Genomic DNA, 288,358 nt, shown 5'->3' with positions numbered 1-288,358 from the left:
CATGTGGGGCTGAATAAATGAGAGGTTGAGCCAGACAAGGTTTATAGAAAATTGAGTTTTACATTATTAAGCCCTCAGATCCCTTGTTTGCTTTCTAGATCCATATATAGACAGCTTATCATTTTGATCATCTTTGTTTTCTCATCTATAATAAGGAACATGGAACATTATTAAGCATTTTGAAATCTCTACATTAAAAACTCTGCAAGAAAAATAAGACTCTGCAGTCACCACGCCTGTTATTAATTACTCAAGTTTGATTTCTCTCTTTTTTTTCAGTCTGAACTCTCATGGGGGCCCTACCTGTGGTTTTGGGCAGGACGAATAGCAAGCAGCTCATTTTCTAGTAAGTATGGTTAAGATTTTTTTTTTTTCTAGTCTTGATTACGCTCTGACAGACCCTCTGAGCTAGATGGGACTTGCAAAGGTTTAATCCACTCCATTCTGAAGAAGTGACTATGGGTCACAGAATTCTGAGTCTGTCCTTTACCTTCCCAGAGGTATGAAACCTCACCTCTTCATGCAGAACCTTCCATCTTTTGCCAACATTTAGTATTCTTCCTTGTCTTGGCCCAAATTTTGTCTTCGTATCAGAAGTTCCTAGTCCTCCTGATTGTCTTTCTTAGAGCTATCCAAATCAGTCTAGATTCCTCTTTCACAGGACAGAATTTCAAATATTTGAAGACAAGATCCAATCCCTCCTGGGTTGACTCTTCAATAAACTTTTATTTTTTAAAAAATTATTGTTGTATGACACAGTTTTAAGTTCCTTCCTCCTTATTACTCTATTATAAATATAAACTTCATCAACCCCTACCAGAGGCATAATGAGTGGCCTACATGCCTATTTACAACAGAAGAAACACTGAATTTTATTTCATGTGACTTTTACCCATCTTCTTTTGAACACAACTGGCAACATCGAATTACTCATTTCCTTCTAACTTGCATATTCTTGTAAATTTGACAGGGAGGAAACTTACTTTAACATTCTTAGAAAATAGAAAATGCATCTCTTAGAAATTAATCTTTATTCTTTCATCATAAAACCATTACTGAGTGTGTACTATATTCCCAACATTGGGCCCTGGGACACAAAGACAAATGACAGTCTCTGCTCTTAAGACACTCAATGTTCCTACACTGGAGAAGAGAGTCAAAAGTCCTATGATTTTAAAGGAAAACATTTCTAGGAAACCCCTTGAGGAATACACTTGTTGTTCACGCCAAATCTCAATCACTGACTCTAACAGTGTGCTGAGCCTCTAGGCGTCCTTGCTACTATGACTGGAAGCAGACGAGAAAGACCTTGAACTTCTGCAAAGAAATTCATTTTCGCTAGGCATGGTGGTGCATACCTGTATACCCAACAGCTTCAAAGCCAGCCTCAGTAAGGCCCTGTCTCAAAAGAGGGCTGGAGGGCTAGAGTTGTGGCTCAGTGGTAGAATGCTTGCCTAGCATGTATGAGGCACTGGGTTTGATCCTCAGCACCACATATAAATAAATGAATAAAATAAAGATCCATTAACAACTTTTTTTTTGCTAATCATAAAGCAAGTTTCAACTCCTAGGATTCAACTCCTAGTACCAAAAAACAAAAAACAACCAAAAAAAGCAAACAAACAAGGAGAAACCCAGAAGTTTGTCTTCATCCATGGAAGAACTTCTGACATTGATTTTGGTAACACTGTATTGAGTTTTTGGTGCCATTTGAAATACACTCCTAACTGATGTCCAGTGATTCATCTGGCAGAGGGCAGAGTCTTTTCTGATTGTTCAAGGCCCATACTATACTTGTTCAGTGTTTCAAAAATTCTTCCTGACATATTTATCTGGAAAGGATAGCTCAAATATAATACCATATGAAGATAGAAGATTTCAAAATTTCCTTTGAGTCCTAGAATTTTTTGAGAGTCCAAGGCAGTTGAAATATTTTGTCAGTTAAATGTTCTTAAAGTTAAGTGACAGATCACTTGCAGGCAAGTTTAAACCCTTGGCTCCTCAACTGATGCTAAGCGTTAGTTATTGATTCAATTTACCCAAGTTCTTATTCTCTCTTTTAGCTTGTGAATTCCTTGGTGGAAGATTTGCTGTCTTCTTTGGTCTTACTCAACCCAAATATCAATATGTGTTAAATGAGTATCACAGAATACAATATAAGGTATGTGACATCCTGATAGGGACATCAAGGGCCCTGAAAGATTGACTGTTCCAACTTCAGGCTGGTATAAAAGAAAATTTTCCTACTAGTTATCAAGAACTACAGTTTCATTGAGCTCCCATGGTCAGACTGACTGACTCTTCTAATTCTCACCCCATGACATTTGTTTGTGTTTGTATTTTTCCCACTAACATGAAGTTAGTATGTCATGAGGTGGGTGACAAAAGTAGATAAATGGAAAGCCTGAGATTGCTTCTTGCATGGGCATCTCTATAAAAGGGGGAGTTTGTTGCATAGTTAAACTTTTCCTTATTTCTCTCCAAACCAGGAAAGTAACAAAGAAAGGGAAGAGAATGGATCAAAGGCCCAGGCAGCTAAGTCTTCTAATGAAAAGTGTCACCTGAAGACTGGAGTCCCTGAATATGGGACCAGACAACAGGACCTGGCAAAGGCCATTCCTCAGCAGGGCACCTCATCCAGGGAGGACTTGGCGGCAGATTCCAGCTCATGATGGGCATCAGAGACTGTAGTTCCCCTGTATCTCTGTCTTGAGCTATTGGTTACCATGGCAACAGCACCACAGGTAGCACTTTTTAGGCCAGAACTGGGACTAAGCTTGCGACTCTAGAATTGAGGAATTGCAAACAGTGAGTGATTTTGGATACTTTCTCAATATAATTTTTTTTATATAAGTTTCTATTCTAACTCCACCCAGTAATACACTCTGTTAGTCTTGACATTTAGATTTGGGTTGAAATTCTTTGTTATAGGGCTAGAGTGGAGTAAAGAATCTCTGTTCCTCAGAAGAAAATTTGAGCTTCATAGAGTATAAATAAATTCCCTTTTTAGGGATTGAAATAAGGTATATATTTCTAAATAGTCATCCTGTCTTAGTTGAAACTTGCTTTATGATTAGCAAACATTGCTAGTAGCACTATGAAATGATCTTTATCAAAGTTTTTTATAATTATATACAACCCTCCCCCCAAAAAATTGGAAAACAAGTAATAAGAGCACTACACAAGTTTTTTTAAAAATGGATGATTTCTTTGTTTATTTGTCAACAATTTTCCAAACCTGTGAAGATCAAATGTGAAAATCAGAGCTAGAAAGCAATGGTTGTTCTGGACAAAGATAACTGTGATTTAGTAGAAAGAAACAAAACTTTCAGTAATGAAAACTGATTTTTAGTTTACTTTTTCCATTTGCTAGTTTTGTGATTTTGAAGGTGTTCAGATTTCTGATCCCCAGTTTCCTTCTTTGTAAAATACAGATGACATTTGTTTGTTTTTTGGGGGATTGTTGTTAAACAAAACTAAACAAAAAAAGTGAAAACACTTATAAAAATGTAAATATCTGTTGGTAATACATGATTAATGATTATTATATTGGTGGTCCCCAAAGAACCAAGGCTTCTGGAATTTATTCCCTTGTATAGTTTCACCCACATCGACTCTAGGCTCGACCATATGACTTGCTTTGGCTGCTGAGATAGTAGCAAATATGATGCAAGGAGAGGTTTGATAAGCACTTGCACATTAGGGTTTGTCCACTTGGAAAGCTCCATGTTGTAAAGAAACTTAAACTAGAGTTTTTAAAAAAAATTTTATTTACATATAACAGTGAAATACATTACAATATATAGAGAGCACATTTTTTCTTTTTTTAAAATATTTTTTTAGCTGTCAGTGGACTTTTTAAAAAATTTTTTAACCTTATTTATTTTTAAGATATTATTCCACTGTCAGTGGACTTTTATTTAATGAATTTATTTATATGTGGTGCTAAGAATTGAACCCAATGTCTCACACATGCTAGGCGAGTGCTTTACCACTGAGCCCCAGCCCCAGCCCCTAGGGCATAATTTTTCATCTCTGATTGTATACAGAGTATATTCACACCAATTCGTGTCTCCATACCTCTACTTTGGATAATAATGATCATCACATTCCACCATCATTAATAACCCCATGCCCCCTCCCTTCCCCTCTCACCCCTCTGCCCTATCTAGAGTTCTTCTATTACTCCCATGCTCTCCCTCCCTATCCCACTATGAATCAGCCTCCCTATATCAAAGAAAACATTTGGCATTTGGGTTTTTGGGATTGGCTAACTTCACTTAGCATTATCTTCTCTAACTCCATCTATTTACCTGCAAATGCCATGATTTTATTCTTTTATTGCTGAGTAATATTCCATTGTGTATATATGCCACTTTTTTTATCAATTCATCTATTGAAGAGCATCTAGTTTGGTTCCACAGTTTAGCTATTATGAATTGTGCTGCTATAAATATTGATATAGCTGTGTCCTTGTAGTATGCTGTTTTTAAGTCCTTTGGGTATAGTCTGAGGAGAGGGATAGCTGGGTCAAATGGTGGTTCCATTCCCAGTTGTCCACGGAATCTCCATACTGCTTCTAGATTGGCTGCACCAATTTGCAGTCCCACCAGCAGTGTAAGAGTGTACCTTTTCTCCCACATCTTCGCCAACACTTATTGTTGTTTGTATGCATAATAGCTGCCATTCTGACTGCAGTGAGATGAAATCTTAGAGCAGTTTTGATTTGCATTTCTCTAATTGCTAGCAATGATGAACATTTTTTCATATATCTGTTGATTGATTGTACATCATCTTCTGAGAAGTGTCTGTTCAGGTCCTTGGCCCATTTATTATTGATTGGGTTATTTGTTTTTTGGTGCTTAGCTTTTTGAGTTCTTTATATACCCTAGAGATTATTACTCTATCTGATGTGTGAGGGAAAAGGATTTGCTTCAAAGATGTAGGCTCTCTATTCACCTCACAGATTGTTTCTTTTGCTGAGAAGAAACTTTTTAGTTTGAATCCATTCTATTTATTGATTCTTGATTTTAATTCTTGCGCCAAAAGAGTCTTATTAAGGAAGTTGGGGTCTAATCCCACATGATGGAGATTAGGGCCTACTTTTTCTTCTATTAGACACAGGGTCTCTGGTTTTATTCCTAGGTCCTTGATACATTTTGAGTTGAGTTTTGTGCATGGTGAGAGATAGAGGTTTAATTTCATTTTGTTGCATATGGATTTCCAGTTTTCCCAGCATCATTTGTTGAAGAGGCTATCTTTTCTCCAGTGCATCTTCTTGGCACCTTTGTCTAATATAAGATAATTGTAGTTTTGTGGGTTAGTCTCTGTGTCCTCTATTCTGTACCATTGGTCTACCAGTCTGTTTTGGTGCCAATACCATGCTGTTATTGTTACTATTGCTCTGTTGCATAGTTTAAGGTCTGGTATAGTGATGCCACCTGCTTCCCTCTTCCTGCTAAGGATTACTTTAGCTATTCTGGGTCTCTTATTTTTCCAGATGAATTTCATGATTACTTTTTCTATTTCTATGAGGAATGTCATAGTAATTTTCATCAGAATTGCATTAAATCTGTATGGTGCTTTTGGAAGTATGGTCATTTTGATAAAATTAATTCTGCCTATCCAAGAGCAAGGTAGATCTTTCCATCTTCTAAGTTATTCTTTGATTTCTTTCTTTAGGGTTTTTAATTTTTCATTATATAGATCTTTCACCTCTTTTATTAAGTTGATTCCTAAGTATTTTTTTTTGAGGCTATTGAAAATGGGGTAGTTTTCCTCGTTTCCGTTTCTGAGGATTTGTCACTGATATACAGAAATGCCTTTGATTTATGGGTGTTGATTTTATATCCTATTACTTTGCTGAATTCATTTACTAATTCTAGAAGTTTTCTGGTAGAACTTTTAGGGTCTTCTAGGTATAGAATCATATCATCAATAAATAGTGCCAATTTGAGTTCTTCTTTTCCTATGTGTATCCTTTAATTTCTTTCATCTGTGTAATTGCTCTGGCCAGTGTTTCAAGAATTATGTTAAATAGAAGTGGTGAAAGAGAGAATGAATCCCTGTCTTATTCCAGTTTTTAGAGGGAGTGCCTCCAATTTTTCTCCATTTAGAACGATGTTGGCCTGGGGCTTAGCATAGATAACCTTTATGATGTTGAGATATATTCCTGTTATCCCTAGTTTTCCTAGTGTTTTGAACATAAAGGGGTGCTGTTTTTGTCACATGCTTTTGCTGCATCTATTGAGATGATCATATTATTCTTATCTTTGAGTCTATTAATGTGATGAATTACATTTATTGATTTCTGTATGTTGAACCAAGCTTGCATTCCTGGATGGAATCCCACTTGATCGTGGTGCATGATTGTTTTGATATGTTTTTCTATTCGATTTGCCAGAATTTTATTGAGAATTTTTGCATCTATTTTCTTTAGGGTGATATTGGCCTCATAGAATGAGTTTGGAAGTGCTGCCTCTTTTTCTCTTTCCAGAAATGAATTGAGAGTATTGGTATTAGTTCTTCTTTAAAGGTCTTATAGAACTTAGCTATGTATCCATCTGGTCCTGGGCTTTACTTGGTTGGTAGACTTTTGATGGTGTCTGTTATTTTGTCACTTGAAATTGTTCTGTTTAAATTGTGTATATCATCCTGATTCAATTTGGGCAAATTATATGACTCTAGAAATTTGTTGGTGCCTTTGATATCTTTTATTTTATTGGAGTACAGGTTTTCAAAATAATTTCTAATTATCTTCTGTATTTATTTAGGGTCTGTTGTGATATTTAGTTTTCTATCATGTATGTTAGTGATTTTTCTCTCTACTACTCTTTATTAGTATGGCTAAGGGTCTGTCAATTTTTTCAATTTTTCTTTTGTTTCAATTTCATTGATTTCAGCTCTGATTTTAATTATTTCCTGTCTTATGCTGTTTTTGGTGTTGTTTTGTTCTTTTTCCAGGGCTTTGAGATGTAGTGATAAGTCATTTATTTGTTGACTTTTTCTTCTTTTAAGGAATGAACTCCATGCAATGAACTTTCCTCTTAGAACTGCTTTTTTAGTGTCCCAGAGATTTTGATATGTTGTATCTGTGTTCTCATTCACCTCTGAAATTTTTTAATCTCCTCCTTGATGTCTTCTTTAATCCATTGTTCATTCAGTAGCATATTATTTAGTCTCCAGATGTTGGAGTGGATTTTATTTCTTATTTCATCATTTATTTCTAATTTTATTCCATTATGATCTTATAGAATGCAGGGTAGTATCTCTACTTTTTTATGTTTGCTAAGAGTTGCTTTATGGCATAGTATATGGTCTATTTTAGAGAAGGATCCATGTGCTGCTGAGAAGAAAGTATATTCTCTTGTTGAAGGATGGAATATTCTATATATGTCAGTTAAGTCTGAGCTATTGATTGTACTATTGAGTTCTATAGTTTCTTTGTTCAGCTTTTGTTTGGAAGATCTATCTAGTGATGAAAGAGGTGTGTTAAAGTCACCCAAATTATTGTATTGTAGTCTATTTGACTCTTAAACTTGAGAAGAGTTTGATGAACATAACTGCTCCGCTGTTTGGGACATATATTTATAATTGTTAAGTCTTGTTGGTGTATGGTTCCCTTGAGCAGTATGTAGTGTCCTTCTTTGTCCTTTTTGATTGGATTTAGCTTGAAGTCTACTTTATTTGATATGAGGATGGAAACCCCTGCTTGCTTCTGCAGACCATGCGAGTGGTATGATTTTTCCCAACACTTCACCTTCAGTCTGTGAATATCTTTTTCTATGAGTCTCTTGGAGGCAGCATATTTTGGGTCTATTTTTTTTTTGATCCAATCTGCTAGTCTATATCTTTTGATTGGTAAGTTTAGGCCATTAACATTCAGGGTTATTATTGTGACATGATTTGTATTCCCAGCCACTTTTGTTTATTTTTGGTATTTAACATGATTTAGTTTCTCCTCTGATTAGATTTTCTTTCAGTGTAATCCCTCCCTCTACTGATTTTCATCATTGTTTTTCATTTCCTCTTCTTGGAATATTTTGCTGAGGATGTTCTGTAGTGCAGGCTTTCTAGTTGTAAATTCCTTTAACTTTTGTTTATCGTGGAAGATTTTTATTTCATCATCAAATCTAAAGCTTAGTTTTGCTGGATATAAGATTCTTGCTTGGCATTCATTTTCTTTCAGAGCGTGGTATATGTTGTTCCACGCTCTCCTGGCTTTGAGGGTCTGGGTTGAAAAATCTGCTGAGATACGAATTAGTCTCCCCCTATATGTAATCTGATTCCTCTCTCTTGCAGTTTTTAAGATTCTATACTTATTCTGTATGCTAAGCAGTTTCATTACAATGTGCCTTAGTGTAGCTCTGTTGTAATTTTGTACATTTGGTGTCCTGTAAGCCTCTTGTATTTGGTTTTCCAATTCGTTCTTTATGCTTGGGAAATTTTCTGATATTATCTCATTGAAGAGATTGTGTATTCCTTTGGTTTGAAACTCTGTGCCTTCCTCTATCCCAATAACTCTTATATTTGGTCTTTTGATGCTGTCCCATAATTTTTGGATATTCTGTTCATGGTTTCTAATTTTCTTCACCGTGTGATCAACTTTATTTTCCAGATTGTATACTTTGTCTTCAATATCTGATGTTCTTTCTTCCAAGTGATCTAGTCTGTTGGTTTGCTTTCTATTGAGTTTTTTATTTGATTTATTGTATCCTTCATTTCAAGGATTTCTGACTGGTTTATTTTCAGAGTCTCTATCTCTCTCTTGAAATAATCTTTTGCTACCTGTATTTGCTCATTTAGGTCATTCTTTAATTAACAGATCATTTTAATTATGAACTTTCTAAACTCCTTCTTCGACATTTCATCAACTTCACTGTCCATGGGTTCTGTTATTATAGTGTCCTGTTGGTTTGTTTGGGGCACTTTCCTCCCTTGTTTTTTCATGTTGTCTATGTGTCTTCCTTTCTTGCAGTGTGGATCTGAGATATTAAAGTTTCTTCCCTCTCTCTATTCTTGTAGTGCCTGTACAGGTTGTCTGTACCTCACCTTGATGTTGGGCTTACAGACCCTACTGGTGTCCCTCAATGAATGCTACTGCATCCTAGATCTGGGTCCTGCATAAGTCTTAGTGGGTGGATCTGGACTGACCTCCCATGGTAGTCTGCTGGTCGAAAGAGGCAGTCTGTGCCAAAGGCTAGGCTCTGGTGGTGTCTGCCCCTCTGGGCCTACTTAGAGCCTGGATCCCTCAAGGGCTGGTGTGGGCAGTCTGGGCTGGATTTTGGCTCCTGCGGTAGTTCACTGGTCAGTAGGGACGATCCTGCACCAGAGGCTAGGCAAGTGTCTGTTCCGCCAAGAAAGAGATGGATCAGGCCTGCTGTGTACCTGGACGCCACATAGGCCAAGGTGGGTGGATCTGGCCGCTGGGCTTGACCTCCTGAGGTAGTCTGCTGGTCAGAACAGGCGGTCTTGTGCCAAAGGCTAGGCTCTGCAGGGTGTCTGCCCCACCAGTGGGTGGGTGGATCAGGTCTGCTGTGTGCCTGGGCCCCGCAGAAGCTGGTGTGGGTGAATCTGGGCCACTGGGCTTGACCTACTGCCTTGAACTAGGTTTCTAAGTGATGAGAGGACACCAGGAGGGAGGTCTCCAGCCATTCCAGTCCCTGTCAAACTCACAGCTGGATGCAGCCACCTCAGTGACCTTCTGATACCCTACCTGTAACAGAGCAACCATGCATTTGAGCTCAGTTAACCCACAGAATAAGGAAAAAAATAACTCATTGTCGTTTTAAGTTTTAGAGTGGTTTGTTATATAGCCATATATGATTAAAATAATAGCTCTGAGAGAAGGAGAAATTGGAATTAATTTGATATGAAATCAAGATCAGAAGTAGGCCTAGAGTAGAAGGTGTAGTTAGTTGAATATGCTAGAATAAGTTAAATTGCACAGATAGCTCCAAAACCTCAGTGGCTTAAAACCACCAATGTTTTCCTTTTTCATGAGAGGTCAATTAAGGTAATGATCTGGACTGGTTTTCTCTGTGTTTCTTCAGTGTTGCATGTTCTTTGATCTTATGATTCCTCTGCACTGTGTGCACAGGGCTGCTGAAGCAGAAGTAAACATTAAGCTCTGGTAATTAACATCCCCACTAAGAATGAATCTTGTCACCTTCACTTATGCTTCTTCTATCAAAGCAAGTCACATGGCCACAATGAATTTCATAGGAGGGTAAGTCACATAAGATAGCTGAGAAAGGCATAAAAGATAGATGATACTTGAGAATCAATGGTATGGGTTTAATTTCATCTCTGCTGCCTCTTCATGATCCAGAGGCACGGTGCAAGTCACTTAACTTCTCAATGTTCTGATGTATATAAAACTGGTTTGATATGGGAAGTAAATCCAATTTCAACTAGCTAGTATAATTTTTTTTTAAAAAAAGGAGTTTTTTTGAAAGGATACTGAGAAATATCATGGAATCTAAGGGCAGATAAGTCTCAATAGGGTCTAGAACAGTCTGACAAGCAAGTGTTCTCCACTTGTCATCTTTTTTGTGTGTGAGTTAGATGATACTCTATACTGCTTTATAACTCTTCTGTTCCAGTGACTGGTATACCAGATCTCCGTCCCAATTCAGACATGCTGACCATAGAATATGATTATTCTTTTTTTGGTCAGGTAACCAATTCCTAACTCAAACAACTGTGACCAGGGAGGTAGATCTTGTAGTAGTGATATGATTGTAGGACCTATTTCTGGGTGAGGATGATTCTAAGGAAAAGATAATTAAAATGATCTAGATAGATATTCCCTGATTATCCTTTGTGAAAATTTAGGAAAATCACTTGGCTTTAAGTACTAAAGTTAGGATGTCAATGATAAATATTAATATTTGTGATGATTCATTCTATGAGTCAACTTGACTGGGCCCTGGGGTTTCCCAGATTAAACACCTTTGCATGGGTCTCTGAGGGTATTTCTGGTTGAGACTAGCATTTGAATCCATGAATTTGGTAAAATAGATTACCTTCCCCAATGTGGGTGGGTATCATCTAATCCATCCAGAACAAAAGGCTAAATGAGAAGAAGGAATTTGCCTTTCCCTACCCTGCTGCCCTGCTTGAACTTTTGGAAATCTCATTTCTTCTCATTGTGCCCTCAAACTGGGATTTATACCACTGGTTCCTCAGGTTCTCAGGCTTTTGTACTCAACCTGGGATTTATACCACTGGTTCCCCAAGTTCTCAGGCCTTTGTACTCAAACTGATTTACATCACCAACTTTCCTAGGTCACCAGCTTGCAGACAGGAGATTGTGGGACTTCTTGCCCTCCATAATTATGTGAGCCAATTTCTTATCTATCTATCTATCTATCTATCTATCTATCTATCTATCTATCATCTATCATCTATCTATCTATCCCCATTGGTTCAATTTCATTAAAGAACCTAACTAATACAATATTGAATAAGAATACTGATTTCATGAGTTGGAATGGTTAGTCCTCACTAAGGAGTCAGTCTTAGTTCTTCATCTGATGTGTATCTGATGTGCTCTAGTTTCAAGTAAATTTGAGAGTTTTATGATATTGCCACATCTCACAGGTAAGCTTTGGTTATATAAGTCTCAGGTGCCAGATGATAGGAAAATCTATACCTGATTTTCCGGCTATTTTGCTTCAGAATAAGTCCTAGTGATTTTTCACTTTTACATTTTCCTCAAAAAATATTTTGAATATATACTTGATGATTATTCTAGAGAACTAGGTCAACCATATATCAAATGTGAATTTTGTCTAGTAAAAATTATACAATCAATTAAATTTTCTTTTCCACTAAAAAGAAGGGAGATTGCTTTCCTCTGTGGTCAGTGACTATAAGCAAATCAACTGAATCTTGAAAAAATTTAATAAATATAATAATAAATGTATAATAAAGAAAACAAATAGAACCCAGTGTCCATATCTTACCAGCTTTGACTGCAAGATAAAATCACAGTGCCTTTAATATTAATTTGGCATCTACTATAAGACAGGTCTTATTTTAGACACAAAATTTATTGTTGTTGATCTAGATTTACCAACAGCTAAATTGTTAGGACATTCAGTTTTTATATAACCAGTCTCTCAGATGGTCTCAAATGATCTCCATCCCCCTAGTATTCATACCCTGTCTTGTTCCTTCCCACACTAAACAATGGTGGTCTATATGGCCAATCAGGTATGGTGAAAGTGATAGTGTATCACTTCTGAGATTGTTAAGGTTTCTGTCTTGATTTCCCTATTTTCCTCTTGGATCACTCAATCTGGGCAACACCAGCTGCCAGTTATGAGGACTCTCAGGCAGTGCAGAGAACTGCGTATGTCCCCCTGCCCCCTAAATTCATATGTTGAAACCCTAATCTCAATAATGGTTTTGAAGGTAGGGCCCTTGGCAAGTAATTCAGTCGCAAGAGCAGATGAATAATATTTATGTTCTTATAAGAAGAGATCAGAGAGTTATTTAGCTCTCTTCTCCCCATGTGAAGATATAATAAGTTAGCAGTCTGCATTCCAGAAGAGGGCCTTCACCAGAGCCCAACCATTTTGACACCTTGATCCTAGACCTCAGAACTGTAAGAAATCAATTTCTGTTGTTTATAAGCCACCAACTCTATTATATTCTGTTATACCAGCCTGAACTGACCAAGACTAGCAGAGGTCCATGTAATAAGGAACTAAAGTTATAGCAAATAGCTAGTGAGGTATGGGGCCTGCCAATAACCACATGAGCATGCTTGGAAGACCATCTCCTTCTAGCCTGCAAATGACCATAGCTCCAGCCAACAGCTTGCCTGCAACAAGAGACCCTGAGCCAGAACCTCTCAGAGAAGCCACTCCCAGATTATAAATGCTTGTTGTTACAAGTTCTGAAATTCCAGGGTGTATTTTCAAATATGCCCCAAAATTTCAGAACTTGAAACAGTCACAGTCCTTTTCTTTTCAGAGGACATATCTGCCCCTTATAAATTTATGGATGCTGAACAATGTTTGGGGGAAATGTATTGCCCAGTTCCACCTGGTGGCTTCCAGGATTCCATGGCATATTGGAAAAAGGGTAACTAAGTTCTTTCAGCAACACGTAAGTCTCTGATTCTTGCCAAGTGGCAAATATCCCCAATTAAATAAATTATGTTGCAATAGTCTTTTGAGTTAATAATCTATATTGAAATCATATTCATATTCTTGATATTTTAGGCTATTATTATTATGCATCAGGTAGGTAAATGAAAGTCAATTTTATTTTATTTTTCTCTTTCTAATGATTAAGTCACCCAAACTTTAACCTTCAGAGTGGAAATTCAGGAAGTCTGAAGCGATCTGAGGAGCTCTTTGGCAAATGAACACAGGCATCCACCCTTTATCTCCATACATAAATCATTCAAATGTTTTTCCCTGAATGAGCACACCTGCCAAGAAGTGTTTGGGTCTTTTTCATCTTTGTAGGCTTGAAGGTGATGATGCCCATCAATTATCCTTGTAAAAGTTTCCATCCTCTGCCAAATTGCACCGCCTCCAAATTCAAGATATAATTACTTCCTATACCTACAGCAAAATGAAGCCAAACACCTTTAAAAGGGAAAAGTGGTGAGATCTCCTTAGGGAAAAGAAATCTTCCTTGTGGTTTCTCATTGAACTTGGGTACAGGGGAGGAATGGCAAATGGTTCCATCAATCTTTATTTAATTTGGGTGGAAAGCATTTTTACTGGGAAAAGTAACATGAAGGGCACCCAACAAATTACTCTAAAGGAAGTAGATATTATTTTTCTGGAACATTTATTTTATTTGTCTCTTTCAAGGCTATTCTCAGGCTGACCAGCTTAAATAAATCAGGGAAAAAGTGATAGAAACAAAATTCTATTCAGAACTGAGTGACTTTCTGAGGAAAATTTGTCCTAAGACAAGTATTTCATGATGGTCTTTGATGGTCTTAGAGGAAAAATTATTTTCAGTGACATAGCAAGATAGCCCCAAGGACATGATGGTTCCCAAGAATGTGTTGATGGTGAGGAAACCTATTTGATCTTCAAATTGTAAGAAGGTAGTTCTTGAAGCTTTATATATAAACTATTAATGCTCATTTTAAGCAACTGATTTAAATATCCATTTTTTTCCTCATTGGCTGAGGTGATGTATGGTTTTATGTGCCAACTTGCAAAGGTCCTAGTACCCAGTTATTTAATGAAAGCTTAATTTAGATGCTGCTGTGGAGGCATTTTATAGATGTGGTTAATAGCCACAATCAGTTGACTTTATGTAGAGGTGATTGATCTTAGTAAAGAGGGTGGGCCTTTTCCAATCAGTTGAAGGCCTTTAAAGAGTTTTTTCTGGAAAGGAAGACATTCTGCTTCAAAATTACAGCATCAAATCTTGCCTGAGTTCCCAGCCTGCTAGCCTGCCCAACAGACTTCAGACCTGCCCACCCCAGGAAGTATGTGAGCCAATCCCTTGAAATAATTCTTTTTGATTCTGTTTCTCTGGAAAACTGTGATGAATACAGATGGTATCCAACATGCACTTAGGAAGTTACCACTACCATATTTAGTGAGCTACTCTACAGGCCAGTTGGCCAACATTACCATTATGCAATGTGCAGGATCGTTCTTTACTCTGCTTCATGTTTTTTCATACAGCCCAAATTTAAACATGTTTAAAGTCTTCCAATCTTACGCAAAACCCTTTTTCTTGGCTCCCCATGGCTCACCAAATGACGTCCAGCATCCTAATATTTACGAAGAAATACCTGGGTCTGTGTTCCCTCTGCTCACAGATTAATTGTGCAATCACGTAGAACCGTATATAATGGAGAATTTCAAGTCTCGCATCCAGCTGGCTGTGGGACAGTGAGTAGATGAAAGACAGGCCCAGCAGTTCCCACCAGAGCCTGAAAGTGAATGCTTGGAATCTGGGAATGGGAACATGTCTTGGCGTTTAAAGGAAATACATAGAGCATTCAAGAGCCAGGGAACCTAGATTTCAGTTCCAGTTTTTTTTTTTTTAGCTGGCTGGACATTATACAGGTCAAGCATCAGTCTTGTCTTGAAGAGGAATAATAAAAACAGCCTCCTTAAGAAGGGTGAGAATGAATTATGGTCCCATTATGTGAACACACCACTAGTCCAAGCTCTATTCCAGTGGCACCCATCAGTGTTACCTCATCTCCTTTAGTCTCCTCAACCCCTGTGGAATAATACTTAGAAGCTGTAAATTGTACAGTTAGAACGTATGCTAGAGATTATTCTTGTGTGTGTCTCTGCTTGAATTCTCACTAGAGGTATGATTTTGTGGGAAATGAAATGTGTTACATTCAACACTCCCCAACATTTATAAACAGCTAGAGATGGTTCATTTTAGCCAGTATCTACAAAATGTGTCACTGTGTGGGAAATATACAACCCAAATCGCTTCCCTGAGGAAAGTAAGAGTTTGTGGAGAAATAGTTTTTTTTATACATTCACACCATGAGCAGCTAAACCGAGGGAGCTTTCCCAGGAGTGTGACCTCAATAACTGAGGTCAGAGAGCAGCATCGAGACAAAGATCCTTGGCTGCTGAGATCAGACTCCATGGGAAGGGGGGAGACAGTATTTTGAGAGTTGTACATAGAGCAATGGGACCAATAAAATGAATGAAGGATAGTCTTCATTTTGAAAGGAAGAGACATTGGCTTACAAGGGGCCAGATTAGGAACTCTATTCTGGGTCAGAGTGAATTGAGAGGTTTCCTCTCAACTGGTCCCCAAGTACTCAGCAACCAATTTTGTCTTTCTGCTAGAAAGGTAGAAAGAGATGACAGAGAGAGGTTAAGCTTTTCGCCAACCTGAAAGAGCTTCCTGCCTGAGGTGGAAATGAGAGAACAGAGCAAGATAGGACAAATGGAGTCTTAAAATCCCTGGTTAAGAAAGAGACATAGGCCATCTTCAGAGTAACTAGTAATGAGAGAAGCACTGGATAAGAAGTTGTAAAATTTAGACTCTAGTCCTGACTCTGCCACTGAACAGGTTTATGACTTTGCGAAAGTTTCAATTTAATTCCTCTGATCTCACTTTTCTGATCAATGAATCGAGTTGTGCTAAACTAGCTTCACCCAAAGTATGTTCTTCTGAATAATATAGTTCATATAAAAAAGACAAGCTGGAGAAACTTAAATTTGTAGGTGACTTTTAAAAAATGAGAATAATTTTGTTCCTGTACAAATATTAATGTGTGAAGCTACAAGAGGTAGAAAGTCTACAGTAATTTCCAGAGTTTTTGATTATAAAATCACCTGTACATGTAGCATTGGGAGAAGCAATAATCTGAGGAACTTATTTTGAGAAACTCTAAACCAGGTAATCTGTAAAGTGACTCTAATATTCCATAAGAACCTTCCTTGGAGGTTGCCAAGGAAATAGACATTTACTGGGTATGAATGACATGCTAAAGCAGGAAACATTTCTTTTTTATGTTTACTGGCATCTCCTTAGACATTGCTCTTTGTAATTAAGTCCCTATTCTTGCAGTAAGGTAAATTGGAAACTTCAGTACTTTAGGGGCAAGCTTGAATATCAGCTCTCAATCTCTCCATTGCTAAATCCTGACAATTCATTCTTTATGGTATCTGGGAAATTCATTTCAAATCTGGCTTCCATATTTTACTGCTGGACCTATTTGTCCCCCCATTTGTTTGTTTTTGTTTTGTTTTGTTTTTGTAGGGGGGTTGAACCCAGGGGCTCTCTACCATTGAGATGCATTCCCAGCCCTTTTGATTTTTTATTTTGAAACAGGGTCAAACCCAGGACTGATGGGTCCAATAATATCTTGGGTGCAGTTGCGATTTTCAAGGGATTTACTAAGTTGCCCAAGCTGTCCTTGAATTTGTGATCCTCCTGCCTCACTTGGCCTCCCAAGTAGCTGGGATTACGGGCATGCACTACTGCACCCAGTTGCACCTATAGGAAATGATAATGTCTCTAAGGAGCAAGAACATGAAAAGTCTCTCTTTCCCTCCTTGTCTCTCCTTTTTTTTTTTAGTTGTAGATGAACACAATATCTTTGTCTTATTGTTTTATTTATGTATTTATTTATTTATTTTTTATGTGGTGCTGAGGATCAAATCCAGTGCTTCACACGTGCTAGGCAATTGATGTACTGCTGAGTCACAACCCCAGCTCCTCCTTGTCTATTTACCTTCATACCAGAGGGTCTGATTCCTAACTCTGAATCTAATCAGGTCACTCCCCTTCTCAAAACTTTTCAAAGATCCCAGAGCCACAGCTGAAGGGGCCCCAGCAAACTTCCAGCTGCCAGCTGATGATTGGCTAACAGCTGCCCCAGCAAACTTCTAGCTGCCAACTGATTGGCTACTCTGTGGTGATGCTCATTGGGTTGTTTCCCTGCCCTTTCAGACCACGGAGCTGCTCTTTGGGGGACTTTTTTTGGCTCCTCCCATGCGACCCAGCCAATCGGCCTCAAGAGCAGGAGGAGTGGGGGAGGTGGAGAGGCTTGTGGGAAGCCGGTGGTGGCAGTTGGGCTCTGAAGGTTTTCCTGAAGAGCTGTGTGGTTTAAAAATAAAGAGCATGTGTGTTCTAAAATTAAGAGCGTGTGTGTTCTAAAAATAAAGTTCGTTTCTTTTGACAAGTGGCTCCTGAATTGTGCCCAGCCAGACTGCGGCATTTGGTGGGCCGCACAGGGAATGACTGAGGGTAAGTTATAAGGTAAACTGCTCGCCCCTGACGGCAGGGCCAGAGGATGGGTAGCCATTTTAAGATTCTTCTTTTGTTTTGTTTCGCTTTTGTTTTAAGTTGCCTGTCCCTGGAGATGAGTGAGAGGAAGAAAAACCACTCACATCTGAGGAAAAACTATTTGTGTCTGAGGAACAGATAGGGAGAAAGGACGGATGGACATTTCAGGAGGATAGAAAGGCTGATATAATGATTTTGTGTTGTTCCATTTTTATTTCATTCTGTCTCAGTTTTGTTTGGCATCATCTTATTGGGTTGTATTATAGTAGAAATATGGGATCAGAAATTAGTAAAAAACAAACCGAAAGAGTGTTAAGTAAATTGTTAGAGGAAGGAGGCATCCCAGTAAAATCAAGAGCAGTCAGGGCATACGTTGATACAATACAAAAATGTAGCCCATGGCTTTTTAAGGAGGAGTTGTTAAATATATCACAATGGAAACATCATGGTGAAGATTTAAAAAGAATAGAAAAGAAAAGCCAGGGACTCTGCCAGTTGGCACATTGCCATTGTGGACATTCGTATCTTGTTTGCTTAGTCCAAAGCCTTCAGTTCAGACAATGGTAGAGGAAGGAGAAGACATATTGATTCAAGTAAAAGAGAAGGTCTCTCAAGTTATTCAGACAGAGGAAAAGATTCAAGTAAAAGAGAAGGTCTCTCAAGTTAGTCAGACAGAGGAAAAGATTCAAGTAAAAGAGAAGGTCTCTCGAGCTAGTCAGACAGAGAAAGAAAGTTTAGAGCAGAAAAAGCCATCAGGGGAAAAGTTACAACAGGAGACTGCTACTAACACCTTTCTATCACCAGAGGGTGTAAGTGTCCAGCCAACAGCGCCACCTCTACAGGAGACTGCTACTAACACCTTTCTATCACCAGAGGGCGTAAGTGTCCAACCAACAGCGCCACCTCCATATGCTGGGAGGCTCCCAACCCCCGCAGTTGATAGTTGGGATCCCGAGACAGGATCTCAAATATTAACATGCCCTGTATTTGAACAGGCAGGAGGGCAGCGAATTCACCATGCTTTAAATTTCAAAAAAATGAAGCAGCTAAAAGAGGCTATAACAACCTATGGTCCTTAAGCACCCTTCACTGTAAGCATGGTCGAATCCATTACCAACTTGAACATGACGCCAGCAGATTGGGATAATATGTGTAAAGCTGTGCTAAATGGAGGACAATACCTGTTATGGAAGGTTGCCAATAAGGAATTTTGCAAGGAGTTGGCTAGGCAAAATGCAGCAGCTGGTTATCCTCAGAGAAATCTAGATATGTTGTTAGGAAAGGGACCTTATGAGGATCAGCAGCAACAAATTGCATATGATCCTGGCGTATACATACAAATTGCTGAAGATGCAGTTAGGGCATGGAAGACTTTACAAGGACATGGAGGTTTACAAGGTCAATTATCTAAGGGAATACAAGGAGCTAATGAACCTTACGCTGAATTTGTAGATAGGCTTATTCAAACAGCTACCAGAGTTTTTGGGAATACAGAACAAGCAATGCCATTAATAAAACAACTGGCTTATGAGCAAGCGAATCGTTGGTGCAGAGAAGTCATTAGACCATGGAAACATGAAGATTTAAACACATATATTAAATTATGTAGAGACATTAATGAACAAGGGCAAGTCATGGCAGCTGCAGTACAACAGGTTTTAGATGCCAGGCCGAAAACATGCTACAATTATGAACAAACAGGACATTTTAAAAGGAATTGCCCCATAGGAGGAGGGTTTAACAAAACTAGGTATCAAAGGAATAGAATACCGGGTATTTGCCCATGATGCCGCAGAGGGAGACATTGGGCTAATGAATGCCGTTCTCAAACCACCATAGAGGGTACTCCATTATCAAAAAACGAACAAGGACCAGGTGTCTATTCACGATATCGTGGAGAAAGGCATCAGGCTCAATTGCCAAAAAATGGACAGGGGGGCCCAGTGCTCCAGGGCCCAAGACCACAAATATACAGAGCACTAGAGGAACCCAGTAACCCCATCAGGGTAGTGCCCAGGACACATTGTCCATTAAATCCCTCACTAGACAAACCAGAGGAAGCACAGGATTGGACATCTGCGCCTCTGCCAGAACAGTACTAACTCCAGAGATGGGAGTTCAAATCATTCCCACAGGGGTAAAAGGACCCCTTCCTAAAGGAACAGTAGGCTTATTATTGGGACGCAGTTATTCTACTCTAAAAGGACTTATGATGAGTCCTGGGGTAATTGATCCTGATTATGAAGATGAAATAAAAATTATAGCCAGTTCTCCAAAGGGTATATCAGTAATTTCACCAGGAGATAGATAGCACAGTTACTAATAATACCCAGTCTATATGATAAATTTTCCAGTCGTACTGTAGAAAGAGGTTCCAAGGGGTTAGGCTCCACAGGTGTAGATTGGGCTATGCTTTCTTTAAATTTAGATTCTCGTCCCATGCTAAAACTAAATATTCAAGGACATGAATTTAATGGGCTAATGGATACAGGTGCAGACGTTACATCATCTCTCATCAAGAATGGCCAAAACATTGGCCATTACAACAAGCCACTCAAATGCTTCAAGGCCCAGGAGTGGCGACTAATCCCCATAGAAGTGCAATAGTATTAGATTGGAAGGATCCTGAAGGATGTGAAGGAACTATACAACCATATGTATTGGATCATCTTCCCGTAAATTTATGGGGACGAGATGTCCTAGATCAATTAGGTTTGACATTAACAAATAACATCAATCAAAATGCACCCACTATTATGGCTAGACAAGGTTTTCGGAAAGGAAAAAGATTAGAAAAACAAGAACAAGTTATAGCAGCACCAATACAAATAGATCAAGGAACAGACAGACATGGGTTGGATTTTCAGAAAGGGCCACTGAGACAATAAAAATTACTTGGAAATCAGAAAGACAAGTACGGGTTCCTCAGCGGCCCCTGACTAAAGAAAAGATACAAGCAGCCCATGACCTGGTCAAACAACAGTTAGCGGAAGGACATATACAACCTTCTGTATCTCCCCATAATACTCCCATTTTTGTCATCAAAAAGCAATCTGGTAAATGGAGATTATTGCAAGATTTAAGAGCCATTAATAATGAGATGGTTATTATGGGACCTGCTCAATTGGGGATTCCTCAATTGTCTGCTTTGCCAAAAACCTGGTATGTTTTAGCTATAGATATTAAAGATTGTTTTTTTTTTTTCAATTCCAATTCATCCTGAGGATAGTCCATGTTTTGCATTTACTATCCCTGCACTGAATCATGAAGGTCCTGATCAGAGATATGAATGGAAAGTACTCCCTCAAGGGATGGCTAACAGCCCAACTAGGTGTCAAATTTATGTTAACAAAGTAATCCAGCCACTTAGAAATCAAAATCCTGAACTACAAATATTTCACTATATGGATGATGTATTATTAGCACACAAAGATAAAAGCACATTGCTAGAATGTTATGCCACACTTACAAACTTATTAAAAAATTATAAGTTGTTATAGCAATAGATAAAGTACAATTAAATTTTCCAATTAATTATTTAGGAGTTCTATTATCCTCAACCATGGTCCGTCCACCAAAAATTCAAATACGAGTAGATCAATTCAAATCACTTAACGACTTTCAAAAGTTATCAGGAGACATAAATTGGATAAGGCCTTATCTAGGTATACCAACAGGAGAGTTGGGACCTTTATTTGATATCCTAAAAGGTCCATCAGATCCAAATTCACCCCAAATGTTAATGCCTGAAGCAAGAAAGGCATTAAAAATCATTGAAACATATATGGAAAATATGCATTTAGATAGAATTGATATAAGTTTGCCTTTATTATTTATTGTACTACCAACAAAAAATATTCCTACAGGAGTATTTTGGCAAGAAGTTCCATTATTATGGATACATTTATCTTATTCTCCAAACACTATTCTTACTAGGTATCCTGAGGCTGTAGGACAATTAATACTCAAAGGAATAAAAGCAGCAAAGGGAGTGTTTGGAATTGCTCCCAATAAAATTATTACTCCATATACTATGGATCAAATTGATGAGTTAGCTAATGAGTTAAATACTTGGGCAATAATCATGTGCAAATTTAATGTTTCATTTGATAATCACTTACCATCTAATCCTTTGTTGTCTTTTTGGTCTTCACATCCTGTAATTTTTCCAAAAATGACAAGAAAAACCCCTATCATGAATGCTCCAAATATATTCACTGATGGGTCAAATAATGGTACAGCAGCAATAGTTACACCTGATCAAACTTTTACATTTTTAGTACCCAAACAATCAGCTCAAAAGGTAGAGCTTAATGCAGTATTACAAGCTTTTGTGATGTTTAAAGATTCTGTATTTAATTTATTTTCCGATAGTCAGTATATAGTTAATGCTATAGTATCCCTTGAAGATGCTGGTAGGATTTCCCCTTCCTCTACTGTTTTCTCTTTGCTTTCCACTGTAAAAAGTCTAATCTGGGACAGAAAAGATCCATTCTTTATAGGACATATCAGGGCACATACAGGATTGCCTGAAGCCCTTAGTTTGGGCAATGATTTAGCAGATAAAACTACACATGACATACATATTTTCTCTACACTAGAAGAAGCTACAAATTTTCATAAAAAGTTTCATGTCAATGCTAATACTTTACAAAAGTGTTTTAAAATAACTAAGGAACAAGCTAGACAAATAATAAAACAATGTCAAAATTGTGTGACCTTTTTACCACAAGTTAATCTTGGAGTCAATCCTAGAGGACTGATACCTAAGCATATTTGGCAGATGGACATCACACACTTGCCAGAATTTGGAAAATTAAAATATTTGCATGTTACAGTTGATACTTCTTCTGGATTTTTGATGGGCTCCCTTCATGCTGGAGAAAAAACTAAAGATATTATAGCTCATTGCTTATAAAATTTTGCCACTGTGGGCATTCCAAAACAGTTAAAAACAGATAATGTCTCTGGTTATACCTCTACCTCTTTTAAACAATTTTGCTCATCATTTGGCATTACTCATATAACAGGAATCCCATACAATCCACAGGGACAAGGCATAGTTGAAAGAGCTCATCAAACTATTAAAATGTACATATTAAAGCAAAAAGAAGGAATTGGGAAAGGGGTATATATTCCCCAAAGATAAACTTAAAATAACACTTTTTACTCTAAACTTTTTAAATTTGGATTCATCAGGACTTAGTGCTGCGGAAAGGCATATGTGTCCAAAAAATGTACATAAGCCCATGGTACTTTGGAAGGATATTTTAACAGGACAATGGAAAGGTCCTGACCCAGTAATTGTCTGGAGTCGGGGGTCTGTTTGTGTGTTTCCACATGGAGAACAGCAGCCGGTTTGGATTCCAGAAAGATTAACTAAGGTCCTGACCCAGTGATTGTCTGGAGTCAGGGGTCTGTTTATGTGTTTCCACAGGGAGAACAGCAGCCAATTTGGATTCCAGACAGATTAACTAAAGCGATTTCTACAGACCAAAAAGAAGATGATTTGGCTCAAATCCATAACAGCTGATATCCAAAACTCCAGTTTGGCTATCCTTACATCTGTGACAGAACCAGGATGCTTTTTTCAATATCTATTTTATTATTACCCTTTCCCACATCATGAAGTTCTATTTTGTTTTTTGAGCTCATAAAGACCTAGGTTAATGTTTTGCTGATCAGTTCTATTTTTTGACTATAGAGTTTTTAAACATTGCAATGGAGATTTCACCTGTAAAAAGTTATAAGGCCTTTACTATTATGTTATGTGTTGTATTTATTATATTATGTGTTCACACATGTGTTTTATGTTGTTATGTTTGTATGTACATATGTCCATATATCATATATGATGAGCGCTCATGAAAAAAATGGATCCAAATATTTTTTTTTATTCACATGATTTAAATGGTTTAATTGAAATTGGGTAAACAGCTGTTGAGGATTGTTTTAATATGTGAACAAAAAAGGAGGTTAACAGATCTGTTTGTTTACTTTCATCTTTCCTTTTCATTATATTTAATAATTCTGTTCAAGATAATGTAAATTGTTCAGAAAATTGTTTTCTTTTAGTGCCTTCTGGAATGTTACTAATTTTTTTCTTTAGCCATTATTGCCAGAATTCCTATCTTCATCCCACTGCCGGTGAAGACACAGATAAAACCAATCTATAGCTTCTGCAATAGCCATCACTGAACTGCTTGCAGAACTTGCCTGGACTATGTATCACTTGTATGCATTGTGAACTCACTTGTATGCATTGTGAACTATCTGTTGGTGCAGCGACTTGTGGTAGTGTTGGGGTATTTTTGCTGATGGTGTCATCGGTGGTACAATTTTTCCAAAAGAAGCCGTCAATTGGCTTGGTGTATCCTCCTCCCTTCTGCTTGTGATGGTCGTTCAGCTAAAATTTTGGGGCCAACAGAGGTGAGGCAAAGAACCTCACCCCCCTGCTGGTACAAAGACCTATCCACAGGTGTGGCTGTATGCTGGACCAGTAGTCAATGACGGGTAAGATTCAATTGCAATGGTACCAACCTAAGACAAGAGGTTGACGCCTTGAGGTCAGCTCATCCGACGACGGGTAAGGACCATATGTAGTATTGGACAACCTAAGGCAGGCACGGTCCCTAAGCCACATGCTTGTTGTTTAAACAGAGAGGGGGAGATGTTGAGAGTCACAGCCGAAGGGGCCCCAGCAAACTTCCAGCTGCCAGCAAACTTCCAGCTGCCAGCTGATGATTGGCTAACAGAGGCCCCAGCAAACTTCTAGCTGTCAACTGATTGGCTCCTCTGCGGTGATGCTCATTGGGTTGTTTCCCTGCCCTTTCAGACCACGGAGCTGCTCTTTGGGGGACTTTTTTTGGCTCTGCCCACTCGACCCAGCCAATAGGCCTCAAGAGCAGGAGGAGTGGGGGAGGTGGAGAGGCTGTGGGAAGCCGGTGGTGGCAGTTGGGCTCTGAGGGTTTTTCCTAAGGAGCTGTGTGGTGTGGTGTGTGTGTTCTAAAAATAAAGTTAGTTTCTTTTGACAAGTGGCTCCTGAATTGTGTCTAGCCAGACTGCAGCAACCTTTATACCAGAGGGTCTGATTCCTAACTGTGACTCTAATCAGGTCACACCCCTTCTCAAAAATTTTCACAGATCCCAGATGCTTATATAATAAAATTTTAAATTCTTTAAAGTTATTTATGTTCTTATGCCTCACTTGTCTTTTCTATATCTATAAGCTAAGCTCCTTGTTCCTTAAAAAAAAGTCTTGTTTCACACCTTTTCATCTCTGTTTGCATAATTTCCCCTCCTTGAGATTCTTACCTCTTATCTCTTCTTAGTAAAACAATTGACTCCAATAAGGGATTTGTAGTGTTCAAGGCTCAGGTCTAATGTCACCTCTTTGAAACCTTCCCTTGAAGACTTAGTCATGAATTCTTCCCTTTCTGTATCTGGTTATTACCTCTCTAATCTTATATACCTCCTGCCAGGATTACAATGATTTATGGTTGCCGCAGCCCGGCTGCAGCAAAATATCCGGGGGGTGACGAATGACTTGTGTACATTGATACAGCAGGAGTGAGAGCCATTTATTGTAGGATAGGAGTGGTATTTAAACATTTTACACAGCTTATCTAATTAGCATAAAATAGATACAGCAGTCAACCAATAAGGAATCTCCACACTTAATGGCTTGCTTTTGTTACTTCACAAACCACTCCCTCTGGCATTTTGCCAGGCGTCATCCAGACTTGTTTACAGACTCTAACATATGGTCATACTAATAATTCTTTTTTTAATATATATTTTTAATATCTTTATTTACTTTTATGTGGTGCTGAGGATTAAACCCAGTGCCTCATACGTGCAGGACAAGCACTCTACCACTGAGCCCAGCCCCAGCCCATGTTAATAATTCTTGAGATAATGGATTTATTGAACATAGGGCAGGTGGGGATGGGTGAGGAAAAACACTGAATGACTGGACTAATCTTAAACACTGGGCAGTCATGTCAATCATATCTGATTGATATCCTGCAAGGACTTACTGCCTATATGCAAAGAAGCCAATTCCTTTGCACTAGTTTTGCAAGAAAAATATATTGAAGGTTAACCAATGAGAAACAGGAAGTTTGTTCAAATCTGTCTCCAAGATCAGATGGAAAAGAGAGTTGTGTCTGTTTGTTTATGTGGTGCTGGGGATCAAACCCCGTGCCTCACATGTGCTAGGCAAGTGCTCTACCACTGAGCCACAACCCCAGCCCATGGAAAGAGGGTTTTAAATGGATCTGGGGAGCTGACAGGTTGATGGATCCAATAATATGTTGGGTGCACTTGTGATTTTCAAGTTATAGTCCCATGTTGTTGTCTCATGATCAGTGCCCATTGCTCTTGATTTTACTTTGTATAGCTCCCAGTCCTGAATCCATGGTACTGTTGGTCTGAGACTTTAAGCTACATTCAACTCAAGGCCATCCTTTGGTCAAACTTTGAGGTGCCTTCCAGGTCATATTCTATAAAATATTTTCCACAGCAGTTAGAAGTGAGATTATTTTAAAATGCCTCACAATATGAGAAAGCACTCAGCTCCATTCTGATGTGGGTGTTTTAGAGGGAGGGGAAAGACTGGTGCTTAGTCAGAGAAGTACAAAGTACAAAGGGCGGGTTAGTGTTCCTGAGAACATTCCAGCTGTGTTTGTTAGCTGATAGCAAAATTAGGACTCTGTCCTCCCATGGAGTCTTGGAGACAGTGGTCTCATTCTTTTCATGATTTCATCCTTAGAAATTACTCTCAGCTCCTACTTGAGAGATGCTTCTGATCCTTACAGTTATTAGATATTTTAGTAAATAGCTAACAAAAAGTGTGGCCTATTGAGCAAGGACTTTGTTTCAGGACCTCATTCATTCATTCATTCATTCACTCACTATTCAGTGACTATTCATCATGTGCCAGGCACTGGGGAACATGAGGATGGTTAAGACCTTAGAACCAAACCCTTGTTTGCCCCAATCCAGCTCCAGGTCCTTAAGGAGAGGCCCCTGTGTGAGTCCACATTCCAGATCTCCTACATCCTTCCTGAGCCACCATCAGCAGAATGACTGCATAAGCCCCTAAATGCCACTGCTTAGTGTCCCCTTTGCCCAGGTGCTAAGCATGAGAATTTGAGATCCTTAAAACCCAACATTAAAAGACACCTGTCCTTTGATCAAACCTGCAAAGCCTCATTTCCAGATTCATCCTATTAAGGCTTTGGAACAAGCCCGCACTAAACACTCCACACCCTGGTGTACTTACTTGAGTATTATTTACTGTAACCTCCAAGAAGCGTGCCATAAACACACAGAAGTCCCCAGTGCTCAAGGCTGGAAAGATGCGGCAGGATGATAAATACGCTTTGATGATGATTTCAATGGATGGTAATTTCTTGCTTCCACAGAGACTCCACAAACACAGCTGTCAGAAGTGCATTGTGTAAATCAGATGCTAATTAAATTAAATTCCCACTAGAATTAAGGCAGCAAAGTATTTTGTCTTGTTTTCTTGCAAACTAGGCCTCTCAATCAAGACAGCTGGGGCACTGGCATTTCAGGTACATGGAGGCAACAGCTGCAGTGAAGCAAAGCAACTGCTTTTCATGATTAAATTGCCATCAGTAAAAGGAAAATTGATGCCATTTTTGACAACATTAGTAATGTTAAAAATGCAAATGATCTAGTAGAAACAGAGCCGGACTGGAAAAAAAGGGTAGGTTCTGATGTAAATTTTGGTGGAATCATTTTACAACTCTAAGCCACAGCATCTTGTCTCCGCCCATCTCCTTCTTTCCTCCAGTCCTTCCTTCTTTTCTCCTGCTGAGTATTTCTTGAGGGCCAACTACTTCATCAAAGTACAAATGACACTGTCCCTCCTCTAGGTGCTTCTGGTTCTTCTTGAAGAACCAGGAGGTGGAACTCTAACTTCTCAGCACCCTCTGGGAGTCAGGATTCTGTTGTATCAAATATGAACTTTGATTCCACCATCAATTCTGTTGTTCAGCATCTCATTCCAGCACTCTGTTGAAAGATGTAGAAAACACATCCTTACCCCTGGCATCAAGTTTTAAGAGTCTTGTTAGAAATCAAAGCACATATAACTGAAACAACATTTGAAAAGTTCTATAGCTATAGATAAGCTGATATAAGAAAATACTACCAAAATTATGTAGAGAATTTATCAAGGCTAAAGCTTGGGTAAGGAAGACATTCAGTGAATTTTGTTTTCATTCACTAATTCATTCATTTATTCATTCATAAGCCATTTACTCTGTGTCTGGTTCTATGCTGGGGATACATGCATGACAGCGTCTGCTATAGAAAAGCTTCCAGTTAATTGGAGAGACAGATAAATAAAAAGTTAATTATGATAAAATGTAATTTCATAATTACATAATTGATAGACTCATTAGATGAGGACACACAGGGAGGGAGGTTCCCTTTAAAAACAAGAAAAATCAAAGCACTATTGAAAGTATTCTGCTCCTACATTCTTTTAATTGTCTCTGAAGTTTTTGTTCCACACATAATTCTCCATTGATGTTCTCAAAATTACAATCCCAGAGGAAGGTATGGTGTATTTGCTTTGTATAAGATATATTTTAGCATAGGGTAGTGATATCTCTCACAAATACAGTCTGAAACCAATGATTACTGTCTCAACCATACTACAGTGGAAAAAAAGGAAAACAAATTAGTATATTTATACAATGGGATACAAGGCAGCAATAAAAAGGAACAAGTTACTAGAACATGCAAAAAAGAAAATAAATCTCAAAATGTCATGCTAAGTGAAAGAAGTATAAAAGAGTAGATACATGTAATTCTGTTAATGTGAAATTTTAGAACAGAGAAAACTACTATGGTAGAGGAAAACTAGATTGGTGGTTGCCTTTGGGAAGTAGGAGAGGGGGTGATTGAGAAGAGGCTGAAGGGAGATTTCTGGGATCATGGTAATATTCTGTAGCTTGAAAGCAGTTTAGATCACACAGGTGTTTGCATTGGATTACACAATGCATGCTTAAGATTTGTACATTTTGTTTAATACAAATTTTACCCCAGATGGATAAAAAACAAATGAGCTTTAATGAATGATCCATGTACTAAAATGGTTAGAGGGAAATGTACTGATGTCCAAAGTTTAGTTTAATATGCATCAAAATTAAGACAAGTTAATGGATAGATAGAAGAAGGAATAGATGGATAGATATACAGACAGCAAGTATAGTAAAATATTAATGGTAGAATCTACATGATGGGTATAAGGGAATTCATTGCAATATTCTCCCAACTTGTCTGTATTTATCAATAAAATTTAGGGGTGGAAAGGAAGCATGATGTCTCCAGATTGCTGGGATAGGCACCTGCCTAGTGCTCTCTTTCAGGGATCATGCATCTCTCTGAGGTTCTAGTATAGGACTGAGCACTGGGGATCCTGTGAGGCAGTGGTTCCTGACCATAAGAGCATTGTAGGGAGCCAGCGACCACACCCTAAAAATGGCGTCGGTCTCCTTCTTCTGCTTTCTTGGCAGTTGGAGTTGTTGAAGTAAACAACTCCTTGTAAGGCTGTAGAGCTGAGCTCTGACTTGTTTCCGCTTTCGTGTACCAATCAGTTTTTCCCACGTGGCACAAGTGCATTGGCTGGGCGAGGGATTTAAGCTAGTGCAGACTGGGAGAGAGAGAGAGTTTTTTCGCCATGCTGCAAGGGTCCTGAATAAACTGCTGAAAGAAGAATCCTGTGTCGTGTCTTCCTTGCTGGCGAGGGGACATGACAGAGCATATCAGAATCCCCATCATACTTTTTTTTTTTAATGTGATGAATTACTAGTTAATATTATATAAGAATAAAGGAAGTGTCATAGATTTATGCTAATGGAGATGAAATATTCAATATCTTTATTGAATGAAAAACCAAAAGATTGCTCAACAGCATGTGTGACATATATTTAAAAGCAAATAATACACCCAAGGCACCAGAAAGGAGCAATTTGTTGTATATAATATTGTGTCAATGTTTGTTTTCTAATTTGAATAATCATGTTGTGATAATATCAAGAGAGTGTTCTTGTTTGAGGATAATACACACTGAAGTATTTAGGAGTAAAGCAGTGCCATGTTTGCAACTGAATCCCAAATGTTTCAGAAAAAAGCAATTTTACGTGTGTGTAGGTCTATATGAATATGTAAACATATACATGTATATATAGAGAAAGAGAACAGATGGGAACAATGACAAAGCAAAGGTGAAAAATTGTAATATTTACTTCATAAGTTTTTAAAAATCCCCATATCATAACACACCCTCAGAGATTCTGATTTCAGGAGTGGGAACCTTGATATCTGTGCCTGTAAAATCTCCCCAGTACATGAGCCCCTGCTATGATCTCCTGTCACAAAAAAATGAAATTCCTTGACCACTAACGGGTTCCAGAACGAGAGCACCCATCACAACAGGTTTTGTTAGTATGCTCTGGGGCCTTAGGGGATGGTGGTCACCATACCTACCATGGGAGAAAAATCATGAGCAGGGTTGTTGGTGGGACAGCCTCTTCTGGAAGTGTTACCTCCCCATTCAGAGGTGGGCTCACCTTCACTTAGAACTACTGTGAAAGGAGGTGCAGCAAGATGACATTGGGGTGTCCCTTTCAGCTCAGGACATCTAATTCCATATGAAAGTCTGTGCTGACCTACGGAGATGCAAAGAGCCAAGGAGAACTTGTGTGAAAAGCAGTTACCCCAGGCTCCAGGTTTGGGCAGCTCATTTCTACGTCCTGACTTATAGGTGGGTGGAAATTCCTACTTGCTCAATGTCCTCTTCTTGTTCTTTATTTCCTGTTTCCTGTGTCCTCTTCTCACCCCTCCTCCTGTCTCCTCTATCACTTTAACATGCAAACACACATGGCTGTGTCTCCAACTCAGTTCTAACCCACTTGGACTTTGGAAGACCACTGTGTTCCGTTTCCATTTGTAGCACCCATAGCACAGGACGTTTGCATGTGGCAGGTGCAGAATTTAATTCAAAGGAAGGACAAGGCCAGGGTTGGAGGTGAAAAGCAAATGAGGGCTGCCTTCTACCTCACCTAAAGACTGAATGAAAGTTTTGGCAATTTCCCATGGGCTTCAGGGTCCGTTAATGAGTCAATTCTTCCTCATCAGTAGCTATTGTTTCCTATGTATCGCATATATTTGAAGGTATTGGAAGTTATTCAGTTATGGCATTTGGTGAGCTGAACTTTCTGTGTGAAGTTGGCAGCTTTTTCAGACACCATTTTTCTCAGTTTCCAACATAACTGAAAAAAATATTGTTCTGAGTTGATACTTCTGCAGGGAGAAACTTAAAATGGTCCATATTGCTTTGAAGGAAAAAAAAAAACCACATTGACGTACATATGAAACCCAACAACACAAGCCATTCCCAATGGTTAGGCTAATGCCATCACTGCTCTTCCCCAGTCCACGTAGACAGTGTGTTATACTGTTCATCTTTGCCTAGGACTCAACCTACAAAAATATCACACTCCATTTCACTAGAAGCTGCTGTGGACTCATTCTTGTGGTAAACTGCTGGAAACATGTCCCAGGATTGGGGAGGAAAAACCTTTCATGGGTCAGAGAAGAAACAAAGATGAAAACCTGGAGAGCCATAAATTAGAGAATGAACAATGAAATAGTGGACAAAGGGACAAAAAGCAGATTTAAAGGAAGGTGAGCTACTTTTTGACAAAGGTGCCAAAAACATGCATTGGAGAAAAGATAGTCCCTTCAACAAAGAGTGCTGGAAAAACTGGAAATCCATATGCAACAAATGAAATTAAACCCCTATCTCTCACCATGCACAAAACTCAGCTCAAAATGGATCAAGGACCTAGTAATAAAACCAGAGACCCTGTACCTAATAGAAGGAAAAGTAGGCCCTAATCTCCATCATGTGAAATTAGGCCACAACTTTCTTAAAAAGACTCTTGTAGCACAAGAATTAAAATCAAGAATCAATAAATGGGATGGAATCAAAGTAAAAAGTTTATTCTCAGCAAAAAGAAACAATCTGTGAGGTGAATAGAGAGCCTACATCTTGGGACCAAATCTTTACCCCTCACACATCTGATAGAACACTAATAATCTCTAGGATATATAAAGACTCAAGAAGCTAAGCACCAAAAAAAAAAAAAAAAAAACCCAAACAAACAAACAAAAAACCCCAAATAACCCAATCAATAATAAATGGGTCAAGGACCTAAACAGACACTTCTCAGAAGATGATGTACAATCAATCAACAAATATATGAAAAAATGTTCATCATCACTAGCAATTAGAGAAATGCAAATCAAAACCATTTTAAGATTTCATCTCACTCCAGTCAGAAAGGCAGCTATTATGAAGACAAACAATAATAAGTGTTGGTGAGGATGTGGGGGGAAAGGTACACTCATACATTGCTGGTGGAACTGCAAATTGGTGCAGCCATTCTGGAAAGTAGTATGGAGATTCCTTGGAAAACTGGGAATGGAACCACCATTTGACCCAGCTATCCTTCTCCTCGGTCTATACCCAAAGGACTTCAAAACTGCATACAACAGGGACACAGCTATATCAATGTTTATAGCAGCACAATTCACAATAGCTAAAATGTGGAACCAACCTAGATACCCTTCAATAGATGAATGGATAAAAAAAAAATGTGTCATATATACACAATGGAATATTACTCAGCAATAAAAGAGAATAAAATCATGACATTTGCAGGTAAATGGATGGAGTTAGAGAAAATAATGCTAAGTGAAGTTAGCCAATCTCAAAAAACCAAATGCTGAATATTTTCTCCGATATAAGGAGCCTGATTCATAGTGGGTTTGGGAGAGGGAGCCTGGGAGGGCCTGAGGTTGGAAATGATGGTAGAATGTGATAAACATTATTATCCAAAGTACACATATGAGGACATGAATTGGTGTGGATATACTTTGTATACAACCAGAGATATGAAAAATTGTGCTCTATATGTGTAATATGAATTGTAATGCATTCTGCTGACAAATATAAATAAAAAATTAATAAAAAAGAGAAAGAGCAAAATAAGTGATTCCAATATTAGTAGATAAAACTATTAACTCGGCATTTCTTATAGTGTGATCCTTAGAATATTAGTCCCATCAAGTGCTCCATTAACATACACATGCATGCACACACATAGACCACTTCCACCACTTTTCTACCTTTCATTTGACCCATAGTGTCTTAAACTTATTTGACACAGATAATAGCTATTGTAATACTATGGAACTAGTGTTCTAAAACAATGGTTTTCAAACTCTTTGGTCTCAGGGCACCTGTATCAATCTAAGTCTTGTTAGGAGAGAGAAATCACATAGTAATTTGAATGGGGAATTTTTTTTAAAAATTTTATTTATTTATTTTAGTTAGATATATATGACAGAAGAATGTATTTTGATTCATTGTACACAATTGCAGCACAACTTTTCATTTCTCTGACTGCACACCATGTAGCATTGCACCATATGTGCAATCATACATGTACCTAGGGTAATAATTTCCAGTTCATTGCACCATCTTTCCTGCCCCCAGACCTCCCTCTCTTCCCCTCCTCCTCTTTGCTCAATCAGAGCTTCTCCATCCCCCCCACCCCCATTATGGACCAGCATCCACTTATCAGAGAGAACATTTGGCCTATGCTTTTTTTGGGATTGGCTAACATTGCTTAGCATAATATTCTCTAACTCTATCCATTTATAGGCAAATGCCATAATTTTATTCTTTTTTAATGCTGAATAATATTCAGTATTAAAGGAACCACAGTTCCTTAATCCGTTCATCTATTGAAGGACATCTAGGTTGGTTCTACAGGTTAGCTCTCATGAATGCAGCTGCTATAAACATTGGTGTGGCTGTGTTACTATAGTACACTAATTTTAAGTCCTTTGTATATGGACAGAGGAGTGGGATAGCTGGGTCAAATGGTGGTTCCATTCCAAGTTTTCTAAGAGAGATTCATACTGTTTTCCAAATTGATTGCACCAATTTGCAGTCCCACCAGCAGTGTACCTGTGCCTTTTCTCCCCCCTCCTTGCCAACACTTACTGTTGTTTGTCTTCATAATAGCTGCCATTCTCTCTGGTTTGCATTTCTCTAATTACTAGAGACACTGAACATTTTTTTCATATATTTGTTGATTGAATGCGTATCTTCCTCTGAGAAGTGTCTGTTCAGCTCCTTAGCCTGTTTATTGATTGGGTTGTTTGTTTTTTTGGTGTTAAGTTTTTTGAGTTCTTTATATATCTTGGTGATTAGTGCTCTCACTCTTTCATCATGAATGGGAAATTTTTAACATAAAAACTATTGCTACAACTTGGGACTGGCTAGTAAAACATAAAGAGAACTCTAAAGAATATAAGAATAGTGGACATCAGTAGCAGTCAACAGCTGCTCTAGAGATGACCCAGAGTACACAAGGAAGAGCTCTTATACCTCAGTGCTCAGACCTTGCTGGAGAAGGAAAGACCCTGGCTCACTGAATGGCAGAGCAAGCTCTGTGATGGCATGCCAATAGAACTTACTGGAAACTTCTCTGCAACCTGCTGGAAACTCTCCTCCAAGATGCTGGAAAAAGCTGTTTATGGAGAATGGTCTCAGTGGAGACATTCAGTTACAAAACCACCTCAGAGGAGGGCTACAGGACAGCTGTTGTCTTTAGGATGCTGTCGATTACACATCAGATACTGGAGAAGCTGCTTGTATTGTTGGAGTTGAGTGTTGGGGAAGCCTTGTTTGTGCTACAGGAATAGATGGTGGCAAAGCTGCTCACAGGGCAGGTGACAGAAGAGATCATATCAGAACCAGGAAGGAAAACCCTTTCCTTCTGTGATGCCTCTTCAGCTTCTTTTATTGGTGAAGGTGACTGCCAACTAAACAAAGGTTAAAATAAAATGTAAAGGGTCCAAATCCATTTTCATAGAGCAGGCAAGGAAGGGTTAACATGAAAATGAGGGGTGATGAATTGATAACTAGCACATTTGCAACAATTTGAAGTTACATATTCATTTATTACTTAGTAGCTAATGTGAAGCAATCATTTGTTATCTATCAGGCACTGTGCTAAGTAATTTGCATTGGTTCATTTAATTCTCTCACAGATCTTTATAAAAAGTACTATTAATATCCAACAACTATTTTACACATAAAAGAACCAAGAAATGTAAAAATTAAAATTTTTACCCACTGTCATAGAGCCAGTGGGTGGCAGGTCTAACATCCAAATCTAGGCCTGTGAGTTTAGAGTTTCTCTCTCACCTGAGAACAGGAAACAGTTTTATTTTATGCAGTGTTGTATCTACAATCCCTGCACAAAGAAAAAATTCACAAACATTTATTGAACATATGGTTCAGTGTTTCTCAACCTTTTTACATTATTGTCCCCTTAAGGAGCCTTTAAAAAATTTTTTTTTCTAATTGGCCTCCAATGTGAAATTTTAATGCCACAAATACACTTTATATATATTTATGGGCTCTCTGTGCTTTATACATGAAATGAGCAAGATTCCCGCCCCTCCCCCCGAAACCGTTCTTGCTCCTTTGGGAGTGATATCACTCCTATTGAGAATGCTTAATAATACCTGCACAGGTGACATTCTTTAATTCTCTGCAGGTATACACAAGGCAACAGAAGTGTGAACATGGGTGAATCACTTCACCTCTGGGCCTCAATGTTCAGATCTATTTGGGATGTGAATTCAAATATCCAGAGGGTCCAAATTCATAAGATAAATATGTGAATTAGACCAGTGTAACAATAATGTGTAGGACAAACAGTGGTAAATTAGAGATAATTAAACCTGGTTGGAGTCATACATACTACAATTTTTAATGACACTGTGCCTGCCAAGCAAACACTTTTGTGGGCAGGGCTTATCCCCAAAGGCTACCAGTTTACATCCTTTGAACTAAGGTCCTTTTTAGTTCTAAGATTTTTTGTCTTCAATTAAACAAATAAATAACACATGGTATCTTTGCCACTATGTGTGGTTTCAAATTTTGTTTCATTTTGGTATGAATAGTATTATCAGAAATATTCTTTGACATTGCTATGGTTTGGATAAACGTTGAAGGCTTGGTTCTCAACCTATGATGCTATTCAGAGGTGGTGAACCTTTAAGAGGTGGAGGCTAGTGGGAGAGGTAGGTCATTGAGGCATGATTGTCAAGAGGATTGGGGGACCTCAAACTCTCATCTCTCTATTTTTGCTTCCTAGCTGCCATGAGATAAGCACCTTGTTGAACCATGGACTCCCCACCATGATATAGTGCCTAGACACAGTCCTGAAAGCAAGAGCCAACAGAGTGAAACCTCCAAACTGTGAGCCAAAATTTTCTTCTTTTCAAGTTGATTGGCTTGGGTATTTTTCCAGAGTGATGAAAAGCAGACTATTACTTGATACTTGTAAGAATTTCTCTTGGGTGGTGTTGTGGTTTGGATATGAGGTTTCCCCTGAAATACTCATGTGTTAGGCAATTCGGGAATGTTCAGAGATGAAACGATTAGACTATGGGCTGTGACCTCATCAGTGGATTAATCCATCTGGTAGATAAACAGTCTGAATGAGTGGTAACTAGGCAGGCAGGGCATGGCTGGTGGAAACAGTTCACTGGTCGTAATTCTGGACTCTATCTTGTCCCTGGGTTATTCCTCCCTACACCCCCTCCATACTTCACAGTTGCCATGAGATAAACTGTTTTCCTCTGAAATGCCCTTCCACCATGATATACTGCCTCACCTCAGGCCCAGAGCAATGGAGTTGGTTGATGATGGGTGGAGACCTCTGAAACCTTAAGACCAAATAAACATTTCCTCTTCTAAGTTGTTGTCAGATATTTTGGTCACAGCAACAAAAAGCTGACCAACACAGATGGTGTCAATTGGCTGCAGGTTAAGACAAAGTTAGAAAGGCAGGAGATTTATTGAGGTCAACACCTGTGAAAGATAAGGAGTACAAGAAGCAGGAAGTCAGGGAGAACCTTCAGACTCCGGTGCTAGTCTAACCTGTGAAAGTAGAAGAGGAAGACATGATGATTGGATGGGAAAAGGCTCAGATATTTCCTATAGTGCAAGTGTTGGCCAGCCCCATGAGGAGCTCTAGAGCAAAGCTCATCCTGGATCCATAGAGGAATCCCTTGTTGGCTACAAACACCAGTCTCCCACCAGTTCTTGATTAGGGACTTCCCAGGAAGCATGCGGCTTTGGCTTGAAAGCTGAGGCATATAGAGTCACTCACAACTGGAGGCTATCAGCTACTTTTATTCCCTGTAACAGCATCTCTCTTCAAGGGAGTTATGAGCAATGAATCTCCACATTGGTATATATTAGCAGTGGATTATGACTTTTTGATCCTATTAGTTAAAAAAAAATAGTGCATCTGGGAGAAAGGAGTGGAGGTTCACCAGATTGGACAGGGAGGAATGGGAATTGAAAGACAATAGAATAAATTGGACCTTGGCCCATTTGTTGATTGGGTTATTTGTTTTCTTATTGTTTAATTTTTTGAGTTCTTTGTATACTCTGGATATTAGGGCTCTATCTGAAGTGTGAGGAGTAAAAATTTGTTCCCATGATGTAGGCTCCCTATTTACCTCTCTTATTGTTTCTCTTGCTGAGAAAAAACTTTTTAGTTTAAGTAAGTCCCATTTGTTGATTCTTGTTTTTAACTCTTGTGCTATGGGTGTCCTATTAAGGAATTTGGAGCCCGACCCCACAATATGTAGATCGGAGCCAACCTTTTCATCTATCAGACGCATAGTCTCTGATTTGATATCAAGGTCCTTGATCCATTTTGAGTTAACTTTTGTGCAGGGGATTCAGTTTCATTTTATTGCATATGGATTTCCAATTTTCCCAGCACCATTTGTTGAAGATGCTATCCTTCCTCCATTGCATGCTTTTAGCCCCTTTATCGAATATAAGATAGTTGTAATTTTGTGGATTGGTTTCTGTGTCCTCTATTCTATACCATTGGTCCACCCGCCTGTTTTGGTACCAGTACCATGCTGTTTTTGTTACTATTGCTTTGTAGTACAGTTTGAAATCTGGTATCGCTACACCTCCTGATTCACACTTCCTGCTTAGAATTGCTTTGCTATTCTGGGTCTTTTATTTTTCCATATGAATTTCATGATTGCTTTATCTATTTCTACAAGAAATGCCGTTGGGATTTTGATTGGCATTGCATTGAACCTATAGAGAACTTTTGGTAATATTGCCCTTCTCGGACTATTCCCTGAAGACCTCAAAAGAGCGTACTACAGGGATACTGTCACATCGATGTTCATAGCAGCACAATTCACAATAGCTAGACTGTGGAACCAACCCCGATGCCCCTCAATAGATGAATGGATAAAAAAAATGTGGCATTTATACACAATGGAGTACTACGCAGCACTAAGAAATGACAAAATCATGGAATTTGCAGGGAAATGGATGGCACTAGAGCAGATTATGCTAAGTGAAGCTAGCCAATCCCTAAAAAACAAATGCCAAATGTCTTCTTTGATATAATGAGAGCAACCAAGAACAGAGCAGGGAGGAAGAGCAGGAGGAAAAGATTAACATTAAGCAGAGTCATGAAGTGGGAGGGAAAGGGAGAGAAAAGGGAAATTGCTTGGAAATGGAAGGAGACCCTCATTGTTATACAAAATTACATATAAGAGTTTGTGAGGGGAATGGGAAAAAAATAAGGAGAGAAATGAATTACAGTAGATGGGGTAGAGAGAGAAGATGTGAGGGGAGGGGAGGGGGGATAGTAGAGGATAGGAAAGGTAGCAGAATACAACAGTTACTATTATGGTATTATGTAAAAATGTGGATGTGTAACCGATGTGATTCTGAAATCTTTGTATTGTTTTGAATAACCAATAAAAAAATAAAATAAAAAAAATAGAATAAATTGGACATAACTTTCTTATGTTCATATATGAATACAAGATCAGTATAAGTCCACTTCATGCCAAAATATATTCTACTGTCATGTATAACTAAAAAGAACAAATAAAAAAAGAAAAAAATAGTGCATCTATTATATTGGTGAAAAATACATATAATTTTTAAAAATTGATGAAAAAAATATCACTTAAATATATATATACATATATATACATATATATACATATTTTTTTTTCCAAGGAAGGCAGTAGACTGAATATAATACCCTGATACCCTCCTTTGGAACCTCTATACAGTTACCAACCACAAGGATAAATGGACCATCTCAGGGAAATATCCAGGTGGGATCTGTAAAGTATAATCAGGACCTTAGATTCTGGCATATCAGGGACATGGAAAGTCTTGTAATGCCTTATTTCCCCTCTGAATCCTACAAAATGTTGGAGATCTATAGCAGAAAGCACTGGGGCAGAGAGCAGAGTGTGATTCATGAGCTCTTAGAGGAAGGGGAGTCACAGCCTGTGTTAGTGTTCTTGAGGGCATCTTCTGGCTTCCCTGGCTCTAAGGAGCATGGAGAGAAATGAAGAAGCTGCTGGCTCCTTACCACTCACTCCTAAGGCTGGCAGGGCTCCACCCTCTACAGCTGAAAAGACTGCGAATTGAGAGGTTTTCTCCTGGAGAAGGAACTGATGACTCACTGCTGGTACATCTTTTCTCACAGTTCACAGAATGACTACTGCTGAAGACACACTAAAGAACTAGACCCAGACTGTCATGTATAACCAATTAGAATAAAAAAATATAACTAGACCTGGATTCCAAGGGTGTATAAAATCATGAGCAGGCAAAGATATGTAGCATTACATTTATGAAGACTAGTAGCCAGGGAGAAACCAGAAATAGGATAGTTAGAATGTACAGGTCTTATAGAATAGAAATGTTTGAATAGGAACAGAATTACAGTCTGCAAGGTACTATCTGGAAAAGAGGATCTCATAAATTTAAAATGTATAGACAAATTGAAAGAAAAAAGCATTCATTGTAGAAATCCTAATGCATTTCCTGGATGGTCAAATGAAAGCAATATCTTGAAGTATAAGCAAAAATGCAATGAGATGGAAAGAAAGAACGAAAAATTAAAAGATTTGTAAGGCCAAAAGACAATACCTGTGAAAAACAGGGGTGCTGGGAGGGAGGCCTGAGCAGGCAGAGCACAGAGGATGCTTAGGGAAGTGAAACCACTGTGTATGGTACTATAGTGATGGATTACATTTTTCATTATATTTTTGACCAAATGCACAAGAGCAAGAGTGAACCCTGGGGCTGAGGGTGATAATGATGTGTCAAAGATATTTCGTCTGTTGTAACAGACATACCACTCTGATGCAAAATGCAAAATGGGGGGCGGGGTGGAGGAGGTTGTGCATGGGTGGGGATTAGAGTTAAGTAGGTCATCACTGTACCTTCTGCTCAACTTTCTGGTGGACCTAAAACTGCCCTAAAAATATACATATACATATATATATATATACATATATATGTATATATATATATATATATATATGTTAAATAGAAGAGTAAAAAAAAGGGTTGGCAAAATAACAGATGAGAAAAAGACAAAAATCAAACAATGGAGAAAGATGTCCCTAATCTAAAGAAATTCTTAAAACTGAAAAATGCTCAAGTTCACCAATTTTTTATATAGAATTTAAGGGGAAAAACCCCACATACACCTAGACATACACCAATTAAAGAAAAGTCTTATTTAAGACATAAGACATAAAAAAAATATTTTCAGAGGAAAAGAAATTAGATTGGCATTTGCCATCTGTTGAACTAAAAACTAAACTACAGTGAAATAACAACTAGTTTCCTGACAGGAGGCAAATGATACCCAGGATGGCTTCATAGCCAGAACTTACTGGCTTAACCACCTCTTTGGTTAAAATATTGAAATACTTCTACATCACACAGGAATAGCTGTGGCCCCAAGCGCCTCCACCCCTTCCCATCCCTCCCTGCCCCTCCTAGGGACACATTGTGCAGGATTCAACAACTGAAAAATTGCTACCCAGCGCCTTTGCGAGTGATTGGCCAATGTCTGGTTAAGTATTTGAATATCAGTTCTGCTGCCAAGGTATCACCTGACAGAGGATTGAAAGTTATCAGAGAATAAATCAGCCATGTACCCCATCTGAAGTAAATGTTTGAGAAAGAATTCTTGACAAGTTGGAAAAGACTCCAAACAGATCTTAAGAGAGAAGATTGAGAAAAAGATAAAAATAGTGATGAAGAATGAATCTTGCAGTATACACTAAAATTTAAATAAAGAGTGGCTGGGGTTATATAGGGAGAATTTGGATTTTTGAAAGAGAGTATATTTTCTTCAATGAAAATATCTAATAACATGTTGAAATTAAGGCATCAAATTACCTCAGCAAAACCTATGGATGGAGGAAAGATAAATAAGGAAACTCAAAGCAAGAAGAAGGTCTCATAGCCTTGTCTTTTGTAGTGGAGGGGTTGTATGAGGCATGTGTGATTAATATCCACTTTTTTTTAGTTGCAGTTGGACACAATACAATACCTTTATTTTATTTATTTATTTTTATGTGGTGCTAGGCAAGTGCTCTACCACTGAACCACACCGCCAGCCCCTTAATAACACTCTAGAGACAGTCTTTTTTATGAGCCAGAGCAATGACGAGTATAATACCTGAGTGGGGGCAGATAAGATCTTGTTTTCACAAAATTGTCAAAGAATATATTTGATCATAAATGTCAGGAAAGAGACAATAACTATTAGGGATGGGAAAGGAGGGTGAAATTTTTCAAATTAACAAGAAGACAAAAAAATTATTACACCAAGAAAAAACAATGAAAAGGACATGAGGAAACCACAAATCAAAGTAAATAGTAAAGATAAAGATGAAAGTGATGAAAAAGAGTACATCAGCTATTTGATTGTACATGAAGAAGATAATTTCATCCATGAAAAGATAGAAACCTCTCATACAGCAAAAAATAAAATTCAACTCAGATATTTATATATCACTCCTAAAGTCAAGAAGATACCAGATAAAATGCAAGCAAAAAGAAATCAGGAATGTCAAGGACAAGATCAGACAAGGTAGAATAAAAGTGTAAAAGCATGAAACAGGTTTAAGAAGAATATCCTGCAAGAATAAGAGACAATTTACAAAGGAGATATGCAATAATTATGTATGTGGAGTAGCATTGCTTTAAATATGTGAAACCACATGCAATTAAAATTCAAAAAGTTGATAAACTACAACCTTTCTGAGAAATTCTAATTCACGTTTTTCAGAGCAATAGATCTGGTCGAAAGAAAGGTAAGGACGATGATTCAATAATCATGCAAAAGTCAAAGGTTTTATGTTTAATAAATGAAGAATTTTTCCATTGTCCATGAAGCATTTTCAAAATTGTTCTCATCTTAACCAGAAAGTCATTAGCAAATTTTAGAAAGTAGAGATATCTTGGCCAAAATTCTTTCATCAAAATTTAATAACATTAACAAAGGATGGCAATTACATTTCTTCTACTTTGAAAAATTTAAATGTCCTACTAAATAACTCCTGAACTAAAAGGAATTAAGTGGAAAAACTGTATTTTTAATGAATTAAAAGACAATATCATAAAATATCAATTTTTCAAATATTAATTGACAAACATAATGTATAAGATTCGCTATTTGTTTTCTTTAGCAAGAAAAAATAATCCTAAAGTATCTAAAGAAAAATAAATGTTAATGACATTTAAAGAAAGTTATGAAAAAGGAAATTAATACGAGAGATTTACTTTTTCAGATATTATAAGACCTCTGCAATGAAACTTTATGGTACTTATCCCTTTAACATTATGCATTGACCATCTTTATTCCTGGTAATGTTTCTTGCTCAGAAGTATAGTTTGTCTACTATTAATTTAGCTTTTCCAGTTTTCTTTGATTAGGATTTACATAGGAGTCTTTTTTTCTATCCTTTTAGTTTTAACTTATATGTGTATTTTTACTTAAAGTAAGTTTCTTCTTAAAAATATATTTAGAAGGATCTTACTTTTTCAATCAATCTGATTAGTAGAATGAAACTGAAAATTTGTACCTGTTGTCCAACATCTCCCCAATCCTCCCACCCCGAATCCCTAGAAACCACAGTTCTACTTTCTGCTTCTGAGTTCAACTTTTTGAGAGTCCACATAAAAGTGAGATCATGCAGTATTTTTCTTTCTGTGCATGGAAGATTTCACTTAACATAATAACCTTCAGGGTCATCCATGTTGTTACAAGTGACAGAATTTCCTTCTTTGTAATGGCTGAATAATATTCCATTATATCTATGTCTATATCTATATCCCATATTTCCTTTACCTTCTTCCTCCATCAGTGTACACTTAGATTGTTTCTATACCCTGGATATTGTGAATTATAGTGCAATAAACACAGGGGTAGAGACATCTCTGCAAGATACTGATTTCAATATATAGCCAGAAGCAGGATTTCTGGACCATATGGTAGGACCCTCCACACTGTTTTCTGTAATGATTTTACCAATTAACATGATTACTAAAAGTGTACAAGACCTCCCTTTTCCTTGCATTCTAAACGACACTTGCGTATTAGTCAGATTTTTGTAGCTGTGATCAAAATACCTAACAAGAGTAATTTAGAGGAGGAAACAGATTTATTTTGAGCTCACAGTTTCAGAGATTCAGTCCATGGTCAGCTGGCTCCATCATTTTGAGCATGAGGAGGCAGAACAAATCATGGTGGAAAGGGGTGACAATGGGAAGCTTCTCCTGGCTCCCAGGAATCAGAGGGAGAGAAAGTGAGAAACCAGGGTCAAAATATAGTCCCCAAGATGGAAAGACCTCCCATGTTCTTGGATAGGCAGAATTAACATTGTTGAAAAGATCATTCTACCAAAAGCCATATACATATTCAATTAGATCCTCATCAAAATACCAATGACATTCTTTACAGAATTAGAATAATCTGTCTTTAAATTCATTTGAAAGAATAAGAGACCAAGAAAGGCCAAAGTAATTCTGAGCAAGAAGACTGATACAGGAGGCATCACACCACAGTACCCAATCTTGAATTATGCTACAGAACTATAATAATAAAAACAGCATGATATTGGCATCAAAACAGACATGAAGATCAATGGAATAGAATAAAAGGTCAGAAATAAACCCACACACTTAAAACCATCTGATACTGGACAAAGGTACCAAAAATATGCATTAGAGAAAAGAGCCTTAGGTATTAGACCAGAAATTTTGCAACTGCTAGAAGAAAGCAGAGGGTCAACCCACTATCGGAAAGGTACAGGCACCAACTTGCTCAACAAGACTCCTAAAGTTCACAAAATAAAACCAAGAATCAATAAGTGGGACAGCATCAAATTTAAAAGCTTCTTCACAACAAAGGAAACATGAAGAGTATAAAGGGAAAGACTATAGAATGGGAGACAATTTTGCTTCCCTGCAAGGGATTAATATCTAGAATATATAATCAATACACACACACACACACACACACACACACACAAAACAAACAACAACAATAAAACCCAACCAATAAATAGGCAAAATAAACAAAAAGATATTTTTCAAAAGAAGAAACACAAATTGCTGAAAATATGTAAAATAACATTCAGCATATCTAGCCATCAGGAAAATGCAAACCAAACATTAAACTAAGACTTTATCTTACTCCCGCTCAGAATTGCAATTGCAATTATCCTGCTCAGAACACAAATAATAATAAATGCTAGTGAGGTTATGGGGAAAAAGTTACTCTCGCATTGTTGGTGGGACTGCAAATGAGTACAACCACTCTAGAAAGCTGCATGGAGCTTCCTCAAAAAACTAGGAATGAAATCACAAGACCCAGCTATCCCATGGCATGGTATTTATCCAAAAGAACTAAAATCAGCCTACTGTAGTGGTAGAGTCACATCAGTATTTGTAGCAGCACAATTCACAATAGCCAAATTATGAAATCAGCCCAGTTGCCTATCAATAGATGAATAAATCAAGAAAATGTCGTATATATACAAAATAGAGTTTTACTCAGCTATAAATAAGAATGAAATGATGGAATTTGCCATTAGATGAATGGAAATGGAGAAAATTGTGCTAAGTGAAATAAGACAGACTCAGAAAATCAAGCTCCCAAAGTGAATGTCATTTTTATGTGTATGTAGAAAGTTACCAATCAAAAATAAATAAAGAGGGCTGGGGACGTGGCTCAAGCGGTAGCGCGCTCGCCTGGCATGCATGTGGCCTGGGTTCGATCCTCAGCACCACATACAAACAAAGATGTTGTGTCTGCCGAATACTAAAAAAAATAAATAAATATTAAGATTCTCTCTCTCTCTTTAAAAAAAAAAAACTTTAAAAATAAATAAATAAATAAAGAGAGAGCCAGAGAGAGAGTAAAAGGGAAATCAGTAGTGTAGAGGGAGGGAAGAGGGGAGGGAAAGGGGGAGGATGGGGATTGAAATCAAATTCCAGGCTTGTATGATTTTGTCCAAATAAGCACACCTATTATGTATAAATAATTATGATGCTCTAATAAAAAGCAATATATATTCATAAATATGTGTCTATTCAAATGTGTTATCCACTGATAAGGTTATAGTATCATAATCAGTCATTTTTTTATCTCTGAACATTCCTGCCTTGCCTAACATGAACTTTTCGGGGGACACTTCATATCCAAACCATAAAAATTTGTTATCATTTATCTTTTTGATAATAGTCACTCGAGTAACTTTCCATAAACCCATTGGTGACTTGTATATTATACACACCCACACACACACACACACACACAACTACATATATATATATATATATATATATGTATATATGTACTGTGTCCAACTACATATATATATATGTAGTTGGACACAGTACATATATTTTATTTATTTATTTTTTATGTGATGTTGAGGATCGAACCCAGAGCCTCACATGTGCTAGGAGAGCGCTCTACTGCTGAGCCACAACTCCAGCCCCTGTATATTTTCTTTGAAAAATTTTCTATTCCAGTCCTTTCCCATTTTCGTTAGGTTATTTGCTTTTTGTTTTGTTTTTATTGAATTATGTGAGTTCATTATTAGTTGTGAAGATTAACCTCTTGTCAGGTATATGATTTTCCATTCTATATCTAGTCTTCTCATTTAGCTGTTTCCTGTTTCCTGTGCTGTGCAGAAGCTTTTGAGTTTGATGTAGTCCACTTGCATGTATTCGCTATGTTGCCTTTTTTTTTTTTTTGGTGCCATATCCAAAATGGACAGTAAAAATTAACCAAATGACAGCAATAACTCCTTGCTTTTCAATAATTACTCTAAATGGAAATGAATTGAATTCTCTAGTCAAAAGGCAGAGTGGCTTTGTGTGGATAAAACAAACAATATTCCCCAAGATGCTGCCTATAAGAGACTCACTTTAGCTACAAGAATACATGTGGACTGAGAATGAAGAAATAGAAAAAGGATATTTCATGCGAATGGACACCAAAAGAGAGCAAGGATGCTGTACTTACATAGACAAATTAGTTGTTCATTCAAAATCTGTCATAAAAGAGACAAAGAAGGTCACTATGATGATAGAGGAGTAAATTCATCGAGAGGATATAGCAATTGCAAGTATATCTGCACCCAACACTGGATCACCCAAATACATGAAGCGAATGTCTACAGAATTGAAATGAGAAATAGACAGTATATAATAAAGCTAAAGGACATTAGTATCACACTTTCAACAAGGCATAGCTCATCCAGACAGCAAATCAATAAGAAAACAGTAGGCTTGGCTAACACTATAGACCAAATTAACCTAATAGACAAACAGAACATTCTGTAGAATGACAGCGAATACACATTCTTTTCAAGTGCACACAGTCTACACATCAAGATAAATAATATTTTGGGTCACAAAACTAGTCAACAAATTGAAGAGGTCTGAAATAATAAGAACTCTCTTTTCTAACCTCAATGAGGTAAAACTATAAATCAACAATAGGAGGAATCTTAGAAAATTCACAAATATGTGAAATTAAACAACACACTCCTGAACAACAAATGGGTCCAAGAAGAAACCAAACAGATATCAAAAAATATCTTAAGACAAATAAAAATGGCAACAACATACCAAAACTTATAGGAGAGAAGAAAAGCATTACTAACTGGAAGTTTACTGATAAGTGCTTATATCAGGAAAAAAAAGAGAAAGATCTTAAGTAAACAAGTGAACCTCACACTTTAAGAAATTATAAAATAAATTAAATAGAGATTAGAAAGGCAAGAGGAAAATCAGTGAAACTAAAGGTGTTTTGTTAAGATGAACAAAATTGATAAAACATTAGCTAGACTTACTATGGGAAAAAAAGAAGACTCAAATAAATAAAATGATGAATGAAAGAGGAGACATTATAACTGATACTACAGAAACACAAAGGGTCAAGGAGACTGCTGTGAACAATTATGTACCAACAAATTGGGACAGTTTAGAATAAATTAATATATCCCTAGAAATATATAATATACCAAGACCGAATGATCAAGAAGTGGAATCTCTAAATAGACTGAAATAAGTAAGGAGATTGAACCAGTAATCAAAAAACCTCCCGACAAAGAAAAGCTCAAGACCAGATGGTGTCATGAGTAAATTCTACCAAACATTTAAAGAGTCCATGCTAATCTCTCTCACACTCTTTCAAAAAAGGAAGAGGAGAGAACAGTTCCCATTTCTTTTTAAAATAATAGCTTGAGTGCTATGTTAGCCGTCTTTTCTTTGCTGTGACAAACTACATGAAAAAAACAACTTAGAGGAGGAAAGACTTACTTTGGCTCACAGTTTTAGAGTCCATGTTTGGCTATCTCTGTTGCTTTGGGCCTGAAGTGACGCAGGACATCATGGCAGAATGTCAGAGCAGAGGAAAGTTATGATTAACTCATTATAGCTGGAAATCAGAGAAAGGTCCAGGGATGAGATATGGTCCCAAAGTGAATGCTCCTAAGGACCTACTCCTACAACAGGTCCCACCTCCTACAGTTTCAACCACCTCCCACAAATGCCATCAAATTATTAATCCACTGATGAGGTCAGAGCCCTCATGACCCAATCAGTTCCCAAATGCCCCACTTTGGAACATTTCTTCAAAATTTCAGTCTTTGGGCAAACATTCCAGATCCAAACCACAAGTGCCTCTCAGCAGGATTGTAGGAGCATGTGCAGATGGTTAACCTGGAAAAAGCATGTGCGTGCTCGCTCGTTGTCAGCTCTCACTTGCCCAAATCTTGATGGCTAGGATGATTTTGACCATAATATAGCTTAAATTAAATTATTTTTGATCTATAATGTTTATACTTATGATGAATCACTCAAGAGGAAAGTACTAAGGAAATCTGATGGGAAAATATATCAAAATAAGTTAGATAATAAAACAGTTTAGTTCAATAAGTTTTACTCAAGAAAATGACCAACCCCTGGTTTGACTAGGATAGCTAGACCAGCACAGCTCCAAGAGTGCCAAGTAGAGATGACAATAATGCCCAAGGGAGAGAAGAATCTTATCCATCAAAGCAAGATGAGGACCAGCAATGATAGTTTCCAGTGTCTGGCAACTGGGGCTGGCGACCAGATGGAACAGGAGTCTCCAACTTCAGGATTTCCTCTTCCCCTTGGGAGTTCTCCGTGGTGGGACAGGTGGTGTAGGGAAGATATATAGAAACCTTGGGAAAGAAAGGAAAGCCAGCAGAGGAGGACTAAAGAATCTGGACTTCTACAGGAATGTGTTGAGGAATTTCCCACCCAATTGTGTCAAAAATGCAGGCAACATTGGTTTCAGGACAAGACATGGATTGATATAAGTCTTTGATTCCATTTGACTATATAGAGGTCTCATAGCTGTCTTCCCAGGGTGCAAGGAATAGGAAGTCTAAGTATCCAAATGTCACTTCTAGTGAAGGCTTTTGGCAGGGGGTTGTGGGGTGGATTCTCCATCATTCCAAGAAGAAGAAATTAAGGCAGTGAACTTTAGTGTTCTGCCTAGATGCTGGTTTCCAGTGTATCTATATAGAATTCAGTTGGGGATAATAATTCCTTCCTTCTCTTGAAAAGCAAGGTAAAGACTGTCTGTTGGCTCATAAGCCAATGATCCTTTTTTTATATTTTAAATCTCAGTTTTCGAATTCTTAAATGTGTGAAAAGAGAAAAATAGAACCAGACCGGAACTGCTGCCTATGGTGGTACCTAACAAGGACAATTCTAAGAAGGCACTAAGAATAGGATATAAAGGAAAAGCAGACTCTCAGGATGTGGGCTCTGAACATCAAGTAGGAGATAACTATTGCTGTGGATACTGATTGTTATACTGACATTCGTTAGGTGTCTACTATGTGCCAATGCACAGTGCTAGGAACCTGTGCTGTTGAATCATCAGACCACTGTCTGTCCTTTGTCCAAAGCCCCTATGGAGCCAAGAACCCATAAAGGTCCTATTTATTTCCATTTCAGTGTTTTGTTTCTCCATCAAGAGATGCATTTGTAAAGGTAGTCCTTTAGTTAAGAGTTTCTTTAGTCCAGGTCAGGACCCAATACACTTTGAAATGGATTAAATGAATCTCCAACATCATTTTTTTAAAAATGAAATGGGGTTTTAAAAAAGAAAATATCAGAAAGCAGGCAGTCAAACAGATAATTTCGTAAAGCGTTTGTTTCAGTTTTGTAGATATGTACTGGGTCTCTGAAGAAAATGTATTTCTTTCTCTGGGTCAAGGTTAAAAGGTTTGCAGAGCACTTTATCTATTTCACTGATCTATTTGAACTGAAGTGTACAGTAGTTTTCATCCAATGGACATACCAGAAGTGAATTATGTGTGATAAAATTTCATTAAACGAAGGGGTCTTGCTCTTTAGGATATTGCCAAAGACATTCTCAGAACAGAGAGAAAAGGACAAGTAGATTGAAAGATTTCTGATCAGACTGAGTTTTTATGAATAATTATTTCCCAGAAGGGTACCTATCATGTATAAGTTGCTGAAGCTCAGAGTAAACTATTTGTTCAATAGTTGTTCAAAGAAAGCATATAGCTTTCTTTCATTAATTACACCCATTCTTGTGTCATTTATTACATTTGGTGGTCATAAATCACTTTATTCCTCCTCTCCCAAAAGATATCTTTGCTATATTTCTTAAGCCCACATGCAATCATCTGAAAACACATTTTATAAATCTCTTGAGCAAGGAATATAGTAGGGACAGATGATAGAATTGTGTTATGAATTATTTAAGGCAGCATACATTATGAGTGCCTGAAATGAGAATTCAATTGGCAGTTTAAAACCAAAATCCCAAGAAAGGTAAAATGTAAAGAATGATACAATTCCTGTGCGTGGTATTTTCAAATATAATGCTGACTTGGTTGTTTGTAGAAATCATTTTCTGACATAGGAAAGCAACAGAATCTTGCAAAGTGTGCAAAACCATTTTTTTTTTTAGTCTTTTAGCGTGTATGTTTTGGTTTTGAAGAAGTAAAGGAATTGTATTTTTGCAATTTCAAACAGATTTTAAAGCTTACTTTGGGAACTCCAAGATGATAAAGTGAGCCCATTGTAAGTAAAGGGGTCAAAGACCCTGCCGTCTCAGAGAAATGCACAAGAAACATAAGATCTAAGAATTGAATTGTGCCAGATACCTAACAGTCTTTTTCCCCTCCTCTTAGTCCTTTAACTTATTATTTGGAAAACTATCAAACCTACAGAAAAGTTGAAAAAAATAACACAATAAACATCCACAGAGCCTTCATCCATCTTGGATCACTGATTATTAGCATTTTGTCACATCTGCTTTCAAATGTATGTATAAAGTAAGTTGCAGACATTGCCAAGTACTCCTAAATACTTCAGCAACTATCTCCTAAGACAGAATAAGAATACTCTCTTCTATAACCATAATATTTAACGTTGATTCAGTAATGTCTCCTAATTCAGAGCTTAATCTAAATTTTTCCAATTGTTCTAGCACCTGGTATTTTTGATTCTGTGCCAAAATTGCATTCCTCAGCACTTTCAAATCCCAAACTGAGCAATTCACTTAAGTCAGCAATACATCTTCCTTACTCCACATAAGAGGCCAATTTTGTAGCTAGAACTATACATTAATATTGCACTCACAACCCCCCTCCAGCATTAAGGAATGGAAGAACCATGACTGACATAGCAGAGGGGCTGTGGCCAGTCTGGAAGTCCTCCTGGGGGAGCAGTGTACTTCCTTTAACCCTGAGTAGAGGAGCTTGGAAGTTTTGAGGTATGGAATTTTCTTTCCAAATAAGCCCCTATACTAAAGGTCTACTGCATTGAATGAGAGTATGCATCTAATGCAAGGTCAAGTCCACTCATGGCCACTCAATATATACTGCCCTTCTTGAACTGCCTTCTGCTTATCTCTCCAATCACATCTTCCTCCCCTCCTTACAAACTACTTTCTAACTCCCCTAAAAAATGAAGTATTTATTCAATGGAGATCCATCTGGTGAGTGAACTCTCCTTTGTTGAGAAATTAGGTCCCCTGCAGTTTACACATTCCTGGATCCCTGTTTCATTATTAAGCGGCTATTAAGTGGCTATTAAACACTGTGTAACAAAATGCCCACCCCCAGGAGTTATACTCCAGATAGGGAAGTAAGAAATGATTATCATGGTTGAATCCTCAGATCTGATTGTGCATCAGAACCACCTAAGGGAACTTGCTAACTGTACAAATCTCATTCAGATTCTCAGTATTGCTTAGAGGTTTTAATTGAAAAGATCCAGAGTTCTCTTGATATTAAGTGATGCAGGGAATTCTGGTGCATGTGGACCACGGACCGATCTTTTGTTTTTTATTTGTTCTTTTTAATTATACTTGACTGTAGAATATATTTTGACATATCATACATACATAGAGTATAACTTTCCATTTTTGTGGTTGTACATGATGTGGAGTTTCATGGGTCATGTATTTATATATGAACATAGGAAAGTTATGTCTAATTAATTCTACTGTCTTTCCCATTCCCATATCCACTCCCTTCCCCCTACTCCTTGTTCGATCTGGTGAACATCCATGGCCCTGCCCACCCCCATTGTGAGTTAGCATCCACATATCAGAGAAAACATTTGACCTTTGGTTTTTGGGGATTGACTTTTTCACTTAGTATGATAACCTCCAGTTCCATGCATTTACCAGTAAATGCCATAATTTCGTTCTTCTTTATGGAAGAGTCATATTCTATTGTGTATATGTACCACATTTTCTTCAGCCATTCATCTGTTGAAGGGCACATAGTTTGGTTCTATAGCTTAATTATTGTGAATTGAGCAGCTATAAAGTGATGTAGAAAATTTTGATGTGTCCAAGTCAATATAGTATGCTTATTTTAAGTCCTCTGGAGTGGGATAACTGGGTCAAACAGTGACCATTTGACCACTGGGTCAAACAGTGGTTCCATTCCAAGTTTTCTGAGGAATCTCCATACTGCTTTCCATAGTGGTTGCACCAATTTGAAGTCCCCCCAGCAATGTCAGAGTGTACCTTCTCCCCCACATCTTCATCAACATTTATTGCTACTTGTGTTCTTGATAATTGCCATTCTGACTGCAGTGAGATGGAATCTCAGTATAGTTTTAATTTGTATTTCTCTAATTGCTAGTGATGTTGAACATTTTTTCGTGTATTTGTTGACCATTCCTATTTCTTCTGTGAAGTGCCTGTTCAGTTTTTTTGCCATTTATTGATTGGGTTATTGGTTTGGGGGGGGTTAAGTTTTTTGAGCTTTTTATATATCATGGACTGATCTTTAGGAGTCATTGTCCTAACAATGCGTTAAAACTTCATTGATAGAATATACACAGACTCTTTGGTACCTTTGTGTGAATGAGAAAAAGGGACACCCTTGGAAAGATGCACCCACTGGCATGCAGTCCTGTGGGTGGAGGCCATGCTGCACATCATCCTTGCCTTACCTCATGACTGGGTGACACTTTAGAGGGCACAGTCTGTGTCAATGTACACAGAGACTCAACATAGTGAGACGGGTGGAACATGACAAGGGTCAGAATTCATTGGGACTTGAAGAAGGTGAGATGAAGACAGCATAGCAGATACATGCAGGCCCATGTTTATAACAGCACAATTCACAACAGTCAAACTATGGAACCAGCCTAGGTGTCCATCAATGGATGAATGGACAAAGAAAATGTGGTATATATACACAATGGAGTTTTATTTGGCTGTAAAGAAAAATGAAATTATGTTATTAGCAGGAAAATGGATAAAAATTGAGAGCATTATGTTAAGCAAAATAACCCAGATGCAAAAGGTCAAGGTTCGTATGTTTTCTCTCATATGTGGAAGTTAGAGAGGAAAAAGGAAAGGAAGGTGGTGTGTGTGTGTGTGTGCACATGTGTGCAGGAATCTCATGAAAATCAAAGGGAGATCAGTAGAGAAAAGGAGCCAGGAGTTAAGAGAAAGGGGAGGGAGGGGGTAGAGTTGTACTATGATATTGGACAAATTATTTTGTTATATTGTATGCATGTATGAATATGTAAGGGAAAATCCCATCATCATGTACAACTATAATACACCAATAAAAAAATGTGGAAAGAGGAGGGAGGGAGGGAGGGAGGGAGGGAGAGAAAAGAAGAGGAGAGAATAGCAAGTTGACAAGCCTGGCTGAATGCCAGCGTCCGGTACTGGTGCTTGACCCCATAGTTAATCCTTTGATGGATTTTAAGCAGGATCCTTCCCTGATAAGAAAACACGATGTGTGGAATCTGACAGCACTGAGTACAGATGTGGGGAGGGGGAGATTCTTTCAGGCAGAGAGGATAATATCGTGAAAGCCCTGGAGTGGTGAAAAGTAGGACATGAAAGAAGACAAGCAAGGCTGGGATGAACATATAATTTACTGTGCAAACCAAGAAATGTGTGCTATTAACAATTATGCCAGGACAATAAGTACAAACCAAGACTGTCCTGGGCAAACAGGAATGAGTATAAACACGAAAACGAGTTATGCCTGATGATTTGGGACATGGAGATAGGGTCACATCATGCAGGGCTGATAGCCCATGGGAAAGAGTTTGAATCTTGTCCTAAGTCTGATGGGCAGAAAACCTCTGAAAGATTTTAAGTCAGGCTGTGTCATGTCATGTTCCATTTGATGCCTGTAAGAGAGTCTCTTGTGAATGCACAGACTCAAAATCTCAAGAGCTGGAACATGAGGTGCTAATGTTAATCATTGCCTTGTTTTGGATGCCCCTGAAACAGCATTTAAGCACTTCTTCACACGTCTTCAAAGAGTTCTATAGCTGCACTGAGGGAAATAAACAAGGGTCATTATAGTATATCTCTGCATCTCAGAACATGTAAGAACATTTTTCACTTTGGTTTGCTTGGCAAATCCCAACAGAGAAACCACAGAAAACAAATGAATAAGACATTATGATTTGCCTTTTACTTCTCACTTCAAGGTAGTTAAATTCTGGGATGGAGTCATCCAACAGAGGGAGATTATTCTAGATGTAAGAGCCCCCAGTGAGCCAAGTAAGCTCTCTGGGTTCACTACATTTGAAGCCCTGAAAAGTGAATGTCTGATTTTCTGATGTGTATTTCTACAAGGCTCCCAAAGTCACACATTGTGTCCCAGGGTAGCCAATTAGCCACCTTCCAAAGAAGCGAATCCTGGTGGCACAGAGTTCCTTAAATAATCCCCAATGTTCAAGTCCATCAGAGTTTACTGAGTACAATAGTATCCAAGGCACTATGCTCAGTGCTGGTGGTGGGTATAGATAATGAATTATGAATAGTTTTTATCCTCAAGGAGATAAAAACACACGTAAACAGGAAACCCCACATAAGTAAGATGGTGTTGTCTTAACTCTAAAAATGGTCAAGACACAGTACAGAACAGAAAAAGAAAGATACTAATCTACATAAGGAAGAGTGACAAAGGCTTAATGAAACAGGTGGAATTTGACGGGGAAATTGCACTGAAAAAGACATCAGCACTGCTGGAATCTTGACTCTGCAACCAATTAGGTGTGTAACCTTAGACAAGTCACTTAATTAGCTGCCTAGTGGGGAAAAAAATGAAAAACACAAGATACTATAGTCTGAATGTGTCCTTCCCCAAATTTGTAAATTGAAATCCTAATCCCCAAGGTGACGGTATTAGGAGGCGATTAGGTCCTGATCATTCCCATAACGGGATTAGTGCCCTTAAAAAAGAGGTTTCAACAAGCTCCTTTGCACTCTTCATCCTGGGAGGAAACAAGAAGACGCCACTCTGTAAATCAGAAAATAGATCCTCACCAGATACCAAATCTTCTGGGCCCTTAATCTTGGACTTCCAGGCTCCAGAACTAAGAGAAAGAAAATTTTGTTGTTATAAGCTACCCAGTCTATGGTGTTTGTTATAGCACCTGAATGGACAAAAGGTTGTTGTGAATAAAAAAGGAAATGGTGTGTGTGAAAGCTCCTACTGTAGTGTTCAGCACCTAGCAGGTGCACCCAGACGTCTGTTTAGCTGTTTGTGCATTTAAGAGGACGAAATAGGGTTTCCAGCTTCTAACACATTGCATCGCCATTGCTCTCTAATGCCAGCACTACCTCTAGCTCTGGAGCTCCAGGCAAAGGAGAAGGGGGGTAAGTTAGGAGGTCTCTATGTCTTGAGGGTAAGTAAGGAGATCTTTCTTCCAGGGCTCCTAAAGAGCAGACTGCACACAAACCTACCAGTGAAAAAGCACTCAGGAAGCAAATAGCTACAAAAGCCAAGAGTGCACCTTCTACTGGAGGGGTAAAAAAAATCTCAGCATTCTGGGCCTGGTTCTGTGGCAGAAAAGAAATCTCAGCATTACAGGCCTGGTTGTGGAGCATGAAATTTGATGTTATCAGAAGTCCACCAAAATTCTTATTCTCAATTCCACATCCAGTGTCTGGTGGGAAAGGTTGCTCAGGACTTTAAAACAGGCAAGTAAGGCTAATCTGTTTGGCCTTTTTGAAGACAACAATCTGTGTGCTATTCATGCCAAATATATAGAAATTATCCTGAAAGACATGCAACTAGCATGCTCCATGCATGTCACATAGATGGAGAATTCTGGCACTTGCTATAACATGGAAGGACCTGGAGGACATTATGTTAAGTGAAAGAAGCCAGGCCCCAAATGACAAATATTGTATGACTTAACTTATATGGAGGTCCAAGTCATAGAGACAGAAAGTAGAATGGTGGCTGCCTTGGGGTGGGGGAAGAGGATAATGGTGAATTATTATTTAATGGATAGAGTTTCTGTTTTACAAGATGAAAAGAGTTCTGGAGATTGGTTGCATAACAATGTGAGTGTACTGAATGCTGCTGGACTACTACATACATGGTTAAGATATAACTTTTATGCCAGGTGTTTACCAACAATTTAAAAGAAAAAAGAAAAAAAGACTTAAAAGTTTGGAAAAGCCCTGCCGAGCTAAAACTTGAAATTGAAAGTGTTGATATCTCTGAGCTCACAGGAAGGGGCTGTGAATCTGCATGCTGAACCATGCAGGGATCGGGAGGAATGGACTGGTTGGTGCTGATGTCTCTGAAGGGGCCATAATAAAGCTGGATCTTTAAGTGTCAGAAAAGGGCAAATTGGGATCAGGAACTGGTATAAGAACTAATGGAAGGCCCCCACAGGCCACTGAAGCTTGTTTGCTAGGGTGTGTGGGGACGGACACATAAAGAACCCTTTGTTCTTCAGTCTCTCTCTCTCGCCCCCTGTTGGCAGAGCTGAGCTTGGAGCCAGGCCACAAAAAGAACAAGTCGTTTTTGCAAAGTCCAGGTTCTCAATAATGCAAAGCAGGGTATAGAAAGGCAGGCTTGAAGGTGAGACAGTGGCTGGCACAGTGTGCCACAGAATGTTCATGAACAAGAAAGTGGTATAATGAGAGTTTAAAAGCAAACTCTGAGAGCAGGGTGAGAAAAAACAGGAACAAGAGAGACTTTGAAGACTGATGAATCAGTTCAGCAAATTTGCAGTGAGAGTCCAGCCTTGGATTTGCTCCAATGCTGATTTCAAGGTTACTGCCCTCTTCCTGAATCCTGAATCTTATTGCTCACTTAATCCTTAAGTCTGGTAAGTGGATCCCTTTCCAGGTTCCTGTCACTGTGCCTAACTTTTACACCCTACCCCACTCAACAAATTGGGGACAGTTCAGAATTCTAAACTGACAGCCTGCCTGAGTCCTCTGACATGTCCTGTTTAAATAACTTTGTGTTCCAGAAAACTGTTCAGACAGCATGCTATTCTGAATGCTCTGAGGCTAACTTCTTATCTGGACCCTCTATGTGCCACACATAAGTGCTACGGCTTTGAAGATTACTGAGACTTTAACATTTGAGAAAACCAGAGTCCAGGGGAAGAGCCAAAAAAACCATAAATACTTAGCTACAAAACAGTGCTAGAAAAAGAATTGCTAACATTATTATAGATAGGTATTTTTAAGTGTATGAGATATATTAACTGACATAATCCTTATAATAAACCTAGGCATTATTATTATTATTATTCCCATTTTATAGAGGGTAAAACTTAGATACTGAGAGATGAAGCAACTTTTCCCAGGTCATACAATATTGGAACTGGCATTCAAACCCCGAAGCAGTCTGCCTCTGCAATTCAGCATTCAGAGTTTCAGAGTGGAAAAGGTTTAGAAAGGTTGCTGAGGGAAATTCAAGTGGAAATCAATAGAGGGATTGAAAAACTGGATACAGTTCCTACCTGAGTTTGGGGACTGTGGTGTGTGTATGTGTGTGTGTGTGTGTGTGTGTGTATCTGTGTGTGTGTACGCATGTGTGAATGTGTGTGCTTGGCTCTCCTTGGGACTTTTTTCTAATAGTAGTGAGAACTGAGTGAATTATCTCTCCCCCTGCTTGCCGCTTCTTATGGCCCACCATTTCTGCCACGGAGGGCAGAGATGGAGAACTGGGCTACACTCTGTTCCAATTGTTCAAATAAAACTTGTACAGAAATCAACCTTCCTCTCTGGCTGCCCTGATACCCTGCCATATTCCATCATGCCAGCTGGCCCAGACCCCAACTCTCTTCTCTATGTCAGCTTTAATTTTATTTAACAACATTATTCATCTTGGTTACTAAATGAGATAGAGTACAGGAGAGTGTCTTTCAAATTGTTAATATTCGTTATCAAGGTTGCTACTAGGATAAGAACTTGGGAACAAAGGGAGAGTTGCTGAGATTCAAAGAAAACATCCATGTGCCATTGAAATGCAGAAAGCACCCATGCACAATCCCAAATCCTGAGCTACAGGCCTTAGCCCATGCCTTTGATCAATGCCCTTGTAACCTGAGGGCAATGCACAAGCACAGGGAAAATGGATACGAAATTTTGTAGCTCCACCCTACCAGACCCCAGCAATCATCCCTTGATAATTATTAACACCCCACACCAACAGGTTGCTATTTTTCCTTCTGGGGATAGCCTGTATTCTTCCTTGAATACTGTATTCCTTGGTTTATCCCAAAGGTGTCTCTCTTGAGGTCACCCCCATTCCCTTTTGAATTGTATCTACTCTCCTAAATAAATCTCTGTCTATGCCTTTGACACATGTGTGCTGAAATCCTTCGACACACATTAAGAACCCTGCTGATCCTGAGTCAATTTCCCCCTTCTCTCTGGTAACTCCCTGGACTCTTCTTTGGAGATATCTCTTCTCCTGTGACACAACCACAGCAGAACTGCTCAATTTCTAAAAATCTCCTGCCTCTCTAGTTTGAGTACTGAGAATCCTAAGACATTCAAAAGTCCCCATGTGGTTTTGGAACTGGTCACTAGGTGCTGCTATTTGATAACACATTTTTAACATCCTCCCCAAGCAACATCAAATATGTATATTTTCTTGCAGATACTGAAATTGTTTTTTTCTTTATTTGATTTTTAGGATTATCTATTGGGTTTCACATAATTTACTGTGAGGTCATTTAAAATTAAGTAAGGCAGACTAATTGTTCTTCCTCTTTGTTTCCCTTCTTCCTCCTCTTTCATGAAATGGAGATCATTCTTGGATCTTCATTTCATCAATTTGACCAATATTTGTTAAACATTATACATGTGCCAGGCCTTGAACTAGGAGCTAGGGATGTAGGAGTGAATAAAATAGATAAAAATCTGGCTACTGTGCTGCTCACTCTGCTGTCTTTTTCTTGGACAACAGACTCACATTTCCAATTTTCTGCTGTAAAATAAACTAAACAAACTCGGGACCTTTCTCTACCCCACATTGGAAATTACCCCAGGGCAGCATCCAGATAGCCCACCTACTTGTCAAACTCATTGTGTTTAGCACTATCACTTGACTTGATTGGAAACTGCCAGTTCTGCAAATTCACCAAATTTAAAAAATCTCAGTTTTCTTTCGTTGCTTTCTGTCCTTGTCTCCTAATCCTAATCTATTGTCACATTTGAGCTTTGGAATAGGTCTTCCCCTTCTCTGTCTTCTTCCTCAAAGCCACCACTAACATTCAAATCTTTAGTACCTTTTGCCTGAGTCACAGTACTAGACTCCTAACTGGTTTTCTTAACTCCTGTTCCTCTTGGCTCCAGCAAATGGTCCACATTGATCACAGAGCAATTCTCTTAAATAGTACTTCTCACCATATAACCTCTACTCTCATTCTTCATCCTAAAATATTTAAATACCTTTTCTTAGCATTCATCATTTGACTTCAACCTACCTAGTTAGCACTCTACCTCTTCAATCCATAAAAAGTAGATCAAGAAATATTTATGTGTCAGGCTTCAGGGTAAGGCTCATGGAATCTGAGACCAGATCTCTTCCTTATGATAAGCAGAAGAAGGTTATTTAAGTGTTAGGGATTGACAATTTCATATGTTGAAGCCCTCACTGCCAGTATCGCACAATGTGGCTGTAGTTGGAGATAAGTTCTCTAACGGGGTGATTAAGGTTAAATGAGGTCTTAAAATCAGGCCTCATAAAGACTGGTGTCCTTATAAAGAGAAGAAGAGATGCCAGGGATGTACACACACAGAGGAAAGGTGATGTGAGGACACAAGGAGAAAGAAAGCAGTCATCTGCAAGGCAAGGAGAGAGGTCTCAGGAGAGACCAACCCTGCCAGCACCTTGATCTTGGACTTCTACACTCCAGAACTGTGAGAAAATAAATTTTTGTCTTCTAAGCCACCCAGTCTATCATAGTTTGTTATGGCAGGCCTGGAAAATGAACGCAATAAGTAAGTGCAATACATTTTTGGAGAAATGGTCCAGTGTACTCCAACCACGAGGAGGAAGAGTCAAACTATCTCTCCTTTATAAGCCTAGTGGTGCATTATTATTGGATGCGTTATTTATTGTCCTCCTCCTAATAAACACAGATTTGCCTAGTCTCCATGGCTTTGTCTTGGCCGTTTTCTTTACTTAGTGTATCCTCCTCTCCATTCTCACTTTACTGTCAAAATTCTGTTCATTCCTCAAAGTCAAAGCCATAGCCAGTTTCTCCAACATCTTTTCTTTGTTTAGAACTTTATGCAGTTGGTCTTTTCTTTTGGTTCTCATATGTATCTATTTATTTATGTGTGTCTTTTTTTTTTTTTTTGCAGCTTCATTTATCGTTTTACTTTTCTTTTGGTACTGGGATTGAACCCAGGGGTGCTTAACCACTGAGCCACATCCCTAGTCCTTTTTATTTTTTATTTTGAGACAGGGTCTCAATAAATTGCTTAGGGGCCTCGTTAAGTTGCTAACCCTGGCTTTGAACTTGCAATCCTTCCGCCTCAGTCTCCCAAGCTTCTGAGATTATAGGCTTGCACCACTATGCCTGGTTACTTCTTGTATTTTTTTGTTTGTGTGGTTTGTTGGTTGGTTTTGGGGATTCAACCCAGGGGTATTCAACCACTGAGCCACATCCCAGCCTTTTGGTGTATTTTACTTAGAGACAGGGTCTGAGTTGCTTAGGGCCTCACTAAATTGCTGACACTGGCTTTGAACTCTCAATCCTTCTGCCTCAGTCTCCTGAGCTGCTGGGATTATGTGCGACACCACACTCAGCTACCTTTTGTATTTTTGACTCATTCATTTTTCCTAATATGAAGTAACTCAGTAGAAGAAAAATTCTCTGATTTATTTAGATATCCATCATAACATCTATTATTAAGATTTATATATAGTAGACACTCGAGAAGTATTTAATTTGAACAAGGGTGGAGAAACTCTGCTAAAACAAAGAGAATTATATATTTTTGCTTAAAATTTTAATGAGACTATATTGTGTGTTCTCTTCTGAAAAATGATTACTGGGTTCTTTTTTATTCTCTTGCAAATTATGAATTCAGAGTAGGTAATCAGGAAATGCTGACCATCCAAATTTTTAAGTCTTCAAATGCCAATTTATTTATGGGTTAAATAGACACACTCAGAATCAGTCTTCAGCACACCACACTGTATTTTGTGAGCTAGAAAATAGCTGATATTGAAGAGTCATCTGGAAGTTTAACTTTTAGAGAATGGGACACTTTACTTGAAGTTTAACCTCATCTTTTCTCCCATCTTCTCATCATCTTCTTTTTTTTTTTTTTTTCCTATCTTTTGTTAAATTTTGTTAAGATTCAGGCTTGTGCTTAAAACTTCAGGGAGGGACTGGGGCTGTAGCTCAGTGGCAGAGTGCTTGCCTAGCATGTGTGAGGCAGTGGGTTTGATCCTTAGCACCACATAAAAATAAACAAATAAAATAAAGGCATGCTGTCCATCTATAACTACAAAATAACAACAACAACAAAATTTCAGGGAGCCCAGAGAAGAGCCTTAGAATCATCCCCCACCCCAATACCTTTATTTAATTTATTTATTTATATGGTGCTGAGGATCAAACCCAGTGCCTCAAACATGCAAGGCAAGCACTCTATCGCTGAGCCACAACCTCCCCCCCACACCCGCAATCACTCTTGATTACAAAATATCTCAACCTCAAAAGTTTAAGTTTTCCTTTTCTATCTTTTGGCTAAACCTTAATTTTTATAGTGTAATTAAAATATCCCTAAAGAACTTCAGTAACTCATGCTTGAGTAATTCTGGAACTAAATAGGAAAAAAAAAATGTGGTGTTTTCTGTCTACATATAAACCTAACCTAGAAATTCCTGTTCTCATTTTCTCAGTTGAATGCTACATATCAATGAAAAAGAATGAACTTTTTGTTGTCAAAAATTTTAATGAATCTCCCTGACATAATAAGAGGAGCCTGGCAATAAAAAGCAATAGGAGCCATTTCCTGGCTTAGGCGAGGGGTCCCACAGGTGATGGCTAGCAAGTTATTTCTGAGAGAAGAACAAGAAAGTAGGAGAAACAAGAAAGCATGTATAATAGAAGCTCCTGAGAGGGTCTTAGGGCATACCCACACACAAAAATTTCCATCAACTTATCTAAATATTTCAAATAAGTACAACCTATGACCAATGCTTTTTATAGTTAAAAAGGCAATCACAAGCTTGCTTTGGGAAGAGCTTCAAGAAAAGTACCTTACTCCTGTTCTAACCAGATTACTGCAAGTCCCCCACCCCCACCCCATTCTCCCAAATATGGAGCAGCCCTTACATCTTTGGTTTCTTATTCCCTAAGACAACAATCTGATCATTCATCCTGCCTGAGATGCTCTGATGAGGCAGATGTGAGATTTAGGCATTCATCCCTTTATCTGGTTCCAGCATTATGTCCCGCAGCTGTAGTCTTCATTGTACTCAGTCTGGCTATATTTTGAGCCCACAAGTATGCTCTTGATGCTTGGATCTCTTTTCAAGTTCTGTGGGAAGAATGCATGCATGCATCCTCAGAAATGTTGAACACAAATACCTCTTTAAAAAACAAATTGCAACATATCTACTTGTTTCTTTCCCTTTCCACCTACTCTCTTATTCAGGAATTTCCAGATTCAAAGTAACATTAGTAATGGTTTAGGGGTTTATAACAGATGTTATAATGCTTTGAAAGTGCTTTTTAAATACTATCATCCTTATATTTCAATATATAAATGCAAAAGTATCTCTTTAAAGAGCCAAATTGCACTTAAACTGTCATCATCAAATTAATGGACAATCATAATCCAAAAGTAATTATAATCCTCAGTAATTATAATGATACCATTAAGTTCTTCAGGTCTCAAGATTTGTTCTACATGAGAATAATTGTAACTCCATTATGCTTGAACAAGCTAAGTTGTTACATAGTCGCTCTCTGAAACTCATGAACAATGCCACTGTAGATATTTAACAAATGCTATTTTATTTCCACATTTTCTTCCCCACCTTTAAAAAAAAACACAATGTAGGGAAAATACAGGCATGGCGATGAAAGCATAAACTATTTGTGTTTTCTTTTTCCTAAAGAAAGGATAATTCAAATCATGTTTTGGGTAATGGAAAAATGGAGCCTTAGGCAAAAATTGTAGTCTAATTGGCATTCTTCCAGCTAAAATAAGTGAAGCCTGAATCTTTGACTATATAGATCTTGAATGTAGCCTAAGATGAGGAGATATCAGTAATAGTGTGGGTTTCCAAAGACGAGTCCCACGAAACTTGTTCCCCAAACATCTAAGCTGAGCTGTACCATATATTTGAAATACTCGATAAATTTAGGGTATTAGGATTTAGATATGAGATGTCCCCCCAAATCTCCTGTTAATGTGAGACTATTCAAAGGTGAAATTATTGGATTATGAGAGCTGTGACCTAATTAGTACATCCTAGTTTGAATAGACTGATGAGTGGGATGTGGCTGAGGCGGGCCACTAGGGGAATGCTTTGGAAGGGTTCATCTTCCCTGAAGACTCTCCCCCTTTCCCTTTCTCCCTCTGCTTTCTGGTCACCATGAAGTGAGCAGCACTCCCCTGCTATGTCCTCTGCCATGATGGTCTGCCTTACCATAGCCCCAGAGCAATGCAGGTAGGCCCACCATGGACTGAACCGTGGAAATTGTCAGCCAAAATAAACTTTCCCTTCTCTAAGTTGTTCTTATTAGGTGTTTTGGTCACAGCAACACAAATCTGACTAACACACAGAGTAAACTTTGTTTTTAATAGATAGGGCTAACTTTGTCTATGTAGTTAATCAAAGTTTCCTAATATAAGGGTTCTTAGACGCAAACAGCAGAACCATCCATGAGCATACTGAAATGGTATGTAAAATCGTGTGTGTGCATGCACAAATCCTGTGACAGAGATAGGGTTAAGAATCACTGACATCTGGTGGGGCGGGTGTCACCAGCCTGTAATCCCAGCTACTCAGGAGGTTGAGGCCGGAGGATTGCAATTTTGAGGCCAGCTTTGGGCAACTTCACAAGACTCTGTCTCAAAACAAAAGAGGGGGGCTGTCTCTGAGCATGTGATTCAGTGGCAGACTACTTGCCTAGCATGCACAAGGTCCTGGGTTCCAATCCCAGTACCATCCACCCAAACAAACAAACAAAAAAGCAAAATGCTAATCTAATACAGCTGAAGTGGTGTGTAGAAAAGAAGATATAGGCAATTGTTCTGAAGCATTAAACTCAGAAATAACTTTCCAGGAGCAGAGAGAACCCTCCATACTGAAAGATAGGGTCTATTTATTGTAAATACTCTAATCTCAATTTGCTCACATTGATTTTTTGGGGGTGAGGCGGGGCTCAGACATATCATTCAGGTCAAAAGACTATCTACTTACAGTCTTTGAAGAAGATGAAAATGCTCAATGTGGACTGAAGATGGGTGAATACTTCAACAGACATGACGCGGAGCAAGGAAAAGGAAGAAGTAGATTGGCTGAATTCATGTGCTTAGACCCCAGCTAAAGACAGGACAAGGGGGCTCATCACTTAAGTTGACCATTTCAGGTCTTTTCAGTTTATTTATGATTTGGCCAGAAGTCATTCTTTTCCAAAGTAGCAGTCTTATTAGCAGTTTATTCATCCAGTGTTGGTAGGAATTGGAAGGCATGGTGACACTGGAGCAGCTTCAGGGACATGAAGGAAGACGGGGAGGACAGAGGGAGAAGACAATCTTGGTAGATGTCAGCAGCTCCATGGAGCTTCATATCTCTGAGTAGGAAAGGGGAAAAATCCTGGGCAGGGTGCCAGGCTGGTAAATTGAGGCCTTCTTTTTCCAATATATCCACTAGTATTGCTTCATTTTATGAATTCTTAAGCCTTCCAAATTTTTAATGGACTATTTTCCAAGGAAATAAAAATATTCCTGAGAGGATCAATGGCGAAACCTCTAGAGCTAATATCTTGATATAATTTAATACCATATCAAGAGGAACAGAGAAGAAATAGGAAAGGGCTGACGATTATGTTTCATAATTTTGCCTAAGGAATCTACTTTTCTGAAAATTTCTGTCCCAGCAACATTAAAAATCATTAGTAGAGGCTGGGTTTGTGCCTCAGTGGTAGAGCGCTTGCCTAGCACTTTTGAGGCACTGGGTTCAATCCTCAGCACCACATTAAAAAAATAAACAAATAAAATAAAGTTTAAAAAAATCATTAGTGGCCTACAGGTCAAAAGCTCACTGATCATGTTTACAAAATAAAAATTTCCCCAGGTGATCTGACAAATATAAGTGTACTTACACAGATATAGGCTCTTTGAGATTATAGGCTATTTGAGATTATAATGAACTTTAGCCAAAGTTGGCTGACTCACTTCTCTGATGGAGTTACACATTTTCCAACTTATAATTAGATCTGCTGGGCATATGCCACATAAAGTGTTAGGCAAGAATGTTTTCTTCCCCTTGAAAAATTATAGAATGATTACTGGTCAAAAAATTGGGGTAATATTATAATTTTTATATGGATGCCTGCATTGAAGGATTTTCATTTTTTAAAAAACTCTGTATTTTATTTTCATATATGTTAGATGTCAAGAAAAATTATTATTGGTCACAATGAATTTATTTGGATGGCTAGGGATAAGCTTAGCTTAAAGCCTAAGTAAGTTTGCATTTGAGATATTGAAGGATAACTGAGCATCTGGCATTATGGGGGATTCTGAGGGGAGTCTGTCTTTGAACATAAACTGATGCTAAGATGGTAGAGAAAAATGTTATCTCTCTTTGTAAATCAAGATCTCTTTGGAACCTTCAAAAACAGCAGAAAAGTTATCTTTCTCTTTAATCTATGAATAAAAAGGAAGAAGAAAGTAAAAAAATGAATGAATTAGATGGTTACCCAATATTTTAAATGTATTGAGTTGTCTAAACAGTTAACTGTTTTTTTTTTTTTTTTGTCTAGCAAATCAACATTTAACTTCGAGGCTGAATAATTTTAATATTTTAAACATATATTAGTTTTGTTAAAATGACTACGAGTGATATTTTTTTCCAGAATTATTCTTTGACCTCCGTTTCTAAAAAATGTTTTCTGTTACACTGACATGTGAGGAACTGGAGTCTGAAAGAGGAAGAAACTTCTTAAATGAAAAGAGGTATTATTTTGAGATAGGTATGCTACATATTTGTTAAGAAAAAACCAATAGTAATTTTGCTGCTTGACTTTGTCAATTTTATATATTATTGAAATAAACATTGCAATTTTTAATTTGAAGTTGTTTGGACAGTTAGCTTTTCTGAGTCATCTAGGCCCTCTTCATCTAGGACCTCTCACTGTTCATCTTACTGTTAATTTTTTACTGCATTTTTTAGTCCCATTGGCAGTTCCTTTATTTTCCTGTAGCACCCACCTTTCTTCACCAATCACTTTATCATGCTTTCTCTGTTTGACTTTCTTTGGTAATAGGAATAGCTTAAGTTTACATTTTTCAAATTGAGTAGCAAGAGATTAAATCAGAGTCCAATTTCAGTTTATTGATGTCCTGCAAAGTACACTAACAGCCACACACAAACTTTCTCCCAGATTCTCCTGGAATCATACAGTCAGAAGACAAGAGATCTGGTCCAAACTCTCACCTACTTCTCCTTAAAAGCAATGATGAAAGATTGTCATTCAGTCCTCTTTTAAGGTCCCGAATAATGGACAACTCCATCTTCACATTTCAAGTGGCTTTTTAAATCATTGAGTTGTCTCTTGGTTCATTCATTCATCATTGATCATACACAACTTCATTGATCACTGAAAAACATAGTCATCTGTTTTGGTGTATTTCCTGCCCTCCAGGGAGACTAAATTCCTGTGAGAAGAAACAGATACGTAAGTATGTTGTATTGTGTGTACTGTGATCATGAATATGGCAGAGATATGAAGTCTTATTTAATGCCAGAGGACAAGACTAGGTATGTCTTCTTGGAAGAGCATCAGGAGGCTTCATAAAGTCAGGTTTTACAGGTCTTGAAGGATGAGGAGGAGGTGTCAGATGATGAAGAGATGGAAGGAAGGCATTCTAAGTGCAAGAAAAACACAAACAAAGACATTAAGACCAGAAAGTGGTAGCGGTGGCAGTGACAGGTGGTTTGAGGTCCATTTCATGGGATCTTCCAACAAAAAAATAGATTTATATTCGAGGGGGTGAGGAGACAAGGGATTTGGGGAGAAGTAGAGTGGGAAAGGTGGAGGATGAGTCTGGAAAGGTCACTAGAGGTTTGAGTGGGAAAATCATATCAGCTATTGGATTTTTATCCATAAGCAACACGAAACCAACTAGTATTACAAATGTGGTAATTGTAGTTATAACTTACATTGCAATGTCTTTGGGGTGTTTGAGCCTTCTTATATCTTTCCCTTTATTTCAGCAATATTTTGTGGTTTTTCAGCAAAGAATCTAACACATCTTTTGTAGGATTTATCCTTTTTGGTAGGTTGAATGCTGTTATTGATTCTATTCTTCATTTAATTTCAATTTCCAACTTTTGGTGATAATATATTGAAATGCAATTAATTTTAGGATTTCGATTTTATGTATTACAGCCTTACTAAGTCATTTATTGATCCTAGTATATTTTGGTAGATGCCCTGGAGTTTTCTATATACACAATCACATCATCTACAAATAAATACATTTATTTCTCCATTTCAAAACTATGTGCCTTTGGTTTCTTGTTTCTGTCATATTGAACTGGCTAGGTTATCTATCTATGTATCTATCTACTTATCTATTGATCTATCTATAAATACATATAGGTAGATCAAAAAATATCCTTCTATATGAGTGAAAAATTACAGAGTCAGGGTGGAGAAAATTGTCTCCCCCCACCCCATACCAAATACACATATAAAAGGGGGCCATGGCAGAGGTGCCTAGGAAGGCGATTGCTGAAGGGAAAGGAATGCAAAATGCATGATCAGAGCAGTCAGGAGAGTCGGTGACCTTGACTGCAACTTCCTACAGAGTGCACTGGCTATGCCTCACTTGTGTGGGAAGGACAGTGTTCCTCAGGAAGCTTTTGAACTTGGCTCTAGTTGGGCATAATCAAAAGCTGGATAGGGCTGGGGTTGTGACTCAGTGGTAGCGTGCTTGCCTAGGGTGTGTGGGGCACTGGGTTAGATTCTCAGCACCACATACACATACATAAAATAAAGATCCATCAACAATTTTTAAAAATATTTTTAAAAAAGCTGGATAGTTCCATAATGACGGTTTGCAGGCTAGAGACCTGAAGGAACCAGAAGCTTCTCAGTCTGAGAAATTGGAAACTTGGAATAGGAGGGATCAATGATGCAGCTCCAGTCTGGGACTAGAGGCCTTGAAACTCCTTGGAGAATCACTGGTAAGATTCCACATTGGAAGAGTGTTGGAGCTGAATGTCCTCCGATGATGGCAACAGCAATAGACTCACCCACTCAAAAAGAATTTAGCTTGCATTTCTATATTGTACTTTCAACGTGTCAGGCATTATCCTAAATGTTTTAGATGCATTAACTTACTCGGACTTCATGCCAGCACTATAAGGTAAATACTATTATCCTCTGCATTTTTTTAAAAAGATTGAAACCAGGACACAGAAAGGTTGAGTAAATTATCTAAAGCCATACAGTGAGTGATTGACAGAGTTGGGATTGAATGGAGCAAGGGATGTTTGGGAGAATATATGATAGCAATGTGGAATATGATCTAGAGCCAGTAGCAAAAAGTAAAGTCTATAGGCTATTATAATTGTTTAAACAAGAGAGTTTATATTGAAATCGTGGCCAGGGTGGAAAAGTACCTAAAAAAGTATCCGTGTCAAATGTTCTCTCTCACCTGCTTGCTATGGAATCCAAAGCAACCGAGTTCTCTAGGATAATTTAATCACAGATTAGAACTTTGGAAACAAGTGTCCACAGAATAATTTAACAAATATTTATTGTATACTCACTACATGCAAGGCCCTGTGCCACTCCGTTTCTACTTTCATTTGCTTCATTTTTATTACAACTAAATTTCCTTGCAGGAATACAGCTTAGCATTTGAAATGTGGTTTGGTATTTCCTTAGTGCACAGGCATCCCCAAAGAGATGCTCTTTTATATTTTCTGACCAGACTAAAATAAGCTGCTCAGTGTCTTGCTATGAATCCCTGTCAGAAAGTGGCCCATGTTTTGGCAGAGCTTGGGTGGGCGGTGGGCCAAACTCTAATGATTTTAGTAAATCATTTTAAGCCAAACACTCTCTTTTTGTTTCAAAACCTCTGTGGACTAATAGTAGCCTCCCCAAGGACTTGATTATTCCTGACTGTGTTCTCCGGGTGCACCCTCTTCCCACCTGGCACAGACTCCCTCTGTGTGTTGGATGGGAGCAGAGAGTGGGGGTTGCTGTTCATATTCACTCCCTCCATTTAGGCACTCTTACAAGGCAAACGAAGGGAATTTTCTGAATGCTTTATGGGAAAGTTGAGGTCAGGAATCAAGCATCGGGGAATTTTTCTTACTTTACCATGCCTGTGAGTAGATATGACTTTGTTCATTACTCATTCAACCAACCTTTATTGAGCACTATGATATGCTAGGTTTTCTGCCAAGTGTTTAGAGTCAGAGATGAATAAAATATAGCTTGTGATGTTAGGAAGGTTACATACTAGCTCCCTGTATCAGTCAAGTTCCAGTCAAGAAAAAGAAACCCCACTAGTGACCTTAATAGAGAGAATTCAGTGTTGGGAATTGGTCAAATGTGTGATGGACAACTGAAAAGGCCAATGAACAAGGACACAGGGAGACAGCAGGAGCTGCAAGAAGCAGCTCAGGCCTCAAGGGCAGTGGGAACGAAGGGACAGGCAGGATTAGCAAGTGTGGACTGGGTACTCTGAGGTGCAGCTGCTCTGTGGCAGCAGGTACTCCAAGGGGTCCGATGGGGCTGGCTTTGGAAATAAGATAAAAGCTGAGCCCTGATCCTCACACCTAGTTATGATTTGGATGTGAGGTATCTCCCCAAAATCTCATGTGTGAGATAATGCAAGAAAGTTTAGAGATAAAATGATCGGATTATGAGAGCCTTCATCTAATCAGTGAATTACACCCACCCATAGGATTAACTGGGTGGTAACTGAAGGTAGGTAGGGTATGGCTGGAGGAGGCGGGTCATCAGGGTATATATTTTGTATCTGGTGAGTGGAGTCTCTTTCTCTGCTTTCTGATCCTCATGTGAGCCACTTCCTTCCACCATATCCTTCCACCATGATGTTCTGTCTCACCTCTGGACCTGAGGAATGGAGCTGTCAGACAATGGGCTGAGAGTTCTGAAACTGTGAGCTCCCAAATGAACTTTTCCTCCTCTACAATTGTTCTGGTCAGGTCTTTTCGTCATAGCAGTGAAAAAAGCTGACTAAAACCCACCTATTCCCAAGGTGAAAGGTCATTCACAGGTGATGCTGACAGGAAACAGAAAGTAGCCAGAAAAGAGCTTCCAGACTACTTCTGTCACCCCTGTTGGCAAAGTCTTGCAGGGAGCAACTGGCAAAGAAAAAATATCTGCAGAGCTGACATGTGGAGCCAGAAACACAAACAATTCAATCATCCTAGAAGGGGGTTCAGTCTAGATCTAAAGTGGAATTGAAATGTGGTTAGCATGTTGCATGCTAGAGAACTAGAATTAGATTTAGAATTAGAATTAGATTTGCATGTTTCTGCCTCGGGGCCTTTGCCCTGGCTATGCTTTTTTCCTGAAACACTTTTCCACAGACACATTTCTCCCTCTATCTTCAAGATTCTGCTTGAATATCACTCCCCCTCCCCCACATTTTTTTACTGGGGCATTATAGTTGTACATGATGGAAGGATTTGTGGTTACATATTCATATATGCACACAATATAACAATATAATTTGGTCAATATCATTCTCTAGTATTTCCCCTTTGCCTCCCCTGCCCCCTACCGTCCTTTTCCTCTATTTACTATTCTCACTTTGATTTTTATAAGATCTCCACCTCTTCTTTTTTTTTCCTTTTACCTCTCTAGCTTCCACATATGAGAGAAAACATAGGACCCTTGACTTTCCGAATTCTGTTTATTTCACTTAACATAATCTTATCAAGTTCCATCTATTACAACTGTCACTTTTTTTGGGGGGGTGTTTGGGGATTGAACCCATGGCCTTGCACATGTGAGACAAGCACTCTACCAACTGAGCTATATCCCTAGATCCTCAACTGTCACTTCTTAAAGAATATAATCACCACCCAATCCCTGCTGCATGCTTATTTATCAGTTCCATTTTTTCCAAAATACTTAACATCATGTCAAATGATCATGTTAAGATACAATAAATAAATATTTATTATCATGTTAGGTACATAAAAATGTTAAAAATAACATATATGTTTGTTTGTTTTGTTGTTGTTTTTTTTTTGTCTTCCCCTACTAGAATGTATACTCTATAAGAGAAGTTGTATTAGTTTGGCTTCTCCAGAGAAGTAGAACCAATGTTGGGGGTGGGGAGAGAAGAGAGAGAGAGAGAGAGAGAGAGAGAGAGAGAGAGAATTTATTATTAGGGAAACTGGCTCATATAATCAATTTTGGAGACTGAGAAGTCCCACATCAGGCCATCTGCAAGCTGAAGACCCTGAAATGCTGGTGTTGTGATTCAGTCCAAGCTTGAAAGACTCAAAACCAGGAAAAATGTGACTCAGTCAGAGGCCAAAGACCTGAGAATCTCAGGGAAAGGTGTTGGTGCAAGTCCCAGAGTCTAAAGGACAGAGAATCTGGAGTTCTGATGTCTGAGGTCAGAGGAATAAGGACTTCCCAGATCCAGGAGAGAGAGAACATGAATTTATCTTTCTTCTGCCTTAATTGGATGGTGCCTACCCATGTTGAGGGAAGATCTTCCTCAGTCAGTTGATTTGCATACCAATCTCCTCCAGAAACACCCACACAGATAACACCCAGAAATAATGCTTTACCAGCTATCCAGATATCCCCTAATCCAGGAAAGGTGACACCTAAAATTGACCATCATACTGGAATCTAGATCAGCAAATGCTCTCTGAATATTAGTTGAATGATCTGAAGAATGAGGGTATGCTTAGTTGAAGAAGCATAAGAAAGATCTTTGGCAAAAAGCTTATAGATTTTTATATAGATTTTATATAGATTTTATTGTTATAGATTGAATCATGAGTGAACCCCAAAATCTTATGTGTTAAAAGGTTTGGTCACCAGCCTGCTGCACTATTGGGAGGCTATGGAAATTTAGGAGTTGGGGCATAGTGAAAAGATGTTATGTCGTTGGGAAGGTGGTGACCTTAAAAAGGATATTGGGACCCCAGCTCCTTCCTCTCTCATTTTCCTTCCTGGGTGCCATGAGATGAGAAGCTTCCTCTACTATATATTCTTGCCATGACATACTGGCATCCATAGGCCCCAAAGAGATTAGGATAATCATGGAATAAAACTTTAGAAATCATGAGCTCCCCCCTAAATGTCCTCTTTTAAGTTGTTTTATCTTGGATATTTTGTCACAGCAATGGAAATCTGACTAATACACAAAGCTAGTAAGGGTAGGATGGCATCTAGTCTATGTGGAGAGAAGAGCTGAAGGGAGAAAAGAAAGAAGGTGTTTTTAAAACATAGGCTTCATTAGTGGTTTGTTGTGCTCAGGTGAGAAGATGTCATCAGGTGGGGAAAAACATTTGTAAGTAACTTAATTTTGGGGACTGGAAACTTAGATGACAAATATAGATAGGACCATGGGCCAGAGCAGCTGTGATGTCTCAGAAATGTGCTCAGTTTGACCCTGCTGGAGTGAATGTAGAAAAGAATGTGAAGAGGAGGTTTCTCCATATTTATTTGTAAATGAAGGCCCATGTTCCATTTCCAGAAATGCCATATAAATTCCTCTTTATATTCTTTGGGTTGTACTCCTCAATTGCCAAAATTCAAATGACTTCCAGGAGAAAAAAAATGGGTTAAGAAAAAAACAAGATATATCCTTAAAAATATTAAAGAAAAATTCTGTGAAAGTAACAGTGGTGAAGATACCTATTTCAAATCACTTGTTCACTCTGAGAAAGCAAGTAAAATTCTAGACTATAATAACTAAATAACATCCAATCCATTAGTTGTTAATCTTATAACCATATGAAAATTAGATCAGTTTCTCTGGCTCAGTCTTATTCACTTTAGGTTTAGTTCTAATATCCTACAAAGCTCTTTGGTTTCGTTTCTTTTTTTTAAATTTCAAAATATTAATAAAACTATACAAAGGTAGATAGATTTTATACAGTATTCTGACAATCCAATGCCCCTTTTGTACTTTTGTCAATTGGGAGGAGTTGCGTTAGATATATTTAAGGAAACTTTCCTTTAGAAATATTTAAGAAATCTTGCTGGTGTGCAACTAGGGTCGCCAGACTCTAGCAAATAAAAATGCAGGATTCCCACTTAAACTTGAATTTTAGATAAAGAATGAGTAATTTTTTACTATAAATATGTCCCATGCAATATTTAGGGCATAATTATTATTTAAAAAAACCCTGAAATTGAAATTTAGCTGACTGTCCTATATTTTCTCTGGTAATGCTATGTGCAGGGAATTTTTCTGAGCAGTTAGTATTTGTATTTTTAAAAATGTATTCTAATTTGTTATATATGACAGAAGAATGCATTTAATTCATATTACACATATATAGCACAATTTTTCATATCTCTGGTTGTGCACAATGTAGAGTCATACCATTCGTGTCTTCATGCATGTACTTAGAGTAATGATGTCCATCTAATTTCACTCCCTTTCCTACCCCATGCCCCCTCCCTTCTCCTCCCTTACCTTTGCCCTATCTAGAGTTTGTCTTTTCTTCCCATGCTACTCCCCACCTCCATTATGAATTGTTATCCTTATATCAGAGAAAACATTCGACATTTAGTTTTTTGGGATTGGCTTACTTCACTTAGCATTATATTCTCCAACACCATCCATTTACCTGCAAATGCCATGATTTTATTCTCTTTTAATACTGAGTAATATTCTATTGTGTATATATGCCACATTTTCTTTATCCATTCATCTACTGGAAGGCATTCTAGTTTGGTTCCACAGTTTAGCTATTGTGAATTGTGCTTCGGCAGTGACTATTTGTCATGGGGAGGAATCAGAAACAACCCATTATAGTTCTATCATGTCTATTCAAGGTACATATAATTAACCTGTACTATATTGTGTGATTTTAAAAGTTCTTAATAGTTTTAAAAACAAAGGAAGTGACTTCTTACTAACCAATTAGAATACTTTTGTAGAGAAACTATATCCATCTTAAAGGCACAGAGTTCTTGTTACTATAGAAAAATAAAATTCCTAGCCTTTAATTGTTTCTTAGGAAATATGCAGGGTTGTTTTTGTGTGTTGCCAGCACCTTGCTCACACTAGGCAAGTAATTTACCATTTAGTTACATCCCCAGCTTGGAAATATGTTTGTTATCATTAAGACTCAGAGCTGAAAATTCAAGCTATTACTTGCTTAGTAGTGAGAATTTTAAGTTAGTAGTAGAGCTGTGGTTTTAATTTAGTTACCAAGCCAGAGAGTGAAATTTTTACCGGAGAAGAAAGGCTCATTTTATTAGTTGGAATTTAGCAGGTGAAACTTTCCCTGGCAGAAATGTCTCTGCTCAGTTTTTATTTTGTTGGGAAGAAAACAAAGTAAGGCTGTGTACCAATCAGACATGTGGAAATGCCCACTGTTTATGCAAAGAGACTAATGGAATTTGAGTTTAAAATTATTAACTTGGTGTTAGGAACCCACCCAAACTTTCAGTTAATGAACATCAGGCCAAGTTTCCTTGTAGTGTTTCTCTTTTACACATGGAATTTCCATTGGTTTAGGTCTTAAAGAAATCTGAAGCAAAAATATCTGATTATTATGCAATATGTCCCTGTGGAAATCACATGTTTCCTTTGAATTCCACAGGAGAAAAGAGTTGGGTAAGGCACTATTTTTCTTTCTACTTACTAATTTGTTTACTTCAAGAGGACATGAATCAATGTTAAAAATGTTTTTATGTGCTATACAAACCTTTACATTTGGACCAAAATACTGGAGGGTGGGGAGAATTACTGTTTAATAGATGTAGTTTCATTTGGGGAACATGAAAAAGTTCCAGAGATGGATAGCAGTGATTGTTTCACAACATTGTCAATGTACTTACCGCCACTGAAGTGTATATTTAGAATGGTTAAAATGGTACTATGATTTGAGTCTTGAATGCCCTGCAAAGGCCCATGTGTTAAAGGCACCCAGCCTGTGGTCCTATTGGGAGGTGGTGGGACTTTTAGGAGGTAGGGATGAATGGGAGTCAGTTAGGTCATTGGTAGCATATCTTTGAAGAGATATTGGGACCCCAGTCTCTTCCTCTTTTTTTGCTTTCCAGTCTTTGTGAGATGAACAGGCTTCCTCCACCAGTGCTCCCTGCTATGATGTACTGACTTTCCACAGGCCCAAGGGCAACTGGCTCAAATGACCATGTACCGAAACAACTGAAACTGGAGGCAAAACAAAACTTTTCTTTTTTATATGTTGTTTATCTCAGGTATTTTTTTCTCCCTAACGCAAATTGAATATTTTATGTCATAGTTTTACCCCAACAAATAATTAGACCAAAGTATCAAATTTCATGTTGTAAAATGTTTTAACTAAACTATTTCTGGACCAACTCCCCTTTTAGGAAGGAAACAATATCTTAAATCTAGTAAGATCATCTTTCACTTTGGTCTAAAAGACAGTAGATCATAGAAAATTGAGCTCTTCGTAGAGGATATTTTACCATAGAAACCTGCTGTGGAGTTTGAAATTATTAATCATTGAACACTAGCTGATCTCAGTTCTCATTCAATTTATAACCTGTAATTAATGCAACTTTTCATCAAATGATCACTATAGCCAGAAATAATAGGCTGTTGATTTTGCCACAAATTATTAAGTTATCGCATATGCAAATGAAGAGGGTATGGTTTTATTTTTTCAGAAAATTTATCTTAATGAAGGGAAAAAACATGAAAGTTATTTATGCAGAAAATTACAAATTATTCAGGTTATATTATGACAAACATCTCAGAAGACTGACTGCTCAACTTGTGCCAGTTACTTTTTCTTTGGTTAAAACTTTTAATTACATTATTGTAATTGTAAAATTTTTATTACTCAGTATTTTTTCTAAAACCACTTTCAATACACAATATTTTCAAGTGCAAGAATATGTATCAAACTACATATATATGCAATGTTTACAGGCCATTATGAAGCTGTATCTTAAAAATACCTTTAGGAAAATAAAGATTCAACCAGTTTGCTCAGCTTTAGAAATAGGATTAGAATAGAAATAGGCATTTTAATGAAAAAAATAAAAACTAATAAAATGCTTATTAATCAGTTATGTTTAAAAACTTTTAATAATCTCCACATAAGTGCAGGTTAGATAAAAGTCTACAGGTCATTAATATAAGATTGCAGTATTCTAATCTGTCTACTTTATGAAGTAATAACATGTACTGGATAGTCTCAAACCAGCTGGATTTCAACTGTGAGTTTCCAGATACCAGACTTTCTTGTCTAATGGCTTCCATGCTTTTTATTTATTTATTTCATGCACAGTTCATAGATGTCTTTCAGCAGCTCCATCTGACATGCACTGCTTCATCTTTCATAGCAACAGGGATTTTGACCAGTCTCCAAGTTAAAATCCCAGAAGATCTATGCATTTTGTGGTTTTGGGTGGGATGATGTTTCTTCTTATTCATAGGAGAAAAAATTTTCCAAATGTATGACCCAGAGACTTCCTGGATCCTATACATGTCCCCAGTAAACTTAATCCTGTTGCCATTAAATTTTGCTGAGGCCCTAGCACTACTCATCTGTGCATCTCAAGGAATATGTTCTCAACAAATCAAAAGTATTCTCTAACTGATTTCAGTGAGCTAGTTACATAGAAAAAAATTTAGCAACACCCACAGTGATAGATATTTTAGCTGGAAAGTTGAGCAGCCTAGCTCAGATGCAGCTTGCTCCTTGGCTTAATGAAGGATGCTCTGGCACATCAGGGCCATGATTATTTCCCAGCACCTGCAGAATCCCCAATAAAGAGTAGGTTTCTATAGATCTCTAACATCACATCTCCATATAAAGTCTGCTGAGAAGGGTCCAGGCATTTCCATTCCTCTTCAGAAAAATCAATGACCACATCCCTTAATGTCAATGGTTCCATTTCCTGGCTTTCAGTATGCTTACTTCCCCCCACCCCCATAGTTTTTTTCAGCTCTTGTGTAGTGCAGAAACCTGGGTCTCCTGATTTAGGACTGGAAGCATAGAAATGGATTCAAAGAATGGCAGGCTCCAGAAACCAAGGATATGGTTTAGACATAACTGATAATGAGTATTCATGTTGGTGATGAATGTCCATGTATGAACTAAAAAGACTGTGTAATGCGTAAATAAGCCTTAAAAATAACTAAGCTTCTTGGCTCTGCTAATTAACCCATTTACCTGTCTGAGCTAGTTAGAACTGAGAAAAAAGGGAAAACTTTTCATTAAAATTTTCTCTTATGGTTCAGAATAACATATCTGTGTCTATTGTCACTCATAAATGTCTCCTGAGTGGTTCTTACAATTCTGTAGTTGGCTGCTGTCATGATATAGATATGGCTAAACCCTGAAGTCCAGGAGGTAGGTGGGAGGAGGCTGAAGAGTAAGTGCTGTGCTAAGGATTTCACAGTAACTTCCCAGGGCACTTCACTTTTTCCACATAGAAGATCCATTAATTGGGAAGATCAGGAAAGAGGGAGAGAGGGAGGGAGAGGGGGAGAGAGAAAGGATGATTTTATTTTTTCAAAATTTCTTACACATTCTATCTCTGTAACTATCGAGCTGTTAGACCTAAAAAAAAAAAAAAAGGAAAAAACTATTATGATTAACTAACGATTATTTTCTCCTCTGTTGTAATATATGGTTTCCAAAGTCTGTCTTTAGCTTTATTGTCTGCATGATTCTCCTTGCCCACGACATTTGAACACTAAATTGATCAAACCCCTTGGTAATTGTGGAAGGACTGGGAATAAAATACTGGAAAGATGGAAACTATCATTGGCACCTCTTAGACAATTCTTCTCTTTCCCCTTCTTTCTCTCTTCTCTATTCCTATTTCCTCTTCCTCCCTTCTGTTTTTTTTTCCTTTTTGCTCAACCAACTTTGGACATTTTGCTTATACCTAACCCAATTCTAGATTGGCATGACTTTTCTAGGTAAGCATGCAAAGAGAGACCAATTGGAGTTCTGCATGTGAACTCTAAAATCAACACATAAGAGACCCCCGCCCCCACCCAATTCGGATGAAGTGTTCACACATGGTCCAGTTTTGCTGTTAGAATGAGTATGTCATTGGCTCAGTGACTATTCAGTTGAGCAGACTGTGTTAAACAAGAATGTGATCTAAATACATTCCTTACAATTATTATGGTCACAAACAGCTGAAATGTTTTGCCTCTCTGGCTAGCCAGATGTAGTGGTGCATGACTGTAATCCCAGTGACTCAGGAGTCTGAGGCAGGAGGATCCTCAGTTCAAAGCAAATCTCAGCAAGTTAGTGAGATCCTGAGCAGCTTAACAAGACTCTGTCTAAAAAATAAAACATAAAAAAGGCTGTGGATGTGGCTCAGTGGTTAAGCACCCCTAGGTTCAATCCCTCGTCCCCCCCAAAAAAAATTGTGTAGGAAATATACAGGGTTACCTCCTATAATCAAAGAACATAGGTCAGGTTATATGTCCTTAGCAAAGGGTATTAATAGATCTTTTCTTTAGGGCACTGGTATTTGTATAACTCAGGGGATAATGGAGGCCTCCTCCCTATGCCACATTTAAAATTCCTGATGAAAAGTCTAAAATTGTCTGATTTAGGTCATGCCACCTCTGGAGGGGGTAGGGTAAGGAGTATCCCAATTTAAGCAGCAAAAGTTTAGTATCCTGGGATCCCCCTCAGGCCTGGGGCAAACCACATTAGTTGGTTACTCTAGGATATGGTCACTGGTGCATATATGACCTTCAAGGGGCTGCCTTTATGTATTTCAGCCATTCATATAATTTTTTTTGATGAGCTATAGGGAAATATTTAAGCATCTTGGCAAACCAGTGTACACACTCTCTCACCACAGGCATCACACCACAGACTCTTCTTTCCATTCTCTCAGAGACATATCTCCCACTACATGATTCATTTATTTCTTGTACCACCACAAATGGACTGCTAACCTTCCCACTGGGAGAAAACCTGATGCCATGTCCTCCCACTCCATCTAAAGGTGCTGTCATGTCCTCTATGCACAGACTTTTTACATGAGGCCTTTTGCTCCTTTTCTTCTACCGTAATCTTACCTCCATATAGTGCAACATATCCTGTGCTGGAAAAAGGGAGAAGAAAATGAAGGCAAAATTATATGATTTTGTTTTAAAATGAAAAGGGGGTGTTTGATACACAAAAGTGGGTTTACTGAACAGTAGCAGCAAACAAGAAAACAGTAGTAGATGCAATGGTCCTCATTATCCTGGTTGGTAATGAATTCTTCTCTTCTGGGCCTTTCCATGGTTCCTTGCCACCTTGGTCTACACCTCGGTTTTTTCGGATGACTTGTCAAATGAGGCAATGTAACGGGTATGACCTTCCATGATTCTGCCTTTATAGGGTTGTAGAAGGTATCCCTTGCCTTCACTTTTGGGCATGATACTTTGAGAAAGCACCCGCCAAGAGTGAAACACATTCTATTCATGGGATTTTCAGGTTTGTATTTTTGTTTGATGACTAGGACAATCACCCTGGTCACTTTCAGGACTCATTATTTGTTCTCTGAAGTGATCCCACTGATTATATGATATGGAGTCTTTAGTCAAAATTCCTTCACCATCTGGCCTGGACTCCTCTTACTGTGCTTGTTCTTGCCTCCAGTGTCTTGGACCTTGTAATTTTGACTGTATCCCCGCCCTGCTGGGTGTACAAGCCAAGCTCTCACTCCCCGACATCCTTCTGCTGTGTTCCACTTTGCCTGCCTTTTAATCCTATTCATCCTTTATTTCAGTTTCAACTAAAGTGATTATTCCTAGAAGGCTTTCTCTGCCCACTGTCTACACCTCACCATTCCCTATAGCATTGCCACAGTTCCTCCAATGATTGATGGTTTGGTTGCACTTTTTGCTCATAAACCAGTGTCCCTGTACTAGACCAAGCTTCTGGGGGGACAGTCCGCTGTTTGGTTTACTCTATGCGTAGTTAATTGCCTTGAATTTAAGATCCAAGAGAATTTAGGGTTTCCCTGCATTCCCTGTTATAGCCTCAGCATTCACAGCAGTGCCTGGTTGTTGCAGAAGTGATATATACATAGCATAAACATCTGAATTAATGAAAAAAGAAATAGTGCCTTGCGGTGTGATTAACCTCTGTTTTTGTTTATATCAACTTTCAAGTAGATTGTGAGGACAGAGTTCAGTGAGTCATCTCGCTCCTCAGAGGACTTGAGCAGAATGACACGCTTGGTCCTCCTGCTTCGCAGATCGGTTAACTGAAGCACTGGAAACTGCAAGAGCGAGAGAAAAAGAGCCTTTTGCCGCTGGCCTAGGCCTTCCAGGTCAGGCTGAGCTGCCCTCTCCGCGAAGTCCTTGCCACGCTCCCACTGAGACGCAGCGGTGCGGGGCCGCGGGGCCGCGGGGCCACGGAGCCGCAGCCCGGAGCGGGCAGGGGCGGGACTTCCGGTCCCGCTTGCTAACGCCGACCGCGCCAGGCGGAAGCCCGGCTCCCGGCCAGGATCCGGGAGCCCGGACTAGAGGTGAGTTCGGAGCCGGAGCGCCCCGGGCACTTGTCTTCTCAGTGGATGCTTCTTGCGCGCTGTCGCGCCGCGCTGCGGGACTGGGAGACCGGGTAGGGAAGGGAGAGTCCGCGCTCCCCGCACCGGTGGAGGGACTGCTGGGACCTCTGGCTTGAGGAGGGGGGCCAGGACTGGGAATGGGGATTCGGGAGAGCCCCCAAGGGTAGCCGTGAGGGTCTGGGGAGGAGGCACCGGGGACCCTGAGGCGAAGAGGCCTTGAGACGGGGCTGCGATGACACTGGACGGAGATGCACGTCGGAGGAATGTGGGGGTGTGTCCCGGGTCCTGGCGGATTGTCTGGGATGGTGGCAGGATATGGCAAAGGTTGGCTTCCAGGGAGAGGTTTAGAAACGGGGTGCGGGGTGGGGGGTGTCGCTCCTTTTCTGAGGGTCCTAGATGAGAAGGACGTCTTGACCTAAGGAATCAAGAGAGATGACCGGTTACCGATTGGATGCTGAACTCGTACTGCTTTATTTGCAATTAGTCCTGCTTTTAAAAAAATGTATTCCCGCCCACCCAGGTAGATTTCGGGAAAATATTTTATATTCTTAGGAAAAGCTTGAACTCGTCTTCACCCAGATCCAACTTTGCTGCCTTTGTCAGACTGATAGTATTTTAAATCTCTGTTCAGACAAGTCAACCAAAGTTTTCCTTTTGGACTCCTGTCTACCTTGCAGAGTTTAGTTTTTCTTATTTCCTTTGTCATGGAATGAACTTCTAAATGTGTTTAGGATGACTGTGATAATCACCAGAGAAACCCGTGCTGTCAACATTATAACTTAATTGTTTTTCTGCTCAACATTGTAACATATTTTTGGATGTTAAGTGACTTGGATTTTTGCCACCAACGGAGCAGCTAGAGAAAGCTAGGGAAAGTCTTTGATGGAGGGTGATAGCTGATAATAGCTTCAGGTATTTCACATTTCCAACGCTAGTTTTTTTTTTAAGTTTTAAAAACGACTGCGTTGGTACAGGCAACTCTTAAGATCTGATTTGCTGGTCAGATTTGAATTATTTCAAATAAACTAGAAAATTTGTATTTGTTAGTATCCTGGTGTCTTGCTATTTTATATATAAATTCTTGATAGCCTTGAAAATCTATATACTTGAGTGATATATACAGGTCCTTATGTTTAGGAACACAGTTGATATTAATTAGTGTAAATCAGTATCTAGTCATAAACCAATTGCTTTAACATGTAGATGAGCATATTGAATAAATTTTCAAATTAGATAACAAAAGATGACAGTCATCTCCAAAGTTACTGCATTAATTGCTATCTTGGTTACTAAATGTATCTTAATTTAATCTCATTTCTTTAAGTAGACTGTATGGTTATCTGATGAGGCTTGATTTTATTTTTGCATTCAACTTTGGTTTAAAAAACTGTGTTCCTTCCCTTGTGTTTTAGAGAGGTGAACACTTAAGAAAGCATGCAAGTCTTCACACTTTAGTTTATGGTTGGAGGAAGTGCTTCTTGTTGGAAACAGAAGAGCATCTACCTTCTGTAGCAAGTTTCTAGTTATATTTCTGAATGTTTTGAAATTTGATTGCCTGATGTTTTGGGAAATCTTTGGAATGTTTCTTTGTTCTAATTGTTGAATAAATCTCTTAGCTTACTCTTTAGATAAATTGTTATTCTGTAGGATTTGAGATGTATTTTACAGTGTAAGCAATAATGGCAATTTTTGATTAGATGCAGCAAATTGGTAGTTTACCTTGGGTTCAATGTTTAATTTTTTTTCCCTGCTGCAATGGAATATGTATCTGCATTGTAAAAACTACCAAAACAGTGCTAACCAGAACAGTGTCTTTGTATACACATACTTAAACATTTTGTTTTTCTTAATCACCAGTTTGTAATATATCAAATAATTTGTTATATTTAGTTCTTTGGTTTCATGCCCTCTGGTGATCAGTTTTATTATTATATAGTACCTTCTTAGTTATCTGCTTCCCTATAGAAAGCTATTCCCTGCTGTTTGGTAGAATCAAGAGAGTTTGATACAGCTGAGGAATATATATCTTTTGACTAGGGAGCTTCCAGAATGCTGATTTTGCCAACTTATCATGCAGCTGCTGTACTGCCAATAATACAGAGTGTGGCCCTCATCCCTTCCTGTAGGATCACTTTCTGTCCCTTTTTCTCTTCTGAGTTAGACCTTTTCTCTCAGTGACCAAGATGACCTGGGCCTCAGGGTGACTGAAAATGGGACCAGAATGGTCAAATAAGACAGCAGTCTGTTAGAAGGATCCTGTCTATTCTGTTCAATATGATCCCATAAATCTTGGCAACTTTTCCTGCCTTTTGGAAGGTAGTTATGACTGTGAGCCATGGGTTTAGATAGTTATTGTTTTAAAAATAATTTTAAATGCTAAATTATAATTTTCTGATTATATAAATGGACTCCATTAAGTTTTGCTTAGAGGGATCACATTAAATTATACTTTAACTTTCATATCAAAGTAGTAACATATGTCTCACAATTACAAATACTGTAAAAAAATACTCCCATTCTTTATTGGTATTATTACTTAAATTTTTTTTCTTTGAGATTCTAAGGGAAAAAAAAAAGAGCTATTGGATAAAAGATTTGGGCAGATGTAGGAAAATTGACCATTACAAGTGACACACTAGAAGCTGTCTGCTATGATTTTAAGGGGTAATTTAGTAGTGAAGTGGTTTAAAATTGCCAGCTCCTTGTGATAATATAACAGAAAGACTTAGAGTTGAATTTTATTATTGTTTTAAAATAACAATAATATCTATGTGTGTATATGTCTCTCTTATTTATTGCCTGCAGGTGATGGGTATTATCTCCCAGGAGAATGAGGGGGCAGAGCTTTTGAAGTTGAAGTTTAAGTGATCATTGGGAATCATGGAGAGATTTGAGGGAGGGTTTGAGATAGTAATAGTTTATTTTAGCACTAATATTTTCAATATTGAGAGGAGGAAGGCATGGAAACTAGTGAAAACATTATAGATGGGATAAATCAGAGGACTGTATATATTATATATCAGTTAACTTGTTTTTATCTCAGGAGGGGAGTGAGAGCAGAACCCTGAAGGTGATAAAAAGTTAAATTCTCAACTTTCCCATAAGAAATAATGACTATGCAGATAGTATCAGAATCAAGTCCTAATATTTTAAACCCAAAGTAATTGAAAAAAATTGCAAAAATAAAAAAAAACATAGTACAAGGAACCACCTATATACCATTTATTCAGATTCACTTATTAATATTTTATCCCATTTGCCTTATCATTTGAGAACAAGAAATGTACTTTTTCTTGTTTATTTTTCACAGTGCTGGTAATTGAACCCAGGTCTTCACAATGTTAGGCAGGTGCTCTACCATTGGACTTCAACCCCAGCCCACAAAAATAAAAATAAAAATTGATTAAAGTAGAATGTTCATATTAAATATACTCCCAAGTTGAATTGCTAAGTTTATTTCTTCTCTAATAAATATTTATTAGCTCTAATTTGCTGAGTTCTGGAGCAAGAAAATTCCTTGGGAATTAGTCTGATTTAATTCTCTTAAAGATTATATATATTGACCAATCAAGGACAGGTAGGTTTTGATCCCTGAACTCCTATTGACTCTGTCAGTCTTAGCATCCTCACAGGTAGGAATAATAATTTCTTTGTTTGTTGTTTCATGCTTACACATTTTTATTTGACCTTAAGAGAGGTACATAAATATTCTTCCTTGCGCCTACTTGAAATCTTACTTGCATTCATTACAAAGACCACCTTATAATCTCTTTTTAGTTATAGAAAACAACAAAACAGCATATTTTAATGGGTTTCATTCACTTTATTATTATTATTTTTGTAAAAAACCCCCATGTTGTAGCCACAGCAAAACAGCATTTCTTTTAAGAACACTTAACCTATTATGTATTAAATATCTTGTTAACTTCTCTATGATGAGACTATTCCTTTAGGATTTTTATCTGAAACATAGTTTTCTTTAGTCTATTTACAAGGTCTTATCTTGATTGATCTTTTAAGATTCTAGGTTTTTATACCCTTTTTAAGTGGGTTGAACAAAGCCTAAAAGAGTCTAATGTGTGATAACAATGATAATTTATGTATAGATTGTTTATGATGTGGTTTTCTTTTGTAGTCATAGGGCAGGAAAGGTGGTTTCTTTACTTCAGAGATGGAAAATCCTGAGTTCCAGAAAGGTTAAGAGACTTCCCAGTGCTGTTATGGAGCTCTGTGATATTGGACTAAAATGCCATCTGCCCTGAGATGATGATCTGGCGCTATGCTGTTTGGACTTTCAGCCTCTAAAATTGTACATAATCTCATGTCTTCAGACCCTAAATCTAGTTATCCTTTTGATTGAATCTTACTTGTATGTCCTTGTAGAATCTATCTACTTATCTAGGAGTAAGAAAATTCCTTGGGAATTAATCTGATTTAATTCTCTTAAAGATTATATATATATTGACCAATCAAGGACAGGTAGGTTTTGATCCCTGAACTCCTATTTGATCCCTGAACTCCTGTCAGTCTTAGCATCCTCACAGGTAGGAATAATAATTTCTTTGTTTGTTGTTTCATGCTTACACATGAAATGCATATTCAGTAATAATATAGAATTGTGTTTACCTTATAAGAAGTAATGGTCCAACAATGTGCTGCCTTCATCGGACATGTAAAAGAGTGCAGACAGTTATAAAAGCTATACTAACAATGTAGTGCATCCAGAATGATATGATTAGAATGGTGAGAAATCTATGTACTAGTATTATGTAACCCAGAGAAGAGACAGTTATCTTCAAATACATGACAAAATCTTGTGTAGGGAAGAGAAAATAGATATTTTGGATTGCTGTGGATGACACATTTGGAGAATGGATATATATCTCCTATACTACCTATCTGTATCTATATATCTGTATCTATAATATATCTATATCTGTTTTTTTCTTCTTTTTTTGGTACTGGAGATTAACCCAAGAGAATTCAACCTCTGAGTTACATCACAGCTTTGTTTTTATTTTGTTTTGAAATGTGGTCTCACTAAGTTGCCCAGGCAAGCCTCAAACTTTGTAACCTTCTTCTTTAGCCTTTTGAGTAGCTGGGATTGTGAGTGTGTTCCACCATACCTGGAAAACATATTTTTAAACCTTAGAATCCATTGACTTTATTATTTCTTCTCCTCTGTTACCAGCCTAACTTGCTATTAGGGAAATAGATTATTTGCTGACTGAACTTGTTCTCCAAACAGGCTTGTCATCCATTTTCTAAATTTGTTATCCATAGCAACACAAAATATCTGTTTTCTCTTTGCTATGCAAGATTCTGTCATATATTTAAAGATAACTATTTCTTCTCTGGGTTAAATAATGCTTTCTCATCATCCTGATCATCTCATTTTGGAAGCACTAGGTTTTAGTATGGCTTTTGTAATTGTCTTCCCTCCTTTACATGTCTGATGAGGTGACAAATGGTTGTACCATTACTTCCTATAAGATGGATACAATTCTATACTCTTATTGAATATTCATTATTATTGAAGTTCCAAATTGCCTTAACATTTCAGCAGCACATCTTGTTCCTATGTTAAGTATTTGGTGAGCCAAAGCTTCCCCAATTTTTGTGGGAACTCTCCATTAGTCTGACCCTCAGGTGCTAGTAATACTGATTTTTAGGTTGTAATGCAGGACTTTTACATGTATTCCTGTTAAATTTTATCCTTCCTATGTTTTAAAAGTTCATTATTTCAGCCTGAGAAAGATACTTTGGTGTCAATTTCTTACTCATTTATTAGCAATTCTTTTAAGCTTTGTCTTCTATATTTATCCCTTAAAGCTTGTGTTGAGTCAAGGCTGGTTTTGGATTAATAAGGGTGATTAATGATTATAATGAGAAAATAGTATTGCTAGTTTGTTGGCATTGTGTAGAAAGTACTAACCTAAAAAATAACAATCTGGCATTTATTTAAAATGCTGCAATATTTTAAAGAGGTTATAACATACAGACATTTGTTAGCTTTTAAGGAAAAGTACCTATTTGACTTTTATTGTGTTAGTATATCAACTAGGCTTTCCAGAGAAACAGAACCAATATCATATACAGTATATCCGTGTATTTTTTTTTAAAGATTTATTCTAAGGAACTGACTCAGGCATTTTTGGTGGTTGGCAAGTACAGAATTTGTAGGTCAGGGGGCAGGAGTAATCTTGAGGCAAACTTCTCTGGGAAGCCTCAGCTTTTGCTCTTAATGTACCTTCATCTGATTAGATGAATCCAACCCACATTGTTGAGGTTAATCATCTTTCCTTTCAAGGCAACTAACTGTAGATATTAGCCACATCTACACAGTACTTGCACAGCAACATCTAAACTGGTATTTGATTAAATAACTGGGTCCTGTAACCTAGCAATGTTGATACATCAGACTGACACAATTAGTATTTAAAATTTGTTGGTGTATTAAACAAATAATGTGGCATATAAAATACTGCATAATGATTAGCAAACAGAAGAGTGTATATATTCATAATATAGTTAGCCTTTAATGGATTTAAAACAACAAAGGCCAAGTTTTCATACATGTGTCAAAGAATGAAAATGGACAAAGTAAAGGCCCTTGCCAGTCTTTGAAATTTGTTATTCTCTTTTATAGGTTACTATATTGTATTTTTTAAATTTAGGGAGCCTTAAATAACTTTAAAACTTTATAAGTTTTTCTGTTCTTATAATTCGATGTTCTTGCTAATATTTTTGCATAAAAATTCTTAGAGCTGGGAATTAGCTTTGAACTCACTCACTTATGTTTGAGAAACTGGTCTCAGAAAGGTGAATGATTTGCTCAGGTAACACAGCTAGTAAAGAACCAGGACTAGAGTTTGAGATTTCTTGGTTCTTAGTCCTAAGCCCTTTCTGTTATAATAGTGATTACAGTTAAGTGAAGCCAATCAAGGGCAGGCTTTATGAGGAGAGGATGATTTTGAATCTCAACTTCAGAGAATATAATTGGTAATTAAGAGAATGAAGGTGATTATTCAAGCCATTTAGTGACATTGGTGGGAGGGAGGATGAGCAGAGAGAAGCAGATGTGTCATAAAATATCCAAATGAACCACATATTTACTTGGGGAATACAGTGACATGATACCCATGGAGCTTAAAGAAATTTTGCAAGTAGCCAGACATTGGGTGATTCATAGGGGATGGGAACAGACCTTAAGGATATGAACATAGCTCCAAGAGATGTCACCAAGAGAGCTTGTTTTCTGGAGGAAGTTAAGGATAGATGGTGCTGATTTGGAAACCCTTTTGGACAAAATTATAAGAAATTTCTGGGACATCAAGAGAACATTGTAGGATATAAATGGATCCTTTAGAAGGTTGCCTGGTTTCAGGGATTAATTTGAGCTGAATTTAGGTAATAACAATAATGTCATTTGTTGATCACTTGCAAGCTCAGGAGAGTCCTTGATCAAATTACTGCACTTTTTGCCTTACCTGCAAAATAAGCACAATAATGGTCATTATAGGGAGTAAACAACATATTGAATATAGAATGTGCTGAGTATAATGTAGTACTCAGTAAAGTGTAGCTTTTATTATACTCTACATGGCAATTGGCTGAGGGTCATATTAGAAAGTAGCACTAGAATGAGATCTTTTTTTTTCCCCTTATTTTTGCCACTTCATGCCACCTCCACAGATCTTTAGCATATGGTTGCCTTCACATTTTCCCTTTCCAGGCAGGTGCATGTCTCTGACATATGTATAGTGCTTCTCTATCTTTGTCGTTAGAGGGCGTGATCTTCGAATAAACTATGCAGTTTTGGGGGGACACATTTCAGCTGAAAATTCCACTTCATCAAATTGAAATTATGTACTACAATGCTGATTCCAACTAATTTTATAACCCTCCTCCTCCTTTTTTTTTTTTTTTTTTTGCACTTTGGAAGATGTAGCTGAAAAAGGGAATAGAGAACCCAACCCTTTCTGAAGGGTTTTTTCCTTCAGGATTGGACTTTAAAAAAAATCTATGAATTCAGCTCTAGAGATAATTGGTTAAACAAAAAAGTCATTTTCCATGATAAATGCATATTAAGGAAGTAAAGCACTTCAGTATGTAAGTGACAGATTTTTTTTTCTATGTGTAGTCTCAATATCCAGTAGTGAGATAACTAGGTATGAAGCATAGACTATCTGCCTCAACTTTGTGATGCAATTATTTCTGAACCAGACTAGGAAACCATTTAGCTTATATTCAGAGGGTTGGTAGAATTTGCATTGACTCAGAGTGATTTGGTGTTTAGTTATCATTTTTCGGAACCTTTGCCACATTTGAAGATCTGTTAAGACAGGTTCATTCTGGAGCCATTTCAGCTGGAAGACAGTGTTTCTGCATAGCTTTGTATGCCAGCTTTTAAGTTGAGAAATTCATGAATTTCTACATTTGTAAACAGAAGGAGTTCAGAAATGCTTAAGCTTAAGAAACGACTTTTAACTTTTTTTAAAAGAAGTAAATAAATATTAAATTTTGAGTGATATTTTGAGTTATTTGTTTTTGAAGTGATTTAATAAGATAAAACAACTTATTTACAGACCTCAGTGTTTCATGTTACAAGTTTTCTACTTCACAGTCCTTCAGTTGATAACTTCCAATAATCTATCTATAGTAAGATTTGATATTCAATGAGAAATGCTGGCAGTTATTACCTCTAAGAAATCAGAGTAAGTTGTGTGTGGAACATTGTATTTGTTCCATAGTCCTTAGTGCATACTGTCTTGCAATTTTCTTTTTTTCTCTGCTCTTTGACTTCCTCCTGGATAATGATACTTTCTTGTTTTACAAATGCTCATGTATTAAAGTCATCCATTTTTCTTTCTTTTGTCTTCTAATGCCCCTGCTCCATGAAATCTTTATTTTTCTCATGTTAGTCTGAATTATTGATTAAATAAACTCAGAGTAAAGTGTGGAATACCTTTAAAATACACCTAATTCCAAAGTGTATTTTATAAATTTTACATGTATACACATACATACATCACACATTTTATATATTAATATTATACATGTACACACACAATTTTTTCCCATTACTGGGGAAAAATTACTGGAGATTGAACCTAGGTTTTTGTGTGCAAGAGCTCTACCAGTGATCTATGTTCTCACCCCTTTTATTTTTTGTTTTGAGACAGGGTCTCACAAAGTCACCAGGCTGACTTTGAACTTTCAATCTTTCTGTTTCAGCCTCCTGGAGTAGCTGGTATTACAGTCATGCAACACTGCACCTGGAAAATTATATATATATTTAAAGTGAAACATGTTAGCCCAAAGAATTAGTGGGTGACTTAATATGTTTACTTTGTTACTTCAGATTTTCTTTTTTTTTTGGTGAGGGGACTCTCAGTATCTAAGAGAACATATTTCTTCCATATAGGAGTTGAGAAGAGCAGCAAGAATAATGGGAGGAGACCGGACCTTTTCCAACATGACAAAAGATATAGCTTGAACTTTTTGCTTCTGCAAGTCCTTAATCTCACTACATCCATCTATCTATCTTATCTATCTCTGTTTATATTGTTTGTTTAGATATTCTTCTTATGAAATATTACTCGCCTCTTAGTTGCAGTTTACTATCTCCCATCTTGTCATAAGATAGATGCTCCTAATTTATATATTGTCAAGTTACATGTTCTTCCATGAAACTTGTGATTTTATTTTGCTTTTCAGAGTGTTAATAAATTTTGTTGACAGAATGAATTGTTTTCTACCAAGGACTAAATGTCACCCATAAGTGTATTATACCTTTTGTTGAAAGTGTCTCTAATGATACTGGCTTCTATTTATTGGTCTTATACTATAGTCTAGACACTGTGCTGGGATTTTAATATATTACCCAGTCTTCACAACAACCCTGAGGTAAGGTACATATTTATACTTCACTTTAGGAGAGATTAAGTATTTTGTCTAAGTTTGTACCACTTAAAGATGGTGTAGTTGATTTTTAACCCCTTTCTGAGTATACCTTGTTTTCTTGTACATTTTAGAAGCCTCTTAAATGTTTTGGTGCCCATACATAAAGTGCTATTTAGAGTTTGTAGCATGTTGACTCTAGATTTTTTTGTTGTTATATCTGTACACTCCAAAAATGTTTTATTCTACTTGTTTTATTGCTGTGTTCCAATTTAAATTTTTTGTTAAATGCAATCAGTTTATTATTGACCAATATTTTCCCAAGGATGATACCATAATTAATGTAGCATTTAGCATAGTTGAAAGTAGTATGTGCTCGAGAAATATTTGTTACATGGATAAAAACAATAGCAAAAAGAGATGTGGCAGTTAATGTAGAAGGACTGTTCACATAAAAACTCATTGCTATTGGAATGTGAGGCTGGAACATTTCTCATATTACAGCATGCTGCAGGGCAGGGCTAGAATCCAAGCTTTGATTAAAATCACCCCAACTCTTTTTTCCCCTTGCTTTACTGCCACAAGTTATTGCCAGCTGAAAGGGATAATGGAGGGTAATGATGAATTCATTTCCAACTGCTGCAAAAAAATTTTTTTTTAGACAGTTTTGTTCTTTAAACATAGATAAAAAGGCCAATTTGAAATGAAGAGAAAATTAGTGGCTCCAAGTAAGTAGTTATTAGATTCCTGCTCTGGAGGCCTATTCAGGTGATGCTGATGGCAGTTGCTGCCAGTTAGCAGCTCATTCCCAAATAGTTTCTCTCCAGTGGTGGGGGTGGTATAAGAATTCAAGCATTCTTGGGTCTTGCCTTTTCATTCTCAACTCTTAGGTTTTAGACATTACTTTCTCAGAGACTGCTTAGATTTTCTGATGCTGTCATTTCACAATGCATACATATTTCAAAACATCACGTTGTAAACCATAAATTCACACAATTTTTATTTGCCAATTTTATGTATGCACGTGTGTATTTTTGAGTGTAGGAGTAGGATTTATTCAAAGGGGACCAGGCAGGGGTTTCCTTTATTTGTCAATTTAAAAGCTAATTTTAAAAATAGTCAAATGCAAATTGAACTTTCAGAATTATCTGCAGTAGATTCTTACTTTACTCAATGGAACCCGAGAAAACTAAGCTGTTTTGAACTAAGCCTGTGTCTCCAACATTTTGTCACCCTGTTCGCTTCTCTCCAGCAATCAAGCTGTTGGGGGGCAGTTTGAATTACTGTGCTTACCAAAAAGTTGGTATTGTTTTGTTTCTTTTTGACTTTACTGTGGTTGATTAACTGTAATGGTTATCCTCAAGATCACTGTAGCAACAAATAGTATTTTACAGAAATATTTCATTAGTCCCTTAATACTGTAACCTGAGTATTATTAATTAGAACGCTGGGCGCAATTAAAGAGATTAGTAGTCCTCTTTACACTAATAATTTTTTAATGATTTAATTTGTGGTCATTATTGGCTTCTAGGCTATTGTATTTGCTGAATGCTTTGTGATGGGCATTAGGATTTATTTACTTCTATCAGGGAATGTGTAATTAAAATGTAATTTCTTTGTTTAACCACCATTAAGGTGCTTTCGACATTTCTCCTAGAGTCTTGTTGTAAAAAAATTCAGAGAATAATAATTATAAGATTACTAACAATTATTAAATATTTACTATGTTTTTATCACCATACTAAGTGTTTGATGTTTCTTATATCTAATTTAATCTTCACTATAATTCTTTTCTTTTGTACTAGGGATTGAACACAGGGTGCTTGACTACTGAGCCATATCCCGTATTTGATTTAGAGACATGGTCTCATTGAGTTGCTTAGTCCCTCACTTTTGGTGAGGCTGGCTTTGAACTCACAATCCTCCTGCCTCAGCCTCCTGAGCCACTGGGATTACAGGCATGTGCCACTGTGCCTGGCTTCACTATAATTCTTTTAAGTGCAATTATTATACCAGTTTTACAGATACAGAAACTGAGACTGAATAGCTTCCCCAAGTTATTAACTAATTCCTAGAACTGCAATTTGAATCTGGTCAACCATACTTCAGAGACTCAGCCCTTGATTCGTCTGCTATTTATCAAGCTGATGCCCCCTGTTTTATACATAATACAACCCTATTTAAAAATTTCTGCTTATAAAATTCCTCCATCTTATTTTCTGTTAGAATCTATGTATACATATATTATTTTCCATTTCTATTGTAATAAAACTTTCTTCCTTCATTTCAGTAGTTGTCAGTTTGTTTCTTACAAAACATTTGCAACTTTTGGCATTTTTATTCCAGATAAGAAGATTGTGTTACCATGATGGCTAGTTGTGCTTTCAAGTTAGAGACAGTCTTCTTTACTACTAGACAGACAAAGCAATTGCAGTTTTTTTTTTTAAGGGGGATTATATTATAATTTATGGGGGGTAGTTTTGCCATTCAAAGTTTGTCTGAGACACCCATAGAAATCAATTTTAACTCTCTAAATGTACAGATGGTGGAATTCTGGAAGCATCCTACATAAAAGAGAAAATATCAATTTAATATTGGCTATAAGAACTAAAAAAGGATAATCTATTTCTGGGTTCATTTATTTTCGGTACCAGAGATTGAACCCAGAGTTACTTAACCATTGAGCAACCTCCCAGGTCCTTTTTTTTTTTTTTTTTTTTAAGATAGTTTCTCACTAAGTTGCTTTGGTCCTTGCTAAGTTGCTGAGGCTGGCTTTGGAATTGGAATCCTCCTGACTCAGCCTTTCAAGCTGCTGGGATTATAGGCATGCACCACCATGTTTGGCCATATCAGGGTTGGTGAATGAAGTGTTTTTCATGTTTTTTGTCCTTAGGGTCAACTACTAATCTTTTACTGAACACTTTAATATTTAGAGCAAAATATCAAAGTCCATAAAAATAATCTTTATACAGGATGAAATTTTATTGTCTTGTATTTTGAATTTATGCACATTCTTAATTTTGACCAATTTTCATTAACTGAGGTGAATAAAACCTTTAAGGTGACATACTTAGTAATCATTCTTTTTTCTTCAGGAAAGCCAGAGATGGGCTGAGGTTGTGGCTTAGCAGTAGATCGCTTGCCTAGCACGTGTGAGGTCCTGGGTTCGATCCTCAGCACCACATAAAAATAAATAAAATAAAGGTATTGTGTCTAACTACAATTAAAAAAATAAATATTAAAAAAAATCCAGAGGGGGTTTAGCTATCACATTAGGCAACAACTGCTTTTTATTTTATATGCAGTGTTAATCTACATTTTGCTTTGGAAGGAACATTTGTAACACATTGAACTTAAATCTTTCTTCTGAAAATCTAAACATATTTAGGCATAGTTTTGATCTAGTAGACTCTTAAAATACTTCACATAAGTTTTGGGGGCTAGGGTTGTAGCTCAGTGGTAGAGCGCTTGCCTCGCATGCATGGGGCACTAAGTTCAATCCTCAGCACCATATAAAGCAAAATAAAGACATTGTGTCCACCTATAACTAAAAAATAAATATTAAAAAAATACTTCACATAATTTTATTCTAAAACTTTAAAATTTTATTATTGAAGGAATGCACAGAAAACCAGGGAGATACATATGACCAAATCGTATGTTTTGTATGTATTAAAACAGTCTGATTCAGCAGCCTAAAACAATAAACATTTTTTGTTTGTTGAACATACTTCAGTGTCATGAAATGGACAGGAAAGATAAAGGTTTTTATATAGCTTTGTGCTAGGCATTGCACAAGGTATAGTGTATTTACATATCAGTTTAAATCATAGGCTAAAAACTTTCTGTTATTCTCCCTTTCTTGAAGATGAGAAAACAAAAATTTTAGAAGTAGATGATTTGTCTGGGGTTAGAAGGAACATACACAAAACTGGAATTTCAATCCAGGAGTATCCAACTATAGGCCTGAATTCTTTCCTACATCATATACTTTCTTGTCTTCTTTTCTTTTTTTCCTCTTCTCATTTCATATTTTTTCCCCTTCATCTGTATTGGAAGTTTTCAGGTCTGTCTGTCTGTCTGTTTGTCTCTTTCTGTTGGTGCTTATCTTAGAAATGTTAGTATGCATTCTTAAAGTTTAAATATAAATACTATCTTTACATTCCTCCTGAACAATATGATCGACCTCTTTTTGACATCGTTTAACTGTTTTTGCTCCCTGAGCATTCCCACATGCTTCTCAGCAGAAAGATGAATTATTGTTTTAATTTACTTCCCTGTGGAGTTTTATGTGGGGTGGAATCTAATCTCGCTTTCCATCTTGTATAAGCTCTGAGGTTTGGCTTCCTTTTACCTTATTTTTCTATAGCTTCCCCTCTATCAAATTCATGCCACCAGGACTATGTAGATGCCCCTAGGCATGTTGACTTAGAACTAACTCACCTTTTTAGATTTGTGCTTTCTTATTATGTATGCCCTTGGAACATTTCTTTCACTATATTTCTGGCTCTGACATACATTTAAAAACGATTTTTGAAATAATTTAACCTAGCATTTTTTAGGTTATCTTCATCTGTGAATCCACATTGCCAGAAATATGTCCACTTTGTTCTTGTGTTTGCCTGGGGTGTTTTGCATTGAACCAGTGGGATGTGAATCAGCTGGCCAGAGTACTTTTTTGATTTATTTTAGTCTAGGGTGCTCATTCCTAGTAACTGGCAAAATTCTTTCACTGAGTGTTGTAAGAAATAAACATTTGTTTGAAGGGGAAACAATAAGTGCCTTCTAAAAGAACTTCTTGAGAAAGTCGGGGGGGGGGGGCGAGAAAGAGAACACATCTTTAAATGGGATATGAAATAGTCTTTTTTCTTGCACCTTATTCTAAGATAAACAGGCTCCAAGGATTACTTACTTTGTGCCTGGTATGTCATGTTGTAAAGCTCAGGTAGGAGCAGATGCTCTAAGAAGATTTATGACATTAAGGCTAAAATTACCATGAGCATGTCAAAACTTATTTGTAGTAGAATTTTGAAAAGTTTGTTCTGAGGACTTAGCTTCTTAAAGAAGCTTTAAAAAGATGATAACCTTCATCAGTTCTCCATAAATGGGGTTTTAAATGTGTTTCTTGGGGCATCTTAGGCTTAAATATCCTTTTCCTTGGCTATAAAAAAGTTTCTACCAGAGACTTTCTCCATGTGTGTCTTCATTTTAAGTGAAGAAATTGTTATTTGTTATTGAAAATGGTGCCTGTATTATTATTTTTTCTTATTCTGCTAACTAAACAACAATTTTTAGGACATTCAGAAATAGAAAATAACTTCAGAGCAGTGTTTCCTATAATCTTTTTTTTCATATAATCTTGTAATACGATTATCTACATAGCATATATGTGTTTTGCTTTTGTTACTAATTACTGTTTAAAATAATATTTTAGTTGAAAAGATACTTAGCACACATTTTTAAGGTGGGTTAATGTTTTGAGTTATTATTTTCATAGTAGATGATGTTAATTTGTATTTTGGGCTATAGTTTTCAGTTAGTGATGACAGAAAAGATGAACATTTGAAGGGAATCAGTTGCTTGCTTTGTAAGTAGTGACGTTGAATAATGACTAAGTACATTCATTTGCACAGCCAGTATAAACTCAAGATAGGTATTTCTATGCCTTTTTCTTAAATGGCCCATTTGATTTGGTGTGTATCACACCTTGATCTTCACACATAACATGCATGAAATCAAATAGCTGTTCCAAAGGTAGATTTAATTTTTAATTAATTTATTTTTTGGGGGGTAGGGTTGTTACAGTGAGAAGATGTGTAATTTGTGTATGGATATTGGGACTTTTTTCTTTTTCTAACTTCCTCCTTAAAAGCTAGTTTCACAAATGAAAACAAAGATACAGCATATCAAAATCTCTGGGACAGCATGAAAGTATACTAAGAAGAAAATTCATTGCATCGAGTGCCTACATTAAAAAAAATAAAGATCCCAAATAATTAAACTTATGCTGTACCTCAAGACTTAGAAAAAGAACAAATAAACTCCAAAATCGGTAGAAAAAAGGAAATAATAAATATCAGAGCCAAAATTAATGAAATCCAGAATAAAAAAAAATGCAACAAATAGTTGGTTCTTCAAAAATATAAGTAAAATTGATAAACCCTTAGCCACACTAACCAAAAGAAAGAGAAGACCCAAATAAAAAAAATTAGAGATGAAACAGGAGATATAAACAGACACTCCCAAAATCCAGATCATTAGAAACTATTTTGAAAATTGATACTCCAGTAAACAGCAAAATATTGAAGACATTGACGAATTTCTGGACACACATGACCTGCCCAAATTGAGCCAGGAAGATAACAGAAAAACTAAACAGACCAATATCAATTAATGAAATTGAAACAGCAATTAAAAGCCTTCCATCAACAACAAAAGGATCAGATGGATTCTCAGCTGAGTTCTACTAGACCTTTAAAGAAGAACTAACAGCAGTCTACCTCAATTATTCCATGAAACTGAAAGGGAGGGAACACTCCCAGATACATTCTATGAAGCTAGTATAACCCTGATTCGACAACCAGACAAAGACACATCTAGGAAAGAAAACTACAAACCAATATCCCTGATGAACACAGACACACAAATCCTCATTAAAATATTAGCAAACCACACTTTAAATGTATTAAGAAGACAATATACCATGATCAAGTGGGCTTCATTCCAGAGATGCAAGATTGGTTCAACATGTAATCAGTAAATGCAGTTCATCACTTAAATAGAATTAAGAACAAGAATCATATGAACTTTTCAATAGATGCAGCAACCATTCATGTTAAAAACATGAAGAAACTAGGAATAGAAGGAACTATCTTAACATTATAAAAGCAATATACAACAAGCCCAAAGCCAACATCATACTGAAGGGGGAAAAAACTGAAAGCTTTTGCTCTGAAATCAGTGACAACACAAGGATGTCCATTCTCATTATTTCTATTCAATATGGCTCTTGAAACTCTAGCCAAAGCAATCAGGCAAGAAAAGGAAATTAAAGGGATAAAACTAGAAAAGAAGAAGTCAAACTGTCACTGTTTGATGACAACATGATCCTATGTCTAGAAGACCCAAAAAGTTCTACCAGAAGACTTCTAGAGTTGATGATAAATTTAGCAAAGTAGCTGGATACAAGATTAACCTTCACAAATCAGTAGCTCTGTACTCCAACAGTGACTTATTCAGTTGAGAAAAAAATCAGGAAAACACCCCTTTAACAATAATCTTTAAAAAAGATAATTAATGTAATCAAGGAAGTGAAAGAACTCTGCAATGAATACTATAGAACACTAAAGAAAGATATTGGCAAAGACCTCAGAAGATGGAAAGACCTCCCTTGTTCTTGGATAGGCAGAATTAATATTGTCAAAATGGCCATACTATTAAAAGCAATAGACACTTTCAGTGTAATCCCCATCAAAATACTAATGACATTCTACACAGAACTAGAAAAATTTGTCCTTAAATTCTTTTGGAAGAATAAAGAGACCTAGAATAGCCGAAGCAATTCTGAACAAGAAAAGTGAAACAAGAGGCATCACAATACCCTATCTTAAATTACACTATTAGGCTATAGTAACAAAACAGCATTATATTGACATCAGAATAGATATGAAGACCAATGGAATGGGAGACACTGAGACAAACCCAAATATAGTCATCTGATACTCAGCCATAGAGAAGAATGAAATAATGGCATTTTCCACTAAATGAATGGAAATGGAGAAAATCATGCCAAGTGAAAGAAGCCAGACTCAGAAAATCAAGGGTCAAATGCTTTCTCTCATATGTGGAATCTAGAGCAAAATAAGCAAAATACCTGGGTATTTATCCAAAATAACTAAAATCCGCATACTGTAGTGATATAGCCACTTCAATGTTTACACTGAAGGGGGTAGAAATATGGAATGAATTTAAAAATATCGTGTTATGTACATATATAAATGTACCAAAGGGAATTTTACCTATACGTATGTATTTTGGAGAGTTTTCCAAGCACCACTTGTTAAAAAGGCTGTCTATATGGAGAACAATGAAATTAGATCCCTATCTTCCATCCTGCACAAAAGTCAAATCAAAATGGATCAAATACTTAGGAATTAGGCCTGAAACCATGCAATTGTTAGAAGAAAATATAGTGCCAACATTTCATCATATAGATGTAGGAACTAACTTCCTAAACAAGACCTTAAGAAATAAAACCAAGAATCAATAAGTAGAATGCCATCAATTTAAAAAATGTCTGCATGTCAAAGGAAATGATCAAGAGTGTGAGGAGAGAGCCTACAGAATGGGAAAGAAGCTTTGCCAGCCACTCCTCTGATAGGGGATTAATAACCAGAATATTTGTTAAGAACTCAAAAATTCAACTATTGCCCCCCCCCAACAAAAAACCCCAAAACAAACAAAAAATACTACCCAATCAATAAATGGGCCAAAGAACTAAACAGATATTCCTCAAAAGAAGAAACACAAATGGCCAACAAATATATGAAAAAATATTCAACATCCCTAGCAACCAGGAAAATGCAATTCAAACTACACTAAGATTTCATTTCAGTCTAGCCAGAATGACAACTATCAAGAACACAAGTGGGGCGCTGTGTTCGATCCTCAACACCACATTAAAAAAAAAAAAAAAAAAGATATTGTGTCCACCTAAAAACTAAAAAAACAAAACAAAACAAAAAACCAAACTACATGCTGGTGAAGATGTGGGGGAAAAACCCCTTGTACATTGCTGGTTGGACTGCAAATTGATAAAACCACTATAGGAAGCAGTGTGGAGAATCCTCAAAAACTAGGAATAGAACTACCACATGAACCAGCTATCCTGCACCCGGGTATTTATCCAAAAGAACTAAAATCAGCATACTATAGTGATACAGACACTTCAATATTTATAGCAGCACAATTCACAATATCCAAAATGTGGAATCAACCCAGATGCCTCTCAACAGATCAAGAAAATGTGGTATATATACATGATGAAGTTTTACTCAGCCATAGAGAAGAATGAAATAATGGCATTTGCCAGTAAATGAATGGAAATGGAGAAAATCATGCCAAGTGAAATAAGCCAGACTCAGAAAATCAAGGGCCAAATGCTTTCTCTCATATGTGGAACCTAGAGCAAAATAAGGGAAAGAAGGGGTGAAGGAGGGGATAGAATATCATAAACACACAGGGCAGATCAGTGGAGTAGAAGGAAGAAAATAAGAGGTAGGAAGGAAAGAAGGGAAAGGGGTAGAAATATGGAATGAATTTAAAAATATCATGTTATATATGTATATAAGTGTACCAAAGGGTATTTCACCTATATGTATATGTAGAAAATATTATAAAAAATAAAGAAGTAAGGTAGATCAGTAGAGGAAAAGAGGTAGAATAAGGGGAGGGAAGAGAGTAGGGAAAGCGGAGAAATGGGGGTTGAAATCAAATTCCTTGTGCATATTATTTTGTCAGAATGAATCCAAATACTATGTATAATTATAACACTCTAAGAAAAAGATAGTTTCAATGCAAAGATTTCTATAGTATTTTTCGGTTGATCTTCATAGGGTTCTTGCCATCAGCAGTAGTTTTTTAGCTAAAGCTAATAGTATCTATGATATTTAAGCAGCTGTTTTTCAGAGATGAAAGTCAGCATCTGTGAGATGGTCATCTCTGCATTTTATTTAGATATGGTCTTTGTCCTTTTGTTTTAGGGTAATGGGGAAAGAGCCTAATCCCTAAAGAATGCTATCAAAGTTTACAAAGAATCTGCCAAAGTTGTTATGGAGGCACCTGTGATTGGAGGATCTTTGGCTCTGGATTCTTGGAATATTTTCAACACATGTTTACTATTAAAATTTTTCCTGGGTCTGGGGATGTGGCTCAAGTGGTAGTACACTCGCCTGGCATGCGTGAGGCACTGGGTTCGATCCTCAGCACCACATAAAAATAAAATAAAGATATTGTGTTCACCTAAAAAAAAAAAACCTAAAAAAATATTAAAATTTTTCCTGAGTCCATCTTTCTTTGGAAAGACATGTGTAAATATTAGTTGTATAGAACCTTTTTTTCCCCTCTGTTTTCATTTCTTAATGATACCATGTTGTACATTAGCTTCATTGTACAGTTTTTCTATAACCTATATTTCTATGCCATATAATAGGCAATTAAATCTTGCAATTTAAGAAGACATTAATAGAGTTTTAAGAGGCTCAATGACTATGGATATATGTTGGGGTTCTGATTCAGAAGCCTGTACATTTTAGTTGTGTAGAATCTTTAATGTGTTGTTCTCCTATTGTGCAAATGTGAAATGCTTCTCTGATGATTATTTTAAAAAGTGGGTGGTTTTGGGCTGGGGTCGTGGCTCAGTGGTAGAGTGCTTGCCTGGCACGTGTGAAACTCTGGATTCTATCCTCAGCACCACATAAAAAAATAAATAAGTGAAATAAAGGTATTGTGTCCAACTACAACTAAAAAGTAAATATTTGAGAAAAAGTGGGTGGTTTCAACATTGAGAGTTTCAGCATTATCTGGTGAGAAATATTATCCATTTTAAATATTGCACAGTTTATCATATATATACACACACACACATGGAATAATGGATTAAAGTTTGACGATGACAAGTAAAAATGGGGAGTTTATGTCACAGATATATAGGCTTATTTTTGGTGTTGGAAGTATCTTAAGTTAATAGTATGTACTAAATGCCTTTTATGGTAAGAAACTGTTTGATGCTAGGTAGAATTTATAGCCAGGTGCAAGTTCTTATTTCTTATCCATAAAGACCCTGTAGTCTGTCATTGTATAAGTATTGTAATATTTCAGATGAGAGAAAGATTATCACAGGACAAAAATGTTAGAGAAAACTTTATGACATAATGACTTGGGGTTGGATAGGATTTGAAGAGGCATAGAGGTGTAGAGGAGGGTATAACCAGTGGGGGAGGCTAAGAGAAAGTGCAAAGTTACACAATATGTTTGAGGGGCTGGTTTGGTTGCAGTTTATGGAATACTTGTTAGATTGGGGCTGAGGAAACTCTATAAATTAATCATTCATTCATTTGATAACCAATTGATTATCAATTGTGTGCCAAATACCACATAGGCTGAATAGTATAGCAGATAAAGCCCTGGGGGACCTAAACTTCCACATTTAAGTCCTGGTTTGCTGTTTGATGGCTGAACGACTTTATTTAAGTCTCTTTAATACTCTGATAGCTCTAGGTCTGTATGTTGATAATTTTTTCAAATCACCCATTGATTTTTATAAAATTTTGTAAAATTTTCTAATGTTTAAGGTTTAAGAAGCTTTTATAAGAACTTACAATTTTGATCATAAGATACTTAGAAAACTATTTTATCATTACTAACAAAAATTTTAGTGTTTCGCACAGAAGTTTTTCAGCTGGAAGACTGTGTGTGTAGTTCAGTAGTTGGGCAATATGCTAGAACATGTGAGGCCCTGGGTTCAGTCACCAGCACCAAAAAAAAAAAAAGATTTTTTTTTTTAATTAAGACTTTTCAAAATGCGGGATTGTTTAAGTTATTATTATTTTTATTTTTTTAGATTTTATTATTGAATTTAATTTTTAAGTTAAATTTGAAATTAAAATTTAAATAAAAGTAAGTTAAGTGAGATTAAACATTTTATGTTTAAATTTGAATGAGTTAAAATCCAAAAGCATCCCCCCCAAAATCACAGTTAATTCAAACAACCTTATACCCATCTCTGTGGCTTGAGGATGGAATGGAGGCCTTGGGATTTCTGTGTTCAACAACTATCCCCAAGCAACATGAACTAAGGGATGATTTCTACCAAGATAAGGGGAATGTTTATTTGTTGTTGCTGTTAATTTCTTAATCAGAAAAGAGCTTTAGAAAAGCCTGCTGGGTAGGCAGGATTGCAGCTTTCACATATTATTAGAGTCAGGGTGGGATAGATCACTGATACTCTTTAAGAATAGACTTTTAAACCAGAAAAATAAGTTATAAGTACACCTCACAGTGATTCATAATAGTGTGGTAAAAGGAAGGGTGTAAGTAGGTACTTGTGGATACTGTACTTTTTTGTTCAGGGACACTTCTGTAGGTTTTGGTCTTAGGTTGATGGTATTTAGTATTCAAAATACTCCATAACTATCTGCTAGGACCTTACTTATTGCCACAAACTATCTTTTGATATGTGATAGTGTTGAAAAATTTAGTATTTACTATTGCAACACTTGTAATAGAGTGTGGGATCAGGGGCTGGGACTGGGCAGAAGGAAGTGAGAAAGGTTAGGGCCTGTTGCTCTGCCTGGTACTTCAGAATTTATTTATTAAATAGTCCCTTTATTTGCTGATCACTTTCCTCATGTGATTACTGATTTTCCATGACTTTATGAAACTGTGATATGATATATGGGTTATGAAGTGTTCATTTCAGATGTTATGAAATGAGCTTTAAATTCACTTGACAGAAATCAGACTTATTTTTCCTCAGAGATTTTGGTGTAGTAGATGAGGAGCTAGAAAACCCTGGCTTGAAAAATAGGGCTAGAAAATAGGGTTCTTTGTCCTATTATTTGTATAATTTGGAATAAGAAACATGGTTTTTCTTAATCTGTTTTCTCATTAGTAAAAGGAAAATAGAACATTGCAGGTTGTTGCAGTGAGGCTTTAAGTGAGATGCTGAGAAAGCAATTTACAACATTTTGAAGAGGTATTTAAATGCCAAGTGTCATTGGAGCATTGTGATTGGAAGCAGCCCCTTGCATTGTATCATTTGACATTCAGGTTGAGTATCCCATATCTGAAATGCTTGGGACTAGAAGTGTTTCAGATCTCATTGTTTTTTTTTTTTTTTTTTTGTCTGATTTTGGAATATTTGCCATAGACTTTACCAGTTGACCATCTCTAATCCAAAAATCCAAAACCTGAAATCAAAACCTTTTTGAGCATTTAATCTGTGCCTACAATGCTAAAGCACAGATCTTGAAGTTGTAAGCTCTATGAGGGCAAGACCTTGTCTGTTTTGTATCACTGTATCCCTAGCATTTCAGTAGTATTTTGCTTGTTTCATTTTCTTTATTTTTAAGTTGAAAAACTTTAATAACATTTTTTCTGTTCACATATTTTTCTTAGAAGCTTGATTATTCCTTCTCCATCTTAGGAAAAAATGGTATAAACAGAGTATCCTTATCTTCTAGATAAGTCAGCTCTTTGTGGACTTGTCCCTAAAATTAAAGAAGGAAGAGCTTAGCAATGGGATTCTCTTTTAATTCTATGTTGGCCAAAAAGGAACAAGATAATAGCTAGAAATATGGAGGACACAACTACTGAAAAGAAAAATGTTTGGGTAAAACATTCCTGAGACAGCCAGCCAGGAATTTAGGCTTAGCTGTTGAATGGAGAAACCCAGAGAAGGAGTTTGGCTGGGTACAGGGCAACATGATACAGACCACATGGGGCACATGAAGTCTTAGGGTTGAGACATTCTGTTGCAACCAGGTAGTACACGAAAACACACACATGGAACATGCCATCCAGAATGTATGCTTTCAAAATATAAAAATATTTATTTTTTTATGTTTATAAGTCAGCATTCCTATGATGACAGGTAATAGTTAGAACTTCACATTTTTTGATAATATCCCTGTAAGTATTTTTAGTAGGTTAAATTATCCTTCAAATTTGTTTTCCTGGAGAACTATTTTGACTTTTCCTGACTCTTTTATTTGATTTTGGGCAAGGTAATTCAACTTATTTATTTGTTATATGGGCAAGACATCCAACTTCTTTTGAAAAAAATTTTTTTGGATCAGCTGTGAAGTAGAATACCTTGCAGGGTTGTTGTTCTAAAGGAAAATAATACACATAAAGTACCTAGTACAGTGCTGGGTACACAACCTGCGTTCATTTAATGGGGGGTATTATTTTTTGATCTATTTGCATATCACTTGACAGCAAGTTCCAATGGTATAAAATGAACATTCCAGGTTTCATTCTTGTCAGTTTCAGTATTTGTTTTTGAACTAAATATACATTATATTTTCCTTTCAGAAATCTCTGAGAGAGCAGACCCATCTTAATTGTTGAATTATTTGTAATCACTTATATATCAGCTGTCAGAAGCAGCTTTATTGAAAAAAGGTAATTTTAAATTTTGCCAAGCCACTTATTTTTTTAAATTTTACTTGGGCGATATTTGTATCCTTGACATAGATAAGTAATAGTCCTCTTGAATCAAATTGGAGTCATCCAGATTGAACAACATACCAATTATATTCACTCTTTAAGTTTTTCTTTTGTGGAAAAAAGTTAATAATATAGTTGATGTTTTAGCCCCCAAACTACAACTATACTATGTGATATGGACATAGGAAGTAAAGACTGTTATCTGGGCTGGGGCTGTAGCTTAGTGGTAGAGTGCCTGCCTTGCATGTTGAGGCACTGGGTTCGATCCTCAGCACCACATAAAAATAAAGAAAGATATTGTGTCCAACTACAATATATATATATACACACATACACACACACATATAAATGTTTTAAAAAAGACTGTTATCTAATAATTATATGATGTGGACAAAGTGAATAAGTTATTGACTTGTACACAATTAAAAATTTTCCCAAATGACTTTAAATATACATTTATGTGTTGTTTAGGGCTAGGGATACATTCTGAGAAGTGCATAATTAGGCTGTTATTTTTGTTATGCAAACATCATAGAGTGTACTTACACAAACCTAAATGGTATAGCCCACTCCATGGCGAGGCTATGTGGCATATAATATGATTACAGATATGTAGATATATATGGTGTACATTATTGCTCCTAGCCTATGACGAAACAAAACAACGTGAGATTAAATCAAGCACAAGATAAAAATGATGTAATTAAGAGATGTGATAAACACAAGATGTATGGGGCTGCTGCCAGTGTAACATGGCATCCTGTTTTACAGTATATAAGTAGAAGAAGTACACTGTAAAGTAATGATGAAGTGATAATATGATAAATATATAAACTAGTAACAGTCCTTTGTTATCATTATCAGGTATTATGTAGCATACAAAATTATGTTATAACTTTATACTACTGGCAATGCAGGTTTGTTTATACCAGCATCACCACAGACATTTAAATTATTCATTGTACTACTGCTTTGACTTATGATGTCACTAAGCAAGAGGAATTTTTTAGCTCCATTATAATATTATGGGACCACTATAATATATGTGGTTGGTTGTTGAACAAAATGTCACTATGTGGCACATGACTATTTTCTGTTTAGTAACAGAATACCATGTGCATTTGGAGTGATCTCTGTGGGGAGTTAGGTGCTGGGGTGTGAAAAGATACGATAGAAAGAAGTTGTGTGTAAAAGTTGTGCAACTTTAACATCAATGTAAAAATTTAGCTTAATTCAATGGGTTTCTTAGATCTCTTTTTGTATTTGATATGGTATTAGCAAATGGAGCTTGAGTAAACTATGAATGTTTTGACTCTGGGTATAGAAGACATAAGTGTTTTGTTTTCTGAGTGCAAACTTGGTACTTGGATATTTTAATGACTCTGAAGGTAAACATAGTGAGAGAAAAAATTGGTCTTAAACTCCTCTATTTTTGTGATGTTTGTAAGTGAGCATGCTAGATTTTAGAAATATTCATACAAAGAAAATATGGCTATAAAGATTTCTTCTTTTACCATTACATTGGTCCAAAGATAACATTATTTGATGAATTTTCAATAAAAGTACAGAAGTGATAATTTATGACCAAACTTTAGTGTCTACTTGGGACTAGTGGTTTATTATCACTTGGAAGACTATTTTAAACCATTTAACATGTGGGAATGACTCTTGTTATGGCAGAAAAAACTTTACTTTCACTAGGAGATAGACTAGGATAATGAAAAGAACACTGGAATGAAATCAGGAACTTAGAATCACTACTTACCTTTTCTTTACTAATTGACTGCAGGACTTAGGCAACTCATCTAATATCTGAGTTTTTGTTATTTTACCTGTAAAATAATAAATTTAAAATTAAATATCAAGGATTCCTTCCACATATGAAAGGAAGTTTTGTGATAAATAGTTTTAAGAAAGACACCTAGGCTGAATCTAAAATCAATTTCTTCTTGTGCTTTACAACATTGGATTTTGAGCTCATCCTCAGGGAGGAATTCTTCTTTGGTGGAATTCTGTAGGTCTAAAATCTATATCTATAAAGATATAGATTAGAAAAGATTAAATCTTAGGGATAAATCAAATAGAATTTTAGGTTTACTCCATGCGTGTTGAACAGAGTGCTTCTAGTTGTAAATAACAGAAAACCTAACTATTTAAAACAATAAAGGTGATTTACTTATGCAAAATGGAAAGTCTTTAGGTGTTGTTTGGCTGTTTCTATGGAATTTTCTCAGTTCAGCTCTAATCTACACATTAACTTCATTTTTAGTCTGGCTTCTCTTATGGTTGCAGAATGGCTACAGGAGATCCAGGTAGCGTATTTTAAACCACATCATTTTCTTTCCCAGAAGTTCTCAGAAACATATCCAGCATTTATTGACTTGAATTAAGTCACATGATGATTGCTGATGCAGTAATTGTGTGGGACAAGATGGGGGATTTATACCAAATAGCTTGCATCTAAGCTTTGTGCTCCATATCTAGGAACAACCAGGGTCCTTCCTTTTCAGGGTGTTAAATATTGTGTCATAAGTGTGTGTCCCCAGTTGGATATACGCTCTATTTCTTTTTATCTAATGTCTTCAGGATCCCATCCTAAATATACTTTTCTGGCTTCTGCTGGTAATATTGATTAAGCTCTGCATCTCTTTCAGCATAAATAGTCCCTTGCCATCTTCACAGATTCAACATGTTCCAAACATGGTTACTATGATTTAGGATGGAGATGGAGATAGATCCTGGAGGACACAGGTTGTATTTTGAGGTATTGACCTCTGTATTATCTTCAGGCAAGGGAAAGGCTAATTTGAACAAAATCAGATAGCTCCTGGACTGCGAAGATTGAAGTCATCTAAATGTTCTCTTCCCAAGTCTCAGGGTTCCATGTTTCCCAACCATAACTTTGCTTTAATGTGGCTGTCTTAGGGGTTGAAAATTCAATTTTGGAATTCAGCTATCCTTGCATTAAGTCCTGGGCCCAAGTCTCAGTTTTTACTGCCCTTTGGTTGTTGGAGTTGAGTTTCTATATGCTGCTGACAAAAGACTCCCCTACTTCACCTTAAGTTGGTAATTATCATCTTCAGCCTTTTACTACCTTTGGCTGTTGCTTCAGAAGCATTCAGCAAGGCATTCAATTCCATTGTCCTTTTAATTACTGCTTTGCCCAGACTTCTTAAAGTCTGAGATGTAGCCACTAGTGCCTTCCCTTTTTACCAGTATTTCATCCCAGGTAAAAGTTTTAACAGTTGTACTACAGTGTACCAGAGGCTTTTAGTACTCCATTTCCTATGTGATGGAGTGCTTCTAGTGAGAGCAATTTGTGGTATGAGTATCAGTTATGAGCCACCAGTAGCTGACAACCTCAAGCAGCTGGGGAATTGGATTCTTAGGGGCCAGATCTGGCCAGTGCACCATAGTGACCACTGCAGGGGATTTTCAGGTATTCTAGTGTGCTGTATTGCCAGAAATAAAAACTAGCCCAAGCATGTAGGATATGAATTCTTATGTAAATTCTTTCCTAATAGGCAACAAGTTTGGATATGTTATTTTGAGTCATTAAAGTCTTTATCTTAGCCAGAAATGTCATATTCAAAGAACTACATGAATTATTATTCATGACATGGAGAAATCATGACTTTGAGATAAATCTGGGCATTATTGATTTATTACTTTAAGGGGAGGATATGACTTTTTGGTAATATTGATAAAATTTCTGTTTTTATTGTCATTATTTTATTTATTTATTTATTTTTGTGTGTGTGTACTGGGCTTTGAATCCAGGTCTACTCTCCTACTGAGCTACATTCCCAGCCTTTTTTCACTTTTGAGACAGGATCTCACTAAGTTGTCCAGGTTGACTTCAAACCTGTGATCTTCCTGCTTCAGCCTCCTAAGTAGCTGGGATTATAGGCATGTGTACCTGTACCTGATTCATATTTTATTTTTTATTTATTTTTGTGATCTGGAAATGGAACTTAGGGCTTCACAAATACAGGGCAAGCACTGTATCACTGTGTTAAATGAAAAAAATACTTAGAGAACAAAGTCCAATGACTTTACTGTCATTTATGAAAAAGAAAAGCCAAAACTGATTGATCAGTCTATTTATAGCTTTTTTGAGATGTATTTCAGATATCATAAAATATTTCCTATTATAAACATACAGTTTAGTGGATTTTAGTATATTCACGGAGTTGTGCAACCACCATCATCACATTTGATTTTGAAAAAGTTTTTAACACCTGTAAAAGAAATTATCCATTAGTAGATAATTCTTTTCATTCCTAGGCCCTCTCATCTCCTCCCTACCTCTTCCATCCCCACAACAAATAATCTATTTTTATCTTACAGATTTTTTTATTCTGGAAATTTCATATGACTGGTTTCTTTCACTTAAAACTAATATTTTTTTATTATACTTTTTGTTAATTCTAGAAATAATTTTTTTTCACCTATAATAAAGGAGAGTTAGAACATTGCAGAGAACAAAGGTGAAATGCTTCCAATCGTATCTCTGCTTCCTGACTGTTGCTCCATCAGTTCTGGCTTTTGAGAATTTTTTAGTTATTGGTGGAAACCATATTATGTTGGGGATATGGCTATATTTCAGTAGTTGGTGAATTAATCAGTAATATATGAAGTGATTTCCATGTTTGTTTATTCATTCACTCATTTGTTAAAATTGACTTTGTGGTATGATAGGAATGGTATATCATATATTTTAAGCAGTTCTCAGGAAGAACTCCATTTTATGTAATAAATTATTATTAGTTGGTGGTGGTTTTTACTTTTTTTTTCCAGTAAGAAATAAGAAATATAGCATCTTGAGCCCATCTCTTTTGTCATTCAATTGTAAAAGAGGGAAGTGTCTTATTATCATTTACTGTCTGCTTAAATTATGTTGGACATGATGCTAAGCATGTCACATGATTTATTTCTTATTATTTTAACAGTCTTGTCAGGCAAATGGTATTACCCCCATTTTAGAGATGTGGAAAATAAAACAGAGAGAGGTTGCAACATGTCCATATCTGTCTACTAAATGACATTTGTTTTAGTCGGCTTTTTTGCTGCTGGTACTAAAAGACTTTACCAGAACAATTTTAAAGGCGGAAAAGTTTGAGGGCTAACAGCTTCAGAGGTCTTAGTCCATAGAAGGCTGACTCCACTTCTTGAGACTTAAGGTGAGGCTGAACATCATGGTGGAAGAGTTCACATATGAATACATGACCAGTATAAGTCCATACCATGTACAACCAGAAGAATGAGAAGTTATACCCCATGTATGTATGATATGTCAAAATACATTCTATTGTCATGTATAACAAGAACAAGTAAAAAAAAAATTACAGTTAGTATAATTAGGGAAAAAATGTCCAGAAAGGCACCTTAGGGAGGTATGATGAAAAATTGTATGTAAATATCTAGATATAGATACTTCTACTTATGGTTTCTAGTATTTAGGTACTAACAAGCAGGAGCACCTGTGCAGGTTATCTCTCGTTTTCTATATACTGTGCATTTTTGTATTCTGGATGCTAGCTGCTGGAATCAATGGCAGCACCGCGTCCTCCTCCCCCCCCTCCCCCACATCCCCCTCCCCCTCCTCCCCCGCCCCCTCCCCTCCCTCCTCCCCATCCTCCCCTCCTCCTCCCCTCCCTCCTCCCCATCCTCCCCTCCTCTCCTCCTTCTCTTCTTCCTCCCCGCTCCTCCTCCCCTCCTCTCCTCCTCCCCCTTCTTCCTCCTCCCCCCTTCTTTCTCCTCCTCCCCTCTTCTTCCTCTCCCCTCCTCCTCGTCCTCCTCTTCCTCCTCCTCCTCTTCCTCCTCCTCCTCCTCCTCTCATCCTCTCCTCCTCCTTCCCCACTCCTCCTCCCCTCTTCCATTCCTTCTCCCCTCCTCTCCCTCCTCCTCCCCTCTTCCTCCTACTCTCCTCCCCTCCTCCCCTCCTCCTCCCCCACTCCTCCCTTTCTTTCCTCCTCCTCCTTCCCTACTCCTCCTCCCATCCTCTCCTCCTCCTCCCCTCCTCTCCTCCTCTCCTCTTCCTCCTCCTCCTCCTCCTCCTCCTCTCCTCCTCTTTTACAGTACTAGGGATTGAACTCAAGGGTTCTTTACCGCTAAGTATATCCTAACACTTTTAGTTTTTATTTTTGTTTTGAGACAGGGTCTCACTAAGTTTCTGAGGCTGGCCTGGCACTTGCAATCCTCCTGTCTCAGTCTCCCTGGTTACTAGAATTATTGGCAAGCACCGCTGTGTCCAGCTGGATGCTAGCCCTTCTATAAATGGCAAAATAGCTCATTGAATGAAAGCCCTGCAATTTCATGCCTACCTTGATTTCATCTCCCAAATCTATATTAATTGTGATTATTTAGAGTTCTGAACATCTAAAAAAATTGTTTCTCATAAAAGAAATACCTATTATACTTTTTTTTAAGTTACCAATTTTCATTTTTATTAATTGACAGACTTTATTTTTAGAACAGTTTTAGGCTTCCAGGAAAACTAAGTAGAAAGTACAGTGTTTGCAGGACCTTTGTTACAATTGATGAAACAATATTATTATATTGTTATTAATTAAAAATTAATTAAAATTTATGGTTGACATTAGGTTTCATAGTAAGATTTGTGTTGATAAATTGTTTGAATTTTGACAAATATAATGCCATGTATCCATCATTAGAGCTCATAAAATAGTTTTGCTACCTTAAAAATCCTCTTTGGGATTTTGAAGTGAAAATAAAGTCTTTCTCTGTCAGCCTTCCCAGTCTGACACCATTGAGAAACTACCATTAGTATTTTCTTTCTTATCTTTTCAGAATTGTCTTATTTTTCTAACAAAACAGTGACTTTTAAATTCCTGTCTATATAAGTACATGGAGATAATTTTATATATATATATCATATTTCCCACATATCAGATGTCACTTTTTTTGTGTGTGTGTGACAGCTTGGTAAACAATCTTGGAACTTCTTACAGATAGAACTTTCATCCTTAGATAGATGTAATGACTAGGCCCACAGTGAATTTTGTTGAGCAGTGCTCTGAGAAAAGGAATACTATAAGGTAGCATATCTAATGCTATACAATAGCAACACTTTGGTATGGAAATTGAATATTATAACATATAATTTAAGCTTTTGGGATTATTGAACACATAATAATATATTATTAACTACAAGATGAAGCAAATGCTCTGACATGGGCATATGTATATATTATGTTCATTTCATAAGTACTTTTGTTCAGATAGAAAAGCTTTTATTTAGTATTATAGGAAACTTAATAATTCCTCATCCTTGATATTTTAAACCTTTAAGCGGCTTTATTGATTTTGTGATTAGATGCTCTTAAAAACAGGTATATTATGTTTCTCTTTGAAAAATGGAGTTTGGAAAAAAATGTGAATTAGTGAAGTTGTAAGGAGGTTTTGTGAAAAAATCAGGCATCGTTTAAAGCTTTTTAATAAAATTGTACAATTATTTGCCATAGAAAAACATTTCTAGAAATTCCTATATAATATGAATTCTTTTTTTTTCTAAAATATTTTTTAGAAGTTAGTGTATCTTTATTTTATTAATTTATTTATAGGTGGTGCTGAGAATCAAACCCAGTGCCTCACACATGCTAGGTAAGTGCTCTACCACTGAGTCACAACCCCAGCCCCATAATATGAATTCTTGAAATGTATTCATTTTAGGAATAAAAACTAATTACCACTTAATTGGTGTGGAAGAGTTTTTGTGAAAGAAATAGAACTTAATGACAATTCAAATAATTAAGTGGGCTTTTTTGTGTTTTTTTTTTTGGTATTTTTCTTTCATTGCATGGAAAATAATCATATTTTATTATAAAACCATGTGATAAAAATCTGTCTTCTTGTGTTTTCCTATTGTATTCATTATCAAAAAATTCTGATATTTTTAACTTCTGATGAATTCTTTATAAAAATCAATTTATACCCAGATTATTCATAATAGCCAAAATGTAGAAGTAACCTAAGTGTCCATCAGTGATTGGCTAGATAAACAGAACATGACACAGTGGAATATTATTAGCTTTTAAAAGGAAGGCTATTGTGTATAAACTGAAGAGTGGGATAGCTGAGTCAAATGGTGGTTCCATTCCAAGTATTCCAAAGAATCTCCATACTGCTTTCCAGATTGGCTGTCCCAATTTGCAGTCCCACCAGCAATATATGAGTGAACCTTTTCCCCCACATCCTCGCTAACACTATTGTTTGTATTCTTGATAGCTGCCATTCTGACTGGAGTGAGATGAAATCTTGGAGTAGTTTTGATTTGCATTTCTCTAATTGCTAGAGATGTTGAACATTTTTTTCGTGTTTGTTGATTGATTGTATATCCTCTTCTGAGAAGTGTTCAATTCCTTGGCCCATTTATTGATTGGGTTACTTTTTTTTTTGGTGTTAAGGTTTTTGAGTGCTTTATGTATCCTAGAGATTAGTGCTCTATCTGATGTGCTTGTGGTAAAGATTTGCTTCCATTCTATAGGCTCTCTATTCACCTCACTGTTTCTTTTGCTGAGAAGAAGCTTTTTAGTTTGAATCCATCCCATTTATTGATTCTTGGTTTTAATTCTTGTGCTATAGGAGTCTTTTAAGAAAGTTGGGGCCTAATCCAACATGATGGAGATTTGGGCCTACTTTTTCTTTCATTAGGTGCAAGGTCTCTGGTTTAATTTCTAGGTCCACTATCCCACTCCTGGGTTCATACTCAAAGAACTTAAAAATAGCATACTACAACACAGCCATATCAATGTTTATAGCAGCAAAATTCACAATAGCTAAATTATGGAACCAACCCAGATGGCCTTCAGTAGATGAATGGATAGGGAAACTTTGTATATATACTCAATGGAACATTACACAGCATTTAAAGAGAATAAAATCATGGCATTTGCAGGTAAAAGGATGAAGCTGGAGAATTGAAATTTTGTGTATATGATTCCTACTTTTGTAACCCAAGTTAGAGTTTATGAGCCTAGGCAGATTAACTGGCAAAGTTAGAAAGATGATATCTACATCATAGTGCTAAGAGGCAGGTTGAAAATTATGTCAACCTGAAACATGGAGGAATGTGAGAGCCTCCATGGATTTGCCTAAAAGTCAAGAGGCAACCACATGCTTAAAATTACTTCTGTTTATTTTTCTCAGAATGATGAAATTTTTTGATATCAGAGAACAGCATTTGTTTCTTTTTAAGTTTAGCCACCAAACCTATAGTTTCCAACATTCCTTAGTTAATAACTGAGTTTTAAGCAACAGTGAAAAGAATGATTAGCTTATGCTTGTACCTCCCTATCACCAGCCATCAGTTTTGTTGCGGTATGTTTAGGAAGGTTCTTAAAAACACAAAGCCAAAAATTATTACAAAAGCAAGCTGTTGGCATTTCTATACATAGTTTTACCATTGACTTAAATAGTATATTACACAATGTATTTTCATTAAATTATTAATAAATGTAAAGGTAAGCAGGGTCCTTGATTCATTTTGGGCAGAGATCTTATTTATCACTGTGACATTACATAGCATAGTGTCATGCATCTAAAATGCTTTAATAATTAAATGAATGAATGTCTAAATGAATGAATATGTTCCAGTTTATGAAGTGAGATAAATAGCATTTCATCTATAAATCTTTCTTATATGATTTTAATGTTTTTTTGCTTTCTCTGCATATTTGACTTTTAGAACTTGCTAAGCATTATTTTAAGAAGTTTTCTTTTTAAATAGCATTTCATAATGAATAAAGGTGTATTTAACATACATTAATATAATGCTTCCTATGTGCTTGGTACTGTTCTCAAATCATTTAATCCTCACAAAATCCCTATGAGGTGGCTACTGTTATTTTTCTATTTATATAAGGAAACAGGCACGGAGAAGTTAGGTAACTTACTAAGGCTTATCCAGCTAGTTAATCACAGCTGGGATTTGAACCCCTGTCTGGGTTCCAAAATTAATTTGCATAACCACTATACTATTTAGACTCCTACTTTAAACAATTACCAGCTCTAGAAATGATTTTTATCTCCAGAAAACTATCTGAATAAAGTGGGGCTTATCTTATTATTTAAAGTAAACTTTGTTAAAATAGAATTTTTCCAACAGTAATATTCACTGTTATTTTGTTTTATCACTAAGTTCTTTAATGAGTATACTGTTTTATTTTAAAAGTAATATTTATTATAAGCATCTTTGATATTTATATGCTAATAATTATATTGATATTTATATGCTAATAATTATATTGGTAAAGTTTGGCATCATTTTAAAATATAATGGTGTAGTATGAACAACTTTTGGGGGTACTTTTACTTTTCATTGGAATTGATAAAGTGTTTGTTGTGTTTGTAACATCTTTTAATAACCAAAGAAAAATGGCAGGTAAAATGCAAAAGAATTGGATTTTAGATGTTTCACTATTAATTTTTGTATCTGCGCTAGGTAACTAAATGAGTTTTGAGTTTATTCCTGCCCTTGCTGTGCTAATTATTTTGGTACCTGAGGTTTTGAGTGTTTTTGCTCCTTATTTAATTCTGTGGTCCAGGAAAAAAGTCTAAAGACTTAAATCTACTCTATTTGAGTTTGATACTTCAAACATTGAGGCACTAAGATTCACATTTATTTACTTTTATATGCAACTCTTCTTTAAAGTCTTTAAGGATATCCCTTGATTGGATTATTTAAAGTCCCCACATGGCCTATATAAAAAAAACAAAATGTCTAAAATCACTGAAGCATTTATTATACAAAATATGTCATATAAAAAAAGACATTATATTCTATAGTTGCTTTGGAAGAGTTGAATATGAACAGAGCACTGTTTGTCCATTCAGGTGTTACCAATTTAGAAAGAGATTGTAACTACACTTTCTTTTTATGCTTACTCCATTTCCACAAATAACTAGTTTTTTTTTTTCAAATGCAATATTAGTGGAAGTTGCTTTATGTTAAAGATTAAAAACTGTAACCAACAGTGGCAGTGTTTTCCCTGTATGTTAGTATGTTACAAAGTATATTCCATGGAACTCTAGTCTTGGTAGATGCCTTGCTGGAATATGCTTTTGTTATCATAAACTGAGGAAAAATTAGATAAATGTTTCCCAACATATATGCACATATATGTGCACACACATGCTTTGGAGAGTTATAGTATATGCCATGGTTAAAATAAAACTTTTATTTTTGTTTCCCATATTTATTTGACCTCTGAGCTCCTTTCCTTGCATAATCCTTTAATTATCTGAGGTACTTTGTGCACCACAGAATACTCTTTGGAAAATAAAGCTGTATACTATAATAGTGTAACGGTATATCTGCTTGTCTGATGAGATTTCCGAATAATGTACCATTATTAGCTCATTCATAGTAAATGGATTTCAGGGAATGCCATTTATAAATGGTTACAAATTTAAAATGCAATGAATTTGCCTTGATTTTATATAACATAGAATCTTGTATTTATAGACATATTACTTACAAAGGACTTTTAGTCTCTACTTGATAAATAAGAGTAGAATGATAAACCTCATTAGTTCTGATTGGAGAAACCATCAAAATCAAAGATAGTGAAAAAAACTAAATTTTTTAAAGTGTAATTTTATTATTATTAAATAATGCATATAAAATTATACTAAACTAAATAATCCCAAGAAGTGGTAGAAATTCTTTGAAGAATAAATAATAGGTATAAGTACCTATATTTTCAACTAAATAAATATTTAGTTGAAAATATAGGTACTTCTGAAATAATTGAGATATTTAAAAGCATTTCTTTCAAAAAATTTAGCTTTCATTATAAGAATCTTATTTACACTGTTCATTTGTTAAGCCATTTCTTTATGGATTAGTATCTTGTAAATTTGTAATATGATATGCTTATAAAACCTTAGTTATTTAGTGATCTATATTGTAATTGAGAATAGAATGAAACTTCGAAATAAGGCACAGGAGAGATCTCTAAGTAGAAGGGGGAAAATTCCTTTTTGCTATTTTTTAATAGCAAACTACTCAGATCAAGAACCAAAGAATTGATTATTGCAGCTAAGGAAAGACATCTGAATGTTGAATTCTGCAAAAATCCAGATTGAAGGCCAAGAAATGTGAAATCACAGTGGTAATACAAAGACAAGAAGGAGGAAAATGAAAAGATGCTGGAAAAGAAAAATGAGATTGACAGTGATGGGCAGCCAGGAACCAATGCCATTGCACAGAAGAATCAACATTGGAAGCAAATACAGCAGCAAAAGTAGATAAATGATATCATCATTGTTGTTAACACTGAACATATTGATAATGCCCTATTGGGTTATGATGCTAGGGCTAGGACAGGCACTCATGGATTTGAAATAGCCCTTAGTGCCACCTTTTTTCTTTTACATGCTTAGAGTTTATCTCTAGAATATGTTCAGAAGAGCTCATTTTCCAGTCTTTGCTTTTGTATTTTAAAAATAGCATCCCCCCACTTCTTTCTTTTCTTCCTTCCTTTTTTTTCTTTTTAATATTTTTTAGTTGTAATGCAGTGCTGGAGGTCTAATCCAGGCCTTATGCATTCCAAGTAAGTGCTGTACCACTGAACCTTGTCCCCAGCCCTAAAAATAGCATTTACTTTGTTTCCTAAAATCACATCTAATCAATAGTTCTTAGGAACTCTAATAGACCTGAGGAGTTGAAGTTCCTCTCGCCCACTTTTTGCTTCCAAAATATTTGGTACTCCTTTGTGGGATAAGAAAGTATAGTAGTACCACTTCATTTTAGGAATAGAGAAATCAAGGTGAAGGTTAAGTGGCTTGTGTAAGGGACAAAAGGAAAGACTTTTAAGTGTGGCTTGGAAACTAGGAGTTGGTATTTTTATAGGAAAAATAAGATGACTAATTGATCAGACTTTCCGAATTAAACATTTTTATGCTTGATTGTACACTTAAGCATTAAATCTTTCAAGTATATCTATATCTGTACTGACTAATCTGTCTTTAGTTGTATAATGGATAGATGATCTAGCCTTTCCTTTTAAGAAAATCCTTGATGTACTAGACCACTAAAACAAATTCCAGCATTTGGTGTTCATTAGTGTCGCAACCGAAACAAAAACATTTTGATGGTTGATCCCAGAGTATTTTGAAGTTAGTGTAACTTTGCTGGGAAGGTATTTAAGCTTGAGTATCAATTGCAAATAGGCCACAAGCCAATTTTCAAAGCTGTTTCTAAGTAAGACATTGAGTTTTTCTGAATGTAAAAAATATATTAGTGGCATGGGGCCATGTGGCAAGGAAACAGAATGAAACAATTGGGATTTGTATTGATAATTGTATTTCCAAGTGAATAGTTTAAGATATTATGAAGTGGGATTTTGAATTCCTCCCCAGTTGTTAAAAATTGCTTAAATTTAGTTGCAGACCATGAAGGAGGTTTTTCACGTATAAAAAGAATGAGAATTGTTGAATTTCAAACTCAACATTTAGAACTTAGTAATTGAATTCACTAAAAATGGGATATTTAAGCTTTTTGATTAAATTTTAACAAAATGACTGTTGTTTATTAAAGTAAAGGACTTTTCATAATCCAGCTATTAATAAGGTAAAATCTCCACTTAAGATATAGAATTGTTTGTTCTGGGCAGGTCAAAAGATTTGTCTTTTAAAGAATATCCAAAGTATTTACTTTGTTTGTGGTAAATGCCAAAGGAAAGGCACAGTGAAGTACTACTAATATTTTATGTGCATTCAGAATTGATTCTGTGGTTCCTTTGTCATTATAAAGCAAGACAGAAGTAGGAAATGAGATAATTAGATTGATAGTAAATATTGCCTAATAATTTACATGTTTATTTTGACATTTAATCATAGACACTATTGATTGCAAGGATTTTCTTTTTTAAAATCTCAGTATAGTTTTTATTCAGAGTTGTTTTGACTTGTGTAATTTTTCAATGTAAGAAAAAACACAAAATTCACATAAATATTAGATCTGGTTTCAGCAAGTGTTTTTGAAACATGTAGATTTGTAATGCAGTACACATTAGTGAAGTAAACATTTATTAACCATTTTTTATAAATGGGAATTTGAATAATATGTTTTGGTCATTTTAAATTATTTTTGTTATAATTTTGAACTTACTTATTTGTGTATATGTGTTTTAGCTCTATCTGGACCTCAATAAGACAGTTAAATGTCAATTCTAAGATAAGGTGATAATTTTGAAGCCTTATTACTTTTTTCCTCTCTCCATAATATACAACTTTGGGCAAATTTGTTTTGGTAATGTATTCATCGTGCCTAAATGTTCAGAATAATTCATAATGAGTCTGAATTTTCAGTAACTAGTCAATGTCCTTTATGGGATAGTGGCTATTTCAAAAGCAGGAATTCAAGTAAAATTTAAATTCATTAGGTTTAATTTAAAGCATGTTTGGAAAATATATTTTAAATGTTGGTTTCCTACTAGTTTAATTTTTAACTTTTGAAAAAATTCAATTAAGAATAAAATGTATTTTTTTAATTGATTAACTTATTTTTGTTTTGGCGTATATTTTGTTTTTGGCTTATTATTTATTTTTTCTAAATCCATATTGTAGAATCTTGCTATTAAAGCAAAGCATCATTTGATCCAAATAGGTTTAAGTAACTTTTAAGATTATTCTAGTGATATTTTTATAATTTTGTTCTGTTTTTCTTGAGCCTATGTTTTTGAGACAGTATTGTCTTCTGATTTTTTCTGATTATGCCAGAATAGTTTGTATGGTAGAATAAGCTGTGGTTGTTTATTAGGAAGAAGAGAGAAGATAGGTAGATTTGTCTGGATAGTGTATTCAGTGATATGAACAGCGACGTTCCATAAATCCAGATGTCATTTTTTGTGATAAGTATAGGTAAAAGTATAATGATAGAATTTAAGTCTGTTTTCTGCTGCTTATAAAGGAATATCTGTGATTAGGTAATTTATAAAGAAAATGGATTTATTTTGCTTATTGTTTTGGAAGCTAAAATTGAGGAGCTGCATCTGATGAGAGCCTTTGTGCTGTGTCATCACATGGCAGAAGGCAGGACATTCCCTCATTCCCTCTTGTGGTAACTGAGCCACTCCAGAGATAACATTAACCCCTTCATGACCTAATCATCTCTTACTAGGCCCCCACCTCCCAAAACTGTTATATTGTGGATGGATGACATTTCCAGCACATGAACTGTAGAAGACATATTCAAACTACAGCAAGGATTAAGTTTCAATTTTTGACACTTTTTACTCAAAGGTGTAATAAAATTGAAAATCAGTAAAGTTATAAGCAAATATGATCTCTTAGTTTTCTTTTGCTTTGCTAAAGTTCATTTTCTATTATCATTTTACAGATAATAGCTTATTTACTAGGTTACTCTTAAAAATAGATACCGCATGCATATGATACAAAATTCAAAAGATATTAGGGATTAGTCCTTCTATGATTTCCCTTTACCCATCCAATTCCTATACCTGAAGGCAACTTTTGAGATCAGTTTCTTTATTCTTTTAGAGATTTTATGCAGATATACAATATGTATAATATGTATTTATTGTTCAAATATATAGTGCACTAAAACAGTGTTATGTGTGTATGTCCCATTTTTCCTATTGAATAATATATCCTGGAGATCATTCATTAGAGAGGTTTATTGAGTACCTAGTCAATGTAGGCCTCAGGAATACAGCAGTAAACAAAACAGAAAAGGTTTCTGCTCTCATGGAGTTCAAATTCAAGTAGAGATAGACATGAGGTAGCACCAGAGAGTGGGGAGAGAGAGGGAGAGAGAAAATGGAAATGGAAATGGAGGAATTAAGGTAGAATTATGTGGTAAAAAATGACTGGCTAGTCTTTTGAATTGGGTGTCAGGCCTCTGAGGAACTGACCTTTAAATGGAGACCTGCATGACAAGAAAGGCCCAACCAAGTCAAGATCTGGGGAAAGAAGTTCCAGAGACCTAAAAAGAAAGGCCATGATAGTTGAAGCACAGAGGGATAGAGGGTGAAGGGATAGGTAGGCAGAGGTTAGGTCTGAGTACAGTTTCAGTTTTTTCTTTAGTGTGATGAAGGTTGCTTATTTGTTTATTTTATCAAGCAAGCTGTGAAAAGTGTAGTGTAGATGATTCTAGGTCAGTATATACAGAACTGCATTGTATGTTTGGACAACAATTTATTCACTAAGTCCCTTTTAATGGACCTTTAAATTATTTCTCATTGTTGGATTTTGTAAACAATACTGTAGTGAAAATCCTTATATACAAATATTTAAAATTTTAAGAAATTTTGAAAAATGTTGAAGCATGATGGCTCTTAGAAGGGAGAACTAATGATATGCATCTAAACTTTGTACTGCAGAACAAAATTTTACAGAAGGCCTTAAGAATGTCTTAAGTATGAACAGTGGGGGGAGAATGTCACAAACATTGTATGATCTTGGTAATCAGTGTTCAATAAGAATTTTTGTGCCTCTCAATTTTAGTTTCTGTTTAAGTTAACTTTATTAAAGTTTAATTTGTGTATAATAAAATATACTCATTTTAAGTATACAGTTTTAGGCATTTTGACAGATCTAAACAGCCATTTATCCACCATCCCAGTCAAGATGTAGAACATATCATCCTCCCAGAGTTCCCCTTGTGCCCTTGTTTGTGCTTCTCGATCTCCTCACATTAGCTTCAGGTGACCACCCATCTTCTTCATTCAATATCAGTTTTTTTCTTTTTGGTAACAGGAATTGAACTCAGGGGCACTCAACCACTGAGCCACATCCCCAGCCCTATTTTGTATTTTATTTAGAGAGAGGGTCTCACTGAGTTGCTTAGCACCTCAACATTGCTGAGGCTGGCTTTGAACTAGAGATCATCCTGCCTCAGCCTCCCAAGCCACTGGGATTATCAATTAGTTTTAATACAAATGACATCATGCAGTATTATTGTGTCTGGCTTCTTTGCTTATCATGTATGTGTGTGTGTGTGTGTGTGTGTGTGTGTGTGTATATATGAATCTCAGAAATATATATGTTATTGCTGAGCAGTATTCCTTTGTATGGATATTCCACAGTGTACTTATCTATTCATGTATTGATAGACATCTGGGTAGTTTTCTGTTTTTTGGCTTTTATGAATAAGGCTTCCATGAATATTTGTATACCAAGTTTTACATGGAAATATGTTTTCATATCTCTTGGGTTAATATTTAAGAGTGGAATTTCCAAGTCATATGGTAGGCTTATGTTTAATTTTATGAGAAATTGCCAAATAATTGTCTCAGTTGTAACTTTCACATCCCCACCAGTACTATATGAATGTTCCAGTTGCTCTACCTCCTCATCAACACTTAATCCGTATTCTAGTGGATTTGTAGTGGTATATCATTTGGTTGGAATTTGCATTGTGCTCATTTACTATTTGTGTAACTTCTTTTGTGAAGTGTCTATTCAAATCTTTTGCCCACTTTTAAATTGAGAAGTATTTTTGTTATTGATTTTTTTATAATAATATTCTAGATATGAGTCCTTCATTGGATAAATGTATTTTGAATACATTCTCCACTCTATTGTTTGTCTTTTCATTTTCTTGATGGTATTTTTGCAAGTAAAAATTCTAATTTTGAAAATCAAAGTCCAGCTTATCAATTATTCTTACATAGTAGTTTGTGCTTTTTTGTACCTTGTCTAAAAAATTCTTTGCCCAGCCTAACGTCTGGAAGATTTCTTTCTAGATTTTCTTTTATAAATTTTATATATTTTAATTTTTGCTTAAGATCCTTTGTGAATTAATTTTTTTTGAGTGCTTGAGTATGGATTTTTTTTTGAGTGTGGTCAGTAGAAATCCAGTGAAAGTGTGTGTGCAAGGAGATAACTTTCACGATAGTGTGGAGGTTGCAGTGAAAGGGTGAAAAGACAGAGTGAGTTGATGATGACCTGAGCTAGGACAGCATCTCTGCATATGGAGAGAGCAGGAAAGAGGACAGATTTGATGGCATTTTAGAGATAGAATGTGTTGGATGGAAAGTGAGCATGAGGATAGAAGTAAAAATGAGATTAAGGCTTATGGTTCTAGGAAATAGTATGGCCTGTGACCAGGACTGGAATATAAGACCAGGATAAGATTTATGATGAATGGAGAAGAGTTCTGTTCTGTTTTCAAACTGTTAGTTTTTATGATAGCAGGACATTCTGTCCTCGTCCACATGCACACATTTTGGGACATAGCCAGCTTTTAAGTAAAAACATTTTAAAATTTAACTTACTGTGACTAATTTTCTATATTGTAATATAGTCTCCATTATGATAGTTTTTATTACCAAATTTTGTAGTGAAACTATTATATCTGCTATACAAAAGAATTGCCAAATGATGATACCAGAATGGTTTCCACTGCATTTCCCTCCCATTTCCATCAACATAAATACTAATAAGGATATTCTTTCAGTTTTTGTCAATATATGCAGACATATTATTCTTTCCACATAAAATTTTACTGTTCTTATTCATTTTGATGCCCAAATTGTCCCAGGCATAGTTATAATCATTGCTATGAAAATATCATTCCTTTCAGGTCTTGTCAATAGACAGAGGTTGGAAATTATACATTCACACATATAAATGTGTGTGTATACAAATATAGTTATGTATATATTATACATATATCTATATTTATTTCTATACCCATCTGTATCAGTAACCATAAGTTCACTTTGGTATTTCTAATTCTAATTAATTATGATAGTTTTTTCCCTAGCCTTTTCCCTTTTCATATTTGTAATTCCTTTCTTTTATAGTGAGAAGACTGTAAGCTTAATATTATTATTATTATACATATAATATTTTACTTAGCAGTTCTTTTTGTATAACAAATCTCTTGGCTGCAACTTGCCAAATTCTTGTTGTAGGAAACACTCTGCACCTTCCCCAACAGCCATGTTCAGCTCAGAGGGAATGGAGAAGGATGAAAGGAAGAGAGAGGGAGAAAGAGTTGAAGTTTTGACTGAATTAGTCCTTTAGTTGAAAAGAATAGAAGGAAGGAAGGAGGTATATAGGATTTTAAACTTTTGAATAGTTGGGTTTGGCAGTCTCCCTTTTTTTGTAGTTTTTTTCATGTTACAAGTAAAGGCCATTAAAATACTTTCTAATAGTATTTGCTCTGCTTTTTGTTTTGCTTTATATTTTTTAATCTTTAGTCAACCTGAGGTTTATTTGAAGGGCATTAAGTTATAGTTATATATTTCCAAATGCATAGGTAGTTATTATAGTAATAACATTGACTAATTCAAGGTGGGTGTGGTTGTGTGTATCTGTACAGATCCATCACTCGGGAAGCTGAGGAGAGAGGTTATCACTTGAGCCCAGGAGTTAAGAGTCCAGCCTGAGTAAAAAGAGAGACCTCTCTCTCTCTCAAAAAAAAAAAAAAAAAAAAAATTTGATTAATCCATCTTTTCTTCACTAGTTTGAAAGACAATCCTCCTTCTGTCCTATTCTACACCATTCTGTTTCTATGCTCTTTCCCCCCCCCCCCATCTATCTGTTTTTTTCTTCCACTGCATACCTGTTAGGGAGCAGTGTAGCATAGGGTAGTTATGAGCATAAAATTAAAAGTTTATATAAGATTATTACTATGTTGTCAGCAATATGGCATGAAGTAGTCAGCACAGTAGCTATTCTTACTATCTTAATGTAAAAAGAATCAACTTTTAGAAGAGTAAATTACAAAGGCAACACACACACACACACACAAACAAATATATAAAGTATGGTAAGAAGTAGTGGCATTTTTTTTCTATTAAAAACTTGAAGCTCTTAATATTTATACTATGCTTTTGTACTTGCAAGAGTTCAAATACTTTTAATACACGGATAAGTTATGTTGAAAATATAGCCTAGATTAGCTAAACTTCAGTTATTTAGAAATACAAATGTTCTAGATTATAAACTCTTTGAAGGCAGAGATTATGTCTTATTTCATTTAACAGATACTGTTTTGCACCTCAATGTGCCAGACATTGAACTTAGAATAAAATATAGTATCTTCCTTGAGCATCTCACAGTCCATTTGGGGAAACAGACATAGAGACAAATACAGATAATGGGCAAAGACCTGACATATATACCAGTATACTTAGTTGTCTTCCACTAATGTGGAAATATTTGAATTAGAACTGTACACATTCACTGAGGTATTGTCAAACACAGGAATGGGATAGGAAAATATTTAAATAGTGTTTTTATGCTAACTTCTCATGAACTATATCTCAAAGTGCTTGTTTGTCTTTTAGGATTTTTTTCTTTATTTATGTTTTCTACTTTTAAAGATGTTAATTCTATGTACAACATGCTGGTAATTTAAACACTTTGTTCTAATATTATTTTTTTGTCTTTTAGCTCTGTGACTAAAGTCAGATAATTTATATTTTATAAGATGAAATTAATGCATTTTTAATCCAAGCATCTTGTTTTGTATTTGTTCCACACCTGTGACAAGATGATTTCAACCATCTACTTTATAAAAGAGAAACACGTTTTCAAGGGTACCCCAGCTTTGAAGTACACATTCTATTTTTTTGCCCATTAGCCATGTGAAAAATACCAATTACCGAAACTCTGAGAAGAATGAAGTTACTTGTAAATCTAGTATTCATTCCAAAAAGGCCTTTTAAATGAAAACCATACTGAGATGCAATAGACCAAATCTGTATAACATAAACCTTTCAAGATCAACGTAGCTAAAAAAACGTATCCATGATTTGGAAAGGCAGCTTTAACAAAACAGTATTGTTAAACTAAAGTGAAACAGCTGGCAACCAGTCTGACAGATATGTTCTGTGACAGGAAACTGTGGAACTCAAAGTGCTTAACTCAAATATTCCTAAGTATTAGTGGACTGTTACAGACCATATTTCTATGTATTCTTTTAATAATATTCTAATGCACATGAAGTATTTTGACAAGTGAAATTGTGAAATTTTCAAAAATTGAAATCCTGAATAAAGGTACCATTTTAGTTGAAAGGAAAACCATGATAACACTAGATCTTAATTGAATATATAATTTAGATTTTTGGGACAGTATTTATTAAGAAAGACAATATATTGCAGTGTCATTTCCATTATTAAAAAATTGCCATTAGGACTCCTAAAATGCAAGAAGTAAAATCAAGAATCAATAAATGTGATGGTATCAAACTAAAAAGCTTCTTCACAGCAAACAATCAATAACATGAAGAGAGAGCCTACAGAATGTGAGAAAATCTTTGCCACCTGTATCTCAGATAGAACATTAATCTCCAAAATATATGAAGAACTCAAAAAACTTAACACCAAAAAACAAACAAAAAAATAAACAAACCAGCCAATAAATGTGCAAAGGAACTGAATAGACACTTTACAGAAGAAGAAATATGAGTGGTCAACATATATGAAAAATGTTCAACCTCACTAGCAATTAGAGAAATGCAAATTAAAACTATACTGAGATATCTATCTCACTTTAGTTAGAATGGCAATTATCAAGAATATAAATAACAAGAAATGTTGGTGAGGATGTGGGAGAAAAGGTACACTTATATATTGCTTGTAAGACTGAAAATGGGTGCAACCCACTCTGGAAAGCATATAGAGATTCCTCAGAAAACTTTGAATGGAACCACCACTTGATCCAGTTATCCCACTTGTCAGCATATACCCAAAGGATGTAAAATAAGCGTATTATAGTGATGTAGCCACATCAATATTCATAGCAGCTCAGTTAACAGTAGCTAAGCTATGGAACCAACTTAGGTGCCCTTCAACAGATGAATGGATAAAGAAAATGTGGTACATATATACAATGGAATATTACTCAGCCACAAATAAAAATGAAATTATGACATTTTCCACTAAATGGATGGAACTGAAGGCTTTTATGCTAGGTGAAATAGGGCAATCCCCAAAACCAAAGGCCCACTGTTTTCTCAGATATGTGGATGCTGACTCACAAAAGGTCATGGGGGGAGGGAGGAGTGGAGGTTCATTGGATTGGACAGGGGGATGGGGGAATGGAGGGAGAATTTGAGTGGGAAAGACAGTGCAATGAATCTGATGTAACTTTCCTATGTTTATGTATGATTGAATACATGACCAGCATAACATCATATCATGTACCACCACAGGAATGGGAAATTATACTCTATGTACGTCTGATATGTCAAAATACATTGTACCGTCATGTAAAACTAAAAAGAACAAATTAAAAAAAAGAAAACTACTTTCAGTGGAAATACAAACATGATGTCTACAGATGCTTTTAAGGGTTTCAGGAAGGCCGATCACTTAGTGGGCTTTTCTAATAAAGTTTGAAAGGCTGGCTTTGTTTGAATCCTTTCTGTCACGTACTGAGCTATTGAACAGTGTACCAAACATGTCTCCATCTCAGTTTGTTGTGCTATAACACATATAAGACAGACCCTATTAAGTTTTTGTGAGATTTGAGTTAATACATGAAAAATGCTTTAACATGAGAAATATTTAATAAATGCTGGCAATAAATTTCAATGTAAGTAGATATTCTCTCCTCATGCTCTGTCTATAGGGTATAACTACCCTTCCCTCCCAAGTGATTCGTTGGGCTTCTTTGTCATTTGCCTCCTTGATATTACAGAACCTCTTTGTCCTTGAAAAGTTGCTCATCATTACTGTCTTTACTCAGAGTATACACAAGATGTGCACCATTGTATTATAAAATAACTTACTCTACCCAGGTAATTAATACCTTGTGGCATCATTGTGTGTGCTTTACTGTTTGCATGCAATAGCTTTTTTTCTTATTTTTAGTTTCAGAGATACAATGGTAACATTTCCTAAAAGTTATTTTTCTCAGTTTCAAATATTCAGGCCAGCTCAATTTAAAGCAAGGTACATATTTCTCATTTTAATTTTGTTTTTTCTTTTTCCATTCCTGTGTGAAATGTTTAGCCAACTTAGAACCAATGCATTCAATATTTTAGAATCTAATTGTCCATTGAAAAAAATGTTTTGGAATTAGTTATAAATTCACTGGAAAAAAAATCTACATTGACAGCATTTTGGGTTTCTTTTAAGTCTTTGAAGGCAGGCATGTCAGCTGTAACAAAACAGTCATGTAGACTTTCTAGTTGGCCAAAGAGCCAGTTGTTTCCTTAACTAAAATCATCATCGACATGAATCATCATGACAGCCTGAAAAATTTAGCATTCCTCTAAGAAGAGGAGATAACCAAGTAAGGAATTCTTCAGACATCTTATCATGGGTAAAAGACTAGAGAGGGAAACCATTCCTTTGAAAATAGCACTGCTATGAAATTTATCTCTGCACTGATACTTCTGACAAATAAAATCTACATTCTCAAGGGCTTTGCCTCTGCTAGGTACTAATCAAATGAACATGTACAAGCCCCATGTCTGATCAACTGAGTTAGGGTGAAGAGCACCAATGATATAACAGCATATTTAGCAAAAATGACTGAGTGCCTCGCATGTGCTGAGCTCTTGGTGTAAATAGTAAATACAGCATCAAAGGTCATTGCGTTAGGAAAAAGAGATACATCCATGGATATATACTATATGCATTCCTATACAAATAGGAATAAATTCAATGAAGGAGTGAGTAGGGTCTGATGAGACAGTAAATTTTGCTTTAGAGGGCTGGGGTTGTGGCTCAGTGGCAGAGCGCTTGCCTAGCATGTGTGAGGCACTGCGTTCACTCCTCACCACCACATGTAAATAAATAAAATAAAGGTCCATTGACAACTAAAAGATTTTTGCTTTAGAGTGCTATCCACAAGTAGTTATTGCATAGACAAATTAGAGCCCTTCATTTAGTCTCCATTAATCTGTTTAAATAATGAAGTTGATGGTAGGCTATGATTTTGGCTGTTTAGAAAAGAAGCAGCTCTTGAAGTCCAAAATTTTCATACCTTGAAAAACATTTGCTGTAGAAATGAAAGCATAGCAGTGTGTGCAAGAGAGGTTAGCTACTGCTTACTAAAGGGAGTACAATGAAAGAGTTATATTATAATTTTTTTCCTGACATATAGATCCTTTAATAAGATGGAATCATAGAATTAGAACTCCAGAGTCCCTTGGAGATAGCTGTGATATCTGGGCTGTTAAGAAAAGCAGTTTGGATGCTAGGAACTAGTCTGACTCTTTTATTTTAAATATTATGAAGTGGAAAGCTCATGCCTTTCTTTCAGTTGGCTATTGAAGGATTCTATAGTTGGGCGTAAACTTTTTGATCTGCTGTTTTGCTTTTTTTTCCTTCTTTTTTTTTATTGGTTGTTCAAGACATTACAAAGCTCATGACATATCATCTTTCATACATTTGATTCAAGTGGGTTATGAACTCCCATTTTTACCCCAAATACAAATTGCAGAATCACATCGGTTACACATACACGTTTTTACATAATGCCGTATTAGTGACTGTTGTATTCTGCTACCTTTCCTATCCCCTACTATCCCCCCTCCCCTCCCCTCCCATCTTCTCTCTCTACCCCATCTGCTGTAATTCAATTCTCTCCCTTGTTTTTTTTCCCCTTTCCCCTCACAACCTCTTATATGTAATTTTGTGTAACAATGAGGGTCTCCTTCCATTTCCATGTAATTTCCCTTCTCTCTCCCTTTCCCTCCCACCACTCGTCTCTGTTTAATGTTAATCTTTTCCTCACGCTCTTCCTCCCTGCTCTGTTCTTAGTTGCTCTCCTTATATCAAATAAGACATTTGGCATTTGTTTTTTAGGGATTGGCTAGCTTCACTTAGCATAATCTGCTCTAATGCCATCCATTTCCCTGCAAATTCCATGATTTTGTCATTTTTATAGTGATGTGTAATACTCCATTATGTATAAATGCCACTTTTTTTTTTTTTAATCCATTCACATATTGAAGGGCATCTAGGTTGGTTCCACAGTCTAGCTATTGTGAATTGTGCTGCTATGAACATCGATGTGGCAGTATCCCTGTAGTACGCTCTTTTAAGGTCTTCAGGGAATAGTCTGAGAAGGGCAATAGCTGGGTCAAATGGTGATTCCATTCCCAGCTTTCCCAGGAATCTCCATACTGCTTTCCAAATTGGCCGCACCAATTTGCAGTCCCACCAGCAATGTACAAGTGTACCCTTTTCCCCACATCCTCGCCAGCACTTGTTGTTGTTTGACTTCATAATGACTGCTAATCTTACTGGAGTGAGATGGTATCTTAGGGTGGTTTTGATTTGCATTTCTCTGACTGCTAGAGATGGTGAGCATTTTTTCATGTACTTGTTGATTGATTGTATGTCCTCCTCTGAGAAGTGTCTGTTCAGGTCCTTGGCCCATTTGTTGATTGGGTTATTTGTTTTCTTATTGTTTAATTTTTTTGAGTTCTTTGTATACTCTGGATATTAGGGCTCTATCTGAAGTGTGAGGAGTAAAAATTTGTTCCCATGATGTAGGCTCCCTGTTTACCTCTCTTATTGCTTCTCTTGCTGAGAAAAAACTTTGGTTTAAGTAAGTCCCATTTGTTTATTCTTGTTATTAACTCTTGGGCTATGGGTGTCCTATTAAGGAATTCATTGTAAACAGCTGATATTATGCATGCCTCAAATACCATGCTTTAAAGATTGAGTGTTTGGGTTAATGGGTGTACCTAGCTGCTTGAGATGAGCAAGATTCTGGGGAATAGGAGGGCCCTAACAGTTTTTTTGTGTGTCTTGGGGAAGTGGAATGAATAATTTTCATTCTTATCCAGGGAACTTAGGGGTCTCAGAGAAGAGGGAATAGGGTTGCCAAAAAGGGAGGGGTTTGTAGCCTGCCACTCCAACTGCAGAGCTCCTACTGGATACAAAGCAAAACAGAGAATTTCGAAACAACAAACTAATTTTTGCTTCTTTGTCGTAGAACTTTTCTGAGCAAGTGTTTGTTTACTATCTCCTGAAAGTTCCATCATGTGTAACAAGAAACTACACCAAGTTCTTTTCACCTGTGTTCTCCTATGTTTTCCTTCTATCATTTCCCCTCTGTCTCTGTTTTCACAGGAAAGTAGGGAGAAATATGACATTTGAGTTTTAGGCTTTGGTAGTTAAGATCTATTAGAAATGATATTCAAACAATTAACAAGTGTTTGAAAACCCTGCATGTTCTTAAATCTTCTCCCTAAATGGAAAGGTATATTGTCTTTATTAGGAAGAATGCAAGGAAGTAAACAAACTGAACTATTCAGAAAGCAACATTTTAGCCAATAATGAACCTTCACCTTTGCAGGGTTAGCACATGGAAATCATTATTATGGACCAGCAGATAGACCTATGTCATTATACTTCTTAAGTCAAGGAACTTTGTTATATCATGGCATTCTGATTTTTATAACTAATTTTATTTGGTTGCTAACTGCCTTCCATACTTAATGAAACAATATGAAGAAAGACTAGCTTAATTTTGTAGCCTGAAATGATTCTTTACTTCAAAAAAATTTTTTCCCCTAACATTTGAAGATTTTTGATTAATTCAACTTTCACTTAAAAGTACCATAATTTATACACAAGCTATAAAGATACATGATTTAAATGCTTCCTACCTAATGCAACTGGAATTTTTCTCCAATTATAGGCGAGGCAAGATCATTATTCTCTAGTTTCAAAAAAAAAAAAAAAAAAAAAAACCAGATTGCAGCTGCTTGCAAGAGGAGAGCTAAACTAAAATAACAGAACATTTAATATTTTGAAAAATATGTCCTGGAGGAAAGGATTTTTCTGCTCAAAAAGATAGTAAATTATTCAGTTTGGCAGCTCCAGGGTGTGCATATTTTGAGTCCCATCACTGTCATTTATTTTCTATCAAGTTCAAATAGAAAAATTGAAAACTTTATTTTGACATATAGTCCTTTATATAAACCTTTGACTTCAAGGGCCTACATGTTACTGTGATCTGCATAGGCACATTCCACTTTTAGTGGATGCGTGTTTAATTTTCAAAATTGTTAGCAAATAGAGCTGCAGCCAAAAATTCCTGTGTTGAGATTCCTTCCGGCCCAGATGAAACTAATAGTTTCAGGCTGTGTTGCTGTCATTCATTACTAATCCAGGTATGGCTGGTCACTGTTTTTAATTTTCTTTTTCTGAACTTAAAAAGGCATTGCTTGCCCTTTTCCCATGAGAAGTCAGTGATAATATGCCTGAGATTTCAGCAACCGGAGATAGTGTGTCTTTTCCACATTGACATGATTAGGCTTTGTTGTAGGGCTAGTATAGATATGAGATTGATGCTAGACATAAAACAGTGGAGAATAGGCACCTAGTAGATTATGAAGGAAAAATAAGAGAGTATTAGAAATTTGCTCTAAGTTTTAGAAATTGACATCCTGGGGAAGCAACTATTCCCTACCACAAAATATCTTTTGATGTCACTCGCCATTTTGGGACAGACTGTTAAATTAAATGGACAATATATTTTAGTGTTTATTATAATTCTTATGTTTAATAATAGAACTTCAAGAAACATTGAAAATGTTGTTACTGATTATTTATTCTGTTTAAATTAGACCATAATGGTTTCATTTACATTTTAAATTGTTAATTGATCTGAAAGCATGATTATAAGTGACAGAATAAAGGTCATGGACCTTGAAATTAGATGGTTCTGACTTCATAATTCTACTAGCTCTGTGACCAAAAGTCAGTGATATAAAATCTGACTCTCAGTTTTTAGTTTATAAAATGGAATAATAAATTGTAGAATTGGTATAAGGAATAATACTATGGTAGACATTAAGTGCTTTTCACATATTTGTTGCTCAGCAAATGATAGATTTTATAGTATAAATTACCTGCTTGCCTGCTTGACTACTGATCTTCTAGTTTTTTTTTTGAGATCTCCACCTGTTTTGCCAATTCAGTTCTATTCTGTTGAAATTGAAAGTATGAAAATACTCAGTATAATGGTAGATGAATAAAAAAACTAAAGATTTGCTGACTAGCAAGGCTTCTAAGTTAACATTAATTTACTGTGACCTTCAGTCTGATGGCGTGTCAGCATTCTAAGACTTGCTCTTTTTCTGGGATATTGGATCTACCCAGGTAGACTGATGTATATATAAATTCTACCTGCTAAAAGGAACAAATACAGGCTTTCTGCTAGCCAGCACTAGTATATAACTACGCACCACAGTAATCATCAGAAAGTTTCTTGGAGTGTATGGAAGTATAAAAAAAAGTGAGGTAGTTACAGGGTTCTAAAATTTAACAATGTTGGTAAATACGGTAGATTGATACAGACTCCCTTCCCTGCTTCTCTTTGAAATTCCTCTAAAATTACTGTAATAGAATGAGGAGGTGAGAACAGTGGAAGAATGCTGAACAAAATTTTTGAAGCTGGGAAGTTGATGTTTACAGGGTAAAAAATAAGGACATTGGGCTGGGGATGTGGCTCAAGTGGTGGCGCGCTCGCCTGGCATGCGTGCGGCCCGGGTTCGATCCTCAGCACCACATACAAGCAAAGATGTTGTGTCCGCCGAAAACTAAAAAATAAATATTAAAGGGTTCTCTCTCTCTCTCCCGCCCTCTCTCTCTCACATTCTCTCTCTCTTAAAAAAAAAAAAAAATAAGGACATTTGGAAAGCCCTGGAAAGCCACAGAATTTGGGGCACTTGATATCCCTGAGTTAGGCATGTTAGAAGAGATAAGAACCGAAGGAGAGTCAAAAGCCTGGATTCTCATTCCTACTCCATGCTGCCAGATGATTGCCATACTGTAACAGAAAACTGGAGGTTCTTTTCTAGAATTGTTGAGGTACAGTTAAGGACAGGTGAATTCCTATTATGTACTTAGCACTGTTATAGGTATTGTGAGTACATCGGTGATGAAAACATACCAAAAAAGCTCCATTATCATAGAAGATAGACAACAAACAGAAGACCAAATAAAGTGCTTTTTATATTATGTTGGTGACAAACAGGGAAAAAGTAGATAGAATAGAGTAAGGGAGATTGGTCATGCTGAAGGGAGTGTCATAGTTTAAAATGAGTTGACAGAGTAGACTCATTTTTTTAAATTTTTATTTTTAAAATTTGTTCTTTTTAGATATACATGACACTCACGTGTATTTTGACATATACACATGGAGTATAACATTTTAATTAGGATCCCATTCTTGTAATTTTATGAGACGTGGAGTTTCACTGGTGGTATATTTATATATGAACACAGGAAAGTTATGTCTGATTTGAGCAGTGACTTGGAAAATAGGGAATAAGCTACAGAGATAGAGATGAGGGTGTGCCAGACCACCAGAGGAATGACTGGTGTAAAGGCCTGGAGAAGGAAGTAGGCTCTTGTGGTTGGAGGAGGTGAGATGATGTCAGAGGTAATGAAGGGACTTGAGTGAGTGGTAGAGATCAGGTTGGCCTTTCTGACCATTTGTAAGGACTTTTACCGCGATTTGAGTTGGGTAACCTGATCTAACCAAAAATTTAATGGGTACAAATCGGAGTTTGCATACTAACTTTTGGTGTTCTCTATCCTTTTCATAGCACACAGAAGGCTACCAGGCTTGTTACTACTGCACCCCTCCATCCCTACCCACCACCCCACAACCAAACATACAAGACAACAGAGGATCTCTCTCTTAGGGAAATAAAATAGCTAAAGGAAGAAGATTTCTGTGCAGTGATTTTGGGGTCCCCAAATGGAAAAGGTAGCTTTCTGTCTTAGCCTATGATAGAACCTACTAGTTTGTAAGTTATACCCATCTATATTTTTAAATTTTTTGTTAGTTCTACCCATCTATATCCAGCTCTCATCATTTAATTGTTGCACTCTTAACCTGAATAGACAGATTAGAGGAAAGAAGCCTAAATTGGGGGAAAAAAGAATGTGAAAAGAACAGAAACAATAGGAGCAAAAGATGTTTCAAAAACTTTAAGATCCTCTGAGATAAGAGAAGATATTATAATAAAAGAACAGAGAATACTTTAGATGGGATTATTCCAAGAATAAATAGTCTTGGGTATTTAAAAGGTTATCAACTTGGTAGAAGGTTTGGGAGACAAAATTGAAACTATCTTCCAAACAGATTAAAAAAGTCAAGTAGACAGAGAACGAAGTAGAGATAGGAGAAAAAAAGAAAATACAATTAGAGTACAACTAGGCTCTCATTTGACTAATAGGGGATGTTCCAATAAGATTTTGGAATGAATCAGTGTTCTTCCAGTTACTTACATAATTTAGACTCTATTCTGTGAGGTTGGGGAGCAAGTTGTTGGTCCTACTCATTATTCAGTTTCTATCACAATATGTGTACACAGTAGATTCTCTGATATGTTGACTGAAATTATAAGATGCAGAGAAAACTAAGCAAATTTAAAAGGCAGCTAATTAGAAGGAAACTTTTTTTAAGAATGGTAATTCAGTCATTCTTAAGTGATTCAGTTGGGAATAATATCTAGATAGTCATAATAATGGAAAACACTAGATATTGATTTAATTGACAACTGTGATGGACTGTATTGAGAAAAGGGGAAAAAGAGTGCTCTAAGCGAGCTAAATCCAGAGTGCTTTCAGCAAAATGTTAGCATGTGAAGTTTGAGCTATTAAATTTTAAAAAGCAGTTATAAACATATTACCTAGAAATAGCTGAAATAATTGAAAGTGATTGCTAGAAAATAAAGGGGCAGTGAACCATTTCTCCCCTTCTTTATTGGTCATATAGAACTAGTTTTAAACTATGTAGATGAATTATTTTGATAAAAATAAAAAATTCAGATATTAAATGGCACCAGACAACCTCCTTCTCTATATTAAGCCATACTTGTCACGGAATATGGCCGTCTTCAAGCCAGGGAACTCTCTAGATAGGCCTTCTCCTTTCTCCCTGTTTCCATTGCCAGCTCACCTGTCTTCTGAATTGCTGTGCTCTTTATTCATTAGTACAGTGAATCAAAACATGGCCAAGTATCTAGGACTATTCTGTCTCTTTGTTCTCTAGTCTATTTTGTGGTGACTTCACATTTTAACTTGGATTTTTTTTTCCATGAGATTTTTAAGTTAGTGGTGGTTACTTTATTGTAGCTGCAAATATGGAAAACACACTTCGTTATAATGAAGGCTTCAGTGTTGTTGTATTTAGTTCTATATTCTAGACTCCAAGTTTCATCCTTAAGGATTATTGGTTTTATTCATAATTTATTTAGTAGCCATCACAGTTTATGCATATAGTAGTTTCTTAGGTATTTGATTGATATTATCTTTATTTCTCATTGAGAAGGAGATTATGTAGTGTTTGAGAGTGTGGCTTTTGAGTTAGACAAACTTGGATTTCAATCCCATCTCTATCACTTACTATCCATGTTACTCAACCTCTTTTGGGAATCCATTTCCTCATCTGTGTAATGGGAATGGGAATTGTTCCTATGTAGTGGGGATTGTTGTGCAGATTAAATTAAATAAACCAGATAAAGTGCTCTATACTTAGTAAATGCGTAAATATCTTGATGGTGTTATTTTTACCTTAGTTTTGAGTGATGTCATTGCCATTGCTAGCCTTTCAAAAATCCATTCTGATTATGAAGAATTTTTCCTGTTCATAAGGATTCAACAAGTGTAAATTACCCTTGAGTATATTTCTTCAATTCTATCCTTGTAGTCTATATCTGTACCTAGCTTTCTCATGTATTATCACTCTTTGCTTGCAGTTAACACCTATAGACTCTCTACTTGACAAATGATATTCTTACAATCATCTTGCTGTGCTTTCCAGTCACTGAATAAATTATTAATTTTACATTAAAAGTAATATTTGGCATTAATAAAGCCAGTAACACTTTCCCCCTGAAATCTCCAGTAATATTATCACACTATAGATCGTATTAAAACTTGCATAGTTTTAAAACAAAAATTTTATTTCTAAGAAGACAGAAATATTTGTTTTAAACAGTATTTATTGTAAACTTCCAGTACAATGGGAAAAATGTTTATGTTCTTCACAATACATTTCTTCATGAAGTAGTTGGGCTACATTAAAAGAGAATAGTGATAAGATAATTCTTGTAACTTGTGTTTTCTGAAAGGATAAACAAACCTTTCAAAACTGGATTGTCCTCAAAGGTAGGGTTCTGTTTGGGTTGCTTTGACTTACAATTAGGAACAATTAAAGGAGGAAAAGTTTTTTTGGCTCATGGTTTTAGAGGTTTAGTGCATGGCCAGCTGACTCCATAACTCTTGGCCTAAGGTGAACAGAACATCATGGTGGAAGGATTTGGAGGAAGAAGGCAACTCAGAACATGGCAAATAGGAAGGGGGGAGGGAGAGAGAGATAGAGAGAGAGAGAGACACACACACACACACACACACACACACACACACACACAGAGCTCTGCTCACTAAGGGATACAATATAAACCCCAAAGGCACTCCCCTAGTGACCTATTTCTTCCAGCTACACCCTGCTTGCCTATAGTTACTGCCCAGTTAATCCAGATCAGTAAATTAATCCACATCAATGAATTAATCCACTGATTAGGTTACACCTATCATCTAATAATTTAGCCTCTGAAAATTCTTGCATTGTGTCACACATGAGCTTTTGGGGAACACCTCCTATATAAGCCCTAACAAGATCCTTATTCTGCTTATCTCATTGTTCATTATCTGGCATATAGTTAGATTTTAACTATTGACTGACTATAGACATGAATGAATTAAATATGTTATTGTTTTGTTTGTTAGTATCTTTTTATTTTGAAATAATTTCAAACTTATAGAAGTTATAAGGGCAAGCAAATTTCATGTACTGTTTATCCAGATTTACTAAGCTTTATATGTGTATGCTTTTTAGCAATTTTAGAATAAGTTGTTGACATTGTACTTCTCTTATCTGGAACAGTTCTTTCTGTAGTCTTTTCTTTTTAGCTTTAACATTTTTTTAAATAACTTAGGTCAGTTTTTTGAAGAATATCCCTCTATTTGAGTTTGCATAATGTGCCCTCTTAATTAGTTTGAGGTTTTGCAATTAGGGCAGGAAAGCCTATATTAGTTTGTACAAGTATTAATGATCTTCCAGTTGGTTAAGTTGTATCCACCAAGTTTTCCTACTGTGAAGTTACTGTTTATCTCTTTGTAATTAATGTATAATTTGTAGAGAGATACTTTCAAACTGTAAATATCTTTTTCTTCATTAAATTTTCATCCATTAGTTTTGGTGGTCATCATTTCATCCTTTCGTATTTATTAGTTGGCATTCTGCTAGGAGGAAAATATTCCCTTTCTTTTTATTTTATTTTTTTTCATTTGTTGGTTTGAACTCATGGATTCATATTTTATTCAATGAGTTATATTCCATTAGTGTCATTAATTATTTTGATGCTTAAATTATTCCATATTTAGTCAGTGAGAGTCCCTGTAATCTGCCTCTGTTCTTTTGGTATGTTTTTACCATTCTTTGAGACTATCTTAACATTTTTTTGGTATATCAAGAAAATCTAGGTTCTTTTTGTACTTCTTGGCCCCAGACCTGGATTCAACCTTTTTCAAGTGCCTAACTTCCTTTTAATGGAGAATGGTATTTTAAAACCAAGATCTGAGTGTTTGTAATGTCATTACTAATAATATGTCATTGGTTGTAGACCCTCTCAGATCTCAGATTTTTCAGGGACTAAACTAAGAAATGTGTGTGTGTGTGTGTGTGTGTGTGTGTGTGTGTGTGTGTATGTGTATGTGTAAATAATCTTTGTCTCAATTATAGTTATGTATCTAAATTCAAGGTTTATATTGATTAGTTCAGTTCTGATCTAGCACTCAAGTATTCGTTCTAGTTTCTGTCCATGTTTATAACTCCCATCTCCCACGGTGAAAAACTTGGCCCTAAAGCATTTTTTTTTAATCCCTAGCACCTTGTCCACACTTTGGCAGTAAATGATAAATATATGTGTTTTAAGCATTTGAACGAATGGGTGAGTGAATAAATAGTTATGGTGCTTTGTTTCTCACTGTATGACCAATGCTTGGTATGAGGTAGATATGGAATGACACTTGGTTGAACAAATAGTTTTCTTCTTGCCAGTTTCTTAATTTTCACTTTGAATCACATGAGGTATAAATGCTCTTATTTTTTCCATTTAAAGCATGAATCTTATAAATTATTCAATTAATATGAACAATTTAGCCTTCTTCCAATGAGAAAAAATCATAAATAAAAGTAAAATTGCTCTATACGGAAAATAGTTCCTTTGTTTTTACTTAAAAAATCTTGGACATGGGCGGCACTATTGAAAGATTTCAGCATTTCTAATTACAAAAATTGTAGCTTGCAGGGTTTGTCTGGCACATTTTTCACATTTGTCAACTCTAGTGATGTGAAATATGTTCTTCATCTGAATTCTCTTCCTATGCCTCCTGCTGCCAGACAAAAAGAATTTCCACTTCACTGCTGCTTGTTATTAAGCTGCTATAAATAAGAATGCATGAAGATAACTTATGAACCAATGACTAGAAAATTCTGATAACTTTAAGCTCATTCCCAAATTACATTATTAACTCTGTGAGTAATCTAGGGGAAAACAGTAGGGTTTCATTCACCTATTCCCTCAAAGGTTGCAGATTTACAATTTAGGATAGCCATTAATGACAATACGTCTTGGAGTTTTTCTTAAATCTTCAGGAAATGTCTCTTTTTTTTTTCTCTGATGTAATTAAAACTAACACTTCTGTGCTCATAAACTGTTATTTTATTTGTATAAACATGCTTAAAATGACTCTATGCTTTTCTATTTTTGCTTTTTCTATTTACCCAAGTATGTTAAATGTAGCGTATGCATTGTAATGTCTTGTACAGAATTCATAATGGATAGTTTCTTGTAAACTACAGAAAAATAGCAAAGGTAGTTGGTTTTATATTCAGTAAGGCTTTTCCACAAAATTGAATGGAAATTGATTATTTTTTGTTTCAATAAGTTTTTCTCCAGCATAGCTTCTTTAACTCTGAATGGAAATACTTATTTTAAGTTTTCATCTCCATATTTACAAGAGGGACTAGGTTTTTAAAAAATATGAATAGAAAAATCAAAACATGTAAAGCATTTATCTTAAAAGTCTTCCCTGTTTAAACAGAAATTTAAGTGGCAGTTCATATACAGAGTCATCTTTTCCTAGATTAAATTTGAGGACAAAGCTCTACTTGTAGACATTTAAAGCTAAATTTCAAAAAACATTACTTACAAATGTGTTTTTTTAGGACAAGATGTTATTGTAATATCATGGATTCCCTGATTCCTATTTTGGTTTATCTCTACAAATAGAATTCTTACAGCATCAGCCCAGTATTCCTGATTTTACATACACACACCCCTCCACGGGCAGGAGAGAGGGATGTATAATTGGCATATTTCCAAAAATGTCTCGGTGCTTTTAGCCAGTTATGGCTTTGTTTTCTCTTTGAATATTCAGTTAGGTGCCCCTGCTGGGTTTTATGACAGTGCAGTAATTTCTTAGAGGAGTACAGGCACCTCAGGAATATGACCCAAATGAGGACTGGTAAAAATTACTAGGGGAAGGGAAATTCCAGTGACTCTAGGTCATTGAGGTTCAGTGTTGACCTTTATGGGTGATGTCTGATTCTCCCTACTTACCCTTTCCCCTTAAAAAAAAAAAGAAAGACGAATGTAGGAAGGGGCAAGCAGAAAACACTGAGGTACTCTTCCTCCAGTTGTTCTTTTGTTTGGAGCGAGTGCCATTTTCTTCCCTTCATTCCCTTCATCCTCACCCTCATTCCTTTCTGTGTCTTCCTTTATTTTTGCTCCTTTCTTTTACAGGAAAATTGAGCCGTAGAAACATGACCAGTAGTTGGACTCCTTGGGATAGTTTCACATCTCATTTCTCTTTACATTCTTTTAAGATAAAGATTAGGCAAATTAAAATGCAGATATGTTTTAATATCACATATGAACTAAAGGTATTTATGGATATTAAATAACTCATTGGATTTCCTGTTAGTTTGCAGCTTCTTTGCCAGTTGAAGTGAAAATTGATATTCTTTTCAGTCTTTAAGAATGCTGCAGAGGCCTGGCGCAGTGGTGCATGCATATAATCCCAGCATCTGGGGAGGCTGAGGCAGGAGAATTACAAGTTCAAAGCCAACCTCAGCAAAAGTGAGGTGCTTAGCAACTCAATGAGACCCTGTCTCTAAATAAAATACAAAATAAGGCTGAGGATGTGACTTAGTGGTCTAGTATCTCTGACTTCAATCATTGGTACCCCTCACCCCTACTCCCCACCCCCCCAAAAAAGAAAAAGAGCGCAGCACAATTGATCATTGTAATCCCTGCTATCCGGTGGCTGAGGCAGGAGGATTGCAAGTTCTAGGCCAACCTGGGCAATTTATCAAGACCTCGTCTCAGAATAAAGAAGTAAAAAATAAAAGATCTGGGAATATAGCTCAGTGGTAGAGCAACACCCAGCTTTAATTCCCAGTACTTAGAAAAAAAAAGAATGAAATATGCAAAAAAATTATATATGAATCTTTTAAAAAACACATAGTAAAATTTAACTAAATTTAGTCCAGTTATTGGGAGGGTCAATTTGAATTAGAAAACAATCTGAGGTACAGAACCATAGAATTATACATCCTCATAATAGAATACTAGAGTAGTTCCTTTTTCTCAGTTGTATTCCTAGTACCAAGCACAGGGTCTGTCTGTCATATTGTAGATGCTCAATATAGATCTGTTAAATGCATTCATGAATCTTTGAAGCTTTTGACTTCTTCATTTTACAGATGAGAAACCTTAATCTAGAATCTGAATGGTTAAAGCAGAAGAAGAGTCCAAATTACTTTATGGGCCATTCATCATTTACTACATTTTTAAAAGAAAATATATTATTTTCAAGATATATAAAAATTGGAACTTAGCAGAGCACTTAATAACATGAGATTTTTTTAGCAAATCCCTTCAGTAAATTGACCATTATAGTTGTGATTAATATATTCTTTGTCTCTAAATAGCAATCATAATGTTCCTATGGAGGTAAACAGTTGACTTTCCTGAGTTGTTAAAATATTTTTTTCTTTTATATTCTTACTGTTAGTTGGTTCATAAACCCTTTGTGCAAATAAAACAAAGGTTCTTTTAGGAACCTTCCCCTCTGTGGGCTGTCATAAAGTCTGCATTTGTTGAACAATACAGTGTCATTGACTTCAGTGTGAAGAGACTTTAGACATTATGTAGCTCCAGCGATTCATGGTTTAGAAGAGGAAATGGACCTCCCAGCAGTTAAGTAACTTGTAAGTGTTAGTGGCAAAGATAGAAATAGAGCCTAGGTTTTATGGCTCCCTTTTAAATGTTTTTGTTTTTTTTTTTTTTGTAAATAATTGACTTGTAACTGCCATATAAGAGTCAGTGTTTTGGTGCAGATTTTTCTTGCAATGATATATGTTAATTATAGGGCACTGAGGGGCAGCCTTATAAACAAGTTTTTTTTTTTTTTTCCCTGTCTTCTGTATTGCTTAGGCCTTGTTGCAGAGTTAGTGACAAGGGGAGGGAAAGGGGAATCTTACGGTGTCAGAATTGGAGCACACATTCAGAAAAGATTTGAACCTCTATCAAGGGCAATGGCAAAGAGAATGATTATGAAGAGAATAAATTATGGTGTGTCCATACTGTGCAATGGTTTTGCAGATAACAAGAACACTGGCTTAGTTCTGTGTCTACTGAGATGAAGCCATAACCATGATAGAAAAGTCAAGTAGCAGAGTACTATGTATTATCCCATGAAAATTAAAACCTGTATCCGTATGTATATACATACATACATACACACACACACACACACGTGTCGCATATATGTGTTTATGTATAGCTCTATATGTGTTTATAGATGTTGTTTGTATATATTTGAATATACCTGGAGGAATCAGGTTATCCACATAGATTATCTAACAGAATGGGATTTGTGGCAGAAATTAACTTTTTCTTCATTTACCTCTGTATTATTTAGTTTGTTAAAATAAGCATCTATTACTTTTGTTATTAAAGAGATCTAATATAAGGAAATTAAAACCTACTTCTAGATTTTTATATTTATGACTTGTTTTTTGAAAGTGAACATAAAACAGTGATGCTAGTTAATAGAATTTCCAACAGGAGAAAAATACAAGTGATTTGGCTACTGATTCTGCTAATTTTCTTATATATTGAAATTCTTCAGTAATAACATGTATATAAAAAGAATCATCGTGAAGTTAATTTTTAAATGTGCTTTCCCTGAAAGGAAAGTTTTAGTATGCACATGTTTTTTTCATCCTATTTTATTTCAAATTTCTTGTACTTAGCAGTGAGCTGGTTAAAGTTAGTATATTCACCAATGAAAGAGGAATATTGTTTCCATGCAAAAACAAGGTTAATAAATTCTCATCTCTTTGATTTAGTTAAGACTTGAACCATTCTTTTGCCTTGAAATGAATTGCTTGAGTGTAATTATACTTTTTATTTAAAAGAGAAAAATACACTCTTTGTACCTTGTGAGTTTTCATAAGTTCCAATGTTCTTGAGTCTTCTATAACTTCAAATAAGAGTAAATGTCTTGTAATTTTCCTAAGTTAGGGATGCCTCTGGTACTTAGAGGTTGTTTGTTTGCTTTAAATCATAGGTACTAATAAAAGAAAAATATTTTTGGATGTAAATATTTACTGGGAACCTGTTAGTCATAGGTTTCACATAGCACTTAAAAAGCTGTTCTTCATATAAAATGAAAACTGGGTAATTTAAAAACTGTGAGAAAATACTGGTAATAATTTGAGTATATTTGGAACAGAAAAAAATATAAACCCTTTTCTTGGTTGAATTATATGTTATAATCAGATCCTTTTGTTATAAGCTTCTTTTTCCATTACAGTAGCAACAAATTAATATTTCTAGTTTGTAACCAAGAGCTGATCCAAACACTGCATTTTAACAAGGAATTCTTTCATTCTGAACTCAACTTTGAGGAGCTAGTGAAGCTTGTAGAAATCAGGAGGATTTTCTACTGTAAAAGCTCCTGATAACTTTAAGATTAGCTGATTCAAGCTTCAAAAAGTCAAAACAAATCATGCATGATGAAACAATTATAAAGAAAAATAAAGGGATTTTATTTTCCTCTTATTCTTTTCTGTGTTTTAAAATGAGACTATGAAAGTTAATCCTTTGTGAAGAATTCTGATCCCTCTTACACCTACTATTATTATAACTCTGAAGGGAAAGTTAAATAATTATCAGGTCAAGTAGAATTATTATTATTGCTTTAGTTAACTAAGTTTGTGGAGTCAATAGGAGAGGATAGAAAATTAGAATTCTGGGCTTGTAATGGGATGGAGTTAGTTGGTTATTCAGGTTGATTGAGCCTTTATATTCATGAAGGATCTTAAATTTAGATTTTAAAGTATTATATACCCAATTTTATTTATAGACACTGTTATATGTTTTCTGCATATATTCTAAAGAAACTAAACTTTAAGAGTTACTTTAAATTATTTTAACTCCTCCTTCTCCCCTGTTGCCCCAATCAATATACTGGGAGCTTAAAAAAGAGTGAAAGTAGCCAGTACCTTTTTTGATCTTTGGAGGGACAGAGTAGCCAGTACCTTTCTTGAATTCTGAGAGGGACAAAGAGTATTTTAAGTAGAAACTGCATCAGAAAATATTTATTAGATGTTTGTTATGAATTAAAATTTAAAAAGTTCTTGACTCTTGCTATTGTATTTTAGATATGTACATGACTCTGTAAAGTTTTCCTGTGAGAAAAAAAATACACAAAAATAGCTTGGAAAGTTCTGAAAAGCAGAGTTACTAAGGGAATTTGATGTATCAGATGGCAAAACTGAGTATTAACAATATCTACCTCGTGGAGTTGTCATGAAGATTAAAAGATATTATTTACCTCAAGGTCTTAGGATATCAGTGTTTGACATAGAACAAACATTTAATAACATTTTTAATTGTTATTCTTCTCTGGTTTAGACATTCTGTTTATTTCTTGAATATGAGTCGTGCATATGGAGGTCTGGCTGCTGTTCATCAGGGTGCTAGAAGAGAAGCTTCTGGAGTATAGGCTAGGGATTCTCTTCAATCTTTAATATACAGGCCAAAATGAAGACTGGGCACCAGTACTTTGGTGAGCAGTTGTGCATGATCTGTACACATATCCTTCTTCCCAACAGATATCTACTTAGTGAAATATATGAGAATAATTCCCACCCATGTATAAGGAGACAGGCATCAAAAGGTTTACTGCACATTGTATGTAATTGGAAAATATAAAAACTGGGTAAATGTGCATTAAATAAGTATAGGTTAATCTTAGTGTCTTTATATTATGGAACAAAAATTGGCAGTTACAAAGGATGAAGTAGGGCTGTGTATGACCCTTTCTCAAAAACAGTGTTGAGCAAAAAGAAGTTGCGGAATGATAGATGGGATATGATGATATTTATATAAAGTTAGTGAGATCCTTTTTCAAAATAAAAAATAAAAAGTGTTGGGGATATGTCTCAGTGGTTAAGTGCCCTTGGTTTAATCCCTGTTACATAAAAACAACAAAAACAAAACAACTCCCCTCAACCCAGCCAACCAACCAACTAACCAACCAGCTAACCAGCCAACCAACCAAAAAACCAGTATGTACATTGTTTATGGATACACATCTAATAATAGTATAAGACATGCATGAGAAGATAAATTTTAAATCTGGGGTAGTGGTTACCTCCTTGGAAGGAAGAAAGAATTAGATCCCAGAATGTTCCGTAGGAGTCTGCATTCTACTTGTGATGTTTTGTTTAAAAAAATAAATAATAAAGCCAAATGTTAAGATGTTTTTCCAAGTTGGGAGGCAGATACATGGGTATTCATTGTATTAGTTTCTTTATCTCTCTTATGTTTGAAATATTGTACACAAATTAAGATAGATATGTGAACATGTTAAAATATCAAGAAGAGAGATAAAGTACAGGGCCTCTAGAGTCAGAGGGGAATGAGTTTGTCTTGTTCCTGCTTTTTCCTGCCTCTGTGACTTTGGACAAGTTAGTTTCCCTCTCTTACCTAAAATGACTTGTATATTTCTTGGAATGCAGAAGTATCAAGCACTGAGAATAAAACATCAGCCAATAGGTGTTGTCCTACTCTTACCTAACTTCAATGAGGGAGACAGATGATTATCTGTAACCTCCCAAGTGTAAATGGTGTATGTGATCAGTGTCTTGAGGGCCAAGTGCAAGATACTCTGAAGTTTCTAATAGGGAATTTGAGTTGCTTGGGAAGGTCTTGAAAGGCTTCCCTGAAAACCCTTAAAAGGCTTCCCTGAAAACCCTTAAGGATGGGCTTTGAAGGAAAAGAGCAGGGTCTTAGTGAAGAAGGGAGGGTAGAGTGTTTCACCCCAAAGAAACAGCATGGTGATGTTGTAAGAAGGAGCATAGCCAATAGAAGGATCTGAGAGGAGGCCAGTGGATTGGATGGAGAGCCTCTGAGGGAGAATGAAGATGCTGGAGAAGGAGGTAAGAGCCAGATCCTACAGAACTCTAGACCTGGTGAGGGAGTTTGGGGTAAATGAGCAGTTGGAAACCATTGATTAGTAAGCTAGAGTTCCTGAAAATCAGGGTAAGAGAACTAGTTGAAGGTCAGTTGAGATTGTCATGGAGTCCTAGAAAATTATATGGTGAACTGACTTGGAGCAATCAAAGCTGGTATTGATGACTTTTTTTTTCGTTTGTTTGTTTGTGGTGCTGGATGTTGAACCCAGGGCCTTGTGCATGTGAGGCAAGCACTCTACCAACTGAGCCATATTGCCAGCCCATACTGATGACGTTTTAGAAGAAGACAACATTTAAGAAGTACAAGCTGCATCAGTGGTTGGGCACCATTCCTTTTTTTTCTTTTGGTACTGGGGATTGAACTCAGATGCACTTGACCACTGAGCCACATTCATCCCCAGCATTTTTTTTTTTTTTTTTTTTGTATTTTATTATTACTGACAGGGGGCTCTCACTGAGTTGCTCGGTGCCTCATCATTGCTGAGGCTGGCTGGCTTTGAACTCGTGATCCTCCTGCCTCAGCTTCCTGAGGTTCTGGGATTATAGCCATGTGCCACCGTGCCTGGCTCTTTAGAAAATTCAACACATTCTTATTGGACACAGAATTAGTTATTTCCATAATAATTTATTTCAAACAAAATTTATTAAACAGTAACTGTGGGTCAGAAATTTGTACACAGTTTAGCTGGGTCTACTGGCGCAGTCAGGGTCTCTCACAAGAATTCAATGAAGGTATTGTTCAGTGCTGCAGCCATCTTAAAGATCTGCTTTAGAGCTTACTTAGGGTAGCAGAGTTGGGTTCCTGCTAGCCTGTTTGGGCTGAGGGACTCAGTCTCTTGATGGTTGTTATTCTGAAGCTTCTCTTAGTTCCTTACTCTCCACAGGTCATATCACAACAATCTATTTCATCATAGGAAGCATGTGATTAGAAAGAGGTGATTATGGGGATGGGGAGGAATCAGTGTTTCAGTCAGCTTGGGCTGCTACAATAAATATACCATGAGCTGAGAGAGTTAAATAAAAATATTATTCACAGTGCTGTTGGCTAGAAGTCTGAGATCACTATGCTGACATTATTGAGTTCTTGGTGAGGGTCCTGTTCCTGGTTTCAGACAGCCATCTTCTTTTTTGTATCCACACATGGCAGAGAACAAAGAAAAGAGGAAGCAAACTCACTTATGTCTTTTCATAAGAGCTCCAGCCTCACAACCTAGCTGCCTCCTCATACCATCATATTGGAGGTTAGGATTCCAACATATAAATATTAGAAGGGGGCATAAAAATTCAATCCATAACAACCAGAAAGAGGGACATTACATTCTTTTATAATGTTTCACAGCAGTGACCCTTCCTCACTTTTGCTATAAACTATTTTTAGAAGTAAACCACTATTTATAACCTATATTCAAAGGGAGGAATTACATAAGCATATGAATCCAGGAGTGGGAGTCACTGGGAGTCATTTATTATAGGGACTAGGTATTGGGCAAAGTTCCTCTTGCCATGGAGGAACACTCAGCTTATTAAGGGAGTTATGGATACAAATTGCAGTAATTTGAAAGGTGATGTAATAAACTAGTATTCAAGTGCATTGAATAGGAAGATGCTTGGCTGCAAATTACAGCAAACATAATCATTATAGTTTAAACCCATAGGATTTTAGTTTTCTCATATACTATGAAATCTAGAGGTAAGCTATTACTGCTATTAGTTCAGTGACCCTTGGCAGGAGGATCAGGATCATTATATTCCTCTCAGTCTTTAACTTGTGCTTTCACCCCTCATGGCTCCATGATGACTACTGTACCTCCAGACAATCATGTCTTTAATTTAAAGGCAAAAGAAAAGGATAGGGAATCATCATTTTTAAACCAGGGATCCATCCCCTAAAGTTGGATAGGGGTTTAATCTTCCTAAGATTAAGAGATGCTGCTTACCTGTTGAATAAGTTGGATTCTATTGCCAAAGAAAAAGAAAGATTGTTGGGGAGTCCTGGATGTCTTAGGAGCTGTGACAAGCATAATAGCTGTCAAAGGTATTGACGTCCAAATCCCCAGAACCAGTGAATATGCTACCTTATGTGGCAAAAGAGTCTTTGGAGCTGTCATTAAGTTAAGGATCTGGGGAGATTGTTCTGTATTATAAAGGTGGGCCCAGTATAAAAACAAAGGTCCTAGTGAATGAAAGAGGGAGGTGGGACAAGCAGGGTCAATGAAGGAGATGTGGAAAAGGGCACGAATTCCATTCATGAGAGCTCCAGCCTGGGGTTGATGGAGTTGCTGCCTTTGATGAAAAAGGGGACCCTGAGCCATGGAATGCAGGAAGCCTACAGAACCTGGAGCAGTTGAGGACACAGATCCTTCCCTGGAGCCTCCAGAGGGCATACAACTGCCAACACCCTGATTTTAGTCAGTGATACACATGCCGAATTTTTCCTCTTCAGAAATATAAGATAATAAGTTGTGTTAAGCCAATAAGTTTGTGGGAGTTTGTTATAGTAATGATGGAAAACTAATACAAGCTGGAAAAATGGAACGCCAACATGGCTTCTTTCTCTTCTCTATTGACATCCTGATTTTACTTTCACTGGAGCATTAGCACATCCCTCTCACTAGATCACCATGTCTTTGAGGGAAAAAATGATCTTTTTTAAAAATTTAAATTAAATTGAAATTTAACAATTATATACAAACATAAAAATTATGCATATTAATGGGGGGCCATGTGATATTTTGATACATGTATACACTGTGTAATGTTCAAATTTGGTTAAATGTATCTATTCCCTGAAACACCCATCACTTCTTTATGGTGATAACTTTATAATTTTTATTAGAGCATGTAATTCTACACAGTATTTGGGTTCATTTTAACAAAATCAAACATGCAAGTAATTTGATTTCAATTTCCATCTTGCCCTCTTCTCACTTCCCCTATTCTCCTCCTCTACTGATCTTCCCTTTATTCCTTTATTTTTAATTTTTGATTCTACATAAACATAATGGAAGTACCATTTCTTTTTGCCAATAACTGCTCAAATGCTCATGGTTATCTTCTTTAAATATAATGATATCCTACTGTGATACAGATTCTGTTTGTAACTCTCATATAAAGTCTAAAATAAATAGCAAACCACTAACAAGGAGTTTAACAGTAATCTAAGTAGATTCCTTTATGTACAACCACCATCGCTAAGATAACCAATGATGTTCCTACTCCCCCCATACAAGTGCTTGATAATCAACATTAGTGTTTTCCATTCTTTAATAGATTAATGAATGTTCAGAGTTTACCATGTCCAGGGCTTCATACTCAGTGTTCTCTGGTGATGATCAGTACCATTTCTTTTAGTAGTTGGAGTTTTGTGTGATACTTCTCACTGTGTATACCTCCTTTCTTTCTTCACCCCTTTAGTGGAGCTATACCCCTTGGTTTCTGAGGCATTTCACATGTCTCCTCTAGGAATAAAGGAGCAAACAGAAGTTGAATGAGAGAATGTTGACTGGGCTTTAAAAATAATTAAAAGAAAAAACCCAATTCCTCTCTGATTAGATTTAGGGAATGTTAAGGAACTAATTGATCATTCTGAAAATTGGCAAATAAAAGTAAACTACTTAAAAGATAGAAAAAAAATGAGGAAATAAAAACTTTTTTTAATGGTTTCATAAAGTTCTGTTAAATGATGGACCTTTGTTTATACAACCAGTTCCTTATGGATGGATACTTTGCTTCTAGTTCCTCTTTTTTAAAAAATGTTTATTTTTTAGTTGTAGATGGACACAACACAATGCCTTTATTTTTATGTGGTGCTAAGAATTGAACCCGGGTCCCGCCCGTGCTAGGTGAGCGCTTTACCGCTGAGCCACAATCCCAGCCTCTCCTCTTTTTTTACTAACAGTCTGTAACAAATATCTTTATATATGCTGTTTTGATGAATGTTTAGGTTTAGTCATAGAATTAAGTCCTGTGGCAGTGGGATTCTGGATTAAAGGATTTTGAAGGTATATTTAAAAGAATACTAATAGATTACTGATTGTCCTCTGTAAAGGCTGCACTAGTTTACTTTCTCTATGTCATAGGGTAACTGTACATTTTCCCACACCTCTGTCAGCATCAGGTATCAGTTAACTTAAATTGATTAATAAAAGGTCCATTCTAATGTTTTGATTTGAATGCACCTTCATTATAAGTAAGTTAATTTGAGCTCATTACTAGTTTTGCAAATTGTTTCTTTTTATTTTTTGGCCAATGCTTTTTTATTATTTATTTCTAACCAGTAGTCCTTTGGTTTAATACTTAGGTTGATTCCCAGCTGCTCAGCTGCTTCCCTTATGCACACAGACATCTGGCTTTGGAAGGAGGCAGTGGGTGTGAAAGGTAGGGGTTGAACAACTCTAATGTTTGGATAAAGCATTTTTGTAAACATGAGATATTATAGAAATGGAAGTATAACATGCTGTATGTTGTTTAAATTTACTCTGAGAACAAAACCTTCAGATGTTCTTGTTAATTTTGAAAAAGAACTTTAGGGAAGGGTCTGTAATCTTACAAATTAATTTGAGGAAAACTGAGGTCTACCCATTAATATTAATAGTGTAAGTTTATGTGTAAAGAGATTAAGTGTAAATACTGTTTGGGGGGGTGGTATAAAGCCAGCACTTTAATTAATGTATGTTTATTTAGTAGCTTCCTCCCCACCTACTTTTGAGTAAAGAGTTTGCATTGTAATAAATTAGGGGTCTAGCAGCTTTTCTGTGTACTGAAACTGGCCTTCTCAGGGAAGCAGTTTTGAAGACTATTAGATTTTAAATCATACTTGTTAGTAAAACATTTGCTTTAAAAACAGTTATTTAATATCTTAAGTAATAGTTCATTCACTGGCAGTAAGATACCTGGCTTAGCTGTTTAGGCTTCAGTGAAATATTTTTACTTTTTCATGTTTGTTGCCACATAAATGTTGAGTTGCTTGAAACCCTAACAAGCACATGTGATGTCTGTTTTTCACACTTGAGTGTGTTTAGCATTGGCTGTTACAAATTGAGGAATGCTGTAATGTGAAAGAGATGATAAAGGTGAGATGGGTAATGTAAGTTCTGTTTGTTTTTTTATTGACCTCATGAATGACTGGTAAACTTTGTAAATTATATGAAGAATTCATATATTGTGAATTTTCAATTTGAATTAAATACCGTTGTTTACATTTATCTTTGTGAATGATGAAGAATATATTCAAATGTAAAATTTTCTTTTTGATATGGGTTCTATGTTGCTCAGACTGGTGTCCAATTCCTGGGCTCAAGTAATCCAACCTCAGTCTCCAGAGAGGCTGGAACCACTATGCATGGCTAAAATAAAATTTTTAAGACACGTTAAACTTAACGGCAAAGATGAAAAGCCAGCTGGTAATAATTAGTTTCATGAAAAAAAAATGAATCTATAAGAAAAAGAGCAAAATCTTTTAAAAAAATATTTTTAGCCAGACATGGTGGCGCAAGCCTGTAATCCTGCAGCTCGGGAGGCTGAGACAGGAGGATTGCAAGTTCACAGCCAACCTCAGCAACAACGAGGTGCTAAGCAACTCAGTGAAACCCTGTCTCTGAATAAAATACAAAATAGGGCTGAGTTTGTGGCTCAGTGATTGAGTGCCCCTGAGTTTAATCCCTGGTACCAAAAAAAAAAAAAAAAAAAAAAAAGAAGTGTGTGTGTGTGTGTATATTTATAGATAGAATACCTTTATTTTATTTATTTATTTTTATGTGGTGCAGATGATCAAACCCAGTGCCTCACATGTGCTAGGCAAGCACTCTACCACTGAGCTACAACCCCAGTCCCAAGACCAAAGTCATAATAAACAAAAATTCAATTCATAGAAGAGAACATACACATTACTAGTACATATAAAAATGATTTAATTTCCCTAATAACAAAAGAAACATAAGTTTAAAATAAGATACTGTTTTTAAATTAAAATATATTTAACAAAAAATATGTAACAGTGTGTTGTTATTAAAGATTTGTTGACATGCACATTCATACATTGCTACGGAATATAGATGAGTATAACATTCAAGAAAGCAATTTTGTAATATGTGTCAATATTCCACTTTTAAGAATGTCTTAAGGAAATAATAACATGCCAAAACAGTCATGCATAAAGTTATTATCCTTTATGGTAGTTCATGATTGAGGTAGTTTTAAAAAATCAGAAGCAATCTAAAAGTTAAATCATAGAAACTTGTTTAAATATATTTTGAGCTCTGGATGATGTGATCTTATGCAACCACTACCATGTATATTTATGAAGTTTAAGCTAACTTGAGAGAGTAATTGTTATGATATTGAGTGGGGCAAAAGCAGGGTGCACAATCTCATATTTTGAAAAGAGAAACAGATACAGGTACATGAAAAAGACTGGAAATATAATAACCCAAGATAGTAACAGGTGTTTGGGCTTCAGGATCATAGATAATTATTACTTCACTGTTAGTGCTTTCTTGTGTGACCCACTTTTTCTTCAGTATGCATGCACCAGTTTTGCAGTCAGAAAATTAGTGAACATTATTTACTTAAAATCGCTTCTAAAATAACCTTTCAATGCTAGGGAATGCGGTCTGCTCAGGCCTTTGTAGCAGGTTCCTTTACTATGGGAAGGCTGTTTATCACAGGAAAGAACTTAGGTCTTTTAAAGAGGGCAACAATTATTCTTTTTAATTGAACTATTCAAGAACAAAGATGTGGAGAGAGGTCTACATGGAAATTGGTGGATAATCATCATAAAATAAAATGTCTGGAAGAGTTTTAGAAAAATTTTCTATATATAGGAAAATTAGTTTTACTTGTTTGACTTTGAGAAACTTTCAGGCCTACTGTATATCACAAGAACAGAACTTGTCCATATCTTTTAGGGTTGTCGATAAAGTACTATTTCAGTTGCTTACCTTAATGGATTTTTCAGATAAGTGTTTATTTTGTCTTCCTTCCTGCAGTTCTCTTTACAGTGTCAGGCCAAGAGCCAGGCTTGCGGCATCATAATGGATTTTATTGGCAAACACATATTGGGATTAGGCATAGTTGGAGATTGTAAAATTAGTAACACAATATTTTCAGTTGTTATGGTTTCTTGAAGGTTTTACAAGTCATTTATACCTTTAGTTTGACTTAAAAGAAAATTATTACCTTAATCTTTATTCTAGATTTTGGAGGAGACAAAAAATATATTCCTATTTGAAAAGAACAGAGTGGAACAAATTATTGAGTAAATACCTTCATATATAGTTCTGTGTATGGCTGTATTTGTCTATCCAATATGTATACATAACTTAAGATGTTGTATTGGATCAAAACATTTTAAAGGTGGTTAACTCGACTGAACAAAAGTGGAAATTTGAGATGAGGAGGGTTAAGGATTTTAAGAATTAACGTTTAGAAAAATAGTCAATTCTTTTCTATAGAATTTTGATGAATCTTTTTGAAAATATTTTTAGTTGTAGATGGATATAATGCCTTTATTTATTTATTTTTATGTGGTGCTGAGGATCGAACCCAGTGCCTCACATGTGCTAGGCAAGTGCTCTACCACTGAGCTACAACCCCAGCCCCAAGATTTTGACAAATCTTTAAAGAAATACTTTATGAACAAACATATAAGGAATTACCTCAAATGGCCATGAAAATTTTTTAGGTTTTAATTGTTTTTCATTATTTCTATTTACTGTATGTATTTATGTTGTGAGATAGTCAGGAATAAAATAAATATATATTACAAAGAATACTAATTTATTTTTTAGTAATTTTTGTCTCATCTTTAAGAGTCAGTTTCTTAATTCCTCCTAAAAGGCGTGAGAATTTTGCTTTACTACTAGGGCTATCCCAGTCATCTGCACTACAAAGGACTGGCCTCTCTTTCTGTTTCACTAATCTGGGAATGGCAAATATTTAGAAGAACTCTAATACAATGGGACAAGGAAAAGGAAATTAAAGTTTGGTGGGTTCTTCTCTTGTCTGCATTAGATTTAAAAGTATCTTTGTCTAGGGAAGAAAGAAGAAATATTGCAAATATGCAGGTCAAGTTAAAGGAACTAAATTGTTCTCATTATAGTTTTGTGAATGAATACAGAAGAATAATTCCTGTGTTTCCTTTGTTCCAATTTAAAACTTGCTATAATATATATTTTAAGCCATTTCCTCTTTCTCTGACTTGGTTGTCTATGGAATTTGGTGGAGCAAAGAAAGCATTTTAAAATGAAGTTTTATAAATTCCTTATTTTCTTATGACAGCCTATTGGAAAAAAATGATGATAATTAAGAATACATTAAACATCAGCACAGTATATCTGTATAAATGTTTAGAAATTAATATACAACAAAAATTTAAAAATTAGAGTTAAAATAAAAAGAAATTTTTACAAAGGAATTTTTTTCAGGAAGACTACTAAGATCTATTGCATGTAAAGAGTAGTGAAATATGTAAGTTGGTTTAGATCAGCCTTTAGATTACACAAACACACACACACACACACATATACATATCTTATGGGATAGTACTAGTATTTAAAGAAATGCCAGTTAAAATAATTTAGGAGAATAATTTCATGTCTTTTAAACTTTTTCCACAGTTTTCAAAAGACCATATGTTGTTTAGAGATAGACTGTACAAGAGTTACATAAATAGTTACATAAACATAAGCAGGCTCAGTTTTGTTAATCACACACATGGTTGTAAATATGTTTGCAGAAGGTCTGTTGGAAACATAGGGCTCTGTAGTATAACAATTCTATACACATAAACAAGGAAAATTGACAGTATGCTACATTTGCTTACAAGGAGACAAAATGCAAAATACACTTTATATTAAAAAATGGAAGTCATTCCATTCATACTTTATGAGAAGGACTTAGACTGACAGCTCTTTGGAGACAAGGATTCATCTTAGTAGCCTAGTACAGTACCTATCCTATAGTTGGCTGTCAATAGACAATGACCATATGGATTGGATATTCTCACTACTGATTAGGATCCCCAAACTCTTGTGAAGTGATCACATCTGAATAACTTGTCATTTAGAAAACAAATTCCTGGGTCTCTCTGCCCTGGAATTCTTATTCATTCACCTGGGTCTACAGACACTCTCTTTCTCTATTTTTAAAAACTTTTTATTATAAAATAATTTTAAACCTTCAGAAAATTCAAGTTTCTTTTAAATCTTCTCCCAGTTTTTGTTCATGTTAGCATCTTATGTAACCATTGCAAAGTTCTTAAATCAAAGAACTTGACATTATTGTACTATCAATTGATACCTAAACTTTATTTAAATTTTGCCAGTTTTTCCACTTGTATCCTTTCTCTGGCCCCAACTCCAACTCCAGGATTCCATATTGCAGGTTTTTTGTTTCTTTAGTTTCTTCCAATCTGTAATATTTCCCCACTTCTTTATTTTAATAACTTTGGCAATTTTAAAGAGATTTTATCATTGTGTGTGTGTGTGTGTGTGTGTGTGTGTGTCTGTGTGTATGTGTAACTGAAGTTTCCTCATGATTCGATTGAGCTGGTGCATATTAGATTATGCATCCTACAGAAGGGATGCTGTACCTTCTCAGTGTATCATATCAAGGGTATATGATATCAGTGTGTCTTATCGGTGATTTTCACTTTGACCACATGATAAAGATGACCCAGGTTTTACTCTGTAAAGCTGCATTTTCCTCTTAGTGATTTGTGAATATTTTGTGTGGAGATATTGTGAAATGATGCAGATATCCTGCTTCTCACCAAACTTTTGCTCACTGATTTTAGCATCCATTGATGGTTCTTTCCTACAGTAATTACTATGGTATTGGCCTAATGGTGATTTTTCTTTTTTCTATCATGTTTACATTGAATAATTGGAAGTTACTAGAATGAAAACTGTCTCTTTCCCCTTATTTACTTATTTATATCAGTATGGCCTCTATCTTTTTCCATGGGTTATAATGCATTAGTGTTATTTGTGTGTTTTGCTGCTCATATGGTTCTATTTCTGGCCATTGAGAGTACCTTTGAATTGACTTTTGTGCCCTTTCCACTTCTCTCTCTCTTTTTCTTTTTAGCACTTCCATACTTTGAGGCACCAAAAAATAGTCAAAACTCTCATTATATTTTGCCTACATTGGTCCTAGAGCTCCAAGGAGCCATGATTCTTTTTTTTTTTTTTTTTTAAGAGAGAGAGAGAGAGGGAGAGAGAGAATGAATTTTAATATTTATTTTTTTAGTTTTTGGCGGACACAACATCTTTGTTTGTATGTGGTGCTGAGGATCGAACCTGGGCCGCACGTATGCCAGGCAAGTGCGCTACCACTTGAGCCACATTCCCAGCCCGAGCCATGATTCTTTTATTGAAGATTATATTTAAAAACCAAGATCTGAGTGCTGGAAGTGCCCCATACTGCATGGGTGTCATTCCCTGTGCTCTTTAAGTGGGCAGAGCTAGGAATTATATATACCAACAATCCACTCACACATATATTTGTTTCCATATTTGTATGTATAGATATTAAACATGGTGTTCATACCTATGATTCCAGTTCAACAGGACAGGCTCTGACCTTCCCCTTTTTCTAGTCTGTAACTCCTTTCTCCAGCAGAGAGAAATTTGATGCTAATTATCTACAATATATTGACTAATTTATTCACATGTAGTATCACATAAAGCAGTGATTCTCACCTGGAGGCAGTTTTATACTCCAGGGGAGATTTACTGATGGCTGGAAACATTTTTTGTTGTCACAATTGGGAGAGGACTAATGGCATCTAGGAATAGAGGGCAGGAATGCTCCTAAACACCCTACCAATGCACAGGGCAGCCCTTAAAACAATAAATTATATGGTCCAAAATGCTAGTTGTGCCAAGTTGGAAAGTTCTGACAAAAAGAAGTTTCCAAATTATAACATTTTTAGACAGTTGTTTTTTCTTTCATCTTACAGTATGCCACCAAACAATGTTAGAGTTTATTAGGTCCTGTTCTACCCCCTTCAATATGGCTGGTTATTCAACTGCAATATAATTACTTATTACTCTGTGTATTGAACTTTGGGTTCATCCATGTGTAATAGCACTACTTTTATTATATTAATATATGAATAATTAATAATAAAATAGTCTGGGTAAAAGTTTTTGAGCCATTAGTTAATAATTTAGAATACTTAAAAAATATATATATATATATATATACCCCTACTACATTTATTTATTTTTGTATCTGATGCTGAGGATTGAACACAGGGCCTTGCACATGCTAGGTGAGCACTCTACTGCTGAGCCACAAACCCAACCCAAATTTGGAATATATTAAAATATCATTTACTTCATTTATCCCTTTAAAATTTCTAGTGTGTGTGTATATATGTGTATGTAGGTGTGTATTTATGAATTTACCTAATTTTGGTATAAAGATATATTGCTATAATTTCTACACTGAGTGTATGGTGCTCAAGAATAGTTGTCCAATGAGGGCTTGAAAGTTTAGACTCTACCACTGTGTATTATAGAAAAGATGACTGACTCCTTTGAAATAAAATATTGAGGGTTGATTATTAATAATTTATCACTTTGATTAAATAAAAATCTTTTCAGGATTTTCCCAAGGTGTCTGATATTTAGAAAATGTGTAATCACCAATATAGCTTAGCTTGAATCAGGGCCTCTTCATTTTGGATTATGTATGGCAACAAAAGATCCCCTTGTCACCAATGTTAGAAGGTGCGGGAACTTAACTGTGAAGTAACTAATTAGTGTGTTATATTAGGTATATTGACCTAGTTTCAATTAATTAATGGGTTCTGTGGTCTTCAAAACACACACACACATACACGTACACGCGCGCGTGCGCGTACACACACACACACACACACACACTACATAGAGATATAGTTATAAGTGAATTAACTCACCCAGGCACTATGGAAATGAAGGCTGTTTAGGCCTCATTTATTCTAGGTCCACATCTACGTCTCTCATATATGTTGCTTCCCTAACATTTTCTTAGTCTTCTAGTCATTTTCTATACCCTAAGCCAGTGGTTCTCAAATTTTATAGTCTGTAGAACTCTTTACAATCTTGAAATTGAGGACCTCTAAGAACTTTTGTTTGTCATCTCTACCCATCTTGACTGTAGTAGGAATTAAAACAATTTCAGAAAAACTTATTAACTTTTTAAAAAAATAAGCCTATTGCATGTAAATATGGACATAGTTCATGACAAAATAACTAATTTTCATAATAAAAAATTAGAAGAGTGACATGATTCTAAATTGTTTGCAAATCTCTTTAATGTCTGACTTAATAGAAGACAAGTGGGTTTTCTTATCTGATTTTGCCCTCAATCTGTGCAATACCATCCATCACCTGGCCTCCGGAAAATACCACTGGACATCAGTGAGGGAATGAGAATGAGAAAGGCAACATAATGACTTAATTTTGTTTTAAAAATATTTTTTACACTGTAGATCCCTTGAAAAGGTCTGTAAGACCCCAGGGGATCTTCCTTCTTCCTTAGCTCAGGAAGAAGGAGTTGCCACGCCTCTGTGGGGCCTCCAAAAGGCTCATTTTGCTTCTCTGGAGAGGTCAGGCAGGGACATAATTAGGGACTCTTTGAGGGGGAACAGCTATCCCCTCTCTTTTCATTTCCTGACATCTCTCTTTTATTTTCATCCTTCGGATTCTCAAGCTTCTGTGGCACTCTGGTATTCCACAAGCTGCCTAGGTTGTGTCTCTGCAGATTCCAGTAAATGTAGACTTTTTTTTTTTTTTAAGTTGACTAAAACAATGATAAGGTAATGGATAGAATTTGCTCAGGTCTTATGAATTGTACATATTTATTGTTACTCTCCATTAGTAAATCTTGATAACAAGACAAATGTACAATTGAAACATATTATTAATGAAAAATCTTGAAATGATCATGTAAACTTGTAAGTTTGTTTTTTATTGTGATAGCCATGTTTAGTTTTGCTTTAAAAATATTTACACAGCAATATTTTTTCTAATGAAATTATTCATAATTTGTATGACAGAATTAAATATATACCTTATTTTTTGGCATGGTATCTCACGAAAAGCCAGCATGATATTTAATAAAAAGTTTTGTTAACCAGTTTTCTGTCACTGTGACAAAATAGATAAAAAACTTAAAAAGAGGAAAGGTTTATTTTGGCTCAGTATCAGAGGCTTCAGTTCATAGTTGCTTTGCCCTGTGGCTTTGGGCCTGTGGTTGTATGGTATGTTATGGTGGGAACATGTGGTGGAGAAACATGTGGTAGCCAGGATACAGACAGAGAAGGAAACATGGGTCCCAATATCCCTCTGAAGAGCATGTCTCCAGTGACCTAACTTCCTTTCTATTAAACCTCACCTCCTACACTTTCTACCATCTCCCAGTAGCATCATGGGCTGCCCATCAAGCCTTTTAGAATATGGGCCTTGGGGAATATTCAAGATCCAGTCTGTAAGAAGCACCACGATTTTCTGGTGCTTTGTCATATGAATAAGTTTGAAAACTCCTGCATAGGGCAACTTAGAAGGAGACATATTAAGTTAAACTGGTATATATTATTTAGCATGTAGATTCTATCTATGTCATTAATGTTAAAAGATAAATTTAGGGGGAAATCCTGTTCAGTGACACCTCTCCAACCCAGATAATGCAATTGATAGCACAAATTCCTTTTTTATGTCTTTTCTGTTTTTCTAATGCTAATGGCAAAGAAAGCTAGGCTGTAGAAAATCTGAATGGTGGATGCTGAGAGAACTCCAGAGAAAGGAAGGGGAACACTATTTTGAAGTTTATTGGGCAGTAATCCTGATAACAGGAGCATCTATGATACCTATTTACACTTGCTTCTTATGCTGTCAGATGCAGGCATTCATGCATCAAGATATGTTTAGTGAGCACCTAGTATATGTCTCAAAAAGTCTGAAAAAGTCAGCAAAGCCTTAAAATGTATTTTCAGATAAGCTCCACTGATTGTATGAAGACAAAGTTTAGATCTCCCTGGTAAATAATACCTGCATTTCTTCCTTAAAGAGGATTAGCTTAGTATAGAAGGCAATTGAGTACAAATGTGGCTGGCTGGGGGCCAACTCTTTGAAGTTCCTTAACTCACATAGACTAACCCTGTCAATTCCAAAGGTATAGGAAGTTGTAGTGTACTTTGATGTCAGAACTATTGTGAGAAACCAACTTATGTTGTATTTCCTTTGAAGAAGAGTAATTCAGGGTAATTTTTGCTTATAGAGGGCCAGTCTTTTGACTGAAAAAGCCTTGAATGAAAAATCCTTTGTCAAGAGAGAGCCAAAAGAAGCAGGTGATTTGAAACATCATGTTTATTTAAAGAGTTTTGAGATCATTTGGAGTTAGTCTGGTTTACCTATAAGCAGAGGGTTTGTTGTTCAAAATGATTCCTTATGGGAATTTATAGTTTGATATAATATATCTCAGAATTCTGTGGGCACCATTATGTTTAACTGCAGATGTTTCTGGGAAGGACCAATTTTTTTTTTTTTTAAGAATATTTATTTTCTATTTTCTGGCAGACACAACATCTTTGTTTGTATGTGGTGCTGAGGATCGAACCCGGGCTGCACGCATGCCAGGCAAGCGCGCTACCGCTTGAGCCACATCCCCAGCCCCAGGACCAATTTTTTGATAAATGCACAAGTTTACATAAATTCAAAGTGTGTAGTTGAAACATTTGTAAAAGCCAGCTAAAAGGATTTTGGTTGGGGGGAAAAGTAATAACAGAAGCTTAAGGTTCAGTTTCAGAGATACCAAGTTATCAGGTTTCTTCCCTGATGTCAGATTAATGGGAAATTAGAAACTGAAAGCTGGTATGTGTTACCCTCTTACACCTTAAAATGTTGCTTGTTAAGACAGGCACATATTTGAAATACTTGTTTGAATACCTAAAGTATAAGGCCCTTATTTTCCTTCCTACTTGTCAAACTTCTGATTGGCTGTTTTTTTTTCTGATCATAACCAAAATATGTGGGCATTTTTCAAGCAGTTAAGATTAAAAGAAACTTGTCAAAGCATTTTTCCATTACTCATATATTCATATCTTTAAATACTTATGTTAATTTCAGGCATAACAATTCCTGAACTTGGTTTTTTAAATAAATATCACATTGTTTTTGTTTTTAATAACTTTGCATTCAAAATGTTGATGTCCTTGAGAATGGTAACAACTCTTTGTCTTAATTTGGCCAGTTGGAACAAAGTGTGTGTGGATCACATTAGCAGAGTTGAGCCATTATCATTTGATTGTTCAGTCACTAATATCAAACCGGGGTTCAGGTTAGTACTCTCTCTCCTGGGTCCTTGGCTGCCAGTTGGTGAAATGTTGATTGGAAGTTTCAGAAGTTCACAGTTTTGAGTGGCTTTGCAAAATAGATCTGCCTGACTCTTAAGAGCAAAGTATTTCATACCAATTATTTCATTTAAGACCATTCCTAGTAGGTGCATAGTTTTTTAGAATTTCTTTAAATATCACAGTGTGGCCCTACTTGAATTTCCCCATTTACTTCTAAGTATGAGTACATAATGGAGAGAAAGGCTCACTATGATTTTTTTTCAGATATACTGAGCATTCATAATGAGTATCACATATGAACTATTAGACTGTACTCACTGCATGGATTTTTGTTGTTGTTGTTGTTGTTTTTAAGTTTGTTTACTTTTTTGGTGCTGAAGATTGAACCCAGGGCCACCTACATTCTAGGAAAGCACTATACTACCTAACTACACCCCCAGCTTGACAAAGCATCTTTTAAAAAGTTAAAACTTTCATATGACTAGCAAATCATTTCTTAAAAAGGGAAAGTTTTTTTAAAATTAAATTTTCTTTGGTATTTTTATTGGGTTAAAAGGGTAAAATGTTACTTTCAGTAAATTTTTTTTTCTGGAGCAAGGGAATGCTAAAAGTGTGGTAGTGTAAAAACAATGAAATTAGAATGTCCAGGATAATAGGGAGGCTATTTGAAGTGTTGAGTTTTTCTTTGTTTTTATCAGAATAACAACATAAAACCTTGTGTACATGGAAAGTAACAGACAAACCAGAAAGTGTTTAGAAAGTCCATATTTTCTCCCATTAATTGAAGAGAGTGACTCAATATTCCTAAATGTTAGTGGTGTTAATTTTTATTAGAACTATGAAAATTTTAAAGTTTCTATCTCTGTTATTTTAGTGGCAACTTTATCTTGGGTATCTGTTTATGACCAGTTTTCCTGTGTGTATTTTTTCCCCTACTCAAAAGAATTTTAAGAGATCAATTCTTAGTAAGTTTACTTCGTTGTTTATATATTTTTAACCTTGAAAATAAACAAGGTAAATACTTTTTATAGTTAAAAAATAAATAAAACGCTTTTTACCCTAGAATTACAACTCTCTTTAAAAATATATTTGATAATTTGTGGGGTGTATGTTTTTTATTTCTACTCAGCATGTTTTGGGAAAAGGTGTTTGGATCCTTTTGAGGTCAAGAAATTTTACGTGAACAATGAAAGAAGAAACGCCCCTCAAAATGTAAGCAAGCTAGTATTAAATCAATTGATGGTTAATCCTTTGAAAGCCAGGGCTTTACTTGGTATCCAGTTACCTTGTATAGCTTGTCTGTTGAACTGATTGATGATAGGTGAATCTGGTTTTCCCCAATAAGTACTTTTTCTGCAATTCCTTAAGGCCCCTGTTTAAAAGTAGCTCTTTTAAGAGATTTCCTGATTAATGGTGATGGAATGTAAACAGTAGCGCTTGGGATAGTATCTTTTGGCTTTTGTGATACTGTGTTTCTTTCAAATGGAAGTTTTTCATTGGCTTATCATTTTCTCCATGACTATTTTCCCTATAGTTATAGCCACATATTATCAAGCTTCATGAACTTTATAGACTTTGAAGCAAAGGCTTTAAGAAACAGAAAAAGGAAATACCTATTATGTTAGAGATGTAGATAATGGGTGAAAATAAGTTAAAAAAATTTAATGTTGCTAGTATTACTTCAACAATATACAATATTCAAAGGAAGGCAAATTTTTATTTATCTTGAAAAAACTCATTTTAAGCCTTTTCCATTTTGCTCTTATAGAGCAGAAACCTTAACCAAGAAAGTTATATCTTTGTTTCATGAATTTAAATCATTCTGAGGTCAGTCATAGCTGAGAGCTATGCCTTTCAGTCTGTCTTGTTGGGATTTGTACTTAAATATTAAATATGAGTTAAAAAGTAGAAGTAAATTGAGGATATCATTATTTCTAAAAAAGATTTCCTTGAGCATATAGGTCACAGTTTCCAATCTTTTAATATTTAAGTGATTTTTTTAAAACAATAAATATCCTTATAATGAAACACCTACCATTATTAAATAGTCTCATTCATTAATTTATTCAACATGCATAATTATCAAATGCTTTTTATATAATCAGGTTTATATATGGTAAGCACCAGATATTTAATAGCAAAACAGTTACAGTTTCTCCTCTTTGAGTTTATTTATGCATTAGGTCAGTTAATAGATAATTACTGAACACCAATTATGTATCAGTCACTGTTTTATAACCTGAGGTTATGCTTTGTGGAGAGACAAACAACACATAAGTACTTAATGATTCAGATAACTTCAAATGAGGATCAGTACTTCAAAGACAATAATGCAAGGAGAGCTAATTACCTGGGCTGATCTACTCTACAGATTAATAGAGGTGAAAAATATTAGTATTAATCCCACAGATAAATATAATAATCACCATAAAGGAAAAGCAGAGTGCTGTGATAATGTATAATTGAGAGAGATGGGACTAATTTTGGGGGGAGACAATCAGAGAAGACCTCTTGGAAGAAATGACATTTGAGCTAAGATTTAGGGTATGATTGACAATATGTAAGAGTTTGCTAGGGATGCTGTAACAAGTGTAGCAAACTGGATTATTTAAATAACCAGATTTATTGTTTCTCAGTTATGGAGGCTAGAAGTCCAAGATCAAGGTGTCAGCAAGATTGGTTCCTTCTAAAAGATGTGAGAGAGAATCTGTTCCATATATCTTTTGGCAATTTGCTGGTAATCTTTGCTGAGATTTGTTGTATAGACATATCACCTTGATCTCTACCTCTGTTAACGTTGTGTTTATTCTGTGTGCTGTGTCCATATTTTTTTTTCCTAAGGACATCGATCATGTTGGATTAGGGGCCTGCCTTAATGCAGTCTGAACTCATATAATTACATCTATAACATTATTTTCCAAATACATCACATTCTGAGGTAGTGGGGGTTAGAACTTTAAAACATATGAATTTGTAGGAGATACAATTCAACCCACAATATTAGGAGTTAGGTGAAAAGAGGGGGAATTAATTAATTAAATTTTATTTTTTTAGCAAGAGAGACCAGAATGTGTGAAGGTCTTGTGTTAGAATCAAGGCTCCTTTGGGAGTAAAGTACAGGTGAAACAGAAACTGAGAGAAATAGTGAAGTGATACAGTTCTAGAGAAGGTAGAATAGATAGGACCCCAAGACCAGCTGAAAGTGGTGTGAAAGAAGGAGTAATCAAAGATAAGTTCCTAGTTGTAGCTGTGATGAGTTAAAGTACTTTTGCCATTTCCAATCAGAGATATCCAGGAGACAGAAATTTCTTTCTGCAGATCAAAAGGAAGTAAGAGGCTAGAAATAAAGATTTGGAGTCAACTGTATTATAGGTCAAAGTTAGCTGGAATTACTCAAGAAGAATGTTTTTAGATGAAAGGGCTGGGACCTAGAACCTTGAAAATCACCCCTACTTACAGAAGAGGCCCAGGACAAAAATCCAAAAAAAGTCAAAAGGGCATGCAAAATGATGCAGTAAGAAATACTGGAGGGAATACTGTTTGGAACACCAACTTTTGAGAAAGAGATATTGATTGATGGATCCAACACTGCAGGAATCAAGCAGGGTGAGACCTGAAAAGAGATCTCATTTGCTGATTTGAGGTCATTAGTGAGCAGGCCAGGCTCATGGAATGGTGAAGGCGGAAGCCAGGTTTGTGTGTGTTTAGGAGAAAACGGCAGGCGAGGAAGCAGAAGTAGGAAGTATAAACTGCTCTACTAAGAATTGACAGTAACAGGAAGAGCATGGGAGGGCATGAAAATTTTCGAAGATGAACCTAAAAGTGTTTGGAGAAGAACTTGAGTTATGATTGAAAGTCAGAAGCAGAAAATCACTGAGGGAAGGGAAAGAGAACTTAAATTTAAGTAATGATACCTAAAAGAAGCATTTCTGTAGGGGATTTATATCCTGGCACTTTTCTGGAATTTTTCCATTTTTCTAGATCCTAAATGCTAAAAGAAACTTAGTGGAGAAATTAGGAAAACAGGGAAAATATTTTAATTCTCCTTCAAGGTTAGTAATCAAGCCATACATTGCCAATTCAGAGGAACCCATTGACATCAAGTGCAAAGCAAGAGCAAAAAACGTGCATAGGTATGTTGAAAGTTAAGTGGTTTTTCTGGGAAGCTGGATAGGAGCACATAGGACAGATGGTTTCACAGTGGGTCATGCTGGTGGCATTGCCATGTACAAGTATGTATTTCTAGCCCTGGCTAGATGTTGAATCACTCTTGCAAACCAAGTATTAATAAATCTATTCATGTAGTATAATACTGTGTTTGATTCCAGTGAGTGGTGTACCAAGAAATAACAAGTTTGGACAAGAAAATAAATTCTTATCTTGGCAATTGGGATATATGATTCTATTAACCTTAGTAGGATATCTAAAAGTTACATTATTCAAATACTATCTCTAATAATGCTCTCTGAGGATTTCTTTTTTTTTTCTTTTTGGTATTTTTTTATTGGTTCTTTTTAGTTGTACATGATAGTAGAATTTATTTTGATATATTGATACAAGCATGTAATATATCTTATTTTAATTAGGATCCTAGTCTTGTGGATATTACATGATGGTGAGATTCTCTGTGTATTCATATCTGTACATAGGAAAATTATGTCAAATTCATTCTACTGTCTTCCTATTCCTATGCCCTCTCCCTTCCTTTCTTTCCTCATTGTCCAATCCACCGAACTTCTTTCCTCACCCCCCCCCATTGTGAGTTAACATCTGTATATCAGAAAACATTCAACTTTTGGTTTTTGGGGATTGGCTTATTTCACTTAGCATGATAGTGTCCAGATCCATCTATTTACCAGCGAATATTATAGTTATTCTTCTTTATGGCTAAGTAATACTCTATTCTCTATATATACCACAATTTCTTTATCTCTTCATCTGTTGATGGAAATCTAGGTTGGTTCCACAGTTTAGCTTTTGTGAATTGTGCTGCTATAAATATTGCTGTGGCTACATCACTATAGTATGCTGATTTGAACTCCTTTGGATAAATAACCACCAGGAGATAACTGGGTGAAATGGTTGGTCCATTCCACATTTTTTGAGTAATCTCCATACTTCTTTCCACAGTGGTTAGAATAATTTGTAGTCCCCACCAAAAATGTGTGAGTGTATCCTTTTCCCCACATCCTCGCCAACATTTATTGTTAATATCCTTAATAATTGCCATTCTGATTGGAGTGAGGTGAAATCTCAGTATAGTTTCAATTTGCATTTCATTAATTGCTGGAGATGTTGAACATTTTTCATATATTTGTTCACTATTTGTATTTTTTCTTTTGAGAATTTTCTGTCAGTTCCTTTGCCCATTTATTCATTGGGTTATTTGTGGGGTTTTTTTGATGTTAAGCTTTTTGAGTTCTTTGTTTATCCTGGAAATTACCACCTTATCTGAGGAGCAGGGGGAAAAGAGTTTTCTCCCATTCTATAGGCTCTTTCTTCATGATTTTGACTGTTTCCTTTGCTATGACGAAAGCTTTTTAGTTTGATACTGTCAAATTTATTGATTCTTGATTTTACTTCTTGTGCATTAAGAGTCTTGTTAAGGAAATCAGTTCCTAAGCTGACATGTTGGAGTGTTGGGCCTTCATTTTCTTCTCGTAGGTGCAGGGTTTATGGTCTAATAAGTAGGTCTTTGATGCACTTTGAGGGTGAGAGATAGGGGTTAAATTTCATTCTACTATATGGATTTCTAGTTTTCCCAGCTATTTATTGAAGTGGCTATCTTTTATCCAATGTATATTTTTGGTGCCTTTGTCTAGTGTGTGATAACTGTATTTATGTGGGTTTGTCTCTGTGTCTTCTATTCTGTTTCATTGGCCTTCATGCCTTTTGTGCTAATACCATGCCAATTTTGTTACTATAGCTTTGTAGTATAATTTAAGATCTGGAATTGTGATACCTCCTGTTTCACTTTTCTTGCCAAGGATTGTTTTGGCTTTTCTAGGCCTCTTATTTTCCAAAATGAATTTCATGACTGCCTTTTCTATTTCTATGAAGAATGGCATTGGAATTTTAATAGAAATTGCATTAAATCTGTACAGTACTTTAGGTAACATGGCAATTTTGACAATATTAATTCTGCCTACCCAAGAACATGAGTGATCTTTCTATCTTCTAAGGTCTTTTCAATTGTTTTCTTTAGTGTTCTATAGTTTTCTTAGTAGAGGTCTTTCAACTCTTTTGATAGATTGATTCCCAAGTAATTTTTTTTTTGGGGGGGTATTGTGAATGGGATAGTTCTCCTAATTTCTCTTTCTGTTGATTCATTATTGGTGTATAGGAATGCAATTGATATATATGTCTTAATTTTGTATCCTGCTACTTTGCTGAATTCATTTATGAGTTCTACAAATTTTTTTTGGTGGAATTTTTAGGTCTTCTAAATATAGGATCATGTTGTTGGTAAACAGATATAGTTTGAGCTCTTTTTTTCCTATTCACATCCCTTTAATTTATTTCTTTTGCCTAATTATTCTGGCTAGAATTTTAAGGACTGTGTTGAAGAGAAGTGGTGAAAGAGGGCATCCCTGTCTCTTGTTCCAATTTTTAGAGGGAACACTTTCAGATTTTCTCTTTTTAGAATGATGTTGGCCTTGTGTTAATTGTATATAGCTTTTACAATGTTGAGGTATGTTCCTGCCATCTCTAGTTTTTCTAGTGTTTTGAAAATGAATGGATGCTAAATTTTGCCAAATGCTTTCTCTGCATGCATTGATAATCATGTGATCCTTTTCTTTAAGTCTATTATGTGTTAAATTACATTTATTGATTTTCATATGTTGAACCAACCTTGCATTCCTGAGATGAAACCCATGATCATGGCACACTATGTTTCAAATATATTTTGTATGTGGTTTTACATATTTTGTTAAGAATTTTTGCATCTGTGTTCATCAGGGATGTTGCTTTGAAATTTTCTTCCCCTGATGTGTCTTTGTCTGGTTTTTGTATCAGGCTGATACTAGCTTCATAGAATGAATTGGCAAGGATACTCTCATGTTATATTTCATGAATAATTTGAGAAGGATTGGGTGTTAGTTCTTCTTTAAAGGTCTGGTACTACTTGGCTGAGAATCCATTTGGCCCTGGACTTTTCTTTATTGGTAGGCTTTTGATGGCATCTTCAATTTCATGACTTCAACTTGATCTGATTAAATTTTCTATATCCTCCTGGTTTAATATGGATGGTCATATGACTCTAGAAATTTGTAAATGTCCTCAATATTTTCTAATTTATTGGAGTGTAAATTTTCAAAATAGTTTCTTATTATCCTCTGTATTGCTATAGTATCTGTGGTATTATTTCCTTTTTCATCACAAATTTTAATAATTTTTCCCGCTTTTTTTTGGTTTGGTTGGCTGAAGGTTTATCAATTTTGTTTATTTTTTCAAAAACCCAACTTTTTGTTTCATTGACTTTTGAATTTTTTTTAATAAATTTAAATTTCATTGAGTTTGGATCAGATTTTAATTATTTCCTGTCTGCTACTGATTTTGGTGTTGACTTGTTTTTCTTTGGTAGTGCTTAAAATGTAATATTAGATTATTTATTTGGTGTTTTTCTGATTTTTTAGTAAATGCTATGAATTTTCCTCTTAGAACTGCTTTCATAGTGTCCCAGAGATTTTAATATGTTGAAACACTATTCTCATTTGCCTCTAAGTATTTTTTTTATTTCACCCCTGATTTCTTCTGCTATCCATTCATCAATCAGTAGCATATTATTTAGTCTCCAGGAGTTAGAGTAGCTTCTATTTTTTTGTCTTTTTTTTTTTATTTCTAATTTCATTTCATTATGATATAATAGAATGCAAGGTATTATCTTTTTTTTTTTTATATATTTTCTAGGAGTTTTTTGTGTCCTAAAGTATAATCTATTTTAGAAAATGACCCATGTGGTACTGAGAAGAAAATGTATTCAATCATTGATGGATGAAATATTCTATATATTGTCTGTTAAGTCTAAATTATTGATTGAATTATTGAGTTCTGTAGTCTCTTTGTTTAGTTTTTGTTAGGAAGATCTATCCAGTAGTGAAAGAGATTTGTTAAAGTCGCCCAGTATTATTGTTTTGTGGTCTTTTTGTTTCTTGATATTGAAAAGGATTTGTTTGATTTTTGTAGATGCTTTATTGTTTGGGGCTTACATATTTATTATTGTTATTTCTTCTTGTATAATCACCTTAAGCAGTATAAAATGACCTTCTTTGTCTCTTCTGATTAACTTTGGCTTGAAGTCCACTTTATCTCATATGAGAATAGAATTCCTTCCTTGTTTACTAGATCCATGTGAATGGTATATTTTTTCCCATCCTTTCTTCAGTCTGTGGGTATTTTTGCCTATGAGATGAGTCTCTTGGAGACAGCATATTATTGGATCTTGTTTTTTAATCCAACCTGCCAGCCTTTGTTTTTTGATTGGTGAGTTTAGACTATTTTCATTCAATGTTGTTATTGAGAATGATTTTTATTCTCTATAATTTTGATTTACTTAGTTTTAATTTGTGTTAGTTTCTCCTTTTATTGACTGTTCTTCTAGTATAGTTCGTCTTTCTGCTAGTTTTCATTTCTTCATGAAATATTTTATTGAGTATGTTTTGTAATACAGGCTTTCTTATTGTGAATTCTTTTAACTTTTGTTTATCATGGAAGGTTTTTATTTCATATTCAAATCTGAAGCTTAATTTTGCTGAGTATAGTACTCTTGATTGCCATCCACGTTCTTTCAGAGCTTGGTGTATATTATTCCAAGATCTCCTAGCTTTCTGTATCTGGGTTGAGAAATCAGCTGAAATCCAGATTGGTTCACCTCTGATTGTGACCTTTGATCTCTAGCACCCTTTACAATTCATTCTTATTCTGTATATTAGGCATTCTTAAAATAATGTGCCTTGGTGTGGGTCTGTTGTAATTTTGTATATTTGAAATCCTGTATGCCTCCTGTATTTTATTTTCTATTTCAATCTTAAAGTTTGGAAATTTTCCAATATTATTTCATTGAAAAGATTGTACTTTCCTTTAGTTTATATTTCAGAGCCTTCATCTATTCTGATAAATTTGTTCTTTTCATGTTATCTCATATTTCTTGAAAGTTCTGTTCATGGTCTCTTAGCATCTTTATTTTCAAGTTATAATATTTTGTCTTTGTTGCCTGAAACTTCATCTTCCAAATGGTCTAGTCTTCTGGTGATGCTTTTCATTGAATTTTTAATTTGGTTTATTGTTTTCTTCCTTTTGAGGACTTCCATTTGTTTCTTTTTCAAAATCTCTATCTCTTTCCTGAAGTGGTCTTTCACTTTTTGTACTTTCTAATCTGATTTTATTCTCCATATCATCTTTTACTTTGCAGATCAGTTTAACTATGAACTTTATAAATTCCTTCTCATATTTCCTTCATTGTGGTGTCATTAGATTTTGTTATTGAGGTATATTGGTTTGTTTTGGAAGGTCTGTTCCCTTGCTTTTTCATAATTGTTTGTGTGTCTTCCCCACTTATCAGTATGAATCTGAGGTGGCAGAGCTTCTATCCTATGAACTTATAGTATACCTGAAGGTTTCTAGTACCTCACAGTTTAGGGGGAGACAAATAACAACTACCGATGTAAACAATGCAGCATTAAGCTGAATTCATAATTCCTTTTATGACATGTACAGTGTTAATTTGCATAAACAAAAGTGGTATGGTAAACAATTGCCAATAGTTAAAGCAGTAAGTTTACAAAAGTGTTTGCTATTTCAGAAAGTGAACAGGGAGAATACAGAAGGGATATAGGATGGGATGATTATGAGGGATGAGGAGAGAAAATGGAAGTAAAAATTAAAGGAAGATTGAAAGAGAGGATAATAGAATTTGGCTGTTAGCAAAAGAAAAGGAAAAAAGAGAATCAAAAAGATATAGACAGGTAAAAAAAAAAAAAAAAAAACAAAACCAAAATATTACTAGTCAAAAACCCTTGCTCTCAAAAGACAGAGTCATGAAAAATACCTTCAAAACTGCTAGAAATGAGAAAAATGAGACAAATATGCATACATACAAATGTTCATGAACCATTCACTACACAATAAAAAAAAAGAAGAAAAAGAGATGGAAAAAAATATTCTTAAAAAATTAAGGAATTGTTTCTATTGCGGTAGTCAAAATCGTCTCTACAGTTTTTGTTGTCTGTTCCCAAATATCTTTTCATTCTTATTGAGGTATGTACTGTGCACTAGGTAGTGGATGCAGGCTGTCAATTTCTTCCTCTTTTTACTTGCTCATCAAGTTGCCCATTGAAGTTCAAAATTTTTTTGGTTTCCCTTCTAGGCAGTACGAAATAGATCAGTTTGGAGAGTATTGTCTGCTCTATCCTCAGGGTGTGGTCACTGTAGAGTTCTGTGAGAGGAGTTCCCAAAGATAGGGCTCCTGAAGGCAGAATTTAGGTCTAAATAGGCCCCAGGTGCTTCCTTGAATGGCCATTGGACTGAAGATTTTAAATCAGTGCACCTTCAGGGACTGGCAGCTGTGGATCCATGTGGGGAGAGTCTCTGAAGTCTCAACTGTGTTTCACTCCTGCAAAAAGGAGTCAACTTCTGCCCCCAGCCGCATCTGCCAGCCTTACCCTTTCTGGCCTTCCAGGTTCAGTCCCCAAGCACAGAGTCACACCTGTCTGCCCATTCAAATTCCCTGCTGGGCCTTGAAGCTGCCAGACTCAAAGACATGGAGGGGCCATGGGATCTCTCAGGTTTCCACCACCATATCCCCCTGAGTAAAACTCTCTCTATGCCTGATTTTCTCCTAGGCACACTCTGGGTCAAGTGATAGTGTCTGCCAGATCTGTTTTTCGTACCCAGCTCAGATTTCCCAGGTCTCTGCTCCTGGGCTTGCTCCCACAGCTGACAGCCACAGTGCTACAGCAAGATGTCTTGTGCCTCGGCTCTCCGTGAACAACTAGGAGACCAGTGGTGTCTTTCCTGCATGAGGATATAGTGTAGCACACCCTCTGGATTAGTCTGGCAGTGTCCTTGATCTCTGATTTTTCTGTATCATGACACACCATAGTGCCACCCGAAATTCGAGTTCCCTTTGTCCCCCTACCTGCTTTGCCTACAGTAGATCAGCTCTGGCTGTTGTGGTAGTCAGCTGTGAACTTTCTTCTTTATTTTATTGTGTCTAACCTTCTGAGTCTGCAATTTGTTCTTTTAGTCCAGTATGAAATCCCAATAAAATCCCTCTTTCACCCACCTCACTGAGAATCTGTTTATCCACTTTATTGGTTTCATGTCAGGGAGCAGCTTGGAAAGCAAGCCCTTCTACTCCACCATCTTCAGAGAGTCTCCTCTGAGGATTTCTAGTGTTTGATATTTGCTTCTGGCAGGCTACAGTTCTTTGTAAGTACTTTAACAGGACAAATGCAGGAGATCAGAATGTGTCTGTGGGACACTCTAAAATAACTGATCTATAATCTGAATTAGCAACGTAATAGTGACTTCAATAGTAAAACAAAAATCAGGTCAAGCATGTAGAATATTTCCATTGTTAAAGAAAACTGGCTCAAATGAAGCAAAACGTATCCTAATGTCTAACTTGGAGAGCACATCAACATCTTTGCAATATAAAAGAAAGTTTTCTGTGTCTGGAATATCTGTCATATGGCAAAACTTTCAGATAGGAAGTTAATGTTTGATGTGTTGTAGATTGACATTTTAAAATGGTGGCTTTTAAATATTATTTCTGATGTTTCAATTTTAAAATCATTTTTATTTGACAATTTGTGTTAACATTTATTTCATTTAATGTTTTTTCATATTACATGTCTATATCAGGTACAGATCATTTTACATGTTATTAAAACACAATTTATCCAAATATCAAAAGATATTGGTTGATAATAATAATAATAGATGATGCCTTTATTATGAAATCTTTTGTTAGAGAAAACCTCTGAAACTTTTTGTATAACCTTATCATGAAAAATTATTCACTGTATATGAAAATTACTATCACTCATTATTTAAAAATAGATAAATAAGCTGTGAAAAATACTGAATAATGCATGATATTGAGAATTCCTGCAGATTCCAATTTCTTTGCTAAAGATTCAGAGAAACACTTAAGAAACTGATTTGACCAAGTGGTAGGTTAAAGGAGACAGGTAGAAAGATAACTCTGAGTGAGGTACACCTCTTTTCCTTACCTTCTTTCCTGGGAAGGATTTAAGGATGAGTGGAAATTTAGATGCATTTTATAATCTAGAGCATGGTCTCAGTTTTTTCTCTAAATCAGGAGTAACTCATACTTCACAGCTGGTGGGCAGTGAGCTGGTCTTGGCTAGGAGAATGGGACTAGGTCTTTATGGCTTTGAATAGCTGACCAGGGGTGATCCTGAGTGAGTACTGTCCAGGTAAAGCATATGTGGGAAATTCTGAAAGGCTTGTTAGGGACTTTTTATTGGGCTAACCTGCTTGGTGAATTTTTGCCACTATACTCTTCCAAGTTGTCCACTGAATAGGGTTCAACTTAGAAGACTGATTCAACACATTTTATTGTTACCTTAGCTGATATTTATTGTTTTAAGAAGTTATCAATAATAATAATAAATATGAACCAAGGTAATAACATATTAAATATATCAAAGAATAATGAAATTACTATTACTTTGTGAACAGAATGCTGGGAATATATCACAGTTGTCCTAGTTCTAACTGATTACATAAAGATAGGAAATAATGTGCATTTAACTCTTTAAAAGAATATTAGCAGTAGACAGATCCATGGAACAGAAGAGTGTCCAGAAAGATCAACATGTAGGACTAATTGACTTTTCAATAAAGGTACCAATATAATTCAATGGAGAAAAAAGATCAGTCTTTTCAACACATAATGTATTCCTTGATCCCCTTTTAGGGGAGGGAGTAAGAATCTTGATCTCGCATAGCAAATATAAAAATGATCTGAAAATAGCCCATAGACTTAAATCCTAAAATTTTAAAACTATAAAACTTTTAGAAGAAAACAGAATCTTTTTGACCTTGGTATATGCAAAGATTTCTTAGGATAAGAACAACATTATTCATAAGATTAAAAATGTTTTGAAAAATCAGTTCATCATAAGTACAAATTTCTTTTCTTCAAAAGGTACCATTTAAAAGTGAAAAAGCAAGGGACAAAGTCGGAAACAATTTTAACAATGTCTGACAAAGGGCTTGTATCTAGAATAAAGAACTTTTATAACACAGTAAGATACTACTTAGAAGAAGGGAGAAGGAGGACAAAAAAAAAGGAAGAGGAAGAAGAGGAGGAGGAAAGAGGAGGAAGAGAAAGAAAATGAGCAAAGACTTCAAAGACACTTTAAAAAAGAAGATATGCCATAGCCAGTAAGGACATGAAAAACAATGAACATCATTAGTCATCAAGGAAATTGCCTAAAACCAGCAACAAGATACTCATGAAAACCGTCAGAATAGCTAAAGTTAAAATGACTGAGAATACCAAGTATGGAGAGAATACAGAATAAATGTAACATGGAATAACCAATTAGGAAACAATTTGTCATTTTCTTAGTAAACATGCACAAATCTTTGACCCAGCAATTCCATATCAACATAATTTAATTACCCAAGAGAAATGAAAACATATGACCACAGAAACACTTACATATGCATGTTCATATCAGCTTTTATTGTAACAGCTCCAAAATGGCAACAACTTGAATGTCCATCAGTAGGGAAATGGATAAACTACTTGTGATGTAATCGTTTAATAGAATACTCTCCAGCAATAAAGATTAACAAGACTTATGTATACCATAGTGTGTATGAATCTCATAGACATGTTGAATGAAAAACTTAGCACAAAAGATTGTGTTTTATGATCCCATTTATTAAGGATTAGAGAAGATAAAACTAATCTTTGATGATAGAAAGTACATCATAGGTTGCCTGGTGGGGAGAGTAGGTACACAGGGGTGTAGGAGAACTTTCTGTGGTGGTGGAAATGTATAACTTCATTAGGGTTGTTGGGTTTTGATGCATCTATTCATTTGTCAAAACTCAATAAACTATATGTTTAAAATCTATACATTTAACTGGATGTAAATTATACCAGTAAAGTTGCTTAAAAATAAGAACAGGGGTCTGAGGATGTAGTTCAGTGGTACAGAACCTGCTTGACATGTTTTTTTTTTGGGGGGGGGAGGGGCGATGGGGAGGACCCTGGGTTGTACTGAAATTGAACCCAGGGGCACTTAACCACTAAGCCACATCCCCAGCCCTTTTTTATTTTTTATTTTGAGACAGGGTTTTGCTAAGTTGCTAAGGCTGCCTTTGAACTTGTGATCCTTTTGCCTCAACCTCCTGAGTTGCTGGGATTACAGTCATGCACCACTACACCACTACACTCAGTAGGAACCTGCTCAACATGTGTATAGCCCTGGGTTATATCCCCAGTAAGACCAAAAAAAAAAAAGGAACAGGATGAAATTATTTAAAAAACAATTCAAATATCATTAGCATCTAGTTTTGCATGTTTTCAAATATGCATTTGTCAATTAAATTTGTGGGGTGTTGTTCTGTTTTTCTACAATGGTTTATTAAACCTTCTAAAAAACAATTCAGTGAACCTGTCATGAATGATTTCATTTTGCATCTAATAGTTCTGGTTAAGTCCAGAAATAATGATGTGGGCCCCATTCCCTCAGGGAAATACTTCTCAATGTCTGTAACCTCCAACTTTCATTTGAATGTTGTTTATTTTAAAAATATATACCAGTTTTCTTATACTTACTTTTTTGTATTTAGAATTTTAAAGTACTCGGCATTTTAGTTGTGTGTATGTGTGCCTTTAAAATATGTGTATATATATTTTGGATTTACTTTCAGAAATATAGTTATTATCTAATCCAAATCATAGGGATATTATCTTTTTCCATCTAAGTCTTAAATCTTCACAGAAGTAGAACATTTTTACTGTCATTTTTTTCCCTTCTGCTTTGTGTCTGGATGTCCTACAGATGAACTGTTGACATCAGATGTTCACTAGCTACATTCTTTGAGAAAAAACATAAACCTTCTTCTTAATCCTCTGGTTTGTAAAGTTTTGGTCCGTTTCTCAGGGCTTATAGCTTACACTTTATGGAAGAAAGTTAACTGCAGGTATATAAACATTGTTTTGAATGGAAAATGTCCATACTAGCAAATATATTATAAAAGTTTAATCCAGTTTCAAAATGTCTTGTTCAGAAGTAGTAAGGAGAATTATTATTTTTTTAAAATCAAGATCATACATCAGATTTTTGGGGGAGGGAACATTATTCCTGAGGTGTCAGCTTTGGTTTTGTAAGAGCCTAAAGGGAGATTCTTGAGTAAAAGTGATAAGGTTGAAAAAAAAGAAAATTCTTTAACTCTTGAAACCCTCTGCCAAATTTTTAGTTTAATAATAATAGGAATAATTTTTTCACTTAAGATACTTAAGGATTTAAAATATTTTCAAGTGTCTCATCTCTTATGACCCATACAATGCCTTACTACAGTTAGCAGGGAAGGTATAGCTTCCATGGTAACAGATAATGTGTGAGGTTGCATTTATGATTTGACTTTACTACATATTTTCATTCCCTTACATCATCTGTATATCTGAACTCAACTTCTTATCTAGTTTAAATTTAACTACCTAGTTTGTGTATTTGCACCCTGGTCTGCCTTATCTAAGTACACACTTAGCTGATTTATTTTAACTTTTTGACTATTAATCTTTAATGTTTCTGGAAAAAAATCTTTTTAGAAAATAAATGATAAATACCTTTTTAAGGAAATTCTATTTGAATAATACTTTTCTATGAACATAGGCCTTAAAATAGAATTTATATAGATGTAGTCCTTAAGGCCTTGAGAAAAACCAGTGTTCACTGAAGTTATGTTTAATACATTTTTCCCATATCATCAGGTCATTGTCTGTCTCCCCCAAATTTCAATCTGTTTATTTTCTGTAAGGTGGGTGTCAAGAAAACACAGCCTCAGATTCAGATATAGGGTTCCCTCCACCCAACAGAAGATGGCATTCAATGCCAGTTTTATTATTTATTTATTTTTTTAGTTGTAGATGGGCACAATATCTTTATTCATTTACTTATTTATTTTTATATAGTGTTGAGGATCGAACTCAGGGTCTCACACCTGCGAGGCAAATGCTCTACCACTTAGCTACAGCCCAAGCCCCAGATACAGAGTTTTTAAAAGAGGTTTAAACATGAGCTACTTGTGAGACTGAGGCAGGGGGATTACAAGACTGAGTTACCAGCGTGAGCAACTCAGGAAGACCCTGTCTCAAAAACAACAACAACAACAAAAATCAGGGCAGAAAGTATAACTCAGTGATAGAGCACTGGGTTCAATGCCGAGTACTCCAAAGAAAAAAGAAGTTATTTGCTTGAAAAAGAATCAGAACATGTCTTCTTAGTTGATAAATTTTCATGGTGATTTCAAGCTGGTGAAATGGTTGAGCAATTTTAAGCATTGGATCCCAACTTTTATGTACATCTGGCAGTCAAAATATTAAGTCATTTTAATTGAGTACAGAGTATAAGGGCCTTGTTTTATATCATTTGGCCTAGAGGAATGAGATTATTTAACCAGAGTAAGAGGAAATTAAATGTCAAGTACTAAGTAGAGCTCTCTGTCTGACTTCAAGAGTTCAAATAATTGACTCAGGAGGCTGAGTCAGGAGGATTGCTTAAACCCAGGAATTTCAGCACTGTCTAGGCAACAGAGACTGTTATGATTTGTATATGAAGCTTCCCCGAGGGACTCATGTGTTCAAAGGCAGAGCTTTTGGGAGATGATTGAATAGTATAATGAATCTCTCTCTGGTAAGTGGTGGAAACCATAGACCTGTAGGACATGGTTGGAGGTAGTAGGTCACTGGGTATGTGTCCTGGAAGGGTATTTCTTGTTTCCAATGTCTTTCTGTCTGTCCTAATCTATTTTTCTTTCTCTCTCCATCTTTGTCCTTATCTGCTTCCACTTCTTTCTTCGTTCTCCTCCCCTTCTTCTTTCTCTTTCTCTCTCCTCCTTTCTTTCGCTTCCCCCTCCTTCCTGGCTGCCTTGAACTGAACAGTTTTCCTTTATCACATCCTTCCACCAAGATATTCTTCCTTATCTCAGGCCCAGAGCAATGAAGCTGACTAATCAAGGACTGGAACTTCTGGAACTATGAGCCCAAAATAAATCTTTCCTCATCCTAATTGTTTATGTCAGACATTTTCATCACAGTGAAGCAAAATTAACACAGAGACCCTGTCTCCCCCCCACCTCTTTTTGATAGGGCCAGGGATCTAACCCAGGTCTTCATGCATTCTATGCAAGTGCTTTACCATTGTGCTACACCCCTGCTACAAGCCACAAACCCAATCCCTGTCTCTTTAAAAGACACAGCAAGAGAGTGAAAAAAAAAAAAAAAAAGACGAGTTCAAATAATTTTACTATAAAGTTTGATAAACCTGTATTAAAACAAGTAAACTACAGGTAGTTTATTTCTTAAAATCATAATGTACTTTTCCTTATTAATCCTTAGAATTGACATTGAATATAGTACAGTGATTAAGAATTTAGGCTCTGGGTGCTGGGATTGTGGTTCAGAGGTAGAGTGCTTGCCTAGCACATGCAATTCTCAGGACCACATAAAAATAAATAAAGGTATTGTGTCCAACTATAACTAAAAAAAATTTTTTTTTTTAAGAATTTAGGCTGGATTCAGACTGTCAAGTTTTGAATGTCAGTATTGCCACTTTCTCATTTTGTAACTAGGGACAACTTTTATAAGCCTTAGGTGTCTTATTGATAAAATGAGGATAATCATACTACTTACCTTTTTCGATAAGAATGAAATTAAATGATGTAATATATGTGAATATAATGTATGTGAGTATAATATGTGTAAATATATGTTATACTTACATATTGATGATAGTTATTTGGGTTTGTCTCATGTCAGTATGAGATACATAAAAAAGAAAATCTGATTGAGTGGATTTAACTTCACAATATGTTGATTTTTAGTGTTTCCATATTCTTTTTTTTTCTGTTGGAGAGCCTATTGAGCAATGAATTTTGATATGGAAAAATTGTGATCCTCAACAAAATTGTGAATTGGATAAAATATATATGGATAGTCTGGAAGATTGCCACTTAACTCTAGTTATGCTTTTAGTTATAACAGCAACAATCATAAACCCAGAGCATACTTTTAAGGTAGAATAATACGTCACCTGAATAGAGATAGTGAATGAAGATGAAAGTAGTAAAGTTAATGATGATCTTACTTGTTTGCAATATAATTCCAGTTGAGTTAACTAATATTTTATGAACAGAATGCTGGGTGGGAATTGAAGTTATGTACTTGGTTGGGAAATTTGGACAATATTCTAGGACTAGAGAAAGTATTTTGTTGTTGTTGTTGAAATGAGAAAAATAAAAGCCTATTTATAAGCTGATGGGAACTATCCAGTAGAGAGGGAAAAATTTTATAAGAGATAAGAAAGATGAGAATTATTTGATAATCTTCTTGAATAGGGGAGAGGGAGTAGAATCTAACAGTGGAAGCTTGGGCCTTCAAATTAAGGAATAGTTATCTAAAAGGAAAAGTATTCACAAAAGATAGGTTCTTTATAAAAAATGAAAATCAATAGTGATAGTAGTTCTGGTAGATGCTGAAGGCAGTGAAATGATATCTTCAAAAATAATTCAAGAGTCAAAGTGAAGGGGGAAAAAAAGACATTTTGGGACCTGCAGAAACTGAGGATAGATATTTTTGCTGAGAGCTACAAAAGCATGTACTTCTGCTAGAAGTAAATTGGCCATATGGAGGGAATCACAGGCAAGAATCCATATGAGCAGAGAAATGGGATTTTGGTGTGTTAAATAAGTATTAATTATAAAAAAGTAAATATTAAAATTCAATATTAGAAAATTTGAAACATTTTTAGTATAACAAATTGTTTTAAAGTATTGTTTCACCATTTAGGAAATTCAGGTATTTTGTGATATTAATGTATACTGTATCTCTATCATGTGGGATTAGGCCCCAACTTCCTTAATAAGACTCCTTTGGCACAAGAATTAAAACCAAGAATCAATAAATGGGGTGGATTCAAACTAAAAAGTTTTGTCTCAGCAAAAGAAACAATCTGTGAGGTGAATAGAGAGCCTACATCTTGGGAGCAAATCTTTACCCCTCACACATCAGATAGAGCAATAATCTGTAGGGTATATAAAGAACTCAAAAAGTTAAACATATATATATTCCAATCAAGAAATGGGCCAAGGACCTGAACAGACTCTTCTCAGAAGAGGATATACAATCAATCAACAAATATATGAAAAAATGTTCATCATCACTAGCAATTAGAGAAATCAAATCAAAACCACTCTAAGATTTCATCTCACTCCAGTCAGAATGGCAGCTATTATGAAGACAAACAACAGTAAGTGTTGGCGAGGATGTGGGAAAAAAGGTACACTCATACATTGCTGGTAAGACTGCAAATTGGTGCAACCAATATGGAAAGAAGTATGGCAATTCCTTGGAAAATTGGGATTGGAACCACCATTTGACCCAGTTATCCCTCTCCTCGATCTATACCCAAAGAACTTTAAAACAGCATACTACAGGGACACAGCCACATCAGTGTTTATAGCAGCACAATTCATAATACTAGACTGTGGAAACAACCTACATGCCCTTCAATAGATGAATGGATAAAAAAAAATGTGGCATATATATATATATACAATGGAATATTACTCAGTAATAAAATACAATAAAATCATGGCATTTTCAGGTAAATGGATGGAGTTAGAGATAATGCTAAGTGAATTTAGCCAATCCCAAAAAACCAAATGCTGAATGTTTTCTCTGATATAAGGATGCTGATTCATAGTGGGATAGGGAGCAGGGACATGGGAGGAATAGGCAAATTCTAGATAGGGCAGAGGGGTGGGAGGGAAAAGGAGGGGGCATGGGGTTAGAAATGATGGTGGAATGTGATGATCATTATTATCCAAAGTACAGGAATGAAGACACGAATTGATGCGAATATACTTTGTATACAACCAGAGATATGAAAAATTGTGTAATAAGAATAGTAACACACTCTGCTGTAATATATAAACAATAAATAAATAAATAAAACAAAAAAAGAAATGTAAATGAAAAATATTTAAATTATTATGATAAATTTGATGGCTAATTCCATTTTCATTGTTGAATTCTCAACTTTCTATTTGTTGCTAAACTTTATAAATCTTAAACTTTGACAAAATGTGAAATCAGAAGGCATTATAATAAATAAATACTTAATGAGATTTTCATGAAATATTTGGCATAAATCAATAAAAAAACATAAAATAAAATTAGAACGTACCAAATATATTTGACATTACCTTCCAAACATACCAAAGATTAGCACAGTCCCAGGCTCTGAGATGCTTGCTCAAAGGCTGTGGAAGACATCTACTCTTAAAAGACTTTTATGGTTGGGTATTCCTTTGAAAGGAGACACTACAGAGAATAAACACCAAATATGTGATTAAATGTATTTTAATTCTCCTTATCTGATTTAGTGTTTGTGTGGCAATAGTACTTATTTCAAGTAAATTCTAACACTTGAACTATGTACAGTTCAGATCCCTTTTGTAGAAAAGTAGTCTGCTCATTCATTTTCCTAATCACGAAGGATGAAGCAAAAGCTGAAGACTATTCTCATGTCCATTATGTAAAGATTTAAATTTAAGCATATTTTAAAATCATTCAGAAAAGAAATTTATGTACCTGCCAATGTAAGGTTTGTTAATATGTTTATTTCCAAAAGTAAAAAGTGTTTGTCTGAACTTGTTGTTAGAAAATATATTTGTGTGAGCTTCCTGAGTCTGTGGCTCTTAATCATTTAGCCTTTGGTCTAGTGCAACCATTTGTTATCAAGCCATTTGTTCCAAACTATATCCAAGATGTTATTTATATATTAACATATTTATAGACATTTCAGTATCATTTAACATCTTAGTAGTAATGATATTCAGAAGTGAATGAAGTTCATTTTTAAAGCCTTTCCTCTTAATATGATACTTTATATAAAATCTAGAAAACAATTTAGCTATTCAGTGACTTGTATTTTAATAAAGTGAGTTCTACTCATTCAGTTATAGTATTGGAATATTTTACTTTTTATCTATAGTAGAAAAACAGTCTACTCAAACTACAAACATGTTTGCTGGTTAATGCAAATCAAAGAATTTATTTCAATACGACTTTTATTGACTTCTTAGATGAGGTTTTTATTATTGATATTATCTAAAATAAAAAATAAACAGCATACACCTCTTTAAGAACAAGGTGAAGCATAAAAACACAAAAAATGAAGTGGGTTATGACATAGTAAGTGTTTTGTTGGGTTAACATTTTATTTTATGAATAGTTAAATAATTTAAGAAATATTGCTTTCCTTAAATTTTAGTTCTAAATCAGACTAGTCTGAAATGCATATTAGTAATGCTTAGGATGGAAAATATACACCTGTGGTAGAAGAGTATGTCATAGTAAATATGTTTATACAGCTGTGTGGTAATGTTAGTTATTACAGAGTACATTTATGGAATCATGTAATGAGCCTCATTTTCAAACAACCATTAACTTTGTCTTAGAAATAACTAATTAAAGAATAACTTTGTTTCTGAAATTCAGACTGTGCAAACAATATATAGCATCATTGTAGCTGTCCTCTTACCTGAATGCATAAATTTGATCGTAAATATATGTTGCCTAATTTCTGAACAAATTCAGGTGTCTTCAAAGATTGTTTTCTTATTTATAATTTATGCTTTCATTTCTTATAATACCTACTCTTTTAGTACCAGTCTGTGCTTTCATTAAACTTTATTGCTCTTACATGGATTCTTCTGTCAGGCTTTAATAATATTATAAAATGGACTTAATGTGGTCTGTGTGAAAGCTTCCTTTATCATTAATAAATTTCATTTATTCCATGGGGTTATTGGTTTTGGATAACTTGCATGACTTCATTCAGACTTGCACTAGAATATGAATTAAATATTATTTAAAAATTAAGCATGAGTAAAAGTATTTTAAAATAAACTCATAGGACTTTGAGGATTTACAAAAATATTTGATTCAAAAGAGCAAGTAAGGGACTGGGAATATAGCTCAGTGGTAGAGTGTTTGCCTAACATGCATCAGGCCTTGGGTTTGATTTCCAGCCTGGCAAAAGAAAAAGTAAAATGTATTATTACAGTGTTCTCTCTCTCTCTCTCTCTCTCTCTCTCTCTCTCTCTCTCTATATATATATATATATATATATATATTTTTTTTTTTTTTCCTCTGAAAATTTTAACAGACTGTAGATGGGTTCTCCTTTTGTTTAATTTCTGGGCACTTGCCATGTATTGTATATTCAAATCTAAAACATAGTTTTATTTCATGCCCTCAGATATTTTAGTTTCCTTTTACCTGGAGAGAATATCAAACATCAACTTGTAATTATCAAAAAATATCTTTTAGAAATCTGTATGAGAAGAAGGTAATGAAAATCTATTCAAATCTATAAATTTGCAAACATGCAAATATAAAAGCAGCTACCAATCACCCATTTAAGGAAAAAGCAGAACATAAAAATACAAATAAATATAATGTGGATTATGATATATTAGTGGCATCCTTAACTCTTTAGAACTCTCTAAAATGCATACTAAATTTTAAGAGGTCCAGTAAAGAATATAGTAAATTCATTACATTTCTACTATGTAAGTATGGAAAAAAAACTAGTTCAGTGTGCTTTGGAGTCAGTATTTTTTTTTTTTTTTTTTTTTTTTTGCTTAAACAAGTTAATTTCTAAAATGGACATAGAACCATGGGGTATTTGGAGTTGATTTAAGGTTAATTTTGGAAGATTTTGACCTGGATCTTTTTCATATCACCTAGTACAATGAGTAATACATGACAGGTACTTCATATGTATTTACTGAATTAATGAATGAATAAATAAGAGTTGATAAAGAAAATAGTGGCCATTGATTTGCAGATAAGGAGAGCCTTCTAGCAGAGGGAGAACTAAGATGAGATTTTAGTGGAGGCGAGAACTGTGAAAAGGTTTGCTAGGTTGGCCAAGAGAGAAGGTCCAAACAAATGAGGACTTTAATTATCAGATGACCTACTATTAAATTCAGTAGTTTGAACTTTGTATGATTGCTCTAGGTTATTACATGAATGAATTGGAGAGAATTAATTTGATTAACTCTAGTGGATGTAGTAAAAGAGGAAAGAAGCTACACAAGTGGTTCTCAAGGTGTGGTGTTCCAGCTAGTAGCTTCAGCATCATCTGGATGCTTATTGGAAAGACAAATTTCAGAGCCCCCAAGAACTACTGAGTCAGAATTTCCCTGTGAGGAGTGGAGAGAGGGAATACCTAACAACTGTGTATTAATGAGTTCTCCAGGGGATTGTGATATCAGCAGTCTCACATTTGAGAACTACTGGGCTGGAGGAGGAAAATCAGATAATGGGTAACAGCAGTGAGGTTAGGGATTCTATAGAAACTGCATGATTTAACAGTTTGATTACATAGCACAGGTATTGCAGGAATGATTAATCACCGGATATACTGAATTTTTAAATGAAATAGATGTTTGTATTTTGATGGAGTAAAGGACTTCTTTTATCAGTTACATGGAGGTAACTGGAGATTTATTTGGAAAGTACAGTATGAATGTTAATAATAGAAACTAAACTAGCTCAAACCAGAACAATATACTTTCATTTTGTTGTTGACTCTTCTACAAGATAAATTTATAAGTCAAAAAGGTTGTGTGGTGGACAGAGTTAAAGGCAACTGGATGTTCTTAAGCATTACTTTTATTGAAATCAACAACCTAATGTTTACTTTCTCTATGCTATCAATATTTCAATGTAAAATAAGTGGAAGCCCTTTTCAGAATCAAAGATTATGTTCTCTTAGTCACTGCTGAAGATACCTTCATGAATTTTCACTTTGAATCTGTCTCTCTCTCTCTCTCTTTTTTTTTTTTTTTTAAGTATTACTCTTCTCTTTGTGGTGTCAATATACTACACTTTGCAAGTGTATTGTATCCTGATGTGATTTGGGATTTTGGGATTCACATTATGTTTCCTTGTGGTGTATATATCTCCTACCAAAAAAAGCCTCTTAGGATATATTATTTCTAAGGATGATATGTGCTAGATGGTTCAAAACACCCATTTTCAGTTGAGTCATATTTAAACTTTTTTTTTAAGAATTGTATTATCAATGACATATGTAGACTACAAAGGAAGTCCGAATTAAGTCAGCACCATTTAGTAATTTCTGCCTCTTTGCTCACTGGGTTTCTTAAAATTTTAATTGTGTTAGGCTCATTATGAATTACCTAGTAAATTATTATATTAATGTGACTAACATAGTGTGGCTGTTTTTAATCAAAGCAAATTACACCTATATCCCACCAGGATTTCTTATGAATGTTAAAATTCTCGTGTTACTTGGGATTCCATTGACACGTTTTCTTACGTGCTCATATTTTGGCACTTAGCATGTTACAGTTATTTATCAAGAACCTATTGTGGCAGGGCATGGTGGCACACCCCTTTAAACCCAGCAGCCTGGAAGGCTGAAGCTGGGAGATCGTGAATTCAAAGCCAGCCTCAAAAATTTAGCGAGGCACTTAGCAACTCTGTGAGAACTTGTCTCTAAATAAAAAATACAAAATAAGGCTTAGATGGTTGAATGCCCCTGAGTTCAATCCCTGATTAAAAAATAATAAAAAATAAATAAATCCTGTTCTGCAGTAGCCACCATGCTAGGCATACATATGTGTAAAGAAGAGATACAAAAGAATTCTAGATAGGATGGCTCCAAAAAATGTCTAGTTCCAATACCATTCCCATACAGCAATGAGACAGTGTAAAAAGAGAAAACTAAAATGATACAGCCAGTCTCTGAATCAAGACAGAGACTTTTGGAACCCTTCTTGTAGGCACTGTGGTATCTACATTGAGAGAAACGAAATGGCACCCATTTCAGTTTATCTTTTTTTTTTTTTTCCTTCTAGGCAAACTCTGGTAAAATCTGTCTTTTCTAAGTGAGCAACATATATTTCTTTAAGAAGATAAAAGTAATTCATTATGAAGCTTTCTCTCTCTTTTTTTTTTTTTTTTTTTTTTTTTGGTATAAACATGCTGCCTTCTCAAGTTGTGTGTGTATGGCGGGGGTGTTTTCTGGTATGTTCAGTTTAGGTAATTTGAAAGGTTCCACCCTTTGTCTTAAATTAACTCTAAGACCCTGCCTTTTTTTCACTTTGTCTCTTCATTGGTCTTCAGACAAAAAAAAAAAAAAAAAAAGACTGATTAGACATTAGTATAAAGTAATGATAATATAGCAGAGAGAATCTTCTATAAACCGAAGCTTATTGTCTGCTAACAATTTGAATTATCTGTGAGACAAAGGAATTCCTCCAAGAGGATGCCTCCAAGAGGATGAGAGAACTCGGATTTACTGTGATGCAAGTGTAAGACTGTGTAGAACAAGCAGGAGATCTTAAAGGAGGGATGCCTTTTCTGGTATTTTCTGAATTCTTTTAACAGAGCTTATTTTAATGAGGGAATGAGGTGGCAGGTGGCAGGTGCCAAGTCAAAAGAGGAGCAAGGAAAAGGTACAGAGTTGTACATAGTTGGCTATTGCTACATCCAACACTCCTAGGATGTGAACATAGGTCAGAGCAATCCAAATATCATCTCTGGGATCCCCAGCACTTCTCTGGATTTTTTTAAATTTTAAACTTTACTAATTTGCTTTAACCAAGTTCTATGTGTCCAGAAGTTAAATGCATGCTTCGTGGTTATAAGGGGGAAAAAAAGGGACAGGGGTACAGTGCAGTGGAAGCCTGTGCTTATTAAAGCAGGCATGAGACCTGTAGTTCAATCACCAGTACTGCCAAACATGTGTACACACACACACACACACACACACACACACACATACTGGAACTTTAAGAAGAACCATAGTTTGCTGCAAGAGGGGTTAATCTTACCATTGTAATTGATCCATAGTTATATGCAGTGTTTCAGTTTTCCCCATTTGTGTTTTTTTATCCTCCTAACAATTGTTTTAGAAGCTAGATTACTGCTCTGCATTAGATTATAGCATGAAGCACCCGCTTTTTCTTGGATTTGCCTATCCTCAGTGTCATATTTTGTCTTCTCCCTCAGTTTCTGATTTTCCTTAGATTGCCTTGGTTTCTGCTTTCCTTCTTTCCTTCCTCATTATTTGTTGTGTGTGTCATAACATTTGTCATCTTTGTACTACTTGTGGCTGTTTTCCATTTCCAAGATCCCCTTTGCCATTTGCTTTCTGTTATTTCCTCATTATTCTCTTCTCTATACCTGTATGCCTTAGTTTCCTCATATGTTGAACTCTTTTTCTAGGGGTTAATGATGTAGGATTGACTCATGAATTAATCAAAGTGTTTCTTTTTAACTTTAATTTATTCTCAGGGTTTATTAGCAGAAAAACAAAAGCAAATCACAGTATATTCTTAAGCTTCAGTCAACTTTTGTTGAACTTATTTGGTTATTTGAGGTTTCACTAAAGAATGTAGCCTAGAAAAATAGCATGGTTGGGACATGCTTTCATGTCTGAGTATTGACACATGATGTAGTGGGAGCAAGAATGAAGCAGAGTCGCCATATGCAGTGATATAATCTAGGGATATGAGACAGTTTATGTGACTTTCAGCCTGTTTCACTTGCTAGTTATAACAGGAATGATAAAAACAACCTGTGATCATAAAGACTTCTGATTGTACTTTAAAGTCTTGAATATGGGAAAAAAAGCGATTGGAACTTAGTACATTAAAAAAAAAAAGGGTTATTTTGATAAGAGAAATACAGCCTCTACCCCATTTCCATGGTACTTGGTAGCTACTTGTGCTTCTTAAAAGGTTTCCCTGTGAAATACTTAGAAATGAAGTGTAAAGTTAAGACTAAATTATTTTATAGAATATTAAAGAATGAAGCAATGATCTGCTGAGTTTTAATTAGCTTTTATCTATCAAAATATTAGTTTACATGTATTAGTAGAGATGTTAGTATTAGACCCATATTATCTAAAATATGAACTTACAAGTTAAGAGTTTATTTGAAAAAGAAGTTGATCTATAAGGTGTTTAAATTTCTTGAATTATATTTCTTTTATAATTATTTCTTTATTTATTTAGCAGTATGTTGTCCTTAAAGACATCCTTTACTTTGCTTTTTCTCTTTCTTCCTTTTAGTGTTTAACTATCTATATCTATATATATATATATATATATATATATATATATATATATATATATATATAATATATAAAATAAAGTCACAAGTTATTAGCGTCAGTGAAGGAGTAGATAAAAATAAAATACGTAGGTTGGAGGTTTATCTCAGTAGTAGAGCACTTGCCTAATATGCATGAGGCCCTAGGTTTGATCCCAACTGCAAAATAAATAAATTGGAATCTCTTATTAGTATTTATTTGGGGATAATTTTTATAAAATCTGAGTTTGAAATACTTCTTGTTTCTGTGCAAATTTATGATTCAAACTGTTTGTTTGATACACTTTAGATCCAAATGGGAATGACTTGTTTTAGTTTCGAATTTGTACTGGAGAGTGAAAATATTTTATTGTTTTCAAAGACTTTCTAAACAACAACAAAAAATTCGGTAAGTAAGATCTGCTTATATGACTAATACTGTTATGTATTTGTGTTAGTCAGCTTTTCATCATTGTGACCAAAATACCTGGCAAGAACAACTTAGAGGAGGAGAAGTGAATTTGGGGCTCACTGTTTCAGAGATTTCATAGATCTGGTCTGTGGTGGACTCCATTGCGGTGGACTCCATTGCTCTGGGCTCAAGGTGAGGCAGAGCATCATGGTGGAAGGGCATGACGGAAGAAAGCTGCTCAGCACTTGGCAGCTAAGAAGCAGAGAAGAGAGTACTTGAGCATTTGCAGAAGAAACCAGGGACAAAAATATAATCCCCTAGGGCACAACCTTGGTGTCTTGCTTGCTCCAGCCACATCATTCCTGTAGCTTCACTTTGGACTGGAAGCAAAGAGAATAGCTTGCAGGATGGCCGGATTGTTACCAGAAAAACAAGAGGGAAAGGGAACCAAAAAGTTGCCAACCTACAGAGTCTCCAAGACCTTTTATGACCATGGAAAGTAGCTTTACCCCAACTTTCATGAAAGAGTTACAAATAATAATTGCTATCCAGTAGTCTATTCAGATTGTTAATCCATCAACTGGATTAATTCACTGCTGGGGTTACACCTCCCATAATCTAATGATTTCACCTCTGAAATTCCTGCATTACCACATGGACTTTTCAGGGTATACCTCGTATCTAAACCATAATAGTCTTTTTCTTACCCAGACTTATGTAAGCTTTCTCTGATGCCTGGTGATCTGAAGGATATCATTAAAATCTTGGGTTGTGTAAAATTCCTTGCTCTTCTATTTAAAGTTAGTCTTGATCAAAGGGACCAAGATTTAAGTTTTTAAAAGAAACTTTTAAAAAATAGAAACTCTTTTAGGGGGATTTGTGCAATATGCTCATTTGAACTTTTCAAATATATAACCAGAATCCAGAAATAAATGTGTATTATTAGACACAGATTTAATTGCCTTGGAAAATATATTACACTGAAGGGATATTCATTTTATGCTTTGAAGTTGGATTCAGCAAAAAATTTTTTTCTTGTGACCTAGTGAGATCTGTACATTATTATTATTAATTTGAATTGCAAGTTTTCTCTGGAACAACTCAAGGGTTTTGCCTTCAAATACAGGCACCAGGACCTTAAATCCTGATTCCTTCTGTTCACCTCCCTATTTGTTTTCATTTCCCCTCTTGAAAGGGGTGCAGAATCATTTATCACTGTGATAATAGACACCACGGATACTATTAGTCATGAATATAAATAAGATCCTCCCCCACCAAGAAATCTAATGAGAGATTCTATAAAATTTAGATGTAAAGAAGTTGAGATCATGGTACAAAGACTGAGAATCTTTCCTTTATTGGCTTTCTAAAATCTGAGTTCAGTTGTCCTGAACTCTGTTTCTAATTTTTTTTTTTTTTTTGTCAGTGTATTCTTATCAACAGTGACTGTTGTAGTTTGGATCTTAAGTGTCCCCAAAAGGCTTGTGTGCTGTGAGGCATGGTCCCCACCTTTGTGCTATTGGGAGGTAGTAGAACCTTTAAGAGATGGGCTAACAGGAGTTTTTCAGGTCATTGGGACGTATCCTTGAAAGGGTAGTGGGACCCCAGGCTTTTCCTCTTCCTCTTTTTTGCCCCCCAGTCATGAGGTGAGCAGTTTTACCACACTGTTGCCTTGATATGCTGTCTCATCAAAGGTTCAAAAGAAGCAGGGCCAATTGATCATGGACTAAAACCTCCAAAGCTGTGAGCCAAAATAAACCTTTTCTCTTTGTAAGTTAATTATCTCGGGTATTTTTTTTAATGACAGAGAGCTGGCTAATATAGTAATCATCATTACAAATATAATCAGACATTGTGAAAAACAATTGTTTCTAAAAATTGCACTTTGATGTAAATAAAAGGTACATTTTTAGCTTCATACAAGATTAGGGATTATTTTAGAGATTCGTGATAATTCTACTTGTTCTTGTAAGGGGATCTAAGCTTGATCCTTGAGGCTGGAAAAGACTCCTTGCAAAAGCCAGCAGGGTGTGGATGTGTATTACCAAAGCATTGCACTTGGCAGAAGAAGGAATGAATACTGTATTGCTTAATATCCCATAGGGATGGGAAGGAGGATGCATAATGTTCCTTCTTAGTGATTGAGAGCTGTGTAATGCATAAGGGAGTGTGACTTGAGAATAATAAATAGAGTACGTACTCAGGAATTCCTGATCACTGACTGAAATATACAGGAAAGCAAATACTGTTGAGTGACTCAACAAGGCAAATAACCTTAGAAACAACAAAGAACTTCCTTATTTTATTTCTGTGGCTCCTTGACATTTTTTTTCATCTTTCATTTTCTTGTATTATAAGGTATTGTCAATGACAGACCTTTGCAAAGTATAAATACTGAATATTATTAAATATTGTTAAATATTAATAAGCATTGTGATAAATGTCTCTTTTCTATTTAAGACAAAGATCATCTTGGTGATATACTGTATAACTCAGAACTCTGATTAAATGATCTCCATAGTAGATAAAGTTCTTTCTTGCTACCAATAATGGCATAAGATTATTTTTTGTTGTTATGTCTTTTTAATTTTGATACAGAATACATATCTATCTCTTTGCTGTTTTTACATTCAGTGCCTGAACCAATGCTTGTTACCCATATCACAGTAACTTTCATTAAGATTATGTTGTGAGTTTTTAATAGAGGAATATAGATATTTAAACTCACCTTATATATTTTTCATTTATGTTTTTTGTCAGAAATATTGCCATCCTAGGTTATTTGAGAAATGGTTAAAGTATGTTAACAAAGAAACCTGTGAAATTTTCCTCTCCAAAGTTGTTTAAAGTTGAGGATCCTTTAAATGATTTCTGGAGGCTTTATCTTGCCCTGGTTATAGCATTCGGAGTCTTTTGGGGATGCCCAAAAGACACATATCATAGTACATGAATGATGGCTTGATATGGTCATAAGAATAGCTGACTTGTCATGTTCATGCTTCACAACACTGGGGCATTGACAGATGGCCCTGAAACATCTACCATTCATAGGTGGTAATGTCAACTAGGACTTGCCTAGACTTTCAGTATTGGGGTTTACAGTGAAAATGCCAAAGATTCCCTGATCTTGAAGACCAGTCATTTTGATGGGTTTGTTTCTATGGTGTTTTGTTTTGTTTGAGACAGGATCTTACTATGTTGCCCAGGTTGGTTTTGAACTCTTAAGCTCAAGTGATCCTCCTGCCTCAGCCTCCCATGTAGCTGGGGCTGTTGACGTGCACCATCATGCCTGGTGCCATTTCAGTGTTTTTGAAGTAGCATTTCTCAAGTGGCATTTCTGACCTCCATAACATGGGCTGTTGACATGCACCATCATGCCTGGTGCCATTTCAGTGTTTTTGAAGTAGCATTTCTCAAGTGGCATTTCTGACCTCCATAACATGTTGCCCTTAAATATATTGAGATACCCTTTTGCTTTATGACACTTAATCCTAATTTCTAATGTATTCCATTTATAAATGAGTTCTTTCAGCCAGGCCTTTGTTTGGAGTCTTAACACTGCTATGTTGGGATATTTTAAAAGAGTTTTTAAAAAAGACTGAGGTAAAATATTCTACTGAAGTTCTCATATTCTTAAATTTTGATATAAATAAATATCCTTGCTCCTTTCCCATTTATTATTTCATTTCTTATCTTTTTACAGCCATCTCACAGAATTTTATTTCATATAAACAAATTTCTTAAGCTGGACCTAGCATGACATTTATAATTTTGAACTGTTTGAACTTCTCAATAACGAATGCATGTGTTTTCAACATATAAAACAACTCCCTCTGCATTCGTGAAATACCTTGCTCTATGTCTTCTTAGAGTTTTCTTCCTTGCCAAAAATAATACTACCACATATAAAAAAGAATAAATGAATAAAGGGGGATTTGAATTTTATTTCTTTTTTCCATACAACTTCATTTTACATCAGAGGAAGTGATGAGACACAGTATTACTTAGTCTAAGCCTTTAGCAATGATGACAGGTGTTTGTATGCAGATGACACATTTATTTTCCTCTAAAGTCTAACTTTTGGAAAATTAATTTACATGTATTTTTATTTCATGACATAAGGAAAGTAAATGTAACTTTTCCTATAAATATTCAAAGTTTAGCTTATGGAAATTTTGAGTTTACTAGTCATAACCTCTCTTTATATATGAATACCACATTCATTTAGATTCAGTTTAGTTTGGTAACAAAATACAACTAAAACCATTAAAAGATTGTTCTAATTAGATTAGAGTCAAAGCAGAGTGGTCTTCATTTTAGGAGTAGATCTTCTGCCAAAAGCTTCTATTGTAAAAGTAAAATATCACATTTTGAAATCCTATATTGCAAACCAAAAATATTTTGGAAACTTTCCAGAGCCTGTGAATGCATTGTGCTTTGTTTTTAAATCCTCATACATCACAGGATTATATTCTTATGTGATCTATCTATAATCTCACTATTTTGTTATGGCTGAGATGATTCAGGTCATTTTTTATATAAAGCTATCAAATCTGAGCCACATAACACTAAGCTTTTTGTGAAAGAAAGTTCACCTGAATTCTAGTATGAAACCTATAATAAAGTGACCTGCTTGAGTTAGTTTTCCCTTTTAAAACAAAGGTTTTGTTTTTAAGTACTTTTTTGGCTTGTGTAAGTGGGGGACTTTTATTTTTGCCTCTATTATAGTACTTTTAAGTTCTTTTTCTTTGCAGTAAAATGAAAGAATACCTCTTCCCCCAAATCTACTGATGTTCATACTTTTTGATTTAAAGTATGTACTACAGTTTCCAATCTGTTAAAAATTTTGATAGTTTATGATGAATTTTAAGTAAATTACATTCTACATGACAAAATACATTATTGACAAAATGCATGTAGTTTCCTAGTTTTTAATCTAATCAAGCAAAGGATATAGGGAATAAAAGCTAAGATTTCCAGATTCACTTGTTTCTAAGATGCTATTAAGGAAATCATATTGCTGCAATAAGATTAATTGGTTATTGAGTAGAAAGTTTGTAGGCTATTCTGTGTAAATGTCTCATTATGGGAGAAAACTTTTAAAATATTTTCATTCTTTAAAAATGTTTCTGCTAATGCCAAGGAAAATCCTGCCTAAGAGACAAAACAAAATAAAAACTGCCGAAGAATATGCTTGTATATTCATTTCTGAAATGACCTCTACTTCTTTAGGGATAAAAAGGTGAAAAGCCCTTGTCATTCCTTATTAATTTAGTAGTGGTTTAGTATTCATAATTTAAAATCAGAGAATATTGCAAAATAATGTTGTCATATTTAAAATATATTGAATTGTGGCTGTTGTTTTTTTCCTACAACCATAGTCAAAATGGTTCCTGGGGTCCATATGGAAAATAGTATTTTCTATATTGAATTTTATTTTGCAAACTACATTTCAGTACATTTATTCTGCTAAATAAAAGATATATGTGATAGTAACAAATTATAAAATGTCATTTATTCAATGAGCTTGTAAGTATAAGCATTTGACCTACATGGTATAATGTACTTTATATCACTTCCTGAGAAGTATGAAGATAATAGAGCCTGTGCCTTTAAGTGTAGATTAAGAAGCCAAAAGAGAAATTTAAGTGACTATTGATAAAAACTAAAAAATCCACATTTGCTAAGTACTGCAAGAAAGATCTTACAGTCATATGATGTAGAGTAGGACCAGAGAACTCTGGTTTAGATAATCAGGGAAGGCTTTGTGGAAGACATGTTATTTGCCATGTGCTAAAAGGAAAGGATGGGGTCGTGACAGTTGGAAATGTGATTAGAGGCCAGTGCTGGCCGGAAGAATGGTGTTAAGTATTTTGATTGTGTGTGAAGCTTGTTTGGAGTAAATTCTTTTTGCAAGGGCACTGAGTAGAAAGGGGAAGAGTGTAGGTAATGGAGGGTTTTGTGCACAGGCTAACACATTTAAACTTTGCTGGGGAGACATAGGGAAGCTGTTAATGTTTTCTGGACTGTGGAGCAACTTGATCAGGTCTGTCCCTTGTAATGATGAATCTAGAAGCTCCATGTTGCTTAGATTGGAAAGTTAGGAAACTATGCATAGGGTCACGTCTGTTAGAGTGTTGCAATAATTCAGGGAAAAATGAACTAAGAAGCAGAGGTAATGGAATGGAACGGATAGGTGTATGTAACAGTGGCTAGGTTTGGAGGAAGAAATGAACAAAGTTATACAGTGGTGTAAAGATCAAAGATGACTCCTGCTGTATCTCAGAATGCAGCATAGATCAGGTGTTTAATAAATAAATATTTAAGTGAAGATCATGGGCTCAAGTGCCTGAGAGAGTGGATAGAAACAGGAAAATCAACAAGTTGTTTGATGATAACTAGATTATTGAGTTTAAGCTACTAAAAGGACATATAACTGAAGTGTTCTTAGCAGAAGCTGCAGAATGGAATTCAGAAGTTGTGATGATGTAAGCAGGGAACAGCAGAGAGGATAAAGGACAAGATTGTTGAATATTGCACAAAGTTTCGAACAAGAGAATCTAAAAGATCTGCCTAAGAAAATGGAATAGAGATTAACAAAGATAATGGGAACTGAGTAGGAGAAAAGTATTACCAGCAGAATGGGAAATGAAGAAATGTAAAGAAAATGAGTATGGAAAAAGGACCTTTGAATTTCATTTTTGAAGGAAGAGTTTTATTAGATGGTGGGTAAGGAGATGGAGCAAGGCCTGCGTATTGTCTCGCAGTGAAAAGAAAGGAAAAGTAGCCGGAGAACTAGCAGACTGAGGAAAGGATTTTTTTTTTTTTTTAGACTGGAGGAAAACTGTACATTTTTTGTAAGTAAGTGAAGAAAGAGTTGACAGAGAGGAAAAGATGAAGATGGGCTTGGGGAAGGAGAACGAGACAGTAGAAGAACATGGTAGTCAGTGTCTAGAGCTGCACTGTCCAATAAATCTACTTGTAGTGATGGAAATATTCTCTGTCTGCACTGTCCAGTTCAATACCCATGAGCAACACATGTGACTGTTGAGTGCCTAAAATTCAATGCTGACTGCAACTGGGCACTAAAACTCTAGTTTTATTTAATGTGAATTAATCTAAAATTAAGTAGCTATATGTGGCTTGTGGCTGCCTTTTTGGGTAGCAAAAATCTAGAGTAGTTACATCTACCTAGGGTAAGTAGTTAATTTACCAAAGAGGGTCAGACATTGTGAAAACTAAGGGACAAGTTCCAGAAAAAGTTCAAGGTAGAGATGGTAGTGTTGAAGAAACTTATGATCAGATAGTTTCCTTCTTTACCACAAGATATATACTATTATTTTTCTGGGAGGTTTCAGGTAGGGAACTTGTGGGGGAAAAAAGTTTTTGGCAATATCTGTGGGGATTTCCAGTGGAGAATCTGTGGCAGATGAGATGAATGGTAGCAGTGTGGAGCGCCCTCCAGAGGTCAGAGTACGCACCTCACTCTGCTTCTTGGGGTTGGGAGGGTGAGGATAAATGGGGAGATAGGGAGAGCAATTTTAGGGGAAATCTTTGAAAGGCTGGAGTGCTGGTCAAGTAAATCAATACTCAGTAAGTAAAAAGGAGAAAAGACATGGATAAAGACTGGAGTTGGAGGTCATGATAAGGGTAAAGAGCCAATTCTTTAGGTGTCAGATTGTGGGAGATAAATAAGGCCATACAGTTTTCATTTTTAAGAATTGTATATTTGGGAGTCTGCAATCTGTATACGGGGTAAAAATGGGAGTTCATAACCCACTTAAATCAAAGTGTGAAATATGATATATCAAGAACTATGTAATGTTTTGAACAACCAACAATAAAAATTAAAAAAAATAATTGTATATTTGGTATGTCAAAATATATTCTACTGTCATGTATAACTAAAAATAACAACTTTTTAAACGTTAAAAAAGGGTAGAGAGATAAGATGGGAGGGGAGGGGAGGGGGGATAGTAGAGGATAGGAAAGGTAGCAGATTACAACAGTCACTAATATGGCAATATGTAAAACGTGGATGTGTAACCGATGTGATTATGCAATCTGTATACGGGGTAAAAATGGGAGTTCATAACCCACTTGAATCAAATGTATGAAATATGATATGTCAAGAGCTTTGTAATGTTTTGAACAACCAATAATAAAAAGAAACAACAAAAAAGAGTGGTATATTCTGGAGGTAGAAATTTCAATGGGAAATGGGAAAGAAAGAAGCAATAAGATTAAGAATGGTCAGTTGTCAGATGAGAGGCATATATAAGATTGATGCACACATTTCTAAATTCGGGGGAAGAAATTTAGCACACCATGATTATTTTGGTTTTGTTCCAGTTAATTTGCAGTATGGTATTTGCTCCAAATTTGTTAACTTTGAATATGTAGTTTTTTCTTAACCCAAATTTGAAAAGTAAGACTTGGATTTATTTTATATATTTGTAGTGACATCCAAATTCATAAAAACTGAATGCAGAGCCTGTGAGATCATATTTTCTAGTGTTTGGATTTTGTAGATAGGAGCATGTAACCTCTGAATTAAGTGACTAATTCTAGTTTATATAGCCAGTTGAGTGGTAGAGCTGAGATTGGATTCCCTGTTCTAGGCTATGAGTTGAACATCATCATGTTCCGGTCTGAGGCGTCCAAGGGTAGGTATCCAATCATATGTTACTCAGAAACATTAAAATGCAATATAAAATAGTGTTTGTAGAACTTTCCTACGATTGGTTTTTCTGAACTCATACGTCCAATAACTGAACTATTGACTTAACCCTACTGAAAGAAGAAAATCATGCTGAGCCATTTATCTACTGTCTACTTTAGACTATAATTTATTTGTTCATAACTGTTTTGACATTTAACATGAAGAAAATAGACAACAGACAGAACTTCTAAATGTTAATAACCCTAACAAAATCTGGAATTGAATTTTGGGCTAGGTTCAGCTGGGAAATAGTTTGTTAATCAGCAGCTGTTTTTGTACTTTTTAAAAAGTACCAAATGTGTCTTTCCTACCAACTCTTATTCCCTTCTCCCTACCCCTTACCCTTTGTCTCTCTGATAATGAAGACATATACCTAAGTTAAACAATCTGAGAAGGAAAAAAACAACAACAACAGTGTTTTCAGAAAATTTTAGAACCTTGTAAGCTCACTCACACTCTTCTTTTTACTCTGCCTAGTATACTGAGAGACATGTTGAAGTGATTAGAAATAAACATGATTATTTATGAAGTAATAATGTATGCCATGTAAAAATACTAGAAGTTTACTTTAAATTGTCTATTTTTACATGGACCTCATGTTTCAAATCAAGTTATTATATGCACAAATCAGTAACTTTGCTAAAAATGTAAATAAGGATTTAGAAGTTTATGAGGTAGATAGTTCAGGTCTTTCCTTTCTGTGATACCTTAACTAATTAAGGAGTTTCCTCTAGTAATTTATGGAATCAACAACTCTGGAATCTTTGTGTTTCTTTTAAGGGCAAACACAATTAAACAGGATAGCTGCTTTTCCACACTCAACCAGAGTACCGTTGAGATGACCAGAGAACATTAAAATACCTTCATTTTCATCTTAATTCTTTTTTTTTTTTTTTTAAAGAGAGAGCGAGAGAGAGACAGAGAGGGAGAGAGAGAGAGAATCTCAATATTTATTTATTTTTTTAGTTCTTGGCGGACACAACATCTTTGTTTGTATGTGGTGCTGAGGATTGAACCCGGGCCGCACGCATGCCAGGCAAGCGCACCACCGCTTGAGCCACATCCCCAGCCCCCATCTTAATTCTTTAATTCCTTTTTGTCTTGGGGATTTTTAGATCTTATAGCATTTGGCATATGTATGACATGAAATCACCACACTCTTAAGTTTTCAGGGACTGACATCATTACATTTTTACTCCAGTAAATAAATTTTCTTTTTATTCCCTCCCACTCCTTTTTTCTTCTCTAAGACTGGCTCTGTTTTAGGTATAGTTAGGAGATTAAGAAATGAAAATTACTTTTTTTTTTACCTTTGAGAAACTCAGACATGATTTTTAATACAGCATTCTAAAAATGCAGTACAGTGTCATCTGAGGATTTCCTAGAAAAGCAAATTCCTAAACCTCACCCCACACCTTCAGCATCAAAATTGGGAGTGATGGAACCCAGTAATCAGTGTTTCTGTGGCCCTTCTGGGAATTATTATGAATGCTCAAGTTGAGAGCCACTGGTTGAATGCTTAGAGCTTCAAACCTTTTTATTTTTTTTTTATTGAGCTATAATTTACATACCCCAAATTAAAAATGTACATTTTAAAATATACATTCTATTCAGCAGTTTTTAGTGTATTCACAAGATTATGCAACCATCACCACCATCTAATTCTGGAACCTTTTTGTTAGTCCAAAAGAAACAGCATACCTATTAGCAGTCACTCTGCATCCTCTGTTCCTACCCCCAGCTTCTGGCAACTACTAATATACTTTTTGTCTTAATGAATTTGCCTGTTCTGCATATTTTATATAAATGGAATCATGCAATATGGGGCCTTTTGTTTCTGGCTCTCAGGATAATGTTTTTAGGGTTCATCCATTTTGTAACATGTATCAGTGCTTCATTTTCATGGCTGAATAGTAAGTATTGCATTGTACAAATATACCAAATTTTGTTAATTAATTGATGAGTTGATGGATACTTATGTTGTTTCTACTTTGTGGCTGTTGTAAATCTGCTGTGAACGTTTATGTGCAAGTTTTTGTATGAACATGTGTTTTCAATTCTCTTGAGTATGTAGACTCAATTTTCACTATTTGTTACATCCACAAAGTCACTGCAAACACTGAATTAATTAATACAGAATCATTTCTTCTAGGACAAATACAAGATTAGATTCCTGTGAGCCTCTGGTCATATTTTCATCAATTGATTAATATATAATATTGCCTTTTGTGTGATTTGGTTTAAAGACACCCTATCTTGTAAATATTGTTGATTCATTAACATTGAACCCAATATTTAACAGCACTATAACTGATGCCTGAACAAAGTTTATTTTGCATTTTCCTCTGAAAGGCACATCACAGCCTTCTTGCATTTAGAAACACTAAGGCAGCGCTTCAGCACTATGCTTGGGGGCCATTTAAGAGCAATTGAAATCACCACCAAAAAGCACAAAAAATATAGAGGTTCAGGGTTTAGCTCAGTAGCTGAAACTTGTATAATGTGCGGGGCCCTGGGTTCCTTACCCAGCACTGCTACGAAAACAACAACAAAAAGATGCAAAAAGTGAAAAAACGTGATGCTAAATTGACCAGAAAAGGGGACCTTGTTTACTATATGAGAGCCAAATAAGAAAGTGTTGTGTTGTTTGACCTCCAATGGGAATATGTGCATCTAGCAACTTAAATTTTTTATTACTCTGCACATTATATTTTCAAAATAAGTGTGAAAAATCCCAAATATTTTAGGATTACAAGTAAATTATAGGGCAAATTTGCAAAAATGAAATCTGCAAATAATGAGGATCAATGTACCTAGTAGTAGTATGGTATCAACCATATCTAGTATGCTAATTCTGTGTTAAATCTTTTATACCCTTATTTTATTTATTTATTTTTTTGTAGTGCTGAGGATAGAACCCTTGCACATGCTAGGTGAGCACTAAATAAATTTTTGAGTTTTTCACAGTGGCTACATAGCATTTTACATTAGCACCAGCAGTGTATAAGGGCTCCAGTTTCTGTATATCCTTGACAGCACTTTTTTTTTTTAATTTTGTTTTTGTTTTTCCTTCATTATGGCCATACTTAGGGGTGTGAATTGGTAACTCATTGGGATTTTGATTTGTGTTTTCTTAAATCACTCAGGATGTTGAGCATCTTTTCATAGGCCTATTTGTCACTTGCATACCTTTGGAGAAATGCCTGTTCAAAAATTTGTCTCTTAAATTAGATTTAGTGTTGAGTTGTAGGAAGATTTTTTTTAAACATATTCTGGATATTAGATACTTTAATATATGATTTGAAAATATTTTCTCTCATTCTGTGATTTTTTCCCACTTTTTTGGTAATGTTTTTTGATATAAATGTTTATTTTGATGAAGTTTTATTTTATCTCATTTTCCTTTGTGCTTTTGACGTTTTTGAAAGCGCAGTCTTTATATAATTAACTAGTCAGTGCTAAGAGAATTGTTCACACATTTTATTATTAAAGTCATGAAGAAGTTTGGTGTGGTGTGATGGCACAAACCTATAATCACTGCTATTCAGAAGGCTGAAGCAAGAGAATCACAAATTTGAGGCCAGCCTGACCTTGTTTCAAAAATAAAACTTAAAAAAGAACTTGCTTTGCATACTAGAAACCCTGGGTTTAATCCCAGTACCACAGGGGAAAAAGGAAAAAAGTCATGAAAAGTTAGATTTCATGGTTTTAATAAATTATCACTTATTTGCTAAGGGATGCCTCTTGTAAAGCATTTGTTTGTAGGTATTTATGAGGTTTTTATGTTGTAATTATAGAATCTTAAATACTGGCATCATCAGGACCATCCATTTATAAAAAGTGTGTTGGATCCATTTAACAAACTGCTGTTTTTGTTTAGGATAATTGAGGAAAAACACTTACAACTGCTTCGACTAATACTTTCCTCTTTAAAAAAGAACACTCTGGTTCTTCTTTTAAAAGTATGAACTTTCTATCCCAAAAGTAGAGTCTCAAGAGCCATTTGTGAAAGAACACAAGAATCCCCGGAACTTGGAAATAAACACGGATTGGTGTTTATTTGTGTTAGTTTAAATGTAGTAGCCCTATGTGTCAGAAAACTGAATCTGTAACACTTAAGTTAGGCTAAGCAAGCAAATAATATCAGCTAATGTGGCTTTAATCTACTAAGTAACTTTAAATCCAAAAGATCAAAGGAAGTTATAACTAAAAACAGTCCTTGGTGCTATTTCCCTGTAGAAGCAGGAAAAGGCTAGAAATTACATGTCACCTTCATATCCTGGCTTGCTGACCTTGTGCTCAGATCAAGTCCCTCTGTATGCCAGCTGTTACCATTATTAAGACCTTGCCCCGAGGGGTTAAGTAGAAGAAAAACTCTCCTGTCCTATAGGCTAGCAAACACCAAAAGTTCCAGCCCCTAACATGCCTAATTCAAAGCAATCTGCATGTGCTGTCATTCAGTCTGTCCCGCCGCTCTGTGGAGCTGCTCCTGCCAACTCCTTGCTTTCTGTTATGCTCTGTTCCTGCAGCCAGTTACAGCTGTGGCTACTGCAGTCGTTTGCAGACCAAACGGAGCCAGAGAAGTTTCCTCTTGTAACAGAAAGGTAGTATATTTATTCTTGCTTCAGTGTGTGTGCATTTGTTATTTTGGAAGAATTTATTTTAAAACTGAACTTAGTTTCGAGGGTTGTATTTAAAATTCCAGCTCACTGTTTCATCAATGTAAACTTTGAACGGCATTTTAATGCATTAAAATCTTTCAAAGTTTATCTGAATTTATAGTCTAGCACAGTAAGATAAGGTCAGCTATTTCTTAAGTTTATTAAAATGTGGTGCTTGCTTTAGAAAGTTGGAAGTAAACCTAAGATTTCAAGTACTATGTGTTTCATATTTTGAGATTCTTGTTAAATAACTACAATCTAAATCAGAAAATTTTGCAAATATGTGTCTCTATGATGACCAGTCGATAGAAAAAAAATAGCTTTAATCACTTTGTGAATTGAATATTTTAAGAAAGTAGCAATTTAGCATCTTCCAACCTATAAAGAGAGAAGTTTGGTGAAGATACCTACTTACTTGGGAGCTAAGTTTCAACAGCAGGTTTAATTCTTATCAGTGTTCATTTCAAACACAGCTTGGTGCACACCCTCATGCTGTATTTGAGTTGATTAAATGTTTCTTGCATTGCATGCATTTTACTTGTAATGATGATAGCCACATCATGATTGGATTTACCACTTCAGTGCAAGTTGGAATGTAGTTGCTATATTGACTTTTGTTTAAAATGAGAATGGATACATTTATATGTTACTGGTAGAACAATTTAAAGGACTTCAACTTGCAAAATGTTTTATGTCTGCTTGTGAAATGTGAATTAAAAAACGTAAACAGAAAAATTCACTGAAAATCAAAGTATTTCATCCTGATTACTGATTGACCAGAAATGCCTTTCCTAATGATAGTACAAGAAATAACGACCATGCTTTACAATTTGCTAAAAATTTAACATTTACTATGTTCCTGTTGAAAGAAGAATGAACTATGCTCTTTTTGCCCATAAGAGGATTATTGTACATCATAGTATTTATAATTAAGAAGACTCCAGGGCTCTTTGATGGCTGGGAAATGACTAAACTAGGTAAATAAGCTCAAACTAATGAATGTTGTACTAGTGGGCAGAGGTTTACTATTTCCCATGGTTCAAGTGTCTCCTGACATATTTCTGCCTTTTAAAATGTTAAAAACAGTTTTTTGCATGATATTTTTTAGTTTTTAGTTTTTGCATCTCTGGTAGACTATCCTAGAATGTTTTCATTGCCAAAATATTGAATCTTGTAATATTTTATGGATTATACTTCATTTGGAACTTTTTGCTTTAATATAGAAAAATAAGGGCAGAATATTTTTATGTATCTTCCATTCTTCATATAACTTACATCATAGACCTGAATTTCAGAATTGTGAACATGAACTATTTGCATTGATTATGAAAACTATATGTTTAAATATCTGAACTGATTGACCTACAAAGCAGTTTAGAAAATACATGTTAACCTTGCCTCAGTCTAAAAGATAATTTGTCTTATGAAATTGATTCATCCAACATTTAGCTTTAATCCCACCTGTGTTTGTCACTTATATTGAACCAATTGAGCAACTCTTGGGAAATCTCCTTTCAGAGTTTATTACTATGCCCCAGTTCTTTACCTTCCACCTAACTGCTTTGGGTTCTGGGATTGGATCTGAGCATTCTCACTGCATGATTCTTTATATTGTGGATGATGTGATGGACAACCTTCACCTACAGAAGATAAGAACATTTTCCAATTTTTTTTTTTTAATGTAGTTCCTGATCACATCCTAACATGAAATAAAACTGAATTGTTTAGGATCAAGACACATGAACAGCTTAGCCTATCAGCTTTTGGTGGTGGTGGTGGGGGGGAACCACCAAAAAACAAATAAGCAAAGAAAAAAATGTACATATAAAACAAAGTAACTGAAGGCTAAAAAAGCTACCCTTGGTGAATAGAGTGGCTCTTTGTTCTCTCCATCCCAGTTTCTATTCTCTTATTTTAATCACTGTTATATAGGCTCACATTTAGATATCAAGAAAACTATTCACAAGAAACATAGTAGTTGCTTCTTATGAGATTGCTAAATGTTTACCTACTTAACTGAAAAGTATGACTTAATTACCTTTGTAAGCAAACAAGAATCCCATATCAACAGTTCATGCAATTATAATTCATCTGAAACATCCAAGAAAGCATACAGCACAATTCACAGACATTTTGTAGTGATTATTTAAGTAAGGGATAGGAAAAGATTTGTGAAAATTGCATCCAGGCTTTTACTAAAAAGTTAATTTATTGGTTCAATTCAAGTAAGAGACAAATCTTTACAAATTTGATGTTTTTCTAAGCTTAAAACAAATCCGAGTCCTTCAAATAAAAGGATGTTTTTAGTTGTGTTTCATGCGAATACCTTAAGTGATGTTGCCTAAGTTGCTCTGTAGACTAAAGGATACCCTTGAGACATTATTTGCTGGACTCTGCAGGGAAGAACCCATTCGGGAAGCTGCTCTAGGAGATTTGATTTGCTACTTTTCAAACTTCACAAAACAGCAGGGAGTGAGGCCTGGTATCAGATACTTAACATTTGTGGGAAAAGTTTAGATAATTCTAAGTGTAGTATTAAAACAAAACACATTACCATCTAAATCAAACAACTTTTAAGAGCTTTTTTGTGATTGATCTCAGTTTTGGGCTTTATGAAAGACATTTTTGAAATTCTCTCACATTCTTTATCTTCACAATATGTGGGAGGAAAATGTTCTTGGTTTGATTTACCTCAGTGATGGTTTTTTCCTTTGAGCTGCAAGTTTTGAGGTTGTTAGATGTGTGAAGTATTAAACATCATGGTGTCTTTAGATATGCTTGTGATCTGTTGCAAAAAATTAGTTAAGCTCAGAAATATGATCCTTTTTCTACCGGGAAGAGAGGTATATAGTGATACAGATAAATTCCTCACTTGTAAAGCTGCCGGTTTTGTGATTTTAGTAAGGGTAAACTGGATTGAGATGAAATCTTATGACCTAAAGACAGACTTACATCTTGATGGTCTTGTTAACTACCAAAACATCTTGGAATTCTTCTTTGTCAGGGATGTGAAGCTAGAGAATAGACCTGTCATCTGAAGACTGTTTTACTTTAGTTTAAAAGTTTAAAATGCTTAAAATGTAACCAGAAATCTTTTTCCCCCTTCCTGACATGAAACTTGAGGGAGTGTGCTCTTCTATTAGAGGAGTTTGAGGCTTCATTTTAAAAACTGACCAGAGGTTAGGGACATACTTTTGCTTGAGTGATAAACAAACTCCTTAGTCAAATTAACTATTTCCTAAACGTTGGAAAGATCTGCAAGAAATTGAGGTTATGTGGCAGCTTATGTCTCATCATTCCATGTGAATTCTGCACAGCTATCTTGCTTACGAAGCCTTTCCCCTTACTACATCCTTGTCCTTACCCTTCCAACATAAGAAGTTGGTTAACCAAGAAAACAACAGGAGATAGCTTCAGTGTTATAAACCACATGTAACATGGAATACCAAATCCAAAATTTTTTAAATAGGCAGCAGTATTGCATTTCAAGCAATATTGTCTGAATGCTGACTATTTTGAGTGAGTTATAAATTGATGAGGATTAATTATATAAAGTATAAATCAGTGATTCTCAGCCTTGGCTGCATATTAAAGTCATCTAGGGATCTGTTTACGAAATTAGTTAAACTCAGAAAAATTCTTAAAAAATACTTATGTCCAAATCACTACAATATGAATTAAGTAAGAACATCTGGCTAGGGCCCTGTATCTGTAAAACTTAATATACATATGTATATTTTTATACATTATAAAACTATAATTTTATATAATACATATCACAATATAGAATATAATATTGTATATAATACATAAAATATATATGTAAAGATATATAATCTACATCCAAAGTGATTCTAATGTGAAGCTAGGGTTGAGACTGATGTAATAAATCTGAGATTTTGTGAATATTTGTTGTATTTATTGCATTCCCTTAAAGACTAGTAGCAGATTCTAAATAAATTTCTTGGTTCTTGATTAGATGATTACTTATAGAATTCTTCTATAAGTAATTTTTCTAGAATTTTTTAAATGACCATAGTTTGACATTTCTGAGTATAGACAGCTTTAGTTTTACTTTATGTATTCTTGGTTATACAAATTGGTATCATTCTCCAGACATTGGATTCAAAAATAATTAATGCAGCTAAATAGAATTTAAATTCATCTGAAATACAAACTCAGATATTCCACCCCCTCTCTCTTCTCATTGATGCTTATGGATACAACACTAGTGTGGGGAGAATTGAATGATAATTTCTGTAGATGAACTTGGGAAAGGAATCTCTGAGAATTGCTCTAATTGCAGTGCTCTTGAAATACATATTTAGGAAGTTAAGTGTTTATGCTAAATATATATGCTATTGACATTATTCCAGATTGGAAAAGACAGACTTTCTATTAGACCTATATGTAACTTCCCACAGGGGACTAGTAGAAAAAAGTACATTAGACATAAAACAAGAAACATGAGATTGATATTTCTATAGCCCTAAAATTCTTTATATTTAGCACATGTATAAATTTCTGCTTTGATAACCCAACTAATTCAATGTTTTCATATTTGCTATTCTACATGTGTTATAATATCTTTCTAAGGTTATTTTACTTTTATAACTTTTGTTGTAAATATGGGTTAGAGATTTTGACTGGCAATTTAATTTTTCTTCTGAATCATTAAGCTGTTTGTAAATTCCAGGAACAGTTTTTTTTTTCATAAAAAGTGAAACATGTAACATTTGCAGTTTATTCTCTTTGATGCCTTTATCATTTTATATATATGATATATAAAAATATATATAAATATATAAAAAATATATAAATATATATATACAATGTCTATAATCATATTTTTCAAAATTATAGAAAAGCATATTTAATTTTCAAAGGTTGTGCTTGTTATTACAAATTGAGACTATCTGATTATAAAGAATTATGATCCTTCACTTTCAGAATTCCTAGATCTTGGTGTGGGGAAAAGCATACTAGTATTCTTAAGAAATGTAGGGTTAGTGGTTTGGATCTCCAAAATCATAATGTTCTTTCTTTGGAAAATGCCCTCTAATTTATTACAACTTATGCTTATGGGGGATAATAGTATAATATTTTATTTTTGAATAGTTCTTTTCAATGTATAAAATGTTTATAAATGATTAGGTAAAGATATTTATAAGTGTTCTTATTGAAGGAGAATTTAATGGTAAAAAGTTCATGAACTCAAAGAAAAATAAAATTTAATTTGTCTCAGAAGGGAAGAAGATTATATTTCCCTATTTAAAACCATCCTTTTAGTTCAAGGGCCTGTTTCTTTGATTAAAGATAAATATTTTTCTGTCAGGTCTGTAGATTATATTATTTTGAAAAGTTCAGATACTTCATGACAACAGTGATCAATCCATTGCCTTGCTTTGTCAAGTTTGCATAACAATACATGGATGAATAGCACCTCCTTAATTTAATGAAAGATGTCTCTGATACTCTTGAATGTGGAATTGTAACTTTTTAAAACTATCCTGGGAAATACTGAATTCAGAGGCTATTTTTCACATGGGCCTCAGACAGAGTTTTATATCAGTAGTCTCTAGTGATCCTATAAACACCAGTTGAACTTGGCTTTACCCTGAGGTAATACCATCTTGAGGTAGTGGAAAAGCTTACCTTTAGAAAAGTAAAGCCGGCCTGGGATTGAATCCCAATCACGTGATTTGGATAAATTACTTTAATATTTTTGACCCTCAGTCTTCTCTGTAATGGGTTTAATGGGATCTTCAGAGAGGGATTGAGAGGAAAGTGCTTGACATAGTGAGATGATAGAAAACATTTTTAATAGCATTTTGTGGGAGAAAATATTCCTATAGACAAAACCTGGCTGATGTCCTTCTGTCATCCAGCTTTAATAGCCCCATTGCAGAAAACGCCTGATGTATATGCCTTTGTCAGTTTTTCTTATCATTTAGAGAAACTATTTCACTAGTTATAGCCCTAAATTTAATAGGGTTCTGGTGATCAGAAGTGGGACCATCATTTTAGGATAAACATCAAGCAGTTTTAGAGGAACCCTTTCATATAAAAACACAATTGGTAAATAGTGATAGGTACTTCCTAAATTGCCTTTATACCCCTTTTGTATACCCATCTTCTTATATTTAATACCATGTAAGAGGAAACAAAATGTGTCTCACCCAGTTACCTGGGCAAAGTGCTTCAGTCCCTTTACATCGTTTGCACTAAAGATTAAAATTCTATCAACTCAAAAAATTCTATCAACTCAAAAATGGAGATAAAGGTCCATTTTTCTAATTAGGGCAGAGAAAAGTAACAACCTTTAACAGAACTTCTAATTGATAATCAAATTTATTTATGATTTACCTCATGATTCCCAAACTGGTTTGTGCATGAAAATATCAGTGTAACTTTGGGCACCTTACTTAAGAGTCTCTGTGTCAAGTTCTCTTTTGCAAAATGAAGTGGCAATGCCTGCCACATCTGTTTTTCTGAGGGCTATTAAGAGGATCAACTCAAGTGAGATCATGTGTGTGAAAGTGCTTTGGCACTACCAAAGAGGTGTACTATTGTAGCTGTTGATGGGGATGAAGATGTTGTTCCTTCAGGCTATGTAAGCCCTATGTTTGTTAAGGATAGTGATGGCTTTGCTAAGTGGTTACTGTGGTAATTGGAACAGGTCTGTGTATTCTCTTCAGCGGTACATTTAGATTTTAACTTGGCAGTTTTCTGGCCAGGCTAGCAGTTCTGATTTTCAGTTCCAAGTAGCTGATGTGAGTTTTTTTTTTTTTTTTTTTTTTTTTTTTTTTTTTAAGGGGCTTTAGGTGATTTGTATTCTGGGAGCTACCTAAATGGTCTGATTGCATTCTTTGGATAAATTATAATTATATTTTATTACGATATGTAGTATATCTATGTTCATGAATAAAATTTACAAATACAAGCAGATCCCGTTATCATTTTATAACATTTTTAATGATATGCTCTTTTTTTGTCTTTGAAGCATGATGGTTTTGTATATTTTATAGGTTCATACTTTCTGAATTCCAGACAAAAGTAGGATGTAATTCTAATCACATGAACTCTGGTGACTCTACACACACACACACACACACACACACACACTCACTCTGAATCCATACCACGTAGGTTGTTCTACATCTGTTTTATGTGCACATAATGATGTTTTTTGGACTTCCTTCCAAATATTATATTCTTATCTAACCCACTTTTTTATTGGGCAGAATACATAAGTTGGAGTTAGGCAGAAATTGTCTCCTGTTGCTGATAAGTTCAGTTGTTTCTTGTTTTCACTGTTACTATGCTGCAGTCAACCTCCTGATGCATACATATATCGAACACGTTGTTCAAGTATATCCAAAGGATAAATCTCTAGTTAAATTGTGGGTCAAAGGATAAAAGCTTCTTAAATTTTGATAAGTAGTATCCCTGTCACTCTCTTACAAGGTTACACCAATTGGCTTTTCTAACAAATTTAATTCTAAGAAGAAACCAAGACTTAGAGACAGTTTAAGTAACTTGACCCCGGTTCTCAAAGTTGGTAACTTGTAGAGTCGACTTTCAAACTCAGACCTACCCATGCTATCTCTTCTCAGCCATGAATATTTCAGTTGCCATTTTAAAGCATAATTTTGGCTTTAAAACTAGGAAGCATCATTCCATGTCTTTTTATATGCTCATAACTCAAATAAATAAAAGAAGCAGGGTGCAGTGGTGCATGCCTATAATCGTAGCAGCTCAGGAGGCTGAGACAAGAGGATTGCAATTTCAAAGCCAGTCTCAGCAACTTAGTGAGACTCTGTCTCAAAATAAAAAATTAAAAGGATTGGGGGTGTTTCTCAGTGGTTAGGTACCCCTTGGTTCAATCCCTAGTACCAAAAAAAAAATTTTTTTAAATGTAATAAAAGATGCTTCTTGGTCAAAGACCAGATAGCCTCCAAACTGCTAAATCATTCAACATAAAAATGCTACCTGAAAAGGTGTAATGATTATGAGTGAGATTAGTAGCTTTGGATATAATTATATTGGTACATGATATTCATGGACAGCAGAAAGTACACCAAAATATGGTTTCCATCCCACCTTGAGCCAGTGATGCAATAAAGCTTTCCTTTGGCATCCCCTGTGTGTTATGGCCCAAGGGAGAACAGGTGGTTTCATCATAGTTGCCTTGGAAAGTTTTTCATTTTGTTTGACCCAGAACTTATTTCAAAATTCCACCAAAAATACAATTATTAATGCATTTGTAATCACATACCATAATATTTATTACAAATGTTTGACATAAGTAAAGGGTATTAGCATTTTCTTTCAGGACTTCCTTTTTTTCATTTCTTTTTATTATGTGTTTTTTTCTTATATCTTGTCTGCTTTACTGTTAGTTCCCTTCATCCTAAGCTTAGACCACATTTTTTTCTCATTTGTCTCAGTTCTAAAGAAAAAAAAAAGTGTTTCTCTATGTGAACCACAGGGTCAGCTCTTAACTTCAGATTGAAACTGAACCCCTACACAAATACACACACTGATAAGTCAGAGACATTTCTTAAAACAACTTTCTGTTTTTGCATCTGTGTGTGTGTGAGTGAGTGTGTTTCCTTACTTATGAAATTATATTGGTTTTTCCCATTTTATGATTAAAGAAACTGAATCAGAGAAAGCTGTGTTGCTTGCTTCAAACACAAGCCAAAATCAGAGTTCAGATTATTCTTTATTATCCACTAGTTCCTGCTTCATTACAAGAAATATCCCACTTATAAAATAGGTTGGGCTCAAGAAGTCTGTTTGTAAGTCAGTTATTTGGCACTTGATCTGCATTTTGCCATGGTGGAAAAAAAAATGTTTTAAATGGTATTAAGTCCCTCAGCTAGCCTACAAGAATCTATTTAACTCTTGTGTAACTACAAAATGTGTATTTGCACTAAAAATAAAAAGGAATGGTAGTTATGATTCTGTTTACAAAGAAAAAGGGAAATTATTTTCCTTAGGGATGCATAGACTTAATTAGAAGGTAGAGAAACGGGTGAAAATAGTGGAGAGTTCAGGAGAGATTTCAAGGTACTTCTAAGGGTGTTAGAAGTTGATAGCACTGTCCCAGTTTTTCCTTTAGAACTTTGAAGATGTTTGTTGTTGTTAGATGCTTCTTACTAACATAACTCACGCAACAATTGTGATTAGAATCAATGGGATTGACTGAATTAAATTTTAAAAAAATAGATGATCTGAGATGGTGTATTAGCCAACCTGAGATGGTGAAAAATAAACTGGCAAACCAGTACTTCTTCCTTCTATCCTGATAGAAAAGGCAGGAGTTTTGTTTTTTTTTTTTCTTTTTCTTTTTTTTTTCTTTTAGCCCAGCAGGTCCCATCAGTGGGGCTAGCTTGGCTGAGGTCTAGAGGCAGCTTTGGAGCACAGGTTGCAGGTGGAGGCTGGAGAATACTATGCTTTCAGTAGTTTCTGTGTGTGAAGTGTTTGTACCATGGCAGTTTCTAATTCTGGACAATCATTTCATTGATCTCATCTAGCCATTGCTTCCTACATTGTCTATCATAAAATAAACATTTTAAATTTCAGTTAACTTTTTAAAGAGGCCAGCCTTCTCTAAATGTCCTTTAATTTATATATATATATATATATATATATATATATATATATATATATATATATATATTTTGTTTTCAGAGGATCAGCATATAGCTCATCCTTTTAACAGCAAAAGGGAGGATATGTTCTTCAGTAAACAGAAGCTTAAGTGAGGGGCACATTTGGAAAGTGAATGAAGAATGATTACTTTGTGCCTCCTGGGTCAGATTAGTGTTCTTATTAGACACTATGCCTACTCTGCTCTCCAGCGAGTTGCACAATTCATTTAATTACTTTTGCTTTGTGTTGGACTTATTAATTGAGTATTTTATACTGGATATCTGTACCCAAGAGTGATTTTATGAAGGTGAAAGCAACTTTATGTACTGCAATTCAGAATTCCACTAGGTGGTCATTATAAGAGGAAGTTGGGGATTGGCAGGGAAAAGTAATTGTAATTAGGTAAGTAACACCTATTTGATTTTTAAAAATACTTCACGATGTTTTTGTCTTTCTACTGAAATGATATTTAGGAAAGTTTCTAATACATACCTTAATTCCTGTATTTTTTATTATGTGATGCTTATTTAATTGAATGTGTGTGGGTTTTATCTGAAAGGTAAATAAGCTAATAATGCTAAATTCTCATCCCAGTACAATGATACCTCCTGGGTGCCAGTATTTAGATTAAATTTTTTTGTATTCTTCTCGTATACTCTGCTCCAAAATGCTCTAGTTGAGTAGTTGACACAGTGGGTAAAAATGTGCATTAGACACCTCTTCATAGGTTTTTTGGTTTGGTTGCCATGTGTTTAGACCAAAATTGACTACCTGTATTTATTTTTTTTTAATATTTATTTTTTAGTTGTAGTTGGACACAATACCTTTTTTTTTTTTTTTTAAATGTGGTATTGAGGATCGAACCCAGGGCCTTGCATGCACTAGGCGAGCACTCTACCACTGAGCCACAATCCCAGCCCCTGTGTTTCTTGTCAGAGGTGTGGAGAGACTGGAGAAAGATTTCTTCAAAATCTGTTTTGTCTGCTTAGAAGTAGTGAGCCAAAGGTTAGTGAGCCCAAAGTATGTACCCAAAGTACCGTGCCCAAAGGGTTCCTGAACCAAAGTATGGTTTTCTTTTTTTCTTGTTGGCTTTCATATATAGGTTAAGTAGACCAGTGGCATTTAATGACCTGTTTTTCTTACTGTGAATTTGCAGATTTTGTTTTTATGTTTCTTAGAGGAGGTGGGGTGAACTAGCAGAGAAGAAGGAGTTTGTCTGTTTTTGTCCTTGTTTGTTGACTAGACAAGCATCCTACTAGTAATTTGAACATGTAAGGGTTTTCCTTTATATTGAATGCCTGAAGCCTTTGGTGAAAGAAAAAAAAAATGTAAGGAAAAAACTTTCATTTGAGGCAGATCTTACAGTAGTATTGTCACAGAAGAAACTAAAGGAGTCCTGGAGAGGGAAGCCTCAACTCAGAATGAGTCAGGTCCTGGACAAACATCACAAAAATGAATTTAAGGACATTAGTTAGAGGCACAGAGATTTATTTAGGAAAGCAAAGAATACATGTTCGAGGGAAAATGTGGCCCATCTCCGGAGTGAGAGATGCTCTTGGGGTCTGAGATTCTTTTTTTAAAATGAAACTTGGTGAGGGATGGGAATGGGAAGGTTTGTGAGGATGACATCAGTCTGGTGAACACAGGATGGTTTAGGTTGGTCTGGTCATGCCCAGGCTCCTTAGGTTGGTATGGTCTCCATTATCTGATCAATAGATAACTGGAAAGTACCCTAGATTATAGGTTTCTTAAAATATCATATGTCTCTTTGTTTAATCTATTTAGTGAATGGGTGAATTTTGATTATACTGAGTGATTTTTGGAAGTGAATGAATTTATGGTAACTCTAAGATTTATGTATTTCCCAGAAATGTGGGAGTGTCAGGCCTGGGAGAAGAAATAATTTGGGGAGTAACAGACCTAGAAAGGCATGTGAAACTTCAGTTTAAAATTACACTTCCTTGTTCTTCCTTTTGTCTCCTTTCTACCTATCTTTTTATTTCTTCTATCCTACCTCAGTATCATTTTTCTCATGTATGATCAATGTTACCTATTATGTATAACAAAACATGTTAATACATTTATGGACAACTATGTAATATGGTTAAATTTTTAGCATTGTAGTCATTGATGGAAAAAGAAGGAGAAAACTTGTGCATCTTGTATTTTGATTGTAAGAATTCTTAGCTAACTAATTTTCATTTTCTTTTGTTTATTCTTATTCTTTGACTTAAGTAATTTGGAAGAAAAGTCTTATGGTTTTGGGGCTTTTCTAAAGCATAAAACATTTGAAGATTATTCACATTGTTTTAACCTGTTCAACTGATGCCTTCAGGTCCTTCATTTTGCCCATCACTCTTCAGTCAGAACACCTAAGCATCCCTAAATATTCTAATTTCTTTTTTTTTAATCTTGTGACCTGAATGCATAATCTTTTTTCATTTGTTATTTTTAGTTATACATGACAGTAGAATGTATTTTGACATATTATACATATACAATATGTATAATATGTCATATTAATGAATAAGAGTACAACTTCTTATACTTTTGGTTGTACATGATGTGGAATTACATTGGTTGTGTATTTATATGTGAACATAGGAAAGTTATGTCCAATTCATTCTACTATCTTTCCTATCCCCATTCACCCTCCCTTCCCTTCATTTTCCTTTTCCTAATCCAAAGTACTTCTATTTTTACACTCCCCCTTATTGTGAGTTAGTCTAAATATTCTAATTCTTAACACATTCTTGCATGTCTAAAATGAGAAGAGAAGAAAGGCACTGGGGGGAGAGGTGAGGTGGCAGAAGTGATAGGTGGGGATAGGAGAGTGTTCTTTTTTTCTAATTTTTTTTTATTAGTTGCTCAAAACATCACAATGACATATCATACATTTGATTCAAATGGGGTATGAATTCTTATTTTTCCACGTATACAGATTGCAGTATCACAATGCTTATACAGCCACGTGGAGAGTGTTCTTAAAATGCACCAGTATCTGGAAGAAAGAACAGTGCCTGAGTGTTGGCTGGTTCTATTGCAGATGCTGCTGGGTTTCTACCAATGGTGGAACAACTTACTGCAAAAACCCTTGTGTTCAAAAAGCTCTTTTTAGATATCTTTCTTTTCTTTTTTATGTATTTGCTGACCTGCTTATAACTAGATGATTTTCTATAGTTTTCTTTCATAGGGTCAAGAAATCAGAGCATGGCTATGAGCAATGGAAACAACGATTTTGTGGTTCTGAGCAATGGCAGCATCACAACCAGTGCTACCAATCCTGGTCCCCTCACCCCCTGCGATGGAGACCATTCAGCCCAGCAGCTCATACCCAAAGAAGCAGCAAGAACAAAAGTGAGTCCAAATGGATGCCTGCAACTTAATGGCACAGTTAAATCATCCTTTCTGCCTTTAGACAACCAAAGAACGCCTCAGATGTTATCCCAATGCTGCCATCCTTGCCCATATCATCACCCTTTGACCAGCCATAACAGTCACCAAGAGTGCCATCCCGAGGCTGGCCCTGCAGCACCCTCTGCTTTGGCCTCCTGTTGCATGCAGCCACACTCAGAGTATTCTGCATCTCTGTGTCCAAACCATTCACCTGTGTATCAGGCCGCGTGCTGTCTTCAGCCCTCGCCATCCTTCTGCCTGCATCATCCGTGGCCTGACCATTTTCAGCATCAGCCTGTGCAGCAGCACATAACCAACATCAGGTGAGTCTTTGAAAGTTTTGCTTGCCTTTAGCATTCAACTGATTCCACCTGGATGTGACTGCTTATATTTATTTCCCCAAAAGGAGGAGAGGAAAATGTGTTGGGAAACAAAACTAATAATAATGCTTATTTTATGGATTGTGTGAAGCCTACTAAAATGCAAATGAAATAATATATCTTATTCATTGAATTCTTGGTCCATTAAATTCTTCCTTCCTTTTTCCATGTCTACAACCTGGCTATACCTGAATTACAAAGTTCAGTAAGATGTTTTATTGTTAGCAGTTCACACAGAGAAATGCACAGATCTTTAAATATGCAGTTTGATCAGTTTCAGCAAATGTGTACACTAGTATAATCCATATCTTAGCCTGGTGTAGCTAGCATATTTCTGTCCCTCTCTCAGTCATTCCCTGCCCCAGATATCATCTCTGTTCTGAGTTCTGTTACCACTGATTTGTTTTTTCAGCTCCTAGAACTTCATACAAAGTCATATGCAGCATTTATTCTTTTGTTTTGGGCAATTTTTGCTCAGCATAAAGTTTTTGAAATTGATCTATTTCTGTGTGTATTAATTTTTCTTTTTCTTACTGAGTAGCAATCCGCTTGTTGCATGTAGCAAATTCTCTTATAACTAAAGAGTCGTATACAAAAGAGATTAAATGATAAATACTTTTCACCTTTATCAGATTTTACATATTGAGATTATGTATTTTAATCTTAGAGGAAGAAAAAAAATGAGAGAACAGGGTAAAGCTGGTTGGGAGAGGGGTAGAAGGGACAGTCCTCTGCAGCATGTTTCTGTAGTTTCTGAATACATTTCCATATGGACATAAGAACCTCATAGTTCTAGAACTATGATAAGAAATTCACCAAATTCATTATATTATATGATATAAATGTGATATATGTTATAATGATATATATATAAAATCACAAATTAAATGGTTGCAGAATGTGAGATGAGATGAATTGTTCTGTTTTAAAGCTGAACTCTCCTTTAAAAAGTCATCAAGTTAATAAATATGAGCAAATAACCAATTCTTTCAGTATGCCAGGTTGTGCCAAGATTCTCAGGATTTTTTCCTTAGCATTTCTTTAATAATCTAATTTGAAACATGATCTAATTTAATTTATTGAGAGTGCTATGCACACTTTAAATAATATGGTATTAATAAAACAGAGAAGTGGGTGACTGAGCTCACCACTGCCTGTTTTTTTGGCCCTGAGGCCTCAATAATCATGGTGAACTTACTTCAGATTGTGCATGACCACTGGGCTCATATACTTGTTCCTATGAGATTTGTCTTAGGATTTTAACTGGACAAAAAGAATGAAGAAAAGCTTACTGCCTTCTGGAATAAGAGTCTGTTATTTAAAGTGAAAATGAGACCTAATGAAGAAGTAACCTGAAAATAAAAGATTATAACTAAATTACAGATGTTCATATTTTAAAACACTAATAGTATTTAATTTGAATGAACAAAAACTGATAAAAATATCATATTTGTCCATCCAGAAAACTTATTTTAAAAAAGTGGAAACTGATGAAAGAAATTTTTCTTATCTCAAATTTTATCTCAAAAATTTGAGCCTTTTGATTAATTATTTGTTATAGTCTTTTAAAGGTACTTGCAAAGGAAAGGTACATGTCCAGTTGTGTATATCATGCACTTTATTGTGTTCAAGCATTACTTTCCTATTTTGTATATTTATTTGTTCAACAGTATTTAGTGAATACGTACATGTGCCAAGCACTGAGGAGATAATTCTAAACAGATTGAGGCTTTTTTCCCCTTCATTATATAAACTAGTAGGAAAGAAGACAGTAAATCAAACAGCTACAATATTGTGATAAGTACTACCAAGAAGGAACACACAGGGGTGCAGATGAATAGAAGTCAAATGAAGAGAGAATAGAGGGATTGTCTTTCTTACAGGTAGCAGGAACAGTTCCTGCCTAGACTCATAAGGAAGTGTGGGCCCAACTGCAGCAGACTTCACTGTGTCTTGACCTTGATGGAAAAGTAGTAGCAAGAGGAAAGATATCCTGGGATCAAATGTGGAGAGAATTTTAACCACTTAAGGACTACTAGGCCTTTATCTGCAGGCCATTTGTGGACCTGTTAGAGATTTGTTGCCTAGCATGCGGGAGGCCCTGAGTTCAATTCCCAACACTGCAAAAAGAAAAGAAAAAACAAAAAGGAGGGGTGTGTGTGTGTGTGTGTATTTTCATAATGGTAAAATATACGTAACATAAAATTTATCATTTTAACCATTTTAAGTGTTCAGTTCAGGGACGTTTAATGCATTTTCATTGTTTTGCAACTGTCACCACCACCCATATCCAGAACTTTTTTATTATCTTCCCAAACTGAAACTCTGAACCCTCTGAACACTAACTCCCCATTCACCTCTCCTCCAGCACCAGGCAACCACCATTCTACTTTCTGCCTCCATGGATTTGACTATTCTTGGTACCTCATATAAGTGAAATCATATGCTATTTGTTTTTGTGTGTGTGTGTTTGTGATTAGTTTATTTCACTTAGCATAATGTCTCCTTAGCCACATTATACTATATGTCAGATTTTTCTTCCTTTTTAAGGCTGATTGATATTTTGTTGTACCTATATATCACATTTCGTTTATCCATTCATTCATTGAGGGCAACTTGCATCTTTCACCTATTGTGAATAATTCTACTATGAATATGAATATGCAAATATCTGTATGAGTTTCTGCTTTTAATTCTCTGGGACATATGCCCAGACCAGAGGTAAAATTCCTGGATCACATGGCAATTCTCTTTTTTAACTTTTTGAGGAACTGCTATACTATTTTACAAAGCAGCAGTTCCAGATTTTTATATCCCCATCAATATTTGTTATTTTGTCTGTTTCATCTTATTTGAGAATTATCACCCTAATGGGTATGATGCTACAGATTTTTGAGGAGAAAAGTAATACTGTCATCTTCATTCTGGAGAATAGATTGAATCAGAATTGTTATGGATAAGAACACCATTAGAAGGCTTGCTGCAGTAATTCAGGTGAGAGATTGTGGCGACTTGAACCAAGATTTAGAAGTAAATTCCTTCCAGGGAGATTAGAAGATAGAATAGACTGGATTTGGTGAATATTTGGATATGAGATGGATATGGGAAGAGAGGAAAAATCACAATTGATTTTTAGTTTCTTGGCCTGTACTGGAGGGATAAATAGTAATGTCATATACTAAAATGGAGAAGAGAGGTAAAGGGTCCTAAGTAAACAGAGTGGAGTCATAGAATTTCCTGGGGGACTTGAATTTGGTGATAAATGGTATTAAAACAGGATATAAGTTATAACAGTGAGATTCCTTCAGAGAATTAGGATGCTATGTAATATATAATGGCAACATTGAGGACAATGATCCTGGTAAGGGTTATCTTAGACTAAACTCTGAAGAGCTTAAACTCAAGCCAGCAGGTATTTATTTGCAGGTTTGTGCTCTGGGCTAGGACCTGAGTCAGATGCTGGCTCCCTTTTTCCATCCAGTAAGATAGCCACAAAGCATATTTGGATGCGGACAGAACTGCTATGTAAGGGAAAAGAGAGCAGTTTGGGTGAGACTGAACAGAATGTCCTTAGTATAGAAATTCTGAAAATGGGAATGCAGTGATGTTTTCTGCCTTTTGTTAATTATTCTATTCAGCACTTTTAAGAAATTTTTAGAACAAACATTCTAGAAGCTGAACTCCATCAGGCATTTAGATTTCCTAATTCTTTTTAGTTTGCTTCATGATGATTTATTGCATCTTGATTTTTTAAGTTTTTGTTTTAAAATCAATAACATCAAGTACTTAATGAAGTATTGTTCAATTACTGTTTAAGGTGCATTCATGACTACACGTTATTTTAAAGGATATCTTAAAAGTTGACAGTCTTACAGTAAATTGCAGGGATGGAGGGTCCCAAGTGCTTTGGTTTGTTATTGCTATTTGCACATATACCCAAATGGGCCCATCTGTTTAGTATTTTATCTTTAATGTTTTCATTTATTTATAAAGCACTTAAGCCATAGAGAATGTTTTAAAGAGTCAGTCAAATAGATACTAATTTTAACCTAATCTATTTGCTACTTACTTGAATATGTTCATGTTCCTATTTCTCCTCCTCCCTTTGTAATACAGTAGGGTCTTTTTCATTTCCTCTTGATTCTTTAAGCTCTAATCTTTCTAAAAGATTCATTATATTGATAACCTGTGTGTGATTTTTGTCTTTGTAAAATTCTTTTGTAACATCTGATCAATAAAATTAAGATCATTGCAGAGATCACATTTGGTATATCCTATTTTAACACTACGTATCACCATACTACCAACTATAAACTAGCTTAAATTGATTTAATTTTAAAGTTTCAGACTTTTTTCTTTGTAGATTCCTAGTCTCATATTCATTGTTCAACCATTAATTAACATGACTGAGAACAGGAGTAATTCAAAAGGCAAAATATTTTCCTATAAACAAGACTTGTGCTTATACCAGCAGGTGCTAAACCTAGCTATCCATCCAGTCACCCGGGGAATTGAGGATAAAACATTTATTTTTCTGTAGAAACAGTAAAGAATTGTAAGACTTCAGAGGTGGAAAGGAACCCTGCAGGGTAGTAAAGCTTAGGGACAGTTGGGCTGAGGATAGAACTAAATGTGGGCCTTGAAAGATTACTAAGAATTAATAAAAGGACCATAGCAGGCAGAACATGGAAGGTGGGAGAAAATTCTTAGGAGAGAGCTTGCAAAGATAAAGGCATATTTAAGAAGAAGTAGAGAACAGGACTGTTGGAGTGGAGGATCTTTGGGTATAAGAGTGAGCTTTTCCTAATTCTACATCCTGAACACAATCCAGTTGTCTAAAAGGCTGCATGGTAATGATCTGTTCTTTATCCTCCAGAGTTGGAAAATGCCTCTCAGGAGCCAGTCACATTTCATATATGCTGGTTGAAACAAGTTGCAAATAATTCATTTAGGATCTTCTTATTGCTTTATTAAAATGAAAGGATAATAGTATTATTGCAGAGTTAATAAGAAGCTCTGCATCCAAAAATAGTCTGAAAGATTTCTAATCTAAACTATACTTACTTTTTAATTTGGTGTTGCAAAGAAATGTTCTTCATCGTAACAGTATCCATAAATGATCATTGGCAATGCCACGGTCATTATTATGATGGGGAACCTGTGATATTTTGGGGTATTTTTATGTCTCTGAAGATGATTTCACAGACAGATGGTCACTTTGAATGTTTCTTGTGGCACAGTGGAAGAATTAGAGCTATACAGACTTAGAATGCTTGGCACAGAGGGGATAAAGAACCCTATACTTAGCTTAGTCTCTTAAAAGTTAACTAAACATTGTCCTTGCCATCCCATACATTGCAACTGCATGATTCTTATCACCTGTATTTCTTTTCTTTTTCAGCTCTTTATTCATTTACCAATTTCTGACTCACTTTTTCCATGTTTTCTTTTTGTTTCCCCTCAGAACATTAGTTATTTTCTGTGAAGAGACAGAATCTACCACTTGAATTCTTATTCTCTTGTATAAATTGTATCATAATATCCAGAGGAAAAATTATAGATACCTCTGAGCATCATTTTCCAATATTTGTCTTACTTTCCTGCACCTGGCCTACAGAGACCCACCTTTTCCATTTCCTTATTCCTGGTGATAGTGTTATTTTGTTTAGCCAGAAAATTTAAATAAAAAATCACTTTGAACACACATCAGCATTGTGGCCTGAATCACAGCGTTGACATAGATCTCAGCATCTTTCCTATACCCAGATCATCCAGAGTCAACCCCAGTGCTTCTCTAAGGTGTTAGAGCAATGAACAGAGAGATTCAAGATTACTTATTCACTAATTTAGCAAGTATTTAAGTAGTAGTTAGTGTTAGGTGTTGGAGACACAGATGAAAACTGCAAGCTTGGTCCACAACTTCAAAGATATTAGAACAGTGTGGACAGGTAAAGCAATAGGTTTCAACATGGGTTAACTGCAGGTAGATTATCATCTTTGATCAATACAAATTTATGGAATCACTTCTACATCCTCTGGAGCATAGAAGGTAAATATCAGTGTTTTTTCAGAGCAATGGACCAGGTTTATATATTAATACAAAAAGGAAACTAAACAATACAGTTCTAAAAATTCATATCCTCCTCTTATAGTGAAATAGTAATTTATCTTTATTTCTTAATGTAAATCATTACATCTCTTGGACTGCTGGTCAGGTGTATTTTGCAGGAAAGAATAGTTAAACTTTATTCTTAGACCTTTGCTATTCAGTAGGGTCTAATAAAATTAAAAATTTAATTCTTTGGTCACACTAGCCACATTTCAGGTACTCAGTAATCATATGTGGCTAGTGACTACCATATTGGACAGCACAATGTAGAGCATTCCCATTATTACAGAAAGTTCCATTGGACAGGGCTATGTGTCTTGGCTCTGTAAAGCAACTAAGATTTCTTTTCAATCTTCTTGGGAGCAAATAGAACTCATGATGTACAATAGCAATATTTGTCAGTGAATACCCTTGTGTCAACATAATTCTAGTTAATTGGGATTTCATTGCTTCTCTTTTGTTGAGTATATAATAAAAAAATTCATTTTCTTCAAAAATTTGAAGGACTAAATCCCTATATTAGAAAAAAAGTATACAATAGGCAAGCATATTTTCAAAATCTTCCCGAAGCCACAATTACAGCCTACAAAAGCCACCCCACATCATTATTTCGATATCTTCAATGCAAAGTTATCAGCTTATTCAGTTTCTAGTTGCTTAGGATTTTGGTAAGTAGATCAAATAAAGATCATAGTTTTTCTGAAGGGTAGATAAATGCAGTGAGGCTCTAGTAGCAATCATTGGTGTGATATTCTAACTCTACTTTTTCATGCCTCCACTTCTTCTCCTTTCCTCACTATACAATATACAAGAGCCTGGGCTTTGGAAGATACACTGCATTTGAATTCTGGCCCTGCCATTTATTAGCTTTGTCATCTTATATAAATATTTAATTTCTCACAACCTTAGTTTCGATCTCTGTAAAAATGGGAATGACAGTAGCTGCCCTGCACTTAGCACAGTACCCAGCAGCACTGTATATTAATTTCCCTTCTCTCTTAATTTTTGTTCCTTTCTTTTCCTTCTCTTAATTTGTTGTTGCTTGCTGCCTGTATTTAATCCTGCTGGTATTGTTTTAGTAACAAAGCTATTATTGAGACCTGGCTTAAATAAATACATGATGCATCCTTTTTTATTCTTCGTTATAAATTATACACTTCATTCACTCCTTCAAAGTATGGGAAAGAGCAAGTGGAAAAGAGGGTCACTAATTTGCCTTCTAGAAAAGGAAAAGGGGTTGTTGAGAAGGCTTTCCAGCCCCAATGATTCAAGGCTTTCATACTTTATACCAATTACATAATCTGATTATGATAGTTCTATAGTTATTTTAGAAGAAGTCTGGTAAGATTTAATCTAGATTTTATGGAAACCAAGGTTTATTTTTACATTCCTTAAAGTAGTCAAATTAACTTTTTAAAAAGGGATAATGTTTATAAAATTTAAAACGTTCCAAGCTTGCTTGCCAAAGCCAGTCAATTTGGCAGTTAGATTGAGTGAAGGCCTGTTTTATTAGGAGGACTTCTTTTAGAGAGTTCTTTATATTATAAATGAGCAGATTTTAGAGTGCTTTGCCTCATGGAATGCATTGCACAGTCTGTAATACATTTCAGAATATGAGCCTTGGTCATCTTTTACTTTAATAATAAATGTCAAGAAACAATGCCTTCTTTATTTCATAAAATTAATTAATATAACATTTTGGAAAGAAGGGAATGTATTCTTTAATTACTCCCTTTTCTTATTGCTATTAGTTGTTTAGCAGGTACTGAAGAGTGAAGGGAAAAAAAAGCGGTTCAAGTGATTTTTTTCCTTTTGGTTAAAAAATCAGGTTGTAAAGGTTGTAAAATGTTTGGCAAACATAAGATGTAGTAAAAAGACATTGTTACAGATTAGTTACATCATTAATTCCAGGAAGAAGGCAATTGTTATCTACTGCAGCTTCTTTCCAAACTTAAGTTGCATTGTTAGGTATAATTCAAGCAAATTTATAGAACTTAACATTTAAAGGAGAAATTTGATTGCTGTACTTTTCAGCAAAATGGACTGTACAAAATTATATATATATTTTTTTGTTTTAACACAAACCAGATATTCAACTGATTGCTTGGTATTTTGGAGTTTTAAATATAGCCTAGTTCCAGAGGTCTATTTAGGCTTCAAATGAATGATTATGAAAAATATTTCTTAAAATGTATGTGTGCGTGTTTGAAAAATGTACAAAGCTTTAAAAAAAACTCATCAAATTTGATCAGTGTGATCAAGCAGCTTAGATAGTCAATTTGGGCAAAAATAACCTTACTCTCAGAATAACACAATAAGTGTTTAGAGGGTTATGTGAGTCTCAGAGAGGGTGATAGAGATAGGTGGGTTTAGAGAAATCATCATGGGAGATGATGCTTTTCAAAAATGTACAAGGATCCAGCTGCTGAAACATGGGAGCAAGACACCTAGAGGATCCTGGAGCAGAGCAAGGCAAGCTCTCTTCTTCATCTGGAAAAGGGCCAGAGGGGCATCGCTACAGGGCATTCATTTCATTCCACATTTACAGACTATGCTATAGTTAGTCCATGAAGATTGTTCCCTGAAACAGTGGATTCTGAATCTTGGATAATCATCATAAAGCATTTATTAAGTATCTTAACTACTTTATATGTAATTATATAATTCTAATGCCTTTGATTGACAGATATTGCCCTCAGTTTGTTAAACCATTTGTGTGAGTACGTGTGTGTTAGGTTGTGTTATGTATGCTGGTGTATCTTCCAGGCCTAGTAAGGTGCATAGCAGTTGTTAAACTCTCAGAAATTAATTGCTGAATGAACTGAATATATCATTGAGCATCAGTCAAGTCCTTATGGAGAGCTTGATTTTATGGCATGATAATTTGATAATGAAAATCGGGTACCATTGGTCTAATGCACATAGTGAGATATTTCCCAGATAGTGGGAGAAGGTGCAAAAGACTTTGCTTCCTTTATTTGTTGTTTGAATCTGTCTTTGGGTTACCTCCTCCTCTCCTGTAAATCTCCTCACCCCAAATGCATTGACATTTTTGTTGTTGTTGTTGTTTGTTTGGTTTTGTTTTTGTTTTTGGTACCAGGGGTTAAACCCAGGGGCACTTTACCACTGAGCCACATTCCCAGCCCTTTGTATTTTTTATTTTGAGATGGGGTCTCACTAATTTGCTTAAGGCCTCTCAAAGTTGCTAAGGCTGACTTTGAATTCGAAGTTACCTGCCTCAAGTCTCCCAAGTTTCTGGCACTACAGGCAAGTACCACTGTGCTCAGCAATGCATTGATTTTAAAAAAATCATAGCTTCCTTTGTGACAAGAAAAGAAATTAAAAATAGATGTGTAGTTCACTACTACTACAGCTCTTGAGCATCCTTTTTGTTTGATTTCTGGATTTACTTTGAGGCCAAAAATGGGGATGGGCCTGGCGACCCTGGGCCTATGTCCTAGGGAGAGCCAGCCTGATTATAGCCTCTCTGTTCAACTCTGGTCACCTCCATCATATTTGCAAATCTGATAAAAGTGGCTTTATAAGCAACCAATAAATTATGAAGCTGGAGGATAAATCCTAAATTCCAGAATAAGGGTTTGGGCTTTTCTTTATTCATGTGTATTCTTTTGAATTTAGAAAGTCAATTAAGCAAGACAGTCCAAAACTAAATTTGATGCTTTGTTCTGTGTGAATTTACTAGGTTAGTTTGTTTAGATAAATCAGTTCCTTTCCCCCGTTTGAATGGTATATGATTTTGATAGACACTGTGTAGTTTGAGATTCAAGCATGATGCTTTCTACAGGAACATAAGCAATTTACTGTCTCTAAGCACTATTTTGTTGTGTCTAGTAAGATGCAAAGATGGGCAGTTTAGCATATTTATTCCTTTGGACCCTATTTGTGTCTGTGGTCACTTGGACCTCACCGCCACCTTCCTAAAACACTGTTTTCATTATGTTACTTTGCTTAGAAATCTTCCAGTTTCCCCAAACTCCTTGACCTGGCTTTGAAAGTTTTCCTTTAGGGGATGGAGTAAGTTTTGAAGAAGAAGGAAGCATTAGTTGAGGGAGGAAGAGTCTTCTAGCCCTGGACAGGAATGGGTGACTGATCTCAGTGAATAAGATTATTTTTAACAGATGATTTTCCTTGTACTTTAGAAGTTTAAATAGAAACATAACTGTTTATCTTTATTTTCACTTATGTATATAAGGGAAGCTATAGTAGGGAGATAATTCTTTTGGTCCTGGCCAATACTGAATGTTCTGGGTCTTTGGTTTTTAGCTGTTAGTTTGAAACTTTGTTTTTGAGCTGTCAACCATGACCTATCATATATATTACCAGAAACTAAAATTACTTCATTATAAAGCAATCCCTAGGAAAGATTTATTTAAATGGTATTAATTTATTATTAAAAATCTTTACTCTATTGCATAGAGTTAATTCTACATTGAGTTCCAAATTGTATTGTTCCCCCTCCCCCACACCTCCTTACCCTTGGACCTCTTCCTCCTTAAATTTTTCATCGAGCAGCACCAGTGTCTGGTGAGTGTTTAGGCTTATGGATTGTAGAATTCCAGCATTCCATGCTCATAAGTTAGTTAAATTTAATAAGGTTTTCCTGGCTTTCTTATGGGCTTTTCTTGGATCTCTTATTAATGATTACTATTCACATCTTATTAAGAAAACTATATATTATACTCTCATTAAGCATGTTTTGTACAGGGCTCACAGCAACAGTCTGACATGGAAAGGCTTGAGTTTAAGGGTAAGTACTTTATAATTTAGTGTAACTTTAAAATGTAACACATGAGGCTGTTTGCTTTATAACCTCAACTAAACTATGCAGATTTAAATTCATGTGCTGAGGAAGAATGTTTTCTTTTAACCAAAGCTCCTTTCCAATCCTTTAAAAATATTTTTAATTAACAATTGTTCCTTTCAGAATTCTAATTGCTTTAAAGTAGTTTCTTTACTGTTGCCCGCCCCCCCAAAAAAATGCTTTCTTAGATTACTCTTTTGGGGTGTGCATTGTATGAGACCAGAACCATGTGGTATTTTGACCTTTCATAGTGCCCTTCCTCTGCCCCCCTGATAAGTGGCAGAGACAAAATGTGTTTGAAAATGAATTTCCCATGCCCTGCTTCCCTCACCTTTCAGCAAACAGCAGAATAGCCACCTTTTAACTGTAATCTGCTAGGCCTCATCTTAAGGAGAAATAATTAACTAATAGTATGACACCCCCTGCCATTCCCAACCTGTTTTTTATAATCTAATTCCTTTCTTGGTGACTTGAATAGTAACAGCATTATTTCTTGCTTCCTACTTATTTTGGACCTGGATCAACTAATAAAAGTAAAAACTTTTTTTAACCTGAACTGGAACTGAAACTATTACATGAAATTCAGATTTGTTTCAGTTTTTGGAGTGGTTTTGAGTTTATGTGGTACAGGCAGAGATCATGTACAATTAAGCACAAAACATTTATTGTTTTTCTTTGGGACATCACAGAATACTTTCAGGGGTTACCAGACTTAGTTGCTAATTGAGATAACTGTTAACCAGATTCAGTGAATATGCAGATTTGCCCTCAGCATTTCTGTTGAATAGACATCCTTAAGTTTCAGATAGTTGTTTTTTGGCCAGAAAGTTTTGGTTGAGTTGGCATGGTGACTTATATGTGCATAAAACTGCACATTTCTATCATTTGATGCAATCTTTTAAGCTATATTCTTAGAAACATTCTTAATGTCTTTAAGGGAAAATTTGCAAATTATTTAACAGCTGCATTTGAGGTAAGTTTTTTTCCCCCAGCTAATTAATAGGCATTGAATGGTTAAGTGGGCTTTAAAGTAGACGAAAGAGAGCAAATTCATCAGGAATGCCCATAATCCATAGATACTTAAGCAGTTACTTGTCATTTTGAAACACATGCATTATTTTCTCCTTTACACTGGCATATTCTCATCAGTTATAAAGAGACTATAAATTTGTTTAAAATGTAGAGATTGATTACTGTAGGATGGAATGGTCATAATCAGGTCTGTATCTTAAGAGAGATACACAGTATTAAAAATGATTTTTGGTATCATAGTTTAGAAACTAATTTTTCCTAGTTAAAATAACTAACCTAAGACACTATATTTACAAAACATGAATTAAAAGAGAAGCAATAATTCTTCATTATTGTGAATTAAGTCTGTAAAATTTAAATTATATTACAGAATACAATTAAATAGAACATTATAACTGTCCCATTGAGGTTTCAAATGGGAAAAGATGAACATTTTGAAGTGATATACCTCCTCCTCTTATCTTACTAAAAATATGTAAGTTTTCTATGAAAAATAATTAGCTATTAATGGATTCTACATTAATGAGGTATGTGATTATTTGGTTATATAAGCAGCACAAGAACAGTTTTACATCAACATTACAATTTAGGTTACATAACATTAAAATATTTACTATTCTACTATCACATGACTTTTTCATTTGAGATTTTTGTAACAAAATGACCTTTTTAAAGAATTTTAATAATAAATTTTATTGTTACTAAAAATATATAATATTCTTCAAATATGAATAACAGTTAATCTGTGAGTTTAAAGATCTTTTTAAAATTATGATGTGGAACTTTGTCATGCACTGTACTTGTGTCCTTGGTGAAGAAAACAGACTTTAATGCATTAAGTTGCAATTAAAATTAATAATGACAGTATTACTGATTCCAGTGAGCCCTCTCTGCATGCCAGACATTGTGGTAAATTTTACATTTGTTCTGATTTAATCTTGAAAACAACCCAAGGAATTTAGTGCAATTGGTACCCTCTCCATTTTATAGAAGAAAAAACTAAGGTCTGAAAAATTAAATAATGTTTTAAAAAATTAATTTAATAGTTAATTGAGTCCAGGTCCATCTGATTTGGAAGCCTTTCTCCTAATTGCCTCTCTATGCTGTGCAAATATTTTTTTTGGTTTAGTTTCATAAGAAGTTCCAGACATAATTATGGAATGCTTACTATATAGTAGGCACTGTACAAGTTCATTCTTGAAATCATAGAACTGAGATCATACTGATCACAGATAATACAAATAATCATGAGGGCACAGATGACCCATCTTCAACTCCTCTAGTAATTTCTGGGATCACGGCAACAAAATATTCATAGTGCCAACTTGCATAAACCCTGAGGAAAAATCCTACTGATTTCTCTAGCCTTGTTGTATCACCTCCATGTAGTTTGTAAACATCTTCCCTGATGTGGGGCACACACTAGATTCTTGGAAGTGCTAGTAGTGATAAGTACGTATTTCCAGTTTTAAAGTGAAGTTTTGTTGCTCATCAGAAGCGTTTTATGGACAATTTAAGATCTGTATTATGTAAGACCATATGAACAGATGTTGCTGAAACTACAAGAGAAAAGATAATTCTCATATAGGAATCAACCATTTGAAACATTATGAGAACTTTGTTTTTGTGCATTTTTCTAAACTTAAACTGACGTGAATTTTAGCTACCTGAGGTTGTGTATAAACTTTTATCTTTGGTTGTCCTAAAAAAGTCATGCTTTAGGCAAAACCTATCTATGGTGATAGAAGCCTGAATATTGATTATTGACTGGGAAGAGGCACAAGGGAGCTTTGGGGGTGTTCTGATATGTCATTATTTCTTGATCTGAAAAGTGGTTACATGGATAGCTACATGTATAAAAATTATCAGATTATACACTTCAACTTTGTGCCTTTGACTGAAGAATTGAGTGGAATGGTTTAAAAGAAGGACATTAGGGATTTAATAGCACCACCCCACCCTATCCTAAAACTTCCTTTCACTTTTTTGGCAAGTCTATATAGACATGAAAGGCAATGACAGTACTGTATTAATTTTTATATTTCTGGTACAGAGGGGAAGAGAGAATGGAGGCACGTGGAAGGAGAGGGGATAATGTCACTTCACAGCATACACACTTCTCCTCTTAGTAGCTTCATAATAAACCCAGCTCCGTTCTGTGTGCCTCCTTTTGCTATATGCATATGTTTTTCCCTTGATTTGAAGATGGCAATATTAAGTAGCATTTTGATTTTGGAATCTAAAAAAATCTAATAGGGCTGACCTAAATTATTCAGAAAGTGGAGGGGGACTAATGTCTAAATATGTACATTCATGTACATATCTTGCCTTACTTGTTTTCCTACTTGCATCTCTGTTACAGTCTCTCATATTCCTGTTTTGGTAATTGAGAACAGAAACTGTATCTTTACTTTTTACTGCTCAGCAAGTGAATTGGAATTTTTAGGGTGGAGAAGAGATGACAAAAGGAATGATTTAATGTGTTGAGAAAATAAAGGGCTGTTCTTAGGCTGCCCTCCTTAGGAAAGATAGTAAGATATCTTTCCTATCTCTCTGTCAAAGATGATATGATAGAGGTAAGATTTCCCATATGGAAGAGCCAGATTTAAGGTCAGGAAGAAGAAATAGAAAGGGTGATTTGAACATTTATGACAAGCAAGAGCCCTTGGAGTCTTTTTTCTCCCACATACCTCAGCCTATGACATAAGTCTGGGAAAACTTAGTTGACCTGGAATTACTTATGAGTTTACTTTGTAAGAAATACCTACATACAAAGAAAGCACATGGGAGTTCATGTCATATGTTGTCCTGTTTGGAAGTTGAGCTGAAAGGCTTTTGAAAATTCTTTTAGATTCTTTGTTATAGACTATAATTCAGCATATAAATGCCATGGAGAATTAAAGTTCTTATATTTGGTTGGGGACCCATTTAATAATTTTTTTCTGGTCTTTTACTAGCTGAAAATATTTTCAAGTTGCAGATGTGCGAATAACATGGTAAACTCATTAATTCTTTAAAGGGAGTTAGGATTTTCTAAATGTAGTCCATTCCTGGGCCTTGCCTATTTGGAAGCTGAAATAAAAACAGTGCGATTCTTTGGAAAAAATTCATAGGTAAATGGATGCACTAGGATAGAGGAAGCAGACCTAGTGTGTATAAAAATGTAATCAACTGAAGCCCCTAGGTAACTTAATAGGCTCCCATTGTCAAATGGGGCCAGACTAAAATTCTTATCTTTTGACAAGCTGGGAAATAATGGGTAATTCCCTTTCAGGAAGTAAGAAGACAGATATTCATATTCTCGTTACTTTCCAACTCCAGATTCCCAAAATATGGCTAACAAAACAGGCATCAAAAAACCTGAGAGATTTTTGTTACTAATGTTGTACCCTGTAAAAAACACTCAGTCTCAGAATTCATGTTCATCCCCACTGCTAATTAAACCCAAGTGAACAGCTGTTACTAGATGGCACCGAACCATAGCCTGTACCCGGACAGATTTGGATGATTTAGCCAGACTCTGGAAACTCAAGCTTCCAGCTGCACAAGTGTGCCCCAATTAGCTTGTTATTCTCACAATATTGGATTCCGTATATTTTGTGGAAATGGATTTTTGGATTCTACTTTTCCCTCTTAAAACAGGGCTTTATAGAAGATGGTGATTGAAATATCACAAAGTAATAGGGTTGGACTAAATTATCCGGCAAATGGAGTGGGAAAAACTAATGTCTGGATCAAGGAGGACTGTGACTATGAAAGTTGTCATAGAAATTACAAAGGAAAATTACAGCAACCGAAAAATTGTAAATGCATGTCCAAAAAATTATGTTAACAAACTTGTGTCGCCCACTAGAAAGAGTATTTGCCACAATTGTAATGCTTCACAGTTTTAATATGCCTTTTATAAATAAATGGGAAAATTATGTGTAAGTTAAAGAAACAAAGTAATGTAGCAGTGTGATTACAATTATGTGCTTATACATAAATTATAGCAAATAAAATGGAACATAGTGTGATTACTAAAAAAATCATGTTTTCAGGAGACTTTAATTACATGGAAAAAACTCAAAATCCAAAGTGATAACACCTTATACAGCCAGTATGATCCAAATTATGTGCATATTTGTTGTCTACATTTAAGAACAAAGGAAAAAATCCTGAAAGGAAATAAATTAAAGAGATAACAGAGGTTTTATCTGTGGTAGTGAGAGTATGGGTAATTGTTTCTTTCCTTCATAATGTTCTTTGATTTTAGACTTTAAGAAAACAAACCAAAAATATTAAAACAGAAAATATTTATTTTCACTAAAACATGGGTCCTTCTTTAAAAATTAAATTCGTGCTGGATGCTGTGATATGCTCCTGTAATCCCAATAACTGGAGAAGGCTGAGGCAGGAGAATTGCAAGTTCAAGGCCAGCTTCAGCAACTTAGCAAGACCCTGTCTCAAAATAAAACATAAATAAAAGTACTGGGGATATAGCTTAGTGGTAAAGTACCCCTGGGTTCAATCCCCAGTAACAACAACAAAAATCAAAGTTCATATTTTAGAATGGATAAAGCATTGAATGAAAAGCCTATCAGAGGCAAAATTTTAGGATAAAAAAAAAAGAAGGCTGTGTACTATCTTTCTGAAATAACAGATGGGTAGACTTAGAGACAAGCCCTTTCAACCTGAGCACTCTTTCATGTTTATTCTTCTTCTTGTAAAAGCCCTTAGTTTAGCAAACTAGATGATCACCCCCTACTCTCAAGCACAACTGTCTCTGATAATCTGGCATCATTTCCTACAGCGTTTTCGCCTTTCACATACACAGACACACATGTGTTATAGGCATCACCAATTGATCATTCTCCATGTTCATCTAGTTAACAGATGGGGAGCTCTGCCCATTCTCCTGCCAAGTATTTTTGAGCACTCTTTTTTTTTTATTAAACCATTTATCTAGCCACTTAAAAAGTCTGCCTTTCTAGCTATTCATATAAAGACACATGGCATTATGTTTCAGTGCATTTTAAAACACTAGTTCTTACCTACCTTATGGGACAATCCTTTTTACTGACTATTCACATTAAGTATTTCAACACAGAATTTTGATTAAAGGAACCTGGTTTACCAGTTTTTGCCATGGAAGAGTGTTGAAATTCTTCCCAGGAGGCTAAAATATGTGGTGATTTGAATTATCTAGAATTCCACAGGAAAATGCAATAGGATTTCACAGCAGGAAATGACCTTAGAAATAACTTAATCCAACTCTATTTTACAAATGAGGAAATTGAAGCCAGAGGGGTTAAAACCCAAGCTTTAAAACCCAGTTGGAAACAAGTCTTCTGACTTCTTATTGGGTCTTTTTAATATATTATCCTTATAGTAAGTTCCTAAATGTTGTGTTATATGGTATTTGGGGATCACTTGCATATGTAATAGATTTTGGAGTTGCAAATGATCATGATGAATTTAAAGTTTTACCTGGGCCTGGGGTGTAACTAAGTGATAGAACATGTGCTTATCATGTGTTAGCTTATCATGGATTTAATCCCCAGCACCACAGAAAAAATAAAATAAAATGAAGTTTTATCTTAGTTACCATGATGACAAAGTGTAACAAGGACATCACTACAGCTTGAGAACATGTGGTCTTAACATAGGAAGGTTTTCCTCATTTTTCTACAGAAAATTCACATTTTTCCTTGGTCTAATTCTTTTAAACTTAGTTAATTTTTTTCTGTGTTAATTCTAGACTTTGAGAAGAAAATTCTTCTATCGGTGCTATTTTTATTGAAACCAGCTTTGTTAGACTTTTAATTTGACATTTATTTAGCCAAGCTTTGACTGTTATTTTGAGTTACAGAAATGTAATTTTTCAGTTAAAGAAGAAGCACAATAAAGCCTTGTTAAGGAAGAAAAGTCATTTTCACTATAGATTATTGTTCTGAAAAGCATAACTGAAAAATTTCTTTAGATGGTCGAGGACATAGTCTGTCCTCCTGACCACTAAGATGAAGATATCACAACAGCTGCAAGGGATTGCTTACACCGTTAGAATTCATTTTGATACAGTTGAGTTTTTATTATTTTTTTTACTTCCTCCCCAAAGTGTTTTTTGATAACAGGTGTGACTTTTAACCTTCCACACTCAACCTCATACAACATACTGAGTAATTTTGTAAAGGCAAAATAATCCAAAATATGTGGGAAATGAACTTAAGAAAGATTAATAATATTTCTTATACTTTTGAGAGCAAATGATAATTTTACAAAATTAGACATACTAAAAATTGAAAATAGCAAATATTGGATTAGGAGATAATTGGTGAATTTAGGAATTATTGATTGTCTTTATACTTTTGATCTCTGGTCTAATTGATTAAAGGCTTTATCCAGTTAATAAATGAGTAAATTTTAGACTGAATCTTAGATAGAAAATAAATTCAGAATTTGAACTTACTTTCAAAAATATAAATATATCTTCACTGAGGTTGTAATCAACATACAAATTCTTATTTATGTAATTTGGATAGTTTGCACTGGAAATTCAAGAGGTTTTCTATGGATAAGATCCATACAATTTTGAAAGTGGGCAATCTTTGTGTGTCTTTCTTTTCTTAATGAAAATAGTGAATGAATGTATTAGGCTTGAATTAGGTTTAATGTAAGCCCCAAGCACATATAAGTATAAAAGTGTGCCTTCAACCTCCAAACTAATCATTTGGACAACCTTTTTGTGTTATAATCCAAATTATCACTAACTTCTTCAGTAGGCACTTCTACCATTTTTTATTAATATTTAAAGGTTAGACATAGTTTTAAACATTTCTAATTGTCCTTAAGATATATCATTGTATATAAAGGTTAAATAGCAATGAATATGGAAATGTTATAACATTCATAGGATATATAAATCTTTGTTTATCCATAATATCAATTTTTTTCCTTATAATACCATATATATTTATGACAATAGATGCTTGTAATTTTGATTCACATCTTTATATGCTTTTCAGAGGCAGATTTCTGAATCATGAAGAGAAGATTACCATCTTTTCCATTTTTTTCTGTGACTATTCTATACATAGGTTACTGTAGTCGTTCCCACACTGTTCTGTTCTTCAGTGTTTCCCCTTTCTAGTGCATCCTTCACATTACCACCAGATCAGTCCTCCCAAAATAGTATTTCATCCTATTAATTCTTTCTTGGAAAACCTTAGCAGTTTCCTATCTGTTATCCTCTTTGGTCTCTTGCTTCCCTGAAAACAATCCCTAATCTTCTTCACTGTCTCCTCATAACAAGTCCTTATTGACCTTACTCATGTTGCCATGTGAAGGTATCTAATATAGGTGCTTCCTTTCCCTCTCCCTTCTGTTTACCTATCAAATACATATATAATTATCCTTTAAAAAATTTTTGTCACTCTTAACTATACAACTAGTTTGTGAACATATCCTCTTGAAGACTTAAAAAAAATATAAAGTAAAACTGTTGATTCTTTTATCCATTAATACAAGAATGAATGAATGAATTGTGGTATATTTATTTTACGGAAGGAATTATGTACAACACAAAAATAGTGGAACTGGAGTCCACATAGCCACACAAGTGAATTTTATAAACATAGAGCAACAAAGGTAGTTTTTGGACTGTATATAGTATAACACAATTCTTTTAAACTTTGAAAGCATGTTAAACAATCCTACATATCTTAATGATATATACATATGAATTAAAAGTAGAAATATATGCAGGAAATGATTTTTTCATATTATACATTTTCTTCTAGGAGTTGCATAAATTTGGGTTTAATTCCTAGGTCTTTGATCCATTTTGAATTGACTTTTGTGCAGGGTGAGAGCTAAGGATGTAGTCTCATTCTTCTACATATGAATAACCAGTTTTCCCAGCACCATTTGTTTAAAGCCTGTCTTTTTTCCAGCGTATGCTTTTGGCACCTTTATCAAAAGATAAGATGACTGTATTTCTATGTGTTTATCTCTGTGTCTTCTATTGCATTGGTATATATGTCTGTTTTATGCTGTTTTTGTTACCATATGTCATTAGTATAATTTGAAGTCAGGTATTATAATGCCTCCAGCATTGCTTTATGGCTAAGAATTGCTTTAGCTATTCTGGGTCTTTTATTCTTCCAAATGGATTTTAGGACTGTTTTTTCTAGTTCTGTGAAAAACGTCATTGGTATTTTGATAGAGATTGCATCAAATCTGTAGATTACTTTTGGTAAGGTAACATGGCCATTTTAACAATGTTCATTCTGCCTATCCATGAACATGCCAGGTCTTTCTGTCTTATACTATCTTCTTCAATTTCTTTTGTCAGTGTTCTGCATTCTCTAGTTTTCATTGTAGAGGTCTTTCATCTCCTTGGTTAGATTTATTCCTAGGTTTTTGTTTTTTGAAGTTATTATGTATGGGATTATTTCCTTGATTTATTTCTTAGAAAATTCATTATTGGTTTGTAGAAAAGTTATTGGTATTTGTATACTGATTTTGTATCCTGAAGAGTGACACTTCGAACTTTTCACTGTGCCTTAGAGTTCTCTCCATATCAGCATAAATGTGTATGTGTGTGTGTGTGCGTGTGTGTGTGTGTGTGTGTGTGTTTTAATTCTGTACAGTATCCCCTACTGAGGACATATCACTGGTTTTTCATATGTAGAAGAATGAGAACAGATCCTTAAACCCTGCACAAAAGTCTGTGTCCGTGTGTGAATATAAGGATGCTTTTTCCTTGTTGTAAACTGCACCTCAGTGAGCATCCTTGTACACATGTCTGTTTGCTGTTGAATAAGCAGCATTTCCCACTCTGCCCTCCTTTCCATTTTTGGTTCACAGCAATGTCTCATAGCCTGCATTGCTATGCAGCTTCTCTTTTTCAGGGTCTAGCTTCTCTCTTCCAGGGTACCACCAACACAAACAAAAACACTCACAGAATCATTCATGAAATTTGGATTTTAGAGCTGACTCTACCACTGACTTGCTCAATGGTCTTTTACCTTGTTCTCCTTTGTTTCATGGAAATGTTAAATGGGATGACATTCAGATTCTGACAAGCTCTTATTCTAATTAGGCTTGTGAAAGTGATACCATCAATATTTACTTATTTTTATTTTTAAAAATTTTATTTTATTTGTGCTGGGAATTTTCCCAAGTCCTTGCACATGCTACGCAAGACCTCTACTACTGAGCTTTACCCCCAGCCCTCATCCATTTTTATTTTGTGTTTAGCTACTAGTAAATATCACTTGAATCTTGTAAACTAATTCATAAAGGTTCACAGTTCTTATGAATCAAGGGTCATCATACTTTACTCCTCATGAGTCTTCTACATTATTTCTTAAGTGATCTTCAAATACCATTTCCAGGTAGTAGTGGTGGTGTTTTTTTTTTTTTTCTTTTGGATAAATGCTCAGTGTTTCACAGAAAGCTGTTACTTGTACCAGCTCATTTTAAAGTATTATCCTTCTTTCACAAATTCCAAGTAATTAAATAACTTGCTTAAGATTACTCAACTAGTTTTAGGGCCTAGACTCTACTTCATATCTTTTGATTTCTAGGTTCTCTATTTTCTTAAAGACAGTTTCCTTGTACTTAAAATATTTGTTGAACATGTGCTAAACTTCTTTTTTTAACATTTACAAGGAGATTGGTATTTATCAGGTACTCTTTAAATGTTTATCCCCACTACTATTTCCTTCTGCCTCTGAGTTTATTTTGTGTAGTTGTTGGGACTCTGTTTAGTTGTTTCTAGACTTCAAGATGACCAGCAGGAAATGCATTACACAAGTAGCTGTGGTTATTGCTATCCTTCAAATCACTTGACATAGACCATAAACATTTAGTTCTCTTCCATGAAAAATGGATTGGAGGCCAAGCTTAACTTGTCTCAGGGTATCTGTTTCATCCTCATGGTAGAACCCAAGTGTGCCAGTGATGATTCATGGAAATGCTACAGGATGAAGAATGGCTTTGCTTTTGTTGGAAATCTTTTAAAGAATGTTCATCAAAGTGGATTATTTGTTTTCAGATACTTTTTTTCCTAACATACCATCACAGTGAACTGAAGTTATTACTTACACAGAGTATCTTCTTACAAAAGGACAATATGGCACAATCCACTGTGACTATTGAGGCTAAAATGGCTAGTTTAAGCACTTTATTTCTTAAATTAGGCTACTATCGTAAAGCTCAAAGTATATTTTCCTTCATAACATTTTAGTTGTTCAGAAATATACAAAGCCATTTTTTCACAGGCTTGATTTTCCTGAATGATAGGAAGAGCTTCTTGAAATTTATAAAGCCAACCAGGCACTATGGCACACACTTGTAAGCCTAGCAACTCAGGAGACTGAGGCAGGAGGATTGTAAGTTTGTGGCCAGCCTGGAGAACTTAATGAGACCCTGTCTCAAAGTACCAAAAAAGGGAGGAGGGAGCTGGAGATGTAGCTCAATGGTAAAGCACTCTGGATCAATCCCTAGTACCAGGAAAAACAAGAAAGAAATTGATAACACTGTCCCTTTATAAATTGTAATATTAATTCTGCAGCTATGTTGAGAAGAGAATCCTCCAGACAGATGTTACATTTTCATGTTGCCTTATTCTCATTACCTTCACCATATAGTCTTCCAATTCTCTTCCCAAAAAATTATTAAAAGAGATTTTAAAAGGTGAAGGAAATACACTCATCTTTTTTTTTTCAGTTTCTTATTAACGTTTCTCTTCCTATACTTTATTACTTTTTTAAAAATTTACTTTGCCTCTGTGTAGACCCCCATTATCTTGATTGCTCTGGGCCTCCCCCTTTTCCTCCTTCTGAGAACTTTACAGTCTCATTAGTTGTTCCCTTGACCGATATTTGTACACATACCACAGTTCACTGGTCATCTGAGTACAGGAGCCAAGGTTCTCAACTGCTCTTACTGTGACATGCCAGGGGCAATTTATTACTAATTATAAGTACTTGAGTTTGTAAGTGCTTTATTTTTTTAAAGTAGATTTGAGTTTAGCTCTAAAATAATGTCACTGTCACCCACTTGCATACAGAAATGCTTTCTTGAGTAGGAGAGAATGACAGTGCAGTTAGTCTCCTGTCAGGGAATTGTGCACAACCCCAGCTTTCTGTACTAAGGACTGTGGGAGTGTGTTCTGGAACATGTGAATGCTATTTTTCCTTGGACTTTTTCTTATAAAAAAAAAAAAAGGCTAACCCCCTTACCAAAGAACAGGCAAATGTTCCCACTTAGGATTGTTATTACTGTTTGGGTTTGTTTGTTTGGGTGGCTGGTTGGTTGGCATGTGTTTTGACCATATGGTATTAAAAGATGAATGAACCCTAGAAAAAAAGAGTTTTCCTCTCTCTTTTAGATATCAGGTTTGTTTGTTTTTACTGGTTGTTTATCAACATAAGACTCTGAAGTTAGGGTGAAAAATCATCCAGTTGTTTGTTGTTGTTAAATATTAAAAGGAACAAATCTGAAAGATTTTACAAATGGAGAAAGATTGCTTTTTATCTATGAAAGTATAGGGTGGGCTTCTCTCTTGTCCCTTGTACAGGTCTTTCTTGATATGAGATGCACAGGCAGAATTAAAGAAGGCAACACTAAATAAAACCGTTTCATATTTTACCTATAGTGTGGTTTGGGTGTTTCCAGAATCTGTTTGTCATTTCCATTAGTAGAGAAACTTCAAAAGGGATCTAATGTTTTCCCAGGAGGTATCTTTGTGGTAACCTCAATATTTCTTTTCAACTCATGTTGACAATCTCTAGTTATTGTCTCAAATTCAACATAAAATGAAGTCTTTATTCAAACAGAAAGAATGTGACAAATCCATGGTTGTTTCTGTCTGAGGAGTAAACTAGTTACAGACCCATGAATTTCTCAATTAAAAAAAAAAAAAGCTAGTGGGAGTGAGTAGGAGGAAGGAGAATGTTTACATTTCTTAAAACCCAAATGTATGCAACAGAATCTTATTTCCTTGCAAATACCTACTACAACATATCCCAGAATTGTGACTCCAGGGATCATTTTAGGTCTAAAGATAGAAAAAATCTATTAACTTCTCAATGGAAGTGCAAGAGATGCTTTTGAGAATGCATAACTAGGAAACTGGGCATGATAAACTAAGGCTATGCATACAAATGATTTGCTTCTTTGTTCAATGCTTTATACTCTCCCTCTCTGTAAAAATAAAAATTTCTCATAGCTTATTAATAGCTTCATCCTTGGTGTTCAGATGGCATATTCTTTAAAAGTCAGTATGTAGCCAAGTGTGGCTAGGCAGGAGGATCACAAGTTGAAGTCTAGTCTCAGCAATTTAGCAAGATCTTGTCTCTAAATAAATAAATAAGCAAACCCTGAGGGTGTAGTTCAGTGGTAAAGTGCCCTGGGTTCAATCCTTGCTTTGGGGGAAAAAAAAAAAAAGTCAGTGTGTGATTGTGTCAATAGTTGTACAACTGTGAAAGTACTAAAAACTATTTAATTATATACCTTAAATAGATGAATTCTATGTATGTGAAGTATATCTCAATATATATGTTCTGTTACATTAAAAATCAATATGTAGGGCTGGAGTTGTGGCTCAGTGGTAACGCTCGCCTAGCATGTGTGAGGCACTGGGTTCGATCCTCATAACCACATGTAATAAATAAATAAATAAGATAAAGGTATTGTTTCCAACTATAACTAAAAAAAATCAATATGTAATTATATTTGAAAATATAGATTTGGGGGCTTCTTTGGCCAGTTCATCCAAAAGCCTCATAGTTTCTTCAGGAGTGAACATCTTTATAGAAAGGGCAGTTTGGGTAAAGCATGCTTTCTATGCCTTCACCAAAGCACCAGACTTGTATACTATATTCCTCTGAGCAGTTGATGGCCCCTTGCATTAAATATCTTATTTTTAGATTTTAAAAATGAATAATTTTACATACATAAAAAGAATGCATTTTTGTATTTTTAGTAATGCTGTGAATATTTAATCTCATATTTGTTATTAAAGCACAAATTCTATTACACTGTTCTTACTGGAAACTCAGACTAAGTTTCACATCCCTAAAGAAAAGATACTTCTTTTCCCATATAAGAGATTGATACTTTATGATTGTACCATGGGTTTCCTCTCATGATTTTACAAAACACATGCTGGACAGAGAACAGCAAAATAGCCATCAAGAGGCTCGAGTCTTGCTAAGCATGGTGGTGCACACCTGTTGTCCCAGCAGATTGGGAGGCTGAGACAGGATAGTGAGTTCAAAGCCAGCCTCAGCAATAGTGAGGTGCTAAGCAACACAGTGAGACCCTGTCATTAAATAAACTACAGAAAAGGGCTGGGGATGTAGCTCAGTGGTTGAGTGCCCTGAGTTCAATCCCCAGTACCCAAACAAACAAACAAACAACAAAAAAAAGAGGCTTGAATTCTCACTAGAGCTCCCTTGTTGAGACCCTGAGTGACCAGAGGTAAGCTGAAGTCCATCATTAAAAGTGGTGCTGGAGGGCTGGGGTTGTGGCTCAGTAGTAGAGCCCTTACTTACCTAGCATGTGTGAGGTACTGGGATCAATCCACAGCACCACATAAAGATAAATAAATAGATAAAATTAAGATATCTACAACTAAAAATGTAAAAAAAAAAACCCAACAACAACAATCTGGGGACTGAAATAAAATTGGAATTTATATGGATTCTCTAAGATTCTTTCCAGTGTTTGAAGCCTGAGATTTTTCTGTCTTCTGGATTGTAATACTTTTAATGGTCTTTAAGTCCATGAGGACATGTAAATAAGACATGGGATGTAGAAAGTAGGCATCTTTTGAATAAACATATTAATATAAAGTGCACTCTAGAATGTAAGCTTCATGAAGTTTAGGACCCTGTTTGTCTCATTCAAGGCTATACTAGGAGTTAGATAGATCTTTTTGTAAAAGTGAGTATATATGCCTGATACAGTGGCACATGCCTGTAATCCCAGCTACTCAAGAGGCTGAGGCAGGAAAATTGCAAGTTTGAAGCCAGTCTCAGCAACTCAATGAGACTCTTTCTCCAAATAAAATTTTAAAAGGACTGGGGATCTAGCTCAGTGTGTATAGCTCTTGCCTCATCATGCAAAGCCCTGGTTTCAAACTCTACCATTAAAGCAGGGAGGGAACACTTTGCAAGAAATGCAAGTGGAGAGGAAAAATAAGAAAGAGAACTTTAGATGTTTAAGAAATTCTAAGGTGGGGTTTGAACTGTTGGAAGAGTAATAGCTTGAAGTAGAAAGATTGGAGGGCAGGTGTTTACATTTTGTTTCCTCTAAGTATGGTCCAACCTAGTATAAGATTTCTGGTTAAGAAAGGGTAGGTGCATAGCTGGGGATACCATTTATTCAGTCATCAAATACTTATATACTCTCTATATATTAGTAAAGTGGTTCTCAAGCTTTGTGGTCTCATTAGCCTATTATACTTCTAAAAATTATTGAGACCCTCCAAAGAGCTCTTGTTTATGTGAATTATAGCTGATATGTGCCATATGGGACCTAAAACTAAGAAATTTTAAATTATGTATATAACCCATTAAAAATAATAATAAATACATTGTATGTTAACATCAATGACATTTTCATGAAGAATAATTACATATTCAAAAAAGTTTAGGGAGATGAGTTTCAATTCTCATTTTTGCAATACTGTTTGATGTGTGGTTTTCCAGAAGATAGCTGTAGTCTCATATTACAACCTGTTGCAATAATTGGAAAATGGAGGCCCTCACAGACCCCATGAAAGGATCTCAGAAACTCCTGAGGGTCTTCAAATCACACTGTGAAAACCACTGCACTTGGGAATAGTAAAACATTGGTTCTTGCCTGTGTCAAGCACAGGCGATGGAAGTAGGGTTCCCCTCAGTGGAATGGGCTGACTGCAAAACAAAAGTTGAGAAAAACTGAACAGCGAAAGAACCACAGGACACAGAAAATATTTTTACAAAGTCGGGACAGGATGGGCTAGCCGATCTTCTGGATCCAGCTTCCATGCTTTATTTATATGTCACTGGGGGTGGGGCACATCAAAGGCAGGGATAAGGTTTCAAGGGCGGAGTCTTGCTTTATGTTGACTTGCAGTCAGCAGGTTGATGAGATCTTGGCAGGTCACACCCATCTCAGGTGCTGTGTGGGATTTCTGGCTTGAGGGGAAGTTCACCTGCATCAGGTGGCCAATCCCTGTGGGGTGCCATGGAAGGTTCCCAATGCCAGACTGATCCTCTCATTAGGCTACTATGTGCAACATAGTCCACACACAACCTGCAGACAGCTCATGACAATTGGTAGTGGATTTTGTTTGTTCACCAAATATTTATTAAAAGCTTAATACAGGCCAGCAAGTAGGAAAAAAATTAATCGGCCAGGAATGAAAAATTTGGAAATAGTGACTGAGTTTGAAATTTCTTCAGCAAGCTTATCCTGTATATTCAGGAGGCAGGGTGTGAAGGATAAGAGGGAATAACAACACAGGGTTTGGGGAAGTGGTCATTTGAAATACAAGCCCACACTTGCTAAATTGGAGCATGAAGTTAGATATTGATGTCCTTCCTGTTTAAAAAAAATTGTTTTGGTAGGTGCTTTATAAGTAAGGATGGAGTTTTGATTGAGGTTCAAAGATGAGGATTCCTCTTGTAAGAGAGGTGAGGAGTCCAGTCACTGTGGGTTCTGGAGCATGCTATGTGGTCTGACTATGATCTCATCTGGGGAGTGGGACTGGGCACTTGTAAAACCTTTGTTTATATTATGATGCTTCGTTTCTGATTGTTTTTCCTTTGCTTTTGTTTCAGACGATCCAGACCTTTCAAGTTACCAAAAAGGTAAAGTAATTTGGGTCATCTCCTTAAATAATAAACAATTTACTAGCAGGCTTTTTACTTTTTAAATATTTTCCCCACATTTTGTTGTTCTTTCCACCTTCTTCATTCATATTTTTATGGAGAAAAAATAAATTTCCTCAGAGTTGACTGCTTGAGAAATCCTGTATCTCCACAAGCAGTTTTAATCTCAAGGTAGATTTTTAGGCCATAAATTCTGTTTGTTTCTAACCATTTACATTTGTCTGATTATTTTGTCTTCTGTCCTTTAGTAGATTGGCTTGTCAGTGTCTTACTTGTTGAGGAGAGGAATGCTGTTCTGCCAATTACCATGACTTGACTACCTGGCAGTTTATTTCAAATGAGTTGTCTGATTTTCTGTCTAAAGATTTTGTTACCATATTAAGATAGTAACATCTTTCATGTAGAAATTTTTAAGGTTTATCTTTGGCAATCACCATTCTATTTTATCTGTGAATTTGATCCCTGTAGGTAGCTCACATAGTGGAATCATATAGTGTTTGTCCTTTTGTAACCGAATGACTTCATTAAGCACAATGTCCTCAAAGTTGGTTTATGTGGTAGCATGTGTCAGAATTCCCTTTCTTCTTAAGGCTGAATAATTCCATTCTCTTGTGTTAATACACCATACTTTATCCAGTTATCCTTCAGTTTTTGCCAAAAAATCGAAAAAGATTAAGGGAAGAGATATGCAAGTAAGTATGTTATTAAGAAAAGGAATTTCACTCATCTAGAAATATGAAGGACTTTCTCAGATGACTAAAAAATTTTGTAGTTTGAAAAGATTCTTTTTTTCTCTGTTATTAGATGGGTATTTTCTCTGTTATTAGATGGGTATTAATGTCTTTTCTCTGGTGTATATGCAAATAAGTATAACCTCTTCAAAAAAGCCTTCCTTGATTCCTTCTTTTCACAAAACATTTTATTTGTACTCCCCTAAAATTATGTCTTTTTACCTGATCTGGTAGATATTTGTGTACCTGTCTGATTTTCTGGATTAGGCTATAAGTTCCTTGAAGGCATCTTTGGGTTGCCAGAATAACTTGCATTCTTTAATGCTAATTATTAATGTATTACTTGAATACATTATGTATTATAAATGTATTACTTCATACAAAATAAAGAGTTCTATAGTGTATTTTTATGTGTGTAAAATTTCTCACATTTTAGTCATTCTTCCCACCAAGTTGATAGTTGATACCACTGGAAATTTTGTGATTAATAACATTTTGAAATGCCTCCCCTTAAGGGACAGGAGTAACCAGGAAGAGTTATTAAGGGAAACAGAAAGGAATGAACCAAGGGAGAAAGGACTTTTAGGCAAGAAGGGATAGCCAGATGTGTTTAATATTTCTCAAATCAGGAAGGTGGAAACCAAGAATAGTTGGTTGATTTTAGTAGAGCAAAAGAATCCTGAGAACAAAGGGCAGGCCACAAGGATTCAAGGTTTAGATGGTTGGTCAGGAATGGGAGGTCTCAGTTCAAAGCCCGTACACTGGGAGGTGTAGCTCTGCTCAGAGGAAAGAGGAGAAAGAAGACTGTTTTCAGACATGCCATAAAGACCAAGAAGGAAAATCTTTGTAAGCTTTTAAAAGAGGAAAATTTACTCAGGGGTATTATTGTAATATAAATTACCCTTTTAAAAATAGGCCCCCATTTGATATCATGTGAGCATAAGTTGGCCCTGTTTATTTGTTTTAACAGTTATTTCTGATCCATTTCCAGAGTAAGCCCTATAATAAGGTGGCTGAGAATCTGTAAGTATCCTTGAGGGACTTCCCATTGGATACCAACCCAGCACAGCAGTAACACCTTGGACCAGTATCCAACAGCATGCCCACTAACTCCGATTCACACTGCCCCCACCAGCACATTTATGTCACCCTCAGTTTCTGTCTCCTTTTCCTATAGAATTTGGAAGGGTCTGTCAGATTTGTATACTATTTGAGATTTTTATCTATTGAAAAACTGATGGGACCTGTGACCGACTGGCAGAACAGGCCCAGGGGCCCGCTGGTGTGATAGACACGTCACCCCAATTGGAGGAGGGGCAGAGCAGAGCCGCTGCCCCGCCGCCCGCGCCTGCAAGGTAGGCAGACCTGCGACCGACCATCAGAACAGGCCCAGCAGCCTGCCGGCGGGGTAGACATGTCACCCCAATTGGAGGAAGGGCCCAGCTGCTGCCTGCAAGGTAGGCAGACCACGTGTCCCGGAGAAGGGGTCCAGCGGCCCACCGGCCTAGTTGAAAGATCACCCCAATTGGAGAAGGGGCACGGCCGCCGCCCGTGCCTGCAAGGTAGGCAGACCTGCAACCTGGAGAACAGGCCCAGCAGCCAGCCAGCATGGTAGACAGATCACCCCTATTGGAGGAGAGGCCCAGCCATTGCCCGCAAGGTAGGCAGACCACGCGACCTGGAGAAGGGGCCCAGTGGCCTGCCAGCATGATAGACAGATCACCCCAATTAGAGAAGGAGAACAGATGCCACCCGCCCCTGCAAGGGAGACTTTGTAACTATACAAGAGCAATATAAATATATGGGGGGAAAATTCAATAACACAACAGTTTCACCAAGCAGAAAGAAACTCGAGCAGTATGAAAAAACAAGGAAAGAAAGGACCACAAGCAATGCAGGTCAACTCAACTTTAGAAGAGGTAATAGCTGCAGCAGATGGAATGTCAGATAAAGAATTCAGGATTTACGTGCTTCAGATGATCTGGAGTCTCAAGGAAGACATTAGACAGCAAAATCAGACAATGAAAGATCACTTCAACAATGAATTACATAAACAAATCCAAGAAGCAAAAGATCAACTATACAGGGAGATAGAGGTTATAAAAAACAAACAAACAGAAATCCTAGAAATGCAGGAAGCAATAAACCAACTTAAAAACTCAAATGAGAATACTACCAGCAGAGTAGAACACTTAGAAGAAAGAACATCAGACAATGAAGACAAAGTATTTCAACTTGAAAAGAACATAGACAGCTCAGCGAGACTCTTAAGAAACCATGAGCAGAACATCCAAGAAATATGGGATAACATAAAGAGACCAAACTTAAGGAAGGTATAGAGATCCAAACCAAAGAAATGAGCAATCTGTTCAACGAAATAATATGAGAAAACTTTCCAGACTTGAAGAATGAGACAGAATCCCAAATCCTAGAAGCCTACAGGATGCTGAACGTGCAAAATCATAAGAGATCCACACCTAAACACATTATAATGAAGATGCCCAACATACAGAATAAGGAGAGAATTTTAAAAGCTTCAAGAGAAAGGAAACAGATTACATTTAGGGGTAAACCAATCAGGATAACAGCTAATCTTTCAACACAGACTCTGAAAGCTAGAAGATCCTGGAACAACATATTTCAAACCATGAAAGAAAATGGGTTCCAACCAAGAATTGTGTATCCAGCGAAATTAAGCTTCAGGATGGAAGATGACATTAAAACCTTCCACGATAAACAAAAGCTAAAAGAATTTGCAGCTAGAAAACCATCTCTTCAAAACATTCTCGGCAAAACATTACAGGAAAAGGAAATGGAAAATAACAATGAAAACTAACAGTGGGAGGTAGTACAGTAAAGGGAAAAAAATAATCAAAGAGGAAAAACAAACCATGTTAAATAACATAAATAAACAAATATGGCTGGAAGAACAATCCATTCTCAATAATAACCCTAAATTTTAATGGCTTAAACTCACCAATTAAGAGACCCAGGCTAGTAGAGTGGATCAAAAAAAAAAAAAAAGATCCAACAATATGCTGCCTACAGGAGACGCATTTGATAGGAAAAGACATACATAGACTGAAGGTGAAAGGTTGGGAAAAATCATATCACTCATATGGACTTCGGAAACAAGCAGGAATGTCCATACTCATCAAATAAAATAGATTTCAAGCCAAAGTTAATCAAAAGGGATAAAGAGGGACACTACATACTGCTCAAGGGCATACACCAACAAGACATAACAATCATAAATATATATGCTCCAAACAATGGTGCAGCTATGTTCATCAAACAAACTCTTCTCAAGTTCCAGAGTCTAATAGACCACCATACAATAATTATGGGAGACATCAACACACCTCTCTCACCACTGAACAGATCTTCCAAACAAAAGTTGAATAAAGAAACTATAGAACTCAATAATACAATTAATAACCTAGACTTAATTGACATATATAGAATATACCACCCAACATCAAGCAGTTACACTTTTTTCTCAGCAGCACATGGATCCTTCTCAAAAATAGATCATATATTATGTCACAGGGCAACCCTTAGACATTATAAAGGAGTAGAGATAATACCATGCATCTTATCTGATCATAATGGAAAGAAACTGGAAAACAATGATAAAAGAAGGAAGGAAAAAATCATGCATCACTTGGAGAATGAACAATAGGTTACTGAATGATCAATGGGTTATAGAAGACATCAAGGAGGAAATTAAAAAATTCTTAGAGATAAATGAAAACACAGACACAACATATCGGAATCTATGGGAAACAATGAAAGCAGTTCTAAGAGGAAAATTCATTGCCTGGAGTTCATTCCTTAAAAAAAGGAAAAACCAACAAATAAATGATCTCACACTTCATCTCAAAATCCTAGAAAAAGAAGAGCAAAACAACAGCAAAAGAAGTAGAAGGCAAGAAATAATTAAAATCAGAGCTGAAATTAATGAAATCAAAACAAAAGAAACAATTGAAAAAATTGACAAAACTAAAAGTTGTTCTTTGAAAAAATAAATAAGATCGACAGACCCTTAGCCATGCTAACGAAAAGAAGAAGAGAACTCAAAGTACTAGCATACGGGATGAAAAAGCCAATATCACAACAGACACTTCAGAAATACAGAAGATAATTAGAAATTATTTTGAATCCTTATACTCCAATAAAATAGAAGATAGTGAAGGCATCGATAAGTTTCTTAAGACATATGATCTGCCCAGATTGAGTCAGGAGGATATAGACAACCTAAACAGACCAATATCAATTGAGGAAATAGAAGAAGCCATCAAAAGACTACCAACTAAGAAAAGCCCAGGACCAGATGGATATACAGCAGAGTTTTACAAAACCTTTAAAGAAGAACTAATACCAACACTTTTCAAGCTATTCCAGGAAATAGAAAAAGAGGGAGAACTTCCAAATTCATTCTACGAGGCCAACATCACCCTGATTCCTAAACCAGACAAAGATACTTCAAAGAAAGAAAACTACAGACCAATATCTCTAATGAATCTAGATGCAAAAATCCTCAATAAAATTCTGGCGAATTGGATACAAAAACATACCAAAAAAATTGTGTACCATGATCAAGTAGGATTCATCCCTGGGATGCAAGGCTGGTTCAATATACGGAAATCAATAAATGTTATTCACCACATAAATAGACTTAAAGATAAGAACCATGTGATCATCTCAATAGATGCAGAAAAAGCATTCGACAAAGTACAGCATCCCTTTATGTTCAAAACTCTAGAAAAACTAGGGATAACAGGAACATACCTCAATATTGTAAAAGCTATCTATGCTAAGCCTCAGGCTAGCATCATTCTGAACGGAGAAAAATTGAAGGCATTCCCTCTAAAATCTGGAACAAGAGTGGGATGCCCTCTATCACCACTTCTGTTCAACATAGTTCTCAAAACACTGGCCAAAGCAATTAGACAAAAGAAATTAAAGGCCTAAAAATAGGAAAAGGACTTAAATTATTACTATTTGCAGATGACATGATTCTATACCTAGCAGACCCAAAAGGATCTACAAAGAAACTATTAGAGCTAATAAATGATTTCAGCAAAGTGGCAGGATATAAAATCAATACGCATAAATCAAAGGCATTCCTGTATATCAGCGACAAATCCTCTGAAATGGAAATGAGGACAACCACTCCATTCACAATATCCTCAAAAAATAAAATAAAATACTTGGGAATCAACCTAACAAAAGAGGTGAAAGACTTATACAGTGAAAACTACAGAAACCTAAAGAGAGAAATAGAAGAAGATCTTAGAAGATGGAAAAATATACCCTGTTCATGGATAGGCAGAACTAACATCATCAAAATGGCAATATTACCAAAAGTTCTCTATAGGTTTAATGCAATGCCAATCAAAATCCCAACGGCATTTCTTGTAGAAATAGAGAAAGCAATCATGAAATTCATATGGAAAAATAAAAGACCCAGAATAGCAAAAACAACTCTAAGCAGGAAGTGTGAATCAGGCGGTATAGTGATTCCAGACTTCAAACTATACTACAGAGCAATAGTAACAAAAACAGCATAGTACTGGTACCAAAACAGGTGGGTGGACCAATGGTACAGAATAGAGGACACAGAAACCAATCCACAATATTACAACTATCTTATATTTGATAAAGGGGCTAAAAGCATGCAATGGAGGAAGGATAGCATCTTCAACAAATGGTGCTGGGAAAACTGGAAATCCATATGCAACAAAATGAAACTGAATCCCTTTCTCTCGCCATGCACAAAAGTTAACTTAAAATGGATCAAGGAGCTTGATATCAAATCAGAGACACGGTGTTATAGAAGAAAAAGTTGGCTATGATCTACATACTGTGGGGTCAGGCTCCAAATTCCTCAATAGGACACCCATAGCACAAGAGTTAATAACTAGAATCAACAAATGGGACTTACTCAAACTAAAAAGCTTTTTCTCAGCAAAAGAAACAATAAGAGAGGTAAAAGGGAGCCTACATCCTGGGAACAAATCTTTACTCCTCACACTTCAGATAGAGCCCTAATATCCAGAGTATACAAAGAACTCAAAAAATTAAACAATAAGAAAACAAATAACCCAATCAACAAATGGGCCAAGGACCTGAACAGACACTTCTCAGAGGAGGACACACAATCAATCAACAAGTACATGAAAAAATGCTCACCATCTCTAGCAGTCAGAGAAATACAAATCAAAACCACCCTAAGATACCATCTCACTGCAGTAAGATTGGCAGCCAAAGTCAAACAACATTATGAAGTCAAACAACAACAAGTGCTGGCGAGGATGTGGGGAAAAGGGTACACTTGTACATTGCTGGTGGGACTGCAAATTGGTGTGGCCAATTTGGAAAGCAGTATGGAGATTTCTTGGAAAGCTGGGAATGGAACCACCATTTGACCCAGCTATTCCCCTTCTCGGTCTATTCCCTAAAGATCTAAAAAGAGCATGCTACAGGGACACTGCTACATCCATGTTCATAGCAGCACAATTCACAATAGCAAGACTGTGGAACCAACCTAGATGCCCTTCAATAGACAAATGGATAAAAAAAATGTGGCATTTATACACAATGGAGTATTACTCTGCATTAAAAAATGACAAAATCATAGAATTTGCAGGGAAATGGATGGCATTAGAGCAGATTATGCTAAGTGAAGCTAGCCAATCCCTAAAAAACAAATGCCAAATGTCTTCTTTGATATAAGGAGAGTAACTAAGAACAGAGTAGGGAGGACGAGCATGAGAAGAAGATTAACATTAAACAGGGATGAGAGGTGGGAGGGAAAGAGAGAGAGAAGGGAAATTGCATGGAAATGGAAGGAGACCCTCAGGGTTATACAAAATTACATACAAGAGGAAGTGAGGGGAAAGGGAAAAAAAACAAGAGGGAGAAATTAATTACAGTAGATGGGGTAGAGAGAGAAGAGGGGAGGGGAGGGGAGGGGGTATAGTAGAGGATAGGAAAGGCAGCAGAATACAACAGACACTAGTATGGCAATATGTAAATCAGTGGAATCAGTGGATGTGTAACCGATGTGATTCTGCAATCTGTATACGGGATAAAAATGGGAGTTCATAACCCACTTGAATCAAAATGTGAAATATGATATATCAAGAACTATGTAATGTTTTGAACAACCAACAATAAAAATTATAAAAAAAAAAAAGAAAATCTGACGGGAACTTACATACAGCAATGTCTTGGATGGACTGCAGGCCTCATCTCAGCTGCTGGCAGAGCAGTAGTGCCTTAGGGACAGCTGCCATGCAGGTTAAGCTAGACAGATTCCCTGCTAGAATCCAGGTGCCCAGAGGTAGATGGAATTTGCAACTAGACTGTGGTGTTACCTAAATAGTCCCAAAATTAGAGCAGGTGGGTGAAGATATATGTTTGATGTGCAGAATGTATGCTAGTAAAAGGAATGGTCCTTTTGAAACTTCTTCTCATGCAAACAAATGATTCATTTTTCGAAGAAAATAATATGCAGGTACTTTATTCTTTAATATATTCCTCGAACCCAGGCTCACTAAGAGTGAAATTAGTTGGGGGTGGGGAGTACATATTTAGAGGGAGAGATTTATAGGCCATTTTTAATTTTCTTTACTTCTCCCATTTTCATTAGATTTTTAGCTTGATATTACAACCATTGTCTGGATTTCATATTGTACATGAAACCTGTGTTTTACAAGTAGTGTCCACAGTGATATCATATCCTAGCATAGATATCAGGAGGAAAAGAAATGCCCTCAGTAATTTTGTGATGTTTGGGAGAAACACTTGTCTGAGTAAAACATAGAATAATTGGGCTTTCCTCTGTGCTGCCTTTTATACTCAGGACGGCAATTCCATTTCTTAAGTGTGAACAGTTGTCTCGAAAAAAGGCCAGCATATGAAACATCTGCTGTGTGAGGAAGTGGAATTGTAATATAGTAAGGTTAAATGTGTTTGGAAGAAATGTGTTGAAGTCACTAATGCCATAAAGTTTCCATATGTAGTCAGTACACGTATATGGCATATAGCAGTGCTGTAAAATCAAAACCAAATGTTTTCAAAGGGTAGAAAAGCAATTATTGAAAGAGGTTTTTAAGGTTGCTATGCATGTGTGTGCAGATTTTTCACGAACACAAAACAAAAAAATCATTATATGGGTAAATTAAACCACAGTATGAAAACTAAGCAATTTGGGGCCCACTACCTTCTATTGATAACATGTTTGTAGGTAAAAATGCATAACTTCTGGTTCATTTGAAAGAAAATGGATCCGTTTAAAATAAAGTGTAATGAATAATTGTATGAGCCTAAAGCTATTTTCATTTCATATTGCTGATATTTTAAAGGTCTAAAATGTAAAGGACTCTTTTAAAGTCTGAAGGAATGAACAGTTCTCATACATGCTATAGAAACAAAGGACTTTATTGCTTCAAAACCAGTTACTTTCATCTTAGTTTGCATTTGGTGGAGGAGGAAATAAAGCAAGGAGAATACTTTTGCATTGGGCGTGTTCAAGAAACGTGAAAACTTCTGGCTACTTGGTGTTTACATTTGAACAACCACAGTTGGCATGTTGTGATTTATGTTCTCATTACATTCAAAATAAATTTTTAAAGGTCATTCTGACTTATCTAGTAAAATTTTTCCTTAATGATTTTTTTGGGCGGGGAGTTGAGGGGAGGATACCAGGGTGTTTAACATAGCCCTTTTTAATTTTTTTTAATTTTGAGACTAGGGCCTCACTAAGGTGCTGAGGCTGGCTTTGCACTTGGCATCTTCCTGCCTCAGCCTCCCAAGCCTCTGGGATTACATGCATGTGCTACAGTGCTTGGCTCCTTTATGTGTTTTTTAATCCAGCATTTGTAGTCAAGTAAATAATATTCAAGCTTAGAGTCCTGTGGATCTATGTGATTTTGCACAGAGAAGTCGGCACTTGATGGGGCCAAGAATTTTTAGTTCTGAATATGATGAAGAGAATATTTGAGGCAAGGTTACTTTTTCTATATGTCTTTAGTTTCTCTTTAGTTTGAAGAAAAAAAGGACAGCATAGTAATTAAGAGCCAGAGTTCAGAACCAGACTGTCTAGGTTCCTGGTGTTATGACTTGAAATAAGTTCCTTAACCTAATGTATCTCAGTTTTGTCACATAAAGTAGATGTCAGGATTAATGTGATAATTGTCTATGGAAAGCACAGGAGCAACTAGTACTTCAGTAAGTTCAGACTATCATCATTTGTTTTTAAAAATAACTTTGAAAGAGCAGAAATGAGGAATGCTTATGAGAGTCCCTTAAATCAAATTTGTGTTATATTTTAATTCCCTTATTAGGATTGTGATTTGAGGTAAATATTGCCATAAAGCCAGATCTATGAAGTCAAGAGAGCAGAATATAAAAATTAGTAATCCATTCTTAGTGAAATATAGTAGCTTCTTTCAGACACTTACAGCCATCAGCTTTATTTGTATCTATTAGTCTGGTTTTGAAGAAATGATTTATAAATATATAAGTAAGAAACCTACTTCAGATGAACCAGAAAGAGCTATCACAACAGCCAAATAAGCTAATATTGTTGAGAATTTGAGAGGAGTGGTCCACAAATTAAATATTTTGAGTTTTTCTCCTAATAATAATGATTCAAGAAACCAGAAACTTTGCTGGATGCCTTTTAAAGTTTAGAAAAATGACAGTTTAGTCAGCTCTTTATTGGGCACTCAAATCATATAAAACCAGAAGTGTCAATACCTTAAGGCATGGATTGTCTCTCCCTCTGCAGATAGCCCACACTTTCCTTGAGTGAATATTACTTGCTTTACCCCAAAGGCATCTCTCTTGAGATTGCCCTCATTCTCAAGGGAATGTATATTTCTACTTCCTAAATAAATTGGTCTATATCTTTGGGGGGGGGGAGATAATAAGGCATTGTCCAGGGTGTTATGGAAGTGGGAGCGGGGAGTATGTGTATACAGAAATGTGTCTTGTGTTTTAAGGTGGTACATGAGGTATGGGAAGGGTATCTGGAAAAAAATTCCATTGGTGGAATTTGGAAATGGACAAAAGATTCTAAGGTGTAGGAAGAGACCAAAGCCAGACTCCAGTGGCTGTAGAGTAGAAGAACCCAAGTGTGTGTTCATTTAGTTCCTGGGTATTTATTAAGCATCTCCTTCAAGGTACTGTTTTAGAAACTGATGCTAAACCAAATAAAGATCTATGTCCTCATGAAACTCACAGTTAGTGGATATATTCATTATAGTTTGAGCTCGAAGAACTAAGGGTTATGGAAAGTGTTTGGATTGGTTATTTGTCAGATTTACACTACATGAATCTGTTTATAGACTGATTTCTTTAGTTTACTGGACTGGTAGAGCAAAGGTGTGGAGAAAGGAAATGACAGAAACAGAAGTTCTAGTAGAGGCTACAAGGAGGATGAATCTTTTGTTAAAATTCTTTTTTCTTTCCATTTATAAAGTAGAGCTTTTTAAAAAAAAATACATTTATTTTATTTGTTTTTATGTGGTACTGAGAATCAAACCCAGGGCCTTGTATGTGCTAAGCAGTGCTCTACCACTGAGCCACAACCCCAGCCCAAAGTAGGGCTTTTTAAAAATATTTTTAGTTGTATATGGACATAATACATTTATTTATTTATTTATTTATTTATTTATTTATTTATTTATTTATTTATTTATTTATGTGATGCTGAGGATCAAACCCAGTGCCTCACACACGCTAGGCAATCACTTCACTACTAAACTACAACCCCAGACCAAAGTAGTAGGGCTTTTTGATCTTTTCCAGGCATAGGTATAAAATGTTATTTTTTCATATACACAGACATTACTCTTATATATGACATATTACCAGTGCAACTTTATCACAAAAATGAAAGGATAATAATATTGTAACTTTCTACAATTACATATAAATACTTTTTATCCTATAAGCTCTTTTATTGATAAATGCCCATTCTAGGTCAAATGTTGCTATAACATAAGGACTGAGCATATTGTTCTCTTATATAGCAAAAAACTCTACACTGACTCTAAGAAGCCCCCTTTGTGTTTTCTTTATGCTTTATAGTTATGCAGCCCTGCTAGCTGACTGGCCAGTAGTGGTCTTGGGTATGTGCACTGTGTTTATCGTGGTCTGTGCTTTGGTTGGAGTTTTAGTACCAGAGCTTCCTGACTTCTCTGATCCACTGCTGGTAAGGAGGACTGAATTTATCTATTTTCTTTAGCCTAAAAACATCTCCATGAATTAATACCTTAATACTTATTGCATTCTGTTATTTAATGTTCCATTTCTTGTAAAACCTTCTCCAGACATCAGTTGAGTATTTAACTCTCTTTCTGAAAAGTAAAATGTGTTTTATCTATTTTCTCAGGTTCTCAAAAGATCAAGGTTACTTGCTTGCACTAAAAAATCTGGAAATTTTGCTTCTGTGTCTCCATGTTTAAGTTAAAAGGCAATCTATTTAAGAATTTTACAATATGCAGATTCTTTATCTATTAAGAACCTATTAAAGAAAATTATTTTCAGAAACTTTTTAAGAGTGAGGGTCTACCCCCAGCTCCCCAAAATAAGTTAAAGGAATCTCAGTATTACTAACAAATAACAGAATCTATTTTTAATTAATGTTCCTTTGGAATCAAATAATAATAATAATAATTAAGAATAATGATATGTTCTCTGTAAAACACTATAACATTGCATAATGTAATTCAATTTGATCATAACATTTACAAGATTAAAAATAAGTATTTACTAAATACTTAGGCATGAATTAGAAAAATAAGCTTCTGATAAGTTTGTTTTCCCCTTTCCTGAGACAGGCAGTATACCACAGAATCAAACTGTTTTGTCACAATAAGTAGGTGATCATTATCATGTCAAGTCATCTTGTTTTAATGCAGCTCACCTTTGGAGTAGCTGTGAGGAATGTTTCTATTTTCTGTTGAAAATTATACATCACTTTGACATTGCTTTCCCAAGCTATTATTATAAACATACTTAGCCTAAAATGAAATACACTAATGAGAGCTTTAATATTTTGCCTTAGGGTTTTGAACCACGAGGGACTGCAATCGGACAGAGACTGGTCACATGGAATAACATGGTGAAAAATACAGGATACAAAGCAACATTAGCAAATTATCCTTTTAAATATGCAGATGAACAAGCCAAAAGGTAATTATTTATTTTATATAACTTTTAGACAAAATATTGCTTAGTGAATTCTTTAAATCTCCGAGCAAAAAGCTTAAATGTGAGACAAAATCTTTTGCCATAGAATTTGCTTAACTTGTCACTGCTTTATAAGATTTTGTTATAGTAGGATGAAAAGATGAGGGTTTTTTTTTTCCTTTTTCAGAAGTGAGAAAATTAAAATAGTTGTTTGTAATAATCTTTCCAATTTAATATCAAGTACTAAATAGGTTATGGCTTTGAGAATATATAGCTCCTGGTATGCTTATCAACCTCAAAATAGCTAGAACTTTATTGAAGATCCAATTGTTGTTCCATTTTCAGCCATCGAGATGATAGGTGGTCAGATGATCATTATGAAAGAGAAAAAAGAGAAGTGGACTGGAACTTCCACAAAGACAGCTTTTTCTGTGATGTTCCAAGTAAGTAGCATCCTAGATGAACAAATCCTTCAGCAGTTTCCAAGCATGCAGGGTGGAAAATGATCACAGTATAAAAGCAGTATGTGGCTAGTCATACAACTTAATTATTTCTGTCATACTTAAAGAGATTTTAGTTGAATTACTTATTTTACTCCTCTAGATTAGTCAACCACAAGTCTGAATTTATTTGTAATAAAAATCAAGATGATTAAATTATATTTAATTTTAAGAAATATATAAATCTAATAAAATTCAAAATTTCAATTTATGTTTCAGATTCTTTATACTATTTATTTCTAGCAAGTTACAAGAACATAGTTTTAGATTGAATCCTGAAATAATATATTGTATTATCAAAATTTTTTTGAAGCTTTAATTCATTCAAAAAACATATAGTAAGAGCCTTCTATGTGCCTGCTTTGCCACTTAGTAATAGAAACAGAGATATGAACAAAATAAAGACCAGAAGTCCAAAGCTTGAATTCTCAAGGGCCTGGCAAATAATGTGAGTAAAATGTAAGATGGTTAGAATTGATGGTGACTATGAAGCACCAGAGAACACCTGTCCTATCTAAAAGAAATCAGCTGATACTCAGCTACAGCGAATATGGGCTTGTGGAAATGAGGGTCCAAATATTGCAAGAAATTCCCTGAGGAAAATTAAAATTAAAAATTTTAATTTCTAATTAAAATTAGAAATCCTAATTTTAATGTGAAATTACAGATCTCTAAATATTGGCAGCACACTCATTAAATAAAATTCACTGTAACATAAAGTCAGCCTGATTACTCTCCAGCTGCCGGAGAAAAAGGAGCATGAGGAATAGAAGAAATGCAGATGAATACATAAGACACTGATTAGCTGTATTGATTAGAAGCAAGTAGTTGTGGATAACTACAATTTCTGATTAAGTGTATATTACCATTACAACTCTTCTGGTTTCAGCATTTTTATTGGTGGTAAAGAGCCCTCTTAAGTGTACATGTATTTTCCTGTCTTCTTAGAATACTAGAAGACCTGATAGAATCTTTGATGTCTCTAGACTTGCCAAGACTCCAGATCTTTATTTAGAACACATTTCACTGTTTAGTAATAGAGAGAAAGAAAGAGGTTAGGCAGAATCTTTTAGGTTAGGCAGAATCTTATAGAATCTTATTGCTTAGGAAACAATAAAAGTTTCCTTTTCTGTCTCTTCTGTTTAAAAAAAAGGAGGAAAAACTGAGCGTGGGTTCGTTGAATGTTCTGGCTATTTTATTTCTCTCAAAGTGTTACTATACATTACTGCTTAATCAACATCTGGTTAGTTAATATCTTAACCAGAGAAAAGCATTAGCAAGTTCATGTTTATATTTCAGTTGTCAACACCAAATATTTGTCTCATAAGTAATAGGTTCTGCCTTGACCAAAGCCATTATCAGCTCTATGTAAATGAAGTGTTTGTTTCTATGAGGCTAATTTTGCTCCCAAATCAATATACATAAGATTATAGTTACTTGATAAAGGCAAGAATTTACTAAAGAAAACTTGATGATCATGAATAAAACCTTTTTGTACAATAAAGCTTTTTTCATAAATTTACCGGTTAACTTTAATGCAATTTGGCATTTTAGGTAATATAAAATTAATCTACTTTTACTTGATATATACTAAATGCTTTCAATGACTGAAGAGACAGAAGCAATACTTATTGAGCACATATTTTCATTATCATGTAATTCTCACAGCCATTTGAGGTAGATATTGCTGTCACCATTTTATAAATGAGGAAGCAGACTCAGAGAAGCACAAATAATCAGTGGCAGGACCTGATTACAGCCAGATCTGACTCCAAAGACCATGTTCTTTCTAGTATATCACATACCTGCCTTACTGAGAAACATAGTTTGTATTAATCTGATTTCAAAATATTTTTTCTAGATTCTGTTGTACCAGAGACTTCAAGTACTCACCCAGAATATGCAGTATATTTGGGATCCTGGCTGGCATTCTATTCATATTTGTATTCAGTTTTCAGAAATTTAAAATTGATTACCTGCCATCTTTCCTCTGTAGTTAGCTGCCAGAGAAAATATCCTGATAATCTATTCTTGACATTCCCTAGTGCATCATTCTTCCATTTTACATACCATTATGGTGAAATTAAGAGGAAGGCATTTGATTAATTTCCCTGCTGAAAGTTCATATGTATGTTCCTTCCTAATTATAATCTGATCAGAAATAAATTTGTTTTGTATTTACTTACTATAATTTTAAGATAGAGTAAATAGACACAGGCTTTGAGTTAAGGCAATATTAAAGCCCAGTTTTTAAAAATTTTTATTTTTTGTATTCTGATTTGTATACATGACAGCAGAATGCATTATAATTCATATTACACATAGAGAGAGAGCACTAAAGCCCATTTCTGTTGGTTTATTTAACATTTTCTCCTGGAATTCATCATGGGAAAGAATTCCCTGCTAATGAATTGTCTATGTGGTTCCCCAACTTTTGTTTCTGAATTCTGAGTCTTATGAAATAAATGAATAATGTATAAACCTTCTTCTTTTCTTTTTTTCATACACCAGGTGACCGATATTCCAGAGTAGTATTTACCTCAGCAGGAGGAGAGACATTATGGAATTTACCCGCAATTAAATCAATGTGCAATGTAGATAATTCCAGGGTATGTAAAATAAAACTGAAATCTGTTTAGCACAAGTAAGGTTTATTATTGAAACTGCCCCTGGTGTCTGATGAGATGAAAGTACTTAAGAGGCTTACCTACTGAGGAGGAAACACCAGCAGGCCAGCGTTAGGTTCTTTCAGATCCCAGGATCAAAGTGTCCCTGTGTTGCCCCATCTTTACAACACACTATCTTCCTTAGTAAACAGCTCTTTTCCTTTGCCACTCATGTTCTCTCTCCATGATAGTCTCTTCTGTTATTTCCCAGCATATTGCCTTTCAGGATAATAGCTAAAATTGTATTTTCTCTCTTTTCTAATCTAGTTTCATTGTTGTCTTCATCCCCTCTGCCCAGGCAGTTGTCAGCATCTTAATTATGCTATTAAGTGCCTGCCTCTCTGGCAATCAATGGGTCATTTGAGCCAGTGACCTCAAAGGAAAATTTAGGGAACAGGCTAGGAAAGGGGACATCAAAGGGCATAACTACAGATGTATGTAAATGGCCCGACTAATACAAACCAGACTGCCCTAAATTCTAAACACCTTGCTGCTTTAGAAGACACCAGGATACAAGATGACACGCACCTCCTCCCTCAGTCTTCTCCAGAGCCAAACAGATGTCAGCACCAGAAGATATAAAGTCTTGGGTTTGGAAGAGCTGTCAATTTCATGTGTTCAGAGCCAGTTTCTCCAAGGAGAAACTGTTGTCTGGTATCGCTGATGGGCCTGTCCAAGCACAGCAACTTGGCAGAAAAGGAACTCATTATGTTCTTAGCATAAGTCTAAAATGTAAAATCATTGGTTAGTTAAAAATCAAATAATCTGCCCTGCTAATAGCTAGCCTGCCAACCCAATGCAATGTTCATTCTATCAACAGGATTTCTTAATGGAATAGAAGGTAGAAAGGACTCTTAGAGGTCACCAGACCAACAGTCTCATTGTGCTGACATGAGTACCTTCCAAGAAGTAAGTGGCCACATCCTCTAGTTAGTTGGTCCCAGAACTCCTGGCTTTACTCCATTCTCCATTCTCCGAGGCTATTTATACATTTTGAAAATGACTTTCCCTTTGATTAGAACATCAATATTCTGTCATTGCCACCTTCTCTTTATCCAACTCCAAATAAGCCAAAGCTATAAATGACCTAAACACATACCAAAGCTTCTTAATCAGTGGTCAGTTTTTTGTTTGCTGTATTTTCTTCTCTTCCACAGCTATCAGGTACTTAGATAGAGGCTGTGAACACATTTTTCCTTGTCATGTTTTGCAACACTTCTCACATAGGAAGTTAACTCTAAAGTAGTAGATGTGTAGGGACACTTTGTGTTAAGAGTTTATGCTATGTACTTGTACATGACTCAAAATGAACCTGTGGCTTTGGGATTTATAATACCTTTAAACAGATGAGAAGTTGAGCTTAGAGAAGTTAAGCCAGTCTGGTTACTTTATCATCACACTTTAGATGAGAGCATGTCATTAACTTCTATGTCTTTTACTCCTATACCTTTTACCTGGGATTGATCTTCAGACCCTGCCCCACTTTTCCTAAAGACTTGGAAGTGATTGAATTCATTGTTAATTAATAGCTCATGTTGTTGAGATATTGACCAAAGTTTTCTAAACACGGTGCTGTGAATTATTTCATTGAATCCTCGTGACAGAGTTGTGAACCAGATACCATTATTTGTCCATTTTATAGATGGGGAAAGTTTACACACATGGTAAGTGGCAGATTCAGGATTTGGAACCAGCCACTTCTAAATCCAGAATCTTTCCTCACTGTGATTTGTGATTCCATAGTGAAGAAGATACTCCCAACCCCATTTTTATTTAAGTTTGTTTACTGTATATGCCATTTCCTACTCAGATGAACTTTAATGAGTCAAAACGGCCTAGAGTAAGTATTTGGAATATTGTTGTTTCTGTTGTTGTTTTTAAGAGCTAGCAATTCCATGAGTGTGTGTGAGACCAAATGGATTCAAGAACTCAAAAGCCAATAAGCAATATTGTGCCATGATAGCTTTCATTAGTGAAAACAATGTCTGTGTGTGTGTGTTAGATGAAAAAATCAGCATATAGAGGTAGCTTACAAAAAGGTGTACACAATAAGAAACAAGTTAATTACATTAAGATAAAATAATGGGGAGGAAATAATAAAGCTAAGAGAGAGATTAAGTCTATGAGAATCCATACCCACAATCTGTATTTGCTGGTGGTGAGTTGCAGATTTGTCTCTAACCTCCCATAAGATGGAAGAGTTGGAGGAGGGGGATTAAAATCAGTGTCAAAAGTCACTGATAGGTTAATAAATATGTTTTTTTAAGCCAAATCCCTACTTTTGCTCATACTAAAAGGGAATCATTTTCCATAGTCTTCATAAAAGAAGAGTGATGTCACAAAGTTCTTAGCAGCGTGCTTATAATATTGTATCTTAAATGATTGGTAAAACACACCTTAGGTAGGCTGGTAATAAGAAAACCTGATGGCAAAAGCATTTCTACAAGGGATTAAAACAATCTAAATATTTGCTTTTTAAATGATTTGGCTTGGTGCATTTGCAAAAGTTATACTAAAAGAATAGAAAACACTTTGCTTGGAATGTTTCACTTTACTGGATTCACAATAAGGGTTGGACAGCTATGAGTTCAATTTTGTAATCTCTGGAAAGAACAGGATGAGCATATTTTCTAGGTCACCCATACACTTGCCAGTTAATTGGGAAGAGAGTAGTATTATGGTCTTCTTGTGGGAATCTGAGAAACAGACCCAAGACCCATGTCTGAATGAATGGTTGGTATGTCCAGTTCTAGATCCACACCAATAAATGAACAAATAGACAATGAAAAAGTATGGTTATCTGGCTGGACATGGTGGAATGTGCCTATTGTCCCAGCTAGTGATGATGTTGAGGTGGAAGAATTGTGAGTTCGAGATAACCAGAAGTTTGTTTCTGTAATCTCAACTCTCTGGAAATCGTTTACCCTTATTGGTCTTTGCACTTTGTAGACACTGGTGCTCTGAGAAGTCAGCTTGTAAAAAGGATTTGAAATGTGGTGCCTGAGACTCTGGCTTAGTAAGGTAACCTTTGAGGACAGCTAGAATTCCCCTGAAGCTTAGAGCTAAAAACCCAAAAGTATGTATTCTGGTCCTTATTTTAAAGAGGCCCATGGAGCCCTTGCCTTCTCTTTTCTCCCTAGGACTTTGTTACATGGGGAAGGAGAGTCTAGCAGTCAGTTGAACCTGGTATTAAGGGCTTAATTTTCCTCCCTTTATTCTTTTCTCAGCTTCTTGAAATATCGCCAACTTTAGTCAGTAGTTTTAAAAGTTAAGGTATCATTTTAAACTCTGCTGGTTTCTTCTTTTTCTCTCTTCTCTTCCTTTACCCCCTACTTTATGTCAACTCCACCCCTGCCACTATCTAACTAGGGAAATGTGCAAAGACATGTTATAACCACATAAGCAAAATGATTCCCTAAAATATCCAATTTGTGAATAACTAGAATTAGAAGGTTTGTATTTCTCCTGAGAGTTACAAGAAATTGCTTTCACGAACTCCATTTTTATTTTTATAAACTTCAAAGATTTTGAAATTATTCCAATGAATCTTTCTAAAAAATATGATAAAAATGTAACTGCCAATCTCGTTAAGCCCCACAGTATAATACATGCCTCTGTATTTTTCTATTTCAGACACAAATGACCAAGTTAGTGCCACTGTCATGAAATACTGACAGACTTTGGCACTCCTTCTGCAGTTCCACATAAGTCCTCATACACAATACGCACATTAAATTATTATTTTTTTTTTAGTATTGGGAATTGAACCCAGGCTCCCACACATGCTAGGCAAGTGCTCTACACACTGAGCTACATGACTAGCTCTTTTATTTTGTGACAGGGTTTCCATAACTTACCTAGGTTGACCCCAAATTTAATAATCCTTCTGCCTTAGCTGCCCTAAAAATTGAGATTATAAACATGTGCCACTGCACCTGATCATTATTTATCTTTTTATATGATTTCCCTGCTACCCTATGACCAACTTGAGGGTAAAGACCAGTTTATTTTGTATAGGTGCTCAGTGAATATTTTTCCCTTTTAATGGATGGACAGATAGGAATATATGGCTTTATTCCCTGAAAGTGTAGACAGTTCCCTGAAAGTATAGAGAGTTCCTGGATCTCTGATTCCTTTAAATTCAGGATGCTGGTATCCAACTCAGGGTAGCTAGAGGATACCAATCATGATGTCTTTTCTCTGTCCTTATTTCTTACCCTGTAAGAGTCCTCAAAAAATAGTTTTTCCAAAGGTGTGCATCAGCCAATATCACTTTTAAATTTGAGAATTGGTTCCTAGTAACTAACTAGTATTTATTTTTGATAGCAGCCCTCAAAGTAATAGTTGGTCTGTATTTATAATGTCCAACTTCTTAATCTTCGGTCAAATATACACATATTAAAAACTCCACTGTTATTGGAAAAGGTTATTTAAGGACAGATTTCTGTGCATTCTTTCCCGGTTTCACTCAGCAACCAGATTCCCTTTATCTTTGACATTTGATTATTTCAGCAACTGCAGATATGTTCCTTCTAGCTGATGTTGGGTTTCATAATGAATGCAATTCATTTTCTTCCTTTAGAAAACTGTCAGGCAGTAGGGTTGCATTTTCTTTTTTTTACCAGGCTGACCCCAGGAGCTTTCACAAAATTTCTTTGTGGGGTAAAACCAGTTATCTGCCATGAAAAGCAGAGAGATACCTTTCCAGGGTTCCCTGTAATTCCCAGGGTTCAGTTTTTCCCAAATGGCAGACATCAATGATTTTATCTGGAAGCAAATATGAATTATCCTATCTTAAGAAATGTTAATTATTGCTCTTCAGAAATGAGTTTAGAAGTAAAAGTCTGTGAAAGTAAATGCTATTTTACCATGTTTGAATAATAACCATCTTGCCTCATTTTTCTTTACTCCCAGAAAATTTATTTTAAAAAATAGCTTTCTTATGAAAATCTTCAAACATATGCAAAAGTAGACAAAATAGTATAATGTAGACAAAATAGTATAAAGAGACCCCATGTGTAGGTAACCCAGTTTCAATTGTTCCCAACACACACTCAATCTTGTTTCATCTGTACTCACCCTACTGATGAGTTCCAGTCCTTATCTCAGTAGCCAGTGTTTAGGGGATCATTGAGTAACTAGGCTCTTAGATAAACCAGAGTTCCAAAGAAGTGGTTTATGCCAACTTCCCCTCTACTTTGAAAAAAAAAAAATATTTCAATGAAAACCCAGTCTAATCAAGGTAGAGGGTGATTTTAATCCTACTAGAAAAATAACTGTTCACACCCTCCTTGAACTTTGGAATTTCTTCCCTGGAACAGCCTTTGGTAAATAGAAATAAGGGAACACTTGATTGGACTGGGACATCTTTAGCTGTGGTCCTTCAAAGAGAAGTCTCTGGACAGGCTCAAGAAAAGGGGGATGTTTCTTATTTTTCCCCTCAAGGAAAAGGGACTATTCATCTGATTTACAGAATAAGGTTGTACAGATTTACCATGTCCTAGCAGTATTGGAACTGCTAGAGTATGATTAAGTCTGCACAACCCCAATAACAGCAGGGGTTTTTAAAATGTGTATATTTGACCAAAGATTAAAAAGTTGGACATTATAAATACAGGCCAGCTACTACTTTGAAGGCTGCTATCTAAAATAGCATCCAAAAATAAATGGTAGTCAGGCATGGTGGTGCACACCTGTAATCTCAGCAGCTCAGGAGGTTAAGGCAGGAGGATCACAAGTTCAAAGCCAGCCTCAGAAACTTAGTGAGTCCCTAAGCAACTTAATAAGACCCAGTCTCAAAATAAAAAATAAAAAGGCCTCAGGACGTGGCTTAGTGGTTGAATACCCTGGGGTTCAATCCCCAGTACCAAAAATAAATAAATGCTATTTAGCCACTGGGAACTAGTCCTCAAATTCAAAAGTGATGTTGGCTGATGCATACCTTTAGGAAAACTGGAGGTTTTTGAGTTGTACATGGACACAATAGCTTATTTATTTATTTTCATATGGTGCTAATAATCGAACCCAGTGCTTCACACGTGCTAGGCAAGCACTCTACCCCCTGAGCCACAACCCCAGGCCCTAGAAAAAAATGTTTTTGAGGACTCTTACAGGGTTAAAAATAAGGACAGAGAAACAACATCATGAATAGTAGCTTCTAGGTACCTTAAGCTGGATATCAGCATCCTGAATTTTAAGGAATTGGAGCTCAAGGAATTGTCTACCCTTTTAGATAGTAAGCTCATGTTACTATATGTCCATCAATTAAAAAGAAAAACCTACACAAAATGAAGTTGCCCTTCCCTTCAAAGTTTGAAGAAGTTTTCAATTTACTGTAACAAGAACAGCCATAAGAAGGGAACCCTTCTCCAAGAATGATGTCCTAAATGGAATACTGCCTATGCTAAGTCCAAAATCATCAGGCTAGTGTATACCAGTCCCCCATTTACCAAGAGGAAGTTCCCCAAAAAAGGTTTTTTGCTGACATGATAAACTTTTAAAAATGTGAAAAAAAGACTGTGTTCATTAATTATATATGTTATTTAAAATCAGAATAAATAATGTGTGGACTTAGAAACACTGCCCCAGTCTACCTATACTTCAGGAAACAATTTTAATCTAAATCTTTCATGAATCTTGACAACAGTCCTTTTGAATATTATCAGGGTCAATTTTGATTCACTGGAAAGTTTTTGTCTTAGTCTCTTCAGGCTGCTATAACAAAATACCTTAGACTGGGTGAGTTATAAACAACAAATTTATTATAATTCTAGAGTCTAAGTTCAAAATCAAGGAGCCAGCAGATTCAGTTCAGATGAGGGACCATTCCTCACAAGATGGTGCCTATTATGTGTCTTATATGGAAAGGGATAAAAAAGCTCCCTGGAACCACTTTTTGAAAGGGCACCAATCCCATTAATCACCTCCCAAAAGGCCCTACCTTTTGATATTACCACTTGGGGATTAGGTTGTAACATATGAATTCTTGGGACATAAACATTCAGGCACTGACAGTTTTCTAGGGAATCCCATCTTTGCTTTCAACTCTTGATTGAGACTTACTACCTTTGTCACCAAAAATTTCATGTTTCTCCAAATTATAGGCAAAGCCACAAATTCATTTTATTTATCAATTGGACAGTTGTTTTCATAATCCTGTATTTACCTAAGCTTCATAGCCTGTCTACTTTATTACTGTTTATAATGACTTTGAAAAGGCTTATTTACTAAGAGGGTATTAATTTTATCTCCCTTCTTAAATCAAACTTGCATTGGTTGATGCTACTTTACAACTTATATGTCATTCCCAACAGCAGTTCACAATTCAAAATAAAATAACCTCTAGGTTATTTATTAGTATATGTATTCCCTAGAGTACCAATATGAGATAGTTTGTGGGGAAGAATCTCACCTTGTACACAAACTGCTACCTAATTTAAGAGGTTGACTGTTTATCTACTTCTTTAACTTTCCTGGCCCTCAAGGCAATAAGGACCTTCTCATTGGTGAGCCAGTTTAAACTCCAGTTCTTCTGTGTCTCTGTCTCTGCAGATCAGATCTCATCCCCAGTTTGGTGATCTGTGCCAGAGGACTACCGCTGCTTCCTGCTGTCCCAGCTGGACACTGGGAAACTATATCGCCATTCTGAACAACAGATCATCCTGCCAAAAAATTGTTGAGCGAGATGTTTCCCATACCTTGAAGCTGCTTCGGACCTGTGCCAAACACTACCAAAATGGCACACTGGGGCCAGATTGCTGGGACATGGCAGCCAGAAGAAAGGATCAGCTCAAGTGCACCAACGTGCCACGCAAATGTACCAAGTACAATGCCGTGTACCAGATACTCCATTACTTGGTGGACAAAGACTTCATAACCCCAAAGACGGCTGACTATGCCATGCCAGCTTTAAAATACAGCATGCTCTTCTCTCCCACAGAGAAAGGGGAGAGCATGATGAACATTTACCTAGACAACTTTGAAAACTGGAACTCTTCCGATGGTGTGACTACCATCACCGGGATTGAGTTTGGGATCAAACACAGTTTGTTTCAAGATTATCTTCTCATGGATACTGTGTATCCTGCCATAGCCATTGTGATTGTCCTTTTAGTCATGTGTGTCTACACTAAGTCCATGTTTATCACTCTGATGACAATGTTTGCAATAATTAGTTCCTTAATTGTCTCCTATTTTCTCTATCGTATAGTATTTAACTTTGAATTTTTTCCTTTTATGAACCTCACTGCACTCATTATTTTGGTTGGAATTGGAGCAGATGATGCTTTTGTCCTGTGTGATGTTTGGAACTACACCAAATTTGACAAGCCCCATGCTGAGACTTCAGAAACAGTAAGCATCACCTTGCAACATGCTGCCCTCTCCATGTTCGTCACCAGTTTTACCACTGCTGCTGCCTTTTATGCTAACTACGTTAGCAACATTACAGCCATCAGATGCTTCGGGGTTTATGCGGGGACAGCTATATTGGTGAATTATGTTTTGATGGTCACGTGGCTGCCAGCTGTCGTCGTACTGCATGAACGATACCTCCTCAATATATTTAGTTGCTTCCGGAAGCCCCAGCAGCAAATATATGGTAACAAAAGTTGCTGGACAGTGGCTTGCCAGAAGTGCCACAAAGTACTTTTTGTCATTTCAGAAGCATCTCGGATATTTTTTGAAAAAGTATTACCATGCATTGTCATCAAGTTTCGCTACCTTTGGCTCTTCTGGTTCCTAGCCTTAACTGTAGGTGGGGCCTACATTGTGTGTATAAATCCAAAGATGAAGCTGCCCTCGTTAGAGTTATCTGAGTTCCAAGTGTTCAGGTCATCTCATCCTTTTGAGCGTTATGATGCTGAGTACAAAAAGCTTTTTATGTTTGAGCGTGTTCACCATGGAGAGGAGCTCCACATGCCCATCACAGTTATCTGGGGCGTATCTCCAGAAGACAATGGCAATCCATTAAATCCCAAGAGTAAAGGGAAGTTGACACTAGACAGCAGTTTTAACATTGCTAGCCCAGCTTCCCAGGCCTGGATTTTGCACTTCTGTCAAAAACTGAGAAACCAGACATTCTTCTACCAGACCGATGAACAGGACTTCACCAGCTGCTTCATTGAGACATTCAAACAGTGGATGGAAAACCAGGACTGTGATGAGCCTGCCCTGTACCCATGCTGCAGCCACTGGAGCTTCCCCTATAAGCAAGAGATTTTTGAACTGTGCATTAAAAGAGCTATCATGGAGCTAGAGAGGAGTACAGGGTACCATTTGGATAGTAAAACCCCAGGGCCAAGGTTTGATATCAATGATACTATCAGGGCAGTAGTGCTAGAGTTCCAAAGTACCTACCTCTTCACACTGGCTTATGAGAAGATGCATCAGTTTTATAAAGAGGTGGACTCGTGGATTTCCAATGAGCTGAGTTCTGCACCTGAGGGCCTCAGCAATGGTTGGTTTGTCAGCAATCTGGAGTTCTATGACCTCCAAGATAGCCTCTCTGATGGCACTCTCATTGCCATGGGACTCTCTGTCGCTGTTGCATTCAGTGTGATGCTGCTGACAACTTGGAACATCATCATAAGTCTTTATGCCATCATTTCAATAGCCGGAACCATATTTGTCACTGTTGGTTCTCTTGTCCTGCTGGGCTGGGAGCTCAACGTTTTAGAGTCTGTCACCATTTCGGTTGCTGTTGGCTTGTCTGTTGACTTTGCTGTCCATTATGGGGTCGCATACCGCTTGGCTCCAGATCCTGACAGAGAAGGCAAGGTGATTTTCTCTCTGAGTCGCATGGGCTCTGCCATTGCCATGGCCGCTCTGACCACCTTCGTGGCCGGGGCCATGATGATGCCCTCCACGGTCCTGGCTTACACCCAGCTAGGCACCTTCATGATGCTCATTATGTGTATCAGCTGGGCTTTTGCCACCTTCTTTTTCCAGTGCATGTGTCGGTGCCTTGGACCACAGGGTACCTGTGGTCAGATTCCTTTACCTAAAAAACTACAGTGCAGTGCCTTTTCCCATGCCTTGTCTACAAGTCCTGGTGACAAGGGACAAAGCAAAACACATACCATGAATGCTTATCATTTAGACCCCAGGGGCCAAAAATCTGAACTGGAGCATGAGTTTTATGAATTAGAACCTCTAGCATCCCACAGCTGTACTGCCTCGGAGAAGGCTACTTTTGAAGAAACACACATCTGCTCTGAATTTTTCAACAGCCAAACAAAGAATTTAGGGATGCCTGTGCATACAGCCTACAACAGTGAACTCAACAAAAGCACCAAAAGCGAAACTTGCTCCTCTTTGTTACAGCCCTCTCTTGAAAGGCACACGATGTGTCACCTCTTCTCTCTGAATCAGAGATGTAGCTGCCCAAATGCCTACAAACACTTGAAATATGGCCCACACTCCTGCCAGCAGATGGCTGACTCCCTGTGTCACCAGTGTGCTCAAACTGCTAGCAGCTTTGTGCAGATCCAAAATGGTGTGGCACCTCTGAAGGCTGCACACCACACTGCCGAGGGCTTCGTGCATCCCATCCCGCATATCCATCACTGTCCTTGTCTGCAGAGCAGAGGGAAGCCCCCTGGAATGCAGAATTCCCTGCCTCAGAATTTTCTCCTCCACCCAGTGCAGCACATTCAGGCCCAAGAAAAAATTGGTAAGACCAGTGCACACAATCTCCAAAGCATAGAAGAGCATCTCCCAAGAATGGCAGATCCGTCATCGTTTGTCTGCAGAGGCACTGGATCTTTACTACAAGTGTGTTGTGATCCTGAGAATAACCAAAGGGGACTCTGTAAACACGGAGACATGGAGAATATTGAAGGCAGCGGAGGAACTGAAACCAAGGTTTCTCAGTTACCAAATCAGACTGACCAAGCAGAGAGGAAAGTGGATCTGAGCTTGTCGCAGACGGATGTCATTGTTAACTCAGAACTTTTAAATCAGAGTGAACCAAAATTTATATTTAACCATTTAATGGGGGAGGCTGGTTATAGGTCCTGCCCAAATAATCCACAAAGTTGTGGCAGAATTGTAAGAGTGAAGTGCAATTCTGTGGACTGTCAGATGCCAAACCTTGAAGCCAATGTGCCTGCTGTATTAACACACTCAGAACTTTCTGGTGAAAGTTTGTTAATAAAAACACTATAATAAATATAGTATTAAATTCAGAACCAGTGCCTCAATCATTCTTTTGAGATTAGAATAAAATCCAGCAGTTTAGAAAGGGAATACAAAAACAGAAACTAGCAAGGTTCACCTTTTTAAAATTACAGAATATTTTTACATTTCATTTGATCAGCAAACAAACACAAAAACCCAGTGAGTATGTTAGATTACTGGATTCATTCATTATTGGATTTTTTGTTTCAAAAGGTATAGTATTTTTACACTTATACCCACCTTGGGAAATAATTGTCTTTCTACCCTTCAACACTAGTGAATCAAAGATTTCTAGTGTGAATTACCTAGATGTTTTTACTCTCTCAGGCAGTCCTATTTATTCTGGTATATTTGGTTGTGGTGATAAAAACTTTTGATTACTCAATATTCACACAAGGATTTACCTTCATGTTAGTAGAGCCACTTCAGTTGGGATCTAGGAATTACACAAAATTAAAATTTACATTTTAGGTAGGCAGTAGCCCATGCCTATAATCTTAGCAACTCAGAAGACAGGCAGGAGGATTGCAAGTTCAAGGCAACTTAATGAGACCCTATCTCAAAATAAAGTTTAAAAATAAATGCGCATGGTGGTAGGGATATATAGCTCAGTGTTTTTTGCACTTTTGGTGAGACCTTATTTAAAAACTAATTTCCAGGCACCTTAAGAATTCATTTCACTTGTTTGCGTCTGTAGACCATACATGATGCCAGTGTCTCATTTATATCCAAACTGGTATCTTTCCCAATTAGCCAAGAGGTACAATTCTGTTTGGGTTTTTTTTTTTTTAAATTTGTTTTAAGGAGTTATACATGACAGTAGAATGCATTTTGATACATCAAATACAATGAAGTATAATTTCTCATTCTTCTAATACATGATGTGGTTAACCCAGGAGTCATGAGCACCTTCTTGTCTCAGACCCACTTATGTTAGTGCCACAGAAGGAAGAGCATGGATGAAAAAACATAATCACCTAAAACAGTGTTGTACTTTGCAGGATAAATTGATGAGAAAGATGGATCCAAGTCAGTTGTGTCTTTGCCTCTTGAAGCATTCAGAGTGAGAGATCCTATATGAAGCTTTGCTTCCATCTTGGCCCCCAAAGGACCATGTTCAGAAGGCTCTTCTTCCACATTAAGCTCCATCTCAAGATGGGTTAGACTGCACTATGCAGCTAACACCTGGAAATGCTAAGCCTTCAGACAGCATCTTAAATGACACTGTGCATCTTGCCTTAGATCTGTCAACTTTCTAAGTGTTTTTCAAAGTTATATTAATTATTTAGAAAATAACTATTTCTTAGAATAGTTTTCCAAATTAAATCTGCATATTATTCCCAGGCCTGAAAAAAATGCTATAATGAGCTGGAAGGGACCTTATGGGTCAGCAACTCGGGCCCAACTCCACCAAACTGCATTTCTATTAAGTAATTTTCCAGCTGGTGCTTGCCTCCTTCAGTGATAAGTAACTCACTACGTGTCTAGCGTGGTTGATCCAAAATCTGTTGTTTTTCTACCAATTGATCCCCATTCTGTTCTCTGAAGTGAAAGCAAACATCTCTGATCTTTCTGCCACATGCTGTCTCTTTGGATACTTGAAAACAGTAATCACATCCTCCCACCAGCATCCCCAGTACACTCAATTGTTCTTCCAGTTGCTGGGCTTTAGGCAATTAGAACACGGATGGAACAATTATGGTCTTCTTTGGATAAATTTGTCAAATTCCTTATGCAAGTGTAGTACCCAAAACAGACTCTGATAGCACACAATGAGGAAGACCAGCCCTCAGGAAACTGGATAGTACTTCTGCTAATTCACTTAGAGATGGAAATAACTTTTGGGCTCAAATTTTACAGCTAGTTCACTTGGAGCTTACAGGGGACTAAATGCACTTGGTCACTCTCTTATACTCCTGCTAAGCTGCTGCTTTAAACCAGTTTTTACACTGAAGTTCAGGAGCTTATGTCTGTTCCCATTGAGTTCAATTCTGTTAAATAAGGAAAAGTGGGCAGAAGGGAACAACTGAAAATAGGACTCCCAATACCCAACTCTAATTTTGTTTTCTTTACAAAATGTGTAATCAAGTTGGCTAGTAGAAATGGAGTGATCCAAAAGCACATTTTTTTGTTGTTGTTGTTGTTCAACAGAGAGACAGACTGAATTCAAGGGCAAATAGGAGATACAGTTTTCTTTAGATAGTCTAACCTAGAAGACTTTCATGTGAGTGAAGTGTCATTAGATTTAGAAAATAGAAAGTGGAGTGAAAGAAGGCAGAGGGACATCCTCTGTGCTCTCCTGGGGCCTCCATTGGGCCTTGCTGCTATTTTGTACCCCGTCTGCACTGGATGCAGGGCCTCCAGGGGCCTTTCATCCTCCCTAGATCTGCTTAATTACCCTGAACCTTGAATGCGGCAGTGAGCCCTTTTTACATTTATTTCATCTGTGGACTTTGGATTTGAACTACATTTTTTATACAGGAATATTTTTATTTTTATTTTTTAAGAATTCTTTTGCTGGGTCTAGAAAGCTTCTTAATTTTTTTCTTCTTTTTAAATTCCTCATTACTGGACAACAAAGGATCACTATTTCTAGTTCTGATTTATAAAGAAGTCTCATCCATTATTCTTTTCTACATGATTTGTAAAGCAGAGAAGAGAATAAATTACACATTGTGAAATATTTGTTAGGTGGGAAGGTACCTGATGATGGAAAGGGCTTATTTCTAACAAAAGATACATACTGCTTATTTCTAACAAAAGATACATACTGCTTATTTCTAACAAAAGATACATCTTTGAGGTTTGAGTCCATGTTACCAAATTTGTTCCCAACCTCTTTCCTGCAAAGTCCCTTTTAAAATCCTATTTTTGGTTGAGAAGTGAACCAGACCAAAGCAAGAAGTTTCTCACAGGGATAAGCTGTGTTGTGTGAAATAATTATACAGCTTCATCTGTGTGTATTCATTTCTTGTGTATAATTGCTGTAAGGTGCACACAACTTCCTAAAACAACGTCCTTTAAAGGTTTGCAAAGCAGTTATTAAATCTCATTACAATAATCTATGCCCCAGCCTCAATCACTCTTAATTGTAAATCTTGGGCAAGGGGTGATGTGGAGAGTAGTTTTACCAACGTGGTCTACAGGAAATTAGGAAGTGTTCAGGATTCCCATTGTCTCACATGGAAACCCTCTTTCCATCAGCAGTTAGAAGAGTTTCTGAATGAAATATGAGGAAAGAGTGACTTTGAAAACAGCTGTATCTTTTCACTTTAACGAGGAGAGTCATTTTAGAAGGAAAAGATTTGTATTTAAAAAAAGAAACAGACTCATTTGAGGTTTTTCATAAGCTTCAGACACAGCAAAAAGTAGAAACTTGAGGAAATCATGAGATTTTTATTTTTAATGCAAAAGGAGATGTCATGTCTAAATATTTATATAGTGTGTCTTTCCAATATGTTTGCTGGTAAATTAATTTTATCTCCAATTGTTTTTTTTAATATTTATTTTTTTAGTTGGACCCGATACCTTAATTTATTTATTTTTATGTGGTGCTGAGGATTGAACCCAGGGCCCCGCACGTGCGAGGCAAGTGCTCTACCACTGAGCCATAACCCCAACTGTTTTTACACTGTTTTTTGTTAACAAATTTCATTAATGTTTAGTTTTATACACTAATTGTTTCCTCATTAAATATATAGAAAATTGTTTTAATTTAACTGCCATAATAGTTTTTGTTTGAATTTTGGTTTGGGTGTGGGGGTTGTCTGTTTTTTGTTTTGTTTTGTTTTGTTTTGCTACTGGGGATTGAACCCAGAGGCACTTCCTCAGCCCTTTCTTTAATCTTTTTTTTTTTTTTTTTTTTTAAATTTTGAAATAGGTCTCACTAAGTTGCTAGGCTAGCCTCAAACGTGTGATCCTTGTGCCTCAACCTCCCAAGTCGCCAGGATTACAGGTGTATGCCACTGTGCCCAGCTATAATTTTCTTTTCTTTTCTTTTTTTTTTTTATTTAGAGAGAGAGAGAGAGAGAGAGAGAATTTTTAATATTTATTTTAGTTTTCGGCGGACACAACATCTTTGTTTGTATATGGCGCTGAGGGCCGCACGCATGCCAGGCGAGCACGCTACCGCTTGAGCCACATCCCCAGCCCCAGCTATAATTTTCTATTTTGAAATTTCAAAAGGCATTTCTTTTTCCATTAGCTTTATAAACCAAAGGGTATACACACCTGAGATCAACTCACTGAGCAACAAGGATCAGCAGGGTTTTCCCATCTGCTCCCCTAAGCCATCATTTGAACATGAAGTTGGCTGTACCAGTGCTGGCTGGGGTGCATTAGAGCATGAGGGACATCTCTTTGCAGAAGTGTGCTTTCCTGAGCTTTGTGGGGAGGGGGCTGTGAGTGCTGTTACAGGTCTTAGGAGGGGCATGGAATAAAGCAATGACATGTTGCATCCCAAAATCATCATCTAAGAGAGGGCTCTCCCTAGCCTGGATGTTCTTCAAGTGTTCTATTGTAGCTAACCTTAAGAGCCATGTGCTTTTTCTGAAGTAAGAAGCTTAGTCAGTAGCCTGACTTGCAGATTATATGTCTCTTTGGGGGGAATTTAAGCCAACATTCAAAATACCAGTCAATACCTCCTCTTCTTACCTCGGACCCCTAATGTGATACATTTCTTGATTTTGTGACTAACATAGTGAAACAGATCAACTGGGAGAGCTAAACATAGACACTTGTCCTCTCATCTCTTTTTTCTATAATGTAATCTACGCCTTCCTAAAAACTGAAGGGCAGATTATTTTTAGCAAAAAGTATTTTTCTGTGAAACTCAATAAGGTCTTATAAGAGCTTGTTTTAATTTGAGACAAAGTGACAATAAAATTTCCTCAACTTCTATCCGCTAATTGGACATTTTTGTTTGTTTTTGTTTTTTGTTTTGGAATGCTGGGGATCAAATTCAGGCCCTTGTGCTGATTGGGCATTTTCTATCAATGAATTGAGCTTTAGTTTTCTACCATTTAAAGGGGATAGGATTTGCCAAGTAAACCAATAATCTAAACAAGATTACGAAAAGCCTACTTAGCCTAAGAAAACAAATCTCTAGAATTAAAAAAACAAACAAACTATAATGTCACTCTTTTTGCAATGCAATCATTAAATGTCCTTGACAAAGGTCCGATAGGATTATCTCCAGGCAAAACCTTACCATATGTTTTATGTATTAGGTAAGAATGATAAAATAGCATCTATTTGTAAATAGTCTTACATGTGGTATTTCCTGGATGCTTCACTCTCATACTCACTCCATTATTCTACCTTGGAAACTATCTAGGGTAACTTTCTATTTCTTTATATTTTGTCACAAATCAAGTGCTAAATTCACTGTATCCCTAAGGGATTGGGTGAGTAAAGCTACAAGCTTTACCCTCCTCCAAAATCTCTTTTTACAAAAAGATCTAAGGACAGGTTTTAGAGAGCAAGCAAATCTCAGACCATGTACTCACTGAGACTGAAGTTCACCTATTTGTTCTTTGCTAGAGCTCTGTCTCTTCTCTGTATTTATTTTATTAGTTGTATATGTTATTAGTTGTATATATCACAGGGGAATGGATACATATTGAATAGTCTTGAACTGTTAAATAATTCTATCTCAGATCCCAACCTAAATTTTGTTGCCCTACCCTGAGAAGGACCCTGAGCTCTGGTTGGTAGATAGGAATTTCCTTCAATGAGTGTCTTTGCTGCCAGTCATGACAAATTACACAACACTTTGGTAAATATCTGCATGTCAACATTGGAGAGGAAGCAAAGGTTAGAAAAGCCAACTTCAAGACGAAATCCAATCCTTCCCGTAAATCCACGTGATTCAGAAAACACATTTAGGCACAGATTCTTCCCTGAACACAAAAACTGACTTCTCTCATCAAGATGGTAGGAGAATTCATCTTCAGCCCCCTCTGAGGTGGAGAGAAGGCTTTTATATTCTTTGAATACTAGTGTCATAGTCAGGCCTTGGGAGAATCAGGCCAGAGTCTGTTGTTATTATTTTTTTAAGAAGTTTATTTCAGTCACCCTAAATGAACTATAGGTAACCCCACTTCCTCCAACTCCACAGCCCCATTAGGGTAGGAGGAGAGGAGCTATCTATGCCTTTATATTAGGGTTCACCGTCAGCACTTATTGCCATGTTATAGTCATCTTATTCATCTGCCTCCTTCACTAGGCCAGCTATAGAGAGCAGGCACACTCTTCAGCACTTTGCTGTGTTGAAATGACAAAACTTGATTGAGAGTCCACTGCTTTCAAGACCCAAGGGCAGGGCCACTGATGACCAAGAGCCTCTGCTTTCAACAAGACTATTATCCTGAAAAAGCAAAATCCGTGCCCTCTGAGAAGGGATTTATAAAGCAAGCAACTGCAGACGGTTAAAAAAAATAATAAAGAGGGAGTGGGGAAGATGTGGCCTGCAGGTTGGCGCATACTTGCAGTCTCACCTACTGAGAAGGCTTAGGCAGGAAGATGGCTTGAGCCCAGGAATTTGAGGCCAGGCTGGGCCATGTACAAGGCCTGTCTCTAAATACTGAATAAGTAAGGAAAATGTGAAAGCTAGGATTTAAATAGTGTTCAGCATTTTATAATTACACCTGTATGCAGCAGCTACAGGATCTTAAAGGCACGGGGGGTTTGGAGACCTGGGTGGGGACCACTTCCTAAGTACTTTACTTCCTCGTCTATAAACTTAAGTTGATGACATCTATTCCACAGGATTGTGGGGACAGAAAGAGATGAGGTATGTTAACACTGCCACTGTGGATACTGTGGTCCCAGTAGTTGTTAAGCTCATTCCATCATTCTATTTTACCCATTTCATGAGAGCACATCCTATCAAAATTTGAGCAGGCCATCCTCTGTTAGCTGCTTCACCATCACACATATACTATCTAAATACAAATGTCTACGTTGCAAATATTGTATGTATCACTATATAAATGTGTGTATATATGTATTTTTGGTGTACATACTGACTGCGAGTTCTTCATATTAAACACTTTATCCTTCAATATTAAACACTTTATTCCACTCCAGTCTGTCTCACTGTATTTTGTCTTTCCCTTAGCACAGCTGGGGATCAAACCGGGGGCCCTGCACATACTACCCAGGCTTTCTACCACTGAATGACACCCCCAGCCCAACTCTGTGTTGGTGACTGAATAAGACAAGGCCCTGCCTTCCAAGAGTCCAGAGTAGTAAAGAGATTATCAAAAAAAAAAAAAAAAAGCAAATTACTGCATGGAAGAAAAAAACAACATGACCAGCCACATCACAAAGGATTAATACCTCTATCATAAAAATCTAGAAAAGGAAACCAATAGAAAAATGGACAAAAAATATAAACACTCTACTACTAGATGATTCATCATTTTAGCTTATCAGATGGGCTAGTGTTTTGAAATGATTGTCAGTATCCAGCTTTGAGAGAATGGCAGAGGCACTGTTGGGATGAGAGAAAATCAATAAAATATTTTGAAAAGGCGGTTTCAGACAACATCGTCAATGTGCATAGTCTGTGAGGAGGAATCCCATTACTTGGCATCTTTCCTCCAGAAATGACAGTATGATTGTGCTAAACATATATGTGGGGATGAATTTCATGAGTTTGAAATAAAAGATGTACACTGATAGAGTCCTGGTGAAATAAAACTATGGAGTATTTCATAGCCCTTAAAAAAGAAGCATGTATAAGCTAACCTGTAAGATAGCTATTATATATTGTTAAGTGAAAAATGAGGTGTAAATAAAATATTTAGAGCAATATACACAAAACTTTAAGCAAGACTACCTCTGGGGAGTAGGGTGGGATATGGTATTAATTGCTAATGCAGAAGAAATTTCACGTTATTTTATCTTTTTCAATGTGCTTGAAAAGCAAGTGACTTTAACTTTCCTTTTTGTGTTTTCAATATTTTTAAATAAAAAATATGTTGATCTGGGCATGGTGGTATACATCTGAGTTCCCAGTTACTCAGGAGGCCAAGGCAGGAGGATCATTTGAGCTCAGAAGTTCAAGACCAACCTGGACAACACAGCAAGACCCTATCTCAAAAACAAAAAATACACACACACACACACACACACACACACACACACATTATAAGTTGCTGTTGTTACATGCCCAAACACCATAGATCAGTATAAGTTTTATAATTGAAGAACAAAAAAAATGTCATAGGAAAATAGAACAAGAGAAGGGGAGGAAGAATCCTGAGTATTTACTGTCTACTCACATAGGCCCTCTGTATCTGTGACCCACTAATGCCTCGACAAACCTGAAGTCAGTAATAGTGGCCCTATTTTATAAATGTGCAAACTGAAGATTAAAAATCGGTAACTTTCCTAAGGCCATACAGTGATGTAGTGGCAGAGCTAGAGTTAACCCAGGTTTGTCCAGCAGGTTCCCAGTCCAGGTATCGTAGGTGGCGCCCAGAGCAGAGAGCTGCAGCCCAGGCAGAGGCAACTGCAAGATAAGAGCAGAGAACGAGACTATTGCTAACAGCTAAAGTTGTTAAAACTTCTCATATGTAAGACAAGAAGACTATAAAAATAGAGTGAGAGTTTTCAAGCACCAAAATTCTAATCTTTTTTTTTCTCCCTACAGATTCCCTCATATGCTCTAAAACTAAGGGCTTGAACAGGGCTCCAGCACTATTGTCACACAGTTATTAAGGGAAAGGGGAATTATGTGTGTGGTAGACCGTGATCACTCACAGGCATGCCCGCATGGTTCCTCTGTGTCGTGAATCTACTTACTTAACCAACCTAGTATCCCAACACTGATTCCCAGCCTTCCCTGCCACAAGGCTGCAGACAAATAACTTACTTTCTATCAATCAGATGGACCCATGTCAGACTTTGGTTGGAAAGTGACGAAATGAATAGGGATCAGGGCATTTGTTTGCAAATGCAGGTGATCTGGGAGGTCACTTTGACACCCTTACCAGGGCCATTCTTCAGTGTGGTGCTGGGATTCATTCCTGGAAGCTTGGGTGCCTCTAACCCTTGCAACATGCCAGTAACTTTCCTAATATTTCTAAAATTCTCTCCCACTGAAAACCAGCTAGAGTGGATGTTTTCTAAAGTTTTAAATGCTGACAGAAAGCTATTGTGTCTTCTAGTAATTTATAAACATTCTAAATAATCTAGCAATGATGTCTAGATCTTAAAGCCTTTGAAACACCCACTTCCCCAGCAAAATGCCAACTGTGGAAACAGCTCAGCTGAAATGCATAATTGATGGATGGAGGTGGGGGCCTAATTCCTCCTGTGACTTCCCTATGAGACCTGCCCGTCTGAAAAGAAAGAATGTGAGCCAAGGGGAGGGAAGATGGAAGGATGAGAAGACATGTTTAAAGCTTTGATTTCTTCAGAGAATATGATCTGTTAATGGAAGAGCCGCGGAATAACAAACGGAGACAGAAGTTTGGCTGCAGTTCACACAGCCTTTGGTACTTGCCCTAGTCTCTTTGTCCACATTAATAAGGGAGGTGGATTTGGAGGCCTAACATATAAAGAAGGTTCTAGTCATGCAAGTTGCTGTGCCGTAGGGGAGTCATTCCTTAAGGAAAAACTCTGGGATAGATTCCCATCAGCACAGAACAATTCAGAAGAGCGAGGCTTGTCTGCTGAGAGGTTAGTGTTGGGCTGGCCTGGGGAAATCGGGATTAACCCACTGAGGTCATGCAAGGCCAAGCTCATGGGTTCATGATTTCCCAAATCTGTGTCTTTAGAGTTAAAGGCAGAATTTTTATTTCCTTCTGTAGTGAGCAAAGCTTAATTAAAGCAAAATCAGGACTAAGAGACCAATTAAAAGTTGTGGGGCAGGGAGTTTTACTGTCCATCAGGGAACTTCCACCCATTAATCTAGACTCTGGGGGATGAGGTTGCATGTAGAGAAATGGGGTAAATCTTTCAATCTAACAAGATGTGCCCTGACTCTGTGCTGTATTTAGAAGCAAAGGTTCTGAGACTGCCTGTTAGCAGTGGGCTGGCCAGGGAGGCATGCACTGGGCTGGCTGGGGAGGTCTGTTGTTTGTGGGCAGACCCTACATTGCACAGGTCTTGGACCTGCACACCAATGCCTGGCTAGATCTGCCCAATGTCAGCCAACAGGGTCAGCTTCTTGTCTGGCTTAGCTGCAGGTTCTCATCAAGTGCAGAGGTGCAGGGTCCATGGCAGAAGAGAAGCTTCCAGTCTTCTATGGAAAGCCAAGGAGCTTTCCATCAGTTCCTGAGGGAGGAGCCACAGGGCAACAATGGCTATCCCCAGGCAGACCTGGCTCTTCTTGCTTCCTCCCTGCATGCTGGTGCTTCTGGAGGCTGCCTCTCCCCTTAGTGCTCATCAGCTGACTGCCCTGTAACATCCACCCCCACCCCCTGGGAAAAAGCCCTGCTAGGAAGCGGTTGCCTGGAGTCTGGCAGGAAATGCGCACTGGTGTGAGGGACAGAATGGGCAGCTTTTCCTCATCTGCCAGGAGGGAACAGAATAAGAGGGGTAAACAGGAGGCTGTCCCAGCCCTGGGAATTCCTGGATGAGGTATTTCTTTTTAACTGGAAGGAAGGGATATCCTGACATTGATCAGAATGAGAGGTTTTTGCTAGGAATCCATCCAGCCCCACAATAGGGCTGGGACACAGGCTTTGTCTTGTGAGCCCGTGGCCAGGACACTCTCAGGACCGGAGTGAGGTCCTCCACTAGGACAGGTTTCAAGGACCAAGCAGAGGAAAGTAGAGGTCCTGGGAACACTGGCTCAGAAGCAAATCCAGACCCACTTCTCACCAGCAAGGGCTGAGGCTGGCCTGTTATCTCTCTCAGTCTCATCCAAGGATGGACTCACACGGCTCACCTCTTGGGACATTGGTGATAAGATATGCACAGTCCTCAGCCCTCACATCATATTTGGGCCCCAGGTGGACATATTATAGGGAACTACACAGGATGGAGCTGCCTGGTCCTTCTGAGGTCATAGCTTGCCTGTGAGGGTAGGACAAGGAATGGAAGGCCACCTATTCCAAAGAGCTCAGTCTTCTGACACTGGCCCCTCTTCTATAGAACCCCTGGAGGTCTGGTTCTAATAATGGCCACTTGATGTCCCACCATCACTACAGGTGATCAGGTCAGGATAGCACCTGGGTAGAGCTGGGGACACCAGTTGGGTGTCTGGCCTACATCACTAGCCACTGTTAGACACTGTGGGACTCCCCCAAATCCATATGCCTCTGGGAACCATCTGAGGACCCAGTGCCTGTCACAGGGCCCTGAATGAGGAGGCAGGCATCTCTCCATTAGTCTAGGCAACAGGGCAGAGTTGGACACTAACACCTCAAATGGACGTCCAGGTCTGATGGCCACTGGCCTTCTGTGCCTACTGAACATATCAAATCTGATATGTTCGAATGAAGATGTAATTTTTAGTTTTAACTTGTTTCAATCTAAGTGGCCACTGCTTTGGATGGCCCAGCATAGGCTGCAGGGGGTTCTCAAACTTTTGTGAATAAAGGGGCACCCAAGGAGTTTATGACTCAGAGATCTGGTTGCAGGAGGGGCAGGGAGAGGCTCTGGCATCACACCGTCATGAGCAGTTGAGACTCTGATTTAGGGGCCCTCTGGCCATCCTCTCCCTCCTTCTCCTTTCTTCTTCCCAAGTTCAGCCTTCTCTTCTTCCTGTCTCATTTTTTCCCTCTGACACTCCCACCCCCATTCTTCTCTCTGTATAGAAATTTTATTGAATGGATGGACAGCGCTGGAGGACTTTCACACAAAGCTGAGGTGGGAAGGAGAGACCAGGGCATGTCATCCTGGGAGGCACAGTCAGACGGACTGCAAACATGAACTTAGTGCTCAATTCTTTGAGCCTCAGTATCTGAAAACAAGTATAGTGACTTTATTTTTTAAAAAATGGTAAAGATGAAACAAACAAGCTTCTCTCTGCACCCCTCAATCCCTCACTGTCCAGGGAACCAGTTCCTAGACCCTAAAAACAAGCCACACTGTTGCATTTCTGTACCTAGGAACCCAGATCCTCTGCCCACCATCCTCTTTTTCCTCCTTGTAAATTCTACCTCAATTTGTTCTTCTTCATCCTAGAATTCCAATCTTTTGGGCTTTTCCTAAGAAAGTGCTTGGCTGGTAAACTGAGGTTTGGGCTGGGAAGAGTCCTGTGTCAGACTTTGTCCAGGAGATTGGGGTGGGGCTCATGGGAGCCTGAAATACCCAAAGACTCAACACCTCAGGACATACAGCATCTCAGGTACATAACGTAAGTCACGTCAAGAAAATGGACCCTCAGAACCCACCAACAGCTAACTGGTGCTCCAGGACATCCAAAGTGGCCACCATCTCAAAAGCTGTTTGTGGGGTCAGTCCTGGCCCGGTGGGAACAGAAACTCATGAAGTCCATGAAGTCCCCAGATCCACGTTCCCAAAGTGAGAGAATCACTTTAATCTCAGCATCCTCCCGGCCCCGGGGGACACTGTAGCAGGCTGCTGGTTCCCGTCTGCCAAGCTCGTCCCCATAAATTATAGGCTTCTTAGTTTTCTCAGACTGATCTGATTACCCCGGTATGTCTCAGGTTCAAATAATGTTGTCCACCTTTCTTGGAAACTGGATATTGGGCTATTCTGTGTCCAAAGTACAATTATTCCCTGATGTTGGGAAGGAGCCAGGGATAGGGGGTGGGGTGTCTGCGGGCCTCATCTCTCTCTTATAAGCTCCATTGTTGCCAGGGATCAGTGCTGAGGGGTGGTGGGCCAAAGGAACCATGGATTCTGCAAGGAGAGGCAGCCTGCAGACTCCTACTATCAGGACAAAAGTAGAGGCAAGTGTGAGGCCTCTGTGCGCCCCATCAGCTCTGAGTCTTCTGTGGAGAAAGATGGGGCCACTCTCTAGGCTGGATACCCATGGACCCAGCCTGGACTCCAGACCAAGTGCTGTCCTACTGCCTGGCCTCGGCCACCAAAGCCCAATTATAACTTGAATGATGTTCATAGAACCCAGCTCTATTTTGAGTACAGTAGGAAGATTATTGGTGTGAAGAATTGGGCTTATTAGAGGCTCCCTAATGACTGGAACCAAGAAAACATCTCTCTCTTAATCTCTGTCCCTCTCTCTGGGGTGACAAGATTTCTTAATTCTGTGTCAACTTCTCTATCTCCATCTCTCTCTGGGTTGGCTTCCCCTGCTCAGTTTGAACATGGCCTATCAGGGCTGCTCCAAATTGGCTCCCTCAACCAGTGCTCATGTCACCCAGCTCCAGCAGTGAACTGCTCCAGCATCTCAGAGCCCAGGTTGCAAATTTTAAGATTGGCATCTTGACTGGCCCAGCCTGGTTTCTGAGTGAGTCCTCTTGAGTCAGATCTCACCAGGATGAAGTTCAGTCATGGTAGCCAGCCTCAAAGGAGCCGGAACTCACAGAACAGGGTTCTGGCTTCTCACGGGGCAGGATCCCAGAGGTGTGGCCGGAGGAGGGCTGGGAAGGCACCTTCAAAAGACATCTGTCACAGCAAGCTACTGACAACCCTTTCGCTCTAAAACCACCAATTACCTGTCGGCACACCAGCCAAGCCTGGACAGGGCTGGGGGAAAGATCAACAGAGCGAGGCGCTGGTTTCAGCCCCTCCTTACAGGCAGCAGGAAGCTGTCTTGCCCTGGCCTGTTGCTCCTTACTCCCCCCAGGCCCCAATTAAAGAGTGGATTCCACCAAGGGTAACAGGAGCCCCAGCCTGCACACAGAGCGGGGCCTGACTCTGGTGCCAGCAGGCATTTCCCCAACCCGCCAGCCTCAAGCGCTTCCTCCTGGAGCACCATTTCATCGGGGTTGATGGACCTGGCCCATCTAATGTGCCCCTAATCCCCTTAAACCACCTTTGTTCCATCTCCTCTTGCTAATCCAATCCCAACAACTGAGCTTCCCCAAGCCAATTCCCTGGCCTGTCACCTTGACCTAGTGGGGGTTGGTCTCAGGGCTTTCGAATAGCTGGGGCTGGCCTGCTGGCCAACTGCCCCCAACCCGCAGTACGGCTCCCATTCCAGCTTCCCACAGAGGCAGCTGCTCCTGCCCATCCTCCACTGCTGGTGCACATCCCAGAGGCCCCTGAAGCTCACAAAGGCAGGAAGGCAGGACGGGGGTCCCCAGGGGCATGGTGGTGTGCAGACCCAGAGTCATAGTGGCAGCTGGGCTGGAGAGATCATGCTGGTTCCCCACATGTAACCCTGAGCCTAAGGTGTCCCGTCCTCTCATTTTGCAGGGATTAGGTCCCAGCCCAGCAGCCTGAAAGAGCTGCATCCTCCAAGTGGGGGCTTCCCTCTCTGACAAGTTAGAATTGGGGCTTGATATGAAAAGCAGCTGGAGCTCCAGGCATTCACACTTGCTCAGATTTCACACTGTTGTGATTTAGGATTAGCAGGAAGGAGAGGCAGATCAGATGTTGCTGTCATTAGAGGCTTTTCTCTCCTGGGACCAGCCCTCAGCCCTGCCCTTTCCTCCTCCCCCCGCAGAGCCTTCCTGCTCCTCTCCTCTCTCCTATCTGGGATGGGCCCATCCTTCCTTAGGAAGCTCCAGGCAGCCTCTGCTGGTTTGTGATTCAGCCTGCAGGATGTACCTTTCTGAATTTTGATAGTCCAGAGCTCCTGGTCGCTCCACCAGGTGAGCTCTGGGCTGTCCCATGGAGAGACTGTGTTGTGCTGGTGACAAGCAACAGGCACTGGGGTTGATTGGGGGTGGGAGCACTGAATAGAGGAGGTATTGGGGCATTTTGAAATGCATTCTATCCACTAATCACCTCGTTCAGTCATGCATATACACATGCAACCATGGGAACAGTGCCTTGTGCAAACCACAGGGGACACAGCGATAAGTGAGGCCCTATCTTTGCCCTCACAGTCTGGTGAGAAGGTAATGGAGTGATCACAAAGAGGATGAGAGGATGAAGATGATGTTGTATGCAGGACAGTTCCAGGTGTAGCCCAGTGTCTTCCTGTTCAAAGTGAGGCCCACAGACCAGCAGCAGCAGGAGAAGGGTCAATCCAGATGCTTCTTTAAAATGCAGAATCTTGGGCCCCACTTCTTCCCACAAAAATCAACCCCAAGTGCTTCCTCCTGGAATTCCCATGATTCATAGACACCATCATGTTGGGCAAGCATGGGCCTTGTGGGCTGATTCTCCGTCTTGGCTAGGGAGCTTGGAGACACATTCCTATCTCCCCCATAGAACCCAATTTCATTGGTCAGGATGTGCTCTGGGCATCATGGAATCTAAAAGTTCTGGAATGATTCTAATATTCAGCTAAGGAGAGAACTTAGAGGGAAAAAAAAAAACCCTCTGGAGGAGATGACACCCAAGCTCACCAGCTCACTCTTGCACATTCTCTACTCCTCACATATGTCAAATAAGTGTAACCAGAAACACCCAGAGAATGGAAGCAAGTGGCAGGTGGTATCCACACATGTGATAAACCCCCCGAAGAAAGGCAGTGCCCCTATGGGTTGAGGGTGATCAGGAGAGAGGTCAGGTCAGGTGGGACTGGCCTTGAAGGAAGGATCAAGGACCAGAGGGAGATGGAGCAGCATGAGCAAAGTGCTAGCTTTGGAAGCTGGGAAGCTGGGGGCTGGGATAACCGCTCCTTCCATGCTCCGTGGGAGTGGAGTGAAAGTCTCTGGGGTCAATGCCTTGAGACCTGGCCTGGAGTCAGTGGAGCAGTGGAATTATGGGCAGGGCAAAGTCTGGGGTAGAGGCTATGGGCTCATTTCTCTGTCCCCAGGCAGGGTGGGTTAGAAGTTTCCTTTCTACAGCCAAGATGTTTCTCTGATTGGAAGAAATATCCCTGGATCAGACTTATCTTTCTGGGGCTGACAATGGGTGTCTGTGTTTGTTTCCTTGTCAGGACTGGGTGGAGGTTATTGGAAGTGAATCACTCAGAGCACATCTTCCTTTGACTGCTCCAGTCAGTTCGCTCCTGCTCTTAGGTATGAGTGGGCACACGTGCTCAGAACACAACCAAATCCACCTGTGGCCCTGGGGAATGAGTGAGCCCCAGCATGGGACAGTTCAAAAAACCCAAGAGGCCAACGGGGTCTGATTGCCTCTTTTCCTGTCATTCCCTTGCACATTTTAATGCATCCTTGGGGATGGAAGGAAGGCTATTTTTAAGCTTCCCATGCTAGTGGACCTTCTTTCCTGGAAGGAAATGTCTCAACCTATTGTGGAAAGTGAAAGTTAAGAGCAGCATCCTCCAGGCCTTTCAGCTCAGGCATCCCTCAGGATTTTCCCTCCTTAATCTTCTGGTGCCTGTGGATTCTAGTACAGACGTCAGAACCAACAACCTGGCTCCCATCCAGCAACTCCACTTACAAGTTAACCTCTCTGGGCCTCAGTTTCCTCATCTGTAAGTGGGAATAATAACAGTGCCTACCTCAGAGGTTTGTTGAGAGGATTCTTTTAGATCAAATGCTGGGCTTGTGCCTTGGCTTCATTGTGATTACACCCAGGGATTCT

General features: G+C 36.2%; 2 protein-coding genes and 1 pseudogene across 8 annotated transcripts in view; all 3 read left to right on the top strand.

Moving 5' to 3' along the window:
* The window catches only part of Fam177b (family with sequence similarity 177 member B), a 2,869-nt gene extending 197 nt beyond the window's left edge, over positions 1-2,672 (top strand). The window contains exons 2-4 of the mRNA XM_076872910.1: positions 280-346; positions 2,064-2,161; positions 2,490-2,672. Of these exons, the coding sequence (XP_076729025.1) occupies positions 280-346; positions 2,064-2,161; positions 2,490-2,672 (348 nt within the window). The remainder of the gene's footprint in view (positions 1-279; positions 347-2,063; positions 2,162-2,489) is intronic.
* A 65,784-nt stretch (positions 2,673-68,456) lies between these two features.
* Disp1 (dispatched RND transporter family member 1) lies at positions 68,457-271,818 on the top strand. 7 transcript variants are annotated; one of them, XM_076831379.1, is made up of 10 exons: positions 80,978-80,995; positions 150,481-150,555; positions 151,014-151,090; positions 216,111-216,636; positions 244,475-244,504; positions 256,360-256,483; positions 257,339-257,466; positions 257,809-257,906; positions 260,475-260,572; positions 268,181-271,818. In XM_076831379.1, the coding sequence occupies exons 3-10, from the start codon at positions 151,045-151,047 to the stop codon at positions 271,793-271,795; spliced, it is 4,665 nt and encodes a 1,554-aa protein (XP_076687494.1). In that variant the 5' UTR covers positions 80,978-80,995; positions 150,481-150,555; positions 151,014-151,044; the 3' UTR covers positions 271,796-271,818. The 7 variants fall into 7 exon arrangements, with proteins under 7 accessions (XP_076687495.1, XP_076687496.1, XP_076687494.1 ...); XM_076831378.1 differs by lacking the exon at positions 80,978-80,995 and adding an exon at positions 81,057-81,087; XM_076831380.1 differs by lacking the exons at positions 80,978-80,995; positions 150,481-150,555 and adding an exon at positions 68,457-68,502.
* LOC143379647 (NADH dehydrogenase [ubiquinone] 1 beta subcomplex subunit 1 pseudogene) lies at positions 217,879-218,049 on the top strand (annotated as a pseudogene).
* Positions 271,819-288,358: the final 16,540 nt, after the last annotated feature.

Source organism: Callospermophilus lateralis, chromosome 13 (assembly GCF_048772815.1).
Source record: "Callospermophilus lateralis isolate mCalLat2 chromosome 13, mCalLat2.hap1, whole genome shotgun sequence".
NCBI classification, from domain to species: domain Eukaryota; kingdom Metazoa; phylum Chordata; class Mammalia; order Rodentia; family Sciuridae; genus Callospermophilus; species Callospermophilus lateralis.
Note: the sequence above shows the minus strand (reverse complement) of the source record. Positions and strands in the feature narration are given on the sequence as shown.

Coding starts and splice junctions, on each gene's coding strand:
- Disp1 (XM_076831377.1), top strand. CDS start 81,041: ATGCTTCTTGCGCGCTGTCGCGCCGCGCTGCGGGACTGGGAGACCGG. Junction 257,467..257,808: donor GCAGATGAACAAGCCAAAAG/GTAATTATTTAT, acceptor TTCCATTTTCAG/CCATCGAGATGATAGGTGGT. Junction 257,907..260,474: donor CTTTTTCTGTGATGTTCCAA/GTAAGTAGCATC, acceptor TTCATACACCAG/GTGACCGATATTCCAGAGTA.